General features: G+C 33.9%; 2 long non-coding RNA genes and 1 other non-coding gene across 4 annotated transcripts; 2 read left to right on the top strand and 1 right to left on the bottom strand.

Moving 5' to 3' along the window:
* Positions 1 to 78,969: 78,969 nt before the first annotated feature.
* On the top strand, positions 78,970 to 178,968 carry LOC117980037 (uncharacterized). Of its 2 annotated transcripts, XR_004671164.3 has the most exons (5): positions 78,970 to 79,134; positions 82,097 to 82,145; positions 87,756 to 87,883; positions 178,263 to 178,321; positions 178,861 to 178,968. It is a non-coding gene; the product is annotated as an uncharacterized LOC117980037 (long non-coding RNA). The 2 variants fall into 2 exon arrangements; XR_008625214.2 differs by lacking the exon at positions 82,097 to 82,145 and having other exon boundaries at positions 79,020 to 79,134.
* On the bottom strand, positions 146,242 to 146,348 carry LOC112439648 (U6 spliceosomal RNA). The gene has a single exon (XR_003027904.1). It is a non-coding gene; the product is annotated as a U6 spliceosomal RNA (small nuclear RNA).
* Positions 178,969 to 194,473: 15,505 nt separating the features above from the next.
* LOC129397622 (uncharacterized) lies at positions 194,474 to 230,692 on the top strand. The gene is made up of 5 exons (XR_010112011.1): positions 194,474 to 194,914; positions 195,761 to 195,917; positions 212,858 to 213,122; positions 214,254 to 214,340; positions 228,955 to 230,692. It is a non-coding gene; the product is annotated as an uncharacterized LOC129397622 (long non-coding RNA).
* Positions 230,693 to 288,358: the final 57,666 nt, after the last annotated feature.

The following is a 288,358-nucleotide window of genomic DNA, read 5'->3' as shown; positions in this document are numbered from 1 at the left end:
TAGTCTGGCTGTAGGGTATTTCAGGGTGTCAGTGTGGCTTACTTGAGTAAAGGGGCCACTGAAAGGAAGCTCTACTTTCTGTATATTATCTACCTTGAGTGGACAACCTTGAATGAGTTGGATAATTTAGTCCAAAGAAGAAGAATATGTGACCTTTATATTTTATATATGATGTATTCAGAGTAATATACATTTGAATAAATAATATTTATTTTTGATTAATTGCTAATAGTTCCATTTCATTTAATGAGTCAGACACATTAATCAGAATGTTATTATTCAAAATAATATTCATATTAATATTTAAAGTAAGACCATTTCCCTAAAGCTCTCTAACAATTTAAAGAAACATTTCACTTTCCCTTAAATTGAATGATTTATAACATTTGTAAAGGAACATTCTGGGAATTGTAGTGTGTCTCTTAATGACAATACAATTAAATTGTCTTGTGTATGTCCTGCAATGTGTTTTCAGCAATCAGAAGTAGAAAGAATATAAGGCACATGATATCTAAAGGGATCTTCTGCTTTAGCAGCCAGATCTCAAACAATAGTAATAAAGAATACATGTACCATAAGTCTGGTTATAGGGATATGAATATGACATATAATATATAATATATAACATATAAATGTATATAATATATATTTATAACATTTAAAGTTTACATTAAATTAAATTAGATGAATAAGATGTCTTTAAATGTGCCATTAATAGATATTTATTTTGGGGTTTTCTTTATGGCCATATATCAAAAGTTGGCAAGTTTATCTGGTGGACCCCTGAACTGTTTTTTGTATGGATATGGTGAGGACCTGAATATTACCAGAAAATAAGCAAAACCAGTTAAAGTATAAGTATTCAGTTACTCTAGGATGAAAAAAAATTGTTGAAAATACCAATGTATCATATTCAACATATTATTGGAAGTTCTGGCCAGTGCAATCAGGTAAGAGAAAGAAATACAGGGTATTCAAATAGAAAGAGAGGGAATCAAATTGCCTCTGTTTGCAGATGACTTGATTGTATATTTAGAAAACCCCACTGTCTCAGCCCCAAAACTCCTTAAGCTGATAAACAACTTCAGTAAAGTCTCAGAATACAAAATCAATGTGCAAAAATCATAGGCATTCCTTTACACCAATAGACAAGCAGACAGCCAAATCATGAATGAACTCTTGTTTACAATTGCTAGAAAGAGAATAAAATACCTAGGAATACAGCTAACAAGTGATGCGGAGGACCTCTTCAAGGAGGACTACAAACCACTGCTCAAGGAATAAGAGAGGACAGAAACAAATGAAAAAAAATTCCATCCTCATGGATAGGAAGACTCAATATCATGAATATGGCCATATTGCCCAGAGTAATTTATACATTCAGTGTTATTCCCATCAAACTACCACTGACATTCTTCACAGAATTAGAAAAAAAATTACTTTAAATCTCATATGGAATCAAAATCTCCATATAGCCAAGACAATCCTAAGCAAAAAGAACAAAGCTGAAGGCATGACACTACCTGACTTCAAACTATACTACAAGGCCACAGTAACCAAAACAGCATGGTACTGGTACCAAAAACAGACATATAGATCAATTTTACAGAAAGGAGACCTCAGAAACAAACAACACCACACACCTGCAACCATCTGATCTTCGCCAAACCCAACAAAAACAAGCAATGGAGAAAGGACTACAGCACTCTGCCACCAGGCTCAGCTTTTTTTTTTATTTTTGGAGAGATAAAGTCACATTATGTTGCCCAGGCTGGTCTCTAACTCCTGTGCTCAAATGATCCTCCCACCTCCCACGTTAGCCTCCCAAAATTCTGGGATCAACATACTTGAGGAACTCTACTTGGCTTTATTATGTGTTTATTGTCTGCTCCCCCTAACTAGAATGTAAGTTTCTTGAGGGTAGAGATTATCTTATTTTTGTCTTTATTTGTTCCTTAACTTCTGTACATGTGGGGCCTAAACGATCTCTGTCATGTGAGACCTTCTCGATTAGAATTGCTGAAAGAATATATGAATAAAATTAATTATTATACACTGAAATAAGATTTATATAGGGACTAAAGTGACTAAGATACTTTATTATCTGAGAGTGATAAGAAAAATCATGTAGCCTACGTTAGATTTAGATTCCCAGGAGCAAGGAAAATACTAGCCCCCTAGAACAGGCTACTAAATGCAGTTTTGAGGAAAAATGAATTCACCTAATGATTGAACATTGAAGCCAACATATGTAATATAAGAGTTTTTTAAAAATCTCAGAATAGTGAATGAATAATTGAAATAGTATGATATTCTTGAAGAGGGAGATTTGTTGTTATAAAACATAAAATTATCTTTATTTTTACATAAATTTACTTTTAAAATTTAAATAATTAGGTTTTCTGAATTATATTAAAAATGTTTGAATTAATAGAGGATAATAAATTATTAGAATAACTCAATATATTAGCAATAAAAGGTCACTAAGAAGAACTTGCCTTACCACATTTTATAATATATGATGAAGATTTTATAATGTAACTAACATAGATAAATAAATAGCAAAATAAATAAACAAAAGCAAAAAAAGAGTTCCAAAAAGATAATTCAGTATACATGAAAAGTTAATAGTCAATATACTTGTTAGTTTAATCAGTGAAAAAATAATGGGTGAGTTAATATACGGCCCTGGTAAAAGTGGAAGCTCATCTCTAGAAATAGATCCTCATCTCATATAGAAAATAATTTTGCAGTACAATTAAATATTTACAATTCTGAAATAACTTTGTAGCAATAGTTTTGAAATTCTGCTTGTATTAAATGAGAAGGCCTTTTACTTATAAGAACCAATACTTTGGTGTCTGAATGAAGACTCTTAAAGCAGAAAGAACTCAATGCATGATATAACACCACTTCTCAGCTGTCTACGTAAAAAGAAGGCCTTACAGATGGCAGTGTTGAAGACTACAGTGCAAAGAGAACGGGCTATGAGGAAAGAGGATGAACAAGGTTCCAGCACATGCAGTATAAGAATGGGAATTGAGACAGGAAGGCGTAGAAGGCTCCCGGAATCCCTGCACCATTTGACTTCTTCCCTGCTAACCCCAGCGCAGTGCAGGAGAGGAGATCAGAAAGAGCAGACCCAAGATTCTCCCCTCAGGGTAACATTCCTTGGTTTCTCTAGCTCAGTAGTGACAGGAGGACTACAAAAGTCTTATGTGCTGTGGCAGACCTCGAAAAACGATTGAGATAGCAGGGAGGGCTCATCGGCAAGAGGCTGAAGGGTCCTTTACCTGAACGCTACAGGGAGGATCTTCAAGCCAAGTTTCTACCATATTTGCTGATGGACATCAGGGTATCCGCAGGCCAGTGAGAGCCTGGGTGGTATCAAGTCAAGCAAGAGCTGTAGCCCAGCTTCCTGGGAACTATCACAGTGCCCAGAGAACACACAGAATGGTTCATTAACTGCAAGCATCCAGCTCTCTTACAACAAGAAGAGAGCTTGCCTCACACACCAGCTGAAAAGAGCCAAACCCAACTGTGGTATGTGGTAACTTGTAGATAGTGGCTGAGCTCTCTCCTTGAGGAAAAATAATAATTTTTCTGTTCTCATACACACAGGAACTGACGACAGAAGAAAGATTGGGTGGGAAAATCGAACACTTAACTGACTGAATAAGTTGCCCAAATGGAACTTACTTAGATTGAGGGAAAAAAAAAATAGATGTAGAATAGTGAAATATTTAATCCTCTAAGTATTTTTCTGTCTGCCATCAGAGGAAATGGAGGTTTGTGAAAAAGGTGATATTTATTATAGAAAGTAAAGGGAATTTAGAGAACATTGCATATATATGGGTAACAACTTCGTTAAAACTTCTTAGAGACTTGTTATTGCTCTTATTTTAGATTTTACATTGTGTGGAAACTAGGCAAAACTATTAGACATCAAAATAGGTATAAAGATTATATGTAAAGATTTTAGATACAAAATAAAATAATGCTTGCTCCTAATGTCACTAAATACACACAATTTAACAGCGGAAAATACTTCTTTAATTGTTAATTTCTAGTGTTTGATATGAATTGGGTTGACATGTTTTCCTACCACGTTAAAATGAGAAATATATGAGAAAGGAAGAACAATGAATATACATTACAATAAAAGGGCACATTTTGCTTTTAGTAAAATTTGAATAAAAAAGAAAATCATAGAGGAAATATTTGTCATTAAATTGGGCACTTTTTTGCACTTTTGATCTTTTCTTTGTCTTTTATATTGCTGACCACTTTCTTTAATGTCTGTCTCTGTATGTATGGTAGGGAAGTGGTTTGGGGGATGAATGGAGAAATTTCTTCAAGTCATTCCTTCTCTGCTACTTTTAAAGTCTTTTCATTTCTGGTTAATACTTTCATGTTATTGATCCTGAGGCCTCTATAAATTGATAAATGTAGAGGAACAATGTTGTTAGAAAAGGGTAAAGTTCAGAGAGAGGCATTTGTTTTTTTAAGATGGCAGAGACAAGTATATTTGCTTGCTGAAGGGCAGCAGTTTTTAGTGAACAAACCATTGAAGAATTATGCAAGAAGAAGCAAATATCTGCACATATATATTTTTAAGTGTTTAGAAAGAGATAAAGCACATGTGCTCCAAGTTCCAGGCCTGAGGACACAATGCTCATCTTTCTTTAACCTGAGGAAACAAATAAGGTGAAATGTTAACAGGAAGCATGTTGATGATCTTTCATGTACCTGACTTACATTTATAGCCAACACCTAGAGACATGAACTAGTTTGTTTGTTCTTTATTTTATCCAGAAAGCATTCTAAGTGAAACATAACAAAATATATTTTGTTCATACCAGAAGTGGCTCCTTTTGGTTTCACTGTTATTTCAAATAGAAGACATAATACCTTTGGTATTAAAGCTTTTACTAAAGTTTAAGATGCTGTTTCTAAAATAACAAATGGGAAATGGGATTGCATCTTTAACAGAAGTGAGAATTTTTGTAGTTTGATTACAAAGAGTATTCAATTTTGTTTACTTATGAAACTCATCTTTCCAAAATGAGGAATTGTGGAACTGGGAAAGTCTTCTAAATAATAAAAGTCTCCAATCCCTCTCTTCAAATATAACACTTTCAGTAGAGAAAATAATTACTGCTTTTTAATAAAATTTGTCCTAAAATTTGCATTTCCATTGCCAACAACAAGCATTTTACTTTGCAAACTATCCTCTTTGGCACTTGGTTTTCATAAGCAAATTGAGTAGAAATGATTCAATAGCCTGAATTTATAAAAAGAATGCTGTAGGAAACATTTTACATGAACATATTTAATATTTTGTGTAATATGTATATATATTTTATCATTAGCAAAAGTTTAATTTTCTCTCATCAGGGAAAAAGAGAATGACCCAAGTGTTCCTTTCTTATATCAGCAGAAGAAATAATTAAACATATGTTTACTGAAATATTTTTTGATCTCTAAACATCTTCTTTAATCTTTATTATTGGATTTTAAAAAGCAACCCCAAGACATGTATTAACTTCATGTGAATTACTTCTATACTGCATCATGTAAAGCATATTGTATGGTGACACTTATAAGGTCACCATACAATAGTAGTAAATTAAAATGTACAGATTTCAAAGAAATACTTTATTAAATTTTCTTGCTAACATATCACTTTGACATAAAGAGTTTAAAGAAGGGAGATTTACATTTAGATAATCCACATAAAAGAACACATTTTCTTCTCCCCTATTGTATTTTCTTGCTTCTTGTTCCCTCCTTCTCTTCTCCTATCACTCTCCTCTTATTTTTCCCTACTTTTCTGTCCCTTCTTCTCCTCCTTCTTTTTCTTCTTGCACTTAAATACATGATATGTTCTAACAGCATATCTACATAGACAAAGCAAAATACTAGTTATAAGACTTTGATCTTAATTTCTAAGAATTCACAATTTGTTCATTCAATATCAACTTTAAAAGAACCTTCTTCACAGTCAGTGAACAGTTTCTTGATACCATTTGCATGTTGAAGAAAATAGTATGTTTCATTATTTTCCTGGTAGAATAAATTACCAGGCAATAATATCCTCCCTGTTTAGAAAGGAAATTTTCTCCTATTTGAAAAAAAAAGATAATATATATACATATGAGAAAACAAGAACATTAATAAATCCCTGACCCTGAAAAAGTGAGTGTAGTTTCAGGGAAATTTGGTTTTACTCAGAGCCCTGTTACTAAGTTGTTACTTTGATTATCTCATAATTCAAGTATATAAAATAAAGATGTTGGCAAATTTAATATGTAAAGATAGAAGAACAGAAGAATGAGGTTTGGTACCATATTTTCTTTACTTTTGTTTTTATCCTCACACCCATTAAGTAAGCTTCTCCTGCATTTTTTAAAGAATCATTTTTAAAGTGTTCAAAATAATCAAGTCATGGAGATGAGCTAGTGAGATTTTGAGATTTTTATCTTTGACTTTTCTGCTTATTTCAGAGAGGCTTTACAGACCAATATCTGACAGAAAGGGTAAGTTCACAGAATGTGTTCGTTTCACAAAGCATAGGATATTGGCGAGGTAATCCTAAATTTGAGCAAGTAATGTCCTGAGATCTGAAAGCACTTAATGTGTTTTCAGGGTTTTCCAAATAGAATAGGCCCTCTGATTTGAGGTAACAGAGAACATAATCTAAGAAAAGTAATTCTTGAGCTTAACATCTCAGGGAAAGAGCAAGGCTAAAGGTCAGGCATACTGACTGCTGCTGTCAAATTCATCTCTTTGAAAAGAAAAATCAAATATATCTTTTCTTCATAATCTTACTCCTTTTTTATGCCTCAGAATTATAACTAGTATTTGGTAATTAGTGTATTGTCAGATATTATAAGACATCCTGTTTCATCTTCCCCATAGGACTTTAAAATTATTAATATTATGCTTTATACCTATAAATTAACCCAGTCTGATAATGTAGTTTTCTTAAAATATATTACATATTTTTCAAGTCCAAATTACATTTAAAGTGTATATTTCTCTGAAAAGTTGAAATTTCTATACTTTATTATACTGAACATCAGAAATTGGTTAAAAATACTAAGGTATAATGAGTTTTGCAACTTGAAAAGTCATTAAAAAATCCCTAAGCAACAGCTGAAAACCGTTTTTGGTTTCATGTTTTTCTTATGTATTCATAATTTATAATCATATAATTTTTATATTCAAAAAGTTTAAATGAGGTTGTTTGTATAAACTTTACATATTAAATTGTTAAATATTTGTATTAAACAGAATTTTTTATTTTCTAACCATATCAGAAGTTGAAAACTGCCTTATAAACAATTTCAGGCTTATCATAAATCAATAATATCAGTGTAATAACCCAATCCTGAATCCAGCAGACATTATTTCACATTTTCATACCATCAATAAACAGCTTCATAGAAAAATAGATTCTCCTATAGGAACTTTTAGTTGAAGTAGAGTCATGATTACCATCAAAGACAACTAATAGAATATGGAGATTTTTTTCCTAAGCTCTGTGAAGAGGGTTTTAAGATTGTGATGCAATGTTATAGACCTCTGTAAGAAAACGGTACAAGCCTACAGTCAGTTTTCTTCAAGTTATAATCAATTGGGATCACTAAACATAAAATGGTGTAAGTAAGAATGTTGAATCTCTTTATTATTTTCAGTTTGAATTACCTTTTCTGGTACAAATGTATTTTTAAATGCACTTTAACTAAGACCTATCTTTATATGGAATGAAAGAGAGAGAAAGAGACAATAAGAGTTGATCCCACTGACAAGGATTTTTTGCTGACTAAACTTTAGTCAGCCTCCTGAACCTTCTCCTGGGCCCATTTGTGCACTTCATTGTAAAATTCAGTCTTAGAAGATAACTCTGCCAAGTCAGTTTAGCAAGAACCCTCACTCTTGCTGTCTGGTCATCCTCAATATCTGATCTATAGCTGAGTTCTCATCCTCCACCATTCCCCCAGTACTGTCCGATCACCCTGGCCTGCCCTCAACAAGAATCCTGTTAGGTTGCTTTAGCCAGAATCCTCTCTTACTTGTGATGTTCTCTCTCAGTAATTTTACATCTATTGACCACCCCTGATCTTCTTCCTTGGTCAGAAATCCCTATTTGCCAAGTTGAGCCCAATCTCTCTCTCTGATAAATTCTCACTGCAATTGTCCAATACCTTTCATAATGGTCATGAATAAAGCCTTTCTTACTGTATTTTCACAAGGAAACTTGAATAATTTTTTAATACAAGTCACTTATTTAATTACCTATCCCCCATCCAGAAGAAAAACATGTAATGTAGTCATCTTTATGTGATTAATGAAAATGACAATATACACTGGAGGTGTAATGCGTGAAAATTCAAATATGTGACCTAATTATATATATATAAAACATATCATATAATCTATAATGTAAGCCTATATAGATAATGCAGATATCTGTATTATAGTCAAAATTCTTCATTTTATTTAGGTTATTTTTTATAAATACATAAACTAGCAATTTACATAACATATTATAACTGTATCATATTCCTTCCATAAATTTTATTTTTCAGCAATTTATTTTTGGTTCATTATTAAAACATGCTATTTTCTCAACATATTTATTTTTGCTTAATGACTTAATCTGGGCATCATGATAAGAAGAATAAAAAATGTGTCAGAAAATAAAATGTCTTTGAAGGACAGATACATAAGCAGGGGGCTCAGAGAGCTATTGCCTTTACATTCCCAAAAAGTCACATTTTTAACAACCACTTAGATTAGAGGGAAATAATGTGTATTAAGACTTTGCTCCATGATCATATCATGGAGTGAGAATCAGTTGTTTTCTATTGTCAACAAAATTTTAATTTATATTTGATAGAATAAATCAAAGTTCATTTTGTTTCATGTGAAGTTATTTTAATTGAAGAAAAATCGATGTTTCAGATTCCTAAAGTATTACACTAATGCACATGAAATTCTTAATGTAGAGTAATTTTTAATATTTGAAAATTGTTTTGTTATTTCAATGCATATTTAATAGCTTTTATCTTTAGTCAAGAATGAAAATTTCCTATCAACCAATTTAGATGAATTTGAAATAATCCCCAAATCTGTAAGACCTTCAACAAATATATAAAGCATATCATACCCCCAGCCTTGCAAAGTAGAGGTCACAAAACAGTTTTCAAACTGAATTGCAATACTGTATCATAAATATTTATTGATAATTTAAGAAAAGTCACATCGTACTAGTGCTAGGTTTTAAACAAATAAGTACAAATGCCCTTCCCTTAAATTCAGCAGAGAGTCTCAAAATATATAGTTTTTCAAACTGTCCTATAATAAAGTTGCAAGAATTGAAACAAAAAAAAAATGAAGACCGAAGTTTGATCGGAAATACTTGTATAAACTACAAACCTTCTTTCTATACTATGTTGGAAAATAAAGCTTCAATAAATTACTTTGTTTATTCTTTAATCACATCAGCCATCTAGAGGCCCTGTGTCTAAATTCGGAGAATATCTTGGACTTCTCCAGGCAAACAATGTATTGATTTCTGAATCAAGTTCCAAACAGATGGATGAAGGCCATAGTTCATTATGCCAGAATCAATGCCATTTGGCTTTGTCACTTTCTAAGCAATAAATACAGATTTCTTTTGCAGGTGATAGTTTATCTAGTATATTTTATTATTTCAGTTATAAGTCTATGCCAGCCTATTAAATATTTATTTTGCAACTTGCAAAATAGGGTGTTTGAAAGCTAATTTAAAAAAAATCTTCTACCAGCAACAATGAATTCACCTGTATTTTATTTCACTTGGAAATTACCAAACATCCTTCTCTGCTCAGGTTTCATCAGGAATTCAACCTACATATTCCTGCAGTAAAGATTTATCAAAGTATGTACATAATGATGTCTGGAAATGGTCCAGACAAAATCTTTTCTAATACATAATCCACCTGCTACTTGCCTGGAAGGAAATCTTCAAAGAGAAACAGAATATAGCCCATATGTTCTCTTAAGTGACATCCAAAGGGATTTGCAAACTCAATTGCTGTATCTTTGTTTGAGGGAATATTTTATTCAAGTTGGGATCTGTTGGCATAAAATTTATTTTTCTTTCTTTCTTTTATCAGAGATGTTCTATTTATACATTTTAGCCTATAATCCCATTTATTAGTCTGGTAAGTGTTAGTTTCTATTCTTTATAGGACGATACATTATTTCCTTGAAGCAAACACACAAGGGAGAAATGTTTGCTCTAAGCAAAAATGAGTTTTTGGAAAAACATTTCGGAGTATATTTATTTGGAGATGATGAAATTAACATTTCAGAGCTTCTCTTGCCTCTCCTTTCCTCTCTCCTGTTCACCTAAGTGTAAAGTATTATGAGAATTGGATAAAATGATACTGGAAAACTATGTTTCCTTTTCCTACCCCCTAAGACCATGAAAACGTTTCACATGCTTAGAAAAAGTACAATAGATTTTTTACTCCCTTACATTCTCTGTTGTATAATTGTCAGCAATATGAAACTTGTATAATTTGGTAGCATAGCCCTAACAATCTAACATCATAAAAACAACTCAATATCAAAGCAGAGTCATACCATATGAGCTGCTGACGATCACAAATTGTAAATTCTGAATTTATGTAAGGAGTTGACACTATGCTTATATTTATACACATGGATGATATATTTCACTTAATAATAATAGTAATAACTCACTTATTGGGCACTTATGAGGCAGACATTTTCTAAATTCCTTTAATGGATTTTAAAAAATTATATTAAAACAATTTGAGGTTAGTACTCTTATTCTCAACCTACATATAATGAAATGGAAGCACCAAGGTTTTATAATCGACCAAGGTCCATATCCATTTAACCATTAAGTTGTGGAATTGCGATCTAATATGTAAAGTAAATAAAATACTCATAAAAAACCCCAAAGATTAAAAATTTTATCTAAAAATTATTCACATTTATGTAAATTCATCAATCTGATTATTCATCTGTGAGATGGAAAGGGATTTCCTAAAGCATATGGAAATCTCCTCAATAATTATTTTGCATTTGAGTACTGTTCATTTCTAGAGTTCATCTTTATATATTCCTGTTCAACCTAAAACTAGTTATCTTCTAAATATTTACACATGAACACCATTTTAGTTTGAAATTTTTGATCTTTACTTTTCTCACTGAGATCAGGGACAAAGCACTTCAGCCTCTGCTTTACAGCAGCTACTTTTGAAATTATAAATCTTTGTGATCTCAGAGAGCACTTATATGTGCAGGAAGAAAATGTCAAGATACTTTTTTATTGTCAAAAGTGTCTGAGATTGTTGAAGCTGAATCTAAAATCTTGACTTATTTAAAAATATTATCTAAGTTAGCCTCATTATATTTTTATCTTAAAATATAATTATATTTACATTATTATTTTTGTCTTAAAAACCCACAGTATGGGCTTGCTGCACTGTCTCTTTGACTTGGGACCCCCTCCATTAACTACAGGAGGCCCGTCTTCAATAGACGCTGCATTTGAGGCCCACAGGACAAGGAAGTAAGGAGAAAGTTGTGTCATTTCCTGCATAAGGCAGAGAATAGCTGAAGCACCAGTAAATAATCCTTCAGAAATTAAGATTGTCTGTAAGAATTATATTTGATGGGCAGTATTAAGAAAGAAGATAAAAGAAAATTGGGTCCACATTAAAAAGTTTTTCTTTGTTTCCAGGTGTGAAGATAAGCACCCGTAGTTCCAGCTACTCAGGAGAGTGAGGCAGGAGGATCTCTTGAGCCCAGGAGTTAAAGTCCAGCTTGGGAAACTTAGGGAGGCCCTTTCTCCAAAAATACAAATAAGCAATACTTATATGAAAAGTTTTCCTTTGTCAATAAGTCAAGTCCCACCTTGGATTAAAGAGATAATTTATTCTACCTAAGAATTTGTAAACACATATCCAGACACAGGTACTGCTTGTTATACAGGGTATAATTACTCTTTATTGTGGGAGTATAGTAAGAGAATTATGCAGGAATAAAATACAACAGATTTCTGAATACATTATCTAATTGTCGCTGAGTGACATACTATCATTGATAAAGTCTAGTTATATCTAGAGTCTGAAATCTCTGAAATCTAGAATCTGAAATATCTGTTCAAAAGGGAAAAAATAATTAAAAACCTCTGGGTGGTTTCAGCCTAGTCTATAACTATTTTTTAAAAGAAAATTCCTATTTTGATTTCATCATTTTGTAACTTAGGGCAATTCACAATCATGTAACTAGGTTAAGCTTTGTCCCAATCTTGAAAGAGGTACCTCAACTCTTTTGAGGGCTAGCATATATCTTTGAAACAGTAAATGAATAATAAAATGGATTTGAATGTTTAATGTCTACTGCTTAAGAAGGTATTTTCCAAGATATTATCTTAACTAGTTTACAACACAATATAGAGTTCATTTTAATAGGATGATTGTTTTCTTTGAAAGCTCATAATTTATTCATTGTTTCCGAGTATGATTTCAAATGAGCATTTATGTTATTTTATTTCTACCCATGTTCTTAAATAGCTGCTTGGAAGGTAGTAGAAATTTCTGATATAAACATTTACTTTTGAAAAGGGAAAAACAAGGCTGGGTTAGAAACAATAATCTTAGTAGCTGACACAAAGAATATTTCAGCTTACTCGTATTGCTACAGGTCATATTAGTGAGTCCAGATTTAACAAAGTGATATGTGGGCATGTGCACACACATACACACACACTCACATACACACACATGTAGAGACACATACACATGTGCTGACAAAAATTTGGGAATTTTGACATCACATTCAGTGAACACACCCAAAATCTATTATTTTGTGGATGTAAATTGAAAATTAAAAATAGGTTGTAGTAGTAAATGCATACTAGTGAGAACAATTTAGATAATGGATAGACTTTCCAGAAAAAAAAATTGGAAAATATCTGCACTGTTGATATTCAAGTTTTCTTCTGGAGATCTTTCCAAACTGGAGCTTATCAAGAGGAATATATAAGTTTGGGAAAAAAAGATTTTGAAGGATCTAAAACAATGTTCAGACCTAAATTTATCAAGAAAAAGATGAAAAATCTGTAAAATGTGTTAAATATTCTGAACTCTTAAAACCAAAAAGGAAATAGGTGGTTCATGATATTAGGGAGGCGTATTTCTGTTCTGAAGAATACTCAAAAAATTAAACCTATTCCAATGGGCTTAAAATTGTAATTATAAGAATTAAATTATAATTTTTATAGTTAACAATGTCTTTTTACATAAATTTCCTTGTTGTATTCTTACAATTTTCTTGAAAGCAATGGAAGACAGGTATTATTTTGCCATTTCACAGATAAGGAAATTGAGCACACAAAAAAAATTTTAAAAACGTGATTAGAGGGTCAAATCTCAAATACTGATTTTATTATTCTAATCCGTATTTTAACCACAGTGATCACTAAACTGAGCCAATAACCTATGCAATATGACATGGTTATGTAATAGCACAGAACTGAGCCTCCTAGACACTATCATGGAGTAAATAATAACACAGACTCAGGAGCTGAATCATCTCAATATAAATCCTAGCCCTACCAGTTGTTATCAGTTTTCTCATTTGTAAAATGAGGTTGATAAATTTACCTGATTTAAAAAATGTATTCATGAGAATTAAGCAACTTATGAAAAGTACATAGCAGAGTGTAAGAACTCCGTTAGCTAAAATATGAATCATTATCATCTGGCACATTAAAGATACTCAAAGTGTGTTAGTTTCTTTTATAGCTTATTTATATTTTCCAAAACCTTGCTTTAGATGACAAATTTATACACTGTAGTAGGAGTTTTAGAAATACAAGGAATAAGGAGATGGTTTTTAAGTGTGAAAATAGTAACCTCGGGAGTTCCATTTTCACCATGATATTCTCCTACACATTTTTTTTGTAAAGCCAAGTAGAAGTCATCTCCCAAAACAGATATGTCCTTTATTTTTTCTTGGTCCCTAAACTTAATCCCACAGGCTTTTAATTTTTATTGGTACATAGTAGGTATATATATTACAGAGTAAATGAGATATTTTGATTCAGGCATTCAATGTGGAATAATCACATCAGGATAAATCAATAATCCATCACCTCAAACATTTATTATTTCTTTGTGTTACAGACATTCCGCTTATACTCTTTTAGTTATTTTTAAATGTACAATAAATTATCATTGACTGTAATTACCCCATTGTACTATCAAATACTAGATCTTATTTATTGAACTCTATTTTTGTACCCATTAACCATCCCTACTCACCTACAGCCCCACTATCCTAGCCAGTCCATGTTAACTGTCATTCAATTCTCTATCTCCATGAGGTCGAGAGGTTTACATTTTAGCCCCCGCAAATAAGAGAGAAAATGTAAAATTTGTGTCTCTGCTCCTGACTTACTTTTCTAAATATAATGTTCTCCAGTTTCATCCATGTTGTTGCAAATGACAGGACTTCATTCTTTTTTGTGGCTGAATAGTTCTTCATTGAATATATATATATATATAGAATTATATATATTCAATATATATATATTTTATATATATTTTTCAATATATATATATTTTATATATATTTTTCAATATATATATATTTTCAACATATATATATACACACCACATTTTCTTTATCCATTAATCTGTTGATGAACACTTAGGTTGCTTCCAAATCTTAGCTATTGTACAGTGCTGCAACAAATATAGGAGTTGAGATATGTCTTTGATATTCTGATTTCCTTTCTTTTGGGTATATACTCAGCAGTGGGGTTGCTGGATCATATGGTAGTTCTACTTTTAGGTTTTTGAGGAAACATCATACTGTTCTCCATAGTGATTTTACTCATTTACATTTTCACCAACAAGGTTCCCTTTTCTTCACATCCTCACCAGAATTTGTTATTGCCTGTCTTTCAGATAACAGCCATTTTAACTGGGGTGAGATGATACCTTATTGTAGTTTTAATTGGCATTTCTCTGATGATCAGTTGTGTTGAGCATCTTTTTATATAACTATTTGCCATTTGTGTATTTTTTTAAGATAAATGTCTATTCATATCTTTTGTCCATTTTTTATTTGTATTTTTTATTCATTATTTATGTTTTTATTGCTGGGACATTGGGATAAGTCTCACTTGTCATGATCTTTTAATGTGTTGTTGAATTTATTATATTTTATTTTATTTTATTTTTAGATGAAGTCTTGCTCTGTCACCCAGGCTGCAGTGCAGTGGCATGATCTCAGCTCACTGCAACCTCTGTCTCCCGGGTTCAAGTGATTCTCCTGTCTCAGCCTCCTGAGTAGCTGGGACTACAGGTGCGTGCCACCATGCCCAGCTAATTTTTTGTATTTTCAGTAGAGATGGGGTTTCACCATGTTGGCCAGGATGGTCTCGATCTTTTGACCTCGTGATCTACCCCCCTGGGCCTCCCAAAGTGCTGGGATTACAGGCGTGAGCCACCGCGCCTGGCCATTGAATTTAGTTTGCTAGTATTTTGCTGAGGATTTTTGCATCAATGTTCATCAGGGATATTGGCCAGTAGTTTTATTTATTCATTTATTTACTTATATGAGACAGACTCTTGATCTGCTGCTCAGGCTACAGTGCAGTGGCACAAACATGGCTCACTGCAGCCTAGACCTCCTGGCCTCAAGCGATTCTCCAGCCTCAGCCTCCTGTATAGCTGTGACTGCAAGTGCACCCCATCCTGCTCAGCTGATTAAAAAGAAAAACGTTTGTAGAGATGGAGTTTTATCATGTTTCCCAAGCTGGTCTCAAACTCCTGGACTCAGTTATTCTTGTGCCTTAGCCTTCCAAAGTGTTGGTCTTTTCTTTTTCTTTCTTTCTTTCTTTTTTTTTTTTGATGTGTCTTTGTCTGGTTTTGGTATCAGGGTAATGTTTGCTTCATAGACTGAATTTGGTAGCACTCTATCCTCCTCTGTGTTTTAGAATAGTTTGAGTAGGATTGGTATTAATTCTTCTTTAAATGTTTAGTAAAATTCAGCAATGAATGTATTGAATCCCAGGCTTTCCTTCGTTGGGAGGCTTTTTATTATGGTTTTAATTGCATTATTTGTTATTGGTTTATTCAGGTTTTAGATTTCTTCATGGTTAAATGTTGGAAGGTTTTGGTGTCTAGGAATTTATTTGTTTATTCTAGGTTTTACAGTTGATTGTCATATAATTGCTCATAGTAGTCTAATGATCCTTTGAGTTTCTGCAGTTATCAGTTGTAATGGCTCCTTTTTAAAATGTGATTCAAAATGTGTTTTATTAAAGCAATTTGAAAGTAATCACAGACAATGAATTTCGTCAAATTTTGAACCTATGTGTTTTTAATATAATACAATATAATTGTTAAAAAAGGATACAATTATCCTCTGGGTCAGAATACAGTCTTACACAAAATGCAAGCCATTATATAAAAACAGAGTTGCTTTGATGAAAGATAGAAAGGGATATTGTATCACATTCAAGTGTGCCTTTTTAAATTTTCCTTTGTGTAACACAGTTTGAAATTATGTCCTATAATATTCTATCTTAACTATATTTTCCTATCTAACTTCTATTCATTCTCTGAAATGAATTTCAAACTTGGTCTCTAATTGTAAGTAAAGTTTCATAGTGCAATGTTTTATATGACTAACAAGCAAGTTTCAGCTACACCTGTTGTGTATTTACATATGGGGAAATATATCAACTGTAGTATAATTTTGCTTGGAGCCTCACTGACTTCTCACTATCTTCTCCTGCCCTTCCTTGTCTTTCACAACAGCACATAATTTTTTGTCTGTCACTTGATGGCTTAGATCTATTCATGTAATGAGTCAGTGCTAGTTTATTAGAATACGTTTTCCCATTAGTGAATATAAGCTAGAAAAATTTACCTACAAATTCTGAGTATCTGATAATTCCTTAAGGATCCCTATATTGCTTTCAACTTTTGTGGCTAGTTCAACTTATTGGTCTCATTTCCATGTCTCCTTTTTAATCTCCAATTTTATTTATTTGAGTCTTCTTTCTTTTTTTCTTGGTTAGTCTGGCTAAAGATGTTTCCATTTTTTTTTGTTTTAAAAATTTTCATTTTATTGATGTTTTTGTATTTTTTTGTTTCAATTTCATTTATTTATGGTTTTATCTTTATTAATTTTGGGTTGGGTTAGCTCTTGCATTTCTGGTTCTTTGAGATATATCATTATAGACCAAGCATGGTGGCTTATATTTATAATCCCAGAACTTTGGGAGGCTGCGGCAAGCAGATGGCTTGAGCACAGGCATTTGAGATCAACCTGGACAACATGGTGAAGTCCTGTCTCTACAAAAAATACAAACATTAGCCAGGCATAATGGCAAGCACCTGTAATTTCAGCTACTCAGGAGGCTGAGATGGGAGTTTGGATTGAGCTTAGAAGGTTGAGGCCACAGTGAGGCATGATCATACCACTGCACTCCAGTCTGGGAAACAGAGCAAGACACTGCCTCGAAGAAAAATATGTTTCATTAGGTTATTTTAAGTTTTTCTACTTTTCTGATTTAGGTGCTTATTGTTATAAACTTTGCTCTTAGTACTGCCTTTGTTGTATCTTATAGGTTTTGATATGTTGTGTTGTAATTTTCATTTGTTTCAGTAAAAATTTTTAATTTTCTTTGTAATGTCTTTATTGACCCACTGGTCATTCCAGTGTACTTTGTTTATTTATTTATTAAGTCTGTTTGGTTTATAGTACAGGTTAAGTCTGATGTTTCTTTGTTGATTTTCTGTCTGGATAGTCTGTCCAATACTGAAAGTGGGGTGTTGAAGTATCTACCTACAATTGTGTTGGAATCTTTCTCGCTCTTGCGCTTTAATATTTACTTTATGTATCTGGGTGATCCAGTGTTGGAGGCATATAGATTTACAATTATTATGTCCTCTTCCTGAATCAAATCCTTTATCATTATATAATGACCTTCTTTGTCTCTTCTTATGGTTTTTGTTTTGAAATCTATTTTGTCTGATATAAGCATAGCTGTTCCTGCTCTTTTTTGGTTTCCATTGGCATGGAAAATCTTTTTCCATCCCTTTATATTCAGTCTATATATATCTTTATAGGTGCAGCCTGTTTTTTTCTAGGCCTCAGATACATTGAGTCTTGTTTTTTCATCCATTCAGCAACTCTATATATTTTTAATAGAGAGTTGAGTCCATTTACATTCAATGTTATTACTGATAAATAAGGACTTGCTCCTGTCATTTTGTTATTTGTTTTCTCATTGTTTTGTGGTCTTTTCTTCCTTTGTTCCTGTCTTCCTTTCAGTGAACATGATTTTTTGTAGTGTTATGTTTTAATTTAAAGCTTTTTATTTTTTGTGTATCTGTTGTGCGTGTTTTGATTTGAGGTTACCATGAAGTTTGCAAATGACATCTTTTAACCCATTATTTTAAACTGATGACAACTTAACACTGACTGTAAAAACAGACTAACAAGAGGAAATGAATATATCACTACACTTTCATTCCCCCTTTAGAAACATTGTTTGTTTCTATTTATATCTTACTATACTGTTTGTGTTGAAAAGTTTGTGTTTCAAATTGCCTGTGTAGATTTTTGAAATAGTTTTAATTATTATATGAATAATAAAGGTAATATTTTAGTCAATATTTTTTAAAGTCTACAAAATCATTACAACGCGCTGATATGTAGTACCCAATATGATCTCTCCTATTAGAAAAGGGTGTACATTTTCTGATTCTTGCAAATTGAAAGTCTGCCAAGATGAGTTCAAAAAAAGTAATAAAATCCATGGGAAAAAGCTGACAGAATACTAGAAATTTTAATGTGGGGGAAAAGTAGTGATTGATTTAATAAACACTTTCAATAGAAAACAGTAAAAGTACTATCCAGGATGAGACCTATTATTTTAATAATAGCTAATAAAAAGACTACATTAGTCATAATAACAAGAATTAAGACAAGCAAGAATAATGGTAAAATGGCACAATGCTATATTATTTCCAGTGAAAATACATTTCCCTAAGTTGATTATAAATATTATTTTTTGGCAACTCAGAGATTTCAATTTTGGTTACTCACACTAACAATGAAGAGAGTAAAGTAAAATTAGACTTGCTTTATAGAAAAAGAAAACTTTATGCAAATTTTATGGTTTCTTATTTAATTTGCCACATAAAATTGTTATAAAATATATCAAAGATTAAACATACGGTGATAGATAACTTCTGGAGAAAAAGTGATATTTTAAACATATTGGTATGGCAAAACATTTTGACATTTAGTCACTGTATGGTTGCTTTAGTTTTTCACTATTCACTCAAAAATGTGTACAAAATATTGATGGGAATTTTGTCATTATAAAAATCACAGTATCTATCTGGCACTGTGTCCTATATTTCGTGGTCATATGGAAAATGTACATCTTATATTTTAAAATGACAATTTGCAGCATGAATTAGTTTGGCTGCTCTTTTAAAATAATCTTTATTTATATCCCCCATGCCAGGGAAATGTTTGGAAACAGACAGAAGGGAGCTGGTTTTTCTTTGCCATGAATGTGGCTTCAGGTTTCACAATTTCTATATATGGACGTGCTCCCATTATACACAAGATAACTACATGCAACTTCAGTGAGAATTCACTTCTATTTAGAGCCAATGATAATACTTAAGATTCACTGCTGTTTTTGCAAGGTGCAAATAGTCTGTGCTCTTAGCATCGTATGGAAACATTAACTTAGTTGTAGGAAGAGAATTAGGAAACACGTGAAAAATTACAAAGCTCACAGCACTTTGACTGTGGGGAAGCTGGGATATTTGCAAAAAGTTCTGTGCATAAAATGGCAACAGCCTGTGTTAAGTGGAAACACTCAGGAAATTAATTTTCATAGACCAATAATAGAGAAACCATTCAAAAAGCAATGATTCTGATAGGTCCGTCATGGTTTTCTCTATGGCGGCAGTTATGGCCCATGTAAAATTAAATGTCATGCGATCTTTTCTGTCTTAAAAACTTTTGTTTTAATTTTTTTTATTATTATACTTTAAGTTCTGAGATACATGTACAGAACGTGCAGTTTTGTTACATAGGTATACACGTGCCGTGGTGGTTTGCTGCACCCATCAACCCATCATCTACATTAGATATTTCTCCTAATGCTATCCCTCCCTTAGTCCCCCATCCCCTAACAGGCCCCAGTGTGTGTGATGTTCCCCTTCCTGTGTCCAGTTGAACTCATTGTTCAACTCCCACTTATGAGTGAGAACATGCGGTGTTTGGTTTTCTGTTCTTGTGATAGTTTGCTGAGAATGATGGTTTCCAGCTTCATCCATGTTCCTGCAAAGGACATGAGTTCATCCTTTTTTATGGCTGCATAATATTCCATGGTGTATATGTGCCACATTTTCTTTATCCAGTCTATCACTGATGGGCATATGGGTTGGTTCCAAGTCTTTGCTATTGTGAACAGTGCTGCAATAAACATACGTGTGCATATGTCTTTATAGTAGAATGATTTACAATCCTTTGGGTATATACCCAGTAATGAGATTGCTGGGTCAAATGGTATTTCTGGTTCTAGAAATACGATTTTGCCACACTGTCTTCCACAATGGTTGAACTAATTTACACTCCCACCAACAGTGTAAGTGTTCTCACTTCTCCACATCCTCTCCAGCATTTGTTGTTTCCTGACTTTTTAATGATTGTCATTCTAACTGGCATAAGATGGTATCTCATTGTGGTTTTGATTTGTGTTTCTCTAATGAACAGTGATGAACCTGCTTTTCATATGTTTCTTGGACACATAAATGTCTGCTTTTGAGAACTATCTGTTCATATCCTTTGTCCACTTTTTGATGGGGTTGTTTGTTTTTTTCTTGTAAATTTGTTTAAGTTCTTTTTAGATTCTGGATATTAGCCCTTTGTCAGATGATAGATTGCACAAATTTTCTCCCATTCTACAGGTTGTCTGTTCACTCTGATGATAGTTTATTTTGCTGTGCAGAAGCTCTTTAGTTTAATTAGATCCCATTTGTCAATTTTGGATGTAAACAGTGTAAAGACTTTTTTAAGCACACTATTTAAAAGCATTTTACATAAATATTATTGCAAATGTTAAATTGATCATGTGATAATCTGCTGTGATGCTTACTATGTCTTTATTCTCTATTGTTTAACCCTTGTTTGCTATTATTTTATTAGTAGTGCATTGTTATGTTTCATTTTATTAATGTTACTATCGTATCTTCTTTATTAAAGAACTGGTATCAAAAAACCATCACTGACTTTTTCTCCCAATGTACTATGAGCTGACTGTTCTATTTTAAAAAATGCTTAAGAAAGAGTACTCGACAACATTTCTGAAGTTTTTTACATTCGTCAAGTGGATTTTGCATTCATTTTACCTTCATTAAGTTCCTTTCTATGTCAAATCCGTTATTCCTGATACAAATTATATTTATTTCCTGTGAATCACTGGAAATAGGAACTAGGTGGTTGTTATTTTCTTTTACTGACATTAAGGACGAAACTTGTTATGGAGCCATTTACCTGTGACAGATGGTGCAGACTCATAAAGAAAAGATAAAAGTTAATTGATATTCTTCAGCTCAATATTAAATCACTTCAAAGAGATTTTTCAAATTTTCTTGAATGACACCCCCAAACCTCAGTAACTTCTTACCACTTTTATTGCAAAAGAATTGTGGTAAACTTACTCTGTTGAGTTCATAGCACTATCTCATCTCACATTGTTAATAATTTGCATTTCAGTGTATTCACCTGCCTATTCTTTGATTTAGTAATCTTATCCCTATGTAAATGTACTTTGTGAACAAATCACTTAGAATAGAATTTACAACTGTTATATAGTTTTCAATGGTAAACATTATACACAAATATATAAAGGAACTGAAATTAATTATAACCAAATTTTAGTTTATTCAATAAATGTGTATAGATTTTGCCAATTTCTGTGCATACATTTAATGTTTTAACAAATATTATTAATTGAACTCTCTCCAGAATATTGTGGCATATATAACATCTTTGTATCCTTTTATTTTTGAGGAAAATGAAACAGGAAGGCAAGAAATTTGTCCAAGGTTCTCTTCAAATTAGTCAGATGTATCACTGGGATGCAAGCCCAGGTAGATTTGTCCCAGAGTCAGTACTCTTAATCACAATGCAATTCTGGCTACCCACGGTGTATATATAGTTATATATGTAACCATATTAATGCATATCATACAATAATATCACTTAGACACTAGTAAATCTGTCCACTAATACATAATTCTCTCCCTTCCTAAATATTTTTCTATTATATTCTAGATATAGTCATTCTCATTCAACCAGTATTCCAAGCCTGAAATCTACAAATCATTCTAAATGTTTTCTTTCTTTCTTCACATAACTACTAATTTCCTAATTTGTTCATTCTGCTGTCTTAGATGTTCAAACATCCATATATTTCTTGCCCATTCATTGCCTATGCCTTTGTTCTGAGCTTTATTACTTCTCTCCAGATTGATAAAAACAGCATCCAGATAAGTCATGCTGGCTGGATGCATTTCTCTAGCACTCCCACAATGATGAGTCTAATTTACACACAATCATGACTCAAAGTTTAGTATCTTCAAACCTTTTCAATAAAGGCAAGCCAAGGAAACTAAAAATAGCACATATTTTACTTTATCCCTGCAATGAATGGGAATTTACCAACTATTCAATCAGTAATATTTTTCAGGAGTTTATATTTTTGGATTAAAAAATACAACTGTGAGATTAAGAGAGAAATTAAGGAGAGATTAAAGCAATGGAAATAAGTAAAATAGCATCTTCTGAGTCAAATGATTTTTCAGCTGTTAAGCTTACCAAAATATTTGCCATCTTCGAAGCTGAGTATTTATTACTTTGCCCCTGGAATCTTTATGGTCACGTCAAATCTTTCTTTGTCAGTTTAGCAGTTAACAGGAAATCTGTACAAGTGTAATGGGCTTCTTTTCCATTATTCCTCAAGATGACTTGGAATGTTTTGGAAAAGTGAGTCACTCTTATTAAGTCATAGATACATGTCATCCATCTCAGAAATGCCTTGCCTTGCCTTTCTGAGATAAATGACATCATATATATGACTTAATAAGATTAAGACTTAATAAGATTATGACCTAATAAGATTAATCACACATTAAGATTTCATGGACACAGACTTTTAGGCACAAATTATTTAGGTATTCCTCTTTAATTGAGAAACATTAACCAGATTTAGTGGGGAAATATTAACCGCCTCTTGTCTCTGACCAGAGGAGTCAAAGACAAGAGAGAAATCTAAGTATTTTGATTGGCAGTCTAGTGTTCTTTCTCCTGTAGTATAAATTCTACAGAGTCCAAGGGATTCATAAGCACAAATGTGAGATTCTGAGAGAGATAACAATCATACCATTGTTTCCTGGGCACTTAATGAGAAGATGTATAAACACAGAGAAGAGGAGATGCCTCACCTAATCCAATTCATTAAGTTTAGTGTGTGTGACAAGAGGTTTCTATTACTGAGAAAGAAAATTTCATCAACATGTATATTACTATTATAATAGGAATTGAATTCCACATTTTTTAAAGAATGGGTCAATCAATAATTGTCCATAATATGTCTTAAGAAAAAAAACAGGGATTTTGCAACTTATAATAAAGCATTACTTTTGAACCAATGATAGAAGATAATGTAGAGGGCAATGACCCTCAAAGGAGACATCTAACTAAAGAAGGACATCCAAGCTATGTTCTAAACGGTCTCATAGGAAAAAGAAAGGAAGGCAGGATTCCACCTACTAGTTGACGTCCAATGTGATATTTGATGGCACAAGAAGAAGTCCATCTTTATGTGGTAAGAATGTTACTGAATTACCAAAATTGTTGCAAATCTAAGTTTACAATTTGAAACTCTATAAGCTTCTGCTTCTATATTTATTCTATAAAATTAATATTTATTTTTAACATTTTCCTCTGATTAAGATATTACTATCCAAAGTGAATCAAGAGTATAATTCTTTAGGCTTAGAAAATGACTGCAGTGGTCGGGCATGGTGGCTCATGCCTGTAATCCCAGCACTTTGGGAGGCTGAGGCAGGTGAATCACAAGGTCAGGAGTTCAAGATCAACCTGGCTGAGATGGTGAAACCCCGTCTCTACTAAAAATACAAAAAAAAAAAAAAAAATTAGCTGGGCGTGGTGGTGGGTGCCTGTAATCCCAGCTACTCGGGAGGCTGAGGCAGAGAATTAGTTAAACCCAGGAGGTGGAGGATGCAGTGAGCCGACATTTCACTACTGCACTCCAGCCTGGGCCACAGAGTGAAACTCCATCTAAAAAAAAAGAAGAAGAAAAAAAGAAAAAGAAAGTGACTGCAGTTTAAATGTTCGAATGTCAATAATTTAATGATCAACAAGCATAAATTTTTAAATCTTTTTAAATTTAAACTTTTCTTTAGATACAGGGGCTACATATTCAGGTTTGTTACATGGAAATATTGTACCTAGGTAGTGAGTGTAGTACCCTATGTAGTTTTTCAACCCATGCCTCCCTCCATCCCTTTTCTATCTAGCAGTCTGTGGTATCCACTGTTTAGCTTCCACTTTTAAGTGAAAACATGCCATATTTTGTTTTCTGTTCCTGCATTAATTTGCTTAGGATTAAGACCTCCAGCTCCATCCATGTTGCTGTGAAGGACAATGATTTTATTCTTTTTTAATTTTTATATAGTATTCTGTGGTGTACATGTACTACATTTTCTTTATCTAATCCACCATTGATAGGGACCTAGGCTGATCCCACATCTTTGCTATTGTGAATACCATGGTGATGAATATATAAGTGCAAGCCTTTTTGGTATAATGATCTATTTTGGTAGATATATACTCAGTAATGGGATTGCTGGGTTGAATGGTAACTCTTCTAAGTTTTTTGATAAACTTCTAAACTTCTTTCCACAGCAGTTGAACTAATTTACATTCCCACCAACAACATAAAAGCATTCCTGTTCTTTTGTTGTTGTTGTTGTTGGCTTTTTAATAATAGCTATTCTGACTGGTGTGAGATGCTATCTCTTAGTGGTTTTGATTTTCGTTTTTCCAATGACTACAGATAATAAGCATTTTTAAATATGTTTGGGGGCCACTTGCATGTCTTCTTTTGAGAACCATCTGTTCATGTTCTTTGCTCATTTTCGAATGGGGTTGTTTTTGCTTGTTGATTTCATTAGTTTCTCGTAGATTTTGGATATTAGACCTTTGTTGGCTGCACGGTTTGCAAATACTTTCTTCCTTTCTGTGGACTGTTTGTTTATTCAGTTGATAGTTTCTTTTGCTGTGAAGCCCCTTAGTTTGACTAGGTCTCACTTGTTAATTTTTATTTCCTTGCAATTGATTTTGGGTACTTAGCCAAAAATTCTTTGCACAGACCAAAGTTGATAAGGATATTTTCTAGGATTTCTTCAAAGATTTTCATGGTTTGGGGTCTTACATTAAAATCTTTAATCCATCTGGAGTTAATTTTTGTACATGGTGAAAGGTAAGGGTCCAGTTTTATTCTTCTGCAGATGACAAGCCAGTTATCCCAGTACCATTTATTGAATGGGAAATACCTTTCCCATTGTTTATTTTTGTTAGCCTTGTCGAATTGCAAATGGTTGTATTTGTGCAATTTTATTCATGAATTTTCTATTCTGTTCCTTTGGTCTATGTGTCTGCTTTGTACCAGTACCATGCTGTTTTGGTTGCTGTAGCCTTATAGTATTGTTTGAAGTCAGGTAATGTGATGCCTTTGGCTTTTCTCTTTGTGCTTACGATTGCTTTGGGTATTAAGGCTCTTCTTTGGTTCTGTATGAATATTGGAATAGTGTTTTTTTTAATTTTGTGAAAAATGACATTTGTAGTTTGATAAGAATAGCACTGAAAGTATAAATTGTTTTGGGCAGTATGTTAATTTTAATGATATTTATTTTTCCAATCCATGAGCATGAAATGTTTTTCCATTTATTTGTATCATCTCTGATTTCTTTCAACAGTGTTTTGTAGTTCTCTTTGTAGAGGTCTTTCACCTTCTTAGCTGGCTATATTCATAGGCATTTTGCTTTCTTTATGGCTATTGTAAATGGGATTGTGTTCTTGATTTAACTCCTATCTTGGACCTTTTTGGTGTATAGAAGTGTTACAGGCTTTTTTCATTGATTTTTACATCTTGAAACATGAGTAGAATTGTTTCTCATTTCTAGGAACCTCTTGGCAGAATATTCAGAGTTCTCTAGGTAGAGAGAATCATATCATCTGTAAAGAGAGAAAGTTTGACCTCTTCTTCCCCTATTTGGGTGCCTTTTATTTCTTCCTCTTTCCTGATTGATCTGGCTGAGAATTTCAGTACTACGTTAAATAGGAGTGGTGAGAGTGGGCATCCTTGTCTTGTTCTGGTTCTCAAGGGGAATGCTTCCAGCTTTTGCCTATTCAGTATAATGTTGGCTGTGGGTCTGTCATAGGTGGTCCTTATTATTTTGAGGTATGTTCCTTCAATGCCTAGTCTCTTGAGGGTTTTTATCATTAAGGTATGTTGGATTTTATCAAAAGCTTTTCTCGTGTCTACTGAGATGATTACATGATTTACTTCTGTTTATGTGGTAATCACATTTATCGAATTATGCATGTTGAACCAGACTTGTATCCCAAGAATAAAGCCTAGTTGATTGTGGTGCATTAACTTTTTGATGTGTTGCTTGATTTGGTTTGCTAGCGTTTCATTGATTCTTCCATCTATGTTTATCAGAGATATTGGCCTGAAATTTTCTTTTTTCATTGTGTCTCTGCCAAATTTTTGTATTAAGCTGATGCTGACTTCACAGAATGAGTTACAGAGGAGCCCTCTTCCTCCATTTTTTGGAACCCTATCAGTAGGATTGGTACTAATTTTTCCTTGTACGTCTGGTAGAATTTGGATGTGAATCCATCTGGTCTAGGGTTTTTGTCTGGTTGGTAGGTTTTTTTCATTTACTGATTCAATTTCAGAGCTTAATATTGATTTATTCAAGGTTTCAATCTCTTTCTGATTCAATCTTTGAATATTATGTGTTTCCAGGAATTTATCCCTTTCATCTATATTTTCTAATTTGAGTGAACAGAGTTGTTTTTTGTATTCTCTGAGGACCTTTTGTGTTTCTGTGGGATCAGTTATAATGTCATCTTTGTTATTTCTGAGTGTACTTCTTTGGATTTTTTTTCCTAACAATTTTATTTTAAATATTAACCCAAGGAGATATTTACCTTTTAATAGAAACTGAATTTAGATCACAAAAATGGAAAATGTACTTTTTTAAGTGTTTTTGTGTTTTTCTTTTCAGAGGAAGATTTTAAGTACATTGCTCACATAGAGTAGAGTGAGGCATCTAGGAATTTTATTTCAGATTTGAAAAAATGAAAGCATTAATGCACATATGTATAGCTGAAACTGTCTTTGCAAAAATTGTATCAGTGAAAAAATTATGGAAGTAAGGGAGATCTGATCTAGCCCACCTTCCTCTTGCTTTTAGCCTTCAAGCTGCCAAGTGAGCTTTGAGAGACATTTAGTTTATAGTTTAAATGATAATAGGCCTTCCCTCAAATTCAACCCCCTTTGCAAAGCTAATGAGAGACGACCAGGCCATGGGAAAGGAGAGGAGCCTGAATTTTGCAATGGTTTAGACATAAACAGTTGGTAGCCGTTATTCAGGAGGTCCTGCTGATAGCATCACTATTGCAGATTGGGCTTTTGAGATATCTTCTTGCATTATTTTTGTATGTCTAACTCCAACGGCTCCATCTAGACCAACTGACAGATGCCTCCTGTGGCCTCACCCAGAAGTGATGCAGTACTCAGGAGGACCATTTCCTCCCACACCCTCATGATGGCACTGCAACCAATCAGTAACAAGCTGATATACATACATATATATACACACACACACACACACACACACACGTATATATATACACATATACATATATACATATACATATACACATATAAATATATATAGTTGATATATATTGCTGATATATATGTGTGTATATATGTGTGTATATGTATATATGTGTATATATATATCAAGCTGATATATATAATAAAATAAAAAAGACCAAAAAAACATATTTCTAAAAAAATAATTATTTCTGTTTTTAAAATGCCCTCCTTCATTTTTGCTAACCACTCTTTCTATCTAAAGCTTCTTGTATTATAACATATTTTCCACTGTGGCCCTGTATGTGTTAATTAATGTTAACAAACAAATGACTATTTATTGGAGCATATACGTTTGAAATTAACTAACTAGTCCTCACTATTTGCTCACAAGTAGAGGATATTGAAAAATGTGTGGTAAAACTTTTACACTAGTAAGATTTTCATAGCTTTAGGTTTTTCATTATTTCTAATCTATGATTAATAGTAAAATGGACGTCATTGTTATCACTGGTAGATGCTATGTTTTTTTTTTCTATTGAAGAACAATAGCAGGAACTTAGCAGTTTGTATTTTTTTTAATTTTGAAAAAAAAATCAATAGTGTTTACAAGACTAGACAAACTTGTGTTTTCCTTATTACTAATGCCAGTTTGTCTGGAATCCCAAAGCTATTTTGTACTATCACCCATTAGTTCACAGCCTTAACAATACAACTATTAACAGTGACTTTTAGTTGAGACTTCATCCATTCATTTGAATTTAAGCAATTCACGTAGTTACAGCTGCAAGACATGGAGCTCTTTTTAAGAATTGTAAGAGAGGCCCATCCTTCAAGCCCCTGATTCCCTTTTAAAGCATTTCTAATGCTTCGTAAGCATACATGCTGGGAAACAGTGAGGATCTCCTCACATTTCATCATTTCTAGTAGGTTAACAAAAATATCACCCATCAGATTTTTTTTTTTTTTTTTTTTTTGAGACAGAGTCTCACTCTGTCACTCAGGCTGGAGTGCAGTGGTGTAATCTCAGCTCAATGCAATGTTCGCCTCCCAGGTTCAAGGGATCCTCCTGCCTCAGCCTTCCAAGAAACTGGGACCATAGGCATGTGCCACAATGCCTCACTAATTTTTTATTTTAGTAGAGGCAGAGTTTCACCATGTTGTCTAGGCTGGTCTTGAACTCCTGACCTCAAGTGATCCGTCTGCCTGGGCGTACCTAGGAAATCCTTGGGATTACAGACGTGAGACACTATGCCTGGCCTCATATTCTTTTTTTTTTTTTTTTTGTATTTTTAGTACAGATGGGGTTTCACTGTGTTAGTCAGGATGGTCTCGATCTCCTGACCTCGTGATCCGCCCACCTCGGCCTCCCAAAGTGCTGGGATTACAGGCGTGAGCTACCACGCCCGGCCCTCATATTCTTTTTTAAAAGATAACTTTATTCCTGTTAGCCTTACATTTTTTTTAATGAAACATTTGGTTATAATGCACATAAATAAATAAATGCCATATAACTATTTCTTGTTCCTAAAACAAATTATATCTTTATATATCTTTAAAGAACCTTTGTTTTCCTTGCAAGGTTTGTCATTTTTTAATTTTCTGTGAAATTTATATATATAAACAAGGTACCATTAAAGGCCCACTGATTAATGTATGTAAACAAAGGTTGTTTTTAATCATTTTGCCAAATAATAGGGCTGCAACTAAGACCTTAACACTTTCAATGTTGTCTCTCTGATAGTAGAAAATAACAAAACAGATGCTTCAACACATCAGGTCAGTTACTTATACAAATAAACTAAAATTGACTTTCATGGAAAGGTCTTGGAATATTGAAATTATATTTCAAAAAATGTTCAATTAATAACTTTGTGTTAAGTGTCTTTAAGTGTAGGGAAACAAAATCTATGTGATAAAATAATGTAAAATTTATTTAGCCTGCAAAATAGATTATCGAATATAAACTTTAATTTAAAATTCAAATACAAGAAATTATTTTTGTCTTCACATAGCAGCGGGAAAGGGAAAGCAATATTTAAATTTAGTGCAAGATATTCATGTTAGAAATAAAATAATATACACTAGTTTGGTACAAGATAGGGTTATGGGGTTTGCTTCATAAGCTTCTTGCAAATAATTTCCCCTATAACTTAGAAATAGGCTAGTTACTCAAATATTATTTCATTTAAAGAATCTTTGTTTCCTTTTCAAGATTTGAAATTTTAAAGTTTTCTGTAAATTTTCTATGCATAAACATGTTACCACCAAAGGCCCATTGATTGGTGTATGCGGTGTAGAGGCATTATGAGCAATTATAGATAGTAATTTATTTAGGAGGAAATAACTTTTGGCAGTCAGACAAATATGAAAGACATATAAAAAGTAATTTATGTATTCATTTGTAAGTACATAACTTTTGCTCTCCACTCATATTTTAAAAATTAAAAAACTGCTTCTTGAGAGTATATTTCATTTGTTTTGGCTACTGATTCCTAACACCTAGAATATAGCTATACGTAGTATCTAGCTATATGTAGAGTAAATGAATAAATGAATGGCCAAGTCAGTAAATGAATGAAATGGGAGATGTATAAATCTTTGAAAGAGCAGGATGGCAGTTTGGTTAAGAACAGGGAATCTGGATTTATTGCTTGAACTCACATACTGTTCTGCTACTTATAGCTTTATGACTGTGGGCCCATTTTTCACTCACAGTAGTTCAATTTCTGACCTACAGAATGGGATAGTAATAATAGCAATGAAGTGAATTCATTTAAGATATTTCAAATAAAAGGTATAAAAAAAGGAACACATTTAAAACACACACATACAACATACCTTTGAAAAATGCATTTTAATATAATGCATTAAATATTGTGGCATTACTAGCATGACATAATTTTAACTTACTTTAAAATAATGATTAAAACTGCATATTCTTTCCAAACACTTATATTTATCATTTGACACATAATAGGTTTTATTCTCTATATATTTAGAAAAGAATGTATTGATAACTAACATTTAAATAGTGCTTAGTGTCATGAACTGTTCTAAGCACTTTTAATGTTGTTTGCATGCACCCATGGAAATTTCATAACACTTCACAATTTCATATATTAAAAAATAATGACTTGAAAAAAATCATTACAATGAGAAGTTAATCTATTCTGACTAGTAAGATGTCAGTAATGTGATTTTCATGTAGGGACTTAATAATTACTGAAGAACAAGGACCAGATCAAAGAAAATGGGCATCTTAAGATTTACATTAAGATCACTTTATGTCACTGACTATGACTGATATGGTTTGGCTGTGTCCCCACCAAAATCTCATCTTGAATTGTAACTCCCATAATTCCCACGTGTCATGGGAGGGACCCAGTGGGAGGTAATTGAATCATGGGGGCAGGTCTTTCTCATGCTGTTCTCATGATAGTGAATAAGTCCCTCAAGATCTGATGGTTTTATAAAGGGGAGTTCCCCTGCACACGTTCTCTTGCATGCTGCCATGTAAGATGTGACTTTGCTCCTCATTTTCTTTCAGCCATGATTGTGAGGCCTCCCCAGCAATGTGGAACTGTAAGTCAATTAAACCTCTTTCCTTTAAAAATTACTCAGTCTCAGGTATGTCTTTATTAGCAGTGTGAGAATAGACATTCAAAAGAAAAGAAGTTAAGATAAGAATAATCTTGGCTGTGTGTGGTGGTGCACGCCTATAATACCAGCACTTTGGGAGGCTGAGGCAGGAGAATTGCTTGAACTCCTGAGGCAGGAGGTGGAGGTTGAGATCACTTGAGGTCAGACCAGCTTGGCCAACGTGGTGAAACCCCATCTCTACTAAAAAAACAAAAATTAGCTGGGCATGGTGGCTCATCCTATAATCCCAGCTACACAGGAGGCTGAGGCAGGAGAATTGCTTGAACCTGGGAGGTGGAGTTTGCAGTGAGCCGAGATCGTGCCACTGTACTTCAGCCTGGGTGACAGAGTGACACTGTCTGTCAAAAAAAAAAAAAAAAAAAAAAGGATAATCTTATGATTGTGAAAGGCACATGTTTTCAAAGTTTTTGCATGAAAACATCTTAATAAATTCCTATGTCATTAATGAGAAAAATCTAAAATATAAATATCTCCCTGTAGAAATGCCATGCACAACAAAAATAAATTTTTTATTAGATTAGTTATAAAAATGGGATGCAGGTCTCTTGGAGAATGCTGCATGGCTAACAAGTGTCATGGCTTCTATGAAGGGATGTACAGTGTTACCTTATTTTGGCAATTACATTTTAGATTTTTAGAGAGATGAGACACAATGTGAGGAATGATAAATTATTTTTTAAAATAAATTACTAATTCATGAGTCTTCTGCAGATTTTTATCATGTATAATAGTTTTGTCTGTGTGAAAAAAATACTAACTCCTGTTATCTAAAAACTGTTATTTGTGACTGTGGCACATCTCCCAGTATCAACAAATTCAGAGTATGTTTCTAGAGAAAAATCAAGAAACAAACTTGTTCACAATTACTGATCTTTTTCATAACAAACACCCTTACAAGTATAATTAGGATACATTGCATTCAAAGTGTAAGGTTTTTGAAAGAAGTGCACAAATATTGTTGCCTGCTTCAGACAATGAGCTGTTACCAGAGGTCAGGTTAACCAGAAAGAAGAGAAAGAAGGTCAACATTTGTGTATGTCTAGTAATGTGTGGAAGACATTTCACTAGTGAAGGCTCCCTGTTCTGTAAAGGTTAAGAGGATTAAATCAAAGTCCTTCACAGACCACAATGAAAGGGAAGATAACGCCGGGCATGTCTCTGGAAGGCAGTGTCAGGCAGAGACCGGAAGAGAGTCTGTGATGAGGGGCAGACTTGTAGGTGAACGAGTCACAAGGAGACCTCCTGTGTGATTTGCACACATAGCCACACAGCACATCTTCATTACGAGAGGACACGCTCCATTGGACTGACACGGTCACACACAGAGTGCATCTTCAGAAGCAGTGCTTCAAGTAGACAGATTATTGCAGAGACCTCAAATCCCCAGAAATGTAAAAACTAACATTTAGCTCCTTGCCCTCTTTTCTTTAAAAAAAAAAAAGTAACATTTTATTACTTTTTTTTCTTTATTTTCTCTGACATGGTCATTAAAAATCTTAAAATAGTAATTTTGAGAGACACAAGACTCTTTAAATAACATAATTCAAACCCTTCTTCCTATTGAGATATCGAGACAATGTTGAAGCCTTATACAATAAAGAAGTGATCATTAAGCCAGGTGTGCTGGCTCATACCTGTAATCTCAGTACTTGGGGAGGCCAAGGCAGGAGAATTGCTTGAGCTCAGGATTTTGAGACCAGCCTGGGCAACATAGTGAAACTCTGTCTCTGCAAAAAATAAAAATAAAAATTTAGTGGGGTGTGCTTGCACATACCTATAGTCCCAGCTACTCAGGAGGCTGAAGTAGGGGGATCACTTGAGCCTGGGAGGCTGAGGCTACAGTGAACCAGGATCTTGCCACCGCACTCCAGCCTGTGTGACAGAGCAAGACTGTCTCAAACAAAACAGATGTCATTAACAGTGTTAACAACATTTTAAAATGTGAATCTTCTTCGAAGTTAAAATAATTATGTCAGTTAATAAAAATGCAAGCAAAATATATATCATTTGACCACTATTTATTTGATTTATATCTGCCATTAAAATAATTTTTTTGATAAACTCAAATTACATGCCCATTTTAATAGACACATGACTAGGAACATTATGCTTTTTACTTGGGTTGACATATTCACCTGGTATATTGGATTAATTTATTTGCTACTCACTAAGTAAAGAAGAAAAAAATTATAATGTGAATTATTTCTATTAAAGTTTTAGATTTGGGGCAAGGAAGAGATCTAATTTTCATCAATCAAATATTGGTTAGGTACAATCTATAAATGGTTATGAGAAATTACTTATTATGCTTAAAAGCCAACTTAATATTAACGTTAGAATATACTATTATTTTTTGCTTCAAAATATATTCTAATATATTGTACTTTCCCGAGTAAAATTCGCTAGACAATCTTAAGCTGTTATGTTCAGTATTCTCTACTAGTGATAATTCAAAATTATTTGCATAGACTTACAAAGAAGATGCATGAGAATGACTTAAATTTTTTAAGAATAAATGGTTCATAAGAAACATATACTTCATTTCTGTTACTGTGCTTTTGAGTACAATTTTTATTTATTTTTTTGTTATAGTTTTCTATCACTATGCTGAAATATCTTTCTTTTTCTTACTTCAATTGTATTTTATTTTTATTAAGTTTTTTATAAATTGACAAATTATAATAGTATATATTTATGGGGTACAAAGTGATGCTATGACATCAATACAATATGGAATAATGGAATCTAGCTAATTAGCATATCATTCATCTCAAATTTTTACCATTTTCTGTTGTGAGAATATTTGAAATTTTCTCTCAGCGATTTTGAAAGGCAGACTATACTACTGTTAACTACATTCTCCACATTGTGCAATAGACGCCTCACTAAAAAAACTTTATTTATCCTGTCTAACTAAGGCTTTGTACTCTTTACCATGTTCTTTTCTATTCCATCAACTCTCCAGTCTCTGGTAACCACCACTCTTCTTGAGTTCAATTGTTTTAGATTCTATATATAAGTGGGAACAAGTAGTGTTTGTTTTTCTGTGCCTGGTTTATGAAATATCTATCTTGCATGTTGTCCATCCTTTGAACAAGAGTTGTCAACATATTTATGATGATTATTTTAAATTCTCTGCCTCATAGTTTTAACAATTGTGGCATATCAGAGTCTGGTTCTATTGATAGCTTTTAATCTGGAGACTATCTTTTGTTGGTGTGTTTCATAATTATTTGTTTAAAGCTGGATCTATGTCCAGTATGACAATAGATAGCCAAGTAATTATCTCTTATGCTTTGGGGCAAGTAGACCTTTCCATCTACTAAACCTTAAATATGAAAATTTGTGTTAATCAAGTAACAAGATGAACTGATTTTCAAGGTTGTTTTAGCTATATTTACCAGAGCTGGAGTTTGTATTTGCTATGGGCAATGAAGATTTCAAAGTTCTCTCTTCTTGTGATACCTTGTTTTCACCTTCAGACTTGGCTTTGTGTTTTCCCTAGTGCTGCTCCTAGAGAGGGTCTGTCTCCAGCTGCATTCCTATTAGTATTATTTTTTTCTAGAGACTTGTTACTTTGGTGGTGGTGGGTGGAGAAGGAGTAGGTAATGTGAAACTTTCACATTTGTTTTTACCCCACCTTCAGGTATAGAGCGTCTGTTTCATTAGATCTTGTTGCAATCCTTTGCCGCAGCAGGCTTCCATCAGGGTCTTTAGGCTACAGTTTTGATATCTCTACCATGGCATATTAATTTCTTAAAAGAAGAAATGGAATGAGGGGCTATTGCCTCTGGGCGGAATTTTGGTGGAGGCCTCTTTTCCCACTCTCCAGCATCAACAGAATTTCATAAGTGCCACCTGCTGAAGCAAGTCAAATCTACTGCTTTATGGTGAAGACAAGGTGGGTGAGTGGAGGGCATGTCTGTGTAGACTTTAATAATGTTTACTAATCCTTTCTCCTAGCCAATACCATGGGGAATGCTTTCTCTGGAGTTTGTCCTCTATCCTCTTTGAGAGTCTTGTAGAGTCCGTGGAGGAAAGGTTGGCTAGAAAAGACTTGAGTCTGGGACATATAAGAAATTCACTCTCTAACTCACACTTGGTCTATAGCAGCTTATTAAAATTATCTGAAAGGCAGGGCTGGGCACAGTGGCTCACGCCTGTAATGCCAGCACTTTGGGAGGTCGAGGCAGATGGATCATGAGGTCAGGAGATTGAGACCATCCTGGCTAACACAGTGAAACCCCATCTCTACTAAAAATACAAAAAAATTAGCCAGGTTTGGTGGCAGGTGCCTGTAGTCCAGCTACTTGGGAGGCTGAGGCAGTAGAATTGCTTGAACCTAGGAGGTGGAGGTTGCAGTGAGCCAAGATCATGCCACTGCACTCCAGCCTAGGTGACAGAGCAAGACTCCATCTCAAAAAAAAAAAAAAAAAAAAGAAAGAAAAGAAAAAGGAAAAAAAATTATCTGAAAGGCAATGATGTGATAATGGTGCACGGTAGCCTCGAACTCCTGTGCTCAAGAGATCCTCCTGCCTCAACCTCCAAAGTAGGAGGGACAACAGGTGTGTGTCACCATGCCCAGATTATTATTATTATTTTTTAAAGACAGGATCTCACTATATTGCTCTGGTTGGTCTCAAACTCTTGGCCTCAAGCTCCTGGCCTCAAGCAACCCACCTTCCTCAGTCTCCCAAAACACTGGGATTACAAGTGTGAGCCACTGTGTGCAGTCCCAAGATAACTTTTAACAGGTGAATATGTAAATTGTAGTACAGTCATACAATGAAATAGCATTAACAATAAAAAGGGATTAGCTACTGATTCATGCAACAATATGAATGATTGTTAAAATACATTTTGCCAATTAAGTGAAGTCAGACCCAAATAGCTGTATGTTGTAGGACTTCATTCGTATGACACTCTGTAAAAGGCAAAACTACAGGGACAGAAAGCATACCGGTAGTTCCCAGAATTGCTGTGAAGAGAGAGTGGTTGATTACAAAGAAGATACCTAGGGGAATTTTTAAGGTGATATAACTGTTAAGAATAGAACCGGGATGGTTGATTCATCATCATTGTATGCATTTGTCAAAACCTATGTAACTCTGAACTTTATGGATGTAAAATAAAAAATAAAATCAACCAGGGTATCAGATGGAATGCACAATGCAACAAATGAAAATATATGCATAGTAAATGTAAGGTATAACTTCACTGGAGAGGTTGGATAAAAGAGGATGTGTCCTATATAGCAATGTAGAAGTATCAGTAAACTCTAAGTTAATTATAATCTAGTATGAGCCCAGTAAAAATGCCTTTATCATTTTTTTTTCTGAGACAAGAAAGTTAATAACAAAACAATCAGCTAAAAATAGCCAGGACACCTCCAAAAAGGAAGAGTAATAACAGAAAGGAGTTTTGCCCTATAAGAAATTAAAAATAGTTTATAAAGCTTTATACTTAAGTGAGTGTGTACTAACATATACATAGATAGACACATTTATGAAACGGTGTTTTAAAAATGAAGATATTGATGTAACGTGTAAAAATTTAAGAAACAGTATGAACTTTGTAATTAATTATATTGTAATAACTGACCATCATTTGGAAAAATATACTTTTGAGTATAAATTCACATGCTACACTCTAATAGGCTCCAGTAGACTAAATATAAAAATAATAAAATCATACTTAATCGTGCTTAAAAGAAATGAAAATATCAGTGAATTTTTTTATAACCCAGGAGCGGGAACTTAAAATGTAAAATAAAAATTAAAAGGGAAAATCTAATCACTAAAATTTGAAAACAAATGGAGATAAACAAGTAATCTTAGACACTGAATTTTGATTGCGTATTTTTAGAAAAATATTTCCTTTGGGTGAAAAAGCCCAAAACCTATGAAATAAAGGACCGATTAATTTGACCACCACAAAACTCACATTTCAAAAAAAAACCATAATAAAAGTAAAATAAAAATAATTGACTGAAAGGAAGATACTTTCAACTTGTATCACAGACAAAGGCTAATATTGCCAATGGGCAAACAGTTTCTAAAAGAGGATAAAGACCAACAAATGGATAGAAAAGTTGGCAAAATATATAAATTAACAATACACAAACAAGAAATGAAAATATCCTATAATGATATGCTGAACTTTATTGAAAATTTAAATGATGTCAAGATTCCATATCTCACCAGCTTGGAAACAGTACAGAAAAATAACAATATGTTTACTCTTTGAATGGCTTTGGATGACTGCACACTGTTCTAAATTGCTGACAGAAATTCATTTGGGAATAAATGCTACAGAAGGTAATCTGAATAGATATTCTACGTTTCAAATCAATTCCACTTATGCACTAGAAAAATATAAAATGTCTATGCCTATTTTTTCATGAAAGCTTATTTGTCATAGCAAAAGATTTCAAGGAAATGAAAAATCCACTTGTAGAGGACTGTGAAGAAACTATGACATAGCCACTTAATGACATATTATGCAACTAGAAAAAAAGGAGTGAAAAGATTTCTATGTTCCTACACAGGTTTTAAAATATATCTTATCATATAATTTTGCCTTGAAAATTTACAGACACTTAAAATGTAAAATAAAAGTTAAAAGGGAAAATTTAATCCCTAAAATTTGAAAACAAATGGAGATAAACAAGTAATCTTAGACACTGAATTTTGATTGCATATTTTTAGAAAAATGTAGTATGAAGATAAATACTTGCAATGAAACTTAGTGAAGGTATAGTGACATTATTTTAAAGGTAAACATATATTTCATAGAATTATACAAATATTTAATCTTTAATCAAACAAAATATGCAGCATGACATAATTTATATAATTGTATAATCAGACATTTAAATTCTATCATTTTATATAAATTGGAAAGGACAACTTATATTATATATATATATATATTTTTTTTTTAAATACAGTTTTTTGGCTTTGTCCATTGAATTTAGATGAAATTGCAGCCCAGTATCAATGGACAGGACAGACCTAATGCTTGAATTGTCATGTCTAAATACTATTCTAGGTCTGAGGAAGAAAAATACGCAAGAGAAGCTTGGGACTCTGCTGTGCCCAAAAGCAATGAAGGTATCAAAGATTCATGGAATCGTGTTAAAGGAAGAAAGGGGTGTCTAGTGCTGAAGGTGAGCCAGTTAAGTACCAAATAATGGTGAATGTAATGAATACAAATAAATTGCATATATAAAAATCTATGCACCTACAATGATAATCATAGAAAAAGAGGAAGCCACAACAACAGCAACAGGTCATTTTAAGCTATTTCACTAGAGCATGAATTCTTTATTCTATAAATTGGCCAGTTAAGAGGAAAAAGTAGGACAGTCAGAGTGGTTCAGGCCTGTAATCCTAGAACTTAGGGAGGCCAGCCAAGGCAACAAGATTGCTTATGCCCAGGGGTTTGAGACCAGCCATGGGCAACATATGAAGACTCTACCATCTCTACAGTTTTTTTTTTTTTAATTAGCATAGCATGGTAGCAGGAGTTTGAGGCTGCAGTAAGCTATTATTGCCCCACTACACTCCAGCCTGGGCAGTAGAGCAAGATCATGTGTCGGAAAAAAAAAAAAAGAAGAAGAAGAGGAAAAAGTACTCTTTGTCTAATTTTATTCTATCTTTCTTGTGTCAATTATATTTCAGCCATAATGAGAAACATATCTTTTTTTATAGATAATTCCCATTAAAAATCTAGAAGGAATTATGGAAATAAAAAAGAACTGATAATTGTGCAACTATGGAAAGAATTGACTGAAGCAAAAAGGATAAAATAATTGGATGAAAAGATGATGGATATTCCATGATAGTAGTATCTGATGTCAATACTTGAACAAAGTAAGATTATAAACAAACAAATACTTTGTTTATTAACAGAGTATGATTATAAAAACTTAAACATTAACTATCATGTGAACAGTTGCTGATTACTGTATTAAGTTTTCATATTTGTGATTTTTTTACCTTCTTAAACATCTAAACTCTAATCTTTTGAGTAAATAAATACACCCTATCTCTGAGATAATAGATTCCATCGACTCAAAATTCAACGTAGAACTAAACACTGACTACTTAATTGAAATGAGTAGGAGAAAACACACACCATCTATTTCTTTACTCAGGGCCAGCCTTTGTGATCCTATCTACCTGTATTTTTTGATATATTATCCCTCTTTCATTTTTATCTTTCAGTCTTAGTACACTTCATTAGAGCACTTTTAATAGAAATAATTGCTTCCTCACAAACTTACCTATTTATTTCAATTTAATGATTAAAATATGTTCAACCTTAGATCATAAATAAAACGTAATATTTTCAGAAATTGCTCCTTTTATTTCCCCATTTATCAAATAAACATCATAGAGATTTGAGAACATGGAGACCAAATGCCAGCACTATTTTCTACCCGTAGTCTCTAAAATGTGGTCAAACTCACTCTGACTTTACAGAGAGCCATAGAAAAGGCACTTTTCAAGATGCATTTTAATTTTTGCTAAATTCATACATTTTTCATTGATGAGAATTGTCACGCATTTATGTGCAAATAGTATCTTCCTTTGAGGTCTCACTTTTTGAAGGCAAAAGGAGCGTATTTTGCCTTGGGCACTTCATTTTTATGAAAAGCCATATGGACCTAGACACTAATATATTATATTACTTTGAAATAATACTTTTATATGGAGTAAGATTATAATTAACCACCTTGCCAGTTTCCTCTTGTTTACAATACTTTGGTGAAAAATATGTGAAAGTGTATTTTTAAAAATTCTAACCCAGAAAACTAATTTGCGTTATGTATGGGAGAGTTTCTTTATAGAAGCAAAATAGTTAAAATTTTGAGAAACATCTGTTTACAACAAGATATTTAATGCGGAGTGTTTATATCTTTATAAACCTACACTAAATGGGTAAGTTTATTTCACACATTAGCAAAGGAAATAGACATGAAACAATTACCATGATATATTTATATATATATAAATTTAAATATATGCATATAACTCATTACCATTTATGGTATGCAAATTGAAATAAAGTGCTCTTTAATTCTAATTGAATTTCCTCATATAAATTAATTTTTGTTTCCCACAACTTTATATTTATCTAAACACACACACACGGGAAATAAAATAAAAGTTAATGAAATTAACATGAAAAAAGTATTAATATTCTGGAGGAAAGGTATATAATGCATCATATTTATGCAAAATAGTTTATATTAATTCAATGTCATTACAAATATTTAAGGAGATATCAAAGAAGAAAACATACTTAAGGAAAACTAAGGAGAACAAAGACAATGGAGAAGACAGCTTCAAAAAAGGAATAATTTTTAATAAATAACATTTAGTATTCACGCTGATGCAGGCAAAAAAGCCACAGACAGTGGCAAAAGGTGTATGTGTATATGTGTATAAAAGATAGCTGCTAGAATTAGAGAACGTTCATTTTGTTGCCCATGATCTACTTTTCTAATTTGAGTTCTAATTTGAGTTCTTTCTTTCAATGTATGAGATGTTACTTCACTTATTCCATTGAAATATGTATATCAGATGCCTACTCTCTATTGGGAATTGTGCTATATGCCAAGGAAGCAGGTGTGGCTGGAACCCAAGAGAGCACCTCTAAGCAGTTGCAAGGCTGGGGCAATGTAAGATCTCAAAGAGCAATAAAAAGCACAGTCAGGCATTTGAATTTTATTGCAGCATTAAATGAGGTAATGGAATGACCTGATCTACATTTCAAAAGATTGTTCTGACTTCTGTGTGGAGCATATTTTAGTGTTATAAGTAGAAGCCAGAAACCTGTTTAGAGGCTTTTCTACTAGTTGTGGTCCTGGACTAAGGCAGGGACAGTGGAGTGAGATGATAGAGATAGAGAAAGATAGAGATAGAGATAGAAAGAGATGAAGAGAGAGATAAAGAAGTGGTGTGTGGTTTGAGATCAATCGTGGGATGAGAGACGTGGATATGAATGAGGACTTTTGCATAGGCTAATGTGGACGCTGACTGAAAATGAAGATTTCTAGGTGTCTGGGCTTGACAACCCGTATGATACTTCACTGTGTGTTAAATAATACTTCCTATTTGAATAGCATTTTAGAGTTTATGTAATACATGCTTTCCTTGTATATACAAGTTGTCTTTGATGTTTTTGTTAATTTTTCCATGCAGATAAGAAAACTGAAGTTCTGAAAAATATCGTATTGGCCAATTTCACAGGCATAGTAAACAGAAAAATCAAATTCTAAAGAAAGTTCAATATACTTTCCATAGCCCTGCCCCTGTGAATTACCCCAGTTATTGGTTTTCATCCACAATAACAAAATAGCTAGCCCTCAAACTGATCAAATGGGGAAGTTGAGTAGGGAGTAAAAAAATATATTGTTGCTTAAATAGTTTAATGAATAACAAGGGCAGAAAGACAGGAAACTAAGTCGTCAGTTGAGTTACTTTTTGAGTTATATATTGACCTTATTTTCTGTAAAATCACAGTGCCTAAGGCACAAATCGGTCTTATAAACAATTTCAGAATATATCAAGTCTACTAGAAAACATTTTAGTTGTCAAGACCCATTTATGTGACCTCCTTGACTTTAATCTTCTGTAAGCAATTTAGGACTCCCTGCTGGCACGATAATATAGCTAAATAATATAGCTAAACATGCCTATTACTGGAACATTTTACAAAAAGTGAATTTTTTTAATATTAACACCCTATAGCCTCAACTATTAGAGTTAGAAACCTGATTTGTTACAAATTATGTGTAGAATTATTCTGTTTTATTATAAAAGAATACTAAAGATTTAAGTATATATTCTAAAATATGGGAAGGTGAAATTATATATATTTATTCCAATAAAATATTGAAATTTGAAAGTGATACACAGGAAAGTTATGACACAAAGGTTGACAATGTGGAAGGAAAAGAGTAAAGCATAATTAGAGCTAAGTAAATATATTTAAGTGGTTAGGAACCTTAGTAGAAATGCATAGCTATTACATGAAAAAATTACCAAGATTAAAAATGTGAATCTAAACCCTTACATTGTATGTACAAAATTCGGAAATGAGTGGAATTAAGGGAATAATTAAAAGGGAGCTCATCTCAGCTTACAATAGATGTATGTAGAATTATATTTATTTCTTGTTATTTATAATAAATAAACTAAAAATTTAAAATCTAACAATAAAAATTCAAATAATAGAGGATAAAATAGCAAATACATATACCAAACACCTGAAAAAGAAAACAAAAGCAAATCACAAACTGTAAGAAAAGATAAAAGAAGTTCAATAGTTATCTTAATGAGCACATTGAATTATCACATCTTGTCATTATAGAGTCTTAGATATTTATATCATAGGAAAGAAAAGAGAATACATGTTTATTTCATATATCCTTGAAACATAAAGTGATTTATGTTTATATAAAACACAAACGTATCTAAGTATAATTCATGCAGAAATATAATTGCAAAATCAACAGCTAAAGTTTTAAAAATGTCTAGCCCCTCTAGAAATTAAATATTAGTCTAAGAAATCAGTATAACAAAGGAAAATTGAAATTTTTGACTACTGACATAATGGCAATGACTGAATACATTATATAAAAATCAGTTTCCACAAAAGTTGTCTTTTTGGGTTTCTGGTTTCCAATATTAGTCACAAAAGAGTAAAAATAAATAAATGTTCAAATTAAAGAGTTATAAAGAAAATGTTAAATATAATCCAGGGAATCAAAGAGGAAAATTATATATATAGATATTAAAGCTGAAAATAACAATAATTGAAATAGCAATAAAATATGATCAATAAGTCTAGATTTTATCCAGTAGTTGGGACACAATAGAATAAAGCAAGACCACCTGAGTCTTATGGCGTGGATTTCTGTTTTGTCTTTACCCTTTAACAGAGATGTGATTTCTTTTTTCTTTCTTTTCCTTTTTTTTTTTTTTTTTTTGAGACAGTGTCTCGCTCTGCCGCCCAGGCTGAAGTGCAGTGGCGCTATCTCAGCTCACTGCAAGCTGCGCCTCCCGGGTTCACACCATTCTCTTGCCTCAGCCTCCTGAGTAGCTGGGACTACAGGCGCCCACCACCACGCCTGACTTTTTTTTTTTTTTTTTTTTTTTTTTTTTGTATTTTTAGTAGAGACGGGGTTTCACCCTGTTAGCCAGGACGGTCTCGATCTCCTGACCTGGTGATCCACCCACCTCGGCCTCCCAAAGTGCTGGGATTACAGGCGTGAACCACCGCGCCCGGCCAAGAGATGTGATTTCTTTTTATGAAGGTTTAGTGCCCAGTTCCCTCCCCTGTGAAAGAGGGTTAATAATAACATCTACTTCTGTACAGTTGACACCTATTTAATTTTTAACAGAGTGAAAAGGGCAGGTTATTGTGGGAAAGTATCCTGTTTGTCCATTCATTTATGTGTTCATTTTTCTTTCACTTATTCTTTTCTTTACTTATTTCTTTTAAATTTTATTTTTAATTACTTGACATATGATAATTGTACATACTATGGAGTACAGTGTGATGTTTTGGTACATGGATACAATGCATAAAAAATCAGTTCATGGTATTTTGTATATCCATTCCCTCTAATATTTATCATTTTTGTGTGTGTGATGAGAGCTTCGCTTCTTGCTTAAAAATGTTAAAAAACATTTTCTGAGACTCTACTACATATCAGGCATTGTTTTAGGTACATGAGGTACATTTGTAAACAGACAAAACTGCCCGCCCTCCTGCAGCTTATGTTCTGATGTGTACATAATAATAACATAAGGATTCTATGTGAATCAAAAGAAAAGCACAAAGGGCAGAAGCTAGAAAATGTCAATTGTGTTCATTTTTGTGCAATATCAATATGATTCTTTAATTTCTAAATTAGCAATTTTTTGTAATTGATCTAAGGGTTCAATTGATTGTGTTTGTAAATTATTTATTTTCTCATTTTCATGTTAGGAATCTTTTCAAAAAATGCTTTTTCTTTGTTTGAATTAGGTTTTTGCTTATTTCTTTGATTAATTATGTTTTCTATTCTTATTTATTTTGGGGGGCAATGAATCATGATTAGTGTCAATTTATAGAATAGCTATTGTTTTCAAAATTATTTTGCCAAACTCCACTTTTTGAAAATTTGCTTTTGTTTCTTCTAAGCAAATTCTACAACATATCATTTGTAATTTTCTTCAAATTCATTATATTTTGAGTTAAATTTATAAAGGAAAATTAATATCTGTTAAGTCTGTTTGACCTATTTAATGAATTATTACCTTGAAATCTCAGTAATTATGGGATTTAATTTTTATTAGCCCCATTTAAAGATAAGCAAATAAAGAATCGTTGGGTACATGGTAGAATGAAGATTGGAATCTTGCTTTATCTGGCTCCCATAGCCCATTAATTTTCTTGCTACAAGTTAACTAACAATGGATAAATTAGTTTGAGAAATCAATGTCCTATCTCTATGCATAAGTTCTAGAAAATGAGAAGGAAGATGAAGCAAAAAGATGTCATAATACAAGTAACTGAGGTTTACATAAATTTAAACCTAACTTTGTAGTATAAATGGAACACCTAGATTCTTAACATTGATCCTTGAAGAGACTTTTGTTCATGTGGTCCTTCAATGTTTCATAAATGATTCAGCTATGATCCATCATGCAACACATAGTCCCAGACCAATTTAAAACAATGTTTTCTGCTAAAAATTACTTTTGAATAACACTTTACCTAATAATTCCTTTGTATAAAAACTAGCCTTTTTGACCCACCAGAAATGTACTTTAGTCACGTTCACAAGGCTTTCCATTGCCCTTTGCCACAAACCTAAGGACCCAAGCGTCTAAATATTTTTTAAGCAGCAGCTTCATCAATCATTTTGACAGCCATTGTGATAGATCAGAGACCCATAAAGAGTTGCATTATGGATGAAAAAACAATGCAGTGGAAGAGTGTTATGGATGAAGTATTTTCATCATCCCCATATAGCCAACCTACTTGAATTTTCATGCTTTAGTAGAAAAGAAAGGATGAAATCAGCAAGTACTATGGCAAATAGCAATTGAGAATGTAAGAATTTTTTAAAAAATTAAAACCTATAAATCTATCTTTATGAAATACGTCTTTCAATAAAATTTAATTGTTCATTATTACTTGAATGTTTACATAATTTCTTTCTCAAATTAAAAAAGCTATTACTTAATGGTTTATTTTAAATATATTATTTAATAATTATCCTTACATAAAAGCAAGGCAGTGAAGAAATATATTTAATACTAATAATTGAAGTGTGAATACCTTTAAGTGCCTGTATCCTTGATGGTTTCATAGATAGTAAACTTAGTACTTGTTTGTGGAATAAACAAAATTTCTTGACTCTCTTGTCTCACAGTTTCTGCTCGTGGGATTTATCTATTAATGGAGACATTTCAGTTACTCTCATTATGTCTTCCTAAACTTTGACTCTGCCAGAAAATATCGATTGGCAAATGGGCTGCCCAAGGAAAATGGCACCATCAATTGCTAAGTGATCTGCAAACAATTAGAAACCTTACTCTGTACAAATGGAAGGTCAGAGCTGTCAGCCTGATCAGATAGGGTTGTAGAATCCTTAGAAATATACCCTGCATCTTTTCATTTTCAATTTCTCACCATAAATACAAATCATGCCTTGTATTTCTATAGTCATTTTTTTTTCTAATAAATCTTTCTTAAGGCTTCTTGCTACATACATGAGAGCAAGAATAATATTGGCTCACAACAGTTCCTTAGCAAGTGCTCAATGAAAATTCAGGCACAGAGTAAATAAAAGCAAAACAAATAAACAACAAAAAAACTGAGCATGAGAAAGGAGTTAACCACATATATAAGTTAAAATACATTGCAGTAAAAATACAAAATATTATTTAAAATTCTTGCTTGTGCATCATCTGCATCTCTAATTTCTGAACGAAAGTGAATTCACCTTCTAGAAACCTCTCAAAACATCAGTTCTCATCTTGGTAAAAAATTGAGGCTTCTGGCAGAGTGTGGTGGCTCACACCTGTAACCCTAGCACTTTGGGAGGCCGAGGCGGGCAGATCACGAGGTCAGGAGATCGAGACCATCCCAACTAACACGGTGAAACCCCGTCTCTACTAAAAATATAAAAAATTAGCCGGGCATGGTGGCGGGCGCCTATAGTCCCAGCTACTCGGGAGGCTGAAGCAGAATGGCATGAACCCGGGAGGTGGAGCTTGCAGTGAGCCGAGATTGCGCCACTGCACCCCAGCCTGGGCGACAGAGCAAGACTCTGTCTCAAAAAAAAACAAAAAGCAAAAAACAAAAAACAAAAAACTGAGGCTTCTAAAATTGAAAATGTGTCTCTGTGTAAAGATTTAAATGATTGTGAACCGTTTTCATATCCTATCTCTATAATTAAGAGAAATAAATGTGACTTCTTTTTACTTAAGTGCTAGCTATAGTACTAATTCTTATCTGTGAAACGGATTAAAATGCTCAAAAATATAAACAGCAAATGATCTATTTTATGTACATAAGTTAAAATTTTATTCGGAGTTCAGATTGTGAGGGCACCATCAATTATGAGGTCTTTCCCTTGAGCTAGAATAGCTCAATTTTTTTAACAAATTATTACAAACTAGCTAAATGCTACTTTTTTATTATAATTTTATTTAACTTTTAAGTGCATATTGTTATTATGAAGAAAAGAATCAAACCACAGAGGAATGGTGTTTTCTGTGTATTAACATATACAACAATGAATTATCTCAACAAAACCTGGTAAAATACATATATCTGGTTCATTCATTTATTCAATAATCCGAGAAATATTTATTATTCATCTACTTATGGCCAAGGGCTGTCCAAACTATGAAATCAATAGTGAGAAACAAAAACAAAATGAGCCCCTGACATCACAGATCCAATTCATTTGGAAAAATGTGCATACATAGCCATTCATTGTTAGGGTAGATTTTTCTTCTGCCCATTCCAACTTGCTTTTCTGAAAAAATAGCATGGCAGACAGTGTAACACAGAAAAAAGAGCAAAGACCCATAATTTGGGAAATCTGGATTTAGGAAATTTATATTCTTATCCTTAACACTACTGAATTCCTTTAATATGGGAAAATCACTAAAACTGTACCTTCGTTTCCTTACTATTTAATTAATTTGTAATTTATAATTGACATAATTGTACATATTTATGAAGTACAATGTGATGTTTCAATGCCTATATACATTTGTATAATGATCAAATCAGGATAATTACCATATGTATTATTTTAACAATTTATCATTACTTTTTGTGTTTTTAAAGTATCTCTTCCTCCCTCTACCTGGTTATCCTTCTCCCTCACCCCTAGATCCTAAGGTTCTTAAAGTGGGTAGACCCGGACTGTGTCATGTTTGTTTTTAGTTTCTAAACCCAAGCTTAGCTCAATATCTAGGGAGTAGCAATAGTTGCAGTACACTCTATCAACTTAACTGAATTTGTAGAAAAAATAAAACCTAAATCATATATTCCCTTTGATTCTTACAAACAATAAATGAAGCTACAGTTATTATTTATTTTAGCCACTATTCAAGAAAGTAATTTTAATAGGTAATAATACATATGAAGTTCTATATACATAGTAGTTACCATGCTACACATTTCAAAACTATTCTTCTCACTGAATACCTTTACATTATGTTCTCAAAGAATGAACCACTCTTTGGAGATGAGAAAATCAAAGCAGATAGAAGAGAACTTGTCCAAAAATTTTCAGTAGGAAAATGAAGTCTATGCTTAAGAGCACAGGGCAAGCCTGAAGGTCACCATGAGTCTTCTCATTAATGTAAAGTTCCCCTTTTTTATAGATGTTCACTATTATAATCATGTATTTTCTTTGCTCCTTCATTTTTTATTTAACTGATTATTGAAATACATAAACATAGGCAGTATAATTATAAACATTCCAACACTCTTGTTTAATCTATACTTCCAACCCACTGGATTACTTTAAAGTAAGCCCCAAATATTATGTTATCTGTAAGCACATATCACTAAAATATAACTACCACAATTATGAAAAACAAAATATTTTCTTAATATAATCAAGATAGAGATCCTCAATTCTAAATTTTCATATGTATATAATTTTTTTTAGTGTTGGTTTGTTCAAATCCATAACTAAACAAGATATCCTTTTTTCTTATTTTAATATCCTGCTTTTAGTAGCCTTACATGTCTACTCTCCTTAGTTCTTCTATTCTCCTATCTTTATTAAAACATTATTTATGGCTTTTAATGCTCCTTTTTCACTTTTCAATCCCTATTTTTGACACTCCATTTATTCTGACCAAATATTGATGAATTCTCCTTTGATGATCTGACTAAATTACTGCATACTTGGCATCCAGTGAACTCAGGATTGGATTCTATGATGTGACTGGAATAGGAAATGAGATTCTGAGAGAAAGGCAATATTCAATTTGGTAACTATTTTTATCTATCACTAAATGAAGTATAGAGTCTTGTGATTTTTGTTAATAGTGGTGAAACATTTAATTCCATCAGCTCTAATATTGTATTCAATGAAATTTAGGATAATTTACTTACTATAAAAATATTGTAAAAATGTTTTAAATGTACCAAGGATAAAAAGAAAAATAAAGATCACCTTTAATCACTCAAGCTAGACAAGAGATAACAACTTTATTTGATATATTCTATTTTCCTTCTTATAATTATGTATATAGGAAGATATGCACATCCAGAGATGTGCAGTAACTGAGATCTGGTTACCTGTGGCAAAAGTCACCAGAGCCACAAACATTTAAATGACAATTTTGATGAACTGGTAGAGTCTAAATATGGACTCATGCAAAAGAGAAAATCCTGAGGGTCGCAGTGTTCAAAAAGCCACACAACATTCTTGGGCTTCTTCTTCAGGAAGCCTATAAGATTCTCACAGTGAGGACACAGTAGTTTCTCACATGGCCTTGGTGGGAGCACAATTACTACATATATTTGGTGTGTATGCATTTTTTATTTCTGGGTAGATAAACAGTATTCTGGTTATACTATCTTGTCTGAAATTGAAAGTTTCATTGCATTTTAATGAACAATAATTTAAAAGTATATATTATCTCTTTTCACCATGGAGTAAATGTTGCAGAATATATCATTTGGAAAGCAATTTCTTTTATGTAGTTCAGTGTGATGGATGTTTGTTATGATATTAATACCTATGACGAAAGGGAGAAGGCAGGATTCAACAAAGGGAGAATTTGGGCTGCAATGCAGTCTCAACAAAGACCTCAGGCAACCCCACAGAGAGTTATGACTCTGAAATGTTTCTACAAGGTTATCTGTAATTCGAGAGAGAGGCCAGGTTTTTGTACTCATGCATTGATCAATCATTAGTATCAAGCTGGCTCTCAGGGTGTGAGTTTAGAAAAAAAAGGTTCTATTTGTCCAAGGACCGGTCCAGGAGGGTTTGGCAGATGTCTGCTAACAGTTGCATCACTCATAATAATAGAGGAATCTGGATGACACAGCAGAGCAGTCACTTCAGTGTAGTAGATTTTAATTCATTAAACAATGATTTTAGTGACTTTAAAAATATATAAATAAATAAATTATTATAGTTTTATTGCAGATTAATAATATAAATAATATGAAAAACATACAGCTTAATAATTTTAAGCTTTTGAAATTAAAATTGCCCAAGTTCTTATTTGAAATATATCTCTTGAACCCTAATTAAAATATTTTGTGGTAAGAATAATTAGCATTCTAAATAAAGTATCTTCAAACAAGGTTCAGCCTGAAGTATCTTTTTATAAATAAAAAATTAGCAATATTTCAAAACAGTGTACTAATAATAGGTTGATTGTAGTAATGTGAAATTCATAGAAACCAGCTAATTTTTAATTAAAATTATTCAAAATTATTGTATAATTTGAAATTGAAAATGATTTGTTGATTGCTATGGTTTGAATATGGTTTGTTTCATCTAAAACTCATATTGAAACTTGATCCCCAATGTGGCAATATTGGGTGTGGGCCCCAGTAGAAGGTGTTTGGGTCATGGGAGTGGATCCCTCATAAATAAGTTAAAACCCTACCATGGGGTTGAAATATGTTCTCGCTCTTGGAGAAATGGATTAGTTCCCATGACAGAGGGTTGTTAAAAAGAGTCTGGCTTCCCTGGTTTTCATCCCTTGTTTCCTCTCTCACCATATGATCTTCTCCTTTTGCTTTCTGCCATGAGAGGAAGCAGCGTAAGGTCCTCGCTAGAAGCAGCTGTCCAATCTTGGTCTTTCCAGCCAGCAGGCTCATAAGCCAAATAAACGTTTATACATTATGTAGCCTCGAGTATAGTGTTGTAGCAACACAAAATGGACTAAGACAACTGGCATCATATTTTCTGGATTTCTTTTTATCCGAATAAAGGGGATAATGATCCAATTTAAGCAGCATGAAAAATATCCATTTCTATCATCTGTTGTACACTTGAAAGAAGTATCTGACAGAAGAAACAGAAAACATTCCATTAACATTCAACATAAACTTATTTTTATCCTCACTGGAAACAGAAGCTGTATCATTTATTAGAGTGCATGCTACAGCTTTTGGTACCATATGCTCTGCCAGATTTAGGTGATACTTAATTGTTCATTGTTAAACTAAGATGACAGTCATTAATAGCATCCTGACAATTAATACAGAGGATATGTAGAAGCAGAAAAGGGTCATTTGCCATTATTTTTATCTCACAAACTTTGAAATTAATATTTTAATAATTTTTATTCTCATCTTTTTAATCATATCTCTTTATAGGGTATATTTATATATACATCTTCTATAAAGCAAGCAGGTATCAAAAAATTAAAATACTACTGCAAATGTGAGCTTACTATGATTATGACCCAGCAAATTTCTTTGACATGATAAATAGTAAATATTGATTAAAACTTATAGTAATTACTTTTTTGTAGACCAAATGCTAAACAATGCTTTCCTAATACTAGGATGTATGTATCTCATGTCATCTTAGAAACACAATCTCTTGACCAAACAGTATTTCTTATTATTTCTTTCCCTAATAAATTTCAGCCCACTTAAAGTCATTCTCCCTTTCTCTGGGTAGAAAATATTTTGTATACGGTGTGAGAAAATTTCCAAAATTTTTGACATCTTTCTTCCAGAAACATTACCAGTTGAGTTGATTTTTGTAGTAACTTCGAGGTGAAAGTGAGTACAGTTAAATTTAATGCTAACATAACCAAATTCATATTCCCCAAATTTAAATGTCAAATATGTTTCTATGAAAGCATATTTTTCAACTTAGTATAGACCACATTTTATGTATGATCATTTGTTTATTTGTGATTTTAAATATTTAAGTATGCATATGTGAACCTCCATCTTTATCCATGTGCTGCAAATATAAGAGGTAGGTCTGGACATGAGAAAATCATCTGATAAGAGTAAGCTATTTGCCTATTAACTCAAAACATATATGAAGACTTAATTTCAGACAGGAATGGGCAACAGAAGTGTCACAATTACAAAGAACTCACATCACTCAGGTAGCCAGGGTAATTGTTTATGAAACAAGCCCCTCCAGTAGAATCTCATGAAAAGGAAGTGACTTTATCAAGGGCTTAAAAACTGTTGAAGACTGGGAGACTTTGGTGTAAGGCATGTAGGTATTTTTAGAATTTTCTTTTTGTTTGCTTGTTGGTTTTGTTTTTATTTTTTCTTTTTGAGATTGCATCTTGCTCTGTTGTCCAGGTTGGAGTGAAGGGGTGTGATCAAGCTCACTTCAGAATTAACCTTCTGAACTCAAGCAATCCTCTTACCTCACAATCCCAAGTATCTGGGACCACAGGTACGTGCCACCGTGCCTGGGTAAATTTTTATTTTTATTTTCTTTGTAGAGATAGTGTCTCACCATGTTTCCCATGCTAGTCTCAAACTCCTGGGCTTATGCAGTCCTCCCCTGTCAACCTCCCAAAGTGCTGGGAGGTGTGAGCCACCATGGCCAGATTTCTTGAAAGTGTATAACCCAGGGATCCTGAGGATTGTCTAGAAATCCTGCTAATGCAACAGGTGAACATGTAAAACATTCATATAAATGTTTCATTTATGATTCATAATTCATGTGAAATAGCATGAGGAAATACAACAGAAAATAAGTACAGGAAAGCTATCAGAATGTAACATAATAGAAAAACCCACCCAAGGGGACACAATTACTTAGTTTTTTTTTTTTTCATTTCAACCAGTTTTTTTTTCCATTAAAACATGCTGTATTGCCCCTTTCAATCAATGGATTATTAAACTTTTTATCTTTTATTCCTTCTAACAACTAAATTATGGCAAATCATATCAATAAAAAAGCCTTGAAATCCTTAGATGTTATAGAATTGCAAAGTATATTATTATTTACACTTAATTTGTAAACAGTATGCCGTTTCCTGTCTAGTGATGCTAAAATTGTTCTTTTGTTTTTATTTGTGAATAACTAAACATTATTTTAGAAGACTAAAAATGCATTGCCAATATTTGTTACTGTTTCTCTGATTCACTATTGCTCCAAACCAAAGTAACCTAGACACTATTTGTTGAAAGAAAGTTGCAACTGAGATAGATTCTGATTGTATTACTAATCAATATTGTTTTGACAAATATACAAAGGGAAAATAAACTATAAAATATGTTTTGATATGCAATTTGATTCTGGGGAAAGTAAGAACTCATTTTACACTGAGCATAGTATGACTAAATTAAGCAGAATATAATAAAAGGAGCTTTTTCATTTTGAGGCATTTTTGCAGTAAATACTCACCATAACACTACTGTATAGTTACTGACCAGCTTCAAACAATTAGTAGTTTCCGAGAACTCTTCTTGGTATATGTTTGAAATTCAAAATTAATATCTAAAATCTTCATGTAACAAGCAACATTTGTTTTTGAAAAGTGGGGTTTGAATTTTATTCAGAGAAAAAAAAGAGAGTAAAAGGCTTACTTGGGTTCATATCTTTTAGTAGGTATTTTAATGAAGACCTAAAAATTCACACATACTCTTCATCGTTAAATTTTAATTTTCATTAGAAATAATATGTTGATAGTTGCTTAGAGCAAGAGTTGACCAACTAGCAAAGTTTTGTTTTGTTTTGCTTTATTAATTCTAATCATTTACATTCTAGGTCTATCAAAAGGGACAACTGCTAATTGTTATGCATAAGTCTAAAGTTTGCATTTGGAACAGAAGAAATCCATAAGATGTGTGGTTTAAAAAAAATCCAAAATTACCTTTAACAACAGTGCCTGGTACAGGTCCAGCTAAATACTAGCTTAAATGACACTGGCATCTTTCTCCATATGAGATTTAATTTCCTTTTATATGCTAGCAGTGTCTAGTGTCATTTCTTATAAACGGACTTGTCAGAATTTAGCTCTGAACATGGTGAGAGGCATTCTGACATGTACCATGGGAAATGAAAAAGGTATGCCAACTCTTAGCAGTATATCAATACTAGAAGAGCTTATTCTCTGCTGGCAATTGGTCTAAAGTTAATTAGGTGTTTAAATCTTATCCGTTTACTTGTGAGAATGACCTTTTCATTTCCTGAAGCAAAGAAGAAAGTATTTGTTGAAATTTATGAAATTAAGAAATAAAAATGCAAAATACAGCAGGAGCTATTACAAAATTATGCCCATCAATGTTACCTAAATGTGACATAACAAGAATTATACACAACCTAGTATATTTCGTCTTCAAGATGTCCACCCTTAACAAGCCACTTCCTTACATTCCACCAAAAGATAAACACAATGGGAGCAGGAAATAATTTTGTTGCTTTTTTATTCACTACTTAATCCCAGTAATGAGAAGAGTAGTCAACTCTATATAATAAGGTTTAGGTAATTACTGAATGAATGAATGAACACGATCACAATTAGAATGATCAAAATTCAGTGTGGAAGTGGCCCTAATTGAGTAACAATGAAATGCTAAAAAAACCTAAGCATCTTTAATACATATCATCATTAAAATAATCATAAACATATTTTAATCCTATCTTTTCTTCTCCATTCCCCCTACTTTTTTTAGAGGTTCATTATTTGTCACCCCAGGAATGTTACAATGCTCTTTCTGTACTCTCATGATTCATACTATAACTCCAATTACATATTACAACTCCATATTACAACTACAATTATATTTTTAAAATGCATATGTGATGATGCCTTTCTCCTGCCATGCAGCCCTATTAACAAAATAATTAAGAGGAGATTCTTTATCAAGATGTGAAATGCTCCAATGATCTGACCCCTGTTTAACTTTCAAGTTCATATTAGCCATAGGGTTATTCAAAAAAAATCTAGTGCTCTTTCATTTTTTCATCTTTTTGTATGTGTTATTTTTTCCCTGAATAATGTCTTCTCCCTTCTGTCAAAATAGCTAATATACCCAGCATTTTAGTTCAGCTCATATAATTATCCCCTTGGGAAATAATTTCTGATACCAATTCCCTCCCAAGAAAATTCAACATTTTCTAGTCTCTGGTGCAAAAGTAATTTATATTTATAAACATTTAACAAATGGTGCACTACTTAGTGAAGGAAGAGATATTTCTCTGTCAGCACAATACAACATGAAATACTAGAAGCTTTAAAAGAGAGATTATTCATCTATCTATCCCCAGGAACCTATGTACAAAGCATAATATGGTTGTGCAAAAAATATTTATTAAAATACATAAAAAATTATACATTTATATAATATTTAAAATACCAATACTCTTGCACAAATCTTGCTAAATGTTCCAGATTTAAAAAGTAAATGACACATTACCTATTCTCGAAAACTTTAGAATCCAGTAGAAAGATATAAGACTACATTATATTTGCAGAAATACAGAGTAGTATGTTCAGTAAAAAATAAGGTAAATGTTCTTTTAAATCTATCTTAGGAGAGAAGAGAAGCTTCACATTGATGATACCATTAGAATTTAAATTTAAAGAATATGTGAATGTAACCATTGGGCAAGAAAAAAGTTCTAAGCTGAAGAAGCAGCCCCCAAAAAACTCCACCCAAGGAGGAGCTTCTAATTAATCAAATTCTAGTTAAATTAGAGGTGATCTTCCATGCCTCTTCTAAACTGGGATTAGCAAACTAAATGCTCTCTGGAGGAAGATCAATAGGAGTCTCAAAGTATCACTAACATTTTCCATAGACAGCATCGAGAATGCCATAAATAACTACATTACCTGGTGATATGTTTAGGCTTTGTGTCCCCACCAAAATTTCACCTTGAACCCCATAATCTCCATAATCCCCTATGCCCAGGGAGACCAGGAGGTAATTGAATCATGGGGTCCATTTCCCCCATGCTGTTCTCATGATAGTGAGTGAGTTCTCATAAGATCTGATGGTTTTATAAGGAACTTCTCACTCTTTGCTCTGCACTTCTCCTTCCTGCCGCCTTGTGAAGAAGGTGACTTGCTTCCCCTTTGCCTTCTGGCATGATTGCAAGTTTCCTGAGGCCTCCCAAACCATGCCAAACTGTGAGTCAATTAAACCTCTTTCCTTTACAAATGACCATGTCTTGGACAGTTAGTTCTTTATAGTATATGAAAATGGGCTAATATACATGGAGTTCCAAACAAGAAAAAAAAATTTAGAAACATATACTGAAAATCAATGCATTACAGTTATTAAATACAAACTTGATGAGAACTATGAATTATAGGCCCTCAAATTATAATATTTTAAGCTGGAACTACAAATCATAAAATATCAAATTACAATTATAGATACAAGGTTAAAAATAATTAAAATTAGCACCTCTGAATAATTTTACAGGCTAACTAAGCAGAAGAAAATATTAATGAATTAGATGATCAGTCAATAGAAAAATAACCGATGAGATATTACATAGAAATGAAAAGGAAAATTGGCAATTGTAGAAAAACTGCTACAACCATAATATATGAGAAATTTTTAAAAGAGGCAGTAGAAAGTTGCACACTATAGTCACAGGAACAACCATAAAATCAACAGATGATTCATCAACATAAATAATCATAACCAGAAAACAATGGAAATATATTTCAAAAGTGCTGAAAGTAAAGGGGAGAAATGGTAGAATACCCTATGAAAACACTATTCAAAATTGATGCAAACTATAAAATATCTGGAAGAAAATAGGAGAAAAATCTTCATATATAAAAATACTTGTAGCTAGGACACAAAAAATAGAAAAACAATAAATACATATAATAAAAACTCTATTTTTCCAAAGACCCAACAAAATAAATAAGCAAAAAATATATGTAAATAAATATATAAAGACCAGGTGCAGACTCAGAGAATATACAATGCATTTGTGTTACAAGAGACTTGCATTCAAAATAACTAAGGACAATTATACCTCAATATGGAGAAAATGAATTAAATAGAAATGACCATAAAAAAATTTAAACAACTTTGCAACAAGGCAATTCATGAATGTCCAGTAATCACCTAAAAAGACATTAAACAATACTAATCATCAGGAAAATGTTAATTATAACCACAAAGGAAAACCACTAGACACTAAGAAAGGAAAAAATTGAAAATCTGATCATACCAATTTCTATACGTTATGGACATGTTTGCCTCATACATAAAATGTATCTAAATGTTAATTATCATACTTCTGTAACTATAATAAAATCTGAACTGACTTGTTTTTATTTACTATAAATTTTAAGATGTAGTTCATATACTAAAAGTCATTGGTGTTATTTAAATAATCATAACTTAGGCATAATTTTTCATTAAATTTTATAAAATGAAAAGGATTTAATATGTTTTCTACTCTGTTTCACCTTTTAACATTATTAGTTTGGTGTCCAGCAAAAATACAGCACTGAAAAATTCCTTTATTCTCTACCTAAGGTACAGCCTGACATATTCTTCACATATTTTCCATAACAATTTTCCTATGTGCTGCAATTCTTATTTCTATGTAAGTGGACAGAAAAGGTACCTGAGATGCATGCTTTATTATGTTGTCTTTACCCTTCAATTCATTTGAGAATGTGCATAATCATCATTTAGGATAAAATAGGTTTAAAGGTTTAAACACTATTACCTACAATGTAAACTGGTAAATGTGTTAGTCCATTCTCATGCTGCTAATAAAGACTGGATAATTGATAAAGAAAAAGTTTAATTGACTCACAGTTCCACGTAGCTGGGGAGGCCTCACAATCATGACTGAAGGCAAAAGGAAAGGCACATCTTACATGGTGGTAGACAAGAGATTGAGAGCCAATCAAAAGAGGAAACTCCTTATCACAAGTTCACATCAGATCTCATGAAACCAATTCACTATCACAAGAACAGTATGGGAGAAACTGCAGCCATGATTCAAATATCTCCCACCATGTCCCTCCCACAATACATGAGAATTATGGGAGCTACAATTAAAGATGAGATTTCAGAGGGGACAGAGCCAAACCATATCAGTAAACAAAACGTGAAAATATTCAAACTTTATGACTCTCTTGAGTTTTAGATTCCATTCATTTGCTACGAAATAATTTGCTTTCTTATGGGTACTGGTTATCTTGTAGGTACTAGGTTATGATTATTAATTTGACATGTATGGTTAGGAATGTTAAAATGTAAGTGCATTGTATATTTGTTATCTATCAGACAGCCATATATTGTGAATATAAATTGACTTTCAATTCAGATGTGATATCTTAATTTAGTAACAAAAATTAACAAATCAGAAAAATTAATGTCATATTGCAGATTACTCTTGATTCAAATTATTGTTGTTTGGATATCTAGGATAAATCTAGGTTACATTTATGTTTCCTTTGTATTCATTCTCTCAATGACAATCAAAGCATTCAAAAATACATTTTAAAGCAAATATATTAAAAAGTATTTTTCTATGACATTTTAGGCAATTTTTATGGTTGATGAGAAATCCAAATTTTTTATTATTTTCCAAAGTATATACAGTTACATTACCAATCTTGTAATATTTTAATAACCTGGATTTTTTTATTACTAGCTTGGGCATTTTGGAATTATTATTTCCTGAGATAAAATGAGAAAGCGCGCTTTCTGTCTTTCATCCATTTTCAAGCTTAGCTTTTGCTGAAATAGTCAATTTTCTCTACATCAACAACATTAAGTGTAGAGATAGTTTCTTGGAATCAAAGAAACAAGAGAATCTCAGGAAGAATTATCATGTAGCTTTCCTTCACATTTTATCTGGCAAAGCCTAGACACAACGCACATAGAGCAAGTCCTCTCTTTTAGTTACAGAATTGGGCTGTGAATAAAGAGTAGGAGTGCCAAGTTGTCATACAGTTTTATGAAAAAAAGCATATCATAAAAACACTGGGAAAATATGCTAAAGTCTCCTTATTTTTGCTCTGTCAATAAAAAAAAAAGCAGTCAGAGAAAAACGGGGGAAGTAGGCCCCCCTTTCTATGGTTGCAGTTACCTGTGGTCAATAGGTGAGTACAGAAAGATAAGGTAATTAGAGAGAGAATGAGAGAGAGAGAGAGAGACAACACTGACAAAGCTTTTATTATTTTCTTATAATTGTTCTATTTTATTATTAGTTATAGTTGTTAATCTCTTACTGTGCCTATTTTAAAATTAAACTTTATGTAAGTATGTATGTATAGGAAAAAACATAGTGTATATAGGCTTCAGTATTGTTTTTGGTTTCAGTCATCCCCTGGGAATCTTGGAGCATATCCCCCACAGATATGGGAGGACTACTGGCTAAGACTTAAAAAATCATGATAATAGAAACTGAAGAAAGCTTAAATAATAGAGTTATAAAACATATGGTGAATAAAGAGTCTCAGTAAAGAAATGAATATTTAGCAAATAAGTTCAATCATATAAAAAGAAAATTGGGGTGATTGTTAGATTTGGCCACTGATAATCTCTGTGTGGGAAAGTAAGGAAAAAATGGAGATTTACTAAGGTGAAAGTGAAGATTGGAAAAATTGAACATGTATATTTTACTTTTCTTTCTTTCAGGATCTAAAATGACAGTAGTGGTGAATGTGTGGGGTGTGTGTGTGGGTGGGTGTTTGTGTGTGTGTGTGTATGCATGAAGAAAAAGAATAGTAGAAAGGAGGTGGCAGAAGAGCAGGGGAAAGGTAAGATGTCAATGTATTTTTGTCATGTGAGGAGCAGAGAGATAAACAGCAAATAACTTGTAAGCACAAAAAAAGCTAAAGGTTCAGTGCCTGTAGAGGATGGAATAAGCTCTCTTGGCTTCAGAAGGAACCCATGGAGAAATTTCTGATTTGGAGGGACTGCAGGTAGAGTGATGGGTGAATGTAGGTAACAATCAAGGAAAAATTAAAAGGCCGAGATTTGTCCTCACCCTACCACACAAAGAAACAGGTGAATATGTCTTTAAGAACCAACAAGAGATGAATCATTTATCCTCTGGAAAAAACTAGTGAGTGCAAATCAATGGTCAGGAATGGCAAGGATAGCTGAGGGTGAGGGAGAAAAACTGTCTGACAGTAAAGGAATTAAGTGAAATACTAAAAATTCAATGCTATGATTGCTATCCTGGTTCTCCACCCAACTACAGTTCACCCCAGTACAAAATTGATGTAAACTTGTGGGTCCACCTAAACATGGATTTTCTTCTTCCTCTGCCACTTTGGGACAGCAATACCAACTCCTGCTCTTACCCTTCTCCTCAGCCTTCTGAATGTAAATACAACAAAGATAAAGACCTTTATGATGATTGATATGGTTTTGCTGTGTCCCTATCTAAATCTCATCTTGAATTGTAGCTGTTGTAATCCCCACATGTCATGGGTGGGAACCAGTGGTAGGTAATTGAATCATGGGGGCGAGTTTTTCCCATGCTGTTCTTGTGATAGTGAATAAGTTGCACAAGATCCGATGGTTTTATAAGGGCAGTTCCCCTGCACATGCTCTTTTGCCTGCTGCCATGTAAGACGTGACTTTGCTCCTCCTTCACCTTCCACCGTGATTGTGTGGCCTCTCCAACCACGTGGAACAGTGAGTTCATTAAACTTATTTTTCTTTATAAATTACCCAGTCTTAGCCATTTCTTCATGGAATGGACTAATACAATGACCCACTACCAATTATGTATAGCAAAGATATTTCCTTATGGTTTTCTTAATAACATTTTATTTCTCTAGCTTACTTTATTATAAGAATACAATATATAATACATATAACATACAAAATATGTGTTTATTGACTGTTTTATTGACAAGGCTCCTAGTCAACAGTAAGCTATTGGCAGTTACATTTTGTGAAAGTCAAAAGTTATACATGGATTTTGACTGTATGGAGGACTCAGCACCCCTAACCCTCCAGTTGTTCAGGTGCAACTCTATTACTGGAGGGCATTCAGATTATAGCTTCAAAAAAAGGATTTGGAAGTTTATCTTGGCAGAAACTCACCTGAAGAATAAAAATTGACACAGTGTACAGACATGGATAGTCTGGGGTCCAATTAAAACCACTAAAGTGAAGCCATTATTAAATACTCCCTGTATTAGCTCATTTTCACACTGCTATAAAGAGCTATCTGAGACTGGGTAACTTATCAAGAAAAGACGTTTAATTGATTCATGGTTCTGCATGGCTGGAGAGGCCTCAGGAAACTTACAATCATGGTGGAAGGGGAAGCAAGGCACATCTTACATGGTGGCAGAAGAGGAGAGAGTGAGGGGGAATGTGCCACACTCTAACACCATCATATCTTGTTAGAATTCACTCACTATCATAAGAACAGAAAGGGAGAGAATGCCCACATGTTCCAATCACCTCCCACCAGGCCCCTCCTTCAACATATGGGGATTACAATTTGAGATGGGATTTGAATGTGGACAAAGAGCCAAACTATATCATTTTGCCTCTGACCCCTCCTAAATCTTATTTCCTTTTCAAATTTCAAAATCAATCATGCCTTCCCCATAGTCCGCCATATGTTACAGGTAGTTAGACAGGCATATGCAGGGCAGGAGAGGGCTTCCATCCACCCACCACAAATGTCAAGTGATTGTTCGGCAGTTATCCCATTGCCTCTCTAAAAGTGATAAATTGGCAGACAGCACCAGGGAGAGGACATTTCCTGATAGTCCACATCTGTTGCACTAAAGTGTTCACTGAAAGCCTGTACCAGGGAGAAGCAAATTCCTGGGCATGAGTATTAAGAGACAAAATGGAGCAATATGGCTTTCCAAGGGCACACCACCAGAAAAGGGAAGAAAGCCTTAGATGGGCATCACACAACTTCCTAAACGAACTGCACATGCTCACTTCCCAAGGGTAAGGAGGAGATTGCACACACAGGCAGCCCACCCTAAAGGAAGAATCCTGGAAAAGAGGCCGGCCTATAAAGCTGACATAAAGATACCTGAAAATGTGGAGGCAACTTGGAATCGAGTTAGAGGCAGTGGCTGGAACAGTTTGGAGGGCTCAGAAAAAGACAGGAAAATGTGGGAAAATTTGGAACTTCCTAGAAACTTGTTAAATGGTTTTGACCAAAATGCTAATAGTGCTATTGGCAATGAAGTCCAGACTGAGGTCATACAGATAGAGGTGAAGAACTTCTTGGGAACTGGAGCAAAGGTGACCCTTGCTGTGCTTTAGCAGAGAGACTGGTGGCATTTTGCCCCTGCCCTAGGGATCTGGGGAACTTTGAAATTCAGAGTGATGATTTAGGATATCTGGTGGAAGAAATTTGTGAGTGGCAAAGTGTTTAAGAGAAAAAGTTTGCAAAATCTGCAGCCTGAAGATGCGATAGAAAAGAAAAACCCATTTTCTGGGGAAAACTTTGCATAAGTAATGAGGAGCAGAATGTTAATCACTAAGAAAATGGGGAAAATGTCTCCAGGGTATGTCAGAGACCTTCATGGCAGCCCATCACATCACAGACCTGTTGGCCTAGGAGGGAAAAATGGTTTCCTTGGTTGGGCCCAGGCTCTCCCTCCTCTGTGCAGCCTCATGACATGGTGCCCTGTGTCCCGGATGTTTCAACTCCAGCTGTGGCTAAAAGGGGCCAAGGTACATCTTGGGCCATTGCTTCACAGGGTGCAAGCCCCAAGCTTTGGTGGATCCCATGTGATGTTGAGCCTGTGGGTGCATAGAAGTCAAGAATTGAGGTTTGGGAACCTCTGCCTAGATTTCAGAGAAAGTATAGAAATGCCTGGATATCCAGGCACAAGTTCGCTATAGGGGCGAAGCCCTTATGGAGAAACTCTGCTAGGGCAGAGCAGAAGGGAAATGTGGAGTTGGAGCCCCCACACAGAGTCCCCACTGGAGCACTGCCTAGTTGAAGTGTGAGAAGAGAGCCACCATTCTCCAGACCCCAGAATGATAGATCCACCTATAGTTTTCACTCTGCACCTGGTAAAGCTGCAGGCACTCAACGCCACCCTGTGAAAGCAGCTGTGAGGGGGGCTGTACCATGCAAAGTCACAGAGGTGGAGCTGCCCAAGACCATGGGAGCCCACCTCTTGCATCAGAATGACCTGGATGTGAAACATGGAGTCAAAGGAGATTATTTTGGAACTTGAAGCTTTAATGACTGCTCTATTGAATTTTGGACTTGCATGGGGCCTGTAGCCCCTTCATTTTGGTCAATTTCTCCCATGTGGAATGGGTATATTTACACTATGCCTGTACCCTCATTGTATTTATGAAGTACCTAACTTGCTTTTAATTTTACAGGCTCATGAGTGGAAGAGATTTACTTTGTCTTAGGTAAGACTTTAGAGTTGGACTTTTGGGTTAATTCTGGAATGAGTTAAGGCTTTGGGGGACTGTTGAAAAAGCATGATTGTGTTTCGAAATGTGAAGATGTGAGAGTTGGAAGGGACCTGTAGTAAAATGGTATCGTTTGGCTCTGTGTTGCTACCTGAATCTCACCTTGAATTGTAACAATCCCCATGTGTCAAGGGGATTATTCTCATGAGATCCGATGGTTTTATAAGGGACTTCTCCCTTCACTAAGCACTCATTCTCTCTCCTGCTGCTCTGTGAAGAGGTGCCTTCCACCATGATTCTAAGTTTCCTGAGGCCTCATCAGCCATGCAAACTGTATGTCATTTGTATCTCTTTTCTTTATAAATCACCCAATTTTTAGTATGTCTTCATAGTTGCAAGAGAATGGACTAATACAATAGTTAAATCCATCCTATTAAAGAGAAAGAAAAATTGAAACAGAAATCCAAAAAAAAATACAAAATGTGAATGACAGCATAGCTCTGCAACTGTTATTACATATGATAATATGTGATAGGTAAACATATATTTCAACCATGTGTCATTCATCTGACATATCATCTTCAACACTTCTGAAATCATACCGTTGCTGTTCTTTCCATTTCCAGTACATGTGCTCAACTGCCATTCGCCTCTAACTTTCCTTATCAGCTTTCATTTTATCAATGTAATAAAGAATAAACCTACACAATCCATTAAAGAACAAGGAATGGAAAGAATTACTAATAAGTTACTTGATGACTGCAATCAGCTGCTTCAGCTCTAACTTATTTAGTATGTAGATTGGATTTACCTACTATTGATGAATTAGCAGCATTTACAAATCCATGGGTAGACACAAGATGCTAAATTAAAACTACTAAGCTGAAAAAATTAAAGCCCGCAAAGCTGAAACTATTTTGTTCAGTAAATGAATTATTCTTCAATTGGAAAGAAAACAAACTATATTAGTCAAATTAATGTAGTACAATGCTAATTATGGCCCTAAGAGTTCTTTTAAATATTTATGAACAATTCCTTTCAAATGCCTTGTCAGCTGTATTCAATTAAAGAGTGTGCCATCAGTTTTGCCTTTCAAAACTGACTTTGATTTTTTTCTTATACTTTGACTCATGCCACTAAAAAATTGTACCTAGGAGCCATAGGCCTATGAAGTTTGGTTCATTTAGGAGCTCAGATGCTGGCTGTTTATGAGGCCCCAGATAGTGACTCTTGGTTTGAGATTAAGCATTTCATAAATAAAACTAGGAATATATGTATAAATCATTTGGTTTAAAAATATTTGTGTGTGGGTATTAAGAGTTGCTCTTTTATGTACTCAGCTGAAGTTTATTTATTAAGCTGATGTCTTTGGTCTATCTCATAAGAGAATATCAGTAAATTCATGAAGAAGTTAGAGCCAAGACATCCTTGTGCTTCCTAAGAAAGGGAGGTTCAGTGAATACCACCAGCAGTTATAACAGATTTTTCACCTTAAAAATCAAAATTATTCCTTTTCTCTCATACTCTTGGAAGAAAATGAGGAGATGCTGGTTGTCAGATATTTGAGAGTTATTTCTTTCATTTATCAAGATGTATTATATTCACTTAGTTTTGCCTGCTTGAAATGACCTACAGTATAAGCAATCCCATAAGATCAGTATCCTAAAGATCAGATTTTGTCATTAATTGTATCTGCAGAGTAACACTTCCCCATGTGTGCATGTCTGTGTATGCAGTTTTATTTAATATCTTTGTCTTTAAATATTCACTATCTAAATTCACAAGAAAAAAGTTCCATTCATTTTGCAAATCAGTAAACAGTCTTTGGTTGGGCAACTACTCATTCTGTATTTTGTTAAATAGTCATTAATCAATGTCTTGAATTCACAAATAGAGAGGAGGTAAATGCTCTTATCATAGAAAGAAAAAAATGTTGGAAATATCTACTTGTCATAAGGTCATAAAATATATTTAAGCAGGCATTTAAAAACAAAAATTTTAAAGTTATATATTATTTTAAAATAGTATAATTGAATGAGAAAGCATACTGAATATCTATCAAATCCAAGTCTCCAAAATTGAATTTCAGCTATGTTAAATGTATAGTTAGTTGTAATCATAAAAGGCCAAGGTACTTTGAATACTCTTTTTGATCTCAAATTCTTTCTCTAGACCATAAAGTTGTGCAATCAAACTGTGTTCATTAAGTGAAATATATGCTATCTACTTTACTGAGAGGGTGATGGTCAGTCATTGTTTAGATGTTTTCATTGTTGTAAAGAATTGCTATCAGTTTCCAACTTCTAGGTCTTCCAGTGAACCAGTACTAAGATCTTAATATGGATATAATCTTGCTCATGTCTTGCTTGCCAGGATCTGAAACAACACATGGCATATAACTGTAGTTACTGAAAGCTTTTTGAGTCAAACTGAATTAAGATATGTAGTGAAACATTAGAAAAAGTTTAATTATCTGCTTTTCATGGAAGAACATACATTAATAAACATAACTAACCTAGGCAGCAACCGTACTTTAGAAATCACACTTCTTAGGAATTTGAAAAAAATGTAAATAATGAAGAGAAGAAGAAATGTGTCACTGTTGTTGAAATCATTGACTTTGTTGAAATTGAAATTGTTCTATCCTGAGAAGATAGAAGATAATGTCACATTTTTATGAGTATTACCTGCAGGAACCCCACCAGGTTATCAAGTGAATATCCTAAACAGATACCTTCATGATCCTTGCAGGTGTGAGTGGAAGATTAACCAATGTAGAAATGAATGGAGACTGTAACACTAAAGCATGAGGACATTCACATAAGCACTGAACACTAGTTGATAAAGTAGTTTCCCATAGTTGTACAAGTTAACAAATCTGGAACAACTAAAAATGTATACTGGAGTTGAACAATGAAATAAATGAATGGTGGATAATGGGAGTGTGTCTCAGTTGAGAGATTGGTTGTATAAACATAAGGGTAGGATTTTACAATAATTGACATGGTAACAGATTGAAGTGGAAGAACTATATGAATTTACATTTGGCATAACAGAGGTGCAAATACAAAAATATTTGTGGAAATGTGCATATACATGGTTTATTATATACACATATTTCCTTGCTTTGTCAGATGAGAGGGCTCAATGACTTATAGGATTGAAAAACCTGTTGCCCTTATGGTTATGGTGTATGGGAAAGGGAGGATACAGATTAAAACTAGTAAAGGAAAAATGTACAAGAGTTAAATTCCATGAGTAGTCCAATATTCCCTTGTCAGTTGAGTTCAATCATGTCAGCCATTAGACTAATTCACATTTTATCTGTGGCTTCATTGGAATTACACATGGCAAATGGCCAAGTGCAAGTTGCAACTCGAACATCAGTGGATCCATTTCTGTGTTCCTGGTAAAATATTTCCCCTCAAACCAGTAATGTTGTGAGTTGGGGAAAAAAATTTCTTAAATGGCTTACTAGGCATAATAGTGAGAAGATTTACTCTACTTTCACATCTTTGTTTTTAGACTATGTATTCTGGTTATGGACAAATAAAACTATACATTTATCTTCTGAAATACAAACATGGTTTGGTCTTCCAATTGAAGCTATCTTCAATGAGCCAATCTATCATTCTCTTATTCCAGCCACTGGGGAATGAGTATTCTGTACAACCAGTTAATTCTTGGATGTTGACCTAAATAGATAGACATGTAATTACATAGATAGATGATTGATAGATAGATAGATAGATAGATAGATAGATAGATAGATAGATTAGATAGATAGATAAAACAAAATACGATTTTGTAGGAACTATAGGATTCTTAAGAGACGTTGAACTCAGAGGAACCATAAATAGAGATATTGACAAAAGAGTCCTAAAGGATTGCTTACAAGATTATGAAACCTCATTAATTCATTCCTTCTAAAAATATTTAATGGTTATTCAGAATTTGTAAAGTATATTGCTAGGCCCTAAAATAGATTAAAGATGACTGAAAATACAATAATTCCTAGAAGTGTTAAAATATTAGAGACTTAGATTTGTGTTTATCAGTATAATTTTATATTTCTAGAATAAACATATATAAAGAAACATATAGTGTTAAGTTCCCTATAGTCGATGGTGGCTAATAGGTCAAGTGTTTTCTTACATAAACATGTTAGTCAGTCCCCACTTCTATGAAAGAGGCAGTTTAAAAAGTAGTATTCTTAGTCAATGTCCTCTAAATATTAGAATCTGAGGCAAGTTTTAGAGATCTGGTATTTTATTTGGGAGGTGGAAGTCCAAGGTGCAAATGATGTGAGGTAAATAAAGATGCAAAGCAATGTGATGTAATAGCTTATTGTGCGGCTACCATTCCACAATAAGCTGAGAAGAGATCAGCAGTGTCAGTCTCTGCGCTAAGTGACTTAGGGACTTACTCTGCATTAGAGACGTCTCTACAAAGGTTCACCTCATCGGGAACACAATTCCTCACATTTACAAGTTGTGTAATTTAGTTTATTGACAACTGTTCAGGAAGCCTAATATCAATAACCACAGTGTGATATTTCATCTAAATCCAAACACAGTAGTGCAACCTGAATGGATGAGATATTGAAAATATTTTTAAATAAATAACAATTCCAAGCATTGTTGTGGAGCAGCTGAAATTCTTGTGACTATCTGGTAGGAGTATACATGGACATAACCATTTTCAACGAAAGTTTGGTGACATCTACTAAACTAAATTTTCTTAGAGTTTATGACGCTGTATCTTAGTTACTGGGCTTTAATCCAAAATAAATTAGTAATTCTGACCCCTAAAAAATACCCTGATGTTCAAAGGTTATTTATTAATAATATTTTAAGACTTTTTAAAAAAAGTTATTAAAGGGAATGATTAAACCCATTGTGGGAATGTAATTCTGCTTTACAACAATTAAAAAACAACAAAATATTGATACATCAAAATTTTTCTATATTTCACAATGATAAGCAAAAAAAACTCATACCCAAAAAAGAATACATATTGAATAATCGCATTACTATTAAGTAATACTACTTTAATATGTTTAATATCTGTATAAGAATACTTGATTTAAACATTGGAGTTATGAATTACTAGTATAAAAATTATGAATAACTAGTATAAGCTTCATTCAAAGTAAAACATAAATTTCCTCAACAAACTTTAATAAAAGAAATAATAGAGCGACACACATGCATATGAACATTTGACCCTCGAACAATGCTGGAGTTAGAGACGCCAATCCCCACTCAACTGGTAATCTGCGTATAATGTGAGTCTCCAAATACTTAACTACTAATAGCTTACTGTTGACTGGAAGTCTTATTTATAATATAAACAGTCACTTGACATATATTTTGTACGTTATATACTGTATATACTGTATTCTTATAATAAAGTAAGCTAGAGTAAAAGATGTTATTAAGAAAATCATAAGGAAGAGAGAATGTACTTACTATTAATTAAGAGGAAGTGTGCCATCATAAAAGTCTTCATCTTTCTCATGTTTATGTTCAGTCAGAAGCGGAGGAAGAGGGAAAGAAGTAGTTGGTCTTGTCACAGAGGTGGAGTAGGTGCAGGAAGTAGAAGGGAAGGCAGGCGTGCTAGGTGAAATTGTTATTGGAAAAAAAATCCACATGTAAATGGACCTGTGCAGCTCCAAACCCACAATGTTCAAAGGTCAACTATATTTCTCTTTATGCTTTTGAATTAGCATAAGTTATCTTCCTAGCTTTTAAACATATAAATTTGATGACTGCATTTTCCATTCACATACGTTTCAGTTAATGGGAGTTAATGAGGACTTTTCCGTTGCTGTCTTACTAGCGAACACATCTAGAAAACTTTTTTTTCTACAGTGCAATAAAGCAGACACTATTTTAAGAGAATATATTGAGTCAGGCTCTGTAGCATATTTATGAATATCTATTTTGAGAAAATCTACATAGTATGATTTTCTCTAGATATAATGTTTATATGTTTTCTATATTTTTAAAAAGTATTATTTCTCAAAATGTTTAAAGATCCTACATGAATCATCTGTAAAATCCATTTAATAGCATGACATATTATTCATATTTGAATAATTTTACAAATTATTTTCATGATATCTGGGACATTATGTATAGGTTGCCATTTTATAAGAAAACTATTTATAGCTCCATCTTTCCAACAGGTAACTGTAAGAGGAACCCTGCCTAAACTATTCAATCAGTCCTGTCTTTACTGTAAAGGATGTTCTTTATCTGTCTTGGGAATAAGAGATGTATTTCCAGATGTTGCAAGTGGGCTGAAGTTATCATAATAAGAAAGATATTCCTGTCTACTTTTAGGCTCAGTTTCTCTTAAATGAGCTACAGAAACATATTTCACAAAAGGATTTTATTCTTTATAAAATATCATTTTTGCACTACTTTTTACTTTGCCAAGAAACAAAGAAAAATTGCAGATATAATCATTAGACTATGCTAATAAATTAGAGACTCTAAGCACAAATTTTGAAGATTTGAATACCTTAACAGAAAATGATATGTCAGGTCCATAAATCTCTTCCTGATATCAAATGTCTGCAAGGTTTTTCCAGGAATATCTACAAATATTATATATAAATCAACAATACAGATATGCAAACAGAGATAAGTAATTTTTAAATTTACTTTTCTGTGGACAAATACACGTTGAAAAATACCTTGCTGGCAGAGTGAATAGAACAAGACCACAGCCTTGCAATTTTTAATATACCTTTCTCATTTTTCAAAATAAAATAGTTTTTCTAACAAGCAGCATGACCTGTTAAATATCAAAGCAACATCACTGTTGCAGTGCACTGAATTAATTAATTCTGATTAGCTAGAAAGAAGATATTTATTAGGCAAGTCACAAAGGTTTGCTTTCTTAGTCTCCACATTCTAAAGAAATCAAAATGAATATATTTATGAGTAAGTATAACTCAAAATCAACTGAAAAATTTATTTTTCAATGTGACATAACATAGTAGGTTCATAATATCTCATCATATTTACATTCTTTGGTTTTTGTGCAGGAAATCTTGAAGGACCATTTTATAATTCTGATAATCACAGAACCCCAAAATTAAAGGGAACCCAGCTGAATTCACATATCTGATGAGATTAGACAGTTTATCAAAAGAGCATAAATAAGACACAAATTTGTACTTGCATTTTCAAATGAGTAAAAGATCTCAAACTGGAGTTGAATATTTCAGATTCTATTTTGAATAATGTATTAATATTCTTCAATATAAACTTATTATTTGATTAGAGCTTCTCTTAAAATTAATATTTTCATTTATTAATTCAAGTAGGTAGGTTGATGAAGGAAATAATGAGACAATTGATTTGATAGCTTCATTAGAATATTTTCTGAGAATATGAACCCGGCTATGTAACAACTCTCTAGGACTCAACGAAAATGCATCTGTTACATCACTTGGTTTTGTGAAATGTTTAATCGTATCCCAAAGAGTAGTCCATAGCCAACAATTTTACATTTTTGTTAATCATAATGCCTTTATCACAGTATTTGCCACATAAATATTTTAACAAAAACGGGGAACAAAAGGAAGGGACAAAAAAAGAAGGAAAAGAATGAAGAATGGAAGAAAAGAGAGAGGAAAAGAGAGACTGCAAAAGGGCAAGAAATAAAGAAAGAATGAAAGAAAAAGAAAATGAAATAATCAAAAAAGAAGAAAGAAAAGTATGCCTATGGAAGGAAGAAGGAAGAAACCATGGAACGAAGAAGGGAAGAGAGGCAGAAGACAAACAGAAACTGGAATAAGGAAAAAAAAGGAAGACATAAAAAACTTTTAGATATTTAGATGTTGAATATATGCTATTAGCTGACATTTTCACTCCTGCAATGGAGTAATCTAAAACTTCCTGGGGACAAATAAAAATACACAGATTAATGCCACTCAATTATTATGTCTTCTAACCTCACTTAAATCTTCTGTATCCTTTAACCTTCCAATTGTCCTTAATTGATTTCAATGACTATTTCTAAATTTTACTTTTCTTAAGCCAAGTACCTAACTCATACTCTCAATAACTGAGCTGGACTTGTACTTGACTGCATTAAGAATGTTTAGAACATTGCATGAGAGTTCTTTTAACTTCAGACATTTTTTTTTCTATAAATTAATCTATTTCCAGTTTAGTGCTTAAATTTGAGCCCAGAAATTGATATGTTTTTCCTACTAATCAAGTTCACTTGTATTTTATTTTTTTTAATCCTATCACATCTGTATTTCTTCTAGGCAATGTGGAGTTGCATTTTGCTTTTCTGAGAGATCTAATCTGAAAGTCTCTGCCTTTTATTGATGTGTTCAGATACCATTTACATTGTACATGATTATTGATTTGGTTCTATTTAGGCATCAAGCTCTTTGGTTTTTATTTGTTCCGTCTCATGTTTATTCTACCTTCCTTTCCACTGAATTTTTTCATAATTTCATTTTCTCCCCTTTGTTGACTTCAAGCTATTTTTGTATTTGTTGTAAGGATTACTTTAGAGTTTTATAGTATATATATTTACCTTATTACCCCTCTAATTTTAAAGATATTCTATTATTTTGTGTATATTATGAAAACCTTTCAATGTTATAGCTTTCTCTCCTGTCTGCTTCTATGCTATGTTTCTCATGAATTTTACTTGTTATACATCCCATAATATGTTGCTATTTTTCTTTAAAGTCAATTATATTTAAAGAGATTTAACGGTAAGTAAAGCAGCTTGTATATTTGCCCATGTCATTGCCATTTTATTTTATTTCTGCATTTTATTTCTGTTTGTCAATCCATGATTGTATCTAGTATCATAAGCCTTCACTGTAAAAGTCCTTCTTTACTATTTTCTATAGTGCAGATCTGCTGGTGAAAAAGTGTTTCAGCTTTTGCATATCTGAAAAAGTAATTATTTTTTCTTCATTATTAAAATACAGTTTGCTGAGTAAGGGATTATATTTTTATTTTCCTATTGTAAGGGTATGTTTTCACTATCTGCTAGCTCCAATTGTTTCTGACAAAAACTGTGCTGTCATTTTTACCCTTGTTCTACAGTACATTGTGTCTTATTTTCTGTCTCCTCTTATGACTTTCTGTTCATCACTGGTTGTGAGAAATTTCATTATGTTATGAAGTGCATTGTTGAAGTTTTCCTCATCTATATAGTGCTTGAGGATCTTGGATCTATGGGTTTATATTATTTGACAATTTTCAAAAACACTGTCATTATTTTTTTCAAATATTTTCCCTCTACCTCAGCTTTTTCCATGTATATTAGAATGTTTAAAGTTTATTGGCAGCCCAATCACATACTTTTTATTACGTTAATTTTTTATTTGCTTTTGTTTTAGTTTCTATTTTTTGTCCTAAAATTTACTAATCTTTTTTCCTACACTTTTTGTTTATCATCAAGTACATTTATCTTATCTAGAATATATTTTTAAAATCTCACACATTGTAAATTTCATTTGTAAAAGTTTGAATTTGGTCTCCTATATATCTTCCATATTTCTACTTATCTTCTTGAGTGTATAGTATGCATCCATAATCACATATTAAACTTGTGTCTATTTATTCAAGTTTATTTATCCATTATGGGTTTGTTTATACTGACTGATTGTATTGCTTTTACTTCTCACTATATGTATTATTTTCCAGTGTTATGCATGTCTAGTAATCTTTGACTGGAATTTCAGACTTTGTAAGTATAACCTACGGGGTACTGAATATTTTGTTTTCCTATAAATACCCTTTGTCTGCCATGCAGTTATGTTACCTGGTAATTATTTGAGATTTTTGTGTCTGATTTTTAATATATATATTTGTTGGGACCAATATTTTTAAAGATTTTTGGTTCTTCCTGACCAATATTCAAGATAATTGCTATAATTATTTGACTAGGTTTGGTGCCATTCTTGAGAGTTTGTGTCTGTGTTAATGTGCATGTAATTCATAATAAACACTAGTAACTTATTTTAGTTTATCTCAAGTGACTTTCTATTTGACTCCATAAAACTTCCCGAATTAACTTACTTTAAAAGAACCACATATAATTCTGGAATGGTGATTTGAGAAATCCTGAAGTCTCACTCACCAGGAAAATAAAAACAATTGGTGAAAATTATAAACAAAAATAGAAGAAATACAAAAACACTTAAAGTCTCTGGAGGCATCACAATACCCGACTTTAAATTGTACTGCAAGGCTATAGTAAGCAAAACAGAATGGAGTTGGTACAAAAATAGACACACAGATCAATGGAAGATAATAGAAAACCCAGAAATAAAACCACATATTTACAATCAACTGACTTTTGACAAAGTTGACAGGAACATACACTGGGAAAAGGACACCTTTTTCAATAAATGGTCCTGGCATTGTCATATGCAGGATGAAGCTGGACCTCTATCTCTCATTATATACTAAAATCAACTCAGGATTGATTAAAGATTTAAATATAAGACCTTAAACTATAAAAATACTAGAAGAAACTTACCTAGGGAAACTCTTTTGAACATTGGTCAAGGCAAAATATTTATGATTAAGATTTCAAAAACACAGGCAACAAAAACTAAAATAGAAAACTGAGACATAATTAAACTAATAAGCTTCTGTACAGAAAAAGAAATAATTAAGAGAGTGAACAGAAGACATACAGAATGAAAGAAAATATTTGCAAACTATGTATCCAGCAAGGGTCTACTATCTAAAATATACAAGAACTCAAACAACTCAACAAAAACAAAATAATCTCATTAAAATGTGGGCAAAGGTATGAATAGACATTTTTCAGAATAAGACATACAAATGGCCAAGAGATATATTAAAAATGTTTAATATTACTAATCACCAGAGAAATGCAAATTAAAATTATGAGATATCCTCTTACCCAAGTCAGGATGGCAATTATTAAAAAGTTTTAAAACAGCAGATGTTGGTAAGGATGCACAGATAAGAGAACTCATATACTGCTGGTGGGAATGTACACTAGTACATCCTCTATGGAAAACAGTATGGAGATTTCCTCAAGGAACTAAAACTAGAACTACCATTTGATCCAGCTGTCCCACTACTGGTTATCTATCCAAAGGAAAATAAATCATTATATTAAAAAATACCTGCACTGATATTTATTGCCACACTATTCACAACAGCAAACACATGGAATTGACCTGTGTTCATCAATAGATGATTGGATTAAAATGTGGTATACAAACACAATGGAATATTATTCAGCCGTAATAAGAATAAAATAATATCTTCCTAAGCAGCATGAATCAATTTATGGCCCAGATCATTGTCTCAAACATTTGAGCAACAAACCTCACCTAGTGAGGCCTAAGAGCTGAGTATAATACCAACAAAGGAATTAGAGAACGTTATCTTAAGTGAAAAATGTCAGACTCAGAAAGATAAACTTTGCATTTTCTTACTTATAAGTGGGAGTTAAATAATGTGTACACATGGATATAGAATATATCCATGGTAGAATATATCCATGGAAACCTGGTAGATTGTGGTTACTAGGAGTGGATGATGAGAAATTACTTAATGGACAAATGCATGTTATTTTGTTGATGGAAACCCTAAAAGCCCAGATTTCACCACTATGAGATCTATGCATGTAAACAAATTGCACTTGTACCCTATAAACTCATACATATAGAAAATAAATAAATAACAATAATAAAATTTAAAAGTGTATGAAAATTCTCCCTAGAGTATATTCAATAAAATATACTACATTTCTAAAAGAACAAGAAGTGTCTGTGGCACTTGTGCCATCACCTGCGTCCTGAACTCCTCAGTACAGTGTGTCACAAGCTCCATTTCGGGTGATAATGGCCAAGAGAATGGGGTACCCTTTCCCCCAGGTAGCAGTTATGGACTATGTTATTTCACCTAAAGGGTCAGGCCATCATCATTTAATGTCCCTCCAGCCTGGTGTTGCAGAGGTTAAATTCTAGATTAGGGATACCATGAGGTCACAGGCTCTCTTCCTCCACCCAGTCCTCATCCATGGGATGAAGGCTCTACCCTAGGAATGACACGCTGAGAAAGCTGGAGCCTCACTGTGCTCTTAGAACAGAGATTTCAAGCTAAAAGACTGAAGTAAAGAAGGGCAGAGCATACTGCCCCCATCTACCTCCCTACTCATAGAGTTTTTCCCTTTGAGAAAAGGAGGCAACACTCTGACTCCAACTCCATAGAAGTAGCTCGGATAATCTGCCAGTGTAAAGTCCATGCCATAATAACCAAGAATTCAAGATCTCCCCATTGGACCTGACTATGTAACGGAATCTAAGAAAGTTCAAGCCTACATGAACTCTCAAAATAATGGAGATTTTGGTGGCAAAAGGAGGCTGGTCACTCCGTGAAAACTAGAAGCTAAACATTAGTCTAAGGAGTTTACCAGAGAAAACCAGGAGAAGCTACACTTAAAAAGTACTTTTCTGGTATGAAAACACACATTAACAACTAGCTTCAAAAAATACCCCTGAAGAAAGGCTGAATGTAATTGACTCATTGTGAATCAATTAATGTCCCAGGTCATTGTCTCAGACATTTGTGCAAGAAACCTCAGCTAGGGAAGCCTAAAAGCTGAGTATAATGCTAACAAAGGCAAAAAATGAACAGAAAGATCAAAGAAAAGCTTAGATAAAATCACCGTTCTCTCAAAGGACTGTGTACAAACCTAGTTAGTGCACCCTGAGGAATGGCATCATAGGCTTCACATATATAAGAATTGCATCTTAGAAAAATACTCCAACTAAGTCACTAAGCAAATAAATGAGTAAACAACCCAAAAGCAAGTCCTCAGTTTGGGCCAGTGACCAGAGATGCTGCAATATATTCGAGTTTCCAATTTTAAAAAAAACTTTATACGACATTTAATAAAGCAAGAAAGTGAGACTAAATGCAGGCAGAAAGACAGGCAACAGAAATCTCCTGTGAGAGGGTCTAGATATCAGATTTAACAGGAAAAATGAACTAAAGGAAATTATGCTTTAAAAAGTAAAAGAAGATTCCATGGTGATGTCTCATGAAATAGAAATACCAATAGAGAGAAATAAATTATATAAAAGAATCAAATGAAATTTCAGTAGTTGAAATGTAAAATAGTTGAAGTCAAAATTGAACTGGAGGAAGAAATAATCAGTACACTTGATGATAGATCAATAGAAATTATGCAATCAGAAGAACTGAAATAGAAGTTAAAGAAATAAACATATTCTCAACGAAATACGGGATACTCTTGCATGTATCAACATGCACATAATGAGACTACCAGAAGAGGGGAAAGAGATCTTTAAATTTATGTGTAAATAATTCTTAGAATGTATTCTAAGAATTAATTGCTTAAAATATCACTAATTTGATAAAAACATCAACCTCACATGAAGAGATTCAATAAACTACAAGCAAGAAAAAATACAAAGAGATCCACACCCGGACACATTAAGACAAAAATGTTGAAAGAAAAAGAGAAAGAGGAAATTTTGAAAGCTGTGAGAGACAAACAACTCATGAACAGGGTAACTCCAATAATATTTTCAGCTGACTTACCAGAAACAATGCAAACCAGAAGGTAAGGATACTACATATTCAAATTGCTGAAAGAACCCTTAAATCCAGAAGAGCAATAATAAATTTCATTATCTTGCTTATAAAGAAAACAAAATAAGCATATACATTTAGATTTCAAGTCATATGAATAATTCAGTGTTCACAGAAAAAAATATTTTCTATATTTTTAGCTTCTTCCTAATGAGCATGTAAACCACACTGTCACCTAAAATAGAAAAGGTAAAGGACCTGAACAATGAAACGTGTTTTATGAACACTTTTAATTGGTAATGCCTGTCTATGGAGAAGTAAAATGGTTTGTAATAAGACATAATGTCGTTTTCAGAAAAGACATCACAGACAGTTTCCTGACAAAAAGACTGAGATTTAATCACCCAAAGCTGCTTTTGCAGCTACTGCCAAAGCATGTTAGCACTGCCATCAGGGAGCAGGATGCCTGTCAAGACTGCAGTAAAGCAAACGGAATTGCTGCCAATGCACTGCCTGCGGACAACAGATGATCTTCATACACCATTTATTTTATTTCTGCACATTTTCATCTTATGTTGTGTTATCTATAGAACATATTGAGCCTGTACATCACTACAAAAGGACTTCTAGTGAAAGAAAAAGATTGTTATTAAGTTAGGAAAACAAAAAGGAAAATGCTTTCTCAGAGTTAATTCAATTTTTTGTCCAAATCTTGCTGCTGAACAAAGCAGATATTTATTTTTATCATAATATCAAAAGATACTAAGCTTTAGACAGACAAAAAATGTTTTTAATTGAAAACAGGAAGGTGATAATAATATGTTTCCAGGGTCTACATTCAATCCTATATGGTTTCTCAACTTCTAATGCACAAACTTCATATTTAATAAACATTTGTTATTTTTATTTTATTAGATAAATTTATGGATGATGGTGTGTTCCAATTCTTCTTCATGCTCTGACAATGTGATGCTAGAGACAGAGTTGACAAAAAAAGGCAAAAGAGGGCATTTTTTCTCAGTATTAGAAAAATGGCTGTTAATATTTAGGGTTTTCTAAGGAATTTACCTGAATATTTCATTGTGCCAAAAGGAATGAAACTACGTGAAATTTTTTGGCTATTCAAGCAATCACTGTGGAAGTTACCTTTTCATCCATTATTTTTAAAATATCAATTATAACAATAGTCACCTAGTGTTAGCAGTGACAATGTGTTTATTATAATAGGCACTTATATATGCTATCTTTCTTAATTCTATAGTGATCATAATAAGTACATATTATTATTTTATTTTCTATATTAAGAAACTCAGACTCAGAAAAATAAGTAATTTATTCAAGGTCACATTCAATTTATTCAAAGCCACACAGCCAGTAAGAAACTGAGCCAAGATTTATACACAGATCTCTTCATTTTTAAGCTCTTAGGTTTTCCTTTATACACTTCATTTTCTCCTAATTCCTATGGCAGAGCCTGCCTCTTTTTGGCTGTGATAATTTTTCAACAGTTTTAAAATAAAATGAATAAGTTCATGGGATCTGTACATTATATACACCAAGTTTTAACTCACATTTTTTGTGTGTGTGCCAAGAAGCCACTGAAGTAGGTTGAGGGGAAAATAAACATTGAAAAACCTATGTAGTTAATGAAGAAAGCACCAAGAGGTCATTCTTAATGTTTGCTTAGCCTCTTGTACTCTGACTTAGTATTGTGAGTACTAAACCTTAGCCATAGTATTAAACCTCCTACTATTTTTTTTCATAGTTCCAGAACAAATAATTATTTGCATTCCTATTTGATAGTTCCTAAGAATCTGGGCGTTGCCAGATCATCTTTGAGACAATTCTGATTGGCCCCACTAAGAGCAAGCCGCTGTGTAAAAATAGCAACTGCAGGGAGATATTCCCAAGACAAAGTCAGAGCTGCCAATCAACTCCAGCCCTGGGCATCCACTCCACTTCCACAAGGTGAGCTGTCACAGATTATTTACAAAAATGAGTCTGGAAAAGTCTCCTTCTTTGCCCTATTTCTTTCCATTTATTCCTTCTTTATCTTTACCTTTACCTTATTTAATTTCGTAATGATTTTTCATTCTATTTAAGTTTTCTTTCTCTTCTTTCCTCTGTTGGTTTTCTAATGCCCTTTATTCCTTTTCCTATTCAAAATAGTCTAGATCTAAAGACAAGTAGTCCAGGGAATGGTCAGATAAAAAAGAATTTTCCATAAATTCTATTGTGAGATACTAATTTTAAAATATTAATCTAGCTAGACCAGGAAAAAAAATAATCCAAAGAGCAACATTTCTACATGCATAGAATGTAGAATATTAGTGTTATACTTTTATTTAAAGCATATGTGTTATGACTGAATCATTATATTTATCAATAATGGTTTTCAAGGAAATCATACACCAAAATAGCATAGAATCCTTTCTTGAAGTTTTACTTGAAGTGTAACAGAGTGTTTGATGAGACAATAATTGTAATATTTTCCAGCAGATGGAAAAAATCATTATATAACTGATCTTCAGAGACCACAATGTAAAAGTGTGCACTGTTCTTTTATTTGTCAAATATGCACCACACCATTCCAGCAACTGAAATTAGGTAATTGCTTTGCAGCCTCAGAAAATTAGAACCTAGCAAATATATCCATTCATAGACTAAATAAAGTGGTCACGAAAGATACTGACTGAATCATATTATAGCTTAATCCATTCACATAACTATTTTGGAAGCCTGTTGGAATTAATGTTAAAGGTGACTTAAATTTTCCAAAGAACATTTGATATCCAGTGGTGGTAGTGCTGTATTTTAGAAAGAATATGGTTTTTTTAAAGCTCAACTTGTTTGGATTTAAATCCAGACTTCAGCATTTGCATCCTGTAGAAATCAGGCAATATTTTTTTAAAAACTTCTCTAAGCCTTAATACTTTTCTCTGTAAAATGTAGAAAGCAAAAATTAAAGAAAATTTGACTTAGCATTTTCCATACATATGGAAGCATATGTATGGCTTCCACATGGTATGTGCTTCTCATATATTACTTTCTTGCTGCTTTCAATTGACATCTTCATACAAATAAATACTTATTGATATACTATACAAACATAACAATTTGTAAGAACTAATTACTAAAATCTATGTGCAATTATATAAAATGTTATTATATAACAAGCATAAGAGCATATTTCTTACTATATATATATATAATCTAAGAATTATCTGAGAGAAATTCTATAAAACTTGCTAATATGTTACACCTTACTCTAATAATCACACATACACTCAAGGTTATACTAATTTACCTAGCAGAACCCACGAAAAGAAAAAAAAAAACAAATCTAAGTATGATAGTCAGAATTAAGGTTCCCAAAGATGTTCACATGTCAATCTGTGGAATCTGCAGAAATCCTATTCTACATGGTGAAAGGTACTTTGAATATTTGATTAAATTAAGGATCACAAGATTAGGGGATTATCTTTGATTAGGAATCAACCTAATGAAATAGGTCCTTAAAAGTGAAGAACCTTTCAAAAATATTTTCAGAGACAGAGACAAATCCGGGCCAGAGAGCTTCCCCTAGGCAGTATCTTCGCCTCATGAATGTATTGATTGTACCTAACTGCTGCTGTTTCCAAAAATTGGAATTCCAAAGTCCTTCATCTCAGCACTATTGTAAAATCAATATTAAACCATTGGTTTTTTAAAAAGATCTAATTTTTGTGTGTTCCAATCTAATATATTTAAGTTTATACACAAATGTTTTATTACCATCTTTTGTTGTATATAGTAATACTTTCAGCCATTCTCATACAATAGTGTCTCATATTCTTTCTCTTCTTTCTCATGTATTATCAGGGCTCCTATCATTTGCAAAATTTGTTTCATTAGGTTTTACTGATGTTGTGTACTTTGTGCTATTTTTTAACCATTTGCCTCAAGTCAGTTACAAAGCAGCCAAACAACAGTATAAATTTCCAAGTAGAGACTCATAGCTGCATAAAATAGAGCTGTTTAAGATTATTTTAAAGTAAGTAGAAATTTTAATTGTACTTCTTTCTAATTACAGTAAGAAACCATCACTTAGACACATATCTTCCCTTCATCTTCATAATCACAGGGTAAAATCCAGCAGCCAGTCATATCTTTCTGATTGTTCTCAGCTCACTGGCCTAGAATAGGGAGAGGTGGGGCCTGTGGAAAAATTCTGTAACCTTCACAGGAAAAGTACAGGAACAACAGTAGTTTCACCTGAAAACTTGTAAACCCAACGGATTTAGCAAGTTTTACATGACCCCGGATTAAAATAAGATAAAGCAGGAGAAAAGAATACACTGTCGATTTTCATTGTTTCTCTATCAACCACACGATGAACAGAAATTGTAAAAGTTGATCATCTGCAAAGTTGTTCCCTTTCACCAAAGTATGAGCCGAGCTCTACAGGATATTGTGTTCTGAGCCACTGGTTCCAAAATGTTTGAAATTAAAGGAGATGTAGTAAAAGGCACAAGCCTTCGCATATGGGCACAACCTGTGAGTTTTGACAGCTTTGCCTTTGCCAAGAGCCACCCTCCAGTGGCTGGCAATGCTTGAGTAAGCACAGTCTAAGAACATCTGTAACTTCCATCTTAATGCTGCCTATGACAGAGTCAAACAAAGTTGCATTTATAAGAACCATGTCGAAAAACAAGAGAGCTGGCTTTTAAAATTCAAAGCATGGACAAGTCCAAAGTTGAATTAAAATAACACTAGCTCTAATTAGTTGTTTCATTTTCTTTTCCATTCATAATGACAGAATCACGTGGATTCATAGCCATGTGGAATGCATACCTCGGAACAATTTTGTCAACATTTAGAATTCATTCTGTCATTTAATAAAAATTTTTAAAGTGTATCATAAAATAAAGCATAATGTTTTATGTTGTAGGACGCTATGCTGGTGAAGTTCTCTGTGGAATGGAAGACTGAACTAGCTAGTGAGTTTATAGATTAATCATTATTATTTCCATAAAACATAATCTGAGTATGGCTAAGGTAAAACTATAGTGACAGCAGTATTAGTAGTATCAGTAATGGTAATAATAACAGTAACAACTCTGATTGCTATCATTCAATAAGCAACCATCATAATCCAAGCATTGGGATACTATACATATATGTGTGTGTGTGTGTGTGTGTGTGTGTGTGCACACAACACATGTATGTGTCTCCAGCTCTTAAAGCTTTGGGTACAATCAATGTCACTTCACAGTAGTACCCCAAATCCCATAAATCCCATATTGCCAAGATTATCATCCAGACCAGTTTCTCATGGTTTTATCCTCTAATATGGTACAGGATATCGCCTGACATTTCATCAGGTATGCACATAAGTCCTTTTTATCCTCTTACCTCCCCAAGGAAACAGGAACTCACAAAATCCCAGAATATTTATCACTCAGATATTGGAGGACACAGAACCTACTGATGGATAGTACACCTTCACCTCCCACAAAAAAGAGGCAGGAATTAGCAAGTTTGCGAACATTTTGGCAGGAACTCGCAGGTGTCTCAAGGAGGGGATTGTGCCAAGGTAGGCCTTAAAATACGGCAGCACTGTGGGTAAATAACACTGGGTTTCATTGACATGGTTTGGATTTCTGTCCCCACCCAAATCTCATGTTGAATTGTAATCCCCAGGGTTGGAGGTGGGGCCTGATGGGAGGTGATTGGACCAAAAGGGGAGAGCTCTCCTGAATGGTTTATCATCATCCCTTCTGTGCTGTTCTTATGATAGTGAGTGAGTGAGTTATCACATGATCTGGTGGTTTTAAAGTGTGTAGCAGTTCTCCTCCTCCTGCTCTAGCCATGTGAAGATGCTGCTCCCACTTTGCCTTCTGCCATGATTGTAAGTTTCCTGAGGCTTCCCCAGATGTAGAAGCCACTATGCTTCCTGTACAGCCTGCAGAATTATGAGTCAATTAAATTTATTTTCTTTATGAGTTACCCAGTCTCAAGTATTTCTGTATAGCAGTGTGAGAATGAACTAATACACTTGTCCAGCTACATGCTGTGACAATCCATCAGAGATGAGCTTCAATGGGATAATTCTTTTATTTATTGATCCTAGTGCCTGATTAATACAAAGGTCAGAATCTCAGGGTTGACTCTGTTGTCTCCACATCCTCTGGTCTCCAAATATGGTTGTCATCACTAAATCCTGGGCACATATCCTAGCTGTAAGGGGAGGGAGATGGAGGGGATATTAATTAAGTGTCTTGTATATAGTAAGAGAAAACAAAAGAGATCTTCAGATGAGTTTAATGCTAAGTCACATAAATCAACTGTGTCTCTGGTATGTCAAGTGTACTACAATGCAATTTCTTTATTTTGGAAACTAAAAAATATGCTATTTAAAAATTTTTATTTAGTCAGTTTAAAATAGTATACATAATAACAATCAAAATCTGATACCTAAGAAATAGGTATCAAATAGGCATGATAACAAAACTAAAACAAAATATATACTGATTTCTAATATGAATCATACATTATTAATAACCCAGTACTTTCAGATGTTCTTGGAAATTTTGTAGCATGTATCCATCAAATAATTTTCAGTCAGTCATTGTGATATCAGGCCTGGACAGGCTAAAGAGAGGCAGAGTCTATTGTCACTTGGTACTTACACTTTGAAAAGTGTCACAAAAAGCATATCAACTTTAGCCCCATCTAGAAATATCTTGCTCATTAAGCCACACTCTATTGTTGCCAGAGCCAGAAATTCAACTCAGATTGAGTAGGAAGTTTGTCACAGTAATTGGGAAATCCAGGGTTGCATTGGGGATAGCAATGTAACAATATCCAGCTTCAGAAAAAGGTCACTGGATTTCTCTTTCTCTCTCTCATTCTCACAAATGTGCACATACCCACATACCTTAATGCCTTAGAAATGTTTCTGCTGTACTCTTCTTTTTTCTATTATCCTGCAGACAGGCTTCCTTGACACAGCCAGGAAAGGTGGTTCAGGCAGTTTCAGAATCACATCCTTCCAAGGTTATAAATCACTTTGAAGAAAAATAATCTTTTAAATGTCTGTTCAAATTTCTTACAAGATGCTGAATTTAAACAGGCTCCCTCCCACACGGTCAGCCACTGAAGAAATTATAGAGAACAAATTTTAAAAAGCTGTAAGGCTACCCTAAGTTAAAATGGCTCTTTGAATTGTTGCATGTTTGACTATGTGGGTTACTACAGTCTGCAGCAGGGTGTTTCTTAAAACAATAATAATAAGGCAGTTGGAAAGCTGCTCTTAGTTCTCTTGGTTTTTGCCTTAGGATAGGCAGTACCTGACCGTACTAGAGGGGCTTGGTGCCAACACTCAGGCTGCTGTATAGGGCATTTAGGAGAGAATATAATGAGAAAAGCAGAGAAAACTTGGTTCAAAGAGGTTTAAGGTAGACCTTTTTCAGAGAGACCTCCTCCTATCCTTACTCACCACCCGTAAAAGAGGATGGATGATTTTAATAAAAGTGGCCTTCTTTTTAGTGTTGTTTCTCCCTAACTATTCTAGATATTTTGGGGTTTTTTGTAAAATTTGTAATTAACTTATCAATTTCTACAAAAAGCCTAACTAGGATTTTGATTGGAATTACATTAATTTTATAGATCAATTTAAAAGGAATAGCAATGGACAATAGTGGGTTCTCAGACCCTTCAATAAGGTATATCTCTTTCTTTAGGTTTTTAGTTTATCTCAGAAATGTTTTCTAGTTTTTAGTGTATAGTTCTTGGGCAATTTGTCAGATTTTGTTTTACCTTGGTCTGTTTGTGTTGCTATAAAAGAACAGCTCATGCTGGATAATTCATAAAAGAAATTTATTTGGCTTATGATCCTGATGGCTGGAAAGTTTGAGATTGGGCCTCTGCATCTGGCAAGGACCTCAGGCTGCTTCTACTTATAATGAAAGGTGAATGGGACTCAGCATGTGCAGAGATCTCATGGTGGCAGTGAAAGCAAGAGAGAGAGAGTGAGAGGGGGAGGTACCAGGCTATTTTTAATAACTAGCTCTCACAGGAACTAACAGAATGGGAACTCACTTACATCTGAGGGGAAACATTAATCTGTTCATAAGGATCCATCCCCATGACCCAAACACCTCCCATGAAGACCCGCCTCCAACACTGGGGATTAAATTTTGACATGAGGTTTGGAGGGGACAAATGTCTAAACCAGAGTAGTATTTCCCATTTTATAGTTGTTTTAGATGGGACTACGTTTTAGGTTTTAAATTTTTGATCATTTGTATCTACTATACATAAATTCAAAGGAATTTTACATATTGATCTTGTATCCTGCAAACTGTTAACACTCACTTGCTAGTTGTACTAGGTTTCTGTAGATTCCAACAAGTTTTCTATGTAATCATGGTCTACGAATAAAGACATATGTGATTTTATTTTTCTTTTCAATTTGAAGGACTTTTAATTCTTCTTCTTGCCTTTTGCACTGGCTAGAAACAAAAGAATGATGTTAAACAGAAATGTGTAAAGGAGATATCTTTGACTTGTTTCTCATTTTAGGGGAAATCTTTCATTTTTCACCATTTTGAGTGATGGCATTTATTGGTGTTGTAGATTTACATTTATCATGTTTAGGAATTTCCTTTCTATTACTAGATTTCAGAGAATTTTTTCTTTTGAAATGAATGCAGGATTTTGTTGAATAATTTATTTGAAGTTTTTGAGATGAGAGGTTTTTTTGCTTAAGTTTATTCATATGATGAAGTATGCTGATTCATTTAGGAATATAAAACCATTGTGCATGGTATAATATGTGTTTACATATTGGTAGATTTCTTCCTTTCATTCTGTGTTTCTTTCTGGTACAATTATCAGTTTGATATTGAATTTTTTGTATCAATATTCTAATTAATATTCTTACTATTTTCTGGTAGTTTAAATATGATTTTGTTTCTTATTCTTTGGGAGAATGTTCCTTCAATGTAGCTTCCAAACATAAAATTGGGTAATTTTGTTAATCTAGCTATTTTCTTTTTAACTTCTAAGAAATCTTTCATTATTACCCTCGACAGATCGGTATATTATCTTTTAAAGTTTTTTTCTGTTTTCTGAGTTGTCTCTACTTTCTCTGTGTTTCTATTTTACTTGTTTGGTTGATTTTATCATAGTATTTCACAGTGGAGAGTTTCTCAAGTGTTTGAGAATTATTTTCTGCCTATTTGAATTTAATAATGAGGTAATGATAAGTTGGATATTTTGTGTGCATTGGTGAATCTTGGACTGGTTTACTTGACCAGGAATGCAGGCACGATGCTGAGATACCAGTAAATATCTGTAACTATATATATTTCCTCCTGAGTTGTTCAATTATTTCAGGAAAAAAATCTCCAATTTTATGGTAAAAAGTAAATTCCTGTCAACAGCAATCTTTGGGCCAAATGGTACAAGCAGGAGGACACATTAGCAAAGAGTCTCATTATTCAATATGTAAACTCATATAGTCATCCTGTTGTGACAGGTCCCCATAATTTATATTTTTCTGTGCTTTATTTTCCCTGAACTGCAGCATCTCTCACTCAATATCTCAGAAAATAAACTTTTATACTCCTGCCAAGATTACGGAGGAATATATGCCTAGATTGATAGAATATGGGGAGAGACCACTGTGCCTAACTGTTTTGTCATTCTTGAGCTTTTGAATCATTACTTTTGCAGCCCTCACCTTTTACCTTCAGGAAATTTTATTAAAATTATTACAACTACCTTTTGTAACTAAAGCAATGATGTCAAAATTATGGATGTCAATTATGTTTTTTACTTACGTTATTCTGTGACTGATGGTAGAAGTTGTATTTGTGATTAATAGTCATCTATTGGGATTTTTTTCCTTTTCCATATAGTCATTAACTCTATACTTCCAAAGGCATTTCACAATTTTCCCTGGAGACTTCTTTGTTGCCAGTGTAGATAACATATATGTTTTCAGGTTTAGTAAACTCAGGAATTTAACCTTCATATCCATCTCTCTGAACTGATAGTTTATTTTATTTCTTACTAGTTCCAGAGAATTGATCAAAGACAGGACAACTTTTCATTGTATAAATCCAGAGAAATGATCAAAGACAGGACGTTTCATTGTATAAATCTAGTAAAATAATAAAGTCATATCAGGCTTTACATATCACAAAACATTTTAATGACATTTTCATATAATCACCATAATAAACCCTGTAATATTATAAGTAAAATTTTAGATATTTTTGTCATTTTCCTAGATGGCAACATAAAGAGCCTTTAATGATCCCAAAAGCATTAAATGGCAACACTAGAATTCAGAAAGTATTTTTTATTTCATGCTGCCTTATCTAGTAGAAAAACTCTAAAAGATAAGTACATATTCTTATAAGCAGTTAGGTCTAGTGGTTTATGAAAATGCCCTCCTTAGTAGAAGTATGCGCTAAAATGTGCTGTGTCTAGTATCCCACAATGGGTTGTAAGCAGGATACATATTTTATGCTGTCATCTCTAAAATAAGACTTATCTCACAATTTTTAAAACCTTTTATCTCTCTGACTTGTCTGCAGACACCAGACCTCTGAGTTTCATTTTGCTCCTTTGGAACTTATCTTAGCATGGAATGGACACTAATTCCTTTGTGACACAGGACACCTCACTAGACCCAGGAATTGTTTGAATACCTCTCCTGGCACAGGTGATCTTCTTCTATTCCTGCATTTATAAATAATCTGTCAGATAATATTAATTGTTTCCCAGATTTATTCCAATAGGTTTTAGGTTCACATAGAGAATATCCTGGGACTGTTCACATTTAAATGGCAGAAGTGCCATCTTCATTTCAAGCAGGTGTGACATCTGCCCTCACAAATACAGCTTTCATTACTTGCAGTTATGAGTCATTTGAGAATAATTTTCTCCTCAGAAACTTAAGTTTTTTATAATAAAGAAATGTGTATTGACCCATATTTTACTGAAGCAAGCAATCATTTTAAAATGCACGATTCCACCTCGTGACCTGTGTAAATAGTTCACATTAACTGAGAGCCTTGAAAAAATTATGTCTCTTTTCAGTCATATTTTCCACAATTAAATGGTGTCTAGTTGATAAAATCATAAAGTATAATTTAAATTTTATTCTCTGAAATCAACTTTTGAAAAATATGCTAAAAAATTTGTAAAAGTTGAAAGTAAAAAAGTCACTTAGATGTAAAATGCATTTATTGTTATACATACCTGAAAATACAGAAATATGACTGATTCCAGACAAAGCTTGATACAGTGGCACCAATAAAGTCACTAAAACTTAACATTTTTACAGATCACCACTATCTCTTCTGAAATGAAAGTGTGACCCTTAAGTTCAAAACGAATAAAAAGTCTCTGGTCTCTATGCTCGTGACCTAGTAAAAGTTTACTTTCATCTCCTGAGATGTGACCGAGTTACATGCTCTAGTGACAAATCCTTGAATTTATCCTTACCACCAGTAGCTTAAGCCATCCCTAAAGTCAAATCCTACTTACTTGAAGAGCACTTTCAAACTGCAAATTGTATCTTATTAGTCAGTTGTAGAATCAATATGTACATTTCTAATTTTCAAAAGAATATACTAGAATAGAATTAAAAAATCACAGTACATCACACTTGATAGCAGTGGCTATTTTATAACGCAATGTTTTAATGTATGTGTATGTGAATGTATATATGTAAATGTCAAGAAAGTTTGAAAGTATGCCTGAGTAAAAGAAAGATCAGTGTGCTTTGCAATAGCCCAAACAACCACATATCCACTATATATTTCTTTATCACCACCTGTTCTAAAATCTTCACTAAAGGAAATGAAGTGACAGTTTGACAAATATTTACTCTTTTAAATTAAGAATTTTACCATTATTTTAAAACAAATTACTCTGAAAGAAATTCAACACTTTCCTCTGTGTTAAATAAGATGCTATGTATAATACATCTAGCATACTATTTGGGTAAGCAATAAACCTAAAGAATGAGGCAGAAACACCGGAATCCTCAAGGGCATGGCAGTTCTTAGGACAAGACAAAAATCTAATTATCTGCCTTGGGCTAGAGCCAGCCTGACAGAAAGAACATCTGTGTAATGAACTAAGTGCATGATTTATCTCAGAACTTCAGGCATTGCTCAACCTAAATGCAGAGGTTTAAAGGGGCTACCTATATGGATTGGGCACCTAGGAGCAGGAATTAAGGGACGTTGTTATATCACATAAATCAATAGAACATGCAGAACTTGACTTGTATTTCAATTTGTGAGAGAAGTGGAGTCTTGTGTTTTAAAAATGCCTGTAAGGTTTAATAAAATATGTATTTTTTCTGTTTTGAATTCCACTCAGTTACAATATGATCTAAAATTTATTCACTAAGAAACTTAACCAAGCAGAGTAGAACATTCCCATAAAAACATCAACTGAGCCCCAGAGCATTTGTGTGTTTATCACATGTGTGTAATACAGTTCATATTGATTCAGAGCTTGTCATCACATATGTTTAATAAAACAAGAAAAATTATAAAATTCAAAAATAGTGTGGGTAAATAACACTTCCAAGGAAGCAATTCTGGTGCACTTGGGATGCCAAGAGACGTAGAAACTTGCCGTATTTATTGCCATGGGTTGGTTGAAATCATAAGGACTATTTCCAGGTTTAACATTCTCCTATAAAACATTCTATTATAAGCAGTTGTTTTAAAAATGTATTTTTTAATATCAAAAGGTGATGAAAATATAAACACCAAGAAAATCAAATACTAATATAGAGAAAAGGGGTGACTTAGGGTGGGAGTACTTTACATGCATTTTAGAGTAAAGGCTTATTTTGAATTTAGTCTTGGAGAATGAGATTTGTGTGTGAAGATATAATATCTTATTATTTCTAACTGGATGTGAAGAAAATGTAAAAATTGTTCTATTCAGATTATATTGGTCCAAAACTGTGTAGTCCCTTGAACATAGCCAACTACTATTTTCATGCCATGTTGGACAGGAGAAGAGAAGAAAGACTCAGTGGATAGTCAAGAGAACTCAGATTAAGGTGTTTATTTTACTGTGTATTCTTCTTATGATAATTATTTGGTACATGTGGAAATGTACTATCAATGAATACTCCATTGAGTTAACTGGCATGCTTAGAAATGCTAACAAGAGGGTTATGAAGAAAAAGATGACTTTAAGGAGGTCAGAATACAAGCAATGTTTTAGAGTTAAGTTGGAGGTTATGACCAATGACATGGGTATAAATAAAATTGTATATCATTTATTACTTTTATAACTGTAAACTATCAGAAATCAAATTCTGGAATTCTGTTATTTAAAATAGACATTTGATAAGTAAACTAAGCAGCACATAACAACCTCCGTGTAAATAACCGTCCTCAAATGTCAATGCCATTTAGGATATAGAAAGGTGGATAAGTTTTCACTCCTCTGTGATTTCTGCTTTTAAGACAATAATTTACTTTAATGCTGGCAGAATGCTTCATACTCAAATGATTATTTTGTCCTTATGAGAAAGTTTAGCAGATTCCACTTAAGAGAACATTAGAATTTTCAGATTCCAGAATTATGACAATATTCAGAGACTAAAATAGTCTCTAACTTCTGTAGCTTCAAATGTCCTGAAATATTAATAGACATTTTTATTATGTCCATGAAACAATTAAAATAGATTGCTTTGAAAAATTGGGGCTAATAAATGATTTTTTTTTCAAATGCGTGTGTGTGTGTGTGTGTGTGTGTGTGTGTAAGAGAGAAACAGAGGGTGTGCTAGAGAATGATCCCTGAGTCCTCAGTGCTTTTTCCAGTTCCATGACTTATTACCTGCAGTCTAAGACTCCTTGTTTTATTTTATAGGAATTATGTATTTTCTAAAATAAAAGGATTAGAACTAGAGCCGGAATTCACAAACTAGCTGACAGCAAATATGATCTGTGGATAACTTTTGCTCGACTTACAGGGTTATTTGTTTTACACAAATTTGAAATGTTTAAAAAAAATCAGGAGACTTCACATAACAGGGTCGATATCTTGCCTTTTGAACATGTTGACTCTGCTTTTGCACAGCAGTCAGCAAGAGTAGAGTCACTGCTCCTCTCTTTGGTCTTCTTATGTTGGGTGACACATTGTAAATGGAATCTAAAGAGATGTATCTATCCATTTTACTGCCCTGGCTTATGTAAACATTTGCATATCCCATCCCTTGACCAAGGTGATACTAAATCCCCTAAATTTTCTAAGCATTCTGACTGTATACTGTAAAAAGAATGGGACATGTTTAAATATCTAAGTTTATATATGTGTTGATTTATATGATTCTACTAATCATATTATTTGTTTCATTGTATATATTTTATTTTTATTATTATTATACTTTAAGTTTTAGGGTACATGTGCACAATGTGCAGGTTAGTTACATATGTATACATGTGCCATGCTGGTGCACTTATTCAAGAATATAGCTTTCCTCTGCTTAACACTCTAGGTGTAAGCTACCTTTGTGATTATGTATTGTGTTTCTGTTGTAAAAAAATAACTCATTTGAAAACGTGAGTGTATATGTACATAGATATATACTTAATAGAAATGTTTTATCAGATAGCTAAATGAAATGACCAACATATGCCTTTACAGTAAATTTATATCACAAAAATAATCCAATGATTAAGCTGCTATATAAACAGTAGATGTTTATTACTATTTTCTGTAATAGTAATATAAAATGAACAAGATACAAAAGAGTAAAATGAGGAAAAAATATTTTAATGAAGTATTTAAATAAGCTATTAAATAAAATATGATCTTACTAGTTACTAAAATCCAATGTACATGTAAAAACATTTAGATATTTTAAAACCTTGTAATTTTTAAAATTTGACACCATTTTTCAACTCTTATGTGTTTGTGTGTGGGTGTTTCTAGGACATGTACATTCACATTAGGACTCATACATGTTTGAAATTATAATTTATATAATTTTTTTTTCACTTTTTGCCATTTAACATTACATATAAATGCACTTAAACAGCATAAAACATCCATCAAATAACTGTTCTTAAAGCTACCTAATTATTCTCATGAGAATTATGTAAAATTTACTCCATTTTTTATTATAATTATTATTGCATTAGACTTTTAACTGATGATAAGTTTAGTTAACAAACTAAAATTTTGGCCGGGCACGGTGGCTCATGCCTGTAATCTCAGCATGGGTGACTGAGGCAGGTGGATCACCTGAGGGCAGGAGTTTGAGCCAGGCTGGCTAACATGTTGACACCCGTCTCTACTAAAAATACAAAAATTAGCCAGGTATGGTGGCAGGTACCTGTAATCCCATCTACTAGGGAGGCTGAAGCAGGAGAATCACTTAAACCCAGAGGTGGAGGTTGCAGTGAGTCGAGATCGCACCACTGCACTCCAGCCTGGGCAACAAAGTGAGACACTGTCTCAAAATAAAAAAATAAAATAAGATAAAATAAAACAAAATTTTAAGAAATATTTGATTATTTAAATCTAAATTAAATTTAAACATTGCATATAAGCAAATACAGAAGCACTCAGCCTCAAACCCTGAACTCTTAGTTCCTGAATTGTAACTCTGCATTTATCTTTTTTTCTAAGCCACCTCTGCCCATTGCTACTATCGTCATGCCCAAGACTTTATCAGTAGCCATAACCACATCACCTTTACAATATTAGTTTCAATCTTAATGTTATCCTAATGTCAGTCTATTATTCTAGCCCAATTAGTCTAGACTTCTTAATCCTAAATTTATAAACCCATTCGATTTTTCAATTCAATTTTCACTCCCCTCCTTATGGTTAGATTTAATCAACTGTAACCAACCTGATTACAACTTACTTGTTGCTCCCTCCACCGTGTACTTTACAGGGAAAAACAAAAAACACAAAGCCTCTAAATCCAGTCAATATCTGCTCTACATCTTCTTTTTGGATTCAGTCAAGCAATGAAGGTGGCTGGAGGAAAATATAACACCTTGCTAATTGTAGATTACTTTCCATTTAGGATGTTAAATCTCAAGTGGGCCCTTATCATTACCTCATGCACTTCTCTAGTCTACTCACTTTCCTCCTGCCATAGACTATAACACAATTTCATTATTCTTCTCAAATCTACAATATCTCCAAAACCCTCTCCGCAGTACTCATTCTAAGCAGATAACTTTGCTTCTTTTTCCACACACACACAAAAACAATCAGAAGAAAACTGTTCAATTATCTCATTACAAAAACCATGAACCTATTCACAGCTATATGTATATCCTTTGCTTCCTTTTCTGTTAACAGTTGATTACACGCCTTTGCTCTAGCAATTTGGTTTTCAACACCAAAGTCACCAATGATCTCCATATTAAATAAACTGCTTAATCATTTTAGCAGCTTAAACTCAACAGATCACTTTTTAAAATGTTTTCTTCTCTGAGTAAAAGGCTGTCATGCTCTTGTACCTTTATTTGTGAGTTACCATTTGCTCCCTTCCTGTCACCTTTTTAAAACTCAACCATTTCTTCACACATCTAATTTTTAGACTCAGTTCTCCTTCCTCATAAGTTCTAAATTTTACATAAGTCTTGCATTGGCTTTCAACACCAGAGTGTTTTCATGTCTTATAAATTTATATTTTATACCAATATGTTAGATTCATATATAATTGCCTAAATTACATTTCTACTTGGATGCATAATAAAATGTTTCCTACTTGTTTAAGGAAATCACAGTTTATTCAAATTTGAAGGTAAAAAATATGAATTAATTTCAAAATTTTTGTTCATGTAAAGGAGCACCCAACATGGAAATGCAGCCTCTTGCTAAACAAAAAGCAAAGTTTACAGTACATTTTGGGAAAAAGGTTGAGTTAGGTTAAATTTAAACAAGGTTAAGATTTTATTGGACTACAATCCAGGGAAGCTAAAGGCTGATTGGTAAATTTCCCAAACAGGTTTGTTAGAAAGGACTCAGATTACGCTGAGACACGGAGGCACCTGTGTGTTTATGGGCAAGACTCTACCAGAGAGAATAATTCAGCAATGAAAAGAATACATTCATAACATAAATTCACCTATGCTATTGAAGTATGAAGATATTTGGCATATCATTTTAAAACCTAAATAAAGTTTTTTTCTCCATAATATCAGCAACATGTTACAGACAAAATTGTTTCTACACTCAGGTTAATCACTGATTAATTTCCATAAAAAATATTTGTTAATGGTATATTTTTACAGTTACTGTATTCAGTTTTTTGAAGTTAGCTCTACAAGTTACCTTAAAAACCTTCCAGTCAAATATATACATGCTAAAATGTATATTATTTCATTATTCTCTCTGGTAGAGTCTTGCCCATAAACACACAGGTGCCTCCGTGTCTCAGCGTAATCTGAGTCCTTTCTAACAAACCTGTTTGGGAAATTTACGAATCAGCCTTTAGCTTCCCTGGATTGTAGTCCAATAAAATCTCAACCTTGTTTAAATTTAACCTGTGTACATACTTAAATTAAGTATACATACTTAATTTAAGTTTTATATATTATACCTTTATATTATGTATGTAAACCTATATACATACATAAATTTAACCTATATACATACTTAAATTAAGTATATACATACTTAAATATATATACATGCTAAAATAAACTACACACATACACATATACATGAAAATTACGATTTGGAGCCATAGAATGAATTTAGACTCTCCAGATGCTTTTCACTAACTACTTAATTCATACTTCTAACTGGATGTCTTAAAGTTATCTCATTACTCACATTATCAAAAATGAGCTCTTCTCTACAAACATTGCCATGTCCACTGTTCATTATCACCAGTATTGAATCACCAGACATTCAGCTGTGATAAATAGGACTTAAATGGAATTGAGTAAGACAGAAATCCAGGATTTCTCCTAGATGAATAAATGAACCCGAGGTCTTTTTGTCTGGAGTTTGATAGAATATCTGCCTGTGTGTTTTCTTGTTTCATCATTTTTTTCCTATCTTTGAAGTTGGGCCACAAAAAAATTACAAGAAATAAGTGGCTTTGAAATAATTTATTCAAAGATTTTTAAAAAGTAACCTCCAAGTGTCAAATGGAGATTTGAAGAAATAAATTTAAAGCATATTTATGAGAATAAGATGTAAAAGCATAATATATCCATGTTATTGTAGTCATGGCCCTTGGGACTTTATTCAACTATTTATCTTAGTTAAAATAAATTGAAAATTAGCTCTAATCCTTAAGGGATAAGATCTTAAATATTATCACCACAGAAAGTTGTAATTATGTGATGTGATGGATATGTTAATTAGCTTGATTTAATCATCTCCCAATATATACATATATCAAAATATCACATCATACACTATAAATATATACAATTTTTGTTTGTGAAATATACCTTAATAAAGCTAGCAAAAATACATACATAAATAAAAGTTAGCTCTACTCTGAAGATGACAGCTCAAATCAAAAGTACTATTACCTTTTAATGTGTTACACCATATTGCATGATTTTTTGTGAATATAACTTGACTGGGAAGTCAAGGCTTTTTATTATTTTCTTTTTGAGTATTTCTTTATAAGATTTTAAAAAGTCACATGTCTTAAGTATCTAAATTTTCAAAGTTGGAAGATTTTTTTTTTTTCAGTTTATTAATTTTGTTCTATGTAGCCTTACTTAAATGGGCTGGGTGTTTGTGACCCCATAACATTCATATCTTTAATCCCTAACTCCCAATGTAATGGCATTTAGAGATGAGGCCCTTTGGAAGTAACTAGTGTTAGGTGAGGTCATGAGGGTCATAATGAGATTGATATCCCTATAATAAGAGACACTAGAGCTCCTGCTCTCTCTCTCTTTTCTTTCTCTCACTCTCCACATTCTCTCTGTCTCTGTTTCTCTGTCCCCGCCTCTCTGTCTGTCTCTTTCTCTCCTATTTGAGGACACAGCTAGAAGAAGCCATTTTTCTGCAAGCCAAGAAGAGAGCCTACACCAGAAATTAAGTCTGTTGGCACCTTGATCTTGGACTCAGTCTCAGCATCCAAAACTATGAACTGAGTAAATCAATTTCTGTTGCTTAAGCCACCCAGATGGATTGGATTTTGTTACCACAGCCCAGGATACCGAAGATATTTGCCTATATTATTTTTCATCCTGGAACTTGAAAAAAAATGAAATATAAAATAGGAAAAACATGTCATTTTATTTACCTTCTTAATTTTTAATAATTTTAATTCAACACATTCCACTTGAATATTAACTTTTTCCTCTTAAAAACATTCAGATCAATATCAAGGATTTATTATGTCTATAGTAATAATTTATGCAAAAAATTAACTAAAACAATAACATTATGATTGACAATATTAGATAATTTTGATAAATATATAGGAACTAAAAATTGTAGAATTTTATGATGGATTAGACGAGTCAAAGATAAATGTGATTTCCTGGCTGGTACTGTGTAAAGGCTGTTGCCACAAACAGAGATAGAGAAAAAAAAAAAATAAAGAGAGAACGGAAAATGTAGGAAATAAAAGGAAATTTCAATGGTGACACAATCATGACTTTAATCTGTGGACTGGCCCAAAGATTCAAATATAGTCAGGTTAAAAAAACAACAACAATGCTATAGTGCACTATGAGACATTTATAATGAATTGACAATAAGTAGAATTAAGAGAAACATTAAATAATACATTTTCTATTGACACAATATCAATAACCAAAACCAACACTCACATATTATTTAAAATTATGTTTATTTGGAATTCCATTTGGAATTACGTTTATCATTCCAGAATTTATGTGGAGTATGTTAATTAGCTTGATTTAATCATTTCACTATATATATCTCTCTCAAAATATCACATCATACACAATAAAGTATGTAATAGTTTGTTTGTTTGTTTGTTTTTTGTGATGGAGTCTCACTCTGTCACCCAGGCTGGAGTGCAGTGGCACAATCTTGGCTTACTGCAAGCTCCGCCTCCCGGTTTCACACCATTCTCCTGCCTCAGCCTCCCGAGTAGCTGGGACTACAGGCATCCGCCACCACACCCGGCTAATTTTTTGTATTTTTAGTACAGACGGGGTTTCACCATGTTAGCTGGGATGGTCTTGATCTCCTGACCTCATGATTCACCCACCTCGTCCTCCCAAAGTGCTGGGATTACAAGCGTGAGTCACTGTGCCCAGCCTAAAGTATGTAATAGTTTTATGCCTTAAATAATCTTATAAATAAACAAACTTCTATTTTCAATTGGGAAAAAAGGCAACCAGAAATGAAGCCTTCTGGAAGAAAAATGTCTGTATTAATTTTTTTGTCAAGTTTGTGAAACACACGATAAAGGAAGTTTACCATTTGTATTCCAAATAAATATCTAGTATTATTGATGACATGTGTCTTTATTAGAAACCTTTTTTTCTGTCTTTTTTTTTATTTATCTAATTTCTATCTCATTTACATCTCATTTTCTCTATTCTTGTGAAAACAAATATTCTAATTAAATGAAATATCTTTATTATCTTCAGTATTGTCCACATTATCAGCTAATTAAATAGTAATTTAAATGTTAATTATATTTTACTGTAATTTTTTAAAATCTTTTTCTTGAGACGGGCTCTCGCTCTGTTGCCCAGGCTGGAGTGCAGTGACGTGATCTCAGCTCACTGTAACCTCTGCCTCCCAGGTTCAAGAGATTCTCCTGCCTCAGCCTCCCAAGTAGCTGGGATTACAGGCGCCCACTACCACACCTGATTAATTTTGTGTTTTTAGTAGAGATGGGGTTTCACCATGTTGGCCAGGCTAGTCTCCAACTGCTGACCTTAAGTGATTCACCGGCCTTAGCCTCTCAAAGTGCTGGAATTACAGGCATGAGTCACCACATCCTGCTTTTACCTTAATTTTTAAAGGCAAGACAGCTATCATATCAGTGGTGGCTGCATGACACAACTTCTTTTGGGTTCCAAGAAGCAAGTAAAATTCCCTTGCAAAGTAACAGTAACATTTATTTCAAGCATTTTTAAAATAAAATTCTGTTTTAATACTTACTAAATTGTCATTGATGTCTTCTGGAAATATTATCAATTGTTCAGAATTTCACAGATGCAAACAAGTTCTTAGGAGTTCTCTTGACATAATATCCTTTATCTAATAAAATCTGCATAAAGGACAAGACAGAAAAAAGTGGCTTAAAGAAAACACTTTAAGCAACATAAATCTAAGCACATTATGGATTAAATCTTATAGCTTAATTGTACTTCAACATCTCACACATTTCATTGTATTTGAAGTCTCCAATAAGTCTTAATATGTGTAGAACAGAATTTATTTCCAAAGATATTAGATTTGAACATCATAATTACGTTCTTTTGTGTGTTTGTTTGTTTTTTTGTTTTGTCAATGGCTTTTCTTCAAGCCATGGTCTTTTGTATTTCAGACCTTTAAAAGACAGACATTTGCTTGCTTTATGTAAACCAAAGCAGGCATTAACTTTTCAAACTATTTGGCATATAGCACATATTATACGAATGAAAAAATGGCAGAGATTTTATTTAGAAAGTAAATTTAAGCATGTAATTAAGAGGAAGTTTATTTTGCAGAAGACTATAATCAGTGAGAGATTTTATTAAGTGCACTGCTAGCAATTTTTTTTTCCAAAAGCCATATGGTTACACATATGTCTTCAATAAACATCTGCTAAAAACTCAGAATTGAGCGGATCTCATTTTTTGGAGGGCATGCAAAGGTGAAAATAAATCTTAAGAATATTTGCTATGTACTTGGGTTCATACAGCTGATTTTCAGATCTTGACAATCTAGTAAGGGAAAATATCCTACGGAGGGTGATGTGGTGATGGTGGATGGGGTTAGGAAAGATGTGAGGGTAAGAACCTGGGGGAATATAAGACAAAAAAGTGAGAAAAATCATCCTAAGTAGATGTAGTTTTTTTTTTTATTTTTGGCAAGTCACTACCTTTGCTTCAAAGGATATAGCACCGCATACTCTACATATGCTTATTTTCTTAGGAATTTTCAATTGAGGAAGAATCAATATAGAAGGAAGAAGGAAAGTAAAACAAACACATGTAACATATCAATAATACTAGCCAACCTAGAGAAACACAGTATTGCATAGAAAGATTCTGAAAATATTACCCAAAGATGTATTTTTATGTATTTATGTATTTATGAAAAAAATTGTTATGAAACATGATACTTACATTTCTATTCAGTGTAATTAAGTACCACATAAGGTATCTTGTTAAAATGTTTTCAGTAGAGTTATTCTTTTATGGAAATATTTTCTTGCCATAATGCATATTGCTTAGATAAACATCAAGACTAATATATCTATTCTTACCATTTGGTATTGTTTCAAAGAGTAAATGCTCCATGTTAATTGCCAAGACAGGCATATGCTAAGAAAATCTAGATAAGCAGTTAATAAGATTTTACATTGCATGCAAAATGAGGAACACATTTAGAGATGTGTATAGTCTGGATGAAATTTTTTAAATGCCATTTTACACTGATAGGTTTCCTATGTGGAAAGACATTAGTCATGTTGTTTCTTCCTATTAAATTTCTTTTGACATTGATCAACCTGGGTTAGGTAGGTGTTCTGTAGATGTAGAGAAAGATTTGGGATGTGTTCTAATCAAGTAGATCAGAAATTATTCATTCACAAATGAACAAGTAGTAATACAAATATCAAAGTGACCAGCCATATTTATATTTCAGTTAAATTTTAGTAATTTACCAAGGAGAGAGTCCAGCATACTATTTTACTTCTTAGTATCTAAAAAATAATGTGTCAGTTTTCTTAGGATTCATTTTTTTAGCAATGATTAAAATAAAAGAATCAATGAATACTTTGACAAAAGTCAGTCATTGAGATTATAAGCATATTGATTTACAGAGGGAAAATAAATATATGTTTTCAACTCAAATAGAAATAAGGCATATTTTGATTCAACCCTGTGGTTCTTTTCTTTGGCTTATTTTAAGTGAGTGTGACAACGTGTGTGTGTGAAACACACATATACATTCATTAATTCACACACCATGTTTAATTCACAGTTCTCAGTGTTAGAAAGGATATATAAAAGGATCTAGTAAGTGATCCACTTAACGGATATTTTGATTTGATAAAAGAGATGATTTAACTACAACTTAGAAGGGGATATATACCCATACATTAATTGGAAAATTTATATTTGTAGAGATGAGAGTAAAAGGATTTCAGATAATGAAGTGACTATCAGTAGAAACTGGAGAAAAAAAATTGGAACAAAATACCTGTGATTCAAAGGAAGGTGATAAATAATATTGGAAAAAGGATTAACAGGAAGTTTGAGAAAAGCCCTGAGAGCCAAGATAAGAATGAAGAAGACAAATATATTTTACCATGTATTAGATATTAACAAATTAGATATATGTATTTAATTATCTCTTACAAAAATTGCACATGCAGAAATTTGTTCAAGGTACTTAACCAAACAAGACTTCTGTGGGAGAATGTCTGTGCTTGTTTTATTTTAAAATATGGTTATAAATCTGAAGCACATCTTTGTCTTTTTTTTAATCTTTGTTAGTTTAAAGTCTGTTTTATCAGCGACTAGGATTGCAACCCCTGCTTTTTTTCGTTCCGTTTACTTGGTAAACATTCCTCGATCCCTTTATTTTAAGCCAGTGTGTGTATTTACACATGAGATGGGTTTCCTAAATACAGCACACCTATGGGTCTTAACTCTTTATCCAATTGCCAGTCTGTGTCTTTTAACTGGGGCATTTGGCCCATTTACATTTAAGGTAAATATGGTTATGTGTGAATTTGATCCTGTCATCATGATGCTAGCTGGTTATTTTGCATATTAGTTGATGTGGTTTCTTCATAGAGTTGTTGGTCTTTATATTTTGGTGTCTTTTTACAGTGGCTGGTACCATTTTTTTCCTTTCCATATTTAGTGCTCCTTCCTTCAGGAACTCTTGATTTCCATATTTAGTGCTGCTTCCTTCAGGAGCTCTTGTAAGTCAGGCCTGCTGGTGACAAAATCCCTCACCATTTGCTTGTCTGTAAAGGATTTTATTTCTCCTTCGCTTATGAAGCTTAGTTTGGCTGGACATGAAATTCTGGGTTGAAAATTCTTTTCTTTAAGAATGTTGAATATTGGCCACCACTCTCTTCTGGTTTGTAGGGTTTCTGCCGAGAGATCTGCTGTTAATCTGATGGGCTTCCTTTTGTAGGTAACCTGACCTTTCTCTCTGGCTGCCCTTAACATTTTTTCCTTTGTTTCAACCTTGGAGAATCCGACAATTAGGTGTCATGGGGTTGCTCTTCTCAAGGAGTATCTTTGTGGTGTTCTCTGTATTTCCTGAATTTGAATGTTGGCTTGTCTTGCTAGGTTGGGGAAGTTTTCCTGGATAATATCCTGAAGTGTGTTTTCCAACTTGGTTCCATTCTCCCCGTCACTTTCAGGTACACCAGTCAATCATAGGTTTGGTCTTTTCACATAGTCCCATATTTCTTGGAGACTTTGTTCATTCCTTTTCATTCTTTTCTCTCTAATCTTGTCTTCATGCATTATTTCAGTAAATTGATCTTCAATCTCTGATATCCTTTCTTCCTCGATAGATTCAGCTATTGATACTTGTGTATGTTTCGCAAAGTTCTCGTGTTATGCTACCTGGCTGGGTTACTAAGCTTTTTCCATGGTTTTTGCAATCTATAGATCGGGAGATTCCCTTATGTGCCTACACCACCAGGGCCTTGGGTTTCAAGCATAAAACTGGGCAGATGTTTGGGCAGACATCAAGCTAGCTGCAGGAGGATTTTTTTCGTACCCCAGTGGCGCCTGGAACCCCAATGAGACAGAACCATTCACTCCCCTGGAAAGAGGGCTGAAGCCAGGGAGCCAAGTGGTCTCGCTGACTGGGTCCCACTCCCACGGAGCTCAGCAAGTTAAGAACCACTGGCTTGAAATTCTCACTGCCAGCACTGCGTCCGCCATTACCGAGGCTTGAGTAGGCAGTTTTCGCCTGACAGTCCTAAGGAGGCTTGGAGGTCTGGGCTGGGCGCAGCAAAGCCACTGTGGCCAGACTGGTTCTCTAGAGTCCTCCACACTGGGCAGGGCGTTATTCCATGTGTTACATGTTTCACTCTATGTTCATTCATGAAATCATGGATGTTGTGTATTGTAGCACTAATAATTATCCAAAATTCCATAGTGTTCCGCATCATATATATGTATCATTGTTATTGATCCTTTCAACTGCTGGCATTGCTTTCATTTTGAGGCTTTCATGTATAATGTTCTTATAAATACTCAGGGCTTTTGGTAGACATATATACAAATTTCTATTGGTTAGATATCTATGAGTGTAATAGCCGAGTCTTAGTTTGCTATATTTAGCTTTTATAGATGCTACTGGTTTTCTCATCAGGTATGCATTAGAGTCCTGTTATTCTATAATATATACATGCTAATGCTTTACATTATTTATTTTTATCATTGTATAACCATTCTGGTATGTGTGTACAAATATTTGATGATGAATTTAGTATTTTCCTGATGACTATAATGCTTTATATCTTTTTTCATTGTAACCATTCTGGTATGCGTGTACCAACATTTGATGAAGAATATAGTTGTTTTCCTGATGACTAATATAAAATAATTTATTGTTTCATGGTTTTTTTAATACTTTTATTTACAAAAGCTTATTTGAGACTTTGCAGTTTATTTCTTCTCTCCATATTAACTTGGAATGAGATATTTCAAAAGTCCCATTTGCAGATCTACCATAAGACTATTATATTAATTGCAGTCACTATGCTGTACAATGTATATCTTAAACTTATTCCTCCTATCTAGCTGATTTTTTAATGCCTTGATCGACATTCACACACATAATATTCACCATAAATGAATGGATGAATGAATGGATGGAGGGATAGGTGTTATGTGAAGACCTTTCCTATAACTTTGAAGAAAAGCTTGTCAGAAGGCAATCAAATAAAATGAAAAGCAGCCAATAATGTATATACAAAGGAGAAAATACAAGGAAATTGGTGAAAGAAAAATGGTAATAGTCTCTCTGACTTTATGTTACTTGATCTCTATATGCTTCCGTTAACTCCTCTGTAAAATAAGAATACATAATTTACTGGGTTGACCTGAAGATTAAGTAAGTCAATACATGTGTGTCAGATATTGCTATTTGGCTACCATATGTTTATTTGTTCTTTTCTCTCTTTTAGAAGTTTTGCAATTTTGTTGGAAGTAGTAATGTGCCAAGCAATGTTTGTTGACTTGGTATGACATGATATGATATTGATATGATACCTGGAGGAGGGGAGACTTCCTAAGGCCATGACAGATAGTCCATGTTCAGAGAAGACAAAATGGACACCAACCCTGGAATAACTCCCTTGAAATTCTTTTTGTGTTTTATGATGTTTAAGCCATTTTAAATGTGTTTTTCCATTTTGGATAACTAAACAAATCTTTACCAAATGACGTATATGAAGCACTGGGAACAGTTACTACTTTTAGTAAGTAGTGACTCTAAGTTTTCAATATATGAATGAAGGGAAAATACAATAGTGAAATACTAATTCCAAATAGAATCCATTTTATTATTAATTGATAAAAATTTACATAATGATAACATCAAACACAAATAGTGTTAATGTCTAGAATTATAATGATCTGTTAGGCTTTTATTGATACAAAAACATGCTTTATCAAATGTTTATTGAATGCAGTATGTAGTTTATAGGATTATCTATTAAATGTGTATTATTTATTTGATACACATAGCATGTGGATAATGAGATAATATTAAAGATGCTAACTCCAAGTACCTTTGTTGAATTACTTGACAGGACCTCCCTGAGTAGCTTCTTACTAGCAGTACTGATCAGACCATCCAACCATATTGAACATGTTACCAGCTATCACAGCTAAAGCAAGTATGTGGGGATCTGAATTAATCATTAAGATGCCAAGTTGTGCTCTGTCCATTTTCTGCATGTAATTAAAACTAGTTTTTCATTTCTTTGTTTTGCTTTCCCTTCTACCTTTCAGAAACTTGTTTCTGGCTCGTGCAATACTAGATTTACTTTTGGTAACAGAAGTTCTAGAATTATCTTCTAAAGAGATAAAAATAGAATGCTGTAAACTATTCCCAGATACTGTGTTTAATGGCAGCTCTATTAAATAACGCTGTTTTAAAAGTTTACAGCCTGATAACTAATTAACTGTGTAAAAACTGCTGATAAAGCTAAACCAGAGTTATGTGCACTAATTTTTTTGGAATAGATTTTTTTTGTGCAGGTGAAAAAAAATCCATAAAGCAATCATTTTACTTGTAGCTTCACTAAAGTTTAAAAAAGGGGAACTCTGAATCACTCAATGGCTTCAGGAAGCACAGTGCCCAGCCGGGGTTATCTTTGTCATTCAGGCAGTTGAGAGGGCACAGTATTGAAACAAGTACAGAGGCACACAGTTTCACCTACTTTTACCACTAATCCTTTTCCAATAATCTCCTGCATAATTCGTTTCATTTATGTTATGCAAGTATGTAGGAGTCTAATACTTCTTACCCTTAATGCTATAAACAGGTTCATATGCCTGAAACTTTGGAAAAAAACAAAACTGCAGTCTCAGATTTACTTTTATGTACCTTAAACTTCATTTGACTTACAATATTTGAACTGTGTAATAAAGGTGGCAAAATATCAAGGAGTTATATAGGAAATAGAAAATTTTCAAGGATGTCAATATTATTTTAAAAATTTATAAGTGAGGATGAAAATATAAATAGATTTGTTGCTGAGGTGGAGATAACCTTGACTATAGATGTATACAGGTTAGGCCAGGGATTTAGATCAAAGAATGAATTTTTTGCAGATTAATTTATTTTTAGAAAACATTTAAAGAGAAAGTCCAACTGAAATAGCAAGAATCAAATACGTTGCTGCAAGATCAGAGGATTTCATTGTATAAACTGCATAAAATACCTATGCAATAACTACTTTATAAAGAGATTTCAGATTTTAAATGTAGTGGCAAAACTGAATATAGACAGATGTTAAGCTGTTGATTAGACATAATAAAATAAATACGTCCAATTAATACGCAAATTGGGTAATAGAGCATTATTTTCTTTAATAATCCCATAGCTTAGTAGAGTTTAAGTTATATAGCATTACATTGTTTATTCTGAAATAAAATGTTTATATATCAAAATGAGAAAGAATATTGTTTGCTTTTCTGTTTGTTTTTTGTTCCTTAAAAAGCTTTGTTTTATATAATTATTTTTATTTCTATTTTCTCAAAGTGGGTAGGTTTAACCATTCTTATCATTGCATGCTTACCAACTTATTTTTATTTGAAAAAAATTTAAGTGGCTAGATGCCATTTCTTTGTCTTCCCTTGTCTCCATCTGTTTACACCATCACACACCAGTCAGGTGTGGTTTATCAACACATATTGACAAAGACTCTCTTCTTGACTAAACTTCAGACAGGCTTCTCTGCATTTTCTTCTCCACTAGGCCTCAACCTTTCCTCCAGTCATTACTGGGCCTGCAGTGCCTGTTTTCAGCAAGAATCTAAGTAAATCATTTTAAAGAGAATCCCACCCCTGATAATCTGATCACTCCAACTTGACTTCAGCTAGAATTCTGTTGTCAGTTTAACAAGAATCCCCCTACTTGGTGTCTACTTTTAGTTGTTTTCCCCCTACTGACCCCCATGCCCCAATCATCTCCAAGGCTATAAATCCCCACTTGTTTCATTGTACTCAAAATTGAGCCCAGTTCTATACTGAGGTTTTTTTTTCCTACATTGCAATATTTCCTGAATAAAATTGGTTCTTAACACTTCAACTACTCTCAGGCTCTAGTTTTCTTTAATAGTATGTTTTAGACAATCATCTGCATAGATTTGACTGCTCCAGTGACTGGTTTCCTATCTATTTGAGCAGCACAGTATGCTCTAGGAGGTAAATGGGTTTGCAGAATTATAGCAACACTGCAAAGATTTATCTTCTCTGGAGTAAACTTGGTTAAATGTTTGTTGTTCAATATAGCAGGCAAACACCAGTATTGTGACAGATTATCATAATTCCTTTTATTTGCTTATCTATTCACATATTTTAAAGCACCTACTATGGGGGTCACTATATAAAATATTATGGTAAATAATATAATCTAGGTACCTGCTGTCATACAATAAACTGCATCTCACATTTAGATTCCCCATCTACCCATGCACGAAAGCAATTCATTTCATATGTGTGTATACAGACACAGACACACACACACACACACACACACACACGCATTCACCCCTACCTCTCTGTCTTTCTATCCTGTCTCTATATATGTACATAATCCTTCATCTTTTTGAAGCCATTGTGTGATGCAATGTTATCAAAGATAACATTGTTATAAACATTATTGTAAACATCTATAATTTCTAGTTGCACAATATTTTCTTCAAATTCATTGTTTTTCTGTGGCCTTTCATATTATTTTCTAAATATATTCTTTTAAAAGACAGGACAATTACTGACATCAGGAAATTAAATCACTTATTTTAACAAAATTGTATATCATATTAGAATATTTACTGTCAGTTGTTATAATCAATAGTATGACATCTCAGCTCCTTCAAAAATTGAAAGTTTATTTTTTGCTCATATCACAATCTGATGTCTATCAGACTCCCTCTACGTGCTGATGTTGGCATCTGGGATTTTTCCAGCTATGACAGTGTCCTCTACTGGATGCTCTAAGTTCTGAGATGGCCAAACAGGCAGTCTGTATAGGATCCTACAAGCTATTTTAAGATGTTCATAGACTTAGTCACATAACTCCAACCCAACTGCAAGAACTGAGAATTTCATGTGTGTCCAAAAATGGTGAGTTAGGCTCTGTCACATCTGAGACATTCTATGGCAAGAATTATGTGTGATCATTGTCATAAATAAATCCTGTGAAGTTAAAAAAATACTTTAGGAAATTGAAATTAAATGTATAAATATTAATTTATGTGGCAAGATTATGTTTTGAAATATTTAAAATAAAAATTATCTCATGGAATGTTTATAATAAGGAAAATAAGCATTATGGACCTCTGGAAACTCAAAAATTCACATGTATTTAATGGTTGGTTCTGAGGGTGATTTATTAATTTAATCAGAAAAAAATCTCAACTAATTCAATTATGTTTATGGGATCCCAAATTCTTAAATATTTATATTAAAAGAACTAATTTTGCTTTTTAACATATCTTAGCTGATAATGAAAACAACACTTAGTAACAATTTAATGCTTAAAATATGCAAAGGTCTAATTCAAACATTTCATTCCTTAAAAAGTAGAAGAAATTTAATCTCTTCTATTCAAAAGCAAATGCAAATATTTGTTATTCCAACAGAAATAAACAAGTATAATAGTTTCTATTTTTATATCTATATTTTAAAACAAAAAATTGATATTACTGTTTTGGTATTTTTAATAAAATTTAAAATATCAAAATCATTTCTGAATCAGAGAAATTTTGTAGTCAGATTGGAGATACCATGATACAAAGAATAGGTTAATATATATTTATTGTCAATAATCTCTATTATTTTATAAATTATAGTAAAATTAATACTTTCAGTCTGTCCACAGTAAAGTGATTGATGATCATATTTGTGAATTATACTATGTTTCAGAAGAACAATATTTAATTATATTTCCATTTTTTAAGAATTAGAAGGTAAATTTGATTTTTGAAATGCATGTAGTTGATGGGATTTTATCATCATGTTATAAATTCTTATGCTGTCAATGATAATACTCTCACACAATATGGAAATATGTGCTCTTGTCATAAATTCAGAAAAATATTGATTTCTCTGAACATAAATAATGAAAACATTTACAATATATATATACACAAGTAGCAGAAAATGCAAGCTAAACAATAAAAGCCTTCTTCCTAAAGATAACCTACTTCCTAAAGGTAGAGATCTTTTTGTTAAATAGCTTGTATAAATAATTATTATTTTTATTTTTATTTTTTTATTGGCTACAATCTTCACTAACTGGGATGCATTATCTATGAAGTTTTTTTTTTAACTTATATAAAACTTGGAGAGAACAGAATAGTTAAACCCATACTCATTTCTTTTTCTTGCACTTCCACCCAATTCCTCTGCTCCCAGAAGTCTTAGAAATTGTATTTGCTTTCTTAATGACAAGATGTTCCAGTTCTTTCTTGTATTTTCTTGCTCCTACCCTACATTTAATAAATTTAGAGGCCACAAGCTAGTTATCAGTGATGTTCTTTGTTACTGGGTCATTGTTTCTATGTCTTTTAAGCGTACAGATAGAGTTTTAGAGAAAAAATAGCATGAGTAACAACTGATATTTCCAAATTAAAATTGAAAATATAGAATTCATACATACGTATTTTATTTTTAAATTTCTTCTTCTTTGTTCTAATGTTAAATTCCAATAACATTATTTTTATGCTTTAATTTAGATCTAATTTTTGAATACCAATATCAATAATATGATTAAAAGTAGAATTATGTAATGAAAGTATTTTGACATGTATATTATATATTAGAATATTCTTAGTAAATATATTAAAATATATAAATATATAATATTTAAAATATATATAATATATAAGTACATAATTTATATATTTAAAATATAAGTATATTATATACATACATATATGGAGAGAGAAAGAGTGAGAAAGAGAGAATGAGAGGGGGAGAAAGAGAAAGTCTTTTCTGTCTTTAAATACATTTCATTAGGGTAGTAGTCAAATTAATGTGACTTTAAATTACTTGAAATAATCCCTTTCCATGTGTTGCTGCTAATTCAAAGAGAGTTAGTTTTGTATATATTTTTTAAATTAAAGATTACTTGTTTAATCTAATTTAACTTTTGGAATTATGTTAACCTATTAATAAGTTCTGTAGGAAAACTTACAAGAGTTACCTCTCAGAGGTTCTGCTTCTATTCATGTCATGTCCCTTATATTCTATTTCATTCTTCCTTACATAGAATAACGTTTTATTGTTGTTGTTACATTTCCTTCCAATTTTATAAATGGAAAGCCATTTTTTCTATATAGTGTTCCCTTTCAGACACATTATAATGTATCAACACAGTAAAAAATATATGGAAGTACTGAGAAATACTGTTCATTGCTCTAATTAGCTATTCTGAAATATAATACTGATACGACCTTTCAATAGTGTCTTGAACTAGAAAGCTAACCACCTCTAGTAGATGCATTTGTTTTGAGCATTCAAGATATAAGTCTAATATAATAATTTATAGAAAAATAATGTAATATTATGTGATCCCATGATTCACAAAATCACACATAATGTGAGAAGGAGAGAATTAGCATAATTATTTTATTTGGGTTTTAAAAGAAAAAGACAAAGCATGAGGTAGATAAAGTGCTCATGAGCACAAGTCAGCTGCATATCAAAGCAAGCTGATCATATTTAATCTGATTTTCTATTTTGTGTTCGGTGTTTGGAGAAAATGAAATATTAGAGGGTCTGGGGAGCTAACAAGTATACTGATGATTCTGAGATCATACTTTTCCATTATTTTTATTAATTATTGTGGAACAATTGATTGTCTTCTGGATATAATGGTGTGGTTTTTATATCTTCTCTTATCTGTTAATATAGTATATTCACATTGCTCAGGGACACCTCTCTTTGTCTCTAGTTCCAGGTGCGGCTGATTGATTAGATTACATTGAATTTCTATGCATGTCCAATTTAAATATGATTTTCCCATATTTATATTATAAATATATTTATATATTTATATATTATAACTATAATATATATTATAATATAATAAATATAATATATAATAAAAAATATAAAAATATATTCATAATATAAATATGGGAAAATCATATAAATCTATATAAATAATAGAGATCCATTCTTCTGTCTTAATTTGGGCATGTGAGTGAGAATAGCTCTTTTTCATCTCAACAAAAAAGTCCAGGGTTGCTTTCCAATTCTAATGCTATAATACAGGTAACAGCATTCTTATTTAAGTATACTTATTTATTTCCCAGGGATTGGTGTGGAGAAAAATCGATTGATTAAATTTTAGAGTAAAAGCAAGGTTTTAGAATTATAAAACAAGTAGTAATAATAATGAAAAATAGAGGAACAGAAAGTGGCAAGGTAAAAAAAAAACTGTAAGGTAAAATTGCCATTAACTCTTTTGCCAATTATATCAAAGTATACTTTGATCAAATATAAGGAGAAAATTCATGCTGAAGATTAAATTTTTATCATGAATGAAGATTATCTTTATTTTGTGTCCTCCTGATTATCCAGCCATTAATGTATTACTCTGTTTGATTTGTAAAAATCCAATTCAAAAGTAACCCTATTAATGTATTTTAAGATTTTAGCCAGTTTTGCTAAGGCTTTCAGTTCCCTAATAGAGCTTGTTACTCATCAAGTGCACTAAATTATACCTTCATGTAGCAATTTAAGTCCAGATTCCCAAAGGTCTGTTTCTGACAATAACATTCACGTTAATTAGAGCTTGTTTAGTAGTTGCAAGCTGTTGGGCAGTTAACCAAACTAGAAAAGACAAGGGTACTTAAAGCAGAGCAGAAATGTAACTTGTCCTGACTGATCCTATTACCTGTGAAGAACATGTTATCCAAACTAGCGCATAAAGTAATAAAACGCAAGGGTATAACATAATGAAGTACATATTCTGATTTGAGAAAAGTACAAAAATTTATATTCAGAAAATATGCCTAAAAATGTATCAACAGATATGTGATGTTCAAGATGAGAAAGAGACAGAGAGAGAAAGAGAGATATATATATAGAGAGAGAAAAAGAGGCTGTCTGATTCCTGTATCGGTATAGAAGACCCAGGATTGTTCTTACTATGGCAATAACTGTTAGTCACCAGCCAGTGTGTGACACCTGGTCATCTAACAAGATAAATAAATGTACTCATTGTTCCTCATCATATCAAATAATTTTATTATTTTCATATTACAGTTATATTAAAGATGGATATATTGTTTGGACATTTGCAACGTTTATTTAACAAAAACATTTAAAAAACATAAAAACATGATAGAAAAATAAGTTGACTTACCATAATATTGTTTTATCACATGTTGCTCAGTTTACGAAAGTCCAGTCTCATCAAGACAGAATAATTACTTTTAAAAAACAGAAGCAAATCCAGTCAAAAACTCTAAAATAGGCTCATTGTTATTGAATGCTTAAGGGTTCAGTTTCTTGTTTTGTTTTGTTTTGTTTTTGCTATTGATTGTGCCTGTCTTCAACAAAATTAAGCATTTTTAATAAACTTTAGGTAATATTTATACTATTCATTCATTCATTCATTTATATGGTAACATTCTTTATAAAACAAAGTATTTCTTAAATAACATCCAAAATAAAACCATATAGGCAGAAATTACATGTATGGATGGGGACATGTTTTCATTCAAAAAAAGCAATCTTGAGAAAAAGTGTCTACAAATTCTGACTAGCTGTATAACCTGGGATAATTTGTGCGTATTGTATATGATTTACTGTGCTTATTTATGAAATAAAGACAATATTAACCCCTTTCTTATAGATTCATTTTAAGAAACAAAGGAAATAATTCATGTGAAGCCCTTAGCATTGTGTGTGAAAAATACTAAATATTTTTAAAAAGCAATAGCTGTTACTGTGTTGCAGAATAGTGAGCTACTTCTCAACGTGAGATAATTAAAGTCAATAGGACATAATTATTGGTGGACCTGTCAAATGGGACAGTGATAGTCTATTCAATTCTTTATTTTTATATTTGCAGAAAATTGTTGTTCCATCCTCTTAAATTTCACACCTACTCTTTTTTTCTGAGGCTTTCAAATAGTTCATAGTGGTCACAAGAGCTTAGATGAACCTCCAGGTATGAATGGAGAAAAATTTGCTTATTGAGAATATAGAAAATAGAGTTCTCTTCAATCCCCTTTCCTGATTTAATTTTTACCCTCTTTTCCTCCCCTTTGTCTCCATATTTTGTCATTGGAGGTAGTACAGTTGTTTCTTGTTTATTTCAGTATGCCTCATTAGTACAGTATCTCAGTTTCATCTCCCAGAGTCAATGTGAGTTCAAGCGAAATGTTATCTTTTCAGGATTCCTGGAAAATTAATAATATTACCACACACTGCTGGACAATATTTTTCCCTGAACTTTGTATGTGACCACTGGCACTCATTTCTGCCTTTGGTATTGGTCTCATCTTTTCTAGATTTGACTGAGTTGCTCAAGGTATGAATCCTTTCTTATAGACTAAATATAAGAAATTCGATATCTATAATTTATGGATATTTACCAGCTTAAATGAAAAACAAACAGAATCCTTCCTATATGTTTTGAGAAAAATAACTGTTACCTTCTTAGGCAGGCATATACTCAAAAGAAAAAAGTGAACCTCTGCACAGGATGTTTCAGAGAATATCTGAAAATTAGAAATATAAGAAGAGTGAGTAGCCCAGACGAGTTACCAAGTTACCTATTGCTCAGAATGCATTGCAGACTCTTAGAAAAAAAAAAAAAGTGGATTTGGAGCAAGTATTTGCCAAACTATTCTCACCTATTGAGAGATTGAGTACTCTCTATATTAATGTGTCCAAGTTTCGTAAACGCATGAGTAGAACTTCAAAGTAGAGAAATAAAGGCTTTTTTCTATGACTTTTAATTTTCCTTAGAAACTTGGAAAACCTGGAGCAATTTCAAAAGTAAACTTGCTTACTAAGCTGTTTTTGATGACTTCTCACAAATCATGGTTATAACAAAAGCATCGGTGCAGATAATTTTCAGAAGAAAAATAGGAAAACCATAGTTAGCAGATGTCCTATCCTGGGACTTCTTGGCTTCCATAATAGCATGAGCCAATTCCTGTAATAAGTCTTCCCTCATATCTCTGTGTGTATATATATATTTGTTTATATATATGTGTATGTCCACAATAAAATATATATATCTTATTGTTTATACACATATATGCATATATAAATAACATATATCTATGTATTTGTTTATACATGTATATATGTATACATACATATGTTTATGTATATTTATATATGTGTATTTACACAATAATATATATACATATATCTTATTGTTTCTGTTTCTCTGGAGAACCCTGATTAATAAAAAGGCAAAGTGGACATATTTGTATAAACAAATCAATAACAAAACTGCATAATCAAAAATATTAGTTAAGAAATTGAGTAAATAAGCAATGTATTAAGCTATTTCCTTTTTGCCTTATATATCAATCTTAAAGAAGTTTGAAGTTCTCACAATTAGAATAAACTTATTTGCTCAGATTGGTCCAAGTTTTAAGGTCTGAGATGCACAAAAATGTTTTGATGATGTGGAATATCCCAGAAGCTTGGTTATTATCTCATAGGATCCAGCTAAGACATAACTTCCCTTGGAATGTGGAGGAAGATTGAGCAACTAAGACCTGCTGAACTAACCCTTTTCTCGCAACACTGTCAAATTACATTATTTTTGTATGCCTCTGTTTTTCATTTATAAAAATGGGAGCATTTACTGTAGTATATGCCTGGAACTGTGATTAAATAATAAACTCTTCAAGTGAAACAATTTGTATAGTTACCTGCCACATTAAAAATATCAATGGCTATTTGATCATAAGTATTATTATTGTTAATGTTATTGTTATTCTTACCAATCTTTTTATTAAATGTAAACTAAAATCATTACAATCCCTAATGGATCCTCTTACATTCAAAATTATTTTTAAGAAAATAGAACAATAAAAAAACCATGAATAAGGAAACTGCACATAAGAAAATTGTGCTTGTATATCGGAACAAGTCTTGCTTAAAACTGTGATATGCACATTGTTGTGAATATTCTTCAATCTAATGTGTAAAATTAAATTCAAAATATTTAGACATTAAAATATCCAAGCATTAGCATGTTTCATGCAAACAATCTTAAAATGTGTTTGCATTTAATCTTTTGTCTGAATCTGATTTTAGAATGTTAGTAACTATATCTAATATTTTTAAATTAATTTATTAGTTCCAGCTTAGTATTAGATGCTACCAGGATTTCTTTACTGAGAAAGATTTTAGAACTACTGACCATCAGATAATTCAAATGGTTTAACATTTAAGAATGCATGCAATCAAACACAATGATTCTAGCACAAGTATCATGTGTGGACCCTAAGAAGGTAAAAGGAAATTGAAAAATGGGCTTAGGTGGCAGGAACAAAAAACAAGGGTGGAGAGGAGTGAACGTTTCAAGGAAATAAGGTCAACTGCAAATGGCTCATTAGTACCCAGGCATCCTGTGACAAGCACACATCTTACAGCCCTCCTGCTCTCACTCATCCTGTCTGCAAGCATTCAGTCCAAGCAGCACGACCTTATAAAATTCCCCTCCAGCCCCTGCCTCTCTGCAAACAGCCTTCTGCCTTTGCTGTATTGCCCATTGCTACCTTGCAACATATCTCCCCCTTTTTACTAATAAATCTGCCTTTCTTTCCCTACAACTGTCCAGGTAAATTACTTTATTGTCCATGACACCGGCCTAAGGAAGTGATTGATCATGACACAATAGCCTAAAAATCTTTTAGAATCTTGACTTTCAAAAGATAGCAAATTTTCCTTGGTGTTATCTAAACTGACCTTATAACGTCCATTTGTATACATAGGGGTGTCAAAAAAGTATCAAGCCAAATGTCTTATTTTTGACTTTTTGTGATACACATAATCATATTAAAAATTAAGTAATTATACATTTGTTACAGAATCATTCACATTCACTTTGCACAGCAGTTTATTATCCAATGTACCTTTCACATCATTATAACTGACAGAAAGTATTAAGCATAGCAGTACTAGCTCTTTGGAACACATTATGCATTACCAATACATTATTTATAATCCCAGAGAAAGAAAAATGACCCATCTAAAAGCATACAGACTTTATCCACACTTTAGCTATTGAGGTTGCTAAAGGAAGTCAACCAGAAGATAATATTCATGCTATTATAAACCTAAATTACAACTTGCCTTTCTAAATTTGAATAGTTGCGACTTTATGAAAACATGCTTTTTAAAATATAATTAATGTTACATTTTAAATATTAATTAACTAATTTAGGGAACAGTGGCCTGTAATAAAGAAATTAAGTGTTTGTATTTATGTATAGCTCTGAAGTTACCTCACTTTAAGATAGTTTAGATGTTTTAGCTGATCTGCAAACTAAGAAGATAATTGAATTTTTTATGTATAATATTTAATATTACATACAACATATACATATATAACATGTAACATATAGTCATGTGTAATACTATTTTCTAAATCTAATCTACATATTAATGACTTTTTAAAAGTAGCATTCATAAAGTGAGTATCATATTTAACTGAAATAAATTTACATAAACAATACTCTTAAAATTCTACTGAACTGGCACTTTAAAAGAGAAAACTTCAGAAATAACATCATTTCCAGTACTGTTTCTGTACATAATATTATCAGTTATAAGAGTAGGTTCTATAATCATAGATGTGGTTTTAAAATCTGAACTTACCATTATCTATTTTATTGAACAAAAATTATTTGAACCTCCACCAAATGAACATCTATACATTCACCTTTGTTTCCACAATGTTGTTTCTCAAATAATAAATCAAATACACTACTGCACTGAAAAAAAAATCAATAATCTCTTTTACTTTTTTTCATGTTTTGTTTAGTGTTTCTGACCGTTTCCGCTTTATCATGTAAGTAATTTCCATCAATTACTCTTGAGCCCAGAAAGGCTAGTGTTGCGTTTGGCTTAATGATTTGCATTGGTATATTATGGTTGCTAATGCATATGGGTTTTTTGAATTCACTTTGCAAATTTAAGTCTTAGAGTATCAAGCAACTCCTACGCCATATAATTCTGTCTGAAATTTTTCATTAAAAAAATCACATGTGGCATTCTAAAAGCACTTATTATTTCCTCTTCTTTCCCAAGTCTTAGAAACCAAGCCCAAGATACACTCTATGAGACTGCGTCACTCATAACTATAAAATTTGGTTAATTCCTTTCTTCTTGAGTTTTTCCAAATTTTGCTATGATCTTAAGCCTCCCAGTGAGTGAGATTCATTGTAATTTCTGAAATTGATCCTATAAGCTAGTTTATTAGGAAAAATTTTTAGATAATGTCTATTTATAAAAGTGCAATTATTTTTCTTATCACTCATGCCTAATTAAATAAGAATCTTCTCAAATATTTTATTGTAGAATGCATAATTGATTTTTCCAAATATATTTTTGAACAAGAACATATTTTTTTAACCTACAAATAATGATAGTAACATAACAAGTAACTGAGTTAAAATATTTTTCCCGAATTCCAATGGCTCAATCAGAAGGTGGTATCTTTAAAAACTGTTTAATTTTATGGAAGGATGTCCATATTAATGGATTGATACAGAGAGAGGGTTGCATTGTTGCCCAGGCTGGAGTGAGCAACCCTCTCTAGATAGATAGATGGATGGATAGATAGATAGATAGATGATAGATAGATAGATAGATAGATAGATAGATAGATAGATAGATAGAACAGGAGGTCAATAATTTAGAACTGTCTTTCATACATAAATATTTAATAGATGATCAAAGCTCATGAAATAACATAATTCAATTTTCTACCACAGTATACAACTCTTTATCACATAAAATGGCAACAATGAACACATTCATAACATGAGGAAAAGATTTGGCCACCTCATAGCATTGAAAAATAAGAAGCAAACTATATAAACTTAAAATTATTCATAGTAATCAGTATTTCATTTCTTAACTGTGTATAGCTTTTCTCTCATTCTTGAATCAAAATGATTAAATCAATCTGATTTGTTTAAAAGTTCACGGCGGAGCTTGCAGTGAACCGAGATCATGCCACTGCACTCCAGCCTGGGCGACAGAGCGAGACTCTGTCTCAAAAAAAAAAAAAAGTTCACCTTAAATACATGAACTTAGATTTTCAAGATATTTCTCAGTTAGAAGTCTGTGAAAAAAGGATTTTTTAGCACTCTTGTAATAATTAGAAGCTTGTTTTATTATGTTCTTAAAATTCATGGGATGTTATATTCCACTTAGAAGAAAGTTTTTCAAATTTAAGATAGTTTATATTTAAATTTATTAGTAAAAGTATCCATAAATATTTCACTCTGGTAATATAAAAGGTGAAGGCGCCTCTGAATTGTGGTTATACAGACAGTTGGAGAACCTACAGTTTCAGTTGTAAACTTTAGCTAAGGTAACACACACACACACACAAACCATATAGCTTTGGATATTAAAGAGCTGCTCTTCCCAGTGTGTACAGAATTTTTAATTGATTGAAGCTCACAATGACGAACTAAAACAAATCTCTACAAAGTCAGCTTATCTGTCATTTCTCATCCAAGCAAGGACAGAACTCTGACAGAAATTGCAAAATTCATAACACAAAATCAATTCCCATTCATTGCTTTCACCAATGAGGAATAACATTTCAGCTGTATGGAAATCAGAAATAAAAATATCACAAAATTAGTAGAAATAATTAGCCACAGAAGCAGCAAAGTTAACGTTCTATTGTTTCTTGTTTCAGTCTAGCAACCAAGAAAAGATATGATAGATCTTAAATAGCCTAGTAAATATAAACTGGCAGCACAGTTTACTTAGCTTTATATGGTGCTTCCACAAGGACATCCTGATGGAACCTGAAAAATTGCTAAAGTATACTTTTCAGAAGGTGAAATAATGATTCTTAGCCAAGTATAATGCAACCACATACAAAATATTTTATTTTATAGATAAATTAATGAGTAAAAGAGTAAGATATTAAATGTGTTCTAAATAGCATTATGGAAGTCGGGCATATATAGGCATTTCTAACAATAAAAGTTAAGATTTCTGGATTACATTAAAAATTTATTAATGTCCTAAAGGGCCAATAATCTTCATTGTTTGAGACAATCTATTCCCTGGGCAGAATTTATGTATACCTCCAGCTATCTAAAATCTCCAAGTTAACCTCAATTCCTACAATTACCAAGACAAAAAAAAAAAGTTAAACTCAATATGTCATGAAGAAACATTCAGTAGTCTTTTTTTTTTATTTCAAAGATTTGAATAATTTTTTGACAAGGAATTTTCAAGGATCTAAACTCAACTCCACTTTAGCTAAAACATGTTCATCCCTTAAACTTAACTTACTGCAACTCTAAAATCTTAAATCCAACGTATCATTCAATGTGAACTCTACTAACTATAAACTTTATCTTTCCCTTATTTATATTACATCTAAACTCACACACTTTAAAGAGACACCTTTGATTATAAATATAATATTTACAACTAGTTACCAATATGCCCCTGACTTTCTCCCATCCTATCCAGATCCATGGTTCAACACTGGAACTGCCTTTGTGTCTACACCTTCGAGCTCTTCAAATATTAAACATCTGCACATCCGTAAACTTTTTAAAATAATCTTTTATTGCTGCAAAAATTTCTATATAAAACACATCCACCCAAATAACAGTTGTTGATGCAGTCTTGTTGTCTGAGGTATTACATGGAGTTCTTTGTATCAAGACTGAGAAAATTAAGGAGCATGGACACCAAGGGTGAGGTTGGAGTGAAAGTTTAATAAGTAAAAGCGGAAGGCTCTCTGTAGCAGAGTGGGGGCCCAAAACAGGGTTGCCAGCTATGAGGCTGAGTCTGGGGTTTTTTATGGACTGGAAGGGGAGGAATGTGCTGACTGGTCTGTAGGCCATATTGGAGAAATTACCACTTAGAAAGAGCATGAAAGTGTAAAGAACCAGTTGGAGGTAGAGCTGAAGGCTTGGCTTGGGAACTTGGCCCAGGACCAATGAGGGGCTGAAGTGATGATTCACCCTATGTAAATGAAGACAGCCCGCAACCAATTACAGAAAGGTAGGCATATGTAAAATAGATAAAAAGTAAGAGACTAGGGTGTGCTAAGGAGAAAGAAATGTATCCAAAAAAGGAGTGGAATTTGTTCATCTGGGTTCATAGAGTAAGCGTTTCCATTTAAGGATGCGGGCTCTTTCTTATGTAGGGCCTGCAGTTTGATTTGCAGGCTGTTCTTGATTTGAAGGAGTTTCACCAACAACCCACCCTAACTGTCTGCCTGACTGACCAGTTTCTTACTTTCTCCTCTCTCATTATAACTCTTAGCTCTTTTTAGCCAGATCAAAACCTGCACTGCATGTGTTTGGTTGTTCTCTCAGCATACGGCTGTCCTGTGCTGTTCAAATATAATTATGTTCAGTCAGCACAACCCATAGATTCCCTGTTGTACATTCCTGAGCTCTCTGGTCAAATCAGAGTACATATGTTCTTCTCCACGGAACTGGAATGAAAAGGTTAGATTCTAATCATATTTACTTCATTTTTTAAATGAAGTATTTAGTAGCTCCATCACTAAAATATTTTAAATCCTATAAATCCAGATGAATCTAATCTTAAATATCTATGGGACCCCAATTTTTCAATGTTACAGTGAGTCATATAGCTATAAGAACACTGTTGAGTAAATTATAAATTGATAAACAAAAGGAAATATGACCACTTCTTCAGCCTGTAATCTACAGACCAATACCTAATCACAAATATCCAAAAATTTTCCAGGAAACTTCAGTAGATAGAAAGTAATAGCTTCTAGAAACTGGGGGATGGGAAGATGGTAGAGTGATTGCTTACAGGAACAGAATTTCTCTTTGGGGTGATGAAAAATTTCTATATTAGGTAGTAGTAATGATTGTATAACTTTGAGAGTCTACTAACAACTTTTTAAAAGAGTGACTTATGGTATGTAAATTATACCTTGATAAACAAAATAAAATCAGTAATCTCAGAATTTAAAATCTACAATAATCTTGATTTGTATCACAATTGTCTTCTAGATAAAGTATAACCTTAATGGTATCTAGTAATAATAATACTAACAAAATAAAATATATAAAGGAAAATGAAAGATTTTTTGCTTTCAAGTTGTTAGGATACAGGTACATTTGTTCCAGTTGTTCATGGCCTGTAATCTATGAATGTACAATTAATTAGGAGAAGGTTTCTCTTTCATTAAGTTTAGTTAATGTCATGCTCTTCTGACTAATCAATTGCTGAGATCTAAATTTATTTAGCTTTATCCAATACTTACAATATGTTTGACTTCAGGAGACCAGAAAGGACACAATCATATATTAGGTGTTCAGTTAGTCTAATGTTTGTTCTTCTTCATTTGATTTTCCCCAGGTTATTAAATAGCAAGAACAAACTAATTCCCCTCTTTTCCCTTTTCCCCTGCTGAAGTAGTATCTGTTGTAAAGAGGAAAAAAATTCTAATAACTCAGGCCTTACTGAGAAACAGAATAGAGATTTTACAGAGGTTAGAGAAGCTTAAATTTTTGTCCAGGAATAGGAGGATATGTTAAATTGAACACCATTAGAATAAGCAGCTTTATTTATGTTACTAACAAGTCTATGTGGACAATAGTACAAACATTCGATGGCAGAATGATGGCTGTTTCCTAGAAAAATCTGCAACAAACACTATGGATAAACCCAAATCCCAAACCATAGCTTCTTTAAAACCTCAGAATTTTACTATACGTAAGCATATTAAACACTGTGCTTAGTGTTTTGGGGAGGTGTGATTATGATTCAATTATTATCAAAGTAAAAACTCCCTCAAGAAAGTGTGATTTTGGCCTAATTTCAGAAGTCGGCAAGCTTCCTACCCTCTAACAGGGCTATTTCTATAACTACATGAACATAACCACTGTGACAACTATAAGAAGTTGACATTTCAAGGACTTTCACAGGCACTGGGTACGGGAGATGAAAAGATAGAAGTCAAGTGATGAAGAATGAACAAAGTTCAAGAAATAGAAAGAAAAGTGTCAAATCACAATGTTAATATATCTGAATGTCTTTCCTTTTTTTCTATTTTTATCATTAAAAATAAAAGCAGAAAGCATCCTCAAGTCTAGTCAAGTGTGAGTTTAAGTGTCCTGTGCCCCCGCAAAAAAGTCATCAGCTACTTTCAGTTTGAATAGTCAACCTTTCCAGACACTTATTTCTTATTCCATATTCTGTTAAATTTTAAAACTTAAAATATATGATTTTAATATTTAATTTTAAACAGTTTTCAATTTGCTAATTTAGACTTTATTATAATATTCCTTATTGGATAAAATATTTTGTTAGTGCGTATTGTGAAGTTATTTAATTTAAATTGCAATATAATTACAAATTACTTGAATTTATATCACATACATGAGTTTTATCTTATATTAAGAATAGAACTTATTAGACTTGTTACAGTGAATATATATGTACAAAAGAAGCAAGATTATTTATTCATAGTGCTATTTTGATTCTTTATATTTTGGAAATTCTACACTACATTTCAGGAATACAAAAGAATAGAAAGATAAAGAGAAATTATTGCCAATAATATTGCTAAACCAATCAGTATATTAACTTAATTGTGTCTTCAGTCATATCAGATAATTCAAATTTTTCTATATAATAAAATATTCAGAAAAGCAAAACATTGAAAGATCATATGTTCTACATCTTGTTACTAAATACTGTTGAACTGACCACATTCTAATAGCAAGCCAAGAAACAGATTTATCAGAGTTTGAGTATTTTAGCGTTCTTATCTTTGAAAAAGAAGTCATGTGTCCTGGGTCAGCATTTTCAGTAAGACAGATGTAGTAAGACTATCCTCTCCTCTGGGTATAGTTATTCTTTGATGTTTCTTTAAGATACTAACATGTGTGCTTAAGATCTCTCTTAGTCTGGACAAAATGAAATGTACATTGTAAGGAAAATCCTTAATTCTGTTTTACTTGATGTAGTATGAGTGTGTGCACTTCTAAAGCATTTCAACAAGGTTGGAATGGCTTTTTAAAACATGTTTAAATATATATATACATAATTGACTAAATGAGCATTTCAAGCTACTCCATAAATGAAACACTGAAATAAGTTTCATAGTAATTACAGAACTATTTTAATACTCTACCTAATTCATTTTAAGTATGTTCTATTTTAGAGGATTTGCTTTCAGAAATTATCAGCAGAACTGTAAAAAAAAATTCAACAGCAAGCTAAAGATTACATTATTAGCATGTTTAAACTAAATTGAGACTGCATGATTTCTGAGGATTTTTACGTTTTCAGAAGAATATGTTAATAAAATTTTGTTTTTACAGCAGCTGATAATTATTCTGTATTTTCTAAGTAAAGTGATTATTCAAAAGCAGAGCTTAGTCTACCATGATGAATGAAAAAACTATGAAGTGTATATTGGCTTTAGAAACATGTAGATCACTGAGGATGCTTTTAAGAGCTATTTCAGTGCAACAGATCTCAGACTTTGACCTATGCTCTATTTCCAGAGCTGTTGTCAGCATTTGCTTTTGGACTTTTGAAACTTTAATGCCTAAGTGTAAAAGCTTTCCCTAGATATCAGTTAGGGTGAACTGCAAACATTATTTTTTACGTATAGTAGAAAAAAAAACCACATTTTTTGGTTTGAAAATATTATCTATTTTTAGGGAAAGTATTAATAAAATAATCCTGTTTGTGTAAAGGTATCTGATAATTTTGCTCTCAAGCTACTGTCTATATGCATATTACACAGGCTAGTGTGTGGGTATGTGTATGTGTGTGTGTGTGTATATGTACGTATACATTTATTGCTGCTTCCAATAAGTACCATTAAGTACAATCAGTCATTTGAAGTGGTTAATATTCTCATCTGAACAATACAGTTATTTAAAACTGATCATACTTAAGTCAGGTAAACTTTTGTTGTAAAAAAATCATAATATTAATTTCAAGCTGTTTCTAGTACATACATATTGAAATATCATATAGGTAAAGGGAAAATTATTTCTATCATCCTCAATCATGACTGAAATGCAATCCACTCAACTCATTGCATAAACATACATTTTTACAATGCTTAATATCTGTTGTTTTCATAATGCCAGTTACTTTTTATACATAATTTAGACAAAATACTTCTCTGAAAAGTTAGAAATGTTGAAGAAAACAAAAAATAAGAGTTTAGAACTGTGAATATGAAAATGCAGAAAGCATAAAAAGATCAATTTTATTAAATGAAAAAATATTATTAATGACTATACATACAAATAAAGCTACACAGACACTAAGAGTCCTTCACAGTTTCTTGTATTTACAAAATTTTTCCAACAATATTTACAGTCATCAGTGAAAGACTGGTTCTGCTACTTCTCAAAGTTGTTTTTTAGTGTTTAAATACACGATTCTAATTTCACCACTCTCTTATTAATGTCTGAAGATAGACTGTAGAAAATAGGATATCAATTCTGTATCAAAACATCATAAACAAAACAAAATTCAGTATATTCTAAGACCTTAGTATATTTGCAGAAGAAGATTTTATGTTAACTAAATACATCTTTTTTCCCACTAACCCATTCTACCTCTCAAGTATTAACAATTTTTTTCTACATTATAAGATGATAATCTGAATATGGTGGTTCACACCTGTGGTCCTAGCTGCTGAGGAAGCTGAGGCAGGAGAATCACTTGAACCAAGGATTTGGAGGCTGCAGTGAATCATGATAACACCACTGCACACCAGCCTGGGTGACAGAGTGAGACTCTGACTCCTAAAAAAATAAATAAATTGATAGGCAATGTATTCAGTATCAACTTTTTTGAAAAAAATAAACGTTATTAAAAATAAAAGATACTACATAGCAGGAGATTAATGAATGCAACACCATTGAAATTATTTACTGAATTACCAATGCTAGATATGTTACTAGAAAGTCAACTGTCAGTCTACATATAGAACTCAAGGTCCTACTGCTAACTCTGTGTGCCATCCAGTTGACACTATGCTCCCTTATGTTCTGTTTCACGGAATTCTAGTGGGTATGCCAATAGTCATTGTGTCACATGCTAAAAAGTGTTCCGTAAATGCTGGATTAAACAAAGTAAATCAAATAGCCAAGACCTTTAATGTGTATTATAACTCTTTGGGATGGATATGAAGCAGGCAACATTAAATCAAAGCCTTACTGAAACTAGGCAGATAACAAAAGTAAGCATGCAGAGAAGGCCAGGATGCTGGCACTAGAGGGTGTGACCTAATGTAGTAGAGCCATGATCAAACACAAATGCCAACAAATGCAGCCAGATCTTTCCAGAGAAGATACACATTTGGGCTATAATTTCAAATCTCCAGGTTTATTAATGTTGGCTTGAATTTAAAAGAAGAAAAATAATCAATGAAGTGTAAATAAAAAATATAGTTAGACCAGATAAGATTGGTACAATTTGAGAAACCTGGTATACATGTTTCTCAAATTTCCTTGCCCACAGACGTTTATTAAGAGGACCTACTAATTTCCTAGGACTCTGCAGAATGGCCTCAAAAATGTTGCCTTAGACAGCAAGCATCCTCCCTTGCTAGACCACTATGGTGTGCGTAATTCTGAACACAAAGCATGAATTATATGAGTGTATTCAAATTGAAATCAAAATTAATTCGAAAGGCTTGTTAAATGTTCGTGTAGAAATATACCTCTATCACTTGGAAATTTATGTGAAAATAAGCTGACCATGCTTCTGACCAAGTGTAAAGATATGCTTACTCTAAACTTTTGTTTAATTCCCATGGAAAAGCAAAAAATAATAGTAATTGATTTGTAAGAAAGGAATAATATTAAAATTGATTGGACAGCAAAGAGACCATTTTTTAAAAAACTATTTTAAATATCAAAGTAGCTTGAGAATACTTTAAAATTTATAATTTTGGTCAAAATTATTGACACTCTTAAACAACAGGACTGTATTTGCAAAATAACTTTTCTAGGACAAAGAGCCTTTTTCCTTACTCTCTTTCTTTTTTCTTCTAATTTCTGCCATGCCTCATTCTAAAAATTAGTTCAGAGAGCCTGCCAGTTGTCTACATATGTACCTAGCACAGACATAAAAGGCATAGCATAGATGTGTTGAGTCATATGGCAATTATTTTCTTCCCCTGGTGTCAACTTGGTCCATACTCATAACCCTGCAGACGAGATATGGCACCAGAAATTACACATGGCAAATGTGGTTTTCTAGTTTTTTTTTTTTTCCTAACTTCCAAGATATCTGTCCTCTTTCCAGGGAAAACACTTTCTATTTATATTTCTAGAACCATGAGAAACCAGATCCACCTATAAAGATAAATTAGACTCACTTCCATTTTCCCAAAGGGGATATAAAATCCTGTGCACGCCTATGATTGGAGAATTCTAAAAAATTATAACTTTAAGTTACAGGATATGATGGTTAATTTTACGTGTCAACTTGACTGGGACAAGAGTTTCCCAAATTAGATATTACTTCTGGAGGTGTATGCGAAGGTGTTTCCGGATGAGATTATTATTTGTATTATTTGCACTGGTGAACTAAGTAAAGCAGATGCCTTTCCTAATTGTGGATGTGCTTTATCAAATTCACTGAGGACCTGAATAGAATCAAAGGCAGAGAAAAAGAAGAATTTATCCATTTTTTTTCTACCTCACTGCTTGTACTGGGTCATCTCATCTCATCTTCTTCTGCCCTTGGACGGCAATTTACATTGGCATTCCTGGTTTTTAAGTTTTCAGACTTGGACTGAATTACGTCACAGGTTTTTTTGGGTTTCCTGTTTGTAGATGGCAGATTGTAAGACCTCTCATCTTCCATAACTTTGTAAACCAATTACTCTTAATATTACTCATAATATATCTCTCTAATACACAAGATATAAAACAAGTAAAAAGTAATCATGAAATCAGATTTGCTGATTTTACGAGCTATTCGTCTCTCTTTCACAGCGTTGGTCGTGAGTATAAGAGTTCATTTCCTGGCTCCTTACTGAATATTTTCTTTTTGGATACAATATTCATGGGATCTAAAGAGAATGTACAATTGTGAAATGTTCATGTTTGGGGGAGAGCTCTGCAATATTCAGAAAGATTGAGACAGTTTTGGAATAAAGTCTTAGGACTATACTACAACAAAGTTGGCTGTACAAGATTTGAGCTAGAGAGTCACTCTACCCAAATGTCACTGACAGGTTGGAATATCAGATAAAAGTGACACAGAAAATTGCCCTGGAGCTCAAAAGGGGTCCGACCTATTAATACATGATCCCTGAAGTAGTGGAAGTAATGCCCTAGAGTGCCACGGGATCTTAATCTATGAAGTAAAGCTTCTCCTCTAATGTAGGTATTGTCTTCTGCTGAGACCTGCCCTTCAGCTGCACTTTGTAAAGCTCCAATTTAAGGACTAGTCAGTGAAACTATATTTAGTTGCTAGAGGTTGTCTGGTGTATACATACTTTTTGGTAGTCATGACAACCAAAAAAATGAGCAGCACCACAGCAGATTTACTGACTTCAACATAAAAGTTCTCAGTGGTGATCATCTACGAATGTTTTGAGTCAAGGACACTTGAGTTTGATTACTATTCCAAGGGACATTTGAAGACTGTCATAGTTCCATTTCCATCTGTTGGGTAAGAGTGCAGTAGGGAGATGGTGGGTTGTGTCCTTTTCTTTCCTACAGTGTCTTCAGGTGGGTTTAGCTGGTTGTATTAAAGAAGTAACTACTGGCTTGTGACTCTGAGGTACATTTGACCAGAGGTAGAGAGCCCAGGTGATGTTAGAACACTGGTATCCCAGCTGGTTTAATATCCAATTATAGGGTGCTTTTTATGTCATTCAATCACTGCTTGTGCTCAATGATGCAAAAATAGAGGCCACTGTCAGTTTTGACTGCATTCTCCATAGTCAAAAATACATTACCTTTCAAAAGGAACCCCCTCACCTTAAAGAACCCATGTTTGTGGAAGTTGACATACTATCCACTTGTCCATACAATTAAATCTTGGAACTGAAATACAAAACATGTTACTTGCTCCCAATATGTGGTCATGACAGTTTCATTAGCCACTGAGTAGAGACAGCATGGCATGGCAGCCTCACTCATCACTCCACTTTCTTGTAGATAAGAAGCTACAGCATCTGTCAAGAGCCGTATGTAGCTTGAGATGACTACCTGAAGATGTATCATGGTATCAGCTGGTTAGTTAAGAAGTCGTTTTCTAGCTTTGTATGTACAGCCTTTCCTTTCCACTTGTGGTCTGCTTGTAAAAGAATCAAGTTTTAAAAACTATTATACTTAACTCTTTATATTTAACAATTAAAATGATAGCCTCATGTATCTGTCAAGTTGGGTTAAAATCCTGGTGTCATCATATATCAGTTATATGATTTTACAATATTTTTCATCTTGTGTAAACAATAGATAACAATGGCATTTTCCTGACAGTTATTCTGTAATCAGACATATAACTGTATCTAAAGCCCTGAAAAATATTTTTGGCACATTATATTATTGAAGTATAAATTATAATATTAGATTTGCAACAACAACATCAAAATGATGATGATGATGATGACGATGTCATTGTCTGACTTGCACATTTAACCTACATCCTCTTTTTCCTAACATGCTATGTTATTTCTTACATTACAAAACGTATCATTACTTATAATTTCTATCATGGTCTTATTATCATGAAACACTCTTGTAATGCTGCTGCTTCTTTTCTATTTAATTTTAATGAAACCTTAACTGTTTATATCTAGGAGCATTTTGAAATGAAATAAACTCATTTACACATATATCTAAATGTGCTGTCAAATATTTTTATCGTTACAGTTTTATAGATGAAATAATAATTTGTTCTACAAAACTTTACTGAATCTCAAAATACAATATTTAGGTAAACACTAATATTTGACTAGGAAGTCATGAGTTACATATTTGGGGTTAAATTATTCTATTTTACGCTTTCTGATTCAGGAATAAAAATAAATTCATACATGTCAACATAATCTCTACCCGTAATATGTGATTGGAAGTGGTAAATAATCTATTTGAAAAAGGTAAAGTTGCACACATTGTAACATATTTTTATTATTCTGTTCTATAAGGGAAATTGCCATTTTTATTTATCTCTTATTTATATATTTTTAAAATAAATGTTAAGTGTAAGAATATTTTCATAAAGTTTCAGTTTTCTTGTATAAAATTATTTCAGCTACTAAAAATATGGAAAAAAGTGACAGCCCCAGAGCTCAACAAGAGAACATTTATAATGTTTCAGTTTTATGTATTTGATATTCATATTAAATTTGCGCATAAGACTTTCTAAATTGCATTAAAAATACATAAATATTATTTGAACATTAAAATAGCAAGAAAAGGGTAAGAAAAAAACTGGTGATGGAGAAGCTATCAATCAAGAGAACATTAGCAATTCCATCTTATATTCTGTAATAAAATTTGCTGTATAGAAGTGATTGCATCGAAATTATTGGAATATTTGAATGTAACTTCAAAACTATGAAAAATGAGGCTTTCATTGCTGTAAAATAAATTAGGAAGCAATATTTTGCTAGCAAAGGCTTTTCAGTAACACAGTTCATAACTATTCATGGTACCATTAACAGATGTCTTTGCTCGTTCTGTGAGCTGCCTTATGATGTTGTATTTGGCATTACTTTAAATTTAAAATGAACGTACACAACTTGTTCTAAGTTATAATAAAAAGAACTCTGATATAGAGATCCTGTGGGAAATTATGCAATAATCTTACCAACATAACTAATTTTCTTTTTCAGAAATCGTGATTCCTACTACACTTATAGAGTTATCAAAAGTATTGTTTAACATCATCATTTCCAAATTAACATTTCAGCAAGTTACACAAATACAAAATTTCATATAAGAAACACAACATTCTATTTGGAGAACAAGTTTTTACTTCTAAATTAAAAGTAACATAAAGTCAATATTAAATATGTTATATGTTGCTTGTTTACACCAAAAATACTTAATAGGATTGATTTCTCTAAAATACTGATGTTCTAGTGGCCAGAATATTACAAGTGAGATAAATTATTTAAAAAAAAAAGAAATCGTAGTTAAATTGGCCTTTGCTAATCATCTATTAAAATCAAATTTCTAAGAACATTGAATAATTGCTATGTAAAATCCATAGTAGAGCAGTCTTACATTTATTATGAATACATACACATACCTGTGTAGGTTGCCTATCAGAACCTGTGTATATGGTAGAAAAATTTCAATGACTTTTTAGGTTTAGGTAATTAATTTAAACCAAAACATTGACTCTTCATTGCAAAATTGGGATAAAAATAGCTACCTTATGTTGTAGTGAGAATTTAATTAGATAAGGACTAAAATTGTCTAGTTGAATTTCTCATATGTAACATGTTCTAAATGTTAGTGGATATATTCTATCAATTCTTTTGACACTGGTACTGGAGGCAGGGAGCTGGGTGGTAGATCTTCAAATAAGTAACACTAGAAACTTCCAAAAATATATAGGCTTATGAAAATGAAAACGGCAAAATGCCCACTTAAAATTCCCTTTTTCCTATGCTTACCTCAATGTCACTTTAAAAGCAATAGTTAATAATTATTTACAATGGACAGGTCCTAGGCAATATATTATAAAAGAGATTGAAAAAAGAAAGAAAACACCTAAAGAATCATGTAAACTTTAGGCATGGAGAATGCAATTCTTGCTCTTTTCCATTGTTTTGCCTAAGAGAGTATTTTGTGTAAATTCAGAACACATTTACTAAACACTAACAGTAGTCTACACTAATTTATGTATGTAAAAATATTATACAACTGGACCATTTATCTCTCATAGATATTCCACATAATACTTCCCCAACTTGGAATTTGATTGTCTTATGTATTTCCTGACAAAGTTGAATTCAGTCTCTATGTATACAATAGGTCCCTTCTTTGTGTGCTTATGCAGACATATCAAAATAAGAGTATTTTTAAGAACAGTTAATCATATGATCTCATATCTAAAAAACTCTGAAGACTTTGTAAAAATTTTTTGATTTGATAAATGACTTAAGAAGAGATTCATGATACAAAATCGATGTACAAAAATCAGTAACATTTCTACACATCAATAATGACCAAGCTGAGAACAAAATCAAAAAGGCAATCCCATGTACAATAGCTGCAAAGAAAGAAATACGTAGGAATATATTTAAACAATAATATGAAAGATTTATACAAGAAAAACTAAAAAACACTGATGAAAAAAATTGTAGATGACACAATCAATAGAAAAAATCATATGCTCATGGATCAGAAGTATTAATATTGTTAAAATGACCATACTGTCCAAGGCAATCTACAGATTCAATGCAAACTCCAGCAAAAAACTAGTGTCATTTTTCACAGAATTAGGAAAACCAGTCCTAAAATTCATATGAAACCAAAAAAGAGCCCAAATAGCCAAAACAATCCTAAGCAACAAGAACAAAGCTGGAAGTGTTACATTACCTGACCTCAAATTCTTCTACAAGGCTGTATTAACCAAAACAGCATAATACAGTTGTGAAATTAGACACATATACCAAAGGAACATAATAGAAAACCCCAAAATAGAGCCATTTAACCATAGCCAAATGATATTTGACAAAGTTGAGAAAAACTCATACTGGGAAAAAGACACACTTTTTAATAAATGGTGCTGGAAAAATTGGATTGTCATAGGCAGAAGAATGAAACTAGACCCCTACCTCTCACCACATATAAAAAATATCAACTTAAGATGGATTAAAGACTTAAATATAAGATCTGAAACTATAAAAATACTAGAAGAAAAACCTCAGGAAAACACTTCTGGACATTGGTCCAGGCAAAGAATTAATGATTAAGAACTCAAAAGCATAGGCAACAACAACAACAACAAAAAAGAAAAACAGACAAATGGAACTTAATTAAACTAAAAAAGTTCTGCACAGGCAAAGGAAATAACCAACAGAATGAACAGATAACCTACAAAGTGGGAGAAAATATATAGGCAAACTTTGCATCTGGTACAGGACTTATGTCTTGTTCCATAACATACACAGAACCCAAACACCTCAAAAAAATGTAACATGTCTCTTCATCCAAACAGCATGAATAGACATTTTTAAAAGGAGACATACAAATGGCCAAAAAGCATATGAAAAAATTGCTCAAAATCACTAAACATCAGAGAAATTAAAATTAAAATTACAACGAGATATCTTGATGAGGACGTAGAGAAAATGAAATGCTTTTACACAGTTGGTGAGAATGTAAATTGGTACAATCACTATGGAAAACAGTATGAAGCCAGAAAATATAATTTTTATTAAAATAATATATCAAGACTACTGCTAAAATTTAAGAAAGAAAACGATAAAATTTTGCAATTATCAAAGTTAAATTAATATATTTTTATTTCTTTTTATCAAAGCATCATTTGATACTAAAATTTTGACCAAAAATTGTGATATAATTCATAGAAGAGAAGAAGCTTCTGAATTTTTTTCACAAATCTGTTGCAACTTTAATTATGAAGTTTATGCTTTTCTTTTGTTCTCCACACACTGACTGTTATGTATGTAAAAGTTTAAGGAGAAACATATGGGCAATTATTATATAGATGTATATATTACTTAGATCTATAGCGTAAAGCTTGTAGTTTTCACCTCACCTCAAAATTATTAAAATATATACTTTTTATGTCTAAACAAAGTAAAATAAAAAGATCACTGATTCTCAAGCTGGAAAGAAACTAAGATGTTTTATAACTGAACTCTCAAATTTTACATGTGAAGAATTTCAAGTAAGTAAAATAAATATTTCATCTTGCTCTGCTTTCTGGTGCACTTAGGGGTGAAATTAGACTTAGAAACTATACCATCTAGCTCAAACTCTAGAATGTTTACAGTGCATTTTATTCTTCAATAACGAAAGTTTTTTTTGTTTGTTTGTTCGTTTTTTTTGAGACAGAGTCTCACTTTGTCGCCCAGGCTGGAGTGCAGTGCAGTGGCGCGATCTCGGCTCACTACAAGCTCTGCCTCCCGGGTTCACGCCTTTCTCCTGCTTCAGCCTCCCGAGTAGCTGGGACTACAGGCACCCGCCACCATGCCTGGCTAATGTTTTGTATTTTTAGTAGAAAAGGGGTTTCTCCATGTTAGCCAAGACGGTCTTGATCTCCAGACCTGGTGATCCACCCGTCTCGGCCTCCCAAAGTGCTAGGATTACAGGCGTGAGCCACCGCGCCCAGCACGAAAGACTTTTTACACTTTAATAATAAAATTAAAGAAAATAATGCATATTTATAATCAGATTAAAATACAATTAACTGTGTACTTTCTTGTACTATGTTAAGTATCTAACACACCAAAATATAACATCTAACAGGTCAGTTTTCTTATATCAAATATTCACAAACTAATATTTCTTAATGATACAGTGATCTTATGATTCATATACCAATAAATTACTAAATTTCAAGGGCACCAAACTCAACTTAATTTGACATCCAGATATTAAATTATTTGAAATTTAAAAGTATAAATTTTATTTTCATTTTTTTATATTATAAATGTTTCCTCACCAAAAGTAATCCACATGTATTCAACATGGCTAATTGTTCTGTAGAAAGAAATTAAAATATCTAATTAGTGCGGGCATTTATTTATCATCTAATTCTTGCTTATTTACATGATTGTATATGCTTTAAAATGTCACCGATGAATACATTTGTATACTATATACATTCAGCTATTTATTAATTTATTCAATAAATATTTGTGAATGTGCAGGGACTCTTCTATGCACTTAGAGTCTATCAGTAAAACAAAGTTAAAATGATTTCTGTATTACACATTCTAGTTGGAAAGAAGATAATGACAATATAATAAATAATGTAGTATATTATAAATTTAAAATCATGTTAATGTAACATATTAGAAAGTTATAAATAATGTAGAGAAAAAATAGATGAGCATAAATAGTATCACGTGAGTCACGGGGGAAGGTAAAATGCAATTTTCCACATTGATGGAAGGTGTAGGTATAATTGAGAAAGCGGTATTTGAGTAAAAATGTCAAGGAGGTGAAGAGGTTGGAGAAATAGATATATGGGGGAATAAATTTGAGGTAGAGGCAAGAGACAAAACAAAAGTTGTAAGACAGGATATGCCTTGCATTTTTCAGAATCAGTAAGGAGACTAGTACTGCTATAGAAGAGAGAGAGAGGGTAATAATGAGGTCAGAAAGAGATCAGAGTTAGGTAGCATTCAGCCATCTATACTTGTCTTTTGCTCAGAAAACCACTGGGCTTCCCTTGCAGCACTATTCACAGTAGAAAAGACATGGAATCAACCTTAATGTCCATCAGTGATAGAATGGATGAAGCAAATGTGGTGCATATGCACCATAGACTGCTATGCAGCCATAGAAAGGAGCGAGATTACGTCCTTTTCAGGGACATAGATGGAGCTGGAGGCAATTATCCTTAGCAAGCTAACACAGGGACAGAAAATCAAATACCAGATGTTCTCACTTATAAGTGGGATCTAAATTATGAGAACATATGGACACATAGAGGGGAACAACACAATCTGGGGCCTTTGAGAGGGTAGAGGATAAAAGGAGGAAGAGGATCAGGAAAAATAACTAATGGGTACTAGGCTTAACACCTGGGCGATGAAATAATCTGTACAACAAACCCCCATGACACAAGATTACCTATGTAACAACCTGCAGTTTTACCCCGAACTTAAAACACAAGTTTAAAAAAAAAAAAAGAAAAAGAAAAAGAAAACCACTGGGGAATTTGAAGCTAACTAATTGAATGATTTGCATTTTAGAAGAATAATTCTGGGGGTGGTATAAAGAATAGAGTAGAATCAGGGCACCAGTTAAAAGGTTACTACAATAAATTCCTATGACTTAAACTGAGGTGTTGAAGTAGAGATTATTTAATTGTAAGCCATGAGGAGTATTCAGATACATGTGTCAAGAGAAAGAGAGAAGAATGATTCCAAGTTTTAAAGCAGAGCAACTGGAATGGTGGGGTTATCATTAGTTATGCAGGGAAAAATTACAGGTGGAGTTTGAGGTCAGGATTGTGTGACATAAATTTCTGTTGAAGATATGTTAATTTTGATATTTTAATTGTACCTCCATGAACCTATGCTAGCCATTTGCCATCATTTAAAAAAAAAAAAAACCGAAGTGAGGAGATAAGCCATATCTTGGAGATATAAGTTTGAGGAAATCGTCAAGGGAGAAAGTAAAGAAAGGAACAAAGAGGAATGAATCCTGGAATTATATATAACAAGTTTAACAATTCTGAGAGTTTAGAATCTGAATAGGCAAGACAAAAGGAGAAGAAATGTGGTGAGCTGGAAGTAGGGGAGGAAGAGGATGTAATAAGAACGGGGGTGATCCGTATGTTATATATTGGTCTTTGATGAGCTTGACAGGAGCAATTTTGGTGAAACCATGTAGTTAAAGCTTGTTTAGACAAAGGATCAAAGAGCATGGGAAAATGTACATGGAAGACATCAGATGAAGCCAAGTCTTTCAAGAACTTTTTATGAAGACATGAGCAGAGAAGTTGTGGTGTTATCTTAAAGAAGAAAAGTTAATCAGGGTAAAGACGTTATTAAAGTGGTAGGGTGAAGACAGAACAAGATTGTAGAATAAAACCTTCTAGTGACAATTCCCTCAGGAACATCAATTCAAACAACTATTTATGCAAGAAAATACCATCTCAAAAACTAAAGAAACCAAGTAAGAGATCACGGGATATGGTTTAAGCATAATAACAAGAAAATACACAATAAAGAGAGTAGAAAAGACAGTCTTGCATTGCCTACACCACCCCTACCCCAGCACCAGGCTGTGCAGCAACAGAGATAATCTGTCTTCTTGGAGAAGGGAGAGGAAAAAGAGTGCAGACACTTATCTGAAGCTCAGCGCCAGCCTCACTACAGTAAAACACAGCACGGGGCACTATCCCATGACATTGATTTCAGACTGATGCTCGAGGACAGATTCTAGACCCACTCCAAGATGGAAGAGAATCTGCTGCTCCGGCAGGATACACTGGAGTCCCAGCCTGCTTCACCACCAGCTGACTAAAGCAACCATGGGCCCTATATAAATATCGGTAACAGTAAGGCCATAGTGGCTGCAGATTTTGTATAAGCCCTAGGGATGATACAGCATGGGATCAGCTATAGTGGCCTCAGGATTGTCTGTTATCCCTCCCTTAACTCCAGATACTGCAGCACAGAGAGAGACTCTTACTGAGGGAAAAAAGTGAAAAATGAGAGAAGGACTCTGTCTGGGAACCTGTGAAACTCTCCTTGGTCTCCCCCAGAACCATTAGGGCTGGGAAACTCAGAATCTGCAATAATGGCACAGTGAACCTGGGCTTAGGGCACACTCTAGTGCTGAAATGGTTGCAGTGACTAGAGGCTTTGGGAACTCAATAGTCAGTTGCCTTTGAATTCTTGGAAGGTCATCTGAAGAAGGATATGTACAAACAAGGCCAGACTGTAAAGACTGGACCAAATAACTAATTCTTTAACATCCAGACACTGATGTATGTTCACAAACATTAAGACCATTCAAGGGAATTTGATCTCACCAAAATGACTAAATAGGGGACCAATGACAAACCCTGGAGAGAGAGATATGTCTGATGTCTGAAACAGAGAATTCATAATAGCTCTTTTTAGGAATCTTAACAAACTTCAAGAAAACATAAAGAAGCCATTCAAAAATTTATCACAGGAATTTAACAGAGATTGAAATAATAAAGCCGAAATTGACAAATGGGATCTAATTAAACTAAAGAGCTTCTGCACAGCAAAAGAAACTACCATCAGAGTGAACAGGCAACCTACAGAATGGGAGAAAATTTTTGCAATCTACTCATCTGACAAAGGGCTAATATCCACAATCTACAAAGAGCTCAAACAAATTTACAAGAAAAAAACAAACAACCCCATCAAAAAGTGAGCAAAGGATATGAACAGACACTTCTCAAAAGAAGACATTTATGCAGCCAACAGACACATGAAAGAAGCTCACCATCACTGGCCATCAGAAAAATGCAAATCAAAACCACAATGAGATACCATCTCACACCAGTTAGAATGGTGATCATTAAAAAGTCAGGAAACAACAGGTGCTGGAGAGGATGTGGAGAAATAGGAATATTTTAACACTGTTGGTGGGACTATAAACTAGTTCAACCATTGTGGAAGACAGTGTGGCGATTCCTCAAGGATCTAGAACTAGAAATACCATTTGACCCAACCATCTCATTACTGGGTATTATAAACCCAAAGGATTATAAATCATGCTGCTATAAAGACACATGCACACGTATGTTTATTGTGGCACTATTCACAATAGCAAAGACTTGGAACCAACCCAAATGTCCATCAACGATAAATTGGATTAAGAAAATGTGGCACATATACACCATGGAATACTATGCAGCCCTAAAAAGCATGGGTTCATGTCTTTTGTAGGGACATGGATGAAGCTGGAAACCATCATTCTCAGCAAACTATTGCAAGGACGGAATAGGAAACACCACATGTTCTCACTCATAGGTGGGAATTGAACAATGAGAACACTTGGACACCGGAAGGGGAACATCACACACTGGTGCCTGTTGTGGGGTGGGGGTAGTGGGGAGAGATAGCATTAGGAGATATACCTAATGTAAATGACGAGTTAATGGGTGCAGCACACCAACAAGGCACATGTATACATATGTAACAAACCTGCATGTTGTGCACATGTACCCTATAACTTAAAGTATAATAATAATAATTAAAAAATCAAACACAAAGCCTGTAGCTGAAAAATACAGTGGATGAACTGTATGAATTGTGGATGAATTGTGATGTATAAACCACTCATGTCTTTAGGTAAAAAACTAAAAGACAAAATGGTTAAAAATGATAATAACTACAATAATTTGCTGCTCCAGTGGGATACACCCAAGAGAAGCAAAATAATAAGATATAAATTGAAACGTCAAAAAATCAAAATGCATGTGGGAGGACGGAGTTAAAATGTAGAGGTTTTCAGTTTTGTTTACGTGCTTATTTTCTTTGTAATGAAAGTTGTTATCAGTTTAAAATACTTTGCTATAAAAGTAAGCTTTTTTTTTTCACTTTTATTTTAGATGCAGGGGTTACATGAGTACATTTGTTACATGGGAATATGGCATAATGTTGAGGTTTGGAGAACAAATCCTGTCACCCAGGTAGTGAGCATAGTACCCGATAGGTAGTCTTTTAACCAAGCCCTCCCTCCTTCCACACTCTAGGAGCCTGCAGTGTCTATTGTACTCATATTTATATCCATGTGTGCTCAATGTTTAACTCCCACTTATAAGTGAGAACATATGGTATTTGGTTTTCTGTTCTTGCATTAATTTACTTAGGATTTTGGCCTCCAGCTCCATCTATGTTGCTGCAAAGAATATGATCTCATTCTTCTTTATAGCTGCATATGAATCTTAAAATTCATATGGAAAAGTAAAACAAAACAAAACAAAATAAACAAAGATAGCGAAAGCAATCTCAAGCAAAAAGAACAAAGCTAGAGACAGCACATTACCTAATTTTAAAATATACTACAAAGCTATAAAACAACATGTTATTTGGTGTAAAAACAGACACATAGACCAATGGGACAGAGTAGAGAACGCAGAAATACATCCATGCATTTACAGCTGACTAACTTTTGACAAAGGTGCCCAAAGCACATATTGGCAAGAGGACAGTTTCTTCAACAAATGGTGTTGGAAAAACTGGATATCCACATGGATAAAAATTAAACTAGACCCCTATTTCTTACCATATGTGAAAATCAAATAAAAATAAATTGAATGGTTAAATGTAAAGCCTGAAACTATGAAACCACCAGAAGAAAACCTAAGGGAAACACTTCATAAAACTGGGATGTGCAAGTATATTTTGAATAAGACCTCAAAAACACAGACATCAAAAACAAAAGTGGAAAAATTGAATTACATCAAATTAAGAAGCTCTGCATAACAAAAGCAAAAATTAACAGAGTGAAGACACAACCTATGGAATGGAAAAAAAATTTGCCTACTATACATCTGATAAGGCATTAATATCCAAATATATATAAAGAGTTCAAATAACCCAATAACAAGAACACAAATAATCAGATTTTAAAAATGAGCAAAGGACCTCGATAGACACTTCCCAAAATGAGACATACAAATGACCAACATGCGTATGTAAAGATACTCCACATCACTAATTATCAGAGAAATGCAAATTAAATCCAAAATGAGATAGCACCCTTACCTGTTAGAATGATTTTTCTCAAAAAGGCGAAAGATAGCTAATAGCAACCATGCAAAGAAAAGAGAACACTTGCATACTGTTAGTGGGAATGCAAATTAATACAGCTATTATGGAAAATGGTATGGCGCTTCCTCAAAATACTGAAAATAGGACTGCCAAAAGATATAGCAATCCCACTACAGAGTATATATTTAAAGAAATTGAAATCAGTATGTCAAGGAGTTAACTGGATTTCCATGTTCATTACCGTGTTACTCATAGTAGCCAAGATATGTAATCAAATTAAGTATCTATCAACAAATAAATGGATAAAGGAAATGTATTATATATACATAATTGAATACTATTCAGCCTTAAAGAAGAAAAAAGGCCTGTCATTTATGACAATGTGGATGAACATGGGAGACACTGTGTTGAGTGACGTGAGACAGGCACAGAAAGGCATATATCACATGGTCTCATTTATATGAGTAGTGTAAAAAAGTTGAACTCACACAAATAGAGAGTAGAATGGTGGTTACTAGGAGTTGGGGGAGAGGAAGGAGACTGATGACGTGTGGGCCAAAATATAAAAAATTTCAGTGCTATAGGAGGAATAAATTCAGGAGACATATTGTACAATATGGTGACTATAGTTAATAAAAACGTATTGTATTTTTGAAAATTGCTAAGAAAATAGATTTTAAGTGGTCTCACCACAAAAATAAGTATGTGAGAAAATGCATCTCGATTAGCTTGATTTTGCTATTTCACAGTGTATATATTTCAAAACAACATGTACACAATAAATACATATAATCTGTATTTGTTGATTACAATTTTAAAAATAAACTATACATTGTTATTACATCATACATTTTATTAATGGTCATATCACTGTATACATATTTACCAAATAAAAGCTTTAACTGAGAAACAGGAGTTTTTTGGCAAGTTTTAATATTGTTAATCGATAAATATATCCAGTAGCTATTCATTCAATAATACCAGTATTTTGATGTGAATATTGTGATGCCTTCTAGTTGAATAGCTCATTTGTTATGCAGCCTTTTTAATTCAAATGATTAGGTGAAAAAGAAAAAAAGCACACAAAATAGAAAATATAAATAAAAATGAAAATTAGGTTGAAGATATAGGCTGCTCAGAGAGTTCTCACTTTCTCACTCAGTTGTGATATATGTTTAATTGTACTTTCTTAAGTTTTTCTGACTTAGTTTTTGATATTTTTCTAATGTGACTGGAATGTACGTTTAATTTTAGGTAGATGTTTGAAAGAATCCAAGCAACACATTTCTGTCTTGTTCAGGACATTGAGTTAATCTTATAATATTATAATAAATATATTTCCAAGCTGTTACTGGGGTTACCATTAATGTTAGACATACATTCTATTTCCCTCTTGGAGAGACAGCATACACAATAAATAAAATTGTTCATAATGTAACATATATAAGTTTCATAAACACAAAGACTATTCAAGAGTAAGTTCAAATAAATGATGATATAATCAATCTTCTAATCAATCGTCTAAAAGTTTTAAAAATTAATTATCCAATGATTAAAATGATTTATAAGGAAGTTATCCAGATATGTTGCAATCCTAGAATCGCAACTGTCTATAGTAGGGACTGATGGCATTTTATTATTAAATGCCAATTTTAACCAGCTTATTAGTCTTGATATTTTAATAAGGATTGGCTTTTTATAATGAATGTGGGACTCTTTAATCCCACACATAATTAGTTCATTCTGATATGTTCTACAGATTATCAAAAATCATAGAATATCTCCAAGAGCAACTTCTAAGAGATTTCCTTTTCCATTATTTTGGAAGTAACTAAAATAAACTTAATAAAGTTACTCATATCTCAAATGTTTTCTCTTCCAACTAGTGTATATATGATTTTCCATATCCCAAATTCATTTAAAAAATTTATGTCCATATACACTTTAGTTTATAGGTATTCTAAGAGTTGGGAATTCTGATTTAAAAAAATTTTTCAAGACAGAAAGGAACAAACTGTAAAATTTTTCATCCTTTAAATCCTTCCCTCCCTCTTCCATTCACTCATCTAAAAAAACTGAATAAAATGCATGGGATACAACATATGTATTATAGTTTACATGGAAGATTATTGCTGTAATCTTTTAATTAGTTAAAGACAAGGAAACGTGGTTAACATATTCGTCCTATCCGTATGGTTTATATATCAAGCTTTGCATTTATGTTCCACATAAATTTCTACCATGAATCTTCCCTCACAGTATACAAAATGATATAGTAATCAATAGTATAAGCCATTAGACTTCCAACTGAGGTGTGAGTATCTCTAGGAATAACGCAAAGCTGTCAAAAAGTTAACTAAGCAGAGAATTTGGAGGAATTCAATTTCCAGGTATTCAACTTTCATATATATTGTATTCTGCCATGTTTCTAAAATATCAATTAACTTATCAGCAATTGAAAAATGGGGAAATTACGTTGAATGAAGTGAACATATGTTGGAATATGAACTATTTTCTATAGTAAAGAGAGCCAGATTATCATAAATTAAACTAAAAATCTTTAGCAGAAAAGGAGAAAGCTTGGCTACTGCCCAGAGAGAATGCTTATTTTCTTTCTTTTTTAAAAAAATAATAAAATGAATGCCTGTAACAGATTATCCTTAAAGGTGCACATCCCTAGCCTTGGAATAGTTCTAGGCTCCTAGCTTGTTGATACTTCTTCTAGTGCTTAGAGGCCCAGTTACATCTGCATTATCTCAGGGTCCACAAGCTAGTATTTCTACCTTATTTTTCATTTTGGAGGGCACATTTTTTTCTATCCCTGTAGGAAATCTATAGCCATAGTGAGCTTCCTACCTTGGCTAATGGAGTTACTTCTCAAACTTCTCAGTGTTTTTTGTTATTGTTGCCCTTACTAATTTGTGTGTGTGTGTGTGTGTGTGTGTGTGTGTGTGTGTGTGTGTGTATTATTTCTGAGTTGTACCAGGTTCAAGTGGATTGGCTCAACCTTATTTTTCCAATAAGCCCTGATTATTTTAAGATTTTTTAGAACTCAGAATTCACATAGAATACATATACTCTGTTATAGGATTATCAAAATTCTTCTGTTAATTGTTCTCAAACTGTTTTGCACCTAAGTGTCAAGGTGGCCCAGAAGATTGTATGCTTCCCTTTTTCCAAGTATCTTTCCCCAATCTCCTACCTTACCACTTAACAAGGGAAATGAACAACTCACATCTATCCTGAATTCTCTTTTGGTGTTTTTAACTGATATTAAAACACAGTTGAAACAAACTTGCAGTCAATCTGAAATACTGGTGTCAGTGATGGTACCATACGTCATAGAATAGCACATGACATGCAAGAGACTGTTGGTGCGCTGATCATGGCAATGACAGAGGATTTGTCTGATAGATAAAGGAAACTACTGGTTCTTCAAATAATCCCCAGTCAATAATTAATTTCTGCTATGACAGCCAGCAAATGTTCTCAGTGATAAAAATTTGTATTTAAATGCTTGCCTAGGAATTCAAGTAGAGAAGAATTTAACAATATTGAACAACTATGTTCAATTTTGTATTAGTTATGGTCCAGGCAGAAATCTGAAAAAATAATTTTAAAAGTAAGAATTATTCATTAGTAAAAGGAGATTGACTATGTAAAGGGACATCGAAAGCACTAAGAAATGCAAGGATTACAAATGTAGGGAACACTAAGAAATGCAAGGATTACAAATGTAGGGAACGCTAAGAAATGCAAGGATTACAAATGTAGGGGACAGGCACTAGCTGTAGCTCTGACAAAGAGTACAATGGAGCAGAATAAATTTGGAAGAGGCCCCATCAAGTCTAAGATTCAGAGTTCATTGGAGAAGGAGAGGCTTCAGTCACTGAATAACAGATAATTTTTGCACTAGGGTGCTAGGAGAATTCTCTGGAGCGAGGGCAACTTTGGGTCGCCTGCTGCTCTTGGCAAGGTACCTGGCCACATGAGAGCTACAGAACTTGCTGGGAAACCGCGTGCTTGGTTGCTACCAAACATATTTTGTTGAGCAAGTACAGTCTAAGAACAACTTAGAAGACAGAAGAGGACTGTGACTATAATTGCTCTAAAAAATACTTGCAGATAGAAAAAGTGCAACCTAAATATACAAATACTAAACAAACATCCTGGTTGATCAGAGCACTGACTGCAGGAAAGAGGCTAAGAAGCACACATAGTTGTTTTATATAAAACACGTTTAGGGAAGATATTTTTCCTTTATAAAATGAAAGCATTTTGCTTAAATGAGTATTTTATAATTATAAAACTACAAAATATAAAACATAAAGTATATAAATTAGTGTTATAAAATTATAATTCATTTTGACCTTTTGACTTCTGAATGGCCAGTACAGATACTATTTTATGGAATTTATTTAGAAATTTTATTATTCATTATTACTATATCTAATACATATGGTCATATAATTTTATATTTATGTACTTATATTTATAGATATAATTGTATATCTAAATGTGTATATATACCCACATATACACATACTCTTATTTTATAGGCTCTGAAATGTTCTGTGGTAAAGACAACATTTAAACTCATTAATCTATATTTTATTTATATTATATTTTATTTATATATTTATATTACTTGTTTATATTTATTTATATTTTATTTTTGTATTTTATATTGCTTATATTATTTATATTTTTATTACATTACTTTTAATGGGAAAAACTGCAATTACTTTTGCACCAACCTAATAAATAATTATAAATCTAGTTGGGGAAACATTGTTGGGGGAGGAATAGTGCTACAAGAGGCAGTCTAGCTTATTTATGAAACATTATCTCCACTATGGTATGTTTAGACAATATCTAAATGTGTAGTAAGTACATGCTACCTGATAGAATACTAGGTAAAACAATGTGGTCACTTGACAATTTAGTCTTCCTCAGCCTTTTTCAAAAATGCATTGTTAAATTAGAAATTTTATATGAAAAAATGTTCTAGGCTGCATGAAATAATTTTAGTTGTTTGGAAATTATACTATATTGTAATTTCTTCAATATCAAGTTTATTTTTGGACAATATTGTCCTAAGACCAATTACCTGGGCCAGAGTTATAAAACCTTATAATCACAATGCTTTTGTAATTATTTATGATATTTTTTCATTTCCACTTGAAGATTCTGTTTGTTATGATATTAGGAATGTCACTACTGTCAGTTCCATTATTTAAAATTTTTCCTAACATAGTGAAGAAGGCTGAATTTTCAAAGAATATCTCTAAATGGAATAATTCACCACGAATTGCATATATTACCCTTTGGTCTCAATTTCTAGCTGACAAAGGCTCATGAAGTTTTCTCTAAGAAGTTTTAGGTAAAAGGAGAGGTCTTACAGTCAAACAACTTGTATTATAAACCTAGTCTTACATCTAATAACTATTTGAATTAGGGAATTAATGTAAGCTCTTTGTTCTCATTTTTTCTCAGTTATAAAATGGAAAATCATTTTTCAAAAGGGAATTAAATGGCATAAATCCTGGAGTCAACAAAAGTGAGCTATATTTAACTTTCTATGCCAATAAACACTCCTAATAACATTACATTACATGAATAAAAAAGACATAATTCATTAATTTAGCAAATAATTGTTGAATGTCTATTATTCCAGACACTATGCAAATCATTACCATCCTGCACTTTATTCACATTCAGGTGGGTCCCTGGTTAGATGCTATACTGTATGAGGTTCCATACCTGTGAATTAGAAATTTGAGAATCAGATGGAAAATGGTGTTGGGTGAACATTTGTGGACTGAAATTGTAAACCCTGAGCCAGAATAGATATCTATCTCATGAGAATAAAATGTTAAACCTTTCAGGTGGAAAATTCCCAATGAATTCAACTTATTAACAAGTTTTTTTTGGTCTACTCAATTAATAATGCCATATTAGCTACTCAGCATTTGTCTTTGTTGCTAAGTGGCTAGGTGTTGAGAAGTACAATTAACTTCACAAGTGGGAGTCCATTCTCCCAGCCTGTATCTAATCTCCATCTCTGCTACTGTGGCCACACCACTAACGTGCTTTTTGTGCCAGTTCTTGGGTTGGCCAATGGTAGAGGTTAAGAAAATCTATACTCCACCAGCAGAATATTAATAGAGGAAAATGTCTAGCAAGGGTAAAGGAAGTAAGCTGGAGGAATCTTCAGATGGCAATGCATATCTGCTAACTGTGAAAGGAGTGAATAAAGAAAGGAGGAGTGGAGAGTCAATGCTTATACTGAAGTGTAGCTTTAAGAAGATTGCGTCCATGCTAAAATGGAGCCCATGTGGTCTGCTGAAAAAGTGCCCCAAGGATATCAGGCCCTAGTTACCAGAGCCTAAGAATATAATTTTGTTTGGTAAAATATAAGATTAAATTAGGGATTTTAAGATAAAGGTATTATCTTGTATAATGAAATTAGTAAGTGTCCTCCTGAGAGAGAGGAGGAGGGAGATTTCACACAGACAGAAAAAGGAGAAGACAAACACACAAGAGGAGAAAGCAAATGACCAATGAGGCTGAGATTGGAGTGATGCAGCCCCAAGTGTCAAGAAATGCTGCAGTCACCAGAGGCTAGAATAAGCGAGGGACGGATTATTTCCTAGAACCTCTGGAGGAAGAACGGCTCTGATGACTTCTTGATATCAGCCCAGTGTGACTTATTTCAGACTTCTTCATCTAATATCGATTAGAACGAATTTCAATGGTTTTAAGCCACTGTCGTTTTGGTAATTGTTACAGCAGCCCTAGAAAACCAATGCAGTTCTGGAGCCAAAGTTGTGTAGTAGAGGAAGTCAACATAATACAGGAATAGGTCAGGCATTGCCTGGAAGCCTCCTGGGGGAATTGTGGCTTTGGCACAAATGCAGTGGTGGATGAAGGATAGCAGCAGAGGCCATGAGTCACCTACCCTCCCCAGTGTCAGAGATAGAAGGACTAGATTCATAGCCACCAAAAAGAGGTAAACTTTTCATTTATCTTGCAGCTTATTATGTGTAGAATATCCCACTCATAAATGCAAAAAAAGCCATTTTTTTCCAAGTCAAATGTGACATTTGTGAAATTTGCCCATGTGTCTGGCCAAGCAGCAAGTTCCAATCAAAGCGAAATAAAAATAGTGTACTTGACAACTTCTCTGAGCAAAAATAATATGAAAAAAACAAACATATTAAATATCTATTATGTAAAAATACAGAAAGGAAATTATATAACTAAAAAAGAAAAAAGAGAGCATGATAAAAATTTGAAAATATTTAGAACCTTACAATTATTGATAAGAATATTTCATATAAAAATTACAGGTTGTATCTGAAGTGGAAACTAGAGGATAATTGACTTATCGTTGAAGAATGACCAGTAGACCATAATTTAAAGCATCAAATTTTAAAAAGTTAAGTTCACAGAAAGTTGAATAAAGAAAAAAAGATAAAAATAATGAAGAAGAATAGCATCTAATCTATAAATTTCTTCAAGCAGTATGGCCATTTTCATGAAACTATTGAACACTTCAAGAATTTGCGAGGCATCCTTGCACAGACGCCATGCTAATCTTCTCTGTACCATTCCAATTTTAGTATATGTGCTGCCAAAGTGAGTACAAACCCGTTTTTATAAAAGAAAAATTTTGCAACTTAGAATTGTAAGTAAAAATTAGCATTATAAGACTATATCATTAAAGAAAAGTATACAATGTTTCCAATGGGTGGTGAAGTTTTAAAGTGGTAATTGGATTTGTAATTTGTAAATGGAAAATTACAAAGGTAACCATATGAAATTATTTCCATAGTGGATATATTATAAATAAACCAACAAACTCTGTGTATTTTTTATAACTCTGGAGGCATGCTTGACATATATCTGTTTTATGAGTTTTGGTTCCAATGCAGGTATGCACTTACGCATTCTACTTACAATCTAATTTTATTACATTTTGTTTATTTAACCTTGAAAAAAATATCAACTCTGGAGCAGTAACTTTCATTTATAAGTCTAGTTGAGTTTGGCTGCTAAAGGCCAAATGCTAATTTTTCCCAAGCATTATGAGTTGGCGTCAGAGACCTGTCATGAACAGTATGTGAGCAGATGACAGGGCAATTGTGACAAGCTTGTCAAATTAATCATTGGGAAGAAATGTTAGTACGCTCTGTTTAACACCATTTTATAATGTATAAAATTATTACATACCATATAATTTACATTGCTGCTTACACATCTTATTACATACTATTAATCATATAACACTGAACCAGCGCTGTTATTCTGTTTATGAACATGCTTACATAGTTTCTCTTGATAATTAATGAGAACATTTTCATTAGCTAAACTAAGGTTTTTCAATTAGACAAATAATATGTTTCAAGATGGCTTATAAGAAAGAAGTTTTATTACTCTTAGAGGCACAAAGGACAGAAATTCTTCACTGCCTGTACTCTTGGGCAGAGATAGATTTTAGGGGCTGCCACAGAATGAATTATAATTACATAAATACATAATATAATAATTATATACGCTATTTTGACAAAGATAACAATACTAAAGTAATTTTTACAGGAATAGTTTTTATGATTCTTTTGCAATAAAGAAATATTTCAATTACTAAGGGTAGTTATAATCAAAAAATGCTTTAAAAGCTCTGAATAAATAGATCATAGTTATAACATGATTGAAATTTTTTTTGTATAATTACTTTTATATAGGACTGAAAGTTTATAAACAATACTGTTTTTGAAGTAATTTTATCCAGCCAACAAATAGAGTCCCAATCTTAAAATGGAAGTAACTAAAATTAACATATAATAAAATGTTTGCTATAGTATAAAATTATGGATAAATATCTGATACATGGCTAGATAACAGATGAAGTCCAATAAACCCTGCCTTCTTCCACAAAATTTATCTTTATGGCTAATCATTAAGAGTTTGCAAACCAGTCTGTGAAAATATGAATAATAACAATATATTTTCTGTTCTGAAGAAATGACAATTTTTCCCATCATTTCTAATAATCTGTTTCACTCATTTCTAAAAGGTCTGTTGAGTGTGTGTTACATATAAATGTATATTTGTATATAATGTAGTTTAGGGGTTATCTAATGTAACTCACTCGATTGGATGGTACATTGCTTGAAAACACCATCAGTTACAACTCTCCACTGAATTCTGAATAGATGTTTATATTAATTAAGATATGGCTTATTTATTTAAGGAATGCTAACATGTCACATATATTCATAGAATGTATACATTTAATTAATAAATATCACAGGTTCCTCTGTCATGTAGTGATATTTGAATCTAAGAGGACTATTAGGATTTGATGAAAAGAAGTAGACAAATATTAAGATCAACATGTCCTTCCAAAGGGAAGGCACATGAGATGAAAATAAGTCATGATGCCATGTTGCCAAGGAAATCAACTAAAAGCATAAAAAGCTGGAGGGCACTGTCAAAATAACCAGTTAGTCAAGTCAGGGCATTTGCCAGTTGCATTTGTATCTTATGCAACTAATTCAGAAAAAAAATGTTTGATCTTGAAGGCCCGTAGAGGCATAATCATAATAATGATCTATTAACCATCAATACTGAGATAATGTTTAAAATTCAAAATAATCTTTCTTAAGTCATAAAGGATTTACACCTGCCAGGCTACTTTCCTAAACAATTTTATACTCCTAACTGCATTATACAATTGCTCCAGTTTCTCTATCGTCTTGCCAGCATACAGTGTTTTCCCCTAGTCCTTATTTTAATCATTGTAAGTGTGTGTTCTCACGTGGTGGAAAGGATGAATGAGCTCTCTGGTGTCTCTTTTACAAGGGAATTACCCTGATTTAGGAGAACTTCATCTTCATGACCTAATCACCTCCTGAAGGGTCCCAACTCCTACTACCATCACCTTGAGGGTTAAGATTTTAACATACGAATTTTGGGTAGACAAAGGAATTCAGAAAACAGAGGTTCTTTATTGAATAGGTCTTCTGAAAATATTTTCTACCAGTCAGTGGCTTATCTTTTTATTCTTTTGACATTGCCTTTCACGGAGAAAAAGTTTTCAATTTTAATCAAGTTAAGCTTATCAAATCATGTGTTCATGGATTGTGCCTTTGGTGTTACACCCAAAAAATCATGAAACCCAAAGTCATGGAGATTTTTTCCTATGTTATATTCAAGACGTTTTAACATGTTGTGTTTACATTAAGTCTGTGCTCCATTTTGGGTTAATTTTGTAAATGGTTTAAGGTCTGTATGTGGGTTCATGTGTTTAATATGTGGACATCTAGTTGTTCTAGCACAAATTGTTAAAAAGACTATCCTGTTGCAATTGTATTGCTTTTGCTCCTTTGTCAAGAATCAACTTATGTGGATTTTTTTCTGGGCTCTGTATTTTATTGTACTGATATATTTGTTTATTCTTTTTGTCAATTGATTCCACACTGTCTTGATCACTGTAACTTTCTAGTGTCTTGAAGTCTGGTAGTGTTAATTCTCCAGCTTTACACATCTTAAATATTGTGTTGGCTATTCAGGGTATTTTGCTTCCCCATATAAAATTTGTTTTTTTAATTTTTTATTTTAACTTATGTGGGTATAAAGTAGGTATATATACTTATGTGTTATATGAGAAATTTTGATACAGGCATGCAATGTGAAATAATCACATCAGGGTATGGTGTATGCATCATCTCAAGCATTTATCCTTTGTTTCAAGCAATCCAATGATACTGTTTTGGTTATTTTTGTATAAACAGTTAAATTATTTTTTACTATAGTTAACATGTTGTTCTAGCAAATAGTGGTCTTATTGATTATTTCCAATTACTTTTCGGACCCATTAATCAACCCTGCTTTCCCCCGCCCCCCACCTACCCATCCCAGCCGCTGAAAACCATCCTTAGTTTTTTTTTTTTTTAATTTATTTTTAGCTTCCACAGATTAGTGAGAATATATGGTTGTCTTTCTGTGTCTGGCTTATTTCAATCAACACAATGACCACAGTTCCATCCATGTTGTTGCAAATGACAGGATCTCTTTTTTATGACTTAATAGTACTTCATTGTGTATATGCACCACATTTCTTTACCCGGTCATCTACTGATGGACGCTTCAGTTGCTTCCAACCTCCACCCTCTGAAAAGCCCCAGTGTGTGTTGTTGCCTTTATGTGTCTATGTGTTCTCATCATTTAGCTCCCACTTATAAGTGAGAACATGTGGTATTTGGTTTTCTGTTCCTGTGTTAGTTTGCTAAGGATAATGGCCGTCAACTCTATCAATTTCCCTGCAAAGGACAGGATCTCATTTTTTATATGGCTGCATAGTATTCCATGGTGTATAGGCAACACATTTTCTTTATCCAGTGTATGATTGATTGACATTTAGGTTGATTCCATTTCATTGCTATTGTGAACAGTGCTGCAGTGAACATATACTTACATGTGTCTTTATAATAGAATGATTTATGTTCCTTTGGGTATACACTCAGTAACGGAATTGCTGGGTCAAATGGAATTTCTGTCTTTAGGTCTTTGAAGAATTGCAACACTGTCCTCCACAATGGCTGAACTAATTTACAATCCAACCAACAGTTTATAAACGTTCCTTTTTCTCCACAACCTTGCCAGCATCTATCATTCTTTGAGTTTTTAATAGTAGCCATTCTGACTGGTGTTAGATGATATCTCATTGTGGTTTTAATTTGCATTTCTCTAATAATCAGTGACGTTGAGCATTTTTTCATATGACTATTGGCCACATGTATGTCTTCCTTTGAAAAGTGTCTATTCATGTCCTCTGCCCACGTTTTAATGGGCTCGTTTGTTTTTCTTGTAAATTTGTTTAAGGTCCTTATAGATGCCAGATACTAGACCCTTCTAAATACAATTTGCAAAAATTTTCTCCCATTCTGTAGGTTCAGTTTATTTGTATGTGTGTATATATATTTGCTGTGCAGAAACTCTTTAGTTTAACTAGGTCCCATTTGTCAATTTTTGCTTTTATTGGAATTGCTTTTGGCATCTTTGTCATGAAATCTTTGCCTATTCCTGTGTACTAAATGGAATTGCCTAGGTTGCCTTCCAGGGTTTTTATAGTTTTGGGTTTTACATTTAAGTGTTTAATCCATCTTGAGTTATTTTTTGTATATGGCGTTAAGAAAGGGGTCCAGTTCTAGCCTTCTGCATTTTCAGTTTCAGTTTGCTGCATATGGCTAGCCAGTTATCCCAGCACAATTTATTGAATGGTGAATCCTTTCCCATCAATTGTTTTTCTCATGTTCATTGAGGATAAGATAGTTATAGGTGTCTGGTATTATTTCTGGGTTCTCTATTCTGTTCCAGTGGACTATGTGTCTGTTCTTGTACCAGTACCATGCTCTTTCGGTAGTATAGTTTGAAGGCAGGTAGCATGAAAACTCCAGCTTTGTTCTTGTTGCTTATGATTGCTTTGGCTATTTGGGCTTTTTGTTGTTGTTGTTCTATAGGAATTTTAAAATAGTGTTTTCTAGTTCCGTAAAGAATGTCAATAGCATTAATCTATACAGTCCTTTGGGAAGTATAACCATTCCACAATATAGATTATTCCTAAGTAGGAGCATGGAATGTTCTTCCATTTGTTTGTGCCATCTCTGATTTCTTTGAGCAGTAGCTTATAGTTCTTGTAGAGATCATTTACCTCCTAGGTATTTTATTTTATTTTTGTTACAATTGTGAATGGGAGTTTATTTGTGATTTGGCTCTCAGCTTGACTACTGTTGCTTTATAGGAATGCTAGCAATTTTTTCATATTGATTTTACATTCTGAGACTTTGCTGAGGTTGCTTATAAGCTTAAGAAACTTTTGGGCTGAGACAATGGGGTTTTCTTGCTATAGAATCATGTTATCTGCTAACAGGGATGTTTGATTTTGTCTCTTCCTATTTGAATGCCCTTTATTTCTGTCTCTTGCCTGATTGCCCTGGCCAGAGCTTCCAATACAATTTGGAGTAGGAGTGGTGAGAGAGGGCATCCTTGTCTTGTGCTGTTTTTTAAGTGGAATGCGTCCAGCTTTTGCTCCTTTGGCATGATGTTGGCTGTGTTTTTTTAATATACAGCTCTTATTATTTTGAGGTATGTTCTTTCAATACCTAGTTTATTGAGAGTTTTTAACATGAAGGATATTGAATTTTATCAAAAGACTTCTGTGCATCTATTGAGATAATTGTGTGTTTTTTGTTTAGTTCTAAGTGATGAGTCACATTTATTGATTTGTGTATGTTGAACCAACCATGCATTCCAGGGATGAATCCTACTTGATAATGGTGAATTAGGTTTTTGGTGTGCTGCTAGATACATTTTGCTAGTACTTCTTTCAGGATTTTTGCATCAATGTTCATCAAAAATATTGGCCTTAAGAGTGTGTGTGCGTGTGTGTGTGTGTGTGTGTGTGTGTTTCTTTAAACCTATTGTGTCTCTGCCAGGTTTTGATATCAGGATGATGCTGGCCTCATAAAATGAGTTAGGGAGGGTCCTTTCTTTTTAATTTTTGGAATAGTTTCAGTAGAAAAAGTATAAATTCTTTTTTTTTTTTTTTGTATAGCTAATAGAATTCAGCTGTGAATCCATCTGGTCTTGAACTTATTTTGGTTGGTAGGCTATTTATTACTGCCTCAATTTCAGAATTTATTATCAATTTGTTCAAGGATTCAATTTTTTCCTGGTTCAGTATTGAGAGGGTATATGTGTTCAGAGATTTATTTATTTCTTCTGTATTTTCTAGTTTATATGCATAGAGGTGTTTATAATATTCTCTGATGGTTGTAGTTCTGTGGGGTTAGTGGTAATATGCTCCTTATTGTTTCTGATTGTGTTTATTTAAATCTCTCTTTCTCTTTTTTGTTAGTCTAGCTAGCAGTCTATCTCCCACCCCCCACCCCCCCAAAAAAAAAACCAGCTGCTGGTTCCGTGGATCTTTTAAATGGTGTGTGTGTGTGTGTGTGTGTGTGTGTGTCTATCACCTTCAGTTCAGCTCTGATTTTGATTATTTCTTGTCTTTTTATACCTTTGGGATTTGTTTGCCCTTGGTTCTCCAGTTCTTTTAGTTGTAATGTTAGATTGTTAACTTGAGATCTTTCTTTCGTCTTTTTTTTTTTTTTTTTTTTTTTTTTTGAGATGGAGTGTCACTCCTGTCGCACAGGCTGGAGTGCAGTGGCGATCTCGGCTCACTGCAACCTCTGTCATTCCTGTAATCCAAGCACTCTGGGAGGCTGAGGCAGGCAGATCACGAGGTCAGGGGTCAAGACCAGCCTGGCCAACATGGTGAAAACCCATCTCTACTAAAAATACAAAAATTAGCTGGGTGTGGTGGCATGTGCCTGTAATCCCAGCTACTCAGGAGGCTGAGGCAGGAGAATCACTTGAACTCAGGTGGTGGAGAGGTGGAGGGGAGCCGAGATCGCGCCATTGCACTCAAGCTTGGGTGACAGAGTGAGACTCTGTCTCAAAAAAAAGAAAAGAAAAAAAACTTGAAATCTTTCTAACTTTTTGATGTGGGCAATTAGTGCTATAAATTTCTGTCTTAACAATGCCTTAGCTGTGTCCTAGAGATTCTGGTACAAGTGTATTTTTGTTCTCATTAGTTTCAAGGAACTTGATTTCTGCCTTAATTTCATTATTTTTCCAAAAGTCATTCAGAAGAATGTTATTCCATTTCCATGTAATTGTATGGTTTTGAGTGTATTTCTTAGTCTTTAGATCTAATTGGATTTTGCTGTGGTTGAAGAAGCTGTTATGATTTCAGTTATTTTGCATTTGTTTAGTAGTATTTTATTTTCGATTATGTGATTGATTTTAGAGTAAGTGTCATATGGCAATGAAAAGAATGTATATTCTGTTGTTTTGAGGTTGAGAGTTCTGCAGATTTCTATCAGGTCCATTTGATCTAGTGCTGAGTTTAGGTCCTGAATATCTTTGTTAATTTTCTATCTCAATGATCTGTCTAATACTGTCAGTGGGATATTAAAGACTCCACTATTATTGTTAAAGGTCTATAAGAACCTGCTTTATAAATCTGGTTGCTCCTGTATTGCATGCATATCTACTTAGGATGGTTAGCTCTTCTTGTTGAATTGAATGCTTTACCATTACGTGATGCCTTTTTTTTTTTTTTATCTTTGCTGGGATAACGTCTGTGTTGTCAGAAACTAGGATTCTAACCCCTGCTTTTTGGTAGTTTTAATTTTCTTGATATATTTTCCTTCATCCTTTTATTTTGAGCCTTTTGTGTGCCATTGCATGTGAGATGGGTCTCTTGAGGACCACATACTGATGCATCTTGGTTCTTTATCCAGTTTTCCACTCTGTGTCTTTTCATTGGGCCATTTAGCCCATTTACATTTAATGTCAGTATCAATATGTGTGGATTTGATCCCACCTTCATTGTTTTAGCTGGTTATTGTGCAGACTTGTTTATGTGGTTGCTTTAGAGTGTCATTGGACTGTGTACTTCAGTGTGTTTTTGTAGTAGCTGGTAACAATTCTTTCTTTTCATATTTCATGCTTCCTTCTGGAGCTCTGGTAAGGTTGGTCCGGTGGTAATGAGTTCCCTCAGCATTTGCTTATCTGAAAATAATCTTATTTTTCCTTTGCATATGAAGCTTAATTTGGCCAGATATGAAACTCAGGTTGAAATTTCTTTTTTTTAAGAATGTAGAATATTGGCTTCCTATCTCTTTTCGATTGTAGGATATTCATTGAGAGGTCTGCAGTTAGTCTGTGTGCTTCCCTTTGTAGATGATCTGGCCTTTCTCTTTAGCTGCTCTTAACATCTTTTTTTTCATGTCTGCCTTGTAGAATCTGATGATTATGTGTCTTGGGGATGATGTTCTTGTGGAGTATCTTACCAGGGTTCTCTACATTTTCTGAATTTGAATGTTGGCCTGTCTAGCTAGGTTGGAGAAGTTACAGTGGATGATATTGTGAAACACGTTTTCCACATTAGTTCCATTATCCCCATCTCTTTCAGTTACTCCAATCAGTCATAGATTTGGTCTCTTTACATAATCCCATATTTCTCATAAGTTTTGTTAATTCAAGTTCATTCTTTCTTCTCTATTCTTGTCTGCCTGTCTTATTTCATACAGTCTTCAGGCTCTGAGATTGTTTCATCTATTTAGTCTGTTCTGCTGTTAATACTTGTCATTGCATTATAAAATTCTTTCAGTGTGTTTTTCAGCTCTGTCAGGTTGGTTACATTCTTCTCTACACTGGCTATTTTGTCTGTCAGTTCCTGCAATGTTTTATCATGATTTTTAGTTTCCTTGCATTGGGTTACAACATGCTCCTTTAGCTCAGTGGAGTTTCCTTTTATACATATTTTGAATTCTATGTCTTTTCAGCCATGTCAGCCTCAGCTCAGTTCTGAATTCTTGCTGGAGAGGTGATGTGGTCATGTGGAGGAAAGAGGGCACTCTGGCTTTTTGGGTTTTCAGCATTCTTGCACTGATCCTTTCTAATTTTTGTGGGCTTATCTACCTTAAATCTTGAGGTTGCTGACCTTTTTTTCTTTTTCTTTAATAGGACACTATTCTGTAGGGCTGCTGTGATTTTCTTGGGGTCCCCTCCAGTTCCTAGTCACCTTGCATTTTCCAGCACCTGGAGGTATCACCAGTAAAGGCGTCAAAGCAGCAAAGATAGCAGCCTGCCTCTTTCCTCTGGGAGCTTTGTCCCAGGCAGTTACAGATCTGTTGTCGACCTGAACGCACCTGGAAGAGGTGGCTGAAGACTCCAGATAGGAGGTCTCACCCATTCAGAAAGAACAGGATTGGGGACCCACTTAAAGAAGCATTCTGGGCCGGGAGTGGTGGCTCACGCCTGTAATCCCAGAACTTTCGGAGGCCAAGGCGGGCGGATTACGAGGTCAGGAGATCAAGACCATCGTGGCTAACATGGTGAAACCTTGTCTCCACTAAAAATACAAAAAAAAAAAAAAAAAGAAAGAAAGAAAAGAAAATTAGCCGGGCGTGGTGGCGGGCGTCTGTAGTCCCAGCTACTCGGGAGGCTGAGGCAGGAGAATGGCGGGAACCCGGGAAGTGGAGCTTGCAGTGAGCCGAGATTGCGCCACTGCACTCCAGCCTGGGCAACAGAGGGAGACTCTGTCTCAAAAAACAAAAAAACAAAAACAAAAACAAAAAAAAACCAAGCATTCTGGCCACACTTTCATAGAGCAGCTGTGCTGTGCTGGGATACTGCTTCTGCCTTCAGTTTGCTTAGGCACTTCAATGCATGGGGGCTGGAAGGGCTAAGTCACCCAAGCAGCAAAGATAGCAGCTCACCTCTCCCTCTAGGAACTCTGTCCCACGAAGTTTTCAAATCTCTGTCGGCCAGGAAACACTGGTAGGGATTTGAGAGGTTCCACCCAGTGAGGAGGGACCAATCAGGGACCAACTTACAGAAGCAGTCTGGCCATGTTCTGGTAGAGCAGCTGGGATGGGCTGGGGGATCCCGGTCCCGTCTGCCTCCTGGTTGGTTTCTATGTATTATTTTAACAGGTATGCCATTAAAATAGCTACTTTTAATCAATATGTTTCTTGCAGGCAACATAAGATTGGATCTTTTTTCGTGATCCACTTTGACAGTCTCTGTCTTTTAATTGGTGCAACAACCATTGATGTTCAAAAGAATTACGGATATGTTGGTGTCAATATGTATTGTATTAAGTAGCATTTTCTAATTGTTGCTCTGATTTTTTGTTTCTGTAGTGTCTCCCACTCTTGTTCTTCCTTTTGTAGCTTTAATTGAGCATTATTATGATTCTATGTTTTCTCCTTTATCAGCATTTTATTACTTAAAAAATTTTTAGTGGATGCCATAGTTTGTAATATACATTTATGACAAATCCAAATTATTTTCAAACAGCACTATAACAGCTCCTAGCTAGTGCTAGTTCTCCTAGCTCCAAAATAATCCTAATTCCTCTTATCCATCTCTTGTATCATTCCTGTAATTCATTTTCATTATATATAACCATACATAAGCAGAGAAATAGACAAAATAATACATAATCAGACACATTTTTTTCACTGTGGTCTTTCACTGGCATTTCCTAATGAGTACTGACAGAGAACATCTTTCCAAGGAAAACTTGCCATCTGTATATCTTCTTCCCTGAAATGCTTGTTCATGTCTTAGGTCTATTGTGTGATTGGAATGTTTGTTTGTTTTTTCCCAAATTCAGTTTTGAGAGTTCTTCATATATTTTCAATACTTGTCTTTTGTCCAAAATATGTGTTGGAAATATTATTTCAAGTGTAAATCTTGTCTTTTTAGCCTTTTCACGTAAACTTTCACAGATCAAAGTATTTTCATTTTTCATAAAGTGAAATTTATTATTTTTATTGTCCTTTTGATGGCAAGTCTAAGAACATTTTGCATAACACTGGATCCCAAAGATTTTCTGTTTTTACATGTGTTAAAATTTTATGTTTACATTCAATTCTATCATTCACTCTGAGCTAATTTTGTATCAAAAGTTATGACATTTAGATAAAGATTTTATTTTTATTTTTATTTATTTTTTGCTTATGAATATCTAATTGCTATAGCTGAAAAGACTACTCTTCCTCTATTAAATTCCTTATTTATATTTTTTCCAAAAGTAGTGGAATGTAGTTGTATGGATCAATTTCTAGCCTTTTCAATTTTTTTTTTTGTTCTATTTGTCTATTTCTTTTCCAGTATCACATAGTTCTGATTATTGAAGCTATATAGTAAGACTTATTATTTGGTAGATTTATTTCTTCCACTCTATTTTTTTATTGTCATGACTGATTTAGCTTTCTAAGCCCTATACGTTTCTATATAAATTTTAGAGTAGACTTAAGTCCACACAAATTCTTGGTAATATTTTGGTAGGAATTTTATTAAATCTGCAGATCAACTTAGGAAAATTGATATATTTACTATGTTGAGCTTTACTATTCATGCATGCAGTGGCTCTCCATTTGTTCATATCTTATTTGATTCCTTTTTTCATCTTGTTATTAGCATACTAGGCCTGTGCATGTTTTGTTAAGTATGTAAGTTATATGGTTTCGTTCTGTGTGGCTAACCAAATCTCATCACAATTTGTAATCCCCACGTGTCAGGAGAGGGACCTAGTAGGGGGTAATTGGATCACAGGGGCAGTTTCACCCAATGCTGTTCTTGTGATAGCGAGTGAGTTCTCACAAGATCTGGGTTTTAAAAGTGGCTCTTCCCCCTTTGCATGCTCTCTCTTGCCTGCTGCCAGTAAGATGTGCTTGCTTCCCCTTCCACTATGATCGTGAGATTCACGAGGCCTCCCCAGGCATGTGGAACTATTAGTCAATTAAACTTCTTTCCTTTATAAATTACCCAGTCTTTGGTAGTACCTTTATAGCAATGAGAGAATGAACAGATACAGTAAAATGGTATCACAGAGAGTTTCTTACTGCTATAAAGATACTTGAAAATGTGGAAGTGACTTTGGAACTAGGTAATAGGCAGAGGTTGGAACAGTTTGGAGGACCCAGAAGAAGACAGGAAGATGTGGGAATGTTTACAACTTCCTAGGGGCTAGTTAAATGGTTTTGACCAAACTGCTGATAGTGATGTGAACTATAAAGTCCAGGCTGAGGTGGTCTCAGATGGAGATGAGAAATTTATTGGGAACTGGAGTTAAGGTCACTCATGCTATGCTTTAGCACAGAGACTGGCAGCATTTTGCTCCTTCCCTGGAGATTTGTGGAACATTGAACATGAGAGAGATGATTTAGGGTATCTGGCAGAAGAAATGTCTAAGCAGCAAAGTATTTAAAACATGACCTGCATTATTCTAGAAGCATTTAGTTTTATGCATTCACAAAGAGATGGTATGAAAGAGAAGCTGATGTTTAAGAGGGAAGCAGAGCATAAAAGTTTGGAAAATTTGCAGTCTGACAATTCGAAAGAAAAACCAATTTTCTAGGAGAAATTCAAGCCTGCTGCAGAAATTTGCATAAATAATGAGTAGCTGAATGTGAGTTGCCAAGTCAATGGGGAGAATGTCTCCAGGCCATGTCAGAGACCTTGGTGACAGCCTTTCCCACCACAGGTCAGGAGGCCTAGGAGAAAAAATGGTTTCATGGGCCTGGCCTAGGGTCCCTGCTGCTCTGTGCAACTCGAGACTTGGTGCCCTGTGTCTCAGCCACTTCAGCTATAGTCATGGCTGAAAGGAGCCAAGAGACAGCTTGGGCCATTGCTTCAGAGGGTGCAAATGCCAAGCCTTGGTGATTTCCACATGGTATTGGACCTGCAGGTGCACAGAAATAAAAAATTGAGGTTTGGGAACCTCTGCCTAGATTTCAGAAGATGTATGGAAACACCTGGATGTCCTGGCAAAAGACCGTTGCAGGGGAGGGGTCCTCATGGAGAACCTCCTAGGTCAGTGCAGAAGGGAAATTAAACCTCTTTTCTTTATAAATTACTGAATCTTACATATGTCTTTATAGCAGTGTGAAAATGGACTAATACTATAAGTATTTATTTTTTATTGGAGTCATTGTAAATGACATTGTATCTTTAATTTTGGTTTTTGTATATTCCCTGTCAGTACATAGAAATGTGATTGATTTTTATGGTTGATCTTTCAGCACTAAGTTGAGTAAGAGCGATCAGATCACATGTGCCTGATATTTTCCTGATTTTAGGGGAAAGTCATTCATTTTAGTGCCAATCAGTATAACGGTGACTGTAGATTTTGTAAACATCTTGTAACAAAGGGAGAAAGTTCTCTTCTATTTTTTTAGATTTTTAACAATCATGAATTGATATTGCATTACGTCAAAAGATGTTTATTCATCACATCATATAGTTATACACATTTTCTTCTGTAGCATGTTGATGTGGTAGGTTATTTGATTTTTAAATGTTCAAACAGGCTTGTATACACTTGCTCATGGTGTACAATTTGTTTTATACAATGCTGAACTGCATTTGATAATATTTTGTTAAGACATTTGTGTCTATGTTTATGTGAGATACTATTCTGTGGTTTTCTTTTTTTGCATTATCTTTGTGTGATTTTCATATAAGTGTAATATTGTGCTTATAAAATGAATTTGTATGTGTAATTTCCTCACCTATATTTTGGAAGATACTGTGTAAAATTGCTATTAATTTTTCTTGAATATTTGGGTGAAGAGTTTTTTTTGCATAAAAATATAAAGTTCTGACCAAGAATCCAGAAAAACAGATGCAAAATGAGGTAAAAGAAAGCACAATTAATGAAGTAAAATGCTATTTAAAAAAACACAAAGTTGATCAGCCTTGATAATTTGATAAATTACAAATTCAATTATTTGACGGTTGTAGGATTATTCAATATCTCTATTTCACTTTGTTTGAATTGGGTACTTTGTGTTGCCTTACAGAAGAGGTTAATTTCTTCTAAACTGTCTAATTTTCAGTATAAAGTTCTTCATAGTATTTCCTTACATATATTTTAATGGCTGCAGGATCTGTAGTCATGTCTGCTTTTTGAATCCTGATAATAGAGATGTCATATCTTTTTTTTCTTTCTGGTAGTTTTGCAAGTGGCTTATAGACTTTGACTTTTTTTTTAGACTAGCTGTGTGCTTAATTGATTTTTCTCTACTGTTTTTCTGTTTTCAATTTCATTGAATTCTCATCTTAAGTTTATTACTTCTATCCTTCCTCATCTTTTAGGTAATTTTGCATCTGTTTTTCTGAATTCTTGATCAAACACTTACACTTTTCTTTGAGACCTTTTCTTTTTTCCAATGTAATCATATCATAGCAGAAGTTTCCCTAAAATAACTTCTTTAGCCAAATCACCTATATTTCATATGTTGTGCTTTTTTCATTCAGTTCTATCTTTTTAAAATAATTTTAAAGCTTCTTGGACACATAAGCTATTTATACGTTTATTCTGTAAGTTTATGGTTAAGACTATTTTTGTGTTGTCTTCTGTTATTAATTTTTAGTTTGATTTTGTTGTTGTCGGAGATTACACTGTATCATTTTATTTATTTGTTATTTGTTAAAGTATGTTTTATGATCCAAGTTGTGGTTTTTCTTGGTGAATTGTCTATGTGTTCTTTTTAATTAAACAAAAAATAATAATAAAAATATTTTCCTATAGTTCCGTGGAATGTGATTTTGTCAGTTAATTGTCTGGTTCAGATCTTGTCTTACTCAGATCTTGAATTGTTCATGTCAACATTCTTATTGATTTTTTCCTAGCATTTCTCTCAGTTATTGACACAGGGCTTGTTGAATTTCCCAACTATAAATCTGCTTACGTTAGAATTTTCAAAATAGCTTTATATGTATTACCAACATACATGTTGGTAGCATATATGTTTTTATCAACAAGTGAAAGAATAAACAAATCATGATACATTTATCCAACTATGGGTTACTCAGCAATAAAAAAGAATAAACTCTTGATACACGCTATGACACTGACAAGTCTCAAAATTATTATGCTGATAGAAATAAGCAGGACAAGACAGAGTACGCACTATATGATTAAATTTGTATACACATTTTGGAAATGAAAACTAATGTAATGTGACAAGAGCAGATTAGTGTTTGTCTGTGGAAGTAGAAAGTAAAGTAGCATAGAAGGGAGGTACTAAAAGTAGAACAAGAAAACTTTTAAAAGTGAAAAATATGTTAATAATCTGGATTGCGTTGAAGGTTCCAGAGTGTATAATTATGTCAAAACTTATTGAGACCTACACTTTAAATACATGCAGTTTATTTTATGTCAATTATCTTTATAAAAATAAGAAGAAATAAAACTCTAGGCATAGCAGATTCAAAACAAATTCTCAAAGGAACTATTAGTATAGATTGTCTTAATGGTATCAATACTACAGCATTAGTCCATAAGAAAAACAAAGAAGGGTGTTGGTAAATTAAAGGAAAAAGGAGAAAAGTTGGAAACGGGATAAATGTAACCAATATTAGAAAGAAATAAACTTTTTTTGATGTGAGTTTGAAATGAATTTGTATTTTTAAAACTGTAAGAATATAGCCTAGATTTTTATGTAATCTTCAGTATTATATGAAAAGATGATGCAGAAAAATTAAGATGATTCATTATAATGTAATGACTTTGTTTAATGAAAATGTGTTTGCCCATGATTAAAATTATTTCTTTTTCTACTTCATTGATTTTTCTCCTTGCTAACTGCTATCAATTCATTTTTAGTCTGCAGTAAAAAGCTTTCAAATGATGATGGCACAGCAGTTTAATAAAATAGTACCAACTAGAAGAGCCATTAGAATACATTTTTATAAAAGTAAAAAATTACTTCTGCCTAAAAATAATGTAATGGAAATATGGAGAGATTAGAAAAGAAGTCACTATGGAATCCAAATACCTAACTTTATTACATAGGGAACTTTTCACTATTTAGATATGATCCATTAAAGATTATTACATCTCAGTTAATACATATTAATACATGCTTTAATATTTGTTAAGTTGTATTTACACTTGACTTAAAATAATATCTTAATATTATAACAAAATGTTGTTAAAGACTTTAAGTTAAAGCTAAGCTTATCTGTTTCATATAAAAAAGGTGGAATGTGGAGATCTGTAATTTCACGTTTAAATATTTGTTTCCAGTAGATATGCCTTGAAAGTAATATTAAAGAAGTTCTTCAGAAAGAAAAAAATATTGATGAGTCAGAAAATAAGATCTACATAAAAATTAAATAATATTAGAGAAACAAAAGGAAAATAAATTCAAGTATATATTTTTTAGTCTTGATCTATCAGATAGCAATTTGGTCAAAATAATAATAGTAACAGTATATTCCATTAGCTCTACCTTCCAGGTCAGTTGTATTGGCCTGCATTATGACCAGCATGAGTTTTCATGCACTCCACACCCTTTCCAAAACATGCATTCATCATTTTCCTAACGTTCATAAATCTTATGTGCATGGAATTATAGCTCCATAGTTTTTTTTTATTTTTCTAATTACAACTGGATTGACTGTCTACACACCTATTCGTTAGTCTTTTGAGTTTTCTTTGCTGAAAATTTTCTGTTTATGTGACAGTTCGTTTTCTATATTATCTATATATCTGTCATCTATAAAAATGTTTGTTGATGGAATTGTATGAGCCAGGCACGTATTGCCCAAGACAGACCGGTTTTGCCTATAAATACATTCCTCTAGAATGTCATTTTCCTATATACATATATATTCTTACTGAATGACATTAATTTGTTGACCCATGTCTTTGCCTGAGCTACAATCCTCACATAAAACTAACAAGTTTTTTTCTAAAATTTTCTTCTATTAAATTATCTATTCTTTTCATATGGAATTATGAAAATCCATAAATTTGTATATATATATTATATATCAAGAATATTGTTCCCATAAGCATGATTCTGCCTCTATGTGTTTGTATGAATTATGATAGTCTATTTGTTTCATCACCAGCACCAAACTGTTCTGACATTTATTTTTAATATGTTTGTAGATTTCAGGATAAGAATAAACTACAATATTCATCTTTTGTCATACTACATAACTGATTAATAATAATATTTCACTATTATTATTATTTTATCTAACACTGTAATGATTACATCTAATTATTAGGTTGGTGCAAAACAATTACTTTTTCACCAACCTAATATTTATTTGATAACATAATAACCACCACTGTAGTACAAAATCCAGTATATTTCCAATGATACCCATTTTGTTATATTTCCCTTCTCAATCTAACATCCTTATTTTAGTGTCAAATTAAAGATTATCCTCAAGTTTATATTAATAATTCATTGATTATTTAAAATTTACTATGCATATTTGTAACCCTACATAATATATTCTTGAGTTTTTAAAATTTGTTTTGAAATTTGTGAGCAGGGAATCATATTCTTTGTGATCTTCTGGTAATGACTCTTCTCAACCAGTCTTACGCAAGTAATGTCATCCCTACCTCTGTGTGGTATTCTAGCTCATTCAGTTTCACTGGATTTTTCTCATTACATATTTTGCTCTTTTTATTGGTTTGATAGGTTTTCTTATTTTACAATATTTATTTTCCTAATGAAATATGGCAATCTCCATATTTTATATCCTGGTGAGAGATTAAAAATTAAGTTTAAGGCTCATCTAATATGGAGCATGTAATAATATACGTTATTGGAAGTGTACCTTACATATCAGAATGTCGTATATTATTCTATAGTTTGTCACATTTTTAAGGACTCATAACTTTTTTTTTTTTTGAGACAGAGTCTCACTCTGTCGCCCAGGCTGAAGTGCAGTGGCGAGATCTCTGCTCACTGCAAGCTCCGCCTCCCGGGTTCACGCCATTCTCCTGCCTCAGCCTCCCGAGTAGCTGGGACTACAGGCGCCCGCCACCATGCCCGGCTAATTTTTTTTTTTTTTTTGAATTTTTAGTAGAGATGGGGTTTCACCCTGTTAGCCAGGATGGTCTCGATCTCCTGACCTCGTGATCTGCCCACCTCGGCCTCCCAAAGTGCTAGGATTACACACATGAGCCACCACGCCTGGCCAGGACGCATAACTTTTAAAACAAGTTTTTTTTTTTTTTTAATACTTTAAGTTCTGGGGTACATGTGCAGAAGGTGCAGCTTTGTTACATAGGTATACATGTGGCATGGTGGTTTGCTGCACCCATCAACCTATCATCTACATTAGGTATTTCTCCTAATGTTAACCTTCTCCTACCCACTAAACCCCTGACAGGCTCTGGTGTGTGATGTTCCCCTCCTGATGACCACGTGTTCTCATTGTTCAACTCCCACTTATGAGTGAGAACATGTGCTGTTTGGTTTTCTGTTCTTGTGATAGTTTGCTGAGAATGATGTTTTCCAGCTTCATCCATATTCCTGCAAAGGACATGAACTCATCCTCTTTTATGGCTGCATAGTAGTCCATGTTGTATATGTGTCACATTTTCTTTATCCAGTCTATTATTGATGGACATTTGGGTTGGTTCCAACTCTTTGCTATTGTGAATAGTGCCATAATAAACATATGTGTGCATGTGTCTTTATAGTAGAATGATTTATGATTCTTTGAGTACATACCCGGTAATAGGATTGCTGGGTCAAATGGAATTTCTAGTTCTAGATCCTTGAGGAATCACCACACTGTCTTCCACAATAGTTGAGCTAATTTATACTCCCACCAACAGTGTAAAACCGTTCCTATTTCTCCACATCCTCTCCAGCATCTGTTGTTTCCTGACTTTTTAATGATTGCCATTTTAACTGGTGTGAGATGGTATCTCATTGTGGTTTTGATTTGCATTTCTCTAACGACCAGTGATGATGAACATTTTTTCGTATGTCTGTTGGCTGCATAAATGTCTTCTTTTGAGAAGTATCTGTTCACATCCTTTGCCCACTTTTTGATGCGGACGTTGGTTTTTTTCTTGTAAATTTGTTTAAGTTCTTTGTAGATTCTGAATATTAGCCCTTTGTCAGATGGATAGATTGCAAAAGTTTTCCCCCATTCTGCAGGTTGTCTGTTCACTCTGCTGATAGTTTCTTTTGCTGTGCAGAAGCTCTTTCATTTAATTAGATTCCATTGTCAATTTTGGCTTTTGTTGCCTTGCTTTTTGTGTTTTAGTCATGAAGTTTTTGCCCATGCCTATGTCCTGAATGGTATTGCCAAGGTTTTCTTCTAGGATTTTTATGGTCCTAGGTCTTACATTTAAGTCTTTAATGCATTTTGAGTTAATTTTTATATAAGGTGTAAAAAAGGGTCCAGTTTCAGTTTTCTGCATATGGTAGCCAGTTTTCCTAACACCATTTAATAAATAGGGAATCTTTTCCCCATTGCTTATTTGTGTCAGGTTTGTCAAAGATCAGATGGTTATATATGTGTGTTGTTATTTCGGGGGCCTCTGTTCTGTTCCATTGGTCTATATATCTATTTTGGTACCAGTACCCCAATGTTTCAGTTACTATAGCCTTGTAGTATAGTTTGAAGTTAGGTAGCGTGATGCCTCCAGATTTGTTTTTCTTGCCCAGGACTGTCTTGGCTATGTGGGCTCTTTTTTGTTTCCATAGGAAGTTTAAAGTAGTTTTTTTCCAATTCCGTGAAGAAAGTCAATGGTAGCTTGATGGGGATAGTATTCAATCTATCAATTACTTACAGCATTATGGCCATTTTCACGATATTGATTCTTCCTATCCATGAGCATGGAATGTTTTTCCATTTTTTTGTGTCCTCTCTTATTTCCTTGAGCAGTGATTTGTATTTCTCCTTGAAGAGGTCCTTCATGTCCCTTATAAGTTGGATTCCTAAGTATTTTATTCTCTTTGAAGCAATTGTGAATGGGAGTTCACTCATGATTTGGCTCTCTGTTCATCTGTTATTGCTCTGTAGGAATGCTTGTGATTTTTACACATTGATTTTGTATCCTGAGACTTTGCTGAAGTTGCTTATCAGCTTAAGGAGGTTTTGGGCTGAGACAATGGGGTTTTCCAAATATACAATCATGTCATCTGCAAACAGAGAAAAATGACTTCCTCTTTTCCTATTTGAATATCCTTTATTTCTTTCTCTTGACTGATTGCCCTGGCCAGAAATTCCAATACTATGTTGAATAGGAGTGGTGAGAGAGGACATCCTTGTCTTGTGCTGGTTTTCAAAGTGAATGCTTCCAGTTTTTGCCCTTTCAGTATGATATTGGCTGTGGGTTTGTCATAAATAGCTCTTATTATTTTGAGATACATTCCATCGATATCTAGTTTATTGACAGTATTTAGCATGAAGGGGTGTTGAATTTTGTCAAAAACCTTTGCTGCATCTATTGAGATAATCATGTTTTTTTTTCCATTGGTTCTTTTTATGTGATGGAGTACCTTTATTGATTTGCATAAATTGAGCCAACCTTGCATCCCAGGGATGAAGCCGACTTGATCATGGTGGATAAGCTTTTTGATGTTTTTGGTTTGGATTTTGTTTGCCAGTATTTTATTGAGGATTTTCACATTGAGGTTCATCAGAGATATTGGCCTGAAATTTTCATTTTTTGTTGTGTCTCTGACAGGTTTTGGAATCAGGATGATGCTGGCCTCATAAAATGAGTTAGGGAGGATTCTCTCTTTTTCTATTACTTGGAATAGCTTCAGAAGAAATGATACCAGCTCCTCTTCGTACCTCTGGTAGAATTCAGCTGTGAGTCCATCTGGTCCTGGACTTCTTTTTGTTGGTAGGCTATTAATTATTGCCTCAACTTCAGAACTTTTTATTGGTTTATTCAGGTATTTGCCTTCTTCCTGGTTTAGACTTGGGAGGGTGTATGTGTCCAGGACTTTATCCATTTCTTCTAGATTTTCAAGTTTATTTGCATAGAGGTGTTTGTCGTATTCTCTGATGGTAATTTGTATTTCTGTGGGATCCATGGTGATATCTCCTATATCATTTTTTGTTGCATCTATTTGATTATTCTCTCTTTTCTTCTTTATTAGTCTGGCTAGCAGTCTATCTATTTTGTTGATCTTTTCAGAAACAAGCTCCTGGATTCATTAATTTTTTGAAGGGTCTTTCATGTCTCTATCTCCTCCAGTTCTGTTCTGATCTTAGTTCTTGTTTTCTGCTAGATTTTGAATTTGTTTGCTGTTGCTTCTCTAGTTCTTTTAATTTTGATGTCAGGGTGTCAATTTTAGATCTTTCCCGCTTCCTCTTGTGAGCATTTAGTGCTATAAATTTCCCTCTACACACTGCTTTATATGTGTCCCAGAGATTCTGGTATGTTGTGTCTTCATTCTCACTGGTTGCACAGAACATTTTTATCTCAGCCTTCATTTTTTTATTTACCCAGTAGTCATTCAGGAGAAGGTTGTTCAGTTTCCATGTAGTCGTGTGGGTTTGAGTGTTTCTTAATCCTGAGTTCTAATTTGATTGCACTGTGGTCTGAGAGACTGTTATGATTTCCATTCTTTTGCATTTGCTGAGGAGTGTTTTACTTACAATTATGTGGTCAATTTTAGAATAAATGTGATGAGGTCCTGAGAAGAATGTATATTCTGTTGATTTGGGGTGGAGAGTTCTGTGGATGTCTATTAGGTCGGCTTGGTCCAGAGCTGAGTTCAAGTCCTGATTATCCTCGTTAATTTTCTGTCTTGTTGATCTAATATTGACAGTGGGGTGTTAAAGTGTCCCACTATTACTGTATGGGAGTCTAAGTCTCTTTGGAGGTCTCTAAGAACTTGCTTTATAGATCTGTGTGCTCCTGCATTAGGTACATATATATTTAGGATAGTTAGATCTTCTTGTTGCATTAATCCCTTTACCATTATGTAATGCCCTTCATTGTCTCTTTTGACCTTTTTTGGTTAAAGTCTGTTTCATCAGAGGTTAGGATTGTAACTCCTGTTTTTTTTTTCCCTTCCATTTGCTTGGTAAATATTTCTCCATCCATTTATTTTGAGCCTATGTGTGTCTTTGCATATGAGATGGGTCTCCTGAATACAGCACACTGAGGGGTATTGACTCTTTTTCCAATTTGCCAGTCTGTGTCTCTTATTTGGGGCATTTAGCCCATTTACATTTAAGGTTAATATTGTTATGTGTGAATTTGATCTTGTCATTATGATGCTAGCTGGTTGTTTTGCCCATTAGTTGATGCAGTTTCTTTATAGTGTCCATATTCTTTATAATTTGGTATGTTTTTGCAGTGGCTGGTACCAGTTATTCCTTTCCATGTTTAATGCTTCCTTCAGGAGCTCTTGTAAGGCAGGCCAGGTGGTGACAAAATCTCTCAGCATTTGCTTGTCTATAAAGGATTTTATTTCTCCTTCACTAATGAAGCTTAGCTTGGCTGGATATGAAATTCTGGGTTAAAAATTATTTCTTTAAGAATGTTGAATATTGGCTCCCACTCTCTTCTGGCTTGTAGAGTTTGTGCAGAGAGATCCACTGTTAGTCTGATGGGCTTCCCTTTCTGGATAACCCAACCTTTCTCCCTGGCTGCCCTTAATATTTTTTCCTTCATTTTAACCTTGGTGAATCTGACGATTATGTGCCTTGGGGTTGCTCTTCTCGAGGGGTATCTTTGTGGTGTTTTCTGTATTTCCTGAATTTGAATGTTGGCCTGTCTTGCTAGGTTGGGAAAGTTCTCCTGGATAATATTCTGAAGAGTGTTTTCCAGCTTGGTTCAATTCTCCTTGTCACTTTCAGGTATACTAATCAAACATAGATTTGGTCTTTTCACATAGTCCCATATTTCTTGGAGGCTTTATTTGTTCCTTTTTATTCTTTTTTCTCTAATCTTGTCTTCTCGCTTTATTTCATTATGTTGACCTTCAATCACTGTCGATTCGGCTATTAAAACTTGTGTATGCTTCACGAAGTTCTGGTGCTGTGTTTTCCAGCTCCATCAGGTCACTTATGTCCTTCTCTACACTGGTTATTCTAGTTAGCAATTCGTCTAACCTATTTTCAAGGTTCTTAGCTTCCTTGCATTGGGTTAGAACATGCTCCTTTAGCTCACAGGAGTTTGTTATTACCCACTTTCTGAAGCCTACTTCTGTCAATTCATCAAACTCATTCTCCGTCCAGTTTTGTTCTCTTACTGGCGAGGAGTTGTGATCCTTTGGAGGAGAAGAGGTGTTCTGGGTTTTGGAATTATCAGCCTTTTTGCACTGGTTTCTTCCCATCTTTGTGGATTTATCTACCTTTGGTCTTTGATGTTGGTGACCTTCAGATGGGGTCTTTGAGTGGAAATGCTATTTCTTTCTGTTTGTTAGTTTTCCTTCTGAAAGTCAGTCCCCTCTGCTGCTGGTCTGCTGGAGTTTGCTGGAGGTCCACTCCTGACCCTGTTTGCCTGGGTATCACCAGCGGAGGCTGCAGAATAGCAAAGATTGCTGCCTGATCTTTCATCTGGAAAGTTTGCCCCAGAGGGGCATCTACCAGATGTCAGCCAGAGCTCTCTGGTATGAGGTGTCTGTTGACCCCTACCAGGAGGTGTCTTCCAGTCAGGATACATGGGATTCAGGGACCCACTTGAGGAGGCAGTCTGACCCTTAGCATAGCTCCAACGCTGTGCTGGGAGGTCCGCTGCTGTCTTCAGAGCCGTCAGGCAGGAATGATTAAGTCTGCTGAAGCTGCGCCCACAGCAGTGCCTTTCCCCACGTGCTATGTCCCAGAGAGATGGGGGTTTTATCTATAAGTCCCTGACTGAGGCTGCTGCCTTTTTTTTCAGAGATGCCCTGCCCAGTGAAGAGAAATCCTGGAGTCTGACCACAGCAGCCTTGCTGAGCTGCAGTGGGCTCTGCCCAGTTCGAACTTCCCAGCGGTTTTTTCCACACTGTGAGCATAAAACTACTGACTCAATCCTCAGTAATGGCAGACACCCCTCCCCCCCACCAAGCTCGAGAGTCACAGGTTGATCTCAGACTGCTGCTGTGAGGACAGCTAGAATTTCAAGCCAGTGGATCTTAGTTTGCTGGGCTCCTTGAGGGTGGGACCCGCTGAGCCAGACCACTTGGCTCCCTGGCTTCAGCCCCCTTTCTAGGGGAGTGAATGGTTCTGTCTCACTTGTGTTCTAGATGCCACTGGGGTATGCAGCTAGTTGGGTGTCTGCCCAAATGGCCACCCATTTTTGTGCTTGAATCCCAGGGCCCTGGTGTGGTAGGCATAGGAGGGAATCTCCTGGTTTTTGTGGGTTGTGAAGGCCACTGGACAAGTGCAGTATCTCTGCCAGAGTTCCTCAGGCTCATTCCCTCACAGCTTCCCTTGGGTACAGCAGAATATGCCACGTCCCCTTGCACTTCCCAGGTGAGGTGATGCCCCACCCTGCTTCGGATCACCCTCCGTGGGCTGCATCCACTGTCCAACCAGTCCCAGTGACATGAACTGGGTACATCAGTTGGAAATGCAGAAATCACCCTCCTTCTGCGTCGATCTCACTGGGAACTGCAGACTGGAGCTGTTCCTATGTTCCTATTCGGCCATCTTGTCAGCAATCTTAAAAACAAGTTTTAAATATTTTACCTGATAGCAATGCTCTTTCTTTGATAGCAATGCTTTTTCCTTTTAATTGATAGCAATGCTTTTTTCACTGAAATAATTACTACTTTGTCAATGGTATATTTATTTTGCAATTGTTGACTTTCCTCTCCTTTGAGATATTATTTAAAGATTTCTTTTAAAAAATCCTTGCATTTTAAAGACAAAAAGATTTTCCAGGCTTTTCACTTTTGCTTGTTTTTATTAATGGAGAACGGTGGCTGTGTGGGCTAAATTGTGTCCTCCAAAGGCATATATAGGAGACCTAATCCTCCCTTATCTGGGAATGTGACCTTATTTGAAAATAGGATTTTTACAAATGTAATCAAGTTGAGATGGGGTCATATAGGATTAGACTGACCTCTAAATCCAATTACTGGGGACCTTATAAGAAACACATGTTAAGACACCAGGACACAGAAACAGGGAAAACAGCTGTGTAAAGACAGAGGCAGAAATTGGACTAACACAGCTGCAAATCAAGGAACTCCAAATAATGCTGGCAATCACCAGAAGCTTTAAAGATCAAGGAAGAATTCGTCCCTAGAGCCTTCAGAGAGAGCATGATCCAGCTGACATCTTGATTTTAGATGTCTATACTTCTGAATAAATGAGAGGATAAAGCTATGTTGTTTTAAGCAACCTTAAACAACTTGGTTTGTGGCAGTTTGTTGTTTTAGTCTTACGAAACTAATACAGTGCTATAGAAAAAATAGGGGCAAAAATACGTAAAGATACCTTACATGGTTGCATAAAGTGACATGGCTTGAGTTTCTTCTTTTAAAAGAAAAATAAGAAAAAATGTATCTATGTTCATGAGTTTTAATTTTACCTTAATTATTAAGATTTATTTTAATTCTATTTTGAAAATATATTATTCTTACAGCCTCACATACACCCTTTTTTGAAGATTTTTTTTCCTTTAACTTTAGTATCCTTCGTATTGTATTGCATTTGAGAAATTAAAATTAAAACAATAATAAGATATATTTTATACTTATTAGAATCAGCCAGATCTAAAGCACTGATAACACCAAATTCTGGGGAGAATATGAAAGAACAAGGACTCTCATTCACTGCTGGTGGAATGTAAAATGATAACAGCCACTTTGGAAGACAGTTTGGCAGCTTCATTCAAAGTAAACATACTCGTACTATACGATCCAACAAATACACTTCTTGATATTTACCTAAAGGAGTTGAAACCCATGTCCATACAAAAACTTGCAACAGAATATTTATGCCAGTTTCACTCATAATTTCCAAGCCATGAAATCAGCCAACATCTTTAGTATGTGAAGGAATGGACAGACTGTGGTAAATGCAGACAAAGGGAACATTATTCAGTGCTGAAAATAAGTGATCTATCAAGCCATGAATAGATGTAAAGGAAATTTTCATACTTATCATTGAGTGAAAGAAGCCAATCTGAAAAGTCTACACATTATATGATTCTAATTATATGACATTACAGAATAGGCAAAATTATGAAGATATTAAAAAGATCAGTTTATGCCATGGGTAAATGGGGAGACAAGGATGAATAGGTAAAGCACAAAGAATTTTTAAGGTACTGAAACTATTCTGTATGATAATATCATGGTGGAACACATGTCATTACACATTTGTCAAAACCCATACAACGTATAACTTCAAGGATGAATCCTAATGCTAACTATGGACTCTGGGTGATAATGATTTGTAAATTCAGGTTTATGAATTGTAACAGGTATTGCACTCCAGTGTGAGATGCTGATAGTGGGGGAAGCCGTGTTCATGTTGAGGCAAAGCGTACTTGGGAACTCTCTGTACTTTCTGCTCAATTTTGCTGTCAACTTAAAACTACTCTTAACAATAGTCTGCTTAAAAGGAGGAAAAATCATTGGATTACATGCTTATAAATGTAAATTATAAATTTTCATGTCTCTGAAAATAATTCAGTGGAAATAGATTAGGTAAAAATCTCAATATGTATGCTAAAACCTTCTTCATTGTCTATGGAACATTGAACTATCTATTTACTTTTAGTAAATAATATTTGTTAAACAATGTTTATACTTGATTCAAAATATGATGTTAAAATTATAAATAACTTTAAGAATATTTCAAGTAAAAGCACAGCTTATAGTTTATATTTTATGGAAGAAATTTAATAGCAAAAAACCCAAACATGGACTTTTGGGTTCTACAATTCTGTTTTCAAGTATCAGCTATATCAGCATTCCCCAACCTTTTTGGCACCAGGGACTGGTTTTGTGGAAGACAGTTTTTCCTAGGACTGGGGTAGGGGATGGTGTTCAGATGATTCAAGCACATTACATTTATCGTGCACTTTATTTCTATTATTATTACATTATAATATATAATGAAATACTTATACAACTCACCATAATGTAGAATCAGTGGGAACCCTGAGCTTGTTTTCCTGCAACTAGACAGTCCCATTTGGAGACGATGGGAGACAGTGGCAGATCCTCAGGCATTAGATTCTCATAAGAAATCCGCAAACTAGATCCCTTGCATGTGCAGTTCACGATAGGGTTCCGGCTCCTATAAGAACCGAATGCTGCTGCTGATCTGACAGGTGGGAGAACTCAGGTGGTAATATGAGCCATGGTGAGTTGCTGTAAATACAGAAAAAGCTCCTAACCGCCCCCTACCCCAACCCCCTGCCACCGGCCACTCACTTCTTGCTGTGCAGCCCATTTCCTAACAGGCCAGGGACCAGCACCAGCCCCTGGCCCAGAGTTTGGGAACCCCTGGGCTATATCACTAACTGTTTGACTTTGGCAATATACTTAATCCGTCTGTTCAGCACTTTTCTTATTTACAACCTGACTGACCTCACAAGTTTTAGGTGATAATCAGGCATAATGTTTGTAAAGCACTCTGTAATATCTGTCATATTAATTTAACATTAAAAATGTGGTATGGATTAGAATTTCTCTTACCCTCCACTTACCCTACTTATTTCACAAACTGATACTCTCCATTCCTTATGTAAAACAAACTATCACAAATTACTGAATATGTGTTTTTATCATTCTACACTTTAATATTCTAATATTCTGACAATTTTGTTTTCACCGAGTATTATGTTATATTTATTTACACACATTCTGTGCCAGCTATATTTATGATTGTAGTTTATAATTAAGTAAAAATCACATAAACTTCTGAAACATGACTTTAAATAGGAAATGAGCGTTTCTGTAATAAATGAAATGTTTTGTAAAAATTATTTGAACATGTATATTATTAAGTATGAACAAGACAATCAAAAATGACAGGATAGGTGTTTTTAAAAATCATGAAATATTCTCCATTAATACATTACATCTATTAATGAATCCACCCTGGAATAAAAAATCGTTGTCCACCACATCAAACAATGGACTCATAAATGAATATTTAAGTTAAATTAAAATGTTTAAGGTGTATTCATATCTATTTTTAGGATCTCCTGTTTTAAAAACAGTTCTTGGTTAATCACCTATGTGAATATAACTGATCACCCCCTTCTTGAACCACTACTTTAGGTGATTTCGTGGACATGACACTCTCCTGTTTCTTCTTTTATCTTACTGGCCCCACCATCTGAGCATCCAGTTTTGGCTCTTCCATGCTAAGTCCCAGACCAGAGTGTGAATTATCAACCATTTTCTGGGGACTGTCTCCAACTCTAGCCCTGACTCTCTCTTAAAGTCTAAACTAGTTATGTCTAATTCTGATACTTTGATTTGCATTTATAATACTCATCTCAAATTTAACATGTCCAAAATTGACTTCTTCCCTGTGCTCACCCTGCTTCAGACAAACTGCTATTTTTGTACTTCCTTAAACACACAGTTTTTTCTTTCTTTTAAAATCTTAGCAACATCTTAATATCTCTTGCAGAATATTTTTATTAAGATCTTCTCAAGGTTCATCTAACGACTTTATTTGATTTTCTCTCTCGATTTCAATTTCTGTAGAGCTCTTTTCTAAGTACCTTGTTTTAATTGGGGCCTCCTGAGATACAGCACCCTCCATGCCCTTATGCAGCTGTATATTTATTTACAGCACTTTTCACTGCTTGTAATCGCAGTTTGCATTTATCCAATTTATGTTTCATATTCACTCTGCTCAACTAAATTATGCTTCATAAGGGGAGAGTCTATTTATTCACTGTTGTCATCTTCATAACAACATAACCTAAAACATAGTAGTCCCTTTCATTTTTTAATGAATAAATTCCTTTAGTTTTTACAAGTATTCTATTTGCCATTTTTATCTTACTAGTACTCTTTTTTTAGCTGAATATTTTTCATCAATTAATATACTGTGAGTAAATCTAACTGTGGTAAGCAAAATGGCCTTTCGAAGATGTCTACTCCCCAATCCAGGAACCTGTAAATATGTTGCTTTACATGGCAGATGTGATTAGGATTAAGGACCTTGAGATGGAGTATTTATTCTGAATTATCCTATTGGACCCAGTCTAATTACCTAAATCATAAAAGGATAAAACTTTTCCTGGCTGCAATCCAAGGGAAATTTGAGTATAAAAGAATGGTCATAAAGATGCTACATTGCTGACTTCGACAATGGAGCAAGGGAACATAAGTTTAGGAATACGGGCAGCTTCAGAAAACTGAGAGAGAAAATGAAATGGATTCTCCCCCAGAAAGAAATACAGGCCTGGAAATACCTTAATTTTAATACAGTGAGACCCATGTTGGACTTCTTTATCTATAGATCTGCCTGGCCAGGGCAATCAGGCAGGAGAAGGAAATAAAGGGTATTCAATTAGGAAAAGAGGAAGTCAAATTGTCCCTGTTTGCAGATGACACGATTGTATATCTAGAAAACCCCCATCGTCTCAGCCCAAAATCTCCTTAAGCTGATAGGCAAGTTCAGCAAAGTCTCAGGATACAAAATCAATGTGCAAAAATCACAAGCATTCTTATACACCAATAACAGAAAAACAGAGAGCCAAATCATGAGTGAACTCCCATTCACAATTGCTTCAAAGAGAATAAAATACCTAGGAATCCAACTTACAAGGGATGTGAAGGACCTCTCCAAGGAGAACTACAAACCACTGTTCAATGAAATAAAAGAGGATACAAACAAATGGAAGAACATTCCATGCTCATGGGTAGGAAAAAATCAATATCGTGAAAATGGCCATACTTCCCAAGGTAATTTATAGATTCAACGCCGTCCCCATCAAGCTACAAATGACTTTCTTCACAGAATCAGAAAAAACTACTTTAAAGTTCATATAGAACCAAAAAAGAGCCTGCATTGCCAAGTCAATCCTAAGCCAAAAGAACAAAGCTGGAGGCATCACACTACCTGACTTCAAACTATACTACAAGGCTACAGTAACCAAAACAGCATGGTACTGGTACCAAAACAGAGATGTAGACCAATGGAACAGAACAGAGCCCTCAGAAATAATGCCACATATCTGCAAGTATCTGATCTTTGACAATCCTGACAAAAACAAGCAATGGGGAAAGGATTCCCTATTTAATAAGTGGTGTTGGGAAAACTGGCTAGCCATATATAGAAAGCTGAAACTGGATCCCTTCCTTACACCTTATACAAAAATTAATTCAAGATGGAATAAAGACTTACATGCTAGACCTAAAGCCATAAAAACCCTAGAAGAAAACCTAGGCAATACCATTCAGGACATAGGCATGGGCAAGGACTTCATGTCTAAAACACCAAAAGCAATGGCAACAAAAGCCAAAATTGACACATGGGATCTAATTAAACTAAAGAGCTTCCGCGCAGCAAAAGAAACTACCGTCAGAGTGAACAGGCAACCTACAGAATGGGAGAAAATTTTTGCAATCTACTCATCTGACAAAGGGCTAATATCCAGAATCTACAATGAACTCAAACAAATTTATAAGAAAAAAACAAACAGCCCCATCAAAAAGTGGGTGAAGGATATGAACAGATACTTCTCAAAAGAAGACATTTATGCAGCCAAAAGACACATGAAAAAATGCTCATCATCACTGGCCATCAGAGAATGCAAATCAAAACCACAATGAGATACCATCTCACACCACTTAGAATGGTGATCATTGAAAAGTCAGGAAACAACAGGTGCTGGAGAGATGTGGAGAAATAGGAACACTTTTACACTGTTGGTGGGACTGTAAACTAGTTCATCCATTGTGGAAGTCAGTGTGGCAATTCCTCAGGGATCTAGAACTAGAAATACCATTTGAGACAGGCTTCCCATTACTGGGTATATACCCAAAGGATTATAAAACATGCTGCTATAAAGACATATGCACATATGTGTTTATTGAGGCACTCTTCACGATAGGAGAGACTTGGAACCAACCCAAATGTCCAACAATGATAGACTGGATTAAGAAAATGTGGCACATATACACCATGGAATACTATGCAGCCATAAAAACTGACGGCTTCCTATCCTTTGTAGGGACATGGATGAAGCTGGAAACCATCATTCTCAGCAAACTATCGCAAGGACAAAAAACCAAACACCGCATGTCCTCACTCATAGGTGGCAACTGAACAATGAGAACACATGGACACAGGAAGGGGAACATCACCCACCGGGGACTGTTGTGGGGTGGGGGGAAGGGGGAGATATAGCATTAGGAGATATATCTAATGTAAATGACGAGTTAATGGGTGCAGCACACCAACATGGCACATGTAGACATATGTAACAAACCTGCATGTTCTGCACATGTACCCTAAAACTTAAAGTACAATAAAAAAGGATATCAATTTGTAGTGTTTAAGGTATCAACCTTGAGGCAATTTGTTAATGTAGCAATAGAACATAAATGTACCAATTGTATTAAACATTGTTATACAACAGTTTTGTAGTCTCTGAATATTATGAATATCCCTCATTTTAAAAACCAATTGGCTTATATTGTTTACAGTTTTAACCATTGTTAAGTAATAGATGAATATGATAGCGTATACAGAATAAAAGGATGCCAGGACATAAGCAGCTCATGGGATGTGTTTCTCAGGAAATGTGATTTGATTGACTCTGGAAGATGGTCCACTTAGATATGATGGTATACACCTAAAACTCAAATTTTTTTTGAGTTAAACTTTTTTTAAATTTAAAAACATGAATGTCATACAGTATTATGATATTCATGTATTAAAGATTTATTTAAATATCTAATAACAGCATCAGCAGGATAACAAAGTTGATTATCCATAGATTATTATTGTTTATTTCTGAAGTCTTCTGAGTGCTCTGAGAAGTCTGCTTAGGTTTAGAAAATGAAAGAAGGAGAATAGCATTAAGATTTCTCATTTTGGATAAGATGAATTACAAATACTATTTAATTAATGGTGCTAAAGTAATATACATTTGAAACATTAGATTATCTGAATTTTATTTTAAAAGTGAACAATAATTCTGTTCAATTATTAAATAAGCTTTTTTAATTTTTTTTTTTTTTTTTTTTTTTTTTGGCGGAGAGAAGAATTGGCAAGTAACAAACCAAGCAAGAATTTCAATGGAAAATTACAGAGATACTAACAGGTGACTTAAAAATGGGAGTTTGAAACACAACCATTTGTAAAGTAATAGTTGCTTCTCTGCATAGAGATAAATGTCTATCAGTAATAAAGATATAGGCTTTTATGTATAAAATTATTATTTAGATTTTACTAATTATTTTCTTCCTACATAACCTATCCCAGATTTCAGTATTTATATGATAACCAAAGGGGCTTAAGTCCTTTTGTGTTTTCACAGACTTTGTCATATTAGATATACATCTGTTATTTCTGTTTCACTTACTTTCTATATTGCCTTAAATATGCAGTAGCTCTAATACTTGTTTTTATCTTCTCATTATTTAAACACTTTTATTATGTTTCAAATATGGGTGTATATAATCTAATCTTAGAAAGTGGTTTTTGAATTCGCACCAACTTTCAGAAATAGGGATAGTTTTACTGGTAGAATTTAGTTATAATAGCCACAATGCTAAGATTATGGATAAATAACAAAGATTGCAAAATGTTTGATTTTTATTAATTTTGCATTTCCAATGTCTTTTGTTTTTCTGCTTCCAGGTTTGAGTACTTATAAATACAAAATAAATAAACGGAGTTAAATTACTTTATTATTACAATGCAGAAATGAGGAAGTGTAATAGCCAGCTAGTCTTGGAATATGGCACTGTGAATGTAAGTACAATCCAACAAGAACAGTCATGAGTTTCAAACAGCAATTGGGCTCACATTGCATTTTCTCCATAAAAATTATTAAAGGCATTGTCTAAAAAGGTATGGGGTCTCTGACTAACCATGAGTTAGAAAAAGTAAACGATATGAATATAAACAAAAGATGTCAAGGTTTAATAGGAATATTATTCAGCGTTACATGTAATGTTAATCTGATTTCTACATTTCTGGGATTTGTGCAGTCCATTTTAGAAGCTGCTATCTCATAATGCACTAAAAGATGTTATTTAACATGCCATTTCTAAAAGATATGAGACAACTGACACTTCACAATTTAAAGTTCTCCCTTCTATAACTGGTACATTAGCCTAGAAACTGAATTATTTTAACCAATACAAATGTGCTACTTGAAAAAAATACATATTAAGCATTTGAAATGCCATATATTGTAGCACAAGAAAAGAGTATTATCTGCAAGTAAGTTTCATTATTAAAAGCCTCAAATTTACTTTTATCATTTATACAAAGATAAACTGTGGTATACAATACTGCAAAACATATACAAATATACTAATATGTTTTGTTATATTTAGCATTAAAATTAACTGTCTTTGTGATCTGCATGCCTGATGATTGAGATTAGTCATTATCTAAAATAGCAGCACAAAATCTTGTCCTCAGAAAATGCTTGAAATATATAGATGTAGAAATAGAACTGCTTTAAGAAAGAGACTAGCACTTCAATTACAATTGTACAGTATAATATGTAGAAAGTATTTTTGGATTAATAGTCATTTCAATACTTAGAGCAATGGTAAGGTGTAAACTTTTGTTTTGTTTTGTTTTACTTTTTTGTTTATTAGCTTGTATTTTAAGTTCAGGGGTATATGTGAAGGTTCGTTACATAGGTAAACTTGTATCATACGGGTTTGTTGTACGATTATTTCATCACTCAGATATTAAGCCTAGTACTCACTAGTTATTTTTCCTGATTCTCTCCCTCCTCTCACACCATGTATCAATAATCTTTAAACTGTTGTAGTAGTTTTATCATTATCATGAGTTTTATTATGGTAAATTAATTATTATTCTAAATTTGTGGAAATTCTATTCAGAATTTCCACTTTGAATCTTAAGGTTTTAAAATGTATTGCATGCTTAAATCTATCCTGAATTTTTTTTTCTAGGAAATGATTAATTGCATATTCATCTGGTCTCAGACACAGGACATTCTCTTGCATAGGTTAAATGTATTAATGGTAGAGAATTATGCAAAAAATACTCATTTTCTCCAATACCAGAACATACAGGAAGCAAGTAAAGGTAATTTCACAATTCATCTAATTTCTTGTACTACTAAAGAAAAGTAAAACTTGAGGATCAGTAGTGGCCATGGTATGGTTTGACTATGTCCCCTCCAAAATCTAGTGTTGAAACTTAATGACCATTGTGATGGTATTAAGAGGTGATTGAGTCGTAAGAGCTCCTTCCCTCATGATAGGATTAAGTCCCTCATAAAAGAGGGCTCAAGCAACATTAGATTTTCTTGTGTCTGAAGCTATGTGAAGCCAGATGAGGACACAGTGTTCTTGTCTTCCGGAAAATATAGCAAGAAGGCATAATGTTGGAAGCAGAGAGTAGCCTTTGCCAGACAACAGATCCTACTGGTGCCTAGATCTTGGACATCCAGCCTCCAGAACTGTGAAAAAAATAAATTTATGTTCTTCATAAATTATTTGGTCTCAGATATTGTGTTATAATAGCACAAAATGGAGTAAGGCACCATTAGTTTTTTATTGGTGTGGAAACTGTAGCTGAATAGGTTTGCTGATTTATTTCCAGAAACATACGACTAATGGAAGTTTTCATTCTTAACGAAACAGTCTTTCCCCTGTATTATTTTCTACATTCCCAATCCAGAGGTATAATGATAACAGGATCACACTTCTAGGACATAGATCTTAAATGCATGTTTTGCTCAAAACTACATTTTCAAAAATAAAAAAAAAACGATGTTTTGCATCTTCTAAGATCTAAGAATATTATCTGTGAAAATAAATTGCTTATGTGCTTGACAATTTAGTACCACATTGTAAAACCATCTTATAGACTAGTGATAAAAAAGAACAATTGATAAGTAAAACATTTTAGTACACTGGGCACGAACACTTAAGTAGAACATAAACACTACTACAAAAGGCACACTAACTATAATAGAAATTTAAAGACAGTAGATTACATATAGAAAGAAGTATTGTTTTTGAAAAAATTAAGTCCTTACATTATACAGTTTATAAATGAAGTGATACCTGATGTTCCTTTACATGTCAAATATGCACTATATAATTTGAAGCAAAAATACATTACAGTGTATTCTAATTTAGTCTCTTCAATTTAATTTCATGATTATAACTTTGCTTCTATCTTAATTTAGTATTTTAATTAAATCTGTAAGTATTTTTCTTTCTAAAAGATATCCTTCATTCTGTAATATTGTATAACTAATCCCAAATGAAGTAATTTTCCATCCCAATCAACAATATATAGTTATAATTTTAATAGGTTCTAAGTGATTTAATGTTATTTTTCAACTTACACCTTGAGGAGAATTGAATAAAACAGGCTTCGTAGGCTCTGTTTATTTATAACATTTAAATATATATTATACTTTCTGTTAGTTATAATATTTATAAATGAAAATGAGACAAAATAAAAAGTTCATGAATAGTTGGGAAAGTATTCTATTTCAGATAGCTTGGTTAGTGAAGATGTCTGACAGTTAAGCAGAGACTCTTGCTCACTGCTGTGTTCCCGCTGCATAAAACAATTCTGGGATGAAGTAATTATGTTTGTTGATGACTACATGGTATTCAGGGAAATCTCAAAATAGTGGAAGTAATTTGACTTGGCAGAATAATTTTTCTTGTATTATTTACTAGACATTCAATATATCAGAAATATTTTCTAATACATTAAATCACACTTACGCTCCATTACAAAAGAACTGAGATATAAGAAAGTTGTGAGTGATGCACAATATCAAACATGACTCAGCATGGAGAAGGGAACTGTTGTTTTTCTCCAGGTTTGTAAAGTTTTATAGTCACAAAATAGTGATACCTAGAAACTTGGGCTACAATGTAAGCAAAAAGATGTAAAATTGCAAGAGAAAAGAGCTCATGTAGAAAACAGTAATGTACAAACATTTAGTCATAAATGAATAGATTGCATTTTTATACTGTATGTCATATAGTGTATGAAATGCTTAAAATAGATATAATGAAATAATCCCTTTAATGTATGTCATGTGTAATGTATCAGTAGTATAACAAATGCCAGTACATATATAAAGTTACTAGCTAATATATATTCACTGCATACTCTAGTTCAGTTATTTTTGAAGGATTCAAAGGTATTAATCCATTTTTTATTGCCTATATAACTCCATGATCTAGGTACTATTATTAGCCACATTTTATGATTGAGGAAACTGAGGTTAAAACTGAGATTGATAACTTGTCCAAAGTCACACAACTAAGTAATGGCACTATCATGAGTCAAACTGAGGCAGTCAGGTTCCAGATCCTGAGGTCTTGATGCTATTGTTATATCATCTTGCGTACATAGCCTCAATATGATATATGCACATATAAGTACAAATTTCAACTCTCATGTGTGCTACATATCACTTGATTTTGTTAAATTGTCTTTTACTTGTAGCTATTACTTTAGACAATATATTTTACAAGTAGCAACAAATTAATGATTGCCAATTAACTTTGAAAATATGGCATCACATACTTCATTTTGGATAGTCAATAAATATAAAAACATGAGCTTGCTTACATTTCTTTAAAATCTAATTTTTATTTACATCAATATACCTTTTTGGTTTTCTCTATTAAAGGTGTTATTAAAATAAAACAGATCTATAATTTAGATATATATTCTCCTTTCTGAGTCATATTGCCATTAATCCAGCCTATATTGCATATTTTATCAAGTAAGAAGTGAACTTATCACAATAAGATCTTTAAATATTGACATACATAGTATTGAAAATAATTTCTAAAAGTTAATAGCTCGTTCTTAAATCAAACTGTCTCCGTGGATCCATCCTTCAAAATATTAAAATCAAGGAATAGTATAAACAACATCATCCATAGTTTATCACTTCAGCCTCACTAGGAGACAGAGAATACCAAAAACTTCAAATTGTCCCTATGTGAAGAAAAGACCTCCAAATTCCAAGGTAGTTCCCACTATCTATTCCTATAAGGCAGAAGGGAAAGAGAAGGCTTATGGGACTCATTAACAAAAAGAAAGGGAGGGGTGTTTGGAGAGTAAATTGAGAAGAACAGAAAACTTTTTGTCTAAAACAATAAAGTTCAAGACTAATTGTTGAAATTAGTATAATTGTGACCTTGTAGTGTTCAAGAAAAGTGCTTAAAAGTGTGCTGGACTGTAGGGGCAGTTGGATGGAAGCACCGATTATGGGGAATAATCATGTAAATGGCAGTGAAGGAAATGAAGGCACTAATGGGGAAAAATTAAGGATCCTGCAGAAATGTAAAAGACTCAGAAACTAGGCTGATCCAACCATTTCTCTACCACCAAAGCTGTCCAATGAAAAATTGTACTCTGCTATACTGAAAAAAAATGATCCTCTTAAACATCATAATTTGTCCCCCAAAGGGATAGGGACAGAAAGCAAACAAACGAACAAAGAAAAACCCCTCCAAAAAACCTCCATAGCAGTGTACTGTAAGAAGAAATCAGAAAATATAAGTTGTAATATTTGATATGATTTGGCGCTGTGTCCTCACCCAAATCTCCCTCAAATTGTAATCGCCATGTGTCCAGGGAGAGACCTGAATCCCCACATGTGGAGGGAGAGAGGTGATTGGATCACAGGGGCAGTGTCCCCCATGCTGTTCTCACGAGAGTGAGTGAGTTCTCACGAGATGTGATGATTTTATAAGTGTTCGGAAGTTCCTTCTTTGCTCTTTTCTCTCCTGCCACCTTGTGAAGAAGGTGCTAGCTTCCCCTTCGCCTTCCACCATGATTGTAAGTTTCCTGAGGCTTCGCAAGCCATGTGGAACTGTGAGTAAATTAAGCCTCTTTATAAATTACCCAGTCTCAGGTATTTATACAGTATGAAAACAGACTAATACAACATTTCAGCTGATATAAACATCCAGAAAAAGAAATTTAAAACATAAAAACAGAAATGAACAAAAATAGAAATACATTGAATTGGGTTCAAACTCAGCAAAGAAACTGAAGTAAAAAAAAAATCCATCTTAAAAATAAAAAAAAATTACAAAGAAAACAGATAGGAGAAATAAGAAAAGTGAGGAAAACAAATAAGAAATTGAAATACATGCTGTCTATCCAAAGTATGTATACAGGGATATAATGTGGGGAGTTAATACTTCACTCATAATTTCACTTTCAATAAACATCTGCAGTTCTAGACTTCTTTTTTCCTTATGCTATATTTGTCTTATAGTGTTTACTAAAATGTATTTTCATACGTATATCTCATAATATGCATTTTTATAACTTCCTTATTTAAATTTTCTACTAATTTATTATTTTCACCTTACAAAGTATCAGTGTGCATTGGATTTGGGGGAAATAGTAATTATCACAGATCATGTGAGAAACAATATGATTCATATACTTAAAATGCATATATAAAACATCAGTACATATTTCATAAGGATTGTCAAAGTTACACATCAAATAATATATTGGCTGCATTGTGACAAAAGCGAGTGTTGTGGTTAAAATAAGTATATAAGCACACATATTTTATTTTGTGGTTAAAATAATTATATAAATACACCCCATGAATGGGGTCCTGTACTAACTGATAATAATAAAGTTTCATTAGCTGAATAATGAGATGACCTAGTCCCTCTGCATTCAAGATTTCAAGAAAATAAAATATGTACAACATAAAAAAAATACCAACTGTAACAACCCAAAATATGCTCTAAGACTTTATTTGTATTTTGAGAACATCTGGAAAATGATCCTAACCCTTTGTCAGCAGCAGCATTAAAAAAATTTAATTTTTCCTTCCATTTTCAACACACTTGGTAATTCTGCCTATGCTTCTGTCTTTGTCTGCATCCCTGTCTGAAATGACAAAAATGTAGAAATATTTTCTTTCAATATTCTAATATTAGGACTGTATTCCCCCCCTTTGTCTTTCTACTGAATGTGATAGTACATAATTGCTTTTGCGCTTGGAGTTCAGCCTTCCCCCCTTTTCTTTCAACTCTGAAATTCAGTCACTTTATTTCCTTCATCTTTTACCTTATTAAAACAATGTTATAATACCTCAAACTCTTATCTAACACAAAGTATACTCTTTGGAAGATTTGGAAAATGGTCCTCAGGCAGAGGTATGTCAGGGTGACAGGACAGGTGGAGCTGCAAAGAAAAGTGGGTGCAAACAGGAGAAAATTAATGAGGCAAGCTGGAAAAAGGAAGATTGCTGTAAATATTCACAGTGATGAGGGGTTTATTCTGTCATACATATAAGACAATTTCAACCTCATCAATGTTGAAATATTTAAAAACTATTTTTCATATATCAAATAGCTGAAATTAAATGAATCTAATAGCATCCAAAATTCACGTTTTATATAAGTCTTGATATACATTGATTTAGTGATACTCAGTGTAAAAATGAGGGTTTTTTGTTTGTTTCTTTGTTTTGAAACAAGGTCTAGCTGCGCAGGCTGGAGTGCAGTAGTGGTGTAATCTCAGTTCACCGCAGCGTCAAACGGCTAGGCTCAGGAGATCTGATTCTCCCACAGCCTTCCAAATAGCTTGAGACTACAGGCATGCACCATTGTGTCTGGCTATTTTTATTTTTATTGTTTTATTTCTATTATTTTTTTTTGAAGTGATGCGGTTTCACCGTGTTGCCCAGGTTGCTCTTAAACTCCTGAACTCAAGCGATCCACCCTCCTGTGCCTCCTGAAGTGTTGGGAATACAAGAATGAACGACTGTGCCCAGCCAAAATGAGCTGCTTCCTACATAAAGAACTTCATGTTGTTTTAAAATGAGGAAGATACATATAATGAATGTACAAAAGATAGCTTTCATTCACTGGTGAATAAAAATTAATTCCTTTCAACAATCTCTAAGATTTTAAAGCATTATCCTGACCTGTATGAGACCATTCACCTTAAATACTAAAAAGTAAAATCAGTCAAAATAATGAACCCAGCAACCCGTGTGTGTGTGTGTGTGTGTGTGTGTGTGTGTGTGTGTGTGTGTGTGTGTATGCGCGGTGGGGGTGTAGGTCTGTATTATTATTATTTTTTTAATAACTGATAGGAAAAGTCTTAAGAGAAGGCCAAATTGGCTTCTGGAGATTGAAAGAGTGGTCATGGTGCCATGGACTCTTCTATAAAAAATCTCAGCCACCTGGAGAGGCCACAGTCCTTGGTCTTCATCCAGGGAGGGATAAAGAGATAGTATCTGGTCTCTCAGTGAAGGAATTTGTGCTTTGTCCCTCAGGGGGTTCTCACTTTCAGAATCTAAGGAGAATCTCAATTTGGTTAATTTCTTCTTCAAAGTTAGTACAGAAATGGCCCCGGTCACGAATTCCCAGTTGGAAATGACTAAATTTCCTTTCTCTAACATCATTTCCTTGTTTTATTAAAGTATTTCCAAGAATAGTTATAAGAATAAGTATCACAAGGCATTGTTAAAATCATTGATTATTTAAAACATCCTGAGGCATGCACATTAATATTTCACTACTCTTGCACTGTCCATACCAAAAGCCAATATGTTTTATAAATCTAATTGAAATATAGGTAACATTTATAATAGTCAACACTCATTCCGTGCTTGCTATGTATACATTGTATGAATATATTCAATATTAATGTCAACTTCATGAAGTAGGTACTGTCATCACTTGCATTTCTTGGATGAAGAATGAACACACAAGGATCGTATGCATATTGTTCAAGGCCATGGAGCTGATAAGAAGCAATTTCTAATCCAGAGAGTGTGACTCCGGAGTCGATGTTTGGACTCACCACACAGTATTGCCTGAAGCAACACAACACAAATGCCATAAAATAAACGAGTCATATTTGAAAAAAAAAAAAACATTTTTAAAGAATACTTAAAATTTTTATTAAAAAATTAAATTGAAGTTATAATAGAATTTGTAATCAAATTTTAGTTAATGTTTACACACAATGTAATAACACTTCAAAAAAGCAATTGAAATAACTTCTGCTTTTCTGTTAAATGAGTTACATACCCCTAATTAAAAGCATGTCTTTGATACAACAATACAATTAAAAACATGTAATGATACATTACATATTCTGTTGGCAAGTCAAAATCAATATTCTATGTAGAGTAACAAAAATTATACAAAATATTCTGCTAATGTAAATATAGCAAGATGCTGTGTCATAGTGTGTTTACAGTCTACTCGGTAAGAATCCTATCACCTTGGCATTTTCCTGCAAGCTACCTGATTGTGTGCTACATGAGCACAATTAAAATGCAGAAACCCATGGTGGTAGACTTGTGTGCTCATTGATGGTTTATTTATTGATGCAATTACTTATTTTTTTCAGGGAATATTCGTTACAGCCTTAAATGTTAAGGTAACTATGCTAAACAATGGGGATACAGCATAGATAATGGTATCTGGAGTCTCTGCTCTCACAGAGCTTAGTTCTAGGAGAGGTGAGAGCCAAGTAAACAATATTAGCACAATGCCACATGCAATTATTCATTGCATCAACAGAGAAGACTCTCTTGGAGCACTTAGGAAGGACACCTCATCTGTTGGAGTAGGAAGGACTTCCTGGAGGTAACTTCCACATTCTGACATAAGGAATGAGGAAAAACTCGCTAGGGAAAACAGAAGAGGTAGTAGAAAAAGTGAACAGCTAGTACAAAGGCCTAGAATTAGTAGAAACCTTAGTGACCTGGAAGAAATAAAATAATATTCTGTATATTTATTTAGTTTGTGATGGAGAATAATAAACGATAATATTGGGGAAGTGAGGCAAGAGCAGACTTGAAGAACTGTTTAATCCAAGTTCAAATTTGATTTTTATCCTAAAGGCGGGTGATGAAAATAATTAATATGTTTTTAGAAAGAGCATAATATCTTCAGATTTTTATTTTATAAATATCACTATCATCACAAATTCTATAGTTTTTCAAGTGAAAGATTATTAGACATAGGCAGATACTATATAATATAGTCTATTTAATCATTCCACACATCTTTGTGAAGTTCTAGGTAGTCATATAAGTGAGAAAAACAGATAGAAAACCTTGCTTTCTTAGAGCTTACATTCCAGTAACAGGAAAATAAATACAATAAAATGATACATTACATATTCTGTTGGAAAGCCACAAGCACTGTCAAAAAAAAACTAACGAGCAGCCAGAGCAAAGTCACAGGGAGTGAGCATGCCTAGATTGTTCAAGGAACAACAAGCAGGAGCCTGCTTGTGGGTGAGCAAGTGGAGGAGAAAGATAAGACTTTGTAGCCCCCTGCAAAGACTTCACCTTTTGCTCTTGGTACAAAAGGACCTCATTGCAGAATTTTAAGCCCAGGAGTAACATACTGTGTACTCTTTTAAACATTTACTTTAAAAGAATCACTGAGTACTATTTTGAGGGGGGAAAAATCTGTAAGAAGGCAGGTGTAGCAGCAGAAAGCCTGGTTAAGAAGCTATTATACTGACCCCTGTCAGAGTAGATGCAGAGTGATAACAACAGAGGTAATTAACAATGATTAAATAACACATATATTTTCAAGTTAGAGGCATCAGGAATTTCTGATGTATTGGACAATGGTATGACACACAATAGTCAAGGATGGCCCCCATTGCCTGGGCAACTGAAAAATTGCTGATACCAAATAAATTGTAATCCCAAATCAGTATGGTGGCATGTGGATAAGTTTTGGGGAAAAAACTTGGGGTTACTTTTGTATATGATAAATTTGGATGTCACTTCACATTGTAAGACATGTCAAGTAGTCAGTTTGATATGAGTATGTAGTTCTAGTGAGGCATCTTGGCAGAGATATAAATTTGGGAGTTTTGTCAGCACACGTATTAAAGCTATGGGACTGGATGAGATTAACTAAGGAAATAAAGGGAGAAAAAGACTGAGACAAAAGACACCTCAGTATTAAAAGATCAGAGATATCCAGGGTTCCTCTGTCAGTAGTCACCTTTAAAAGGCAGGGAGGAAATGGAAGGGCAGGTGTGGTCCAGAGGCTTTGCCTGCTGAGTGTGGTGCTCTGAGGTGTGTGAGGTGCAGTCTGTTGCATCACCAGCAACTCACCACCAGGAATCTCCTCATTAGAGGATTTCTGTAAAAGTGCCCTATGGAGTTGCTGCAAAATCTCGGGAAGTACTAGGTTTCTGCATTATATGAAAAGTATCTGGAGATTGCAGGTATAAGATTTATAGGTTAGATCTTGCAAATAAAGAATATGAAAATCCAGTCAAATGTCTTAATGAATCCCTTTTCTCAGAGAATGTTAGCTGAGATAACTGAAAATAGCCAAAATGACTGAAATATTTTACATTTCCTGAAAGACTTTTGCAAATGGAAACAATTTCACCAAGTGCTGTATTCTTAACTAATGGGGATTTATTAAGTCTGACAAGCATCAGGAATTACATTGCAAACAGAATGTCTCAGCATTTTAGCAGTGACTTGTTGAAATATTGAGAAATATTTACCTCAAATTTTTATGGGTAGAACATATCTCTGAATAATATCATGAAGACTAGTGAACTGAATAAATTTTATGTTTTATCTTCAAATATAAATATCAAGAAGAAATACATTTTTAAATAAAAGTATATAAATACCCATTAAATGATGTTCAGTGGCATACAGAGATAGCACGTTAGGAGTGGGTACAATGAAAACATTCTGAGAACATTGTTTTATTGTTGAAGAAGCTTTGAAAAACTTGGTGAGAAAAAGCAAGGTATTCAAACTCTAATTTATGAAAAAATTCCAGTCTATACTGAAAAAAATTTGTTTTCATTTTCACCATGCTATCTATTTTGTGGAAAGACTTTGATGTGTAAATGGAGGGAATTCAAAAGATTCCGTGATTACGATGCTACATGTTCAGCTTGTTATTTAGGGCAATGAGAGAAAGTCACAGGAATTCCTTTTCTAAGACAACATTTAGTTTTTAAATTCTTCATTAACTTAGACAGGTTTTCATCTAATAAATGGCTATGTCACTTTGAACATGTTAATTATACAGATAAATCATCACAGCATGCTACATGGAAATGCCTTATCATATTAGCAGATTAGAAAAATCTATACATATATTTTCAAAACAATATGCACAAAAGCACTAAATAGCTGGGAGAAGGGGAGAATCCATAAATGAGACTGAGATAGAGTGAACAGTTAGACAAAGTGAAGCCACGTGGAGAAATGGATCAAAGAGGAGGGAGTGCTGCTTTTAGCTCAAACAATATGTGAACTGAAAATTGACTATTGAATTTTCCAAAATAGAGGTTATCGCTGCCCTTGAAAAGAGCAGTTTTTATAGAATGATGAAGTAAATTGGGTTTCAGAAGGCATGGGAGGAGTGGAATGTGAGGCAGAGAGTATAAAGGACTCACCCACAAAGTTTTGCTATCTAGTGTAGCCAGAAAAAAATGGACAGTAATTGACAGAAGATTATCAGGAGAAACTTACATGCTTGCATGAAAATGATGGGGTGATGTGGTAGAGAGTGAAAATTTGATATTGTAGACAAGAGAGTAGAGAAATTTCCAAGTAATATGTTTAGGCAGACAAGAAAGGATTGGGTCTCATTCACAAGAAGAGATATTTTATCATCAGATCATGGAAATTTCATCCAAGGTCAAAGGCAGAGGTAGTGTTTGCCTATGTTGGTAATTGGATGGTTGTGGTTATGAGAGTCTGCAAGATTTCGTGGATGCAACATTCTTAGTGAAGTGGGAAGCAAAGCCATTGGGTAATAGCAGAGCTGGAGCAGTTGATGTGGTTTGAGGAGAGAGGAGAAAGTATAAAATAACCACATAAGAGGGTGGTATGGTTTGAGGACTGACAAGTTCTTCTATGGATGCTGCACAGTTTAAAAGGTCCATTTAATGTTTGTAGCCATGAATTTAAGACAAAATTCTTTAGTGTGGCTTCATGCTTTTCTCCTACTGCATTCTGCTATGAATAAAAGGGTACAGACATAGAATACGGACTATAGCAGTGGTAGTATTTATCAAAATAACTCCACAGATATGTAATTTACAGTACTTGGTAAATATTGTTTAGATATTGGGCCTGAGGAAAAAAACGGGGTCAAATGTAATACCAACACTAGTAGCTTTGGCTGCATGTGAATCAATTCACATTACTAAGAAACAGAAGGGGCCAGGGTTGAGAAAACACACAAATAAACTTATGCAGTTTAGATATTTGCCTATTTTACCTATGGATTTCTAGTGTAGATATGCTTAGGCTCTAGGGTCTGGGGTTCTGGAAAGCAAGGTGCACTGGAGATGTAAGTTAGGGAATAATCACCACATAGAACATGATTAATCCTGTAAAAAGAAGTATATGTTAGAAGAGGTCCATCAGTAATTTCAAGAAAAGAAGACACAATCAATCATACCAGACCACAAACATTTATGAAATGGGAAGATGGTGAGCAGCTGGCAGAGGACCTTAAAAAGAGAACCAAAGAGAGAGAAATAAAATTCTGAAGACACAGGAAGTAATTGGTTCAAAAATTTAGAATGTGGTAGGGAAGTGGTAGGGAAAAATCTGCATCAATGGATGGCGCAACATGTCCCAAAGTAAATAGAATCTTCTTGGTAATTAGCACATTTGAACTTTACCCAAAGTGCATATTTTTAATTCCAGGGGGACCAATATTTAGGAGCCATATCAGTATCCAAATGCTATTATGAGAATACATTAAATAAAAACTCAGACACCTAAAATTTTGTTATTAATGCAGTATCAAGAGTTTTAGTTTTTGAGTTATGATTTTCTTTAAAAGTTTAAGTGGATTTAACTTGATAATTTTAATAACTGAAGTTTCATAAAAAAAGAATACCTTGTAACCTTGAACACAAATGTGGGACAATGACTAAAATTTTACTGTAATGAATGATATTCAATAATTGATCAGTAAATAATTTGAGGTTACAGGCTAAATCCATATTTATTTTTGTGAAATTAAGATAATATCATTTAAAAACAGATTTCTGGAATTTAAACTGAAACAATGAAATTTAGTCCCAAATTTTGAACTCCTTCAAGGTAGAGTATAATAAACGGCCATTCAATTTCAAGCATCTACAAGTTTTTCAAAAAGTTATAACTATCATTGGCAACATTTTTCAAAGAAGCATAAAATTAGTCTCCTCTCAGTTTCGATTTTCATTTGAGAAGTTTAAATCCAAATTAAGCTTTAAAGCAAAAAGTAAATAGTTTCTGAAATACTCCTTTTGAGAAAGCTCAGAAATATCTTATTTCTTTTGCTTCTTATTTTCTCATGTCAGCTACAGTAAAAATATGTTCTTTCAAATAGTTCACAGTTGCATGGGAAAGCCCGTTGTATTTATAGGTCAAATGAATGAAAATTTGGCTGTCCTTTATATTAGGCAGGCTTCAACTGTTCTTTGTATATTAGGATGAAGTGCTTTACCTCTCAAGTGAAGGCTCCCAGGGGTTACAGTCATTTATGCCTTTAAAGAGAGAGTCATGCAATGAATGATGTCTAGGTACAAACTATAAAATAATGTGTATATTTCATATACTTATCTGCTAAATTAAATAGTTAAGAGACAAATTAGTAGGAATTATGTGTTGCCATACATATTTCTACAAAAACATCTCTACCTCCACCTCACAAACACTTCTTTGAAACATCCTGATATACATGAGGAATAAGTAATATCCCACTTCCCTTTAATTTTCATCAGAGTATCTAATCACATGCGCTCTAGCCATTTGGATATATTTGTAAGTATGAATTATCCATTCCTAACCTTTTTTTTCTGTCAGTTTTTTTATGAGTTGTCTAAAATTCCATAAATGTAAGTCCTCAAATTTGTATATTACAGACAATTAATCAGTCTTCTGGTTTAGCATTTTGAATAGGCCATATCCAAAGATACACATATGAGGAAAGTTAGATATTCCTGGTGCAGTTACACATTTCTCGGGTATATTAAAATATAAAGTACATATCAAACATTTAAATGTTGTTGGACTAAAAATTGAGTTAGGTTCATATATGACGAACATGATTTTAAAGTCAGACAACCTGGATTTACACCCAAGCTTTGCTAACTTCATAGATTTAGGCAAAATTTTTGTTCTGACTCGGCTTTAGTAGAGTTTATTTTGTTAACATTTTTTATTCATTTGTTTGATTTGTGAGAATGTGTGGGGAGAATGAGACTGAATATAAGATGTATGGATATTATTACAAATTATATTCATCCACCTTTGTGTTTCACTTTGTTTTGTGGTGAACTCTTTTGGAATTTAATATTAAATTTAAGAAATTACAAAACTTTTAGTTTTTTATGTTACAGTTGTAAGTAATTATACTGCTATATTTTATTTTTATGCAATTTAATTAGCATTGTATTTATAAGATAGTATATATCACTTAAAATTTTTAAAAACATATTTCTAAATTATTCCCTTTCTTTATTCAAGTAGGCCATTAAAATATTTCTCTTTATGACCAATTCAGAGTTGGATAAAAGTTTTGGATGTTTCATTCAGCATCCCTCCTGATAATGAAGAAAATAATCAGTGTCTTCTGGTGGTCTGTCATCATTAGGTGAACAACCAAGGACTAGACAGAAAAAGTGATATGCTGGGTTAATGCCTTGGTCAAATGTGGGTATGAGCATTTCAAAGTCATTATCTGCCAACCATCTATATTGAGCTGATGATACTCACTCACCAGCAGTGAGGGTCTTTACTATGTAATTTAAATGCCTGGATACATTTTTAAAAGTAAAAATGTTTGCTTCTAACCTATGACATTTCCTCTATACAGAAATAACCCTTTGGGAAACATCTAAACTTCTAGAGCTTATGTGTTTCCAACAAGTAATTCCATTCCTTGTTTTTCCACTTCTGCTTCAATTTGACACTTAAATACATCTAGCAATTTTGCCTAAAGCAAATTGAAGGCTTTCTTTACTTTTGCTTGCATTATTAGAGACTCTAATCTCTCATCTATGGCAATTCATATTTTATTTCACTGAAGTGTAGTCTTTAATTTGCTCCTTTTGAAAAATGTTCCACTCTTTCATTACCTTATTAGATTTCTAGTCAATTCAATTAGATTCACTGCAAGTAAATTTATTTAAAAGGTATTATATGCCAAAATATAAGTCATCCTTTTGCAAAGATAAAATATGAATGGTACTATTTTCAGGTAATGAACTTGAACAATCGTAGATTATTTTTCTAGCTTTTGGCATCTACAGAGTACTTAATTAGAATTCATTTGCCCATAGGCTACTAATTTTATAAAGATTGACATCAGCTGCAATACAATGAAACCTACCAAGTCATATCAGTAAGAGGGATAGTGTTGCTTATAATCCTTAGATAGACAATTCAATATGATTTTGATATTTAAAAAAATAAGGCTCCACAGCCATTACCTTTATTTTCTTGACAATTATTTCCATTAGAATGTTCTAATTTATGACTATAAACAATAAGAATGTTGGCCTTATTTAAATTTCAGCAAATGAATATGGATCCAGAAATTACAGAGAAATTTCTCTTTGAAGACTACTTTTAACAACACATTTAGAAGCTAAATTAACAAACTTATTACTCACATAAGTTGAAACATTGCATTTGTCATCTTGAGAGGCAGTGGTAAGTGAATTGTTGTACTATTTTCCTAAATTAGGCTCTGCAATGTATTTCGGTATCAATTGAAACATTTGGAATTGTTTGTTAAAATAAACACCACACACCATCAATTTCCCTTCATCATGGATTAAAACAAATCATCAAGCATTTGGGAGCCATATTTAAATTCTTAGTATATGAACAATTTAATACCATGATCATTATTTAAGGAATTATCCTCAATCACAAAAATATCATATTTTGGCTACAAAGTTATATGTTGAGAGTATTCAAATCCTGACTACATTACTGACATACAATAGTTGAGCGAGCCACATGCAATCACAAAAATATATTGCCATTAACGGTGTCATTACAACATGTAATGCACAACGTACTATATTATTTCTCTAACTTCTGGTAGTTCTCATCTTTCTTCTCGAAAATTGGTGAATTATCAATCTTGTTAATAAAATAGCATCAGCATCTTTATATTCACTGTTTAATTCAATACTAATTCAAGACCAGGAGGCTAAATTTTGACTAACAATTGTTCCCTGAAGAAAGCACTGTTTCATTTTACTGGTGTATGCTTCGTTCTCTACAAATAGTGTTCCAAGAGCTCTTTAAAAATCTACATAATAACAAGACAAACAATTATTATTAAAATAAAATACACTTTGTATAGCATAGAATTTTAGAAACAGAAAAATAATGCATTTTATTTCCTCTAGATGTGTATTATTTTTATACAATCAGTAAGTCATTGGTTTTATATCATGGAAAAACTATACGTTTGGTTCAATATGTATGTGCTATTGCTTATCCACATTGTATAATATCTTAGTCTGTCTTGTGCTGCTTTTATAGAATGCCATACGCTGGATAATTTAGATAGAACTGAAATTTATTTCTCATAGTTCTGGAGATTGGAAAGTCCAAGATAAAGATGCCAACATTTAGCAAGGATCGTCTTGCTGTGTCATCCCATGGCAGAAGACATCCCATAATGGAAGGCACAGAGATGGTGAGAGACAAAAGAGACTGAACTCATCCTTTTAAAAGAAACATACTTCCATAATGATAGCATTAATTTATTCATAAAGGCAGAACTTTTATGGCGTAATCATCTCTTAAAGTTACCACTCCTTAATGCTGCTAAAATGGCAATTAAATTTCAATAAGAGTTTGGAAGGGAACAAGTATTCAAACCATAGCATTCTGTCCCTGGCCCCCAAAACTAACATTCTTCTCACGTACAAAATACATTTAGTCCATTCCAATATCCACAAAAGTCTTATTTCATTCTAACATCAACTCCAAATTCCAGTCTCATCTAAATCAGAGATGAGTGAGATTCAATGCATGATTAATCCTGAGAGAAACTTCTTGTCAGCTCTGAGCCGGTGAAACTAGACAAGTTATATGCTTCCAAAATACAATGGTGGCATAAGATGGGCATTTCCATTCCAAAAGGAAGAAGTAGACAAGAAAAGAGGGGTATCTGATTCCAAGTATCTTCAAAATCTAATAGGGAGAACAGCATTGAATCTTTTTTTTTAATACTTTAAGTTATAGGGTACATGTGCACAACGTGCAGGTTTGCTACATAGGCTCCGTAATAATCTCCTTTGACTCCATACCCCACCTTCTGGGCATTTTGAGCTAGGAGTTAGGCCCTCAAGGGCTTGGGCCTCCTGCAAACCACAACTTAGCTGGGCTTAGCCTATGTAGCAGTTCTCATTGGTCAGAGTCTTGTGCCTCCAGCTCTCAGGCTGGGGCTGCACACTGGTGTCTAAGAGTTCTGAGGTCTCAGCAACAGCCACACTCTTTTTGGCTCCACTAAGCATTGCCAAAATGAAAATTCCCTGTGGTGGTTCTGCCCTTGTGGCAGATTTTTGCCTGGGCCCCCAGGCTGTCCAATACACTCTTTAAAATCTAGGTGGAGGCCACCCTGGCCCTACAGCTTACAAACTCTTTGTACCTGCATAATTAGCACCAAATGGACTCCACCAAAGCTTACTGCTTGTGCCCTGTGGTGCTGCCACACAGGGTGCACCTGGGCCTGCCTAAGTCATAGGCTGCTTCTTACCAGTCTTACAATGGCAATTCATTTCCAACATGAGTTTGGGAGGGGTCAGGCATTCAAACCATAACATACGCCATTGCTATTATGTGTCATCCAAAAATATCAGTGGATAGAGATTGATGACAACTCATGGTTTTGTCTAAATTGGAAAGTTACTTGGCTTTAATGTTCTAACTAGACCTCTACATTTTTCAGCAATAATGTGAAGTTATATTAATTGTGGCAAATATTTATTGTATTTTCAAAAGATGTCCTCCACAATATTTCTCATTACACATACACATACTAAGGTTGGCATTCTTACAAAGAAGTGTTTCCTATGTTCACTCAATTTGAATACAGGTGGGTTTTTTATCACTGCAAAGTGAATTTTAGTTCATTTATACTTAAAGACTACATTGTATTCCTGTTCTCTAACAGTCAATTTTCAAATTATAAGAACATTTCCCACTCCCATTGCTTTGTTCCTATTGTATTATTTTTGTAAATAATTTTTTACTGTGGAAAATATGTACAACACAACTTCTGCCATTTTAATCATTTGTAAATATACATTCACAGTGTTCTACAACCATTATCTCCACTTATAAAACTTTTTCATCACCCCAGAAACTCTGTAACCATTAAATAATAATTCCCTTTTTCATCTACTGTATTATTTTAATAATTAATGTGTTTACTGTAAATGCTTGCTTAATTTCATCTTCAAAATTATCTGATGACTCATTACACAATCTTATCAATATTCACTAAATATTAATGGAATTGTAAGCAAGTTTTTTTCTAATTAATATTCTCTGAATGCCATTCCCTGAAGGTCAGTTCTGTTAATGTCATCCAGAGATTATTAACAAAGAAGCCATTGGAAAATTCAGTAAGAGAAATTTTCTTGTTTAAATGAGACAACTAACATTAATTAAAAAAACTTGTTTCAAATAAGATCAATTAATCAGACTCTACAGATTTGTAAATATATTGACAAACCATAACACTTAAAATTAATTGTGTTCTAATAATTGTTTCAGTGGTATCCAAAAACATATAAGGATTAAATATTTTCAACTAATTAACAGTTTTCATTGGTCAAGAATAAATAATAATTTTGGGGGGGAGTTCTACAGAAACATTTTCTAATAATATAAACTAAATGAAGTATTCAGAAATATATGTTGGTATAACAAATTTTCCTGCTTTTATGAGAATAACATTTTTCTAACTAAAACTGTCAGATCAAAATTTTTCTGGAATGGTAGTTAATCATTCAAGTTCAAAGTAATTATTAATGCTTGTTTACTTTTCAAAATTAATTTTAAAGAATTCATTCATTCATCTACAAGTAGTCATAAGACCTCATATGTATGTAAAAAGAACATATATAGGAACATATATATTCCCTATTTGATATATATATAAAATATATATGATATATATAATTTTATATATATAATATACATATATATATATATATAATTTTCTTTCCCTATTTGAGACAAAACTAGCTTCTTCAGCAAACCTGTTCGGACAGTGACAAGCATTCCACTTGAACTAATAATCAGAGTACAGACTACTTGCTTTAAATATTATACTTTATCCATGTCATACTTTGCATCAAGTATAACACTGATTTGATGAATTTTAGAACCATTAACATTTTTGTTTTATTTTCCTAACATCCTAGCAGAGGAGATTCTATAAGTGAATAAATTACCATTATTATCTTAGTTCATGGTAATATTTGCTATATACTCACTAGAGTTTTTATGCACTTTCTTATATAGTTGTAGGAATGGGATTTTAGTTTTTATTTAGGTAGTTTGTTACCTAGTACGTTAAGAATCATATTTATAGCCATTTATATGAACTCATTAATTATCCCTTCTTTTAAAATAAAAAAAAATGTTGGTCAAAATCTCCTGCTGGAAGCATCTCTATCCTCTGTTTTCTTCTGAGATTTTGGTATTTTTCATTTTACAGTGTCTTTTTTTTCTATATACCTCTTCAAGGTTGGTTTCCTCTGCAACACCACTTTGCTATTATCTTTTATTTTATGTACTTCACCCATAGGCAAAATTTCATCCTTATGAAAGGTAATGGCTCTCAGAAATAAATACATATACATGGGCATGTGCATGCACACACACACACACACACACACACACACACACACAACATATGTCCCAAGAGTTGTTGCTTTAGATAACCATATGAGCATATCTTATCTTAGAATTTGTCCAAGCACCTAAAAACTCTCATATTTAAACTTCCTTAAGGATTGGTCCTCCTCATACCCCTCCTTTGCTTAAAAAAAAAAAAAAAAAAAAAAACTGATGTTGCCTATATATAAACATCTCAGCTTAGTAACCTCAAAACACAGCTGCAAATAACCTTTTTAAATTTCCACAGTACTCCTCTGTGAACCACGGACTTTCGTTAAACATAATCGTTAAATGTCTACATATTCCCGTTAGAGTTTTGAAATATTGCTTATCTCTTGTTCACATTCCTGTTTTCAAATTTGAATTTCTACAATATTTTCGTACTTCTCTTGTAACACTGATAATACAATATCTTGCCATAGTACACTTGTCTTACATTCTTTAGTACATCTTCTTGTGCATGGAATATTTCTTGTTTATTTTTTATCTCCTATTATTCCTTGTACCTCTTATAGTTATTGCATCATTGGTAGGAATTCTATTTTTTATGAATCTCATTACCATTTGAATTATATTTTCATGTTATGATATTTAGAAAAACAAATCTAAAAATTATCACCCTACATTTCCTTTTAAACAGAGTTTTCTTTCCATTTACATTTTCGGTTTATTATATATCAGCACATATTTGTCTATTTGCTCACTGATCCACTCTTTACTATTTTTGTGGCCACTCATATACCTATTTTATGCATGTCTAAACTTGGCTGTCTACCAGCTGCTAAAATTTTATTTATTATTTTATCATTCAGTAATTTTTGGACTTCCATGCAAGAAACCAATCTGTTCACTTATAAAAAAAATTTATTTGTTCAAGGAATGAATATTGTTGGGGAAGCTCAATGTCATTATGAGGGACAAAAAGTTGGACTCGCTTTATAACACCAAGGTCATTATCACTTCTACATTCTTAGAGCTGGCATCTTTCTGATTTCGTAACAGATACAATCCTATTGTCATAGCCATGGCAGCTTAAATTTCCCAGCCTATACTATCATGCCTAGAAGGGGAGATAGAATCTGTACCTTCAACTATAATCAAATATTTTTAGCTTCACTCAAATTAGATTAACTTAGTTCACATACATTTACCTTTCAATCAATTTCCATGGTTCAGTGTATGTTACACATTTATTGCATTAAGAAAATGAATGCTGTATCTAGAAATATGAAAGAAGATGGCAATCCCCCTCAAATGAAATATGCAAAACTAGTGAACAGAGTGCTTTCCCTTGAAAACTGCCAGGTTTTATTTTCAGAAGAAAGTAGAAAGTTACACAACTGCTCCAGGAAACTGCACTGTTTTAAAACTACTTTATAGACTATAAGTGTCTTGAGGGCAAAGCCTGTTTCTTAATTGGCTCTATGCCTGCAGTGTCTAGCCTAATGTAACAAACATAGTGGTTGAATGCATACCATGTATTTGTTTTATACCAGGAGATTCTTAGTACAACTATAAACCACATATTTAATCTTTATGAGTTTTTTTCTGCCATTGCAAATAGAGGCTCAGTTTCTAATTTCTCAGTAAAAATTATCTTCCCAGAATTTGGAGAACATGATTATATATATATATATGAAATGTTTCTTCCATTTCCTCTATTAATTGTGTTCTTACTTTGGTGGCATAAGGAGTGGTGGTGGTTTGGTAATGTTTATAGATTGTGACACTCAGGATTGCAAACTTGCAAATATATTTTCAGATATATATATATATATATATATATATATATAGTGTGTGCATGTTTGTCAATAGATAGATAGAAAATGTACATGTTTGCTAAGGATTCAGCCCTGAGAAAATAAAGAGCTAAGAGTTCATTATATATACAAAAATATATGACGTTATAGACTCCTTTCTCCTGAAAAAGACATATTCAGTGCTTATTTTTTATTTTTCCGTTTTATAAGCCTTAAAATATTGTGAGTTTTCTTGTTATTACATGCTCTTTTATTAAACTGTTTATGGACATTCTTTATCTAATCCTCAACTGGACTAAAACCAGAATTTAATAAACTCAGCTAATTGATATATATTCTGTAACTCTGACACTAATACATAGCATAAGAAAGGTATAATATGCACCACTTTTTAATTTACCAATGTAAACAAATTTTCAACCATATAGCTGCCTATATTTAAGATGCCTTACGAATCATGCATCTATGGAAAGAATATATCTTTTAAGATGAGTGTCAATCACAGATCCCAGTAATAAAGTATGGATTAACCCCATATATTGTTAGTGAAGCAATTTTTTAGTCTTTGAAAGTCACAGGTCAGTTTACATAGCTAGTTAGCTAGATATATACTAGATATATCTAGATATATCTAGGTAATGTTATCTAGGTGGTGTTATCCCAAATCTATATTATGTCTACCTGTTTCAGTGATCTTATACACTGCATTACACACAATAGATTCTTTTTAAAATCATAGAGAATAAATGAATATATGTATAAATAGATGTAGATGAAACCTAACATAGTCAGTATTTCCTGCTGGATTTCAATATGGCAAATGTCTTTGCTTGAATTATACACGAGATTCATTCTTATTCACAGGTAACAGGGAATCGTTTTTGGCACAAAATTTGTGTCCTAAGCCAAGCATGTAAGCTTTATCAGTTTGCATGATAAGGAGGGAACAAATTCCCTTATTGTGAGTTTATTATGACTAATTTTCAGCTAGCTGGTGGATTTATGATACATTATATGATTTTTTAATATGTTTCAACCTTCAAAATGTTATACAAATCGTATAAAATTGCAACTTTCTGAAGTTTTACAACAACCTCCTTTTTATAACGAGTCATTATTTTGATTTGACAATGCCAAAGAAAAACCCCTCTCTCTCAGTGCTATGTTTTACTTTCAGCACAAAGTTCATGGTAATAATAAAAATATTTTCTATTTAAAGACAGCACTTTATCATAAGAATCTGAAAAAACAATTCTTGTGATATTCCTCTAGGTTGCATTTTTCCAAAGAAAGTCATTTAGTGTTTATATTCAAAAGCCCAGTAAAAGTATCATATCTTAGCTAAGAATCCATGTTAGACGTAGAAAACCATTCCAACTCCTTACCAGGGACAACGTACCCTGATCGGGTTTGACCTGCCTCATTGTTCTTCTCTGCTACACTCCAGCCATTGGCCTTCATTTTGTTGCTCATATACAATACACTTACTGGATTTATTCTAAACTTAGATATAGCAAATAAAAAGCACATTTCATCTGTGGGACAGAAAGGAAAGAGGAGATATGTATAGGCTACTTCTTTGCAGTCAGATGATGTCAGTTAGCTAAGTCTAATTATGGCAGAGAGATTGTGTCTCATGAAACAAATGCTTTTAGACCTCTATTCTGGTTACCAAATGTATGCTGTGTAACATGCTTCTCCAAGCTAGTGAGGACCATGGCAATGCTGGTCATACCATAGGCCACCATGTGGGTCACTGTTATAATATCCAAATTCAACCAAGCCAGAATTAGATACATTATTACATTTTAAAATCATTTTAAAAGAATGAGCCTTATATTTTTAGATAATATTTAGCTTTTGTGTGGATATTTTATTCAGACCCAGTCATATTATTTGTATCTTAGATAATAATACATGTCCTATCTAATGTCCTTGGAACCTTTCTAAAAGGCCTTGATAACACATTCTCTGAGAAGTCTAGGTCTGAGATAAAAGCAGATGTAATTTCTGATAACATGTGTTTGTAGCAAATGGCTGCCCTTGTCCTGAAGAAAAATATCCTGAGGAAAAATAATCAAATTTACTCATGCTCTGGGACATTCTCAAGGTAGTGGACATGAGTCTCAAGGTAGTAGGACATGAAGACCTACCTTCAGTCCTAGGTCTTCTGAAGATCTGGTATGCTTCCTTTTGGACTCCATGGTATAGGGCAATTCTGCAAGAAGATTTGGAGTCCCTTCTCTCCCTCCCGCATATCCATCCCTAATGGGACTAATTAAAGCTAGCCAGAGCTCAATAACCATGCTTCTCACTGTTGTATAAGCTATTTCCCTGGCTTATTTAGTTTTCTTTTTCTTTTTTTTTCTTTTCTTTTTTTTTTTTTTTTTGAGATGGAGTCTCGCTCTGTCGCCCAGGCTGGAGTGCAGTGGCGCGATCTCGGCTCACTGCAAGCTCCTCCTCCCGGGTTCACACCATTCTCCTGCCTCAGCCTCCCAAGTAGCTGGGACTACAGGCGCCCGCCACAAAGCCTGGCTAATTTTTTGTATTTTTAGTAGAGATGGGGTTTCACCGCGTTAGCCAGGATGGTCTCGATCTCCTGACCTCGTGATCCGCCCACCTCGGACTCCCAAAGTGCTGGGATTACAGGCGTAAGCCACCGCGCCCAGCTGCCTGGCTTATTTTCTTTTCTCTTTTTTCTTAACGATTGTGGCCGTAAAAAAGTGTTCTTCTCTCTCCCTTCTGCTGCCCCAAGGAAACCTCGCTTGGTCAAAACTGGCTTATCTTGTAAATCTTATGTGCATTCTCTTATGAATATGTTCTATCTGAGGAAAATATAATAGCATAATCTCTGCGATATCTTGTGCATAAAGTGCAAATCATAATACATATTTGCTTGGTTTTTCCCAAGGTAAGAGATGATGTAACTCTTAGAGATGACGGTGATAGAGTCATAGGAAGTGACAGAGGAGGATGAGGATAATAATATCCTGTCCCACACTAAGCATTAAACTTGAACATTTAAATGACTGAGACAAATTTCTTATCGAGTCATGTCAAAGTTTAAACACAAACTAAGGTTTCTTATTTTGGTGTGTGTGTAGTGGGGTGGGTGCAGTTGATATTTAGAATACACTTTACTGTCTTTTCAGGAGTTTTAGTTTAATAATTTCAGACTGTTTTGAGTAAATGACCTACTGTGAGAATTGGCCACTTGCATCCTACATTTGGAAGCCATACAGTAAATCATAAAACTCCCTTTTAATTTTGGTCATACTACATATGTGAGTGCATTAAATATTTCCTAAATATTGATCATTTTTTATTTTAATTTGACAAAAGAAATTATATTACTTACATTTTGTTTGATTGCAGCAAACCATACCTTAAGAAAACAAACATTCCTGCTGAGATTATTTGATAAAAACTTTAGATTTATTTTATTGTCATTCAATTTACCAGTAGATGGACAGAAATAGAGATAATATTATAGGTATTAAAACTTCAAAATTCTAGGAGAAAGTTAAGTTTAACAAACAAAATTTTTTGTTTTTTTAAAAAACAAGTTTAAAAAGCAGCAGTTTTTTTAAAAAGCAGCATTAAGGAATGTATTTTTTTAGGAGCCAAGATGGCCAAATAGGAACAGCTCCGGTCTACAGCCCCCAGCCTGAGCAACGCAGAAGACGGGTGATTTCTGCATTTCCATCTGAGGTACCAGGTTCATCTCACTAGGGAGTGCCAGACAGTGGGCACAGGTCAGTGGGTGCACGCACCATGAGCGACCCGAAGCAGGGCGAGGCATTGCATCACTCGGGAAGCGCAAGGGGTCAGGGAGTTCCTTTTCCTAATCAAAGAAAGGGGTGACGGACGGCACCTGGAAAATCGTGTCACTCCTACCTGAATACTGCGCTTTTCCGATGGGCTTAAAAAATGGCACACCACGAGATTATATCCCGCACCTGGCTCAGAGGGTCCTACACCCATGGAGTCTCCCTGATTGCTAGCACAGCAGTCTCAGATCAAACTGCAAGGCGGCAGCGAGGCTGGGGGAGGGGCGCCCACCATTGCCCAGGCTTGCTAAGGCAAACAAAGCAGCCAGGAAGCTCGAACTGGGTGGAGCCCACCACAGCTCAAGGAGGCCTGCCTGCCTCTGTAGGCTCCATCTCTGGGGGCAGGGCACAGACAAACAAAAAGACAGCAGTAACCTCTGCAGACTTAAATGTCCCTGTCTGACAGCTTTGAAGAGAGCAGTGGTTCTCCCAGTACGCAGCTGGAGATCTGAGAATGGGCAGACTGCCTCCTCAAGTGGGTCCCTGACCCCTGACCCCCGAGCAGCCTAACTGGGAGGCACCCCCCAGCAGGGGCACACTGACACCTCACACTGCAGGGTACTCCAACAGACCTGCAGCTGAGGGTCCTGTCTGTTAGAAGGAAAACTAACAAACAGAAAGGACATCCACACCAAAAACCCATCTGTACATCACCATCATCAAAGACCAAAAGTAGATAAAACCACAAAGATGGGGAAAAAACAGAACAGAAAAACTGGAAACTCTAAAAAGCAGAGCGCCTCTCCTCCTCCAAAGGAACGCAGCTCCTCACCAGCAACAGAACAAAGCTGGATGGAGAATGACTTTGACGAGCTGAGAAGAAGGCTTCGGACGATCAAATTACTCTGAGCTAAGGGAGGACATTCAAACCAAAGGCAAAGAAGTTGAAAACTTCGAAAAAAATTTAGAAGAATGTATAACTAGAATAACCAATACAGAGAAGTGCTTAAAGGAGCTGATGGAGCTGAAAACCAAAGCTCAAGAACTATGTGAAGAATGCAGAAGCCTCAGGAGCCGATGTGATCAACTGGAAGAAAGGGTATCAGCAATGGAAGATGAAATGAATGAAATGAAGCGAGAAGGGAAGTTTAGAGAAAAAAGAATAAAAAGAAACGAGCAAAGCCTCCAAGAAATATGGGACTATGTGAAAAGACCAAATCTATGTCTGATTGGTGTACCTGAAAGTGATGGGGAGAATGGAACCAAGTTGGAAATCACTCTGCAGGATATTATCCAGGAGAACTTCCCCAATCTAGCAAGGCAGGCCAACGTCCAGATTCAGGAAATACAGAGAACGCCACAAAGATACTCCTCAAGAAGAGCAACTCCAAGACACGTAATTGTCAGATCCACCAACGTTGAAATGAAGGAAAAAATGTTAAGGGCAGCCAGAGAGAAAGGTCAGGTTACCCTCAAAGGGAAGCCCATCAGACTAACAGCAGATCTCTCAGCAGAAACCCTACAAGCCAGAAGAGAGTGGGGGCCAATATTCAACATTTTTAAAGAGAAGAATTTTCAACCCAGAATTTCATATGCAGCCAATTTAAGCTTCATAAGTGAAGGAGAAATAAAATCCTTTACAGACAAGCAAATGCTGAGAGATTTTGTCACCACCAGGCCTGCCCTAAAAGAGCTCCTGAAGGAAGCGCTAAACATGGAAAGGAACAACCGGTACCAGCTGCTGCAAAATCATGCCAAAATGTAAAGACCATCGAGACTAGGAAGAAACTGCATCAACTAATGAGCAAAATAACCAGCTAACATCATAATGACAGGATCAAATTCACACATAACACTATTAACTTTAAATGTAAATGGACTAAATGCTACAGTTAAAAGACACAGACTGGCAAATTGGATAAAGAGTCAAGACCCATCAGTGTGCTGTATTAAGGAAACCCATCTCACGTGCAGAGACACACATAGGCTCAAAATAAAAGGATGGAGGAAGATCTACCAAGCAAATGGAAAACAAAAAAAGGCAGGGGTTGCAATCCTAGTCTCTGATAAAACAGACTTTAAACCAACAAAGATCAAAAGAGACAAAGAAGGCCATTACATAATGGTGAAGGGATCAATTCAACAAGAAGAGCTAACTATCCTAAATATATATGCACCCAATACAGGAGCACCCAGATTCATAAAGCAAGTCCTGAGTGATCTACAAAGAGACTTAGACTCCCACACATTAATAATGGGAGACTTTAACACCCCACTTTCAACATTAGACAGATCAACGAGACAGAAAGTCAACAAGGATACCCAGGAATTGAACTCAGCTCTTCGCCAAGCAGACCTAATAGACATCTACAGAACTCTCTACCCCTAATCAACAGAATATACATCTTTTTCAGCACCACACCACACCTATTCCAAAATTGACCACATAGTTGGAAGTAAAGCTCTCCTCAGCAAATGTAAAAGAACAGAAATTATAACAAACTATCTCTCAGACCACAGTGCAATCAAACTAGAACTCAGGATTAAGAATCTCACTCAAAACCGCTCAACTACATGGAAACTGAACAACCTGCTCCTGAATGACTACTGGGTACATAACAAAATGAAGGCAGAAATAAAGATGTTCTTTGAAACCAATGAGAACAAAGACACAACATACCAGAGCCTCTGGGATGCATTCAAAGCAGTGTGTAGAGGGAAATTTATAGCACTAAATACCCACAAGAGAAAGCAGGAAAGATCCAAAATTGACACCCTAACATCACAGTTAAAAGAACTAGAAAAGCAAGAGCAAACACATTCAAAAGCTAGCAGAAGGCAAGAAACAACTAAAATCAGAGCAGAACTGAAGGAAATAGAGACACAAAAAACCCTTCAAAAATTTAATGAATCCAGGAGCTGGTTTTTTGAAAGGATCAACAAAATTGATAGACCGCTAGCAAGACTAATAAAGAAAAAAAGAGAGAAGAATCAAATAGACGCAATAAAAAATGATAAAGGGGATATCACCACCGATCCCACAGAAATACAAACTACCATCAGAAAATACTACAAACACCTCTACACAAATAAACTAGAAAATCTAGAAGAAATGGATAAATTCCTTGACACATACACTCTCCCAAGACTAAACCAGGAAGAAGTGGAATCTCTGAATAGACCAATAACAGGAGCTGAAATTGGGGCAATAATCAATAGCTTACCAACCAAAAAGAGTCCAGGACCAGAAGGATTCACAGCCGAATTCTACCAGAGGTACAAGGAAGAACTGGTACCATTCCTTCCGAAACTATTCCAATCAATAGAAAAAGAGGGAATCCTCCCTAACTCATTTTATGAGGCTAGCATCATTCTGATACCAAAGCTGGGCAGAGACACAACCAAAAAAGAGAATTTTAGACCAATATCCTTGATGAACATTGATGCAAAAATCCTCGATAAAATACTGGCAAAACGAATCCAGCAGCACATCAAAAAGCTTATCCACCATGATCAAGTGGGCTTCATCCCTGGGATGCAAGACTGGTTCAATATACGCAAATCAATAAATGTAATCCAGCATATAAACAGAGCCAAAGACAAAAACCACATGATTATCTCAATAGATGCAAAAAAGGCCTTTGACAAAATTCAACAACCTTTCATGCTAAAAACTCTCAATAAATTAGGTATTGATGGGACGTATTTCAAAATAATAAGAGCTATCTATGACAAACCCACAGCCAATATCATACTGAATGGGCAAAAACTGGAAGCATTCCCTTTGAAAACTGGCACAAGACACAGATGCCCTCTCTCACCACTCCTATTCAACATAGTGTTGGAAGTTCTGGCCAGGGCAATTAGGCAGGAGAAGGAAATAAAGGGTATTCAATTAGGAAAAGAGGAAGTCAAATTGTCCCTGTTTGCAGATGAGATGATTGTATATCTAGAAAACCACATTGTCTCAGCCCAAAATCTCCTTAAGCTGATAAGCAAATTCAGCAAAGTCTCAGGATACAAAATCAATGTACAAAAATCACAAGCATTCTTATACACCAACAACAGACAAACAGAGAGCCAAATCATGAGTGAACTCCCATTCACAATTGCTTCAAAGAGAATAAAATACCTAGGAATCCAACTTACAAGGGATGTGAAGGACCTCTTCAAGGAGAACTACAAACCACTGCTCAAGGAAATAAAAGAGGATACAAACAAATGGAAGAACATTCCATGCTCATTGGTAGGAAGAATCAATATCGTGAAAATGGCCATACTGCCCAAGGTAATTTACAGATTCAATGCCATCGCATCAAGCTACCAATGCCTTTCTTCACAGAATTGGAAAAAACTACTTTAAAGTTCATATGGAACCAAAAAAGGGCCCGCATCACCAAGTCAATCCTAAGCCAAAAGAACAAAGCTGGAGGCATCACACTACCTGACTTCAAACTATACTACAAGGCTACAGTAACCAAAACAGCATGGTACTGGTACCAAAACAGAGATATAGATCAATGGAACAGAACAGAGCCCTCAGAAATAACGCCACATATCTACAACTATCTGATCTTTGACAAACCTGAGAAAAACAAGCAATGGGGAAAGGATTCCCTATTTAATTAATGGTGCTGGGAAAACTGGCTAGCCATATGTAGAAAGCTGAAACTGGATCCCTTCCTTACACCTTATACAAAAATTTATTCAAGATGGATTAAAGACTTAAACGTTAGACCTAATACCATAAAAACCCTAGAAGAAAACCTAGGCATTACCATTCAGGACATAGGCATGGGCAAGGACTTCATGTCTAAAACACCAAAAGCAATGGCAACAAAAGCCAAAATTGACAAATGGGATCTAATTAACTCAAGAGCTTCTGCACAGCAAAAGAAACTACCATCAGAGTGAACAGGCAACCTACAAAATGGGAGAAAATTTTTGCAACTTACTCATCTGACAAAGGGCTAATATCCAGAATCTACAATGAACTCAAACAAATTTACAAGAAAAAAACAAACAACCCCATCAAAAAGTGGGCGAAGGATATGAACAGACACTTCTCAAAAGAAGACATTTATGCAGCCAAAAAACACATGAAAAAATGCTCATCATCACTGGCCATCAGAGAAGTGCGAATCAAAACCACAGTGGATACCATCTCACACCAGTTAGAATAGCAATCATTAAAAAGTCAGGAAACAACAGGTGCTGGAGAGGATGTGGAGAAATAGGAACACTTTTACACTGTTGGTGGGACTGTAAACTAGTTCAACCATTGTGGAAGTCAGTGTGGCAATTCCTCAGGGATCTAGAACTAGAAATACCATTTGACCCAGCCATCCCATTACTGGGTATATACCCAAATGACTATAAATCATGCTGCTGTAAAGACACATGCACACGTATGTTTATTGCGGCATTATTCACAATAGCAAAGACTTGGAACCAACCCAAATGTCCAACAATGATAGACTGGATTAAGAAAATGTGGCACATATACACCATGGAATACTATGCAGCCATAAAAAATGATGAGTTCATGTCCTTTGTAGGGACATGGATGAAATTGGAAACCATCATTCTCAGTAAACTATCACAAGAACAAAAAACCAAACACTGCATATTCTCACTCATAGGTGGGAATTGAACAGTGAGATCACATGGACACAGGAAGGGGAACATCACACTCTGGGGACTGTTGTGGGGTTGGGGGAGGGGGGAGGGATAGCATTGGGAGATATACCTAATGCTAGATGACGAGTTAGTGGGTGCAGCGCACCAGCATGGCACATGTATACGTATGTAACTAACCTGCACATTGTGCACATGTACCCTAAAACTTAAAGTATAGTAATAAAAAAAGAAAAAAGGAATGTATTTTTTAAAAAGTTTTTTTAAAAAGCAGCATTTTTTGAAGTTTTTTAAAAAAATTTTTTTAAAAAAGCAGCATTAAGGAATGTATCACACTTGAGGGACATAAGACATGAATTAAATTATTTTGCATTGAAAGGTTTATCGATTTAATGCTGCAGCCAATTTTCAATGTTTTAATTTTTATAAATAGGTGAACTTTATTATTATATTTTAGCTACCTCCACAGCAATATTTGGTGATTATTCAGTTAATCAGGTTATGTAAGTCCTGAATGATTATTATGTCCTCTCTGTTAGGCAACCTGAAATGTATACAATTAATTGCTGATTTTGAATCACTGGCAAAATAAGACTATTACTAGCTAAATAGGGCTTAATGCAGAAGATACAGGGTGGAGGCTCAATATTCGCTTACAATTTCAATCCCATTTTCTACTGAATTAGAAAAAAATAATTTCTTTACATTTAAAACATTATAGATATATCAACTTATTGATTTAGACTGACTATGTATTTTATGTAAAATGTCCCCAATATTATTGAAACCACATTTATAGACTACCCATCATGGGCATTAAATATAAAACATGGGAGACAAAAAATTGGGCGTTACAAACATAAATATGTAATTGGTAAGTAGGAGAAACAGCATCTTGGAAGACGTCTGGGAGGCAGCAATCAGAGGTGGAAAAAGAGCCTGCTGCTGGGATCTATGTTGATTTATTCAGCAATTTTCAACTCTGGTGACTTTTATCTCTCACCTGCCCAGGGGTCATTTGGCAATGTCGGGAAACATTTAATTGCCACAAATATGAGGTACTACTGGCATCAGTGAGTAGAGACGAAGGAAGCAGCTAACATCTTGGACTTCACTGTACAGCCTTACCAAAAGAATTATCTAGTTCACATGCTGCTGGTGAGAAAAGTTAGTTCATATAAATTTGAACAACCTAATGAAAAAGCAGATATGAAAAATTATAAACTTTAATTTTAAAATGTTAACTGTAAAATTATAAAACAATATACTTTAATCTATGCTACTGCTAAGTAGTGGAGCTAAAATTTTTCAGGATAACATAAAGTGACAGCACTAATATCTACATTTTTTAATGAAAGAAGTATATTTCAATTTGTGAGTTTAACCACTATTATAATCAAAATATAATTTCAGAGAAATAGTAATTGAATATCAGTAGGTAAAATATATAACCTATTTAGAAATAATTATAATGTAAATTAAAATAAAATAGTATTTTCAGTTTGTAAGGATATGTTTAAAGCATTTTATGTATCAACATAAAAAAGAAACATACATAATTAATAAAGAAAATGCAGTAAAAGACAAAAAGGAAAGCAAGCAGAGGAGAAAATTTAGGTATAATAAGGGGAAACTGATGTGTAGCTGCAAGAGACATCCGAAGCACTACACACAAAGTCTTATAAGAAAAAGAGAGAAGCAAACTATGCATTGAAGTAATAACCCAAGGTTATCCTACTGCTGGCTTGAAATTCAACATAAAATTGTATAGACATACAAACCTTTCTTGACTTAGAATTTATATACCATAACATATATCCTTTTAAAAACATACAAATTTTTTTAGTATATTTACAATCTAATTTTAGAATATTTCTATCCTGTTAAAAGAAACTACTTTATTCCACACCCTTTTTTCACTTAGCCCTGAGTTATCACTAATCAACATTTTTCTCTCTAGATTGACATATCTGAAAATTTTAAGTAAAATTATTTGAAATTATTATTATGAAAAAATAAGTTGTTAATATTAGATTTGTTCTAATAAACTCAAGTTACACTTAAAACATTCTAAAATATTCAAAAATATTTTAATTATAATTAAAATATTCAAAAATATTTTAATTATAATTAAAATATTCAAAAATATTTTAATTATAATTAAAATATTCAAAAATATTTAAATATTCTACAGTTAAAATATCCATCACATTTATCAAAAGCTAATATAAATATATTTTATCTTTCTTTTGAACTTAATATTTTTAACATAGTTTCTAAGGGGAAATGCAGGTCTAGATTTAAAATTATGATTAATACATTACTATTACATTTCAACTATTTTCACAAACCAGGGACAACCTAAAATGAAATCAGAGCTTTGGGGGAGTATGACAATCCATAAGCAAATGCAAACACATGACAGTTTAGGAACATACTAAGAGCTGCCAGAAAATTCTTGAGAAAATTTACGTTTTATCAGGCTTGTGCATTAATTCAAAATAATTATCTCATACTTTTTCATTAATGTATGCTACTTTTTTTTTTGCATACAGTGAGTGCCTTTTTACCAATAGTACCAATAGATAAGAAGATAAGATACAGATAATAAAGCACAGCGCATTGCACAGATCTACACCAATGGATTGGAATGGAATGTAGGATTCTCTTCTTGCTGTGGACACCATCATAATGTGAGATCACTTCTCTGCTCAATAGGACAATCATACTAATTCCTTAGGAAGACGTATAGGAATCAGTAGAGGGAGATCCTACCCTGGAATCATTTGATATCCTTGTGTTATCTTCCTCTACAAAAAGGTAAGCCCTGACATTAAGTTGATAAGACCTATCAGAGGAGAGTTGGCTCACTATGTAAGCAATCTATAAACCATATCTCTCCAGAAAGAGTTGAGAATTATATCTATAACTGACTTACTATATTGGCCACATTATCTATCTATGCAATAAAATAAAAATTTTAAATATATACCTGTGAAATTTATATGTATTTAATATTTTTAGTTCATCTTTGAAAAAATGAGTTGCTAAAATACTGAAGATATTAACTGGTTATTTCCCGACTGCAACAGTCAGATGATTCAGTGATTACATTAAACTCTGTCTTCTATATCAAGTTATGGAAAAAGATAGACAGATATAAGCTCTTCTTTGAACATGATAACAGCATGATATAAAAGAAGATTGGGGGAGCTATAATTTTGAAAACTAGTTACCTATTACAGTATTCTGAATTCAGGTCTGTTCAATTTCTGGATAGCTAGCTAATTATTTTAATATTATATATTATATATATATATATATATACACACACACACACACTTTTGTTTTAAGATAGTTTTGCTTCAGCTAAGTTTAACATCAGACCCAGTGGTAATTTAATTACCTCCTGTAAATTGTAATCAACTCACACATTTGGAGTAGATTAAAAATGTATTCTACATCTTTAAACCGTTTATAAGCTCTGAACTTCAAATAATCTTTTTCATATAAAGTTAAATTAATCGTATTTTGAAAAATACACTCTACAAACATAAAAGGATTTTCTAATTCATATTCACAATATTTGGCTCAATTTTGGGCAGCATTAAAATAATTGAGTGTTGTATCCACCCATTTATTTGTTGGCAACTGGAATAATTTTATTTTAATGATGACAAATGAATCAGAAATACGATATGAATTCATAATCAATATACTGTATTACATACAGAGGAAAAATACGTTTAGATTGACATTTAGAGTATATATTAACACAGTTAAATTACCTTCTTTAAAAATAATCTGTCAAAATCTAAATAAACGATGTGAAAGGGGAAGAAAATTTGCTTTTCTTTTGCCAAGTTGAATCTAGATGTTTAGGTGTTTGATAATACATAATTGCCCATATTTGAGAATGGCTTTATTAATTATGTTGTTTCTTTCATTTAGGGCTAGTTGAAATAATGACATGTGGGAGATCAGCACTCCAAGTCAAAATTGCAAAACAGAAGAAAATTCCAGAATTATATCACTGTTGTAAGTCGATCAGTCATTACTGGGTATATATCCTAAAGGAAAAAAAAAATCATTCTACCAAAAAGACACATGCACTCTCATGTTCATCACAACACTATTCAGAATAGCAAAGACATAGTATCAACCTAGGTGCCCATCAACAGTGGATGGGATAAAGAAAATGTGGTACATATACACCATGGAATACTACACAGACATAAGAAGATCAAAATCATGCCCTTTGCAGCAACATGGATAGAACTGAAGTTCATTTCCTAAGCGACTTTACACAGAAACAAAACACCAAATACCCCGCCCATTCTCACTTATAAGTGGGAAGTAAACATTGGTTACTCCGGACATAAGGATGGTAACGATAGAAACTGGGGCCTACTTTGGGCAGTACGGCCATTTTATGTATATTGATTCTTCCAATCCATGAGCATGGAATGTTTTTCCGTTTGTTTGTGTCATCTACGGTCTCTATTAGCAGAACGAGGAGGGAAACAGGGGGACAAGGTTTGAAAAATTAACTGTTGGGTATTATGTTCAGTACCTTGGTAATGGGATCAATCACACTCCAAACCTCAGAATCACACAATATACCCAGGTAACAAATCTGCGCATGTACCCACTGAATCTAAAATAAAAGTTGAAATTCTTTAAAGATTATAAATAGGGCCGGGCGCGGTGGCCCACGCCTGTAATCCCGGTACTTTGGGAGGCCGAGACGGGTGGATCACCTGAGGTCAAGATTTTGAGACCAGCCTGGCTGAAATGGTGGAACCCCGTCTCTACTAAAAGCACAAAAAATTAGCTGGGCATGGTGGTGGGCACCTGTAATCCCAGCTACTCAGGAGGCTGAGGCACGAGAATCTCTTGAACCTGGGAAGCAGAGGTTGCAGTGAGCAGCGGTAGCGCAGTTGCTCCCCAGCCTGGGCAACAAGAGCTAAACTCCCTCTCAAAAAAATAAAATAAAATAAATTAAAAGAAAAAGCAAATAAAAAAAGAAATAGAAATCAAATTGGGTATTTTGTTTAAAAAAAGCATATGTTACTACCGTAAAAAGAAGGAAAAAGATAACATAATGAAGTAATTTTTGCTTTATTTGCTTTCTCCTATTTCTAGGACTTGCTATACTGCATCTCCTATGTATATTTGCCTTCATTGAAGAGTGGGTAAAGGATTGGAGAAAGAAAGAATGCTTTTCTCTAGAGCTAGGGCAGTTTATATTTTATGATTATTAAAAAAAGAAAAATAAACTTTTTCGTATATGTACCTGTGAGAGAAAAAAGCGCCATAAATTTATAGCTGCATTATGATGATATGATGTCCTTCCATTCCTTTAAAAAAAGAACAAGGAATCAAACCTGACTGAATTCCCAGAGATGCTTAGAGTTCAAACACTATCACATTCACTTCCCAAATCCTCATACTTTATATAACATTCCACTTCTCTTCCCAAATCTTCCTGATTGCAAATTCCATGCCACTAATGATGCACAATTAGTTGGGCTCATCTTTTCAAACTATGGTGTTTAGAATTAGGTCTGCTGTGCATACTGTGCCTATTATAAAATATATATATATATTTATATATAAACATATAAATTTATACAGATATTTAAATATATATATAAATACATATATATATATACTTCAACCAAGCACTTTTGTTTTTTGAACAAATCTACAAATAGATAAGTTTTTATCTGCATTTCATTTAAGTTCCTGGCCAATAGCAGAACTTCAGTAATAAAATTTGGATACTTGATCCAAAATCTTCTGGCATAAGACATATATAAAAACTTAATAATATTCACATAGTAATATTTTATGTCATAAATATTGTATGACTTAAGTAATTTTAACTAATTTTAAAATAAAAGAAACATAAATTTAAAGAGCAAATTCTAAATGTGAAAGATAAATGTAGGAATATAAGAAAATTATTTTGGCAGCATGTCATTCTTTTCTGAAATTTTTCCCACATTAAATTTTCTCTAGTTTCTCTATTATCAACCCCTATTTGGCATTGTATGTGTTGGGAAAATGGTTCACTTACAGATGACTAAACTGCTGATTTCTGCGAAGACTAGTTGCTACCGCTGTGTATATGAATATATGGCTTATTATTACATGTAATCAAACTCCATCTGCCTATCCATCATCTCCTTTACAATTTCCCACTTTGCAACTTATGTAGTAATGAAGTTAAGTATTAAAAAACTTCTAAATATTTCTGATTCTATGTACACATCCAGCCCTCAAATTTGCCTAGCATAACAAAAAAGGCCTATCTAAACTAATTGTTGATTTAACTGAAATTTTAAAAATATAACTCCCTGTTTTCAAAGTTGAGTAATAAATTTTAAATTATAAAATTGGAATTCTGAAAATAATCTTTTACTTTTGTAATCTTTTCAAATTTCCTAAAGGATTTCATAGCCTTAAAATGACAGATCTAAGCTACAGATACCTAAGAAGTTAATGAATAATATTCAGTGACTACCAATAACTAATAATATCCATTTTATATAACGACAATGAAAAGAGACACAGGAAAATGAGGTAGGTTGCTTTGAGCAGTGATTCTCATCCTTTACTTCAAAATCGTTTGGTGAAGTTGTTATAAAATACATGTCCAGATCCCTCTCCAGTCCTATTAAATAAAAGTCCTTGAGAATTATGCTCTACAAACCTTGAGAATTATCCTTGAGGACCACACCTCCTAAATAACAACAAGCTTTTCAGTAAAATGTAAAGTGCTATTACTTAACTGAAGCAAAATCTGCTTGCAGACAGGAAGACAGCTATAGGTGCTATTTACCAACTTGCTTTGCTCACACCCTGGCAACTTGTATTGGTTGTGTTTTGACCATGGAATAAAACTTGTGCTCAATGTGAATATACAATATATGCCATGCCATGATTAGAAATTTACTACATAGGGATTGGGGTTATTATTATTTTTTCTTTACTACATAGAAATTGTAACTAATACTATTTTCTCTTTATTCCAAAGCATCTCTAAAAATTTTGAATATTTTCTTGTGATAGAAAAATTAGAGTGAGCAAATAGATTGCAACCATGAGCCTAAATAAATAAATTTTAAAAAAACTAAGCCTCTCTTTTATTATGTCTATACTATTATTTTAAAAATTCATAATTCAACTTAGTAATTTTTTCAGAGAAACCTGAATTATAAAGCAATTAATTTATTAAATGTGTTATGTAAAATTAAAAATAATAGCGTATTTTAATTAACATCAATATAATTTAAAATTTTTATGTATGGGGTACATGAGATATTTTGATACTGGCATATAATATATAATAATCATATTAGGGTAATTAAGTTATTCATTACTATAAGCATGCATCATTTGCAAGTGTTTTTTTTTTAGTACCACAGGAAATTTTTATTAATTTTTATTATTTGACTTTTATTTTAAGTTCACGGGTACATGTACAGGTTTATTATACAGGTAAATGGCATGTCCTGGGGGTTTGGTGTATAGATTATTTGCAAATCTTTAAAAAAATCCTACTTATTGCAGCACTGTTCACAATACCTCAAGCCACGATAAATTTTTTTTATGAGTTGCCTGTGTTTCCAAAATACCAAAATATTTTTGGATATCAAACCCAACCTTAATAATATAATACAGATTATAATTTGGAATACCTATTACATGACTTCATCATGAATAATTACAACCACATGAAAAAATTTAATGTAATAAATTGTCTTTTTCTCTAGATACAATTGTATCTTTCATAAGATTGCAAATACTATCATAGAAAATTTCTAAAATAAAAGTCATGTTGTTTACAAATAAATATTAGTAACAATTTTAGATAAATTCAATAAGAATGAAATAGAAGTTTCAAGCCATTTTTACTCTATTATTGTGAAAGGAAACTGTGAGTAGTTGGAGGCAGGCTGGGAAGAATTTTAATACCAAATTCAATTAATGAAAATTTATTTCACTCTCAAGTCCTTTTACATTCGTACACCCCTGTTGTATCACCTTTATATTCTCTTGGGTGTATCAAAGGCAAATTAACTTTAACTTTTTAAAACTGTTTTACCTCCTTTATTATCCATGTGATTTATCTCATAGAGCAACTCTTTTTATTTAAACATTTTTTTAACAACAAATTCACCCCTGCTCACACTTTGTCGATCCTTTTCTTTTTTTGGCATCATGTCTGTCATATTTCTCCAGAAGACATTAACTGACTCTATTTCCTTTTTTATATTAATTTTAAATTTTTAGGTGTACATAATAGGTATACATATTTATTAGGTACATGAGATATTTTGATACAGACATATAATGCACAGTAATCACATCACAATTAGTTGGGTTTTCATTATCTCAAGCATTTATTATTTCTTTGTATTACAAGCATTCCAATTATATTAATTTAGTTATTTTTAAATATACATTTAATTATTGTTGACTATAGTCACCCTGTTGTGCTATCAGATACTAGATCTTATTCAATGTAACTGAATATATTTTTGTAACCATTAATTATCATCACTTCCTTTCATCCACTACCCTTCCAAGCCTCTGATAACCATCCATTTACTGTCTATCTCTATACATTCTATTTCTGTGAAATAGAAAAAAATATATTTTTCTGTGTGTTTTGATAGTGACTAGATTGAATCTGTAGACTGCTTTGGGTAGTATGAACATTTTAACAATATTGATTCTTCCAATCCATGGACATGGAATATCTTTTCATTTTTTAAGTTCTCTTCAATTTTCTTCATCAGCGTTTTATAGTTTCTTTGTAGAGATATTTTAGTTCTTTGGTTAATTTTTTTCCTAAGTAGTTAATTTTCTGTGCTTTAAGATTTTTGTGGAGTCTTTAGGTTTTTATTATAAGATCATAAAATCTGTGCAAACAAGGATAATTTGGCTTCTTCCTTTTGAATTTGGATGACCTGTATTTCTTACTTTTGTCTGATTGCCCTAGTTGGGACTTCCAGTACCATGTTAAATAACAGTAGTGAAAGTGGGCATCCTTGTCTTGTTCCAGATCTTAGGTGAAAAGCTTTCAGTTTTTCATCATTCAGTATGATACGATTTGTGGGTCTGTCATATAAGATTTTATTGTATTGAGGTGTGCTTCTTCTATACCAAGTTTTTTTTTAGTTTTTTTTTTTCCATTAAGAGATACTGAGTTTATCAAATGTGTTTTCAGTAATTGACATGATCACATCGTTTTTGTACTTCATTTAGTTGATATGTCTCATATTGACTGATTTGCATATATTGAATCATCCTTGCATCCCTGGGATAAATCCAACTTGGTCATGATGAATGACCTTTTTAATGTGTTCTTGAATTCAGTTTGCTAGTATTTTGTTGAGGATTTTTGCATCGGGGTATTGGCCTTTGGTTGTCCGTTTTTTGGTGTGTCTTCCTCAGGTTCTGCTGTAAGTGAATGCTGGCCTTGTAGAATGAGTTTGAAAATGTTTCTTCCTCTATTTTTCAGAATAGTCTGAATAGGAGTGTTATCAATTCTTTTTTAAATGTTTAGTAAAATTCAGCAGTGAAACCATCAAATCTCAGGCTTTTCTTCACTGGGAAACTTTTTATTACAGCTTTGATCCCATTACTTGTTATTGGTGTATTCAGGTTTTGGATTTCTTCATGGTTCAATCTTGGTAGGTTGTATGTGTCTAGGAATTTATCCATTTTTTTCTAGGTGGTCCAATGTATTGGGATATAGTTGCTCATAGTAGTCTCTAATGATCCTTCGAATTTCTATTTTTTCAGTAGTAATGTGTCCTTTCTCATCACTGATTTTATTTATTTCCGTCTTCTCTGTTTTTTCCTTTGTTAGTCTGGCTAAAGGTTTAGCAATTTTGCATATCTTTTCAAAAACTACTTTTCATATTTTTGATCTTTTATATGTTTTTTTCTATTTCATTTATTTCTGCTCTGATCTTTATTATCACTTTTCTTCTGCTGATTTTCAGTTTGGTTTTTGCTTTTATTCTAGTTATTTAAGATGCATTATTAGGTTGTGTATTTGAAGTTTTCTCTACATATTTATGTAGCCATTTATTGCTCTAAGCTTTCCTCTCAGTTCTGCTTTTGATGTATTCTTTTAGTTTTGGTATATTGCGTTTCCAATTTCATTTGTTTTAAGAAAAATATTTAATTTCCTTCTTAATTTTTTCATTGACCCTCTGGTCATTCAGGGGCAAATTGTTTAACTTTCATGTGCTTATGCAGTTTCTGGAGTTCCTCTTGTTACTCATTTCTAGTTTTATTCCATTGTGGTCAGAGAAAATACTCGATATGAATTTACTTTTTAGTACTTTTTTAAACTCATGGTGTGGTTTAACATATGGTCTATCCCTGAGAATAATCCATGTGCTTAGGAGATGTGTATTCAGCATTTGTTAGATGAAATGATCTGTAAATATCTATGAGGTCCATTTGGTCTATAGGAGAGATTGCTTCTGATGTTCCTTTGTTTATTTTCTGTCTAGATAATCTGTCCAATCCTGTAAGTGGGGTGTCAAGTTCTCCAGCTGTTATTGTATTAGGATCTCTCTCTCTCTCTCTCTCTAGTTCTAATATTTTCTTTTTATATCTAAGTGGTCCAAGGTAGGGTGCCTATATACTTAAAATTATTATATTATCTTGCTAACTTGTCCTCTTTGTCATTCTATAATGACCTTCTTTGTCTCTTTTAATAGTTTTTGTTTTAAAATGTATTTTGTCTAAGTGTACCTACTCCTACTCTTTTTAGATTTCTGTTTTTAGATATTCTCTTTTTAGAGAATATTACTTCATTTACATTCATTATTACTGTTGATAATTAAGTACTTACTGTTACCATTTTGTTGCTTTGTTTTCTGGTTATTTTGTGGTCTTCTCTTCCCTCCCTCCCTCCCTCCCTCCTTCCTTCCTTCCTTTCCTTTTGTGAAGGTAATATTCTCTGGTGGTATGTTTTAATTTCTTGCTTTTATTGGTGTGTGTATCTGTGGTAGATTTTTTAAATTTGAAATAACCATAAAGCTTGCAAATAATATCTTGTAACCCATTATTTTAAACAGATGACAACTTAACTCTGAGTGCAAAAACTAATAAACAAGCAAAGAGAAAGCGAATGCAAACTTGACACTTCATGCACCCTCTTTTTAACTTTTTAACTTTTTGTTTCCATTTATATTATATTACACTATGTATGTCCTGAAAAGTTATTTTTGTTAATATTTTTGATGGATTCCTTTTAGTCTTTCCACTCAAGACATGAGTAGTTTACATACCAAAATGACAGTATTACAATATTCTGTGTTTGTCTGTGTACTTATCTGTGTACCTTCAGATGATTTCTTATTGCCCATTAATATGTTTTTCTGTCAGGTGAAGAACTTCCTTTAGCATTTCTTGCAGGATATGTCTGGTGTTGATGAAGTCCCTCAGCTTTTGATTGTCTGGGAATGTGTTTATTTTTCCATCATGTTTGAAGGATATTTTCAGACTTACTACTCTAGGATAAAAGTCTTTTTGCTTCAGGACTTTAAATATGTCATTCCATTCCCCAGTGGCCTATAAGGTTTCTACCAAGAAGTCTGCTGCCAGATGTATTGGGGCTCTTTTATATGCTATTTGTTTCTTTTTGCTTGCTAACTTTAGCATTCTTCATTTATTCTTGACCACTGGGAGTTTGATTATTAAATACCTGGTATAGTCTTATTTGGGTTAAATCTGCTAGGTTTTCTATAACCTTCTTATATTTGAATATTGATGTCTTTCTCTAGATTTGGAAAGTGCTCTGTTATTATCCCTTTGAATAAACTTTATTCCCAATCCCTAGTTACCCCCTCTTTAAGGCCAATACATTTTAAATTTGCCCTTTTGTGAATATTTTCCAAATTGTGTAGGCATGTCCCCTTCTTTTTTTATTCTTTGATCTTTTATATCCTCTGACTGTATTTTTGAATAGCCTGTCTTTGTGTTTACTAATTATTTCTTCTGCTGGTAAGAGAATCTGATGCATTTCTCAGTATGTCAATTTCATTCTTATACTCCAGAATTTCTGATTGATTATTTGTAATTATTTCAATCTTTCTGTTACATTATCGAATAAGATTGTGAATTATTTCTTTGTGTTATCTTGAATTTCTTTGAGCTTCCTGAAAACAATTACTTTGAATTATCTGTCTGAAAAATCACATATCTCTGTCTCTCCAGTATTGGTCCCAGTTGCCTTATTGAGTTCATTGAATTTATGTTTTTCTGGATAGTCTCAATGGTTGTGGATGCTTTTTGGTATCTCAGCATAGAAGGGATAAGTATTAGAGTCTTTGCATTCTGGGCTTGTTTATAACCATCCTTCTTGGGAAGGCTTTCCAGGTATTTGAAGGGACTTTGGTGTTGTAATCTGAGTTTTTGGTCACTGCAGCCATGTCTGCATTAGGGTACACCCCAAGCCCAATAATGCTGTGACTTGCAGACTCTTGGAGGTACCACCCTGGTGGTCTTGGGTAAGATCCAGGAGAATTCTTTGTATTAGCAGGCAGAGACTCTTCTTTTGCTTCCCTTACTTTCCCCTTAATGAATGGAATCTCTCTTTGTGCTGAGCTACCTGGTTCCTGGGGAGGGTCACATAAGTACCCTATGGCTACCATGACTAGGATGGTGCTGGGTTAGACCCAAAGCCATCACATCACTCAATCTTGCCCAAGGCCTGGGGTGACCACTTCCTTGCTACTGCTGATGTTCACTCAAGGCACAAGGGCTCTACAGTCAGCAGGTAGTGAATTTGGCCAGGCTTTTTTTCTTCCCTTCAGTGTCTTTAGCTCTCCCTTGGCTTAGAGAAGGTCCAGAGATGCTGTTTGAGAGCCAGGGCCTGGAGTCAAGAACCTTAGGAATCTACATGCTGCTTTATTCTACTATGGCTCAGCTGGCATCTAAGCTGCAATACGAAGTTCTTCCCACTCTTCTCCTTTTCTCAAGCATAAGGAGTCTCTGGGGCTACCACCTGCCCAGGCCTGCAGCAAGTACTGCCTGGCTACTCCTGATGTTCGCTCAAGACCCCACAGCTCTTCTATCAGTTTCTGGTGAAAGTTGCCAGGCCTGGCTCTCTCCCTTAAGGGCAGTAGGCTTCCTGCCTGGCCCAGGACAGGTCCAGAAATGCCATTCATGAGCCAAGGTCTGGAATCTGGGACCCCAGAAACACACTTGGCACTCTACCTCACTGTGGCTGAGCTGCTACCCAGACTGCAAGGAAAAGTCTTCTATACTCTTCCCTCTCTTTTCCTCAGTCAGTCCCTCAGTCCCACTGATGGAAATATGGTAGGTCACACCTGAAACCAGCACAGCACTGGGTCTCGTTAAAGCCCACAGGGAGTTCTGTCAGACTAACACTAATATTTATTCAAGGCTCAAGAGGCCTTTAGTCAGAAGGCGGTGAATCCAGCCATGACTGGATCTTTCCTTTCAAAGGCAGTGGGTTCCGTTCTGGACCAGAGGGGGTCAAGAAATGTTGCCCAGGAACTAGGGCCTGAAATGGGGGTTGTGGGTGGCCTCAGAACTCTGCCTGGTGCTCTATTCTACTCTGGCTGAGGAGGTATTCAAGTTGCAAGACAAAGTCCTCTTTACTCTTCTCTCTTGTCCCCTCAAGTGGAAGTAAAAAGTCTCTCCTGGAGCTGAGAACTGTGCTGCCTGGGTTTTTTGGGAGCTGGGATGCAAGTACTCCTTTGGCCACTCCAGCTGTCTCACTAGATCACAGGCACCCTATGTCCATGTCCCCTGGCCCCAAGTCTAGCACAACACCAGGACTTGCCCAGGAATTTCAGTCCTTGTGGCCTAGACTCCCTTTCAAGTTTATTTAAAATGCCAGAGCACTTAAGCAGAAAGGAATACTCCATCCCAGTGGTCAGAACCTTAGTTGCTAGCCGGAACTCAGGTTCTGTTCACTGGGGTGGAGTATTCCCCTTTGCTAGGGCTGTTCTACAACCCTCCCTCCATGGGCACTGACTGAATTCTGCCCTGTGTTGCTTTCTGCTGTGACAGTGCAGCACTGAGTACCAATGCAAAGTCCCACAATCACCGTCCTTCCCCTCCCTCAGGCACACAGATTCTATCTCCATGCCATGAGGCTCTTGCCAGGAGAGGTGGAAGGAGTAGGGTTGGCAATTCAAGATTGTCTTTGCTACCCTTTTCAGTGTCTCTTTAATATGATGTTAAAACCAGATACTGTTCACTCATCTGACTTTTAGTTCCTATAAAGGTGCTTTCTTGAGTTCGTAGTTGTTTAAGTTGGTGTTTTTGCAGGGGGAGGCAATTGCTGGAGAGTTCTACTTGGCCACCTTGATCCACCTCCTCCTGTATTTTAGTGTTTAACAAGCACAGTTCTTAAGGAACTATTGTAATTGCCTGTTTCCCTGTCTCAGCAATTCTACTCCCAGGCATTTACCCTAGAGAAATGAAAGCATATGTATTCACAGAAAGATTAGCATTTAAGTATGCCATATTATTTATTCATAATAACCAAATTTGCATCAAATTTTCTATCCATATGATAGAAAAATATTTAGCTACATAAAGGAAAAAAAGATATTCATGCATAATGAAAATCTATGAAAAGCCTAAGATTTTACCGTACTCTCATGCTAACAAGTCAGTCTGTAACAGTCTTGAATGATAGTAAAAGAAATGTGAATTCTTGTTCAAAAAAATGAATTTTTTACTCATGGCACAGAAAGCAGCATATGCACCAGAATACAATCATATCTCAGTATCAGTGAGGGATTGGTTCCAGGACCTATGCAGATACCAAAATTTGTTGATGCTCAAATCTTTAAAATAAAATGATGTAGTGTTTTCATATAATCTATGCACATCTTCCTGAAAAGATATTATTTCTATATTACTTATACATATTATATATGTATTTGTGAGTATATATGCAATTATACATATATTTTATAATTATATATGTGTATGTATAAATATAACTACATATAAATGCATGCTATATATATATTCATGAATATATAATTACAAAATTTCAACAAGATTGTGAGGTAGCTTTATCATCCATTTTAATGCCTCTGAGAAAACAGAGCTAATTCACTTTTCTGTGTCTAGCCATATAATCAGTATAGAGCACAAATTTTAATTCAAGAATACTTGACTCAAAGCTATGCTTATTCCACTATGGTGCATGTCTCTAATTGATGTATTATAATTAAATGATGTAAACATTCACAAGATAAATGGGTCAGTATCATATTTTAAACAGAAAACTTGTTTTCTAACTTCTTTTCCTCTGAAGGTGTTTTTATGCCAAGAATATACATAATAATATCATATATTCTAAAAAGTTATTAAGCCTGTAGTTATGATGAATTCAAATTTATTAAGTTAAAATATAATTATGATGTTGAAAGATGGTATCTGTAACCTAAGCCAGTACTAATATGTGGTTACCAAAGAGTTCAAATGTGTTATTCACATTGAATTAGACAAAAACATAGATTTATAAAATTATTGAATATATTTAAGGTGTAAAACATTCTGGGTTTTGAAAGGATTATTAATACTAAAGCCATTTATTTATTTCTCAAATTATCTATATAAGATTTATACATCCATGAGTGAAGGAATACATTCATATATCCAAAAGTATATGAGAGTAACTGTAAAAACATTTACTATTTTTAAATAGAACTAAATTAATGCTTTTTTACCTTGACATCTATTACATCAGCAGACTTTCTTTTCCATCTGCTTAAAACACTATTTAGTGCTATAAATCCAGCGGCATCCAAAAACACAAGCCCACATATAACATTCTATTTATGCAAATAGTGCATCTGCTGCTATATGAGAAGGCCAAATATGATTTTTAACTAGATTCAGACACCCCTAATGCTGTAAATATTAAATTGATTATAAGAAAATTCTATTAGAAATATTTAAAACATTAAAATGTTCATTGCAATATCACTATGTACAACCGGTACCTGGAATCACCTTAAGTTTCCTAGGATATTTGGATGTCAAATTCTATTTTCAACTACCAATGCCCATTGTCCCTAGAGAAGAAAAGTTCCTCTGCATTTTAAAGAGTATAATTACTATGATTCCACAAACTATTTTATAATGTTATCATATTAACAATTTCTTTTCTGCTTATTATTCAAATCTTTCCAGTATTCATCTGTATAAGAGAGTTAAAGCAAGGGTAATACAGCACAGCAATTTTCTTATATTTAAATATTTCATAGAATCAAAAAATCAGGAAAATTTTGGTTGCACACTCATGCTTTTAATTGCTTCATAATTTGTATAACTTAAATAAAAATAATGCTTTATGGCACTATTAGAAAAGTGCTTATATACCATGAGTGAACTCCCATTCACCATTGCTACAGAGAGAATAAAATACCTAGGAATACAGCTTACAAGGGATGTGAAGGGCCTCTTCAAGGAGAACTACAAACTACTGCTCAAGGAAACGAGAGAGGATACAAACAAATGGAAAAAGAAAATTCCATGCTCATGGATAGGAAGAATCAACATTGTGAAAATGGCCATACTGCCCAAAGTAATTTATAGATTCAATGCTATCCCCATCAAGCTACCATTGACTTTCTTCACAGAATTGGAAAAATAACTACTTCAAATTTCATATGAAACCAAGAAAGGGCCCAGATAGCCAAGATAATCCTAAGCAAAAATAAATAAATAAATGAAGCTGGAGGCATCATGCCACCTGACTTCAAACTATACTACAAGGCCACAGTAAACAAAACAGCATGGTACTGGTACCAAAACAGATATATAGACCAGTAGAATGGAACAGAGGCCTCAGAAATAACACCACACATCTACAACCATCTGATCTTTGACAAACCTGACACAAACAAGCAATGGAGAAAGGATTATCTATTTAATAAATGGTGTGGGGAAAGCTGGCTAGTCATATGCAGAAAACTAAAACTGGACCCTTTCCTTACACCTTATGTAAAAATTAACTCAAGATAGATTAAAGACTTAAACATAAGACCTAAAACCATAAAAACCCTAGAAGAAAACCTACGCAATAGCATTCAGTGCATAGGCATGGGCAAAGACTTCATGACTAAAACAACAAAAGCAATGGCAACAAAAGCCAAAATTGACAAAATGGGATCTAATTAAACTAAAGAGCTTTTGCACAGCAAAAGAAACCATTATCAGAGTGAACAAGCAACCTGCAGAATGGGAGAAAATTTTTGTAATTTATCTGTCTGACAAAGGGCTAATATCCAGAACCTACAAATAATTTTAACAAATTTACAAGAAAAAAAAACCCCATCAAAAAGTGGGTGAAGGATATGAACTGACACTTCTCAAAAGAAGATATTTATGTGGTCTACAAACATATGAAAAAAAGCTCATCATCACTGGTCATTAGAGAAATGCAAGTCAAAACCTGGGGTGGGGTGCTGGGGCAGGGATAGTATTAGGAGAAATACCTAATGTAGATAATGAGATACCATCTCACGCCAGTTAGAATGGCAATCATTAAAAAGTCAGGAAACAACAGATGCTGCAGAGGATGTGGAGAAATAGGAACTATTTTACACTGTTGGTGGGAGTGTAAATTAGTTCTATCATTGTGGAAGACACTGTGGCAATTCCTCCAGGATCTAGAACCAGAAATACAATTTGACCCAGCAATCCCGTTACCCAAAGGATTATAAATCATTCTACTATAAAGACACATGCACACATATGTTTATTGCGGCACTGTTCACAATAGCAAAGACTTGGAACAAACCCAAATGCCCATCGATGATAGCCTGGATTATGAAAATGTGGCACATATACACCATGCAATACTATACAGCCATAAAAAAGGATGAGTTCATGTCCTTTGCAGGGACATGGATGATGCTGGAAACCATCATTCTCAGCAAACTATCACAAGAACAGAAAACCAAATACCACATGTTCTCACTCATAAGTGGGAGTTGAACAATGAGATCACATGGACACAGGGAGGGGAAGATCCCAGACCAGGGCCTGTCAGGGGGTAGGGTCTAGGGCAGGGATAGCATTAGAAGAAATACCTAATGTAGATGATGAGTTGATGGGTGCAGCAAACCACCATGGCATGTGTATACCTTTGTAACAAACCTGCACATTCTGGACATGTACCCCAGAACTTTAAGTATAATAATAAAAAAAGAAAAGCGTTTACATAATAGAGTCTGGCTCCAGGCTAAAATCTTATGTATAATTTTTCGGGACAGATCGTAAGCAATTACAAGGTTATACTTGGCAGGCTTCATGGGGGAGAGAGTTGCCCTCCCACACCAGACTTGGTGCATAGCCAATGCATTAGTATTTTCTGGATGGAGACAGAGTCAAGAATTTAGTTACGCCGCCCTTCTAAATTCCTTCCTGACCAACCGTGTTCATATTCCTATCTGTATTCCTGTATTCCTCCTAGTCCAGAAGCTTCCATTCAGAGAAGCCTCTGCTTAGAATTTTTAGGAGTGGGTGGTGAAAAGCTTGAGTAAGACTCTTCTTTTCTCTGATTCAGGACTTTTCTTGTCTTCTTTCATCTCCCTCTCTCTCTTGTCCGACTCCTTAGGTTCATAAAATGGCAGGAACATTTTATTCAAGCCTCCTTGGCAGTGAGCTGATGACCTGGATCTGTGCTACCTGTCATCTGACTACGATAGTACCATGGACAAAAATTGAATATTTATGCCATTCTTTTTTAGCCTCTTGTTTACACTGTTGCAGTAAGTGAATAAAGGCTGGAATATTATTTTCGGTTTAGCTCCTTGTCCTAACTGACCACCTCAACAACTCACAGCTAGACACTTAATTATATGTTTCTCCCAACAACTCTGGGAATAAAGCTGATCAAGTATTGATTGTCAATATTTCAAAAAGAATATCTGATACTCATTTAGGAAATCTTGTGCTTTAAATGTAAGACGTAGTTTTCTGAATTGACATTTAAATTTGCTAAATAATATGGCGACTAAGTTATGTTGCTGTGCTAAATACGCCTGAATTTAGTGATATTAGGTATTAAATTGTTCACAAGAGAAACAATTTCTAGTACTTATGTTGTTCATGCATAGAGTTCAATAAAAAGGAAAGTAATGACCTCCAGAGTGTGTAATTTATGAAGCAGTTATTTATATTGCTTATCTTTAGGAAGGGATTCATATTTTACTCTCAAGATTCCTCTGAGCCTATTTATTACAATTGTTCTTTACCTAAGGGTATAAACACTTGTATCAATATCAGGGACCAACTTTTCACTATAGTCTGTTGGAATGAGGTAAGGGGAGAGGATGTAATTAGAAGGATCTCTGACAGGGGGTTCTTCTCTCACTTCTCATTAGGGTGCACTGACATGTATTCTCTCCAATGTTTCACACCACTGACAAAACGGAAAAATATACAACAACAAAAAGAGATGAACACCCGGCACTCTGCAACTCCTTCTCAAAATTATAATTTTTAAATTTTTATTTATGTATTTTTTTGTATTAATGCACTTCATGTTTCCAAACTTAAAATTTGCAAAATAATATATTGTGAAAATCTAGCTCCCATCATTGTACCCCTTATTATCAGTCCTATATGTAAATGCAAATTATAACAGAGTATTTGAAGAACGTTTTGAGACTATTTTATGCACATTCAAGCCAACACATATACTCCCTTTTCCAGCTTAAACACTAATGGTGGTATATTATTAACAATGTTAGGTACTTTGATTTTTAATATATCTCTTTACATCTTTTATGTCTGCATATCTTAGTGACCAATTCATATCAATATGAAAACATCCCTTATTGTTTCAGCTACATAGATGTTTTATGGTTATATAATAATAATTTACTCTGTCTTCTATAGATGAACATCTTGTTTCAACATCATTTTGCTCTCAGAAACAATGATACAGTCAAGGATGGTGCAAAAAACAGCCCTGCATATATTATTATATACCTGCAAATCTACCCATAGGTTCTATTCCTTGAATGAGGATTTCTAGGTCAAAAAATTGTATGATGGCATCTTGGAAAAATATAACTATAAATAAATGATTTACAGATAATCAATTACTTAATTACTATATCAACCCCTAGAATTTTAACTCTGTAACTTTGTCTTCTTTGATAAAATGTAGTGCTACTCCAGTGTGTAATTCACTGTTTTGCATCATATAATTATTGCTGTTATTGAATAAATGAACTTGATGGACCTTATAAAATGCCATATTGTACATATATATGTATATATACATGTATGTAATATTTTGAATATATAATGTTCTACATTTTAAATGTGGAAACCTTACTGCAATATAATTCCCTTTACCCTTTCCACTTTATGCTATAGTTTTCTTATATATTACATCTATATTATATAGAAAATCCTGTCAGACATACATATATAATAAATATTGCTTAAATATTTACAGTTGCTTTTCCTTCCTTCTTTATACTTTTGTGTACTAGCTTTCCTTCTGGTATTACTTACCTTCTGTCTGAAGAATTTACTTTATTCTCTAGCAATAATTTCATAGCCTGTGTGCTGACTATGAATTCTCTTAGTCTTATGAATTTTTCTTCTCTGAAAATACCTTTATTACACCTTTATTGCTGAGAGATATTTACCGTGTCTATAGAATTTAGCACCGAGAATTCTTTACTTTCAGTATTTTAAATATTTTGTGTGGGTTCCTTCTTATACTACTTGGCTTCTGATGAGAAATCTCTCATTGTTTCAATTACTGTTAGCCTGTAGTAATGTATTGTTTCTGTCTCTGCTGCTCACCCACTGCCAGTGGAATTCTAGGGTCTGAAGCATGTGAGAAAAGAAAAACGTACAAGACAGAACAAATCTAAAAATACAGGAAAATTTGCCCATATACTCTGAGCTTTAGGAATTCAGTTTCCTGTTGCTTTAGGCAGAAGTAGAAGGCATCTCTTGGAGCTTTCTATCTGTACCAAGCTTTGCTATCCAAGGTCTCCAACTAAGCTAAGTTCATGTGGAGGACTAGAGTGGTTAGAGAGGAAAATAAAAAATAAGCAGATTAGTGGCACTTTGAGTTTTGGTGCCTTCTCTTGTCCAGCAGCTTCTTTACTTTTCAAAGTCCTCAAATACCCTCCCCATTCATTCAGTCCATAGATGATTGTTACATTCAGTGGGAGAGGCAGGGCTCTGTATGGCGCCTCCATATCACCTGGATGGAATCCTAGAGAAATGTCTTACGATTTCATTTAGCATTAGAGAAATAAAGGCTATACAGAAACAATTTAAGTGGGCAGCAGAGACGAAGAAAAAATAATCTTTCTGTTTCTATCTCATAATATATTCTATATTTAAAATAATATTCATAGAGTATGTTCAATATATCAAATGTCCTATTTTATATTTGTAATCATAAGCCATGCATCTCACATCTTGCAAATAGCTGAGTTTTTTTTTTGAACCAGCTTTATCTCAACCAACAGAAATTAATTTGAAACTTGATTCTGTCATCCAAGCTACCATAATGAACTCTGGAGATGATTCGATCAGTGTATCTTTGGTTTGTATACCAGGGTCATAGTAAAAAAAAAAAAAAAAAAGATTGAGTTAACAAAAACATGATGTGTTGGGATACGTTCATATGTTTGGGGCAATTTGTAAGAATATTAGGTCTAACAATGCTTTTGAGTTAAATAACTGAAATAAGATATGTAACTAAAACCCCATAGCAGTGTTTTCCTACACTGACTGATGCTCAAACGGCAGTTTTAAATTCAGACTCATTATAGTCCCTTTCATGCAAGAAGTTCATTTTCTGTGAGACTCATATAATAATCACTCTGAAATACCTGTAGTCGTTGTATTATAAAGTTGTGAAAAATTTGAGATCGCTTTCCTATAAAATTTAGGAATGCTAAATTTTCCTTTATATTATTTATAGGACATTTTCTATAGCAAAATTACAGTCATTTGAACAGTTGATACTTTCAGAAAACAAAATTAACCATTTAAAATAATTTTATAGCTAGAATCCAAAGTATACAATTTTATTATTTACATTGTAATAAAAATGTTATCAATGCAATCTATTAATAAATTTTATTTATAAGTTAGAAGCCTGACATTTACATCTAATGTGAGTAACTGATTAATATTTTGTACTTATAATGAAGTTTTAGAAGCAATTATTGAAAGAATAAGCAAGATGTGCTAACTTTGCCAAAATGCCAGTTTATAGAACTGCTTTGTGGGAAAACCACTATTAACGCTTGAACATTCTTAATGCCTTAGGGCTCTCATCATTTGCTAAGACATGATCAACAGCTATGCTGGGCTGCCTTGGCCTCTGTCTCTGCCAACTCATGAATATGTCTTTCAAAAAGTGCCATAAACAGAACAGAGTATAAGCTGCTTCTGTTTTCCGAGCCTTCTGTCAGGAATTTAAAAGCGCTCTTGGTTGGGAAGAGAAAGTTAAATAGAAGCCAAATAGAAAATGGTGAGCCTTATCAGGAAAACAGTATTTAGATTATACTCAACTCTAAATCATCTTAACATCTTAATAAAAAATGCAATCTCTAGTTGAAAATATTTTAATATCTAAAATATATGTCATTGGGACCTACTATTCAAAGTGCTCTAAATTTTGTGAGAAAGTATCTGTTAATCTTCTGCTTCATCAAAATAGTGTTACACATAGCTGGTTTCCTGGATTTGTTAAGGTTTACTCTCACAGTTTTTAAACACCTGAGTTTCTTATTTTTTACTTTTTAAATATTTAAGGGAGAACAAAGTTAATTTTCAACATAAGAATATAGTGATATGCATTTGTTTGTTTATTTTTAATGCAAGATGCCACTGAAAGTTACGATATAGAACCACAGTATGGTAATTTGCAAAAATTGCCCCAAATTCATCCTTTCTTTGTGCCCACCTCCTTTGTTGTTGTATCATTTAACCATGTGATTTCATTTAGAGCACTGAAATATTAGCCAATTCGATCTCGTGACTTGTTTGCTGCTAGCTTTAGGAAATGTAATAGGCTACATTTGAGAAGCAAATGTAGGCTTACCTTGGAGAAGCATCTCTCAGTCTTCAAGGAAAGACTTCCTGTACAACTTCAGGTAGTGCAGTTAGCAAACAATCTAAAGCTATCAGCTCCTTCAGAGCCTGCCTCAGCTGCAGCGATTCATGCTGCTGGAGGTGAACGCCTTTGGATAGTCTACTTACCTTAGAGCTCCTAATAGACTGGAGCAAGGATTTGTTGGTACTGTTTCAAAGTTTGCCTTCTCCCTCTTTCCAAATGTGTTTTTCTTTTTTGTGCTCTTTTTTTTTATAGAAGATAGCAACAAATAAATAATTTGCACCCTACAACCCATGTGTGAATTTAATTCTGGAAAACCCAATCTGAGACAGGGAAATCCATCACCATGTGAAAAAGCCTGGGATAGTCTGCTGGAAGAAAATGTAACTTGCAGAGAATAGGTAAGCTGTAGCAGCTGTGGCCACTTTGGACCAGCCAAATCTAAGCCAGCTGGATAACTTAAAGACATGAGTGAGCCTGGCTGAAACGAGCAGGAGAGTCACGCAGCTGAACCCAACCCAAACTGATAATCCACGATTTTTTATTGGATTCATGCTTAAACCAGTTTGTTTTGTTTAGCACAGAGTTTCAGGAAATTTATTTAAAAACTTTGACATCTAAAACTGAAGGACTACTGTGAAAAACAAAAACTTGAAACATGCAGCCTTGACTAAAAAGTTGATGTAGCAAGAGGGCCAACAGCTTGGACTAAAGGGGTCCAAGTTAACTCAAACTGTGAGAAGGTCTCCGGACCCCCAAATGTTTACAAGCGGAAAGCACACTGACAAAACTATTTAGCAGCATTATAAACCATTTCTTAGGAAAAATAAAGGAAGTCTTGCAAAAGAGTTAATAAATCAGAGGGCAGAGCCAAGAGGCTCAAAGAATGGTGAGAGAAGCCCCTTCCAGTGAGCAAAATAAAAGCCTAATGAAAATGTATTATTTTTCCCCAGAATAGATAAACCTTGCACTGTACCCAGTTAGATTTCAGAACATTGAAGAGCAGCAGCTTTTATGGGAATAAGAGTGTCCCTTACAGGTAATCTCCTTCTCGACATTTATATTGGGTGAGTCACAGTCAGAAAATATCTTAGTTTGTAATTTTGAGGAAGAAGAGTAGGTGTATTCAAGGAGCTACCTTCTTGAACACAATTGAAGGTCATGAAATTCTGAACTTCAAGGTTGATACCATGATTTCATGAGACTTTTGAAAGTCCTAGGATGGCAATGAGAATATTTTTTATGTGGAAAAATTGTGGGTAATTTGTGGCCAGAGGTTGGACTGTGGTAGATTAGAAAAGTGGCTGCAAAAGTTTTCCATTCTTGTTTCATGTCCTTCAGTCATGACTTCTCCTAGTGACTTTAAGATTATCCATGTGATTTGCTTTGCCTATGAGGCAATAAGCAAATGTGACACAAGCAGAGGCTTAAAAATGCGTATGCTTTAGGAGAGGTTAGCTGTTGCTCTTGGGAAACACAGAACCATAAAAAGCTGCTAACCTTCTGGCAGATGAGAATCATCACGGAGCAGAGATGAGGCTAAACAGCTGAGGCTTCTCTAAAAAACAAAACAAACAAACAAACAAACAAAAGCAGTGCACTCCTCAGGTGATTGGCATCGGATAGCAGAAGCATCGGTGAGTCAGCTGAGGTATATAGAAGAAATGCCTACCTGAGCCAACCCAAATTGCCAACCCACAAAAATCTGAAGCAAAATAAATTGTTTAAAACTACTAGGTTTGAGAGTATTTTGTTACAAAGCAGGTTAACCAAGGCAATTAAATGTAAAAGGTATACTAAATGAATAATTTTATAAACATTAAGCCATAATGACATCAAATTGATTTTTAAGTTCATTAATGCATACAGTCCTCAAACTGCTTTATTCATTGTATACTGTAATGTTTCACATTTAATTTCTGTATCTATTCCACTAAAGTTTGTTTTTACTTGAGAAGACAAAAATATTATTATAGGAAATTTTATATCATACTCATAATTTGATTTGTGAAAATAAATAAAATTCAAATAATGTTGATTTCTGTTAATGATGCTGATTGCTTATTAGATCCTACACATATAAGTGAATCATTTGCCCATAAATATTATAGATTATTATCATAACAAGTATTGAATAACCTATACTTTTCATTTTGAAGAAGTGTATTCTATCTTTAATCAGTTGTGTCTAAATTTAAATGTGTATACATTTAAGAATTTTATCAAAAAATGTCTTTAAAAAATCAAAAACATCATCAAACTGCCAAAAATAGAAAAGCTGGGGTAGAGAAGTGAAACTATTGCTCAGTGATACAGTCCCTTTTTGTGCCAGCAACAGCTGGGCAATCAACTTTCATTTATAACTATCTACCGTAAGCAGCTTGCCCATGGCCAAGTCAATAATTATAGAATCTAATGGTACATCAATTTTCTTCCAAGATTTAATTTGGCACACAGGGTTTTGAAAAAGAAGACTATCATAAAATATTGCTACAACTCCGGAATCTAATATCTTACTTGTGTTTTGACCCCATTAGATAAAATAAATTGAAATCCTTTCATTAATGTGTTAACAGAGTCGTTTTAAAATTGAATTTTCATAGTGATCTCCTTGAAATTGCTTATAAAGAACTAAGTTATATTGCTAAGGTTCTTATGCAAATTTTAAACAGATAATATACCTTTTTGTCTCACAACCATAACACATCAATGCAAGGTTCTGTGTTAACCAATTTCTTACCAACAAAATAATTTTTAATTTGATTGTTCTTGGTTTGAACATTTGCTACTTCTCTTGTTTAATTTGTGCAGAATAAATTTTATTAGAGTCTTTTACAGATATCTTATGACAGTAGGGAGTACATGTGATCATATTTTATAAATATTTTCCAGTTGGTATCATGCCTAAATATCCTAAGTAGTGATTTGTGAATAATGGCAAATTAAAATGAATTAATGAGAAGTTTGTTAAAAATGCAGATGCTCAAAAGATTATATTGCTGGCAGTGTATGGCTAAGTAGAAGTTAAGTGTTCCAGGATTTGTGAACCATCATTTTAAGGACTGAATTGATGATGAAATCACTTAAGTGAATGTATTAGCTACTATACAAAAGAAAAAATTTAAAAAGTACTTTTTAGATAACAGATAACAGCAAAATGAAGCATATTGCAATAATACTTTATCTATAATTCTGGAAACATAATTTTTAGTTCTTAGGAATCATAGGAATTAGGATATAATAAACATAAAAATGAGCTCAAAGATACAAGTCCAAAATACAAATTTTTGTTCTTTTCCTCCTTCCCTATATGAATAAGAATTTGAGGAGGTGTCATAGAAATCTGGATTTTTAGCAAGCCCAGAAGTTAATTGTATAAATGGTCCTCAAAGCAGTACCATTTTGCTGATGTACTTACCATTGCTTACTAATCCCCACTCTTTGACAGGCATTGCATTCAAGTGCCTTTCAATTTTGTTTATTTAACTGCTTAAAACTATTATGTTGTAGATATTCTTGCGCCTATGTTACAAGGGTAAGAAAATGATTAAATAATCATCTAAAGTCAAAAAAATAATAAAAATAAAGCCAGGAAGCAACTCAGGTCTGTCTGACTTCAAAATATGGATATGTTTAATTATTTTTATATAAATACCACAATATTTTATTTGATTTTTTGTGTCTCAGTCAAAAACACAAACTATCATAACCAAATTTAGTAAAATTATTTAAACTTTGAGTGTAGATATTTAGATATCTATATATGTAGATATTTAGATATCTATATATGTAGATATTTAGAACTAGATGTATGAAGAAACATTGATAATAGATCACTAAAAGAAATAGTGATATCTAAATTTATATAGATTTAAAGTCAGCTTTAAATACTACCATTTTTCTATAATTCAAATTATATATATGTGTATATACATATATAATAGCATGGAAAAATAAATATTTGCAGTATTAAAAGCATTGTAAGGTAAGTGAAATTACTAACAGATGGGGGTTGGAAATATTCTTATAGAAAAAAATGTTTGCTGGGCGTGGTGGCTCACGCCTGTAATTCCAGCACTTTGGGGGGCCAAGGCAGACAGATCATGAGGTCAGGAGTTTGAGACCAGCCTGTCCAATATGGTGAAACCCCATCTCTACTAAAAATACAAAAATCAGCCGGGTGTGGTGGTGGGTGCCTGTAATCCCCTCTACTTGGGAGGCTGAGGCAGGAGAATTGCTTGAACCCAGGAGGCGGAGGTTGCAGGGAGCTGAGATCATGCCATTGCACTCCAGCCCGGGTGACAAAGCAAGACTCCAACTCAAAAAAAAAGAAAAGTTTATGAAATATTTATTACTTTGTTGATGGATTTTTTTTTTGTATTGTCTTTTCTTGTAATGTCTTCTCTTGACTTTTGGATCAGGGTAATGCTGGCTTCATAGAATGAGTTGGAAAGTGTTCCCTCCTCTTCTACTTTCTGAAAGAAATTGTAATATATCAGTGTTAACTCTTCCTTGAACATTTGTAAAATTCAAAGTGAACCCATCTTGTCCTGGGCTACTCTGTTGAAAATTTTTTAAGTTATCATTGTTAATACAATGACTTTCATTGATATGGAATTATTCATACTTTCTTTTTTATTCAGTTTTGGTAGGTTGTGTCTTAACCATTTGCTCATTTTATTGAGATTAATTTTTACTTAAAATTATTCATACTCTTTTTATTTCTATAAGAGCTATAGTAATGTTCTGTCTTTCATCCTTCATTTTAGTAATCCGACTCTTCTCTACTTTTCTCTCACCTAATATAGTTAAAGGTTGTCAATTTTGTTCATCTTTTTAAGAAACCAAGTTTTGGGTTCATTGTTTTTGTCTAATGCTTTTCTATATTCTATTTTATTTATTTCTATTCCAATCTGTATTATTCCCTTTATTCTGCTCGCTTCAGATTTAGTTTGTTCTGTTTTCAATTTCTTAAGGTGAAACCGTTGGTAGTTGATATGATATTTTTCTCATTTTCATTATAATATTTACATCTAATAACAGTGTTCAAAGCTTCCTTGTATAAGTTCTGGCATGTTGTGTTTCATTGTCATTTGTCTCTAAATATTACTTAAACGATCTTGTGATTTATTTTTGAAGTATTAGTTATTTAGGGGGGGATTTTTGAAAATTTTTTGATATTTTTAATTTTCTAAATTTGTTTCTGTTATTGTTTAATGATTTATTTCTACTATAGTTGAAGAACATACTTTACATGATTTCAAAGCTTCTATATTTATTAAGGTTTGTTTATGGCCTAGCATATGTTCTTTTCTGGAGAATATTTTTGGCATACTTGAGAAGAATGTATATTTTGCTATTATGGGTGAAGTGTTCTATAGTTGCCTGTTAGGCCTCACTGGTTTATACTGTTGTTCAAGTACTCCATTTCATTATTGCTCTTTGGACTTGTTATAATGATTATGGGAAGTAGGACATTGAATTTTTCAACTATTATTTTTGTATTATCTATTTTTGCCCTCTGTTCACTTTTGTTTTATGCATTATGAAACTCTGTTGGTACATGCATGTATTTTTATTTTTAAGGCTTTTTTTGGGGGATGGAGTCTCACTCTGTCACCCAGGCTGGAGTGTAATGGCGTGATCTCGGCTCACTGCAACCTCCACCTCCTGGGTTCAAGCGATTCTCCTGCCTCAGCCTCCCAAGTAGCTGGGATTACAGGCACCTGCCACCACGCCCAGCTAATTTTTATATTTTTTATTAGAAACGGGGTTTCACCATGTTGGTCAGGCTGGTCTCGAACTCCTTATGTCAGGTTATCCACCTGCATTGGCCTCTCAAAGTGCTGGAATTACAGGTGTGAACCACTGCGCCTGGCCTAATTTTTAATGGTTCTTAACGTATTAACACTTTTAGCATTATAAAATGATTATTTTGTTTCTAGTTATAATTTTTTACTAATGTTTTACTAATGTTTACTAATGTCTTATCTAACACTGGTGTATTTACTCCAGTTTTCTTTTGTTTACGGTGTGCATACATATATTTCTATTTCAATAGAATTCATCCATTTTATATTATTTATCCATTGACTTTTCACAAACTTGTGTCTTTGAATGTAAAGTGAATATTTTGAAGACAGCATATATTTGGATCAAATTTTTAAATCCATTCTATTAATCTGTGCCTTGTTAATGAGATGTCTAATTAATTGATATTAAATATAATTACTGGAAAGTTTGAAGTTATTTCTGTAATTTAGCAAATGGTTTTCTATTTGTCTCACTTTTGTGTACCTCTTTTTTATGATATTCTTTTTTATAAATTTTTATATATCTTCAAAAGATCTTTTTTTATTTTACTGTATATTATTTTATTTAGTTTTAAATGGTTGATTTGGGGATTATAATTTTCATATTAATTTATAATAATCTAGATTTTCCACCTTTATAATTTACAAAGATATGCTCTATCCTCACCTCAACTTTGTGCTATTATTGATATACAAATTATATCATTATTATGTTGTTTGCTTATTGATACAGGTTTAAAATTACTGTTTGCTGTGGTTGTCTTTTAAAATAGATAATAGACAAAATTAAAACAAAATATTTAAAACCTCTTGTGTATTTACACATGTTACTAATCTTACTGGTAATATTTATTTATGTGCAGTTGAGTTAGTATCTGTTGACCTTTCCTTTCATCCAGAAATATTCCCTTTAGTTTTTTTTTTTTTTTTTTTTTTTTTGTAGACCTGGTCCTCCAGCCATAAATTCTCTCAATTTTTGCTTATCTGGAAATTTCTCCTTGATTTTTTCAATGTTAGTTTTGCTGGTGATAGAATTTCAGGTTGACAATCTCACCTTGCAGCATTTTGAATATGAGATATCTCTGCTTTCTGAACATTAAAATTTCCAGTGAAACATAAATTGTTAAATTTATTGAAGATTTTTTTGTAAATGGAGGGTTGACTCACCACTTACTGCTTTAAAGATTCTAGCTGTCTTTGGCTTTCAACAGTTTTGATATGTCTGCTTGCAGATCCCTTTGACTTTATTTTTCTTGTAGTCCACCGAGCTTCTTAGATGTGTAGATCAATGTTTTTAATTAAAGATTGAAGGTTTTCAGCCATTATTTATTCAAGTAATTTTTCCACCACTTAATCTCCACTCCTAGGACTCCTGTTATATGTTTATTGGTATACTTGCGGGTGAGCACAGGTTTCTGAGATCTCTTCATTTCCCATAATTTTGTTTGCTTTATAAACTGGATTATTTTAATTAATCTCTCTTCAAATTTACGGATTGATTCTTCTACCAGCTCAAATCTGCTATCAAAATCTCTAATATTCTCTATTTCTATTTTTATACTTTTCAAATAAAAACTTTCCATTCAGATTTTTAATAATTTATATCTCTTTATTAATATTTTATATTTGGGCAGACATACTTCTCATACTTTCCTTTACTTGTTTAGACTAAGCTTAATTGTTTTATACTATTGTTTTCTTTCCTTCTTTGAAAATATTTAGAATATTAAAATTATTATCTAAATAAAATCATTGTCCAGCAAATCAATCCACTGGGCTTCTTTGGAAACTATTTCTATTGATTGTTTTTGTTACTGCGTATTATCCATACTTACTTGTTACTTTGTATGTTTTATATTTTGTTGTTAAAAATGGACATTTTAAATAATATAGTGTGGCATCTCAGGAAATAGGATTCTCTTTATGTCACCAGAATCTGGTTTTGTAGATGATTATTGCTGTCATTTGCCAATATTTTGGTTAGTAATTTTTCTCAACTGTCTTTTTATGTCTGTGGTTTCTGTCCTTTGCGGCCACTGAAGACTCCATCAAGTAGCTTAGTAACCAGGTAATGATGGATCAAGATATCTTTAAAAAACTGGAACTAATATAATCATACCTGATTTTATTTCACTTCACTTTATTGCATTTTGCAGATATTGTGTTTTTAAAAATTAAAGGTTTATAGCAAAGTTGAGTCAAGCAAGTGTATCAGTGCCATTTTCCCAAAAGCATATGCTAACTTCATGTCTCTGTGTGGCATTTTGCTAATTTTCACAATATTTCTAACTTTTTAATTACTACTCTATTTTTTAAGTGGTCTGTGATCAGTGATGATCACAGGTGAGATCACTAGGTGAGATCATTGATGAACGTGGCTATACTAAATGACACATTTTCTTTTTTTATTTATTATTATTATTATTTGAGACGGAGTCTTGCTCTGTTGCCAGGCTGGAGTACAGTGGTGGGATCTCAAATCACTGCAACCTCCGCCTCCCAGGTTCAAGCGATTCCCCTATTCCCCTGCCTCAGCCTACCTCGTAGCTGGGACTACAGGCGCACCACCACGCCCAGCTAATTTTTTGTATTTTAGTAGAGACGGGGTTTCACCATGTTGGCCAGGATGGTCTCAATCTCCTGACCTCATGGTGTGCCCACCTCGGCCTCCCAAACAACAGATTTTCATTATAGATAAAACAGTCGGGAAGAAGATGCCATGTAGAACTTTCATACCTAAAGAAGAGAAGCCAATGCCTGGCTTCAAAGTTCCAAAGTACAGGCTGACTATTTTATTAGAGAATAATGCACCTGCTGACTTTAAGTTGGAGCCAGTGCTCATTTACCATTTTGGAAATCCTAGGTCTCTTAAGAATTATGCTAAATCTACTTAGTCTGTGCTCTATAAAAGGAGCAACAAAGCCTGAATGACAGCATATCGGTTTACAGCATGATTTACTTAATATTTAAAACCCACTGTTGAGACAACACTCAGAAAAATTATTGTTTTCAAAATATTATTTCTTATGAACAATGTACCTGATCACCCAAGAGCTCTGATGGAGATGTATAAGGAGACTAATGATGTTTTTATTCCTGCTAATGCAACATTCGCACTGTAGCCCCTGAATCAAAGAGTAATTTTGCCTTTGAAGTCTTACGATTTAATAAACACATTTCATAAGTCTGTAGCTGCCAGAGATTCCTCTGGTGGGTCTGAGCAAAGTAAGTTGAAAACCTTCTGGAAAGAATTCACCATTCTAGAGGCAATTAAGAACATTCATGATTTATGTGAAGAGGCCAAATATCAACATTAACAGGAGTTTGGAAGAATTTTAGCTTTCATGGTTGATGTAAAAGGTTAAAGACTTCAGTGGAAAAACAACTACAGATATGGTGGCAATGGCAAGATACATAAGACAAGAAGAGGAGCCTAAATATGTGAGTGCATTGCTATAATCTTATGAAAAATTGCAACAGATGAAGAGTTGCTTCTTATGAATGAGAAAAGAAAGTAGTTTCTTGAAATAGAATTTATTTGCGGAGATGATGCTGTGAACAATGTTGAAATGACAACAAAGGATTTTGAATATTTTATGAACTTAGTCGATAAAGCAGCAGCAGTAGGGTTTGAGAGGATTGGAGTCAATCCTCTCAAAAGTTCTACTGTAGGTAAAATGCTATCTCACAACGTCACAAGCTTCAGAGAAATATTTTGTGAAAGAAAAATCACTGGCTATGGCAAACTTTGATGTTGTCTTATTTTAAGAAATTGCCACAGCCACCCCAACTGTTAGCAACTACTACCCTAATCTAGTCACCAGCCATAAACATTAAAGCAAGACCTTTCACCAACAAAAGAATTATAACTCACCGAAGGCTCAGATCATCATTAGCATTTTTCAGCAATACATCACTTATTAATTATGTTCATTTTTAGACATAACACCATTGCACACTTAATAAACTACAGTAGAGTGTAAACTTAACTTTTTTTATGAACTAAGAAGCTTGAGAATTTGTGTGACTTGATTTATTGCTGTATTTGCTTTATTGTGGTGGCCTCAAACAGAACCCACTATATCTTTTAAGTATTTCTGTATGTCTCCTATCCTTTTATTATGGTTTCTGTGTGTATGTTGAGGCACATGACCAGTGTTTAGGCAGGAAGTTTGCAACACTTCTATAACCTTCACTTCTTGCTTACACACCCAGAGGTGAGGTTGGTAAGGAACTTCTCTACTTTTTCCTGCGCATGCACACAATTATGGGCATACGTAAAATCCTTCAACTACAATTGGATTTATGGAGTCCCAAGACTATGTCTAAGCTTTTCAGTTGCTCTTATCATTTTCCAGTTTTTTCTTTCCAGGTTTGTTGTGTTGTTGTTGCTGTTAGTTTGTTTTCCACAACTGTTATCGCTGCCTCAGGCAGCTATGATGTTAAACACCTGTCACTGATTGTCAGCAGCAAATATTCCTGGGGAAAAAGCTTCTCTTACTGGATAGTCTCTGCGTGAGGTAAAATAAAGACAAGACTTGTAACTGATGTTTTCCTGAGGAACAGCCACACAGGTCAAATAATGATATTATTTGATAATGGGGATTTGGAGGAGGTCCAACCCCATTCTGTCACTTGCCATGGTTTTTAGGTTGCTAGTTTTTACTACATTTGAAGTTCTGTTGGTTTTCATACAAAACCCATAGCTGTAGAGAAGAGGATGGGAAGAAAGCAATTTAAAATACTGTTAAATGCACAGTTCTTAACAAAATTCAGTTGTTTTCCTTGAATAAATGCTCAACAGATTGTTGCAAGCATTTAATTTCCAGAATTCTGAAAAAGTTGATTTTGACTATTTTTTTGGCCAGTATCCTCATTCACATTTCTTTTTGGAGGATAGAATATTTGATAGTTCTTGCTCTGCTATTCTCTCTCATGTCATCTCTATGGGTCATTTTTGATAGATATATTTAAAATAATGTAATAAATAATCAGATTACAGTCTGATATTTCTATCTACTAATGTTAAAAGGAATGAAAGTGAATCTACAGTGTGATTAATTTATCTGTTATGATTTTAAAGACCAAATTTCTGTCACCTAAATTATCAATTTCAATATTTTAATAAATCTATAAATTTATTTACTTATTTAATTTTATTTATTGTATGGACATTAATTGCTCTTGGATATTGGCTATCTTTAGTGATTTTCTGGGCCTGTATAAATGGAAACAGTGATATTCTTGAATGTCTGAGAATAGGTCCTATTCAACTTTGTAGTTTCTACCCAAGCCCCTTGGAATGTTCACTCTCAAGATTTACCTCCTTAAGGTGTTTCCTTTCAAAACGTAGCTGCCAACCTATGGAAACTCAAGCCGTATGAAGAAGGCACGTGTAGGTAATCCTCTTTAAAACAGCTGAATTCCTAGCGGTTATTTAGCAAAAATAAACTGTCAGTGATGTCTAGGTGAGTGAGACAACTTGAAAATCTACCCTGGCTGGCATTTAAATGACTGAAGCCTCAATGCCTTCTGCTGCAACCATACGAAAAACTTGAGGCCAAAACCGCTAGCTGAAGCTGTCAATTCTCAGGATCATGAAAGGTAATAATAAATTGTTTTAAGCTGTTGAGTTTGGGGTCTTTATTTTTTTGGCAAAGAATAACAGGAACTCAAATAGACTCTTGTTCTGAATATAAATTTTGTATAGAGGTAGGTTCTTTGTACTAATTCATGCATTGCAGTGCTGGCTAATCTCAGAGCATATATTTAAATATTCTAAATCAAATTTTAAACTAAAATTACATTGCAATTATATTTTATTGCAAAAATATAAATATCACATCGTAAGGTCAGATCATATTTCTTAAAATTATATTTTCTGAGGGATTACCAATGATTTGCTTGTATTTAATAACAATAAGTTCACATTTTACCACATACTATAAATCAGTATTTAATTTTTGGGTTTAAAAGTCTGTGTATAGGATCTCGTATATTAAATATAAGAACCTGAGGATTATTTTTACACCTCATGTTGTAGCAAATGATAAGGATTAAAGAAAAGAACAAATAACCAAGTAACATAAAAATTTCTTATGAAGTGTTTGAAGTGAATATCCAAAGAATAAGAAAGACCTATGACAAAATTTATATAATCTTTTATATTTGAGAAAATAATTAATTGTCTTTACTTTTTTTCCTGTCTACCCTTACAATTCTAACTTAGATGTCAAAAGTTTCCTTTAGTCTTATAGTGTATTAGCCACTATTTTTCACATAAGAGTAAGAAAGAAAACTAATCTGGTGAAAAAATAGGGAGCAAAAGAAACTAATAAAATTTCAACAATTTATTTGTAGATTTAATATATTATAAATTCTTTTTAATTGTGCAAAGCATGTATACAGATTCTTTTAACTTTTTCAATGCTCCCTTATATTTGACAGTGTATTTTTTTAAAAAATAGCAATTGGAAAAATATATTAGTATCCTAGATTTTTAAATCTATTTTTAAGATTTGCCTATGTTTAGACAATGTATATATTTTACATAAAATGTGATCATTATCTTTTTTTTTTTTTTTGAGATGGAATCTTAGTCTGTCACCCAGTCTGGAGTGCAATGGCATGATCTCGGCTGACTGCAACCTCCACCTCCCGGGTTCAAGTTATTCTCCTGCCTCAGCCTCCCAAGTAGCTGGGATTAGAGGCATGCACCACCACGACTGGCTAATTTTTGTATTTTTAGTAGAGACAGGTCTCACCATGTTGGCCAGGTTGGTCTCGAACTCCTGACCTCAAGTAATCCACCCACCTCGGCCTCCCAAAGTGCTGGGATTACAGGCATGAGCTACTACACCCAACAGACAATTGTATTTTTCAAATAAATTTTCTAATATAATTTTCTAAAGCTAGGTATAAACAAATATACATTGTTTGAAATATTATTGTTATTAGTGTCTTAAGGGTCTTTTTTTTCTAATGACTAGATTTGACTAAGTTTCACAATGGTAAAGGGATGTTAACAAGACCTTATAGGTAAGGCCAATTCAATGAACTAATTCAATATACTGTTGTTGTAGATTCTACAACTTGATATACAGTTGGAGTAGATTTGTTATATACTTGAACATGTGTGTCCTATAAGTGTCTGAGATAATTCACTCAGTTGGAAAGAGCTGCATATAGAGAAGTGCTAAAACTGTTAGGTCTGCATAAGGTTAGTGGTTTTTTAATTTAGGAGACTCTGTGATTTATGGCTTGATGTTGGAGTCTCTGGGAAAGGAAGGAAGTTCTACCCAAAAAAGCCTCTGGAAGGTGCTGTAGTCATAATCTTTCTCACAGAACTACCAGGGAGTCCTCTTGAAAAGCAAATTTCTACTGAACTCATCAAAACTTAAAACCTCACCCTTGAAGACTATGTGATTCTCCCACATGATGTCCCCATTTTGAGGTGGGTCAACTCAGACTCAACAACAAGTTTGGAAGTGCCCAAGTTCCTGACTTGTCAAAATGAAATAGTTCATTTAAGAACACAGCTGACATGCCCTCCACACTACCTTGGCTTTAGATTTAAAAATTGGTATTTATCTTTCCAAAATAAATCTTATCCCCACTCTGCTGTCTAAAGCAACACTGCAGGCTCATTGATGCTTCAGTTCGTAAAGGATTCCCTATATAGCTGGTCCTGGCTTTCTGATACTTCAGCTAACCTGGAAACTGAAAATGTCCACAGAGCCCTTGCGGCTATTCAGCTTCAGAGGTAGCAATGCAGAACTGAAAAATTGACATGTTCATTAGTGTAAGTAGGCAAAAATCAAGCTTATTTCCATAAGTATTACCAATATTCTCCTTGATCAACTTGTTATATTTTTATTGCCTATTGTACTCTTGCCAATGACTTAGCTCTTTGGGCTGCTACTTGGAAAACTAAAAACTGGCCGGTTGAATTGGGCTGTGGACTGTAGAACAAATCATGGCTTCTACATTTGAGTTACTAATGTAGATGCCCAGGATAAGGGCAATTCTTTGATGTGAGAACTAGATTGCCACTAGTGCTTTCTAGAACCGTGATCATATCAGACAGTAACAACACATCTACCAATCAAAAAGCTAGGCACATAGTATGAAGACTTTATGATTCTGATGCAGAGACTGCTACTGCATGTCAGACTCGTTATTCCTGTCAAAATTTGAATCATTTTTCTCAACATTAGAGAGACCATATGGCATAGGCATGCCCTCTCCCCACTCCCTGCTTGCTCCCAGCAGTTTGACTACATCAGACCTTCAACCTCCATTGACGTGTCTCACTCTTGTTGACAATTTGGGGGTTATATTTTTGCTATTCTAGTACAGACAACTGACCGCAGCTTCATTATTGTGGCCCCTAAAGCTAATTTGTTTTATGTGTTTGGCTTTCCAGACAATAGACAACATACTTTGTTGCAAAAGCCACTCAAAAATGGACTAATAGTCAATGTATTCAATGTACCTTCAATGTCCTGTCCATACTGTCCATCCTTCACTGTAATCTGATATTATTGAACATCAAAACAACTTTCTAAAAATTGACTTAAATCATCAATGACATATCTCCTTTAACCCCTCCTGCTCCAAACTCCCTAGAAAGGGAGATTAGTCACTGAATGTATTTGTCCCCAGAAAAGAATTATCCTTTCTGTACCATTCCTGGGTAATGATCAGGACACAAGTAGTGAGGGATTCCATAAGCCTCTTTGGAATTCCTATATTCTTTCCTGAACATCCCTTGGCATAATGTTTTTTTTTTTTTTTTTTTTTTTTGCTCAGGTGGGTCTGCATGGGGAATATAGTGGGTCTCTATAAGATTTATAATAATATTCTTGTTCCACTTGCACCTGACCCTTCCTGCCACAAAGTTTTGGTGCAAATAGGGATCATGAGAATTAATCATTGCCATTAATCATCATGTGTCATTCCAACAATTACAACAGTAAAGTAATTATTAGAATGACAGTAGAGTTGCAATTATTGGAATGACACATGCTGATTAATGGCAGTGAGAGTGGGAAACTCCAGCACTTTAGGTATGAACAACCTAGACACCAGAAAGCACAAAGGGAGAGATGAGCATTAATGATCCCTTTCACAATAGACCCAGGAGCCTTCTTCAAGAAGGAAAAAGCCCTGGCGAGCTCTCCAAAACTATCATAAAAATCTTAAATTGAACTGACTCTTGGACTTGCCATCACCCCATCCCTAAACAACTTCCTCTAAAAATAAGGACTGAGCTCAATTATTTGAAATCTCTGGTGAGCCTAAGACACCATATGCAGTGTGGTCTGTTACATGCAGACCAACACATGAGGAGGCAAGTTGAATGTACTACCAACCCATAACCCCAACTGTTACGGATCTTTTTTAGGTGAGGGGTTCACAACAATTGCAAAGCACATTTTGTCTCCAGGATCACTGTGTTCTCCAAAAATATTGCACTTCTTGTGTGGATGCTGAGTCTTAATGGACCTTTCTCAGGAAAACATGACGACTTGCATTTTAGGGCTGTCATAAAAGACCTTAAAGAGTTTAATAAAATATCACCAGTAGATGTACAGGGATCTATGTGTAGCACTCTGATGACTGTAGAGGTGTTTTCAAATTGAAGTTATCCTTAGCTAACCAAGGAATTTTCTGGAGAAATAACCAACTATTTATGCAGAATATGTGAAAAGCATTCCCTATGTTGATAGTCAAACAATTAGAAAAGCTGTTGCAAAATTTGGTTCTTACTTTAGTTGGAGTGATTAATGATGTAACTTCAGGCAAGCCTCAACTCTAATATTGTTGAACTGGCCAGTGTTGTTACAAATAATGGAATTGCCCTAAACTTCCTCCATGGAAGCTAAGAATGGGACAGTGCAATGCTGAATATATCATGTTGTACCTATGTTAATGCCACATTCCAAGTGAAAAGGCCGAACCAAACTTAAGGAGAAAGATACTTGGATTTCTAAGGTGCATCCTGATGGTTTATAAGACTTGCTAAGTTGGCTGGGTCCAGGCACCTGCCTGTGTGGTTGAGGTCAATAATACACATTGGCCCTATTCTGCTTATTAGAGTCCTGTTGATAGTAATTTTAATTAAATATTATGGAAGACAAACTAGACATATTTTGTCCAACCACCATTGATCAGATTCATCGGTGAGGCTAACCAAGTTATATACTTATGGAAAAAATCACAAGAAGCCAAGAGTGGTATGGAAACTAGCAGCAAACATTGTTGAGAGACAATTCTCCAAATGTCTCACATTTCTGCATCTATTACCATAAAGGGCACTAATTGTTTTCTGACAAACAGCCTTGGAAGAGATTGTGTCTTCCTCTGAATAAAAGGGAAGGTTTATTTACTGTGTAGTTTATAAAGAGTAATGTCTCTCACTAAAGCAAAGGTCAGGGAAACTTAGCTCTCATTATAAAAATTCAGATTCCCTATTCTCGAGATTATTTTTCTGTAACAGACCCCAGTGCATGTGCTGGTATTATCTGCATCTCTTCACTCTGTGTGAATTGGAGATTGGGGTGCCAGTACATATGTGGACACTCTAGCAACTGTTGTTACTGTTAGTAAAAAAAAGCTATTCCCTATCTCTGATCCATGAGTCATGTGAGTTCTATTACCATTACAACTGTAGTATCCTAATATTTTAGTTTGAGAAGAGGATAAAAATTTAAGACCATATACAGTTCTTGACAAATCTTATTTGAGACTGTATCATATAATAAGTTTTATAGTTGTCTCAAGGAAAAGCACTCATGCAATTATTTGAGTTGTAAATAAATTAGTCACATTTTCATGAAACACACATTTTTAGTTCAAGGCACAACTGATATGTGAATTGTGGTTAAACAGATTTCGATATTTAGCATTTTCTTAAAATGAATTAAGTGAAAGATAAAAACTAATAGTATACGTTCTCATGATAAAATTATCCTACTTATGGATTCTTTTCAGGATCAATCTCCTGTGGTTGCCATATCTATTCCAGTTTTTATAGTTTTCAGAAGTCCTAGTAACAGTGAAAGTTAAGAACTTGTTGGCACCTCTTTACTCAAAAAGGGAAAATAGGGACAGAAGTCATCTTTGTAATTTGTATGTGAGTTAAAAAGCAAATTTATGGATATATTTTGAAACCATAGAGGGATAGGATTTGGATCAAAGGTGTAAATGTAGTTGAAATGTTTAATAGTAATAGATATGAAACAACACTTGCCCTTCTCTCTTCCAGAGTCAAAATCTGAAAATAAAGTAGCTATAATGTTGAACAGCTCTACTCTAAGTCTACAGGGAGAGAGAAAACAAAACAAATAATCAGTTCAGCTCACCTAGATAGAGGACACGATTTATATTTCAGCGAGAAACATTCAAAGGTAAGTAGATTATACTCTAATAGTTAATACCAATAATAATAACTGATGCTATTACCATCATCTGAGATTTTTGAGCCCCTTACTGAAAAACTTTAATAAGCTGTCTGATCTAATCCCCAAAACAACTCTACTGTTTCGGTTTAGGAAAAATTAATCCCTCATCAACTGTCATTCAGCATTTTAAACCTAGTGACAGGATTCTACTTTAGATTTATCTTATTAAAAATTGTTTGCTCTTTCATTCACATTAACTTTTTTGGGTATGAGTTATATATTTCAGTAACTAACTGAGAAGTTAGTATGTTGACATCAACTCAGTGCATATTAGGCTTCCATAAACACAGCAGCCATTTTCTTTAATAAATGTATCTACCACTGGCAGTTTGCCAGTCTGGGAGAGTAGAGGTGGAATCTACAAATATCCTACTGGCAAAACAGATTGGATGTCTCTGAGCTATCAGAAAAATGTTTCATAGCACCTTCCATGGCTCTATATGTATAGTGAAATGTTGAATAAATAAGTAATCTAAGCAAATAATCACTAAAGGGAGAAAAGAAGCAATAATTGAACAAACAGAAATTATAACCTGGAATGAAAGAACAGGCATTGTAACTTTTATAAACAAACCATCAAAAGAAACAGCATTTGCCTTTCCAGCACTACCTTTGCTAGGGATAGTAAACAAATTTAATTATTCTGAAACACATTTTAAGGAAAAACTCTATTAATGTTGTCAGTCAGCAGGTGGCATGAAAGCAATCCAGGAATAAATCAAGTTGTACCTAAGATTTTTGTAGCAACCTTTGCAAGTGTTTAAAACTGAATGAATGTGGCCATCTGTGACTGTTTATACACAAAGGCCATTTCAATAACTTCATATAAACAAAAACAGACAAGATTTTCAGCAGGCTCCTACCAGGTGCCCAGCCATATGAGATTCAATTTGTTCCCACTACCTTTTATTGAGAAAAGAACCTGTATTTAATGATCAGTGTATCATAAAGAATCACCCTGTGATTCATCACTCAAAATACATGGAAAACTAACACAGAAAAAAAAGAGATCATGTAAAGTTCTAATGTGCTGTTGCTAAATGGCTTATATAGTAAATGCTGTGCCCTAGACAAGCATTAGCAGATGCTGGTGTCTTCATAACCTATACAGTGGAACTTTGGAATAGTGCTGAATAAATCCCAGTGTAAGACTTTTTGTTTGTATGAAAAGTGTAGTGAAAGAAGGAGTAGTAAATCATGGTAATTTCTAATCTCTAATTGAATATTCTAATGTAAATATTCTAATATCATTATTCCCATCCCTATCTGTACCTTACAGCCATATTAAAACCACTTAGGGGCCCATAGCATTTCTCAAAATGAAAATACTCTAATTCATTTATTTTCATCCTTCTGTGAACATTAAAACCACTAAAACCACGTAATGAGGCTTTAAAAAGTCTAAATAAATTAGAATACCTGTGGGTGGTATCTAAGCACACCAGATATTCCAATGTATAGCAAGAACTGAAAAGTTACTGCTCTATAGGAAAAACAAACACACAAAAAGTAGAAATTTTTCTGAGAATAATGAAAAATTACACAAACGTTGGCTATGAAAACTAAAAGAAAATTAATTAGAATGCAAGTTGTGTATACAATTAGAATGAGAGAATTTCAAGCTGATTTTAATAAGAAGAAAAATGTCAACATTCACTGGAAAAGGAAAATGTTTTTTCTTTTATTATACACAACGATTAACAGAAAAAGGAGTGTCAGAAAGATTGTAGAAATGAAAAATGAAGTATGAAATATAGTTACACAGAAACTATAGTTTGTAAAATTTATTAAGAAAAACTTAAAAATCATTTTTATGTTACCTACATTTTAAATTTTATATCACCCTAAGATTGCAAGAAATAAAAATATGTGACAATCTACCATATTTCTCTGTTGTGCTTTAGAAATTACATCTGTTTTACTAGAAGTCAAGTGATACAAAAAAAGTCTTTACTCCTGATAAAACAAGTATATAATCAGGTTAAACTACTGTGCTAAATTACTATAATCTATAGATTCTCCTCAAGTAAGATCACCCTACTTGGCCAGTCATCTGCACAAGGCTTACAACACTGCTTCCGTATGCTACCTCATAAATGCACTGTGCCAGTTCACAAAGTTCTATGGCCAGATCCTGGTTTCTGCTTACTGATATTGGTTCTCAGCCATGTAAGCCAAGTGGAAAGAAACTTTAACCCCACACTAGAGTATCATCCAATGCTTCAAGGCTTAGCTGAGCACTGTGAGTTTAAACTGTTTATCAGCTTCCAGGAGATCACCAGTATTAAATCTACCAGGCTTCAAACTGCCATTTCACTCCACCACTATTCTCCCTTACCAAAGAATATTTCCACTTCAATTTTATACTTACAGTGATTTGTTTCCTTTTCCTACCCTAAGATGACATTTCTCTTTTCCAAACAAACTAATTGTGCCTTTTGAAACTCCTGCTTCGTAATTTAAAATGATATATTTTTCACGTGCAGAAACCTGCTTTTCCAAACCCCATTCTCCAGATGATAAAGACCCTATAATTTTTATGTCCATATTTCTTTTCCTCTTCACCTATTTCCCTATTCAGCTAAGATTGTATCATCTTTGTTTCCATTATATTTTCTTATTTTTGCCTGGTAATTCTGAGGTGCAGATAAATTTGACATATAGATAATTCTTGGAGACATGAGACTAGATAAGACCTACTAGGGAAAGAGAAACATGCAAAGGGAAGAGGGAAGGAGTGCATCTTAGATTATCATCTGCAACTATTTCATTCTTCTGTTTTATATTGAGTCTGGTTTGGTATCGTGCTAAACATTTTACATTTACAATATCATTTATTACTCAATAGCACCTCTATAAATAAGTCTACTGACCTCATTGCACAAATATGTAAAGTAACTTTCAAAATGTCAAATAAGTTGCCCTAAATCACATAGCTGTAACATGAAAGAGAAAGATTACTTATCTCTACCTTAAAAATTCCACTATGCTCTTTCCACTATGCTCTTTGTGCAAGATACATGGTAAAGTAGTTTGTGCATATCTTCACTTTCCCACCCAAAATACATTAAGAAAAGTAAGATTACCCACGGAGGTAAGAAAGCAGTATCAACTACCCATTTCCTTCTTCTTTCTCTCTGGTTATGGAAAATTTACTTTCCAAAGGCAGGCATTCTCTCCCAGGAAGGTCATGATTTCAGGGTCCTGAACTGTGACTATTCTCTAGGTCCATGCATGTTTGTGTCTTTCTACAAGGTCAGACTTGTGCTGATGCTGTTTCAATTACAAAAGCCACAAGCTACATGGAGTTTCCAAGGAAGCAATTCTCTTTAGTACTTCCCATTCACTCAGTAGTCAGAGCTATGGATACACGAGCTCAAGCCACTCCACAAGTCAGTCAATATTGCAAAACACACACAATAGTATAGTTGATCAATATATAAATGTTGTAGATTAAACATTCCACGACAAATTAACATTTAACATCAAGAGAAAAGGAATGGGAAAAGGGTTAGCAAACCAGTCCAGGGAGAGCAATGTAGACAAAAAGAATATCTTTGTCTGGCCCAGGTAGTCTATCAGTCTTACAAGGCAGAGTGTTTGATGTGGACAGAGTCTTTGGTGGCAGATGTTGGGTACTTATCACGAGTGACAGCAAGACAGTGTCTGTTAAGACAGCTGTCTTGAGATGGTGAAGTCCTGTACTTTTTATGGCCAAGGAGTCCTCTGGTGAGGACTGATAGTGGAGGAGTGTGCTCTGCTATGTCCTTATCTGGTTGGAAGCAGTCTTCATTTATTAGGCAAAACATCCAGTCCTTGGTGGCATAAGTGCCCTATGAAATATAAGACAGAGTCTTTTTCTAAGATGGAATTATCTTGATCTAAGTAATCAAGTACAACTGTACTGCACTTGATTTCCACTAATCGAAACTAGAGGAGGTTGGTAATGTCAGAAAAAACTGAAATAGAAAGGATGTGTCCACCAGAACCATCACAAGATATGACAAAGGTTAAGATTTTTAATAGTTCCATTTATCAGCTTATGTGATTCAGAGATGGGCAAATTTTTGGTGGTTCTAAACCATAAATCCTTTTATATAAGAAAACAGAGCTTATTTCTTACTGGTGTCTCTACTGCTAAGACCAGTTTAGAAGAATTTTCTGACTAAAATGGACCTAAATGGTTTATTCTACTTAGTGAGACAAAGCTTACTAATATATACACATAAATTAATTGTATGGTGAAGTGTCAAGAATGGTGAAAAACCAATTACTGTAAAATTTAGTTTTATGAAACAGTCATCTATAATGCTCATGGATTCTGTGGTCAAGATTTCAGATGGGGCTTTGCAGAGATAGTTTGTCCCTGCTCCATTATGTCTATGGCCTCAACTGTGAGACCCAAAGACTAGGGCCTCTTTTGAAGGGTCATTTACTTGCGTATCTTTTGATGGTTGATGCTGGTTGTTGAGATTCAGTTCGTATCCATTGTGCCTTGACAAGTGGTCTCTCCAGAGTGGCTGGTTCAGGCTAGCTCACAGTATGATGAATGTCTTTCATAGCCATGTATCCTGTGAGAGTAAAAAACAGGTAGGAAATGACATTTTTAAGGCCAAGCATTTAACTCACATGGAATTCACTTTCCACTATTTTCTATGGAGAGAAGCAATTGCATCACCAACTCAGATTCCAGAGAAGGGAATAGATTTCACCTGCTGAGTGAAGAAGTATCAGTCACATTTTTAAAATAACATGTGAGAAGATATATATGACCATCTTTGGAAAATAAAATACACTATAAATATTGATATTAATTTGTCATTTATCAGAGAGAAATGGAAAATTCTTCATGTCCTTGTTCTCTTACCTTCATCATTTATTGTTAGACATTCATAAACAATTAATTTTTAAATTTCCTGTATACCAAACCACCTCTCAAATTACAAGGAATATGTAGGTATTATAAAACTTAATAGCGATCAGTTGCCCCTCTTTTAAAAATAAATATCTGATTTCAATTGGTTTTGATGTAATAATATGGCATATAAATATCCTGTAAGCTATTTTGTGAGAGGCACTGGCATATCTATTTAGAGATATAAATACATTTACAGAAAATTGAAGATAATATTTCTTAAAAGATCTAAATCACAGTAAATTTAGGCCAAAACTCTACCAAGTAAATCCCCAGCGACAACTGCCTTACATAACATCATAGTTGTGAAACAGTTATATGGATATTTTCTTTAAATAAGAATTTATTTCTAAAGAAACCTTTAAGAAAATATGACAGCACTATAGAACATTTCTTGGAGAAGAGCTCAGAATAGTTAATCTATAGATAGTGTTTATCAATCCCTACAGTCTTATTTAGGTTATTTTTATTATAAATTAATTCAAGTAATTTATATCATTATCAATCTTTCTACATCATTATATTCTTATCAATTTTCTTTGACTAACGCAATCCCCAAGCAGAGGCATACTATAATACATCATCTTGTAATTGCAATATATATATACAGCAAGATGATATATCTTGTAATTGTCAAATCTTTAAGAAAAATAACAGAGAAACAGTGTCACTTTTCATTAGAATTATTGGTAACATGTCTAATCAACACATTGATTTTCCTAAGCTAATTTTTCTTAAAATATTTTATAATTCCCTAAACATTTCTAAAATAGAAAAAGCTTAACATAAAAATGAGTTTTTATAAACCTTCTAAACTTTTCCTTTCATATACAGAAATCGATAAAAAAGGTAAAAACATAGAAAAAATCTTTGAAAATTGGATTTAGCTAAGATTTGTTAAACAATACACAAAATAAAAAACACAAAAATTGATAAAATATACTTCACCAACATTAAAAATATTTGCTTTTTAAATACATAGCTAAGGACATAGAAAAGCAATTGAGAGAAATTTTTGCTAATCCCACAATGGCTTACTGTTCAGAATATGGAAAGAACTCTTATAAGTCAAAATTAATAGTAGGACAACCCAATTGAAAATTAGGAAATAGAGAAATGCAAATCAAAAACACAATGAGATAGCATCTCACACCAGTCAAAATGACTATTGTTAAAAAGTCAAAAAATAACAGATGCTGGCAAGGTTTCAGAGAAAAGGGAACACATACACTGTTGGTTGGAGAGTAAATTATTTCAACCATTGCGGAAAGCAATATGGTGATTCCCTAGAGATCTAAAAGCAGAACCACCCTCCAACCCAGCAATCCCACTACTGGGTTTATAGCCAAAGGAATAGAAATCATTCTACCATAAAGACACATGCATGTGGAAGTTCACTGCAATGCCAGTCACAATAGCAAAGATATGGAATCAACCTAAATGCTCATCAATGACAGATTAAATGAAGAAAATGTGGTATACATACACCATGGAATACTATGCAGCCGTAAAAAGAATGAGACCATGCCTTTTGGGGGAACATAGATGGAGCTGGAGGCCATTATCTTCAGCAAACTAACACAAAAACAGAAAACCAAATACCGCATGTTCTTACTTATAAAAAGTGGGAGCTAAATAATGACAATTAATGAACACAAAGAAGGGAACAACAGACATTGGAGTCTACTTGAGGGTGGACAGTGGAAGGAAGGAAAAGAGCAGAAAAATAAATATTGGGTACTAGGCTTAGTACCTGTGTGATGAAATAATCTGTACAACTAACCTATTTGACACAAGTTATCTATTTAACAAACCTTCACATGTGCCTCGAAACCTAAAATAAATGTTTAAAAAATCAGTAAATCTGTGAATAAGCACTATAAAAAGGAAGATATACGATAGGATGGTCAATTGTTACATTAAAAAATGCTCATTGTTATATAAAAGGATGCACAACACTACTAGCCTACAGGAAAATATAAATTAAAATGACAAGATATAACTACACATATATATGCTAAAATGGTTAAAGTTAAAACACTCAACATTGGCGAGTATAAATCAAAGTCTCATACAGTGTTGTTGGGTCTCCAAAATGTTAGTCACTTTTGAAAGTAGTGTAGATGTATCATATAAAGCAAAAGATATGCTTATCATACAAATTGGCAGTTCCATTTATAGGTGTTTATCAAAGGGAAATGAAAATATGCCTTCACACAGATATGTATTTGGATATTTAGAGCAGCTTTATTTATAATGACCCAAAAGTTCAAGAAACATATGCACATCTACCAGTGAATGGGAAAAATAAATATGACTTAAACTTACTGTAGGATACCACATGGTGATATAAAGAGAAACAAAATACATAGAACAACCTACATTAATCTTAGAGACATTATGTTAACTGAAAGTAGTAAATTATAAAAGAACATATGATTTCATTTATATCAAATTATATAAAAGGGCAAGCAGATTAGTCTTTCCTGGCAGCAGGTATGGGGTGGGGGGGGCAGTATAAACTGCAGAGAAGCAGGAGAAAGCTTTTTAGCGTGGTGTAATTTGTCTATATCTTAATTGTACTGTTGGCGGTTACATGTTTATGGACAGTTTTACAAGTTCATTAAACTGTATACTTCAAATGGGTCAATTGTATAATATATAAAATTGTGTTTTGTTCTTTAAAACAGAAGGAAAAATATTTAATGTTTATGTCACAGTTTGGACATTGTCATTTATGATCCCAGAGAAACAGTAATTTGCAAAATAGTTTTAATGAAAATTCAGAGCATTTCCAACTGTACGTCTTAAAACACATCAGAACAAATTCAGCCTTGACAGGAAATAACTGCCTATCTTGATTAACGTAAATCAGCAATAGAAGATAGTTCACAGCCTGTGCTATGTTTGCCACATATTTATTAACATCAAAATCTAAGGCTATATTAACATATGTTACTGCTGCTGTGTTAGAAAGAAAAATGGGTTGAAAGTTTTAAGAAACTGGTGTACATATCTAGTAAATATGCAACTTTAACTTGACTTTTTCCAAGTAAAAAGGAATGGACATTACAGAAAGTCTATCTAGGTTAGTCTTAATTCATATTTTCAATTTAAATGTTCTGATTTCCTGATGCATACTTAAAAGTAACTAAAAATATCCATGTAAATCCGAAGTATGGATGGTTTTCTTTCAGAGAAAGATAATGTAACTTAATATTTTGTTTTATACAAAATGTTTTCTGTATATATTTCTAGGTAATATACAAAATACATATTTCTTAGCTAAATGTATATCTTACATAAATATAAGGCTGCTATAATTATTATAATTTATTAAATGTTCAAGTAATATATTTAATGGTTTTCTATTAGCTTATTTGATTATAGCATATTTGATCAGAAAATATTTATATATACAGAAAGTCATAGTAATAATTCTTCTATATAAAGTTTAAAATTATAATATAATTTTCCCAAGGGACTGAATTTTATGCCTACTAAATATAGACTCTGTAAAGGTAAATACAAATTAAAAAAAAGAAACTGAATTCTCTTTGTTCAAAATAAGGGAAGAGTCTTCCCTCCCCTCTCATTTTTTAAGCATTTAATTTAGAAAATTTTTAATTTAAAAGTTTTTTTAAATTTGCTATACATGTAAATCTTTTCAAAATTTAAATAAGCCTCTTACCAGCTTTAAGACCCAAGAAAAACTTTTTAAAGGACTTTTCCATGCAACATTTAAACTCCTTAGGGACCCATTCAGTGTTTTATTTTTAACCAGCCTAGATTTACAAGACCTTGTCTTCCCCATATGTCCATGCCAATCCTCAGGTGTACACCAGTACCAAGAAGATACTGTTAGGTAATAAAAAGAGAGGCAACCGGAGGTCCTATTCCTTTCTGAGATACTGCTCCAGGGAGCTGATGCCCCTTGACCCCTACATCTAGTCTCTGCCCCATCTCAAGCTTGGTAAGGAGTCCAACGCAAGCAGGAATCTAACTGGATGAAGTAGAAAGAATTGACTGAAGGTCTTGTTATGGCCATAAAAAGCAAAAAATATTTTCTTCTGTCTCCTTGTTTAAATGATTGAATCCAATGTATATAACATTTTCTTTTTAAAGTTGTAAACTGTTGTAAAATTTAAAGGCACTAGCTTAATCGTATTCTTTTTTATTCATTTGACTACCATGCAATATATTTCACGGACCATGTATTTGTTAACTCCTATTGGAGACTATTATGGAACATCTACAATGTGATAGGAATTTTCAAATACCACTATATTTTATTCTTTATTTTAACTTTCAACTATTAAAGAAAAATGATTTTAGGAAGAATGTGCCCTATATTCATTGAATCCTCCTTAATAACTTGGTCACTTAATTCAAGTAAGCTAACATGTCTTTATGAAAAGTGTTTTACTAAATTAAAAATGATAGGATTCATTTACCTAAAAATCTCTAGCTTCCAAGCAAACTAATTAAAATGTTATACATTCCTATGTCAGCAAGTCTTTCAATGTATTTCAAATTGCGTTTTGATGCTATAATCTTTTTCTCTATATTAGAAAAGGAAATGTACTCAGTAATCTTAAAATATTGCAAACTGGGAATAGACATTCCAGCTAGTGTATATTACCATATTCTGCTGAACCTAGAAAAGAGCAACAAAAGACATTATTTTAAGACAGATAATAAAGCAATCAAAGAATGGGGCCTTCTGTGAGATTTTATATTTTCAGAAACATTGTTTAATTTCTTCTAATATTTGTAGTAGTATTATTAATTAGGTTTATCATTTGATATTTGCAAACTTAATGATTTTACAAATGTTATTATTTTTTTGCCAAAATTAAGGTACAATTTTTATATTAAGAATGTAATTTACAGGTAGTAATTATTTGTGTTTAAATCTAATGTTTTCCTATTTCCCCAATATTTCTGTTATTTAATGCTACAGAAAAGGTTAGACTTTTCTAACCATTAATGCGGAATATAATTATTTCAGAATTATTATATATTAATAAATCCTCAAACTGTGAAAATTTTCACTTTATATTTAAAATAGCCTATATGGTGGGGGGATTTTGCAATCAACCTGTGAAGCTACATTACCAGGGGGATAGTAATTATCAAATGGAAAAAAAAAAAGGAAATGAGCTAGGCCTTCTACAAGAAGCTAATAAAAGAACTTTCAAAGCTAATTTTAAATAGACACACATTTCTCGGGAGCCCAAAAAGTCCATATTGTGCAAAAGGATAATAGACCACATATGTTTGCTGAGAATCTTTAAAATAAATAGGTGCTTGTCAGGAGCATTGACTGTGGATACATAGAGAGAAAGAACAAGCAAAGGATTTTCTTATCATAGACTGTTATTCTCTTGTTTATAATTGGCCTTAAATTTTTTTTTAACCCAAATGTCCACTGGAGATTTGAACTGCACTCTCAAACTCCCAAGGAGCCTATCATTTCCTGTGGGTTCCTTCCCCTCTTTCATTGAGAAGCATTCACACCCATATTCATTCTCAGAGTCTACAGCTGGTAAAACAGGGCTTAACTCACTTTAAAAATGAAATATCATCATAGGCTAAGCAACTGCTTGTTTTGTTTGGTGAGTAGAAGCTAAAGCAGAATTTCTGTTTTTCACAGTACAATAGTTTCTCTGTCTGCACATGATTAATGATACTTAGCCAAGAAGAAAATGCTTCAACTTCATTTGCTGGCATCCTGTCTCAACCTTTTAAAAGCTATGTTTACATTAGAGAACCTTAGGGAAAATTTGCCCTAGTAGTTCCTCATGTATTTCTTCATCTGTTTCATAGAGAATTTACCAGAAAAAAAAAAATCTGTACTTAACCTGGGAACTGGACTGGGAGGTTAGAGGGGAAGCCTGAAGAGAGCAATTGACCTAGAACTTGAAGACTAGTATTTGAGAATTGAGCCCAGAGTCTGTTACTAACCAGCTGTATAATTTTGAGCAACCCGCTCTTATTTCTGATTCCAAGTTTCATTATTCAAAATGAAAATAATAAACCTCTCTTTTCGAGTTGTCATAATTAAAAAAATAATACTTTATATGTGAAAAATCTAAACTCAATAATCTCTTACTATTAACACTGTCTTGGTTAATAAGTCTTTAAATTAGAAGTGTGAGTCCTCAAATTTTGTTCTTTTTCAAACTTGTTTTGATTATTCCAAGGCCATTCTATTTCCACATACATGTTTTAAAACAGCTTATCAATTATTATTAAAAAGCGTGCTAAAATTTTTATTAAGATAATACTAAATTTATACATTGATTGAAAAGAACCCATCATTGAATTCATGGTCATACTAATTGTTTCCAGGAATTTTACTCTTTTATTCATCTCAGCAATGTTCTGTTGTTTTCAGGGTATAGGTATTGCACATCTTTGTTCAACTTTGTCACTGACTTTTTTTGTTTTGGATGCTTTAATAAATCGTACTTTCAGATTTCAAAAATAAAAACTCCACAGGTAAAGAGTAGCAGGCTCTTACCATTCAGCTTCCTTAGCCATATTTTGTTATCTAAACAATAACAAAAAATTTAAAAATGCAGTTTTCTAAATTACCAAACATAGACTCAGACTGAAATATAGTTATGAACATTTTTCAAATGTGTAACTGTGGGGGCATCTTTATGCTAGTTATCTAGAAACAGAGGCAATATTTTCTCTGCCTCTTAGTATTCAGTAAGGCAGTATAAGAAAATCGCTTAGCCCTGTACCTGGAACATGTGAGTAATAATGAAGGCAAACACTATTCTCCCACCCTGCTGCACCAACACAACTTGGTCCATGTATGCATGACTCTTGCCCAAGTCATTCATTCTTCAAGCATTCTAAGTCTCCTTGGATGGATGCAAATTCTATCTACCTCCCTTCACCTCCTCAACCTCCAGCACACAAAGAATGCCAAGGCATCCGAGATCATCATCTTGTGATTAGGTCACAATTAAGATATTATGTACAATATTCCTTAATGTTTTGTTGTTACTCAGGCTATGACTTTAGTAGTACTATGTGATTAGAATTGTATTGGGGGCATTTACAAAACTGCTATAAACAAATGAGAAGCTCTCACCCCATAAATATCTGCAAAAATTGCAAAATGATCCTATAAGCAAGAAATTTTAAGAAAGGACTTAAAGGGGCCATATTTATTCCTTTTATCCTGAGTAATTATACCTGTAAGTCAAAACAAGGACCTAAAGTGGAGATGGCGAAAAGTAGGTAGTAACAAGAGAATAAAACAAACCAATGTGATTTTGCATAGACATTTCTCATTTATTTTCCTAACATCTTTATTGAGTTATAATTGATATAAAAAGAGCTGCACATATTTAATGCGTACAATATGATGAGTTTGGTCATATGCAAAACCTCATGATACCATCAACACAATCAATGTTATAACAAATCCAGCACCTTTCTTGTGTTCCCCTTTTTGGGGTAAAGGGAGCTACCTTAACATAATATCAATCCACGTAACAAATTTTGAAATGAACAATGCCATATTGTTAACTATAGGCACTACATTGTACAGCAAATGTGTAGAATTTATTCCTCTAGCATAACTGAAACTGTACACCCACTGAAAACTCCCCATTCCCTTATCCCCCAACCCGTTAGAGCCACTATTGTATTCTCTGCTTCCATAGTTTTGGCTATTTCAGACACTTCATATAAGTAGAATTTTTTCTTCTGTTACCACAGTAGTATGAAACTAGAAATCCCTAACAAAAGAAAAATGGGAAAAGTCACAAATTAAACAACATACTTCTGAACAACATACTTCTGAACAGCCTGATCAAAGAAGAAGTCAAAACGGAAGTCAGAATAGATGTTAAGACAAATGAAAATGAAAATGCGACATACCAACATTTAGAAAGTAAAGTAAAATCAGTACTAAGAGGGTAGTTTCTGTCATGCTTTGGTCACTCGCTGTGTATTCTCAGCCAGCATGACCAGTGTTTTCTCCTTGCAGATAGCTTTGCCTTGTTTTCCTCAAAGGTTTGGTGTCCACTTATGGTCATTATGTAGTACACCAAAAGCAGCTCAGCCCACTCACAAAAGAAGCAGGGAGTCAAAGTTAATGCTCATGATGTTTGGCAGGCCAGGCAGGCCCATATGCTAAGGGAATCTGAGTGCTCTGGGTATGCCTCACATTATTTTGATTTGCCGTTGCCTGTGCCATATTCTGATTGGTGACAAACTCTCCATGACCAAACTTTGGACAAGCTCCCTGCACCCTTCTTTTCAATTAGACCTTGTGCTTTGCCCTCCATCTTTTCTGAGCCTGCATAGTCTAGCATGCTACAGTTTAACTGACTGTAGCAAGAATCCTGCTAAGTCAGTTTAATGAGAATTCTCCCACCCTTGATGTCTGATCACCCTTGTCTGCCTTCAGCAAGAATCGTGTTGTCAGTTTAACAAGAAATACCCAGCTCTGGGTGTCTCTTCTTAATAATTTTCTCTCCAGCAAACTTGCCACTCTGCTCCTTGGCTATAGATCCCCAGCTGTCTTGATTATATTCAGAATTGAACCTGATCTCCCTCCACTATCGCAATAGTCTTGACCCCTAATGCAATAGTCTAAAAAAGTGTCTGCCTTGCTGCTTTAACAAGCGTCAGAATAATTTTTCCTTAACACTGGTTATAGCCAAAGTAACATAAGCCATTACATAATTTATTATATAAGTTGTCTACAAGTAATTCCTCTCTTTATCAAAGCATTCCAGAGCTTTTTATACTTTTGAAATTATGTTTATAATCTGGGGTACAGCAGGTGTTTATCTCTTTTGAGCAAGGTGGCCATATGTGTAGGCATAAGGAGGTAAAGATGTTTCCAAATTCAATTACTGTTGAGAAAAACGTTTTTACAAGCAAAGGAACATTTTTGTTGGGAAGGTGTATTTAAGCATAGCTATTAAGTTTGTATTCACTTCTATTAAAACATAGCATGAGGGTTTCCTTTAAAAGAACATTTCACACATCACTATTCGGATTGTGTTTTTATTGTTATTTTTGTTCCTGGGAGAAAAAGGACATATTCAAATATTTTAAATGAACTGTAAGGGTGGCATTTTTGTGACATTCCTAGGTATTATTTGATTCACTTGGTTTGAGAAATTGAGGGGACTAAGGACTTCAGGACCTCTTAAAATTATAATTACAACCATCACAAATCTCAAATTGTGAACCCATGTGTTCGCTGAAATGTCATATCAAACTTACTAGGATCAAACTCATGTTTCATTAAATTCCATCAAAACAAATGTGACTTCTTTTATTATAAAAATATGTTTGCATTATTCATATACACATGGAAGTTTTAACAATGTCATTGGTGTGTAAGCAGCACTGTAACAATACTTATATTTATTAAGCCCTTAAAAAGTCTCAAAAAGTACAAACAGAATAACTCTGACAACATAAGCGAAAATTGTAAAAGCATGCACAAAGGTAGTAAACCATGTCTTGTCATAACAAACATCTAAACATAACATCAATTTTAAAAAATTACTTTTGTAATTTATTGAAATAGCTAATACACGTATAAGATACAAATTCAAAAATACGAAAGGCAGAACAATAAAAAGTAAGTCTGTTTCATCTCTTTCTTTCACTTTCCATTTCCCAGTGCCCTTTACAAGAGATGCCAGTCTCACTAGCTTATTATGATCATTGACAGACAGGTAAACAGATAGATGTACAGATAAAAAGAGTTGCTAGCTATGTGAACTTTGACAAGTTACATAATCTCTCTATAACTTAGTTCCCTAAACTGCAAAGTAGGTGGAAGAATCTAGAATTAGGCATATATGCTTTGTATATACAAATGTCATTATGGTCTAGTCATTATACCATGCCTTATTTTATTTTTCTTTTTCAAGATTTTGGAGCTAATTCTTTATCAGCTATATATTAGTGTCTCTATATTTTTAATAATTATATAATATTCCATTGTATGGTTTTACTGTAACTTATCATAGATCAATTCAATTGTGAAATTATGTCACTCTCAGACTTGTAATATTTGATACTGTTAACTGCCTTTAAAATAAGATTTTATTCAACCTAATATTTACAGTAGTTTTCCTTCCATAGTTTTTCACATCTTCAAATTTAATTGATTAGTAGTTCCACAGATACATTAATAGAAAACATGAAGTTTTGGATTCACAAACTCAAATATGTTCTTCGTTGTTTATAAATGTATTCAACAAGATTTATTCAACAGGCATTGTTCTAGTTACTAGAATTATAGCAATAAACGTAATTAACATGTAAAACTTTATAGTGCTTCCATATTGGAGAGAGAAGAGAAACAATATACAACTATTGTTTGCAAAGTAGTATTTCAAGAGACTTTCTTAATTAAAAAAAAAACTCTTAGGAAACTAGAAATAGAGCAGAACTTTTTAATCTGATAGAGTGTGTCTACAAAAAAACTAAAATAAATGTCATCCTTAATAGAGTATTCTCAATGCCTTTCACTCTGAAGTCAAAAAGCATATTATTCTTCTGATATAATCACATTAATTCATTTTTTTTTTGCCAAAGCCCTCAATTACTGCAAGAAGGCAGATTAATGAATAATATTGAAAAGTTTGAAATAGAAGCCATTATTCTCAGGTGACTGAATATATATGCAGAAAATTACATGTATATTCAGAATATTCTAAATATGTATAAAGGATGTATATATGTACAGAAAAATTTAAACATTAATAAGTGATTTAAAGTCACAGGATACAAAAGCCATTTTATTTCTAGATGTCAGTTTTCCTATATCTATTGCTACACAAAACTGAGTAGCTTATAGCTATAATCAGTTCCTTATATCTCAATATATTGTGAGTCAGGAGTGCAGGTAGCGCTTGGCTAGGAAATTCTTCTGGTCCACACAGTATCACCACAAGTCTCTGTGGTAGTGCTGTAGAACATTCATGACTGCCTCATTTACATGTCTGATGTCTTGGTGGAAATGCCTCAAATCCTAGGCTCAGCTAGGACTGTGGGCTAGACCGCATACACACGGCCTCTCCAACATCGTAGTCTCAAGATAGTGAGAAAATGTACATGCCAACTCAAAACTCCCAGACACAGCATATCAAGAGACAAGAAGTGAAAATTGCCTGGGCTGGGAAATTGGTAGAGGGTATTTTTTTTATTAGCAAAAGACATTATAGAACCCATCAATATTCAAGGAGACATGACAAGGACCTCAGGTCTCCATGAGGTAACTGCCCCAAGAGGAAAGCTTAAGTTCTGTGCCGAGTACTATATATAGATTTTCTCATTCAATTTACTCATACAGTCCATTTCATAGATAAGAAAATCAAGGCACACAAAGTTTAAGTAAATTGGACAAGGTTTTGAAAACTGACTCTTCATGAAAAACAAAAAACAAGGAACTTGAAGGTGCCCCTTTAGAGAAGAAATGATTTGATGATTCCACATATATAAAGTCAATACCAATTTCAAAAACATGTATTGATAACAGTATTAATCTGTCACACAGCATAGAGAACAAACTTCAGTGGCAAAATGACAACTTGGAAATAGCCACGTGTGGCAAAAAATCAGTTTATGTACAGTATTAATGAAGCAATGACTTGAGGATGTAGACAGGAAAAATAATCATGCCACAAAATGTCATAATATGAAGCACCATTGTGTGTCGGGGCGGGGTGGGGGGCTGGGTGGTGTTTTCTTGATACAAAGAAAGGAAGAACAAAGAATGCATGAAGCTTTCAAGCTGGGAAAACTAATAAATGTACATGACTGTATACAGCTTTCTAAAAGCAGGTACACTGTGTTAAACATGATTTATATGTTTAGCTCCTGGCTTGAAAATGAAAATCAGCACTGGATTAGCAAGAGCTGTTGAATTTTCCTGAGGTCCAACACTACAAGAAACTGTTCAATGAAAACTTTATTCCCAAGAAGCCATCTAACTGGTTTATAACTTTATGCAACTTTAGTACCTGGTAAATTGAGTGTGGGGGAAAGGGAGCAGAGAAGAAAGAAGGTTCAATTTACTGGGATGTATAATTCTTGTTTGTAAATTGTAACAAACACTAGTAAGTAAAGAAATAATAGCTTAAGGTGAACAGAACTTTTTCCCATTAAGTGTGTTTAATTAGCATAGATCCTTCTCTAGGGGCCAGGAAATAATGAGATCATGACGGTCTGTGACAGTCCTTGACTGTGAATGCTGCTAAATCTGTTTAAAAGAAAAAAAAAAGAAACTAAAAATGCAAAATAAGAAACCAATCCTTTTTGCTTCACATGAAAAATCATTTAGCAATGACAAGTAAAGAAATTTATAGCTGTACAAGTAAACAATATATTTCTATAACTCTGTGAAATTTTATATCCAGAGATACACTTACACAGAGATACACACTTATACACATTCACTACTCATGTCATATAAATTATTTTTCAAAATAGGTTCAATTGTTTAGGCATACAATGAATTAAGAGAGATTTATTTGTAGTTGGTGCACACAGTAAAATGGGAATTTGTAAAGACTCAAAACATTTCATGAGAGAAAGTACATTTTGCACATAGGGTAGATAATAAAACAATCTTTTGAGAACACACCCTCATTCAGCTCTCTCAAAACATTATGAGGTAAGTGTTATCATCTCTATTCCATATATGAAATGACTATGGTCCAAAAGGTTAAGAAACTGGGAAAGTTTTTGACTGGCTCTAGTGTGTATCTGAAATTCCAGCATGAATCAGCTCAAGTGAAAAACCCATTATATCTTCTCTTTACCTCTTGATATGGTTTGGCTATGTGTCCCCACCCAAATCTCATCTTGTAGCTCCCATAATGCCTGTGTGTTGTGGGAGGGACCCAGCGATAGATAATTGAATCATGAGGGCAGGTCTTTCCTGTGCTGTTCTTATGATAGTGAATAAGTCTCACCAGATCTGATGGTTTTAAAAATGGGAATTTCCCTGCACAACCTCTCTCTTTGCCTGCTGCCATCCATGTAAGATGTGAACTTGCTCCTTCTTGCCTTCCACCGTGATTGTGAGGCCTCCCCAGCCATGTGGAATGGTAAGTCCTTTAAACCCTTTTTCCTGTATAAATTACCCAGTTTCAGATATATCTTTATCAGCAGCATGAAAACGAACTAATATAACTCTACTCTTTTATAGTAAGGTAAAGATAATTTTTCACTCCACATGCATAACTTAAGATGCATTTTGAACCCTTATCCTTGAGCACTGATCAATTTTCTAAAGTTACTGGGGGTGTGGAAACAGTAAAGTAAGCTATCCACCAAATGTCTTTCTTAGAACAAAATTATTCAGGTCCCTAGTAGTTAGCCTACCATGTAGTACTAGGGTAAAGATACTTTAGTCACCCCATGAAACACTTACTTAAAAACAGCATTAAAATGAGTGCTGTCTATGTGTACTACCTTGTGCCAGGGGCAGTGACAGGCCAAAAGAAATACATCACATTCACAAGAAGCCTACAATCTAATTCGAAGGCATATATGTGAAATGTTAAAGGGGGAAAATTTGTAATCTAGAGCTTCAGACACGACTATTTCATGAAGAATATTTCCTAAAAGTTAGTGAAGTATTAAATTATTTCTGACTCTCTAAAGATTAGTGATGTATTGAAATATTTCTGACTCTCTGCTACTTCCATGTCATCTGGTAAGTGTACCTGAGCTATGATCTTAATTGTGAAGTGCCTCTGACCTTGGTCACTTCGCTACTTCTCTTGGTCACTCTCCCCTTAATAATAATTAGTACATATCATGTGATAGCTTTTTATTCCTTAGATCTAACGTATGAGAATTCATCCCATCTTAGTGCTTTAAATACTATCAATATGCCAATGAATGCTACATGTATATCTTGAGCTTTGATTCTTCCTGAACTCTAGTCTTGGTTATTCAAGGCATACTTGTTCATCTCTATGTTGAAAATCCATTTCAAACTTACCCTGCCCAAACATGACTCTTGATCATTCTTTCTTAATAATTACTGGCACACACCATATATTAGATTTTTATCCTCAGAACAAAAATGTAAGATAGTTTCCTTTAGGAGACTCATTTCAACTATGAGAAAACTGAGACACTCAGAGGTTACAGAACATGTCCATAGCAGTAAGTGAAGATGGAATGCAAATCCAATCTGTTCACAGAGTTCATTCCATCAACCATGACACTATTGTTACACCTCTGCCTCCAACACATATCTCAAACTGGGTCACTTCTCTGTATCTTTGCGGTCACTTCTCTGTATCTTTGCTGTCACTACCCTACGATATGCACATGCTTTTCTACTCAAGAGTTCAAAAGACTTCCTAAACTGTACATGTCAAAAGAGAGAACCTTTAATTTGTTCTGCCCTAAGTAATGAAACTTACCTTATGCCAAGCACTGCTCTAAACAGTTTTAATCCATTACCTCCTTGGATTATTAGAGCAAATAATGAGATAGGTATTACGATTCTCATTTCACACATGAGGAAACTAAAGTAAAAAGAATTTAAGAAACTTGCCCCTGGCCAGTACTTGAAGTTGGAAGCAAACCCTGTCTGTCTCCAGCACCCATGCTTTCAAAACCATTGCTCTATATGCCTTTTCTTCATTAACTTTCCTGATGCAGGAATGCACTTCTATCTACCTGTCAGTCAGGCCAAACGCTTGAGACTTAGCTGTGATTTCTCCCTTTGTGCTATTTCAACACTTCCTGGCATACAATTACTAAACATATCTTCCCAGCATTACCTCCACCATATATATATCAAACCTGATTACTTCTCATCATCTTCACTGCTTAATATTCTACCACTCTTAAGCTCCTTAATCTACATCAATAGCTGATTAACTGGTCTCTCACCTTCTACAGATCCTAAAGCCCGTTCCACCTAAAGCATCCAATGTGATAATTTTGAAACCCAAAGAAAGCCATATCACTTTATTTCTAAGGATCCTGCTTGCTGAAATTAGAATAAAATGCAAACTCTGTTCCATGCCCTATTGGACTCCACATAATCTGGCCCCTGTACATTTTTCTGAACTCATCTCACTCCAGGCTCTGTTGCATCCACTGCACTCCAGTCACACTGGCCATTGTTCTCTCCCTTGACCACACCAAGCTTGTTCTACCTTGCATCTGTTAGCCTGGGTATTCATTTTGCAGGCTCTTCCTACCTTACAGGTCCCAGCTCCAATGCTACAGCAGAAAGTTTCCTTTATCCCCTTCCCCAAAGCAGCAGCCTCCCTGCTATACACCCTGCTACTCCTTAGCTCACATTAAAAATCATCATACTATTCTGTGAGTTGATTTTCTGATTTTCCTCACAACAAGAAGGCTGGATGAGCACAGGGAACTTGCCTGTGTTGTCTATTGCTCTGTAGTCAGCTCCTGAAAGTATGCTTGACATACGGTAGGCATTTAAATATTTTTCATAAATGAGTAGCAAAAATGATCCAATTTCCTCAGTTTATACCTCTACAACTTTTAAGGAAACTCATTTTACTTATTTTCATATTTCATCAACATGTTTTTAAATTACACTATTCTTATTCATGGTCTAATCATCATGATAAGTAGTATAAATTTATTGAGATCTTACAGTGTTAGGCACTGCATATGACTTTAAATGCTATCTTTCCATTTTACAAAAAGGAAATTGACGCTAAGAGAGGTCAAAGAACTTGCTCAGGAACACAGACAAAAATGCCAAAGTTGAGATTTAGATTAAGGGTTATCTCACTATAAATCTCAAGCTCCTTCTAATGTATCCAGTTATAGATCTGATGAGCATAAACAAATGTATTTTAAAAAGAAGAAAAGGTAAAACAAACAGACTAATAATAACCAAAAAACCTTTTCAGACTACAAATGTGAAAGCTAAGAGGAAAACAATTGACTTCTACAAGAGTACAAGCAAAATTGTTTCGTCTTTGGTTAAAGGTGAGGAACAAGTAAATTAATTTCATCCTAGAAGGAAGCTTTTGAAACTTCTTATAATAACAGATAATAGAGCTTAATTATATAAATATATTCAAATGTTTTAAATAAATTACATTATGCATGGATAAGTTATTCAAGTAAACCCAAGAGTCTTGAAATGATATGCCTCACCCAAAAAAGGCTAAGGTCTGGAGGCTAACTATGCCTTTTCACGATTCCTTAGAGCTGTTAGGCAAATCACCCCAGGAGGATGGAGGACGAGAATTCTGATCCTTAGAAGAGGATGTCCTGCTCACTCGGTTTTACTATATTATTACGCTTTTCAAATCAATGGGTGTCGGATCTCTCTTCAAAATATTTTAGAGAATCTCACATAGTTAGAACTGATAAAGATGTTAGAAATGATTAAATCTAATTTTCACATCTTATAAACAAATAACTGAATACTGCGATGAATAATGATCTGTAATTTGGAAAGTGTTTCTACATCCATAGGAATCAGACTCAGCCTCATGCCTGGATGGTGAAAAGTCACATGACCAATAAGCCGCCAGCCACAGGGCTCCTGCAGAACAGGGACAAAACAGAAAAGGACCGTGAGATGCTGAGACTTGGTACAGTCTAAAAGAGCTAAAATTCCAAAAACAAAAATGACACGAAGTATATACTCTGGATCAGAGAAAAATGAAATAAAAAGAACGAGGTTTATAAAATAAGGAAGAGGAGTCTAAGCATAGAGAAGAGAACAATTGCTGTCAGATTACAACACCTCAGAGTCCAAGGAGGGGGCTAAGAAGAAAAAATACAGAGAAGAAGCCGCCACTGCTGTTTTTATATAGGGGTAGAAGGTATAGAGGTTTTTTTATTTTATTTTATTTATTTATTTATTTATTTTGAGACGGAGTCTCGCTCTGTCGCCCAGGCTGGAGTGCAGTGGCGCGATCGCGGCTCACTGCAAGCTCCGCCTCCCAGGTTCACACCATTCTCCTGCCTCAGCCTCCTGAGTAGCTGCGACTACAGGCGCCCGCCACCACGCCCGGCCAATTTTTTTCTATTTTTTAGTAGAGACGGGGTTTCACCGTGTTAGCCAGGATGGTCTCGATCTCCTGACCTCGTGATCCGCCCGCCTCGACCTCCCAAAGTGCTGGGATTACAGGCGTGAGCCACCACGCCCGGCCATATGTTATTAAATGAAAATGCCAGCTTAAAAACAAAAGTGAGGAAAGCCAAGCTGAGGTACATCCTGCAAGTTCAACAAAATTTAGAAACATTTCATCATGTGCCTCACATAAACCAACAGAACTTTTTTTTCTGTTACATTGTATATAAAATGAACTTTGTGTGTTTTCTTTTAAATTCAGGCTGAAAAAATGTCATTCATGCTTTTATTAGAATGGTAACCTTTTGTAATAAAAATAATGTTCTTCATACTAATTTATTTAGTGATCTAAAAGATGAATAAGTCTTTACATAGTTTGATTCTAGTGAAACAAGGACATTTTTGGGGTGGGATGAATGTGAGGAGTCAAACATTTCCTAAGACACAATGAACTTAGTTTTAGACCATGATGATGTCCTATATTTTTCAGAAATAAAATATTTATCTTAGACTCACTGCCTTGTATCATTTCATTTCTCTGTGTGTAAGTATGTATGTGTGTGTGTGTGGAGAAAACACAATAATGGTATGAAAATATGAATAGTTAAAACATCTTGAAATATCTTATTCTGCTATCTTTTCATCTCTCTTTCAAGTCTTAATGTCTTTCAGAAAATCCAGGCATGCTTCCAGAAAGTTAGAATCTTGAGTGCTTTTTAAAATAGAATATTATTTGAATCTCAGTTTCTATTTCTTAGTAAAATCCTATGTCAACAAGTATATATTTATTGCCTACTATATCCCAGGCAGTTTATGAAGGGCTATGAGATGTACAGAATTAAGAGAGATTCATAGCTCCAACTCTGTCTTTTATTGTATCATTTTGTTCCAGTACACTTTCATATAAATTGATGATATTAGATTGAATAATTGCTAAAATATTGCTCTAAAATCTTATGATGTTGACCTACCAAATTGTTAGTAAAGAATACCATGGTGATTAAAGATAGTCACAGATTCTTTGCTATTTACTCACCAAGAGAAAGTGTTTATCTCCTCTCTCCTGCAGTCAGGGCCAGCCCTGTGATGCTCGGCCTATTGGAGGTGGGAAAAGTGATGCTGTGCCAGTTCCAGGTCTAAGGCTTAGGGACACCTGGCTGTTTCTGTGTTTGTGCTTCTTGGGAACCCGAGTCTTAATTGTTGAAATTGTTTAATCACATGGAGATGTAAGAAATCTGGCTACTTTATCAGGGATAACACAAGGTGACACCAGGTAGAGAGAAGAGGCCCTGGCACTACTCACAGAAAGAGGGAAACATTACCATCATAGCCTGCCAGTCCGTCTCTTGCTTCAGCACCAGCTGCCATCAGATTATACCTCCATGGGATTTCAAGTGAAACCAGCATAACTGTCCATCATGCCCAGTCAAGCCACATAACCATGAGAGAGGGAAACTTTATTGCTTTAAGCTACTAAGTTCCAGGATTGTCTGTTATGTAGCAATAGGTAACTGAAACAGATATTACTTCTCAGCATTACAGGAAGTATAATTACATTATTTATTCCATAAACTATATGTTTCAGATTATATATAATAAAGTATCAATGTATACAGTCAGTTCTGCTATTATCTGACACAGGTAGTGCTAAAAATATCATCAAGCTATGCAAAATCTTGTAATATGAAACACAAGGCCAATAAGAAACATAGAGTTAAGGGTATGACACTCAAAAACATTGTCAGTGACACAGAAAAAAATAAAGATCAAAACACAATAAATATGAAACTGGAGTTTTACATGTGTGAATAATTGATATATCCATATGTACTACAGTAAATATGGCACTTTACCTTGATCAAAACCTGAAGTTTGCTTGTGGAAGTAAATGTGAGAAGAGTTGCATCTGAGAGTTCTTGCAAAGTGATGAAAGGAGGGTTTTCAAATCAGGCAGAAACTTGTAACACTAAACGTATTTGAGTGTGGCTCATAACAGGTGTGTGCTGAGCTGAGGTAGTTGATATAATTTTGACATGCCTGTGTGTTCGTCTGTTCTGAGTATGGCCACATGGCTTTGTTCACCTGAGTGCAGTTTTCTTGTTTGCCCAGTGTTTCCTGAGGATAAAATTGTGCTAAAGTGAAAACAAATTTTATGTTTTGTTAAAACTGTCCCCTAGTATTCAAATTTGTATTTTCAAAACATATATGTTTTACCAGAACTGACCGTATATGAATCTCTATAAAGAGTCCCAAATTACAAAGAAAAGACAGTGAATGGAATGGTGAACAATAATGTGTAGATTGCTGAGTAGAGACAAAAGACTGTAATAGAATGAGAGAAGAAAGAGACCATAATTACTAGGAGAATTGGTCTGTTTTTTGGGAGAAAGTGGAATTTCTGCAGAGCCTTGAAGGATGAGTAGTATATAAATATCAAGGTGGAGGATCTGCATAATAGCAGCACTGAGCACAGTAATGGGTCATGGATTATCTAACAAACAGAGGAAAGAAAAGTTCCGGTTGTGAAAACTTAAAAAAAAAAAAAGAAGAAGAAGAAAGAATGTTAATACGCAGATTATGAAAACTCTTGAGTGTAAGAAAAGATCTTTATAACGATGGCAGCCAATAGAGAAGCATACGTTCTTAAGCCTAAGAACCGGAAAAGAGTGAGTTTTTTTTCATGAACATGAATTTATCATTAGCATAGAGGATATGTTAGAGTCAAGTAGGAGAAAAACAAGTGGCTCCTTAATTTCCCATTCCAGAGACCTTTGTAGGTTTCTCACATCCAACTGAGGTTTGTGGTACACCAACCTTCTGCCAAATAAAATGCCCTAATGATTAGAAATGTTTTTAAATCAATTTATTTTTAAAACATGACATTTTATTCTCCATAAGCATTCTATGTGATAGGTCTATACCAACCCAGTGCTGTTAAATGTCAACAAATATAAATGACCTCAGTGATTGTGATGTTTAATTGAAATAGAAGTTTCTTTATATTAAGTACACCTAGAAGTACTGCATATTTAAAACTGTATAACATGTTTACGAATAAGTTATATTCCTATACCAGTGTTATAATTTTAGTTCCTATCTTTGTGAAGTGTTTTTGGATTGATTTAAAATGTATTGCAACATATTACCTTCTAGATAACAGCATTTCACAGTTTGCTTCTAAATGCCACAAGGGTAAAACACATGCTACGTGACTTTCCACTGTGATGATGCACAGTGAATAATATGTGATTTTTATGTAATTTATTCAATAAATAGTCATTGAATACATACTGTGTTGTTAGGGATACAATAATTGATAAAAGAGAAATTAACTCTGCCATTTGTGAGGCAGATATTAAATTTTTAAAGATAATCTTGTCAAGAACTACACAGGAAACTTTCACAATGACTGTGTGTTACTTCAGGATTTACTGAGTTTGGAGGCATGAGGCATTTTGGCTCCCAACAGTTATGCTTGATATTAGAAAACCATTAATATTATTTTCTCTTTTAATAGATATAAAAATAGGCCAGGTGTGGTGGCTATGCCTATATAATCCCAACACTTTAGGAGGCGGAAGTGGGCAGATCACCTCTGGTCAGGAGTTTGAGACCAGCCCAGTCAACATAGTGAAACCCTGTCTCTACTAAAAATACAAAAATTAGCCAGGCATGGTGGTGCACACCTGTAGTCCCAGCTACTTGGGAGGCTGAGGCAGGAGAATCACTTGAACTGCAGAGGCGGAGGTTGCAGTGAGCTGAAACCGCACTCCAGCCTGGGTGACAGAGTGAGACTCTGTCTCAACAAAAAAAAAAAAAAAAAAAAAAAAAAAACAACGAAAGCGAAACTACCAATCTGCATATTTCCTTCTAAAGCCAGAAAGAATTCTTATGTACGTCCCTTAGGGAGGGATTTGTCTGATGTGTTTAAATAGATGAAATACAGTTCTCTTAAGAGCAAGGTTTTCCAAAAATCTTTTTCCTTTGCACACCTCACCGTGCTGTGGCCAGGTTTAGTCTTCGATGAGGAATCAGAACGTGCTGTTCTTACTGAGACCTGGTCCTGTAACAGCTAAATCTCATTCTCTGCTATGTTTCTGTTAGCTCTCAAAACCTCAGGATGGACAGAACTCTTGTCACTCCTTCCACAGGGGATTCCATTGTAGCAGCAGCAGAGGCAAAGGTACAGCCTTCTAAGGAACTCTTCAGCAGTGGGCATCTCCTGGAGAGGTAGACAGGAAAAGTTAAACATCGCCTCTCTGGACATGTCTTTTCCACACAATTCTTCCATAAAGCTTCTCAGCTTATATATCAGTTTTCTACTGCTATGCTTAAAAATTATAACATTTATAATTTATCAGTTTTCTACTGCTTTGTTTAAAAATTGTAAAATTTAACATATTAACAGAACAGACATTTATCACATCATAGTTTCCATGGCTCTAGAGTTCAGGCAGAGCCTAACTGGTTGCTCTGTTCAGGGTCATAGAGGACTACAATCAAGATTCTGGTGATGGAAGGGTCCTATCCAAGACTTGAGGTCTTCTTCCAAGCTTGCAGGTTGTTGGCAGAATTCTGTTCCTTGTAACTGTAGAACCTAGATTCTCAATTCTAAGAGACTTTCTACTGTTCATTTTCACATGGCCCTCTTCACAACATGGTGGGCTGTTTCTTCAAGACAGGAGGAAGAGAAACTGCCGCTTCTAGTTTGTTTTTCAAAGAAGGTCTAAGTCCCTCTTTAAAACGTTTCACCTGATTAAATCTTCTTTTTTGTTCAACTCAAAGAGAACTGATTAGGGGTCCCTATTACATCTGCAAAAGCCTTCGAGCTTTGCGATACAAGGTAAACTAATCATAGAAGAGAAATCTCATCATAGTCACTAGATCTGTCCTACCCACACTAAAGGCCAGTGATTATACAAAGACATGGATTATTGGGGGGTATATCTTAGAAGTCTTCCTAGCATGCCCCCCAAACTCAGTAAATCCTGAAGTAACACACAGTCATTGTGAAAGTTTCCTTTGTAGTTCTTGCCAAGTTTATCTTTAAAAATTTGTTTAATATCTGCCTCACAAATGGCAGAGTTAATTTCTCTTTTATCAATTATTGTATCCCTAACAACACAGTATGTATTCAATGACCATTTATTGAATAAATTAAATAAAAATCACATATGATGCACTATAGATTATTTTGACATTTTGGCTCCATTCTAATGACATATCCTATATGCTATTTTACAGGATATATATAATTTTTATTGCCTATTCATTTGCTGTCTTTTAATTCTGGTCCATTCAATACCAACACAACACCTTTGTAGCACTCAAACATACAGTAGAAATGCTACCATTGGAATACCTAAATCCTTACCTATCCCAAAATATTAATCAACTAACCATTCTACCATTAGTCAACAGGCATTTATTTAATAGTTGCTTTGGGCTTAGTTCTATACTTGGAGCCAATATTGCCATAGAGGTAATATTCTGTACGAATTTTTTTCTGTAATTTTTTTAGAGAAATAAAGCTATAATATATTAAACAAAAGCTAAGACTACATGACCACGTAAAATAAATGCTAAGATGTGCCATACTGACTGAGCATACATGGTACAGGATTTCAAGAGAGAGAGATCAATGAAGTTTAGGAAAGTTAGGGAATATTTCAAAAGAAATGTAGTGCTTAAAGGGAATATTGAATAATAGGAAGAGAATCACAGTATATTCCAGCACAACTGGGTTCTGGGTAACTGGACAGGCTAATTATTGGTGCAGTGATCTAATGCCAGATGTGTATCTCAGAACAAAAGACAAGAGATATTAGAGTCACAATGAGCATCAAGTCTTCATTTTCTCTTTAGACAAGCTCACCTAGGCCCATAACTTACATTACGTATCTATACTGTAACAATTTCCAACTTTTCTTTATTTTTCTTTATTTTTAAATCAAATGTCTTTCTGAACTGAGGGTAATAATAACTCACATTTACTAATCCCTTTCTAATTATATGCCAACCACTGTTTTGACTCCAACAGGGTTATCCCACGAAGAATCTTAAACTTTCCAAAATTAGATATATGATCTTCCCTTTAAAATCTACGCCTCTTTCAGTCTTTCCACAACCATGCAGTGGCTCATGCCCCAAATCTTAAAATCTCTGTGAATCTAAATAAACCCAGGTTCTCTCATTTTCATCTCCTAAAACTCACTTGACCCAGTGCACTTCTTTCCTTATCTAGGCAACATCTCTCTCACTTGAAGTACTGCAACAACTAATTTCATTAGAAATGCTCTTGACCCCCTCCACAATTTTCTCAATACAACATCAAAGTGCAAATCTTTTTCTTCCCAACTGAGTAACCATCAGTGGCTTCCTATTTCACTTTCTCATTAAAACACAACCCCTTACACATCTCACAAGACCTTGTGTGGTGTACTCCCACCCCTAACTGGCTGATTATACAGTGTGCTCCCTGCTAAGTTCCAGGCAAAGGGGTCCTCTTTCAGTTCTCCAAACAAATCAAACTCCATCTCAGTGTCATCCCATAGGCTGTTCACCTTCTCTGGAATCGTTCCCCAACCTCATTTCTTTGTCTAGTTTCATCTTCCCAATACTGTGCCTCTAAGCTTAAATGTCCCACCTTAAAACAGTCTTCTCTGACTCCCTAGATGGGTCAGGTAAGGTCTCTCTTACATACTCACATAAACTTCTGCTTTCCCTGTGTAGCACATTTCATTTTTGTAATTAAATATAATTAAGTTGATTTTTCTGTGAATGGTGTCTTCAAAAGCATCTGTAGTTACCTCTGTTTTGTTCTCTTTTATATTTTCAATGTCTAATACAGTGTTTATCAAAGTAACACATATTCAACTATAAAAATTGGTCCTCAGCACCAAAGGGCATCTAAGCTGTATCTTGACTGCAATAAAGATACATAGTCAAACATTCCTTTAATTTAAAAAACTAAACTAAACTAAAGTTACAATTTGCCCGAACCTCACATCATCTGTTTTATAGATTCTAGCTCATAATAAATTTCATCTGCATGATATATACCCAAGAAAAGAATCCACATATTAGAATAATATCCCTATTTTTTAGGATAAACTTTAAATTTTATCAGAATGAATCAGATATTTGCTATAATGTTCTACATTCCCAAAAACTTTTAACTAAAAGAAAATGCCATGTTGTAAACAAACAAAATTAGCAATAAAAAAATCTCAGGCTGGGTGCAGTGGCTCAGGCCTGTAATCCCAGCACTTTGGAAGGCTGAGGTGGGGGGGATCACCTGAGGTCAGGAGTTCAAGACCAGCCTGGCCAAAATGGCAAAACCCCGTCTCTACTAAAAATACAAAAATTAGTTAGGCATGGTGGCACACACCTGTAACCCTAGCTACTCAGTAGGCTGAGGCAGGAGAATCACTTGAACCCAGGAGGCAGAGGTTGCAGTGAGCCAAGATTGCGCCACTGCACTCCAGCCTGGGTGACAGAGTAAGACTCCATCTCAAAAAGAAAAAAAAAAAATCTTCCAAAATAGTATTGTAAGATTTTTTTTATTAATTGGAGAGTCTTTCATTTTAAAGGCATTACAGAAATTAATGAGACATAGTGTTTAGAATTAACACTATGTACATTCTACATGGTTCTATTTCTGCCATCAAGTTCACTTAGAAGAAAATAATTAGAATATCATTGAGAAGGTGGCCATATATATAAAAGTCTACATGAAAAGTGCACTTTTTCCTTCCCATAGCTATATATATATATATGAAAAGTGCACTTTTTCCTTCCCATAGCTATATATATATATATATATATATATATATATAGCTATGGGAAGGAAAAAGTGCACTTTTCATGTAGACTTTTGAAAAATTATCTTAAACTGTATTCTGCTCTAATACGGATCTCTAAGGGCAAAAGAAATATGACTGAGTGTTTGAGATGAATTTTATTTGTGCCTCAATATTTAAGTATCTGCATTTTAATACAGGTATTCCTATTTTTTAAATAAATCTTTTTCTTGAAATCCTCTCATTACATATGTTGCCTTATTACAATATTTTTATTACAAAAAGTAAAACTTCAATCTAAAGTAAATTTGAGGTTCAAATGGGTTTCAAGTCAGGAAACCTAATTGGAGAAGATGCTAAAATGCATTGTATCAAGTAGAAATCTGTAATATCAGTTACAAAATTCTAGTCCTTCAGACAACAGAGAATGTAGTTTGTTTAGTAAATCCATGAAAAAGATAATTACAAGTTTTTGATGGAGATCTTCAACAATTATAAGGTCATTATCCCTCCTCTTAATGCTGGATCACTTCAAAGGCACAACTTAAAAATACTTCACAATGCTAAGAAATAGTTTTTTTTTCTGTTTTGATTTAATTTAATTAAAACTTCAATCAGGACAAGGAATTAGTCACTTGGTCAATTCTGAAATTATCATCATGATGAACTTGAAGAGACACAAGTTGCTTTACCTCCTTTAAAAGCTAATATCTTGGCCAGGCATGGTGACTCATGCCTGTAATCCTAGCACTTTGGAAGGCCGAGGCCGTCAGATCACTTGAGGTCAGGAGTTTGAGACCAGCCTGGCCAACATGCTGAAACCCCATCTCTACTGAAAATACAAAAATTAGCTGGGTATGGTGGCAGGTGGCGGTAATCCCAGCTACTCCGGAGGCTGAGGCAGGAAAACTGCTTGAGCCCGGGAGGTGGATGTTTCAGTGAACTGAGATTGCACCAGTGCACTCCAGCCTGGGTGACAGAGTTAAAAAAAAAAAAAAAAAAAAAAAAAAAAGCTAATATCATTATTATGTATTTATTATTGGATAGGGCAAATAAATGGGGACACTTAATTGAAGTTTAAAGAGCTGAAATTAGCACCTGAGAACATTTTGACAGGTAAGACATACCTGAGAAGTGCAGCAACCACTTTTATAAGCTTAAACTCTTTGAAAACAGGCTTCACAAGAAGCAGCAGTCTTGTTAGCGGTCCCATAACCTCATGTTATGTAACTCATTACTAAATTAGGCATACAAGATCTGGCTTGGAAACCTGGTGAATTTCAGAGTCTGAGTTTAACATTTAAAACCGATCACCGAGGGTTCAACTCTGGTACCACTCCAGAAAGACAGCTGCTGGTTAAACTGGTAACATGATACCCAAGTGCCACAGAGAACCTATAATGTGCCTTTAAGGATATTTTCCATTGAAAGTTTTTTGTTTAGCGAGACTTAATAGACATACGCAAATGACCACAGCATACAAACCATTGTGGATTATGTTTTTAACCCAAAATCATCTAGAGGAGTCTTTTCTCCCTGTCTAAATAAACTTATTTAAAACAGGGGAGGGAAAACTTAGTGAAATAACAGGAGTGTCAGTTTCAGTACCCTTCACTTTAAGCCCTGAGAAACGTCCTAACTTATAATGGTGCCACCTCTGGAGTTCGCATTTCAAGTCGCCCGGGTATGGTTTCTGGGAGTGAACCCCGGGCCCCATCATCCATCGTGATTACCTGGGGCTGCAGCCGTCCTTGGCCTCTGCAGCTCCAAAGCGCCCAGACGTTCGTTCCGTGGCGCTGAAGGGCTAAGCAGTGCCCACGGGCGGACCGAGGAGAATGAAGGCCACGCGTGGGCCGCCCCTACCTATGGCGCTCAGGATCCAGTGGACGCAGCAGGAGTCTGCGCGGGCCGCGTGGGCGGTGCCTTCCTTGCAGAGGCTGCAGGGCTAGCGCAGCGAGTGCACCTGGGAGTCACGCTCTCGCTCAGACACATGGCCCTGGACCCTTGGCTGTTTTCCTGCCGCAGCCTCCCGACTTCAGGCCGGTGTGCGCCCGCCTGGGGAAAAGGCAGGAGCGGGAGGCTCCTGCATCTGCCAGCCCTGCGGATCAGGCTGCCCTGGCCATGGCGAGGAGACGCAAGGGCCCAGCTGACTAGTTCACACTACCTTTCGGGGGCAGGTTGGTGGAGGCTGCCGGGATAAGCCGGAGTCGAGCCATCGGAGGGAGCCATTTTGAGTTTCTGAGGAACAGGGGGAGGGCGGCTGCTTCAAGAGCTTCCTAGGCCAGCAAAGACACACAAGGGCGTTTGCCCCTTAATCGGGTTCCAGTTTCTGAGGGACAGGGGGAAGGCGGCTGCTTCAGGAGCTTCCTAGTTCAGCAAAGACACACAAGGGCGTTTACCGCTTAATCTTAGGACAATGGTGAGAAGAAGCACAATTACTACCATGACTTCATGTCATGGTAGTAAATTATTAACGCTGTAGCACTATTCTGCCACTTGGTCTCTGCAGTAATTTATCTGTATTAACTGCTCCCCACTCTCTTTCACTGTCTTCCTGGGATTTCACTTGTTTCCCACAAGCGTACTCACTGGACAGAGAGCTCCGCCAGGAATAGGACTGCCATGGTGAGTCTGGATCTAAAGATTCAGCGCAGCCCGCTGTTACATAGCAGTAGGCTGGAGCAGATGATTTCCTTAAATGAATGAAAAGACTGATTGGATACCACAAGCCAGGTGTTTCCCTCTGTTCTCCAGTGTCCTGAATAGTCATGTGTCCCAGGCTATAGATGACAAGTGGAAGACCTGCAATTGAAATAAAGTATGAGAATTTGTTATCCAAATGCTTTGTTTTACCAGGAGTCTTAGTCTGTTTGGAGGCTCTGCCCTCATGACCTAATCACCTCCCAAAGAACACCTCCTAATACTGTCACCTTGAGGATGAAGCTTTAACATATACATTTTGGGGAGACACAAACATTCAGACCAAAGCAGGGTTTTTAATTGATTTTATTTGTTTGTTTCTTTATGTATGTATGTATGCATTTTAGAGACTGGCTCTGTCACCCAAGCTGAAGTAGAGTGGTGAGGTCATACCTCACTCCCACCTTGAACTATTAGGTTCAAGTGACCCCTGAATGCCTCCCATCTCAGTTTTGCAAGTATCAGGGACTACAGGTACAAGCCGTAGGCCTGGCTCTTGACTTCCTTTTCTAATTCTCCTTTTTGATCTTAGTAACTCAGAACATCTAAAGAATTATTAATAAATAGGAATCTAATAATGGTAAATTGTTTTGGACGTTTGCAATTCTGCTGCCCAGCACTCTCTCTTTTGTGGAAACAGCACCCAGCCTTTGCTTTGAAATGCCTAATCATGCCCCACTCTCAGCCTATTTGCTTCTGGTTCTGCTAACTCCTCTTCTCATTCCAGTCCTCGCAATACTTGCTGGTTCAACGAAAGTGCCTTGTTCACCTGGGGACACGGATTGTTGCTGAGACATGTACATGCCCCAAGTCAGGCCAATCAAAGACAAAAAGACCTAGTTCTGAAACTTTGCTACCCCTACAAGTTAGAGTAACATAGCTCTAGAGATGTTTGAATGCTCAGCTGCTACAGGACTGTGATGCTAAGATTAGGGCCTCAGTAGGGAAATGACTTGGCCCCCTGAAACATGGATGGTGATATATAGATGGTTGCCCCTGAAGAAAATTGGCTTTTCAAATCACTAGAACCCTTAGACCTTGTAGAAGTGGCCCACCCTTGCTTAGTAAGAGATGATACTTCTCCTGTACTGGAAATGCTGCAGAAGTGTTTCTTCCACAATTGAACATGTGCCACAGAGGAGTTTCACAGACCTACTCTTTTGGCTGTAAGATCCAAATCTACAGATAAATTTCAGGATAACCTGACTAGGAGAATGGACTTGATAAAAGTGGGGGAGAAGAGTTGGAAGAATCAGCATCTACAGGCAAGAGCCAGATACATACTCTTGGAATGAGATTCTTCAGGAGCTTGACCAAGGGGGCCAAAACGTGAGCCTGAATAAGCAAGAATAAATTGATTTGGGAGCATTTTCTTGGGACATGAAATATAATAGGCTAGAAAGGACCCCAAGGTAAGAAGTAAATTTATTGTCAGCATAGCCCTTAGAAAGTGATGGATAAGATTAAGTCAGATGGAAATGCCTGAATCACTCTAGCAGACAGTAAAGAAAGGATTACAGAGCTTGAAGAAGTGAGATTATATTGTTTGAGACCAGAAGACCTACCAGTGAATGATGTTCCACCAGAGGGCCAAGGACACACTATTCAAAGAACAGCATCATCAGGAATGTACTGGTGATAGGGTCACTGGAATCACAGATACTGATTGGAGATTCTCCTCTGCATGTGTAAGTTAATAGCAGGCGAAGTGTTCACAGAGCTGCATTCAGTGATATCTATGAGGATGATGGCCTGGCCATCAGACCAGTAGGTGGCACTTAACCACCAAATGGCAGGAAGCTGCAATTACCGTAAAAACCCATAAGATCAGAGGGACAGTCAAGAGGCCTGATGCACAGAGAGTGGAGATGATAAATAGACCATGGTGTTCTTAAGAACAGAAAAGAGCAGCAGCCAACATGGGTGCTATGTAACATCTACAATCAGGAAAAGAAGGGGATTGAAGGACATCACCCAAAGAAAGTATGCAAATATGTTACCCATTTCTCTGGAACCAACATCTCAGACACACAGCTAGGGGTTTTATTCTTTGACTTCAATCCAGGTATCTGGATTCCTCACAGAATTAGAGAAAAATTTGATGCAGAAGTAACATATCTGGGAGAGAATGGAGGGACACATAAACCTTCTAGACCATTATAGCCAGCATGTCCTCTGGATCAATTAGATACAAAGAAGTTCCATTAACTGAATAGCATCCCCTACCTTGAGTCATTTGTATAATTACCTTGTTAATTTGAAGATTATCAGCATTCAGCTGAATTTCTCGCACTACAAATTTTCAGATCCTGGTTGAATGAAACTGCTAAAGAAGGAAAATGTATCAGTAGCAGTGCCATCACTTGAAAATCATCCATACCCATCATAATTTCAAGAATAAGGAGAATTTCCAGTTTTGTGAAACTTTTGAAAAATGAATTTATCTTCCAAGAGGATGCACACAATTCATTGAAAAAAAATTTAACCAATCCATTACCTTTATCATCTGCAGCCCTAGTATAAGCTTCAGACCGAAACTTAGCATCCTGCAACATGCTATCTCAACTTTATTGAAAAAATAAGATAGTAAAATGAAAGTAGGAAGAAAAATCTATTCAAAGATAGATGGTGTAGGCAAAATGATGTCCTGAATGTACAACTGCCTTGAAGGACATAGTCTGTTTTTATATAATTTCCTTAAACTTTGCAATTTTAGACAATAACAAGAATTGTGAGGACCCCAAATGGTACATAGTGTGTAGTTTCTTTCACATGGCATTCTAGAAAAGGCAGAATTGTAGGAAAAAGAAATGCATCAGGGGATGCCAGAATTGGAGAAGGGTGAAATGTGTCCCTGCCAAGGGACTTCACAAAGAATTTTTACTGGTTTTGTATTAATGTACCTTTGGAAAATATGTACATTAATATTCTGTCTATGGTGAGGATATTGTAGCCACAATCCATGAATTATATAATTAGTTGCACTATTTTGACATAAAATATTAGAATAATTTAGTACTATGTGATTTATCTTGCTCTTGGCTTTTAAACTTGCTGGCAAAATGTCTTTTTGTGAAAGAAATACTTGTATTTACTTTGAATTCTTTGAAACAGCCTCCACAGCACATCCCCCCTTGGGAATCAGCACCCTGGCTGAGCCAAGGATCTGTACATCTCAAGGCTGAGCTGATCTAGTATTTTGCATTCCAGGAAAACAAAATAATGCCTGAGCTGAGACACCTGCCTTACAGGCCAAAAATCTTTAGAAACCTCCTTCCCTGGAGCTGAACTAGACCCTTAGAGTCTGAGGTGCTGAAACATCCCTCTTTCTGGGTAATGTGAGGGTTAATATTAGGTGTCAATTTGACTGGATCGAGGGATGTGTGTCTGTGAGAGTCTCACTAGAGGTTGATATTTGAGTCGTTAGACTGGGAGAGGAAGACCGAACTGTCAAGTGTATGGGCGCCATCCAATTGGCTACCAGAGTGGCCAGAGCAGAGCAAGTGGAAGAAGGGGAATAAGCAGCTTGCTAAGTCTTCTGACTCTCTCTTTCTCTTCCTGTGCAGGATGCTTTGCTTCCTCTCCTCCTGCCCTTGGATATCAGACTCCAGGTTCTTCGGCCTTTGGACTCTGGGACTTGCACCAGCAGCCTCCAAGGGACTCTCAGGCCTTTGGCCTCAGACTGAGGGTTGCACTGTCAGCTTCCCTGGTTTTGAGGCTTTCAGACTTGGACTGAGCTACACTACTAGCTTCTCTCTTTCCCCAGCTTGCCAACGGCCTATCGTGAGACTTTGCCTTGTAATTGTGTGAGCCAGTTCTCCCTAGAAAACTCTCTTACATATATACGTACATCTTATTGGTTTTGTCTCTTTCAAGAACCCTGTGCCCAAACAACAGGGCCCAAACAAAGCTGTGCTCCATCATTCTGGGGTACTACTGCTGCTGCTGCTGATGCACTTGGCCTTGCAGAGCCTAGGATACTGTTGTGCCCGACCATCCCAGGGGCTAGAGTCACTACTACAAGATTCTTTATCCTCCAGGACCCAAACTGCCAGTGAGCCATAATGGTTCAGGTTCACAAATTGCATCCATAGCCTTATCCCTGGGCTCAAACCTGTAGAGCATCCCTTCTTCCCCAGAGTTGGCCCAGCGCTGTACCCTGTTTCCTAGGGATAGAATCACAGCCCCCTAGAATCACCATTTGAGCTGCTAAAGAATGCCACAGCATCACATATCCTGGCTCTGGAAACAACCTACATCCAATCCCGTCACAGAGAGCAAACCTGCATCCAAAGACCCAGGTGCCACTATAGGCTCATGAGCCCATGAGCCTAGGACCCTCAACCTACAGCCATTCTGAGCATCTGCACCTGAAACTCAGGACTGCAGCAGCTGTTTTTAGGCCATGTCAAAACTGACACCAAGAAAGATTCTCCTGGGTAAGTCTCCCTATTGTGAGGAAAACAAGAATAGGAGGACCCCAAAGAACATTGGTACCAAGAACATTAATAACGTATGCCCCTGACACTGCCACAGACTTTTACAGACTAGGTCACTGAGGCACCCACACTTACTGATGATGTCTATTGCAGCTGAAAAAGCTACACGGAGATTATACCACTGCATCTATCCAGAAACAGAGTCACTACACCTTTTCCAAATAACATACTATAACTCAAATGCAAGTGAAAATCTTTCTCCACCAAAGCCACGCTAGAAAGCTTGTAAGTGGTTATTGTTCTACCAGACACACAGGCATGAATTCAGGGACACAAGAAACATGAAGAAGCAGGGAAATAAGATACCACCAAAGGAACATAAGAACTGTTTAGTAGCAAATCCCAATGCAAAGGAAATCAATGAATTGCTGGAAAAGAAATTCAAAGTAATGATCTTAAGAAAATTAAATAAGATACAAGAAAATAGAGATAGACAATTCAACAAATTCAGGAAAACACTTCATCATATGAATGAGAAATTCAACAAAGAGTTAGAAATTATAAAAAAGAACAAAACAAATCCTGCAACTGAATAATTCAATGAAAGAACTACGAAATGCAATCGAGAGCTTTAACAGTATACTTGATTAAACAGAGTAAAGAATTACAGAACATGAAATAGGTCAT

This window comes from Pan paniscus, chromosome 3 (assembly GCF_029289425.2).
Source record: "Pan paniscus chromosome 3, NHGRI_mPanPan1-v2.0_pri, whole genome shotgun sequence".
NCBI lineage: Eukaryota > Metazoa > Chordata > Mammalia > Primates > Hominidae > Pan > Pan paniscus.
Note: the sequence above shows the minus strand (reverse complement) of the source record. Positions and strands in the feature narration are given on the sequence as shown.